The sequence below is a fragment of the Peromyscus eremicus genome, chromosome 15 (assembly GCF_949786415.1).
Source record: "Peromyscus eremicus chromosome 15, PerEre_H2_v1, whole genome shotgun sequence".
NCBI lineage: Eukaryota > Metazoa > Chordata > Mammalia > Rodentia > Cricetidae > Peromyscus > Peromyscus eremicus.
In genome coordinates this window covers 19,229,521-19,517,878 of record NC_081431.1, presented here as the reverse complement: position 1 = coordinate 19,517,878, position 288,358 = coordinate 19,229,521, and the positions used below count along the sequence as shown (strand labels likewise).

At 42.7% G+C, this 288,358-nt stretch overlaps 2 protein-coding genes and 1 non-coding gene across 3 annotated transcripts; 2 read left to right on the top strand and 1 right to left on the bottom strand.

Moving 5' to 3' along the window:
• The first annotated feature begins 9,016 nt into the window (after positions 1-9,016).
• On the top strand, positions 9,017-10,303 carry Becn2 (beclin 2). The gene has a single exon (XM_059281049.1). The coding sequence runs from the start codon at positions 9,017-9,019 to the stop codon at positions 10,301-10,303; it is 1,287 nt and encodes a 428-aa protein (XP_059137032.1).
• A 33,176-nt stretch (positions 10,304-43,479) lies between these two features.
• Positions 43,480-43,584, top strand: LOC131925914 (U6 spliceosomal RNA). Its single transcript, XR_009383408.1, has one exon. It is a non-coding gene; the product is annotated as a U6 spliceosomal RNA (small nuclear RNA).
• Positions 43,585-57,881: 14,297 nt separating this feature from the next.
• On the bottom strand, positions 57,882-274,193 carry Pld5 (phospholipase D family member 5). Its single transcript, XM_059281047.1, has 10 exons — positions 274,164-274,193; positions 230,748-230,884; positions 189,506-189,674; positions 173,006-173,117; positions 139,886-140,013; positions 84,062-84,259; positions 74,426-74,562; positions 70,250-70,418; positions 65,334-65,448; positions 57,882-58,854 (listed from the first exon to the last, which is right to left on the bottom strand). The coding sequence occupies exons 1-10, from the start codon at positions 274,191-274,193 to the stop codon at positions 58,598-58,600; spliced, it is 1,452 nt and encodes a 483-aa protein (XP_059137030.1). The 3' UTR covers positions 57,882-58,597.
• Between the last annotated feature and the right edge of the window lie 14,165 nt (positions 274,194-288,358).

The window sequence follows — 288,358 nt, the reverse complement described above, 5'->3', positions numbered from 1 at the left end:
TCTGCCTCTCAAGTGCTGGGATTAAAGGTGCATGCCACTGCTGCCCGGCTCTTGCCTCTAGTCTTAATTCTGAAGTCTCATTGAGCTTCTGTTGTATGTGAGTGAGCGGAAAGTGGTGGCAGTGGGCACAGCCAGGAGTTCCTAGCGGGACTGTATCCCAGGTCTCTTCCCTCTGTCTTCATCCAGGTCACCTTGCAGCTTTACCTTGCGTTTTGCTTGTGTTCATTTTATCTCCCCTCGTCTCCCCAGTCAGCTGAAAGTGAATGGACACTAGCCCACTCGAGCATGTGGCACTGGCAGGCCTTGCCCTACTCCCCCATTCCCTTTGCCTTGCTAAAAACTGTTAGATTACATTCCTAAAGCTAGCCCCTGTGGTCTATTCTCTTATTTGGCCACTTCCTCCTCTTGAGGCTGACTACCAAGGTCCAGCTATTGATGTCCAGCTATCAAAAGACCCCTTTGCCTCACCTAGTTAACATGCCCAGTTAAAATTAAACACCTCATCCTAACACAGGGTTTCCCCTTTACTCTCTCTCTTTTTTTTTTTTTTTTTTTGGTTTTTTCAAGACAGCGTTTCTCTGTGTAGCTTTGGAGCCTGTCCTGGAACTCCTGCTGTAGAGCAGGCTGGCCTCAAACTGACAGAGATCCACCTGGCTCTGCTTCCCGAGTGCTGGGATTAAAGGTGTGTGCCACCACCCCCTGGCATCTCCCTTGACTCTTATAAAGCTCCATTTTCCTATGGCCCACATCTGTCTTCTCTCTATCCAGAGGCAGTCCTTTGTCCCGCTAGGAACATCCCTCTTGCCCTTCTCCCTTGCCCCTTTTCCTGCTTCTTCTATCTCCTGTCTTTGTCCCTTATCCCTGCCCTCTTTCCCTCTGAGGCAAATAGTCTTTGTGCTGAGAACGTGGTCTTGGGGGTCCTGAGTTTATACTTTTCCTTTCAATGAGTGCTAATGGAGATGGAAAGAGAGTAACCACAGTGAATCCCTGGCACCTCTCACGGTGCTCATAGTCATGTGTGTAGCTCTTAAGTCTCTCATGAAATGCAGTCTATTGTCATGACTTAAAATAATTATCTCCATCTTGCACTACATAAGCTGAATATAGAGATACACACTTGTAATCCTCACCTGGGAGGCAGAAGCAGGTGTATTAGGAGTTCAAGGTCCAGTATGCTTGGCTCCCTATTGAGTTTAAAGCCAGTGTTAGAGATCCTACCTATTAGAGAGAGGGGAAACACACACACACACACACACACACACACACACACACACACACACACACACGTATTTTTTAATGCAAGACCAAAGAAGAGAAAGAAGGCCTCAGGAAGTTGTCTTTCCTGGGGGCTCATCTGAAATGAGGAAGGTATTAGTGAATAGGGATCCTAAGGATGTCCATGGCCCCTTCTGGTGAGGGACCCCAGCTCTCAGGATGAATCCTGCCCCCCACCACCACCAAATCCCACCCTAGGTGGCTACATCTTCATTAGAAGCCTTCATATTGTCTGTAGGCATCTTCCATCTGTCTAGGTTCAAATTTTTCCTTTGTCTTTTTTTGTTTGTTTTTTCTGGAGCTGAGGACCAAATCCAGGGTTCTACCACTAAGCTAAATCCCCAACTCCTCCTTTGTCTTTCCAAGCCTTGCCAGGGGTATCTGTCACTACCCATATTCCTCTTTTTCCTCACAGACCAAGACTCTTGGTGGGGGCAGGGGGTGGGGGGTGGGGGTGGGGAGCATTGGTCACCTTCAGGCCTCCAGTCTCTTCCCCAAGTCCTGACGTACAATAGAGTACAAGACTGACGTGTGACACAACTTTCCCTAAGGAGACAATACACACATCTGCTCACCCCAGACAGGGATCCCACAAAGCAGAGGGACCACTGAAGTCCAACTTGGTGGACCAGTGGGTTTTATGGGGTGGGGTTACTTCCAGAAGCAGAAATGACTCAAAGACGATTGCATCACCAAGGCACCCCAGCATGGGTGACAGACAGCTCAGAAAAGCTAGGAACCTGGAGCACACTGCACAGCCTGCAGGCAACTGAGCAGCTTTGGAGCGTATCCTTTCCAGGTACCTAGGTTGGTCTAAACCAATGGTTCTCAACCTTCCTAAGGCTGCGACCCTTTAATAGAATTAGTTCTTCATGTTGTAGTAACCCTACACCATAAATGATATCTGTTGCTACTTCATAACCCTAATTTTGTTACTGTTATGAATCATAATGTAGGGCTGGAGAGATGGCTCAGCTGTTGAAGGCTAGGCTCACAACCAAAAATGAATCATAATATAAATATCTGTGTTTCTCGATGGTCTTAAGTCTTAGGGGATCCGGTGAAAGGCCTCCCCACCCCGCCCCCAACCCCCAAAAGGGGGTCATGACCTACAGGTTGAGAACCACGGGTCTAAACCACTTTCAGGCAGTTCAGCTGGCTTCTGCTTCTTCCAGGCAGCTGATCTGACCTGAGTCTCTGCAGCTGCTCTCTGTTCAGTCTTTCGGCAGCTCAGCTTGTCGAGTGTATTCTTTACAGCTGGGCTTGCCTTACTCTGCCTATTGAAGGTTAATCTTAGGGAATTTGTTACTGTTCTTTACCTCCCGGCTTATGGAGCTCCCCTGCAAGATGAAAGATTTCAATTTCCCAGGGGACTGTTAGCAAAGACACAATCCATCAAGGAGTGAGCAGATGACCCAACAGAACACAAGAACTAAAAAGCCAGGGGTCTTGGCTCACACCAATGATTCCAATGCTTGAGAGGCAGAGGCAAGAGGATCACTACGCATTTAAGGTTAGCCTGGGCTACATAGGGTGACCTTGCTCAGAAACAAGAAAGATAACAATCATAACCAAAAAAGAACTGAGAATGAACATGAGGACAGGCCCAGATGAGAACCTCCAGTCTCATTAACAGCACCACTGGGCAGGGCAGTGATCAAGACCACTAAAAGCCTGGAGAAGGCAGTCTTATCCTGTACGCGCCATCTTCTGCAGCTCTGGTCTTCCCCACTAGGTGGGGCTGCTCGCACCTAATCACACCACCACCTTCTATCAGAAGCGATCTTCAACTCATTTTTCCTTATGGCCTGTTCTCCCCAGAGGATCGCCATGTTGTCAAGCCTCAGGCTCCTATAGTTCCATCCCTTGGCATGTTCTGCAATAGATTGGTGACAGGGGTAACCTAGTTTTCAACTGAAGGGCTGAGGTATTTGAGACACTTCTGGTAGGTGAGGTTCTTAGGTCAAGACGTCTTCCTCCTCATCCTTGGGAGGGATTTTCTCCTGAATGGAGCAAGGAAGTGTTAAACAAGAAATCATGATCTACCAGGCAGTGGCATTGCACACCTTTAATCCCAGCACTTGGGAGGCAGAGGCAGGGAGATCTCTGTGAGTTTGGGTCTAGCCTGGTCTAGAGAGCTAGTTTCAGGACAGCCAAGGTTACAGAGAGAAACCCTGTTTCAGGAGGAAGAAAAAGAATTTAATCTTCTTTGGGGTTAGGGGAGGTTTGGGGTCCTCCCAGGCCCAGGCAGCACCAAGCCCAAACCTCAGTAAGGACTTCATGGGGTCTGGCTCATCCCAGGAGAGAAAGAAGAGAGTGCTAATAACCAGGGCCTCACCTTGCTGCCTCTGCTGTCACTGTCTCATGGCCAAGGCTTCCTAGCTCTCTAGGAGAGCTTCCGGGAGGTTCTGAGACTTCCTAAGAGTGCTGGAGTCCTGGAATCCAGGCCAGGGATCAGAACGTGGTTTGAAGTTCCAGCTGCTCCGTGCAATCACATCTCAGGCGTCCCTTTCAGCTCCAGCAGCCCATCTTTGACTTTGTTCAGACAGTGTGTGGAGCAGCAGTGGGGGCCCAGAGCAGGAAAAGGCAAGGCAGCCAGAGGCAGGACGAGGTGGGTACTGAAGTCCACCAGGGGAGGGAGGGAAGCGGCGGTTTGCCTGGAGTGGGATGGTAAGCCACAGCTGGAGTCTCCTGCCCTCTGCTGCACTAAGGAAGCCCCTTCCTCTGAGCTCCCTGAAGATGGCCTAGCTTCCCCACCCAGCCCACCCAGGGACTTGGGGCTGCCCTGAGGCTACTGTACTCTTGGAGCCCCTTTTGTCTCTGAGACCAGTAGCGTCTCAAAGAGGGATCACTTCTCCAGTACCAGCCTCCTGTTCAGCTTCCTCTCTCTCTCCCTCCCTCCCTCTCTCTCTCTTTTTAAAATTTATTTTTATTTTGCATGTACTGGTGTTTTGCTTGCGTGTATGTCTGTGTGAGGGTGTCAGGTCCCCCCAAAATGAAGTTACAGACAATTGTGAGCTGCCATGTGGGTGCTGGGAATCGAACCCAGGTCCTCTGGAAGAGCAGTCAGTGCTCTTAACCGCTGAGCCATCTCTCCAGCCCCTCAACATCTTCTCAGAGGCACTGCCTGCCGTCTTCGGGGACAGTTATCTTCTGACAGGCCAACACCTTCTTTAGAACATTTGTTTGGTGTGGAACTGACTTCTCTGGGCTGTGTCCCCTCCTCTGCAGCCACCCTCTTCTCCAAAGCATTTCCTGAGTGCTGCAATCTTCAGCAAAACAAGGGATTTCTCAGGGATGGGGATCTTCTGGAAAGCATGGCCTCCTTGAGAGCCCCTGCCTCCCTGGCTCCCGGCTCTGTCCTCACTCTTCCTCCTGGACCCAGGGGCCACACTGCTCCTGGCCCTTTGTCTGGTGATTCAGGTGTTTCAGTTTCTTCTTGGCCCCAAGAGACTACTGTGTGGTCTACGCGGAGCCTGAACCACCAAGCCCTTCTAGGCTTGAAGCCTCTCCTGTACAAAGGCTGGGGCAACCTCTACTCGCTGATGCCTCTGTCTCTGCCTCCATCCCTGTTACGTCCCCAAGATGGTTGGGTCCTCATCTTTGAAGATGGGGTTAGTGACTTAGACGCCTCCATGCTTGGGTCAGAAGATAGGAGCTGGGGTGGATAGAGAAGACGGGTGAGTGAGAGCCTGAGTGTACCTGACCCATTGGAGACGTCACAAGGAGGGGTGATGAAGTCCAACCCTGGCCCTCTTCCCTTGTCACCACTACTTAGGGTCACTCATATCCACTCTGCACACTGGGTTTCCAGGGTGTCACTTACTCCAGGCTTCACTAAGTTACAAATCCCTGTGAACTCATTGCTTCCATGTTCAGCCACAATCAACAAAAGCTCAGGGATTATAGATAACAGGATCTGTGCTGGACATACAAGGGGATCAGTGTTGTGGGGTGTTCACCAGAGAAGACTACTTGGGCATGGGTTTAAACCAATAGAAAGTCTTCATTAGCCAGCCGGCCACTACACGGGGATCCCGGTATAGCACTGAGCCTTTCTCAGGGTGAACTTTTAATCACAAAAACCATATTCTGAATTGACACACTTCAGTTAACAGGAACACTTAGGCAGTAGTGGAACTCCAGAAAGCTGAAAAGCAAGGTTAATATGTTCAGAGACTTTCCCAGAACTATGGACTTGGATGGATTAGGTCTTTGTTTTAGTTTTGGCAAATGGTCAAATGTTAAGTTTTACTGTCTACATGCTAAGTTTTACAGCTTGAGTGGTACTTCCATCATGGAGTCAGTTGTGCAAAGGTCAGGGGGTCTGCTAAGGTCTGAGACCCTGTCACAATCAAAAGGAGTGGGTACAGCCTCTGTCCCTTACAGCCTAGCAGGTGTGTTCAATCTGTGGCCCTCTGGCTGCCTGTGACTCAGGCCAGCTATGAATGCAGCCCAACACAAAAGTACAAGCCTCAAATACTATGGGGTTTTCTTAGGGTTGCTTTTTCTGTAACTCTTTTGGGCAGTTGGTAGATAACCATGACCTCTGCCCATATCAGATGACTGGACACACCTGTGTGTGAGAGGTGTTCAAGTTTTGTCAGAGGTCACACAACTGTGAGATGGCTCAGCAGCTAAGGGCTTCTGCCACCAAGACCGGGGGCCTGAGTTAGGAGAGAAATGACTCCCACAAGTTGCACTCCGACCTCCATAGATGTACCACAGCACATATGTGCATGCACATACCCACAAAATCACTAAATGGGAGAAAAACTTTAAATAGCTCATTAGTAGGAGAGCCAGAGAGTTCAAGGCTGTGAGACTATTCTAGACTCTAACCAGCTGTATAAGTGTGGCTGGGATTGGGTAGCAACTATAAGTTTGGGTCAGTGTTGAACTACAGCAACAACAATAACAAAAAAAACCACCATTCTAGGGGTCACCTTTCAGTCCACAGAGGTCTCATGGGCTCCACCCCAGCCTCAGGACCTGGGGATAAGAAGACAGGATGGGCCGGGCGGTGGTGGCACATGCCTTTAATCCCAGCACTCAGGAGGCAGAGCCAAATGGATCTTTGGAAGTTCAAGGCCAGCCTGGTCTACAGAGCGAGTTCTAGGAAAGGAGCAAAGATACACAGAGAAACCCTGTCTCGAAAAACAAAAAACAAACAAAAAAATAAAGAAGGCAGGGTGGGTGTAGTCCTCACCAGTGCATTTTCTTATCACTTTCCATAGCCCCGGGGGTGTACTCTAGATTCAGAACTGACTGTGACATTGAAGCAGTCCAGCCCTTGGGGAAAAACATTGAGAAAGGAAGGGCATGCTTTGTGGACATCCTTCCCAACACCATGACTCTTGAGAGCAGGAGGGCCTCAAATGCCTTTGCAGTTGTTACTGCTAAACCCACAGCAAATGGTCCATTATGGTTTTAAGCACTGTTCATCTTTGGCCAGCTTTAGCAGGCTCTGGAATACTGACTGACCAGTTCTACAGCTAACTTAGAGAGGACACTTTTATTGATTGCTTCAGAGATGCTTTTAGGAGCTCATAAAGGTTAAAAGAACTGCTATCTAATTCTTGACTGTGCCCCTCATAGTGCATGGTGGCACATGCCTTTCATCCCAGCACTTGGGAGGCAGAGGCAGGAGGATCTCTGTGAGTTCGAGGCCAGCCTGGTCTACGGAGCAAGTTCCAGGACAGCCAAGGCTACACAGAGAAACCCTGTCTGGAAAAACAAAGAAAGAAAAAACAAAACATCTCAATGTGTAGCCCAGGCTGGCCTTCACCTCACAATCCTCTCACCTCAGCCTCTGAAGTGTGGGATTCCAGTGTGGAATCACACTTTAGTGTATGGCTGAGCTGATGGTAAAAATGCACACCTCCAAACTCTTGTTGTTTCATTAATTGGAATGATAATGTTTCCCATGCATGCCTGTTATATTATGGTGCGATGAAGGATTCTAAGTGCATTGTGAGAGCAGTCTAAACTTGTGGGTCAGATTAGGCTTCCTGGAGGAGATGCCTCCATGGATAAAGGTCCTTGCCTCCAAGCGATGGCCCAAGTTCAATCCCTGGAACCCCCATGATGGAGGAAGATAACCAACTCTTAAGAGTTATCTTCTGACCTCCCCACATGCATGATGGTACAGGGGTGCTCCTCCATAATAACTAACTCTACGTTCAAAAATTGACTTTCAAAGGGAATGGAGAGCAGCATTTGGGGTGGTGGGAGGTATGATGTACTAAAGAGCTAAAACCAAGTCACGTACAGAGAGAGGAAGAGAGGGGCTGGCAAATGGTCTGGACCCTGGAGTCAGGTTGAGACAATTAAGCTTCTTGTTGAGAGTATACATACATACATACATACATATATATATATATACATACATATATATACATATATATACATACATACATATATACATATATATATTTTATATTTGGTTTTTCTAGACAGGGTTTCCCTGTGTAGCCCTGGCTGTCCTGGAACTAGCTTTGCAGACCAGGCTGACCTCTAACTCACAGAGATCCATCTGTCTGTACCTCCAAAGTGCTGGGATTAAAGGAGTGTGCCACTGTTGCCTGGGAGTTTATATTTTGAGATAGGGCCACTTAGAACCCAGGCTGGTCTTGAACTTACTAAGTAGTGGAGGCTGGTCTTGGACTCCTGATCCTTCTGCCTCTACCTCCCAAGTGATGAGATCACAGGCCGGTGTCTCTTTGTGACAGTCTTGCTGTGTACTTGGATGTTCTCACTATGTAGCTAAGGCTGACAACAATCCTAGGATCACAGGCATGTGTCACTATACCTGGATTTCCTTTCCTTTCCTTTTTTTTTTTTGGAGACAGAGTTTCTCTGTGTAACAGTGTGTAACAGTCCTGGAACTCGCTTTGTAGACCAGGCTGGCCTCTAACACACAGAGATTCTCCTGCCTCTGCTGGGATTAAAGGTCTGCTCCACCACCACCCAGCTTTTTTTTTTTTTTTTTTTTTTTAAGGCAAGGTCTCAGTATATACTCCAGATACTACATAGTTTAGGCTGGTGACAAGTTCAGCTTTGACTGGGTGTGGTTGGTACACACCTTTAATCCCATCATCTGGGAGACAGAGGTAAGTGAAGGTCTGCATGGTCTAAAAAGTTCTAGGCTGCCTACAACAGTAAAACCCTGCCTCAAAAACAAACAAAGTCAAGATCCTCCTGCCTCCACCCCACCCCACCCCACCCCACCCCACCCCACCCCCACCCCCACCCAGACAGGGTTTCTCTGTGTAGCTTTGCGCCTTTCCTGGAACTCAATTGGTAGCCCAGGCTGGCCTGGAACTCACAGAGATCTGCCTGGCTCTGCCTCCCGAGTGGCGTGCGCCGCCGCCACCACCACCCGGCTCTTCCTCCACCTCTTGAACGCTAGAATCAGAGGCATGTGCCACCGAATGAAGCTTAGACCTTTTCTAAAGATGAGATAGAGGCATTAAGCATTTTAAGGTGGGATAAATCATGACCAGATTTTAAGGTTAGATATTAGTTTTAAGATATGCCTTGAAAACTTTCAAGGAGAAAAGCAAGATATTCAGCATTTCCTTTTCCAGAGAGTCACTGGCCTGTGGGGTCTGTAAGAGGTCTACTGGTAGCCCAGTAGCTAATTGTGATAAGATATAGAGGAAAATAGGAGAGAGACATCTCCAAAGACTTACTCGGCCCCAAAGAAACCTAGGTTCTGGTAGGAGTGCAGACCTGCAGGATGTCTCCCACCTTCTTCCTGTGCCAGCGCTGCAACCAGCCCCTGAAACTCTCACAGGAGCTCAGTGCAATGCAGAAAGAGCCCTTGAAAGCCCAGCCTTGTGCCAGCACCCCCACAAAGACGCCAGTCTCTGCGGAGCTACAGGCCAGGACCTCCAGCAGACCCTTTCCTGACTACGGCAGGACATCCCAGGAAAGTGCCTGCTGCACTTTCACTCTGCTCGGTGAGTTTACTACCCTGAGAACTTTGAACACTATCCAAAACACTATCCTAGAGACCTTTGAAATCCTCTCGGGCCAAAAGGATGTGGACCACCCGCTGTGTGACGAGTGCATGGACAATCTTCTGAGGCAACTAGATGCCCAACTCACTCTAGTTGAATCTGACAACCAGAAGTACAGAAGTTTCCTGGAGAGAGAGTCGCTGGTGAGCGAGGAGGAGAAGGAGGCCATGCACACGGAGCTTTGGGCTGAGCTACGCGCTCTGGAGCAGGAGGAAGCAAGGCTGGCTCAGGAGCTGAAGGACATAGACCACCATTGTGCCAGAATCGCCGCCGAACTCAGAGCAGCTCAGGCGGAGAGCAAGGCGCTGAGTCAACAGGAGGAGCAGGACTGGATGGACTACTCTGCCTTGAAAATGGACCAGCTGGAGCTGATGGACCAGCTGAGCAGTGTGGAGACCCAGTTGGCATATGCTCAGAGGCAGCTGCGGCACTTGAGAAAGACCAATATCTTCAACATCACATTTACCATCTCGGATGAGGGTCCCTTGGGCATTATCAACAACTTCAGGTTGGGCTGCCTCCCTGGCATCCAGGTGGGATGGGATGAGATCAACGCTGCCTGGGGACAGACAGCCTTATTGCTCTTCAGCTTGGCCAAGATAGCTGGACTGCAATTCCAGAGGTACCAACTTGTTCCCCGCGGGAACCATTCCTACCTCAAGTCCTTGACTGGTGATGGGGTGCTGGTTTTGTTCTCGGATGGGAGTCACAGCGTCTTCTTGAATAACAAGTTTGACCGTGGGATGAAGGCCTTCCTGGACTGCCTGCAGCAGTTTGTGGAGGAGGTTGAGAAGGAGGAGGAGTGCTTCTTCCTGCCCTACAAGATCCATGTGAAGGAAGGTATGATGGAGGACTCCTGGGGCAGTGGGAAGTGCTACTCCATCAGAACCCACCTGAACACAGAGGAGGAGTGGGTAAAGGCTCTTAAATGCATGCTTACCAACTTGAAGTTGCTTCTTGCTTGGGCTCCACTAAGGTACTGTTGTAAGAAGAAACCAAACTGAAGCCATTTTGAATAGAACTTGCATTTTGAATGGGGGTCAAATAAAGTTCCAGTTCCCAAGACCTCCTGCTTGGCAGAGGGAGACATGTACGTGGGTAACTGATATCCTGATTTCAGGTTGAGACATGAGTTGGGGGGCAAACTGCCCTGCCGTACTTGAATAAGCCAACTAATGGGAACAAGATAAGTGTACCACATAGATAAGTGTTCTAGGAAAGTCTCCTCTCTCTGAGTACTGATTGGTGGAGAAATGTAACTGTAACTTGGCACAGATGTTGTGATTTTCAGGCTTAAAAGCTTTGTAACATTCTGGCTTGGGGTCGCAATTCAACTCCTGGGTCTTTTCTGTGACTCTGATTGATCAGTAGCAGCTTGATTACAATGATTTCTTTTTGTTTTCTGCATGAAATTGACTTGGTGTGTGAGTTGTGTTGGCTGCAAGTGGACCCTATAACCCTGCCAAAACTAACTTATTTTCTAAAAGACTAGGAAAATAAGATGTTACAACTCAAGAGTACGACATATTCCAAGATATCATTTTGTCGTTTTTTTTGAGACAGGCTCTCCATAGCTCAGGTTGACCTTAAACCCTTGACACTCCTGTTTAGGCCCCTGAGTACTTAGATTACATGAACCAACCAGGAACAAGTTTTAAAATTTTAATTACATCAGAGGCCCTTGGTTGATCCCAAATACACCACTTATGTGTATTTGCTCAGAGTGGCCCGGAGTTTTTTACTGTTGTAATGCATGAGCCTTTCCTTTTTATCTCTAAGACAGTTTCAATAAATGTTTGCATGTTCTTAAATGATTCAAAGTGTGTCGTCTTTGAGCCTGGATTGCCTAAAGCTCAGTCTGGCCTGGCATTCCATATCGCCATGCCTCAGCCTCTACTATGCTAGAATTTTTGTGCTGCTGCAACTGAGAGATGTCTCCTAATTAGGTGTGTCATGTTGACATTACTTTCTGTTTTCAGAGCCATGGTCTATATAGCTCGGGCTAGCATGGATCAGGTTGTCCCCTAGTTTACAGAGATCTGCCTGCCTGCCTCGGCCTCTGCCTCCTGAGTGCTGGGATTAAGAGTGTGTGCCGCCACTGCCAGGATTTTTGTTTGTTTGAAATTAGCTTTGAATACATCTTCAAAGCTAGGGGTACATCTTCGTTGAGTTTTTGCCCAGCACACATGAGGCCCTGGGTTTGGTCCAACTCATTTTAAAGCAAATACCTTGCCTGGTACTGATGGCAGTATAAGTCCAATGACTGGAATGTCTGGGGAGGAGCTGGAACTTTGTAATCAGTTACACAGTGTCAAATGATCGGTTCCTTGTGCCATTAGTTACAACAAAGCACCTTCCCAAGCGGGATGTAGAAGTGAGAGGGTTCAGAGACCCTTAATGTAATAATGTGGCAGGGCAGTGGTGGTGCACACCTTTTTTTTTTTTTTGGTTTTTCGAGACAGGGTTTCTCTGTGTAGCTCTGGCTGTCCTGGAACTCACTTGGTAGCCCAGGCTGGCCTCAAACTCACAGAGATCCGCCTGGCTCTGCCTCCCGAGTGCTGGGATTAAAGGCGTGCGCCACCACCGCCCAGCGGTGGTGCACACCTTTAAGGTGCTCCAACTGGCCTGGAACTCACTACATAGCCCAGGTCTGGAGTTCCTGATCCTCCTGCCTCTGCATCTCCTGAAAGATTACAGGCAAGTGCCTGCTCCAGACATTCAAGCGGTTCTACAGCTTCATCAGCTGCTGGCGGCTGTACATTCCCTGCTGGGTGCTCCTGGGTAAATTCATATTCATAACTGCTTATCTTTGGGCAAAGGCATGCTATAAAGATAAAAAATTATATCCACATTTGGGAAAGGACTTATTTCAGAGGCTAGAGATTCTCTGCTTTTATCCCTGCCTTTACTTCCCTTATTGTAGTCTTTTGGTTTTTCGAGACAGGGTTTCTCTGTGTAGTTTTGCGCCTTTCCTGGAACTCACTTGGTAGCCCAGGCTGGCCTCGAACTTACAGAGATCCGCCTGGCTCTGCCTCCCGAGTGCTGGGATTAAAGGCGTGCGCCACCACCGCCCGGCCCTTATTGTAGTCTTAGACCCTCACTCCCCAACCTGTGCTCTTCAATTCCCAGCAAGCACCCCCCTGGGTAACATCATGCTGAGCGCCGGTTATGGTTCTTCAGTTCTTTTCCCAAAGAACCTGCTGGAGTTCCTAAGGAGATGCGTTTACTTTTCTGTTTAGTACCTGTCTTTTTTTTTTTTTTTTTTTGTTAAAGATTTATTTATTTATTATGTATACAGTGTTCTGCAGGCCAGAAGAGGGCACCAGATCTCATTATGGATGGTTCTGAGCCACCATGTGGTTGCTGGGGATTGAACTCAGGACCTCTGGAAGAGCAGCCAGTGCTCTTAACTTCTGAGCCATCTCTCCAGCTCCTTCGTCCCTGTCTTAGGGTTACTATTGTTGTGGTGAAACAACATATGGTGACCGAAAAAGCAAGCTGGGGAGGAAAGGGTTTATTTGGCTTACATTTCCACATCACTCTTCATCACTCAAGGAAGACAGAACAGCCACTCAATTAGGGCTGGAACCCGGAGGCAGGAGCTGAGTACTGCTTACCAGCTTGCTTCTCATGGCCTGCTCAGCCTGCTTTCTTATAGAACCCAGGACTGCCAGCCCAGGGGTAGAATCACCCACAATGGCTGCCCCCACCATCAATCATTAAATAAGAAGATTGCTCTACAGATTCACCCACAGCCTAATCTTTTGGAGGCATTTTCCCAGTTAAGGCTCCTTCTTCTCTGATGATTCTAGCTTGTTTCAAGTTGAACTAGCCAGCACCCCCCAACATTTATTTGCAATACTCCACTTGGATAGAGATGATCTTTATGAGGTTTATATAAACCCACCAAACTTTTTAAAAATTGAGTGTTTAGTGGCCACCAATCTGGCTCTCCTATGCCTAAATAGGTCTCTTCCGCCCCCTAGTGGTATTTGTCAGTTCTGACAGCCACCAGTGGAGGCCTGTTGGGTTCTGAACTGGCTGGCAGAGGGAGCTACATCTGATGCTGTTGTCACTTGGGAAGAAAGGACAAGGACTGGGTAACTGAATTGAAGGGTGCAAACCTCATGTAGCCTGCTCAGGCGTTCCTGCTTTGAAGTGTAGGTGGGTTTTTTTTTTTTTTTAGATATGAAGAAATGACGCAGACGAAATAATCTTAGACTTGCAGCACAGACCCTTCTTTCGGACCCAGGACTATTTGACGCCCAAACCCCTGCTCTCCCTAGGACAGCATGCTGAAGATATGTGCTCCAGATGTTGACCTGAACTCTGGGATGGATAGGGACAAAGCATCCTGGTAGTTTTTTTCTCAAAAGATGCCAGGCTGGGTGGCGGTGGCGCACACCTTTAATCCCAGCACTCGGGAGGCAAAGGCAGGCAGACCTCTGTGAGTTCGAGGCCAGCCTGGTCTACAGAATGAGATCCAGCACAGGCTCCAAAACTACACAGAGAAACCCTTTCTGGGGGCGGGAGGGGGGGGATGCCAGGTGCTGCCAACTCTAAAGGTCATACAAACCATCTGAGAATCTTGAGAAATTGGGGATTTGGGGAGCAGTTCTAAGAAGGAACCTGGGGTATTCTACATCCGGTCAAAATCTGAGGTGATGCTGATGTTGCTGGCTTGCTGACCAAACTTGGAGTCTTGAGTGGCCTCTGGACCAGCGCTTAGCAATTACTTAGCTTTTTGTTCTTTACTCACAGTACACTTGACAATGTTGGGAGACAGTTTTGGTATAACTATAGGGGTACAGCATGCATGCCCTTCATTAAGTACAGTCCATGAGTGTTATGAAACATCTCACCGCTAAGAATTATTTGGTGGCACATGCCTTTAATTCCAGCACTTGAGAGGTGAAGCAGGAGGATCTCTGTGAGTTCGAGGCTAGCTTGATTTACAAAGTGAGTTCCAGGACAGCCAGGACTGTTACCCAGAGAAACCCTGTCTTGAAAAGAAAAAAAAAAAAAAGAATTATTTGCCCAAATGTCTGGTATGTAAAAACGTGGGATCTCTGCCCTAGATTGGGTGTCAGAAGACTCAGATCTGACTGCTGTGAGCCCAGCTCTTATCTAAAAGCAGTTTTGGATACAGGGGCCTCTGGTTTCTTCTACTAGTGAAAGAAAACAATAAATTTAGAAATATTCCATACATATTTTAGGAGTAAAGAAGGATGAAGAGGCTTGGAGGACATTTCGTGATAGCAGGATCGGTCACAACCATGAGTGCTTTTAGACCTATGAGGAGGTTTTTCATGTACACCTCTGTTCAGCTCCAGGAAAAGCCTTGAGGAACAAAATCAGTAAGATCAGAGGACTTGGCAAAGCTCTTGTCTCCCAAGAGTGGCTTTTTGTTCTGGGGTTTAGGGAAATGAAACCTAGTATCCTATACATGCCAGGTGAGCACTCTACCACTGAGCTCCCAGAATACCCTTCTTCAGGGATATCTGGATGCTAGAACTCTCATGGTAAACGTAGAGAAAGTTAACAACCAGTGTTTTCCTTAAAGGGTCAGATAGGGTTTTAGGTCATGCAAGTTTTCCAATCTCTGCTGAAGCTACTTAATCAACACCACCACCATCACACAAAAGCACTCAAGAGACAGAAATCAGGAAACATGAGGAAAATCCAACCACATCTTATTTATGAACAGGCCTAGATCAGGTAACCTACTACCTATGAGGTACTCAACCTTCTTGGGTGCAATGGTAAACTCCATAAAAGTAGTTCTGCTCCATGATCACAAGGGGTTTGCTTGTGTGGTGCAGACATAGACTCACAGTCTCAGTAAATTCAAATATCCATGGAGGGATCAGTCAGTAAGTGCACACTGATAATTACTTGTGCATTTGGGAAAAAGTCAGGACCTGAGAACCCTCTTCTGTTACCCAAATATATTCTGGTTGCTCAAAAACCTCATGTGTAAACATATTATGTGAATACAGAACGGATAGCCATTTTTTAATACCTGAGCTGGGAGAGTGTACTTAGAAACATGAACCTCAGAAGCCACAAAAGAAGAGATCATATAACAAGAACCTAGGTGAGAAAATTGACTTTATGGTCAGAGGGAATCATGGAATTAGCTTTAAAACACACGGCTTACAATGAGGAAATTACTCAGTTAAAAAAAATTTAACAGAAAATCATAAACAACCTAGAAAGCAAAGAGATACAATTCATAGTGTACAAATTGCCAACTAGTTCCAGTTACATGAATGGGTGCCAAGAAAAGAAAGGCTATATCCAGACTAAAAGTGGTCTGAATCTGTCTCCTGTAGACAAATCAGCTCCTGCCTTAACTTCTGGGATCACGTGCTCTCCAGCTGCTGTTTGAAGGATGCTTCAATGTGGAATTCAGCCCCTGAGCTATGAGAGGCCCCTTGGAGTCATTCCAGCCCTCAGTCCTGCTGTGCCCAGGCTTGAGTCTGAAATGCCTCCAGATGGTTCCTGCTGTCAGTCCTCTGAGTCAGTTCCAAGTTTTCGTGTCTTCATGACTGAGTCCCCAGACACATATGAGCAGAGTCAGCTGTCCCTGCATATCCTGTAGCCCCCTCATCCACGAGGGCTGATGTAGCACGAATCTTAAAAAGCCTTATTAGTAAAAACATGGGAGCCTGATATTTGGGTGAATGCTGAAAGATTAGAGAAATAGAACCAGCCACAGCTAACCCCACCTCACCAATTCCTCAGCTGATCTTGTTTCCTCAGACTGGAAGCCTCTGTGTCCTCATATCCAAATGGATCTCAGCTGAACTGCTGCTCAAAAGCCTGAAAACTTAACCAACTCTAGTTCCTGGTTTTCACGACTTATATACCTTTCTGCTTCCTGCCATCACTTCCTGGGATTAAAGGCATGTGTCACCATGCCTGGCTGTTTCCAGTGTGGCTTTGAACTCACAGAGATCCAGATGGATCTCTGCCTCCAGAATGCTAGGATTAAAGGTGTGTGTGTGCCACCATTTTCTAGCCTCTATGTCTATCTAGTGGCTGTTCTGTTCTCTGACCCAGATAAGTTTATTAAGGTGCACAATATATTGGGGCACACAATATCACTACAGGCTGAGCTGTTTGCAACAGTGATTACTTTTCACTTTACGCTTTGGGGTCTGCTTAGTGATGAACAATGCCCACCCCAGCAGAGGGTCTCAGGCCATCCTTAACATCTCATACACCAGCCAAGGAAGTCAGGAGGTGAGAGTGAGGGTCTTCGAGACCAAACATGACACAAAAGATCCCCCAGCTCAGAACCTTGTATTGGCAGTATGGCAACAATTTTAGACACCAAGATGCCTGGAACACCAGGGAAGTGGAGAAGGCTGGATAGACGAGGAAGAGAGCTGGCCGTGGACTGTTAGGTGGGTGTGAAGGACTTAAGACAGCTCCTCAAGCTCAGAGTCAGTTCTAGGAGGCAGATTTATCCGAGGAAAATATTCACTGGATCAGGGGACAGCAGCAAGACGAATCTGGAGAATGAGTCTGGGAGACAGTGTTGTCCTGGCATTTGTCAAAGAAGAACGTGGCAAAGCTGCCCCGATTGTTATGCCCAGATTGGTACCCCAAAGATACCACCGAAGACCTTAGGTACAGAATGCAAAAGCAAGGTTTATTTCTGTTTGTTTACAAGCCGCAGGCAGGGAAGCTCGATCCAAAGCACTCACTTATAGTAACCACGAGGCCAGAAGGAGCTTGCTTTTTCTTTGTGTGGCTAGCTTGTTTTTTTTTTTTTTTTTGGTTTTTTCGAGACAGGGTTTCTCTGTGTAGCTTTGCGCCTTTCCTGGAACTCACTTGGTAGCCCAGGCTGGCCTCGAACTCACAGAGATCCACCTGGCTCTGCCTCCTGGGTGCTGGGATTAAAGGTGTGTGCCACCACAGGCCCGGCAGTGGCTAGCTTTTTAAAGGCAAAAACCACAAGCCCTTCAGGGGGGTTGGGGGAGTTTTGCACGGGTGCAACTTGGATTGGTTTACTTTTATCTCTGTTCTGTTTTAATTGGGTGAGGGTATGTAACCTTTGAATTTACTGGTTGGTGGTTACAATTTATTACTTTGGGGGCAGTCCAGCACAAGTCCCAGGCTTTGTCCTTGAGCCACCATGGGGGCTGGCTGGCCAAGCGCGTACTACACATAACTCTAAGTTGGTGAGGGGCCCCAGACAGTAAACATCTGGCTGAACTTTGAGCAGTCAGAGTGCGTGCAGAAAGGGAGCTACTGCAAGGACTATGTCTTTTGTTCATGGCCCTCCCAGAAACTGCTTGCTCAAGTCTCAGGAAACTGAAATTGAGGCCTGATCTCTGAGAGAAGACTGAGCAGCCTGTTATGGCATCTGCTTGGTCCTTTCATGATCTGGCACACAGAGAGGGCAAGGACTGTGCCCATCACTTCTCTGTCCTGACTAAACACGACTTTGGAGAGAAAGTTTATCTTCTAGTTCAGAGGCATAGAGACTATTATGGTGTGGAAGATGTGGCAACAGGGAGGGGAGGCAGGCAGCATGGGGCAAGAAACTGGCTGATCCTATTTTCATCCTCGTGAAGGAGCCAGAGAGTGAGAACAGGAAGTGAGGTCAGGCTATAAAACCTCCAAGCCTGTCCCCAGGGCGCCGTTCTCCAGCAAGGTTCAATTCCTAAAGCAATGGTTCTCAACCTGTGGGTCTTGACCTCTCTGGGGGTCGCATATCAGGTATTTACAATATAATACAATACAGTAGCAAAATTACAGCAACGAAAATAATTTTATGGTTGGGGACCATCACATAATAATAACTGTATTAAAGAGTCGCAGCATCAGGAAGGTTGAGAATGACTACTCTAAAGGTTTACATTTTTCAGAGGTTTAGTCCATTTTCATCATGGTGCTACATGGAAGCATGCAGGCAGACATGGTGCTGGAGCTGAGATTTTATACATTTTGATAGGCAGGCAACAGGAAGTGGTCTGAGACACCAGGCATGGCTTGAGCAGATGTGAGGCCTCAAAACCTGCCTCTGCAGAGACACACTTCCTCCAACAAGCCATACCTACTAAAACAAAGCCACATCTCCTAATAGTGCCACTCCCTTTGGGGGCCATTTTCTTTCAAACCATCACATGGCTTACGTCCTAACCTAACCTAAATGTTAGTAGATTGTCCAGGAGGAGAGATAGGTATCTTCTAGTCAGGGATACATGTTGTGTTCTAAGATCTCATGCTTTTAGGCAAAGGGAAAGGATTTACCTACCATGGCTTGTATAGAGCAGAGCAGATCTTTCAAGCAAACCTCGGAGCTCAAGATTTTCAGTAGTATTGGACCAGATGTTTCCATCCCAGATATCAGGTTCCAAAATGTCCCCAGCTAGAACACACTGACCTTGGCATAGCAAACATGCTAAGTTTGAGAGTTCAACCTTCACGGGTGTTCTATTGCTCGTACAGTTATGCTCTGGGCCTGACTCTTACCTTTGTATGTTCTGTAGTCACAGACCATGAGTGTCTCCTCTGTCAGGGGGCCCTCTAAGTTTCCTGCTTTGCCCTTAATTGGGTGATTCATCACTTTCAGTGTTTCATTGACGCTGGCCTGGAAAGCATCAATAACCCTCAGCACTCGACATGAAATTCCATAGTCCACATGATTACTCTTTGATCTTTAGCACAATGCATTTCCTTCCATCATTTGCCACCTAATTCACTAGCACTCCCTTCAGGGAAGCAGGGACCCCTATACTGGAACACAGCTTCCATCTTGGTTGTCACCACTGCCGATGTTTTCTCTTACTATTTTATCATTTGCAAGTCATCAGGATGACACTCAGGGAGCTTTAAGTTAGGGACTGGGATGGCTAATTTAGTATTTAGTTCTCCCGGGGTGGAAAAAAGGCACCTGCAGCTTAGAGAGTTGAAGTAATTTGATCGGCATCATGCAGATGGTGAGATTTGAGCCCATGGCCATATGCTACCAAACCCTTTCATGAGACAAGGCTTTGCACTGTAGACTTGAATGCCAGCCTAGAGTGGCACCATGACTATTATTAGGAAAACACTTACTGCAGCATTCTCTTTGGCAGTTCTGGGATTGTGAGTGCACATGCACAGAAACCGTTTTCCTTCACTGACAAGGTTTATGACTTTTGGTCCTAATGAACTTTGTCCTGATAGCTCCTCAAGTGCTCACAACTGAGACCCAAGCCACTGTTCTTCCATTATAACCCTTGGGGGTTAAGGCTGAGTACTACAGATTGGGGCTTAGTGGCCTCCTTCCAGAGCCTTTCCCACCAAGGGACACAAGCTGCAGACTGGCTTCAGAGACCCCACGCCCACAGCCGGAAAGCTTGGCTCCTCTTTTCCCTGACTCAGCTGTGCAGCTGTTGGCTCTTGACTCTGATCCCTGCCACTCCGGATGAAAAATGATACAGGCAAAAGGAAGTAATCCATGGTTTACTAATCCTTCAGACACAGAGGGAACTGAAAAAAAAAAAAAAAAAAAGAACTCTGATGTGATAGGAAAGGGATTCTGGAAAGTGGCCTTTCTGAAAACAGCCAGAAAGGAAGATTAAGCCTCTTTTCCTGCGAGCCAGAGGCATTTTCTGTTACACCCAGGGTCTTATAACACTCAAGGACACTGGGAATGTACCTGTTGTACAAGAGGAAAACCATTGTTAGCACCTGTAGGGGTGGGAGGAGTATCTTCCTGCCTTCACTTCCAAGTGCTAGGATTCTATGCATGTAGTCAGAGCTGACCTCTAGACTATTGGCTGCCTACTTGTGGTAGATGCCTCAGAGATTCTGGGAGATGATAGAGGAGTAAAAATGAGCACGGTCTCTAGCTTCAGGCAGAGAACCTGCAGTATTTTTGGGAGGCAGAGATGGCCAAGGGGGCACACAGCTGTGCTAACCATGGGAGGAGGGGTGTAGGTGCTAGGGCAGGATTTGCTAGGAAATATGATTTCTTAGACATAGAGGAATGTGGGAGAAAGTTTTCTGAAGGCATGGGCAGAACAAGGCAGTGATGAGGGTAGAAATATGAGGGGGTGGGGCTGAGGGAGGAGGAAGAGCCTGAGAACAAAGAGGGATGTTGTGTGTTTAAGGAAGTGCTAGGGGGCAGTGTGGTTAAGAGTTCCAAAGGCAACAGAAGAACCCCATGCAAAAGTGCCTGAAGGGTTCTGGTGAATCCCACCAGCTGCTCAATGGTGAGTCCATGGCAACTATTGGAGAGAGACTCCTAGTTGAAGTACAATGGGTTAAATTTGTGCCTTAGCCGGGCGGTGGTGGCGCACGCCTTTAGTCCCAGCACTCGGGAGGCAGAGCCAGGTGGATCTCTGTGAGTTCGAGGCCAGCCTGGTCTCCAAAGCGAGTTCCAGGAAAGGCACAAAACTACACAGAGAAACCCTGTCTCGAAAAAACAATAAAAATAAAATAAAATAAATTTGTACCTTGAAAAAAAATATCTATCCAGGTAGGAACGTGGAGGAGACCGGAGGCACAGCCCTGAAGTGGATGAGGGAAGAGAAGATGGATGTTTGGCTTAAGAAGGCTGTGATCCGGATTGAAATATTAGACACGTTTGAAAAGTTAGGAAGGAAATAAGGGGGAAACAGGGTAACATTAGCAGCTTGGAGCAGAGAGAAAGCCACGTGTTGATAATTAGTGGGTTTATAGCTACAGCAGCTGTGTGAGCAATGCTCAATTATCTGGAAAACTGGGCTAGAGTCAAGCCGACGTGGGGCATCAGATTGACTATGGGCATGCCTTTGAGATGTGAGACTGAAGCCAGTGAAGGGTCAGGTGATAGCTGGGCTTGGGAGGGTGTGGAGTTGAGGGTCTACACTGAAGTGAGTCATAGCCATTGAATGATCACGATGGCTGCAGAGAAAACACAGAATAAGAAGAGCCCTGGGCTGATCTACTCTGCCGTGTTGACGCCGAAGACTGAGCATTCCACATGAGCGTGGATTGACATGCACAGGGCTGAAGAGCCACCGCAATCAGGCACGGCTTCTTAACATGTATCTTAACTCCTGTATCACCTTGGCAATAGCTGTGGTTTCACTATTTGTTTCTTGTCTACTTAAAGTGTTTCTTTAAAAAGTTTTGAGACACAGTCTCATGTAGCTCAGGCTGGTCTTAAACTCTTTGTGAAGTCCAGGATGACCTTGAATGCCCTTTACTCCTGCCTCCTCCTCTGGAGTGTGGGGATTACAGATGTGCGCCACTATGCTAGGCTTCTGTTATACTGGAGATAAAACCCTGGGTTTCATGCATGCTGGAAAAGCACTCTGTTTAGGTACAGAATGATTCAGAGAATAAAAAAGAATTCAGAAACGAGGAGAGGGAAGGCATGAAAAGCAGAAAAGGCCCTTGTCCCTGTAGTGGGTAGCCATTCCAGCTTTGGTCTGGAAATTCCAACCCCCAAAGAGGCTTTGTAACTATCACGCCTACAAGGCAGGGCCAAGGGAGGGCCCTGAAGACTCGAGATCGGATGTATGGCTCTCTCTTGTTCCTGGACCCTGGAAGGTGGAGGTTGATGGAGCAGAGCTCCAGAGAACACCGCTGGACTGCAATACACCTTCCTCAGACCCTGCGACCTACCTATCCCTTCATTTGTAAGTTGCGCCACTAATAAACTTTCCTTTTAACTATGTGGAGTGGCCTTAATAATTTCACCAATATGTCCCCATTGTTGATACTATTCCACGTTCCACTCATCTATGTGTGGCTCATCAGGAGTCTCCAAGCTTCTGTGACAAGGAGAGATTAAGTGCAAAAAAGGAAATGAGAAATTCAGAGATATTCTCATCTTTGAGACGTATCCTGCCTATTTAGTCTGGGCCAAGAAGACACGTGCCTTCTATCTGCTGTTATATCGAATTTCTCCTGGAGGGCTGGTGAGATTGCTTAGTGAATTTAAAAGGCTCTTGTTCCCAGGCCTGGTGACTGGAGTTCAATTCTCAGCATCCACAAAGTGGAAGGAGAGAACTGACTCCTGCAAGCCGTCTTCTTACCTCCAGAGGCACACCATGGCATGCCCCCCAACCAAGTGAATAAGTAAACAAATAAATAAACCAACTAATGTAGTCAATTAAAAAAAAAAAAACCTTCCCTGGAACAGTAAAAGGAAGGATAGAGAAAGGAAGACAAATCTCATTTTGTAAAATCTTAACTTTGACTCAAGTGCAGATCCTCATCAGGACCCTTCACAGTTGAGTTTCAGTGCCCACAGTTCACAATCCTCAGCCACCCCCCCCAGCTCAGGCCCTACCTGACCCACTATACCCATCCATGCTTCCTTCTTCAGGCCTGGAGTTTAATTTCCACACCCAGAATGTTCTTGCTATAGTTCCTTCCAGTCTTGCTTCAACCATGTTCCAGGGAAGGTCTCCTCTCCTAGCACAATGCCTGTAGTAATGGTGTTTCCAGGTACACATTCATATTTGATGTTGAGTATGCTCCTGGGTTCAGCCAACATGATTGGATGTGGCTTATTCTCAACCTACAATTAGTGGAAATTGTGAAAGATAAATGCAGGGGTACATGTGTCCCATTACCTCCCATCTTGGGGAAGGTAGGAGGGGACCATTTCTTCTCAGTTTGGATTATGCTTGTGCAGCTACTGGCCTGTTTGTTCCCAAGGCTCAGAGGTGCTGCTCAGGCCAAGAGCACAGCTGGGCATGGTCCCAGGCTGGTGAAGAGCATTACTGGGAAATTGGCACCATGGAAGAGGGTCCACTCACAATCACCCAAGGACTGCCAGCTCACCATTAAATTTATCCTTTTAAAGTCTTAGCTTAGCCTTACATATTTTTAATTTTTCATTTAATTTTATTCTATTTCTGGGAGTGTTTGCTTGCATGCATGTATGTGCAGCACATCCACACTTGGTGTCCGAGGGGTCAGGAAAGGGCATCAGTGTCTCTGGAATGAGAGCTGCAGACAGTTGTGAGCTGCCACGTAGGTACAGGGAACTGAAGCCTGGCCCTCTGCAAGAGCAGCAAGTGCTCCGAACTATTGAGCCACTCTCCAGCCCTGCTTTATCTTTTTGCAAGCTAAATGACTAGAATAATCTACTTGTGAGTAATAATTTAATTAGAAATCTGAATGACCTTGAAACCAGAAGTTTTTGAGTAACAATGACAGGAAAACACCATAGCGGTCCTCAGATCTGTGACTACTAAGTTCACTTCTGCACAGGAACACAGAAAGAACACAGTGTTGCCATGGACACCGACCCTTTGTTGTCCTCATGTTGGGCTTACTAAGTTAATTTGAATCAGCTCACAAGAACATGTTAGGGTCTAACATGGTGCTACATGGCTGTAATCGGGGCACCTGGGGGATGAAGGCAGGAAGATTATGCATTAAAGATAATTCCTGGCTACATTGTGAGTTCGTGACCAGCCTGAGATATAGGAGACCCCTTCTGTGTGTGTCAGGGTTTCTATTGTTGTGAAGAGACACCATGACCATGGCAACTCTTACAAAGGAAAACATTTAATTGGATGGCTTACAGTTCAGAGGTTTAGTCCATTATTTGTCATGGTGAAACGTGGCAGCATGCAGGCAGACATGGTGCTGGAGAAGGAGCTGAGAGTTCTACATCTTGATCCACAGGCAACAGGAAGTAAACAGTATACCACGCTGGGCATAGCTTGAGCATAGGAGACCTCAAAGCCCATCTCCACAGTGACACACTTCCTCCAAAAAGGCCACACCACCTAACAGTGCCATTCCCTATGAGCTTATGGAAGCCAATTACATTCAAACCACCACATCATCTTAAATAACAGTCATAACAGTAACATAATATAAGACAACAACAACACCCCCCAAAACACAAGGCAAAGTTCACCAAGAAATCTGTATCATCAGGCTGGGAGATGACTCTGTAGTGAAGTATGTGCTGCATGAGCACCCGAGTTTAGATCCCAGTGCTCACCGAAAACACTGGCACAGCAAGTGTGTACTTGTAACTTCTGCTCTGGGTGTAGGAGTGAGGGGGGACAGAGACTGGTAGGGATGGAGGGGGAACTTCCTGGCCAGCTAGGCTAGTGAAAAAGAAAACAAACAAACAACAACAACAAGCTCCAGCTCCAGGTTCAGTGAGAGACTGTTTAAAAAAAAATGGGAGTGGACAGTGGTGGCCCATGCTTTTAATCCCAGCACTCAGGACACAGAGGCAGGCAGATCTCTGTGAGTGCGAGGCCAGCCTGGCCTACAAAGTGGGTTCCAAGACATTCAGAGCTACACAGGGAAACCCTGTCTTGAAAAAAAAAGTGGGAAGCCAGGCATGTGGATATGTCTTCAGTCCAGCACTCAGAGGAAGAGGAAGGTGGATCTCTATGAGTTCAGTGTCAGCCTGGCCTACATAGTGACTTCCAGGCTAGCCAAGACTTCACAGTGAGACTTTGTCTAAAAAAATCAATCAATCAATCAGTCAGTCAGGTGGAGAATAAAAACGATACCTCTGGTGTACACACACACACACACACACACACACACACACACACACACACACCACAACGTACTCATACATGCACATACACGCACATACACACACGTACACTGTAAATGAAATTCTAAACAGTCTTAGTAAATAAGAAACACAGAGCCAAACACAGAGGAAATAGCCAAAAAGAGATCAGAGCAATAGCCACGACTAGCTTTAGCTTACCACCAGCATTAGCTTTCCCAGAGAGAGACCTCTTCCTGCTTAACCTGCGCTTTTATTGCTTTCCTGTTCTGCCTTCTCATTGGCTCTAAGCCCAGCCACATGACTTCCTCATCACTGCCTGTCAATATAGACCTCCAGGTCTCTATGGTTGGTACTGGGATTAAAGGCTCATGTCACCACACTTGGCTGTGTCCTTGTCCTGCCTGCCATGTGATCGGATTAAGGGCGTGTGCTACCACTGTCAGACTTCTGCTTAATGGCTATTTGACCTCTGACCTCCAGGCAACTTTATTTATTAAAATACAAATAAAACATCACATTTCATCACAAATAAAATATCACCACAGTACCCACATGCATACACCACACACAAGGAATCTTTATCATTACCTACAGCCAAACTGGCAAAGATGAAGCCAGCCCCCCTTCCTGCACAGCCTCTGCACCTCCTTTCTAGGTACGGATGAGCTCAAGTATTTCATGTTTTCCTTGTGCACTGCCCTCTCACGTACCGTGGACGTTTTCTGTGAATGCAGTTCTGCATGGCTCTCCTGTCCTTTTCACATATTGTCTATCTCAGTCAGTAGTTTCTGTCAGGCTCTGTTTCTTGTTTTACTACTTAGTAAGCATCTCTGAGACTATGAGACATTTTCCAGACACTCCATTTAGAGTACTTTTCAGCCATAATAAAGCACATCTTTAAAAAATATTTGTTATTACTGTGTATATGGTTAATGTAAGTGTGTGGGCAAGCATGCACATCATGCATGTGGAGGTCGGAGGACAACTTTGTGGAGCTTTTTTTTCTCTTCTTCCACTTTCATATCGTTTCTTGGGATTGAATTCAGTTTGCCTAGCTGTCTTTTTTCTCTTTTTTTCTTTTCCGAGACAGGGTTTCTCTGTATAGTTTTGGCACCTGTCCTGGATCTCGCTCTGTAGACCAGGCTGGCCTTGAACTCACAGAGATCCGCCTGCCTCTGCCTCCCCATGGCTGGAATTTAAGGCGTGCACCACCACTGCCCGGCCTTGCCTGGCTGTCTTAACAAGCTCTGAACCACCTTGCCAGCTCTGAAGTGTGCGTTTACTAGCTCAACAAGAAGTTTTCTTACAGTAGACCTTGGGACCTTTGCAGACCCTCCACTTTGGTTTGGCTTGCTTTTCTTTCTTTCTTTGGAGACAAGGTCCCACTATGTAGCCCAGCCTCAAACTTGTAATTCTCCTGCCTCAACCTTCCAAGTGCTAGGATTACAGACATGTATCTATAAATACTCACTGGGCTGACTTTGGCATTTTGAATTGAATACTTTTTTATTAGTAGGAAATATACACTGAACTATCCTGTACTCACTAGGTGTTCCTGTGTGTCACCCACCCTCAGATCTCCAGTCTCTCACTTGCTGATGGACCCTGAATCTCCTCCTCCAGCCCAGGCCTCCACCATTTCTGTCAGTGGCTAAAAACCTGCTAGGAGGTGGAGTTAACATGCACTTCAGTGTCTGCCCGGAGTTGAAAAGTGACAGACTGTTTTCTCTACCTTCTATCAGGTCTGCAAGCTCCAAAGGAAACACAGGCAGCACATTTTCATCATTGAATCCCCCACCTCAGCATTTAGTGTGGCAGTTTACCTGCAGTCGTGGCTCAATGCTTTTTGGCCTTAGGGAACACTTTTTGCTTGTGGATAAACTGGAGGGGGAAATGAAATTAGCGTCTCTCACCACTAGATGTCACACCACACTTGATGCTCAACAGTGAGTTCCTGAGCTGTGACTCCGGACTTCACTGGGGTTGGGTTACTGTGGCCATAAGTAGACAAAGCACTTTGGTTAGGCTCTTCTTCCCTATTAAGGTCTACTTTTAATTACTCATTTGTAAAGGAGAGAGGACGTACAGGCAAAGGCTCAAGTCACTAGTAGTTGGCTTTGGAATTGATAATGTAATAATCATAAGATATCTTTCCTATTGGCTTCCTCCTTTCCTTCCTTCCTTCCTTCTTTTGCAGTCCAAGCCATCTTCAAGTCTTCAAGTTCCTGATTCTCCTGCCTCATCTTCCCCACTGCTGGAGATTACAGGTGTGTGCCACCATGTCCTACTCTGCTCTTCACTACCATTTGCATTTCTAAGTATGTGAAAATTAAGGGAAGTGAAATAGGGGATTTCTCTGAAATGAGTTCGGTACAATTTCAGCAATGCCATCCTCAGAGTTAAGAACCATTTTATTTTCTATTATTTATATGCACATATGTAATAAATGTTTTATGGTGTTGTTATAAAGTTGTTATCATTCACATTGCTATTTTATTTTTTATACTTATATATGTGTGTGTGTGTATGTATGTGTGTGTGTGTGTGTGTGTGTGTGTGTGTGTGTGTGTGAGTTCCCTTTGCCTTTAGTTACTTTTCTATTTCTTTTCTTTCTTTCTTTTTTTTTGGTTTTCCAAGATAGGGTTTCTCTGTGTAGCTTTGGAACCTGTCCTGGAACTCACTTGGTAGCCCAGGCTGGCCTCGAACTCACAGAGATCTGCCTGCCTCTGCCTCCCGAGTGCTGAGATTAAAGGCGTGCGCTGCCACCACCCGGCTACCTTTCTATTTCTGTGAAGAGACATCTGACCAAGGCAATTTATAGAAGAAAGCATCTAACATACTTACAATTTGCTTACAGTTTCATGATCACTATGGTGGGAAGCATGGCATCAGGCAGGTGCTGAGCAGTAGCTGAGAGCTTATATCTGATCCACAAGCATGATGCAGAGAGAATGCAAGACTGGGCCAGGTGTGAGCTTTTGAAGTGTCAAAGCCCATCCCTAGTAACACACCTCCTCCAACAAAGCCACACTTCCCAGTCCTCCCCAAACAGTTCTACCAACTGGGATCCAAACATTCAAATACATAACCTTTGGGGGCCATTCTCATTTAACCCACCACATCCTTGGTTGCCAAGAGAGGGTGTCTAATCCCTTGGAGCTGGAGTTACAGGCCCTTATGAGCTGTCCAACATGGGTGCTGGGAACCAAGCTCAGGCCTTCTCCAAGAACAGTAAGTGCTCTTATCTGCTGAGCTATTTCTCCAGACCTCATATTCTACATTTTTTTTTTTTTTGAGAAAGGATCTCATCCTGTTGTCAGGATGGTCTTGAACTCTGAGTTTGAGTGAGTCTCCTGACTCAGCCTCTCAAGCAGCTACAGGTAGACCGACACACTCACCTCCCCTTGCTTTCAGGAGGATGGACATGCTACGGGGGGCCCATGTACCCCTGGACACCTGCTAGTTCACCCACTGCTGCTGACGCCACACCTCCTCCAGCTGCCCCAACCTCACCTGCTACCTCTGGACTCTCCCGTCCATCTCCTTAGCCATATGGCTGCTGAAATTTCTTGAGACTTTAATCTAAGAACCTCTGCATGTGGGAAGGCCCCATGTGGTTTCCTCGGTGTTAATGTCTGCCTGTGACTATAACACAGCTGAAGACAGCACAGACTCATGTGCCTTCCATTTCACCTAGGAAGACTTCCACTGTAGGAGTTTGGAAGGGCCACTACTGCAGTGGCTTTGGGCCCTAAGTCTATGTACAGATGCTTTCTCTCTGGATGAGTCTCCCCAGTGACCTCACTATTGCTCACTCAATGCCCACACAGTCCATTTTACAGTCACCTGGAGAATCTTGTCTACATCTCATCAGATTGTTCCTGTACTTGTGGTATGCACTTATAAAACCATGTGTGTGTGCACACATGTGCTTGTGCATGTGTGAATGTCTGTGTTGTGAGTGTGAACTTGTGGGAGTCAGTTCTCTCCATCTGTTATGTGGGACCTGGAGATGAAACAGCCTACTCTCCACCAGGGCACATAGCAGGCCAGTGTTCCGTAGCTTTAGTGTATTAACCATAGTTCCAGCTCGTGACAGATCTGTTAGGATGCAACCTCCTCCCTCATTCACTGAGGGCCATCTGTGCTGGTTTCAGTTGTTCAGGGTTAGACTGTGATTAAAGAGGAAGGGATCATCTGGTCCAGCCCTGTCATGTTGGTGTGCACATCTAGCTTCGGCAAAGTGGCGGCGATGGGAGGGAACAGTGAGCAAACACTATCTGCCCCTCTAACGTTATCTCATTTAATCATTGCTTTGTTTGACAAAATAACTCAGTGCACACAGAAACAGTGAGTGCCCAGAGTGGCACACCGTGACAGTCGGGAACTCAGCTGTGTTAGATCTTTTTCTTGTTGGGACAAAACACCCAACACAAGCAACTTAAAGAAGGACAGGCTTATCTTGGCTTTACAGTTCCAGGAACAGTCCATGGTGGCGGGGGAAATCACGGCAGTAGGAGCTTAAGGCTGCTGGTCATCGTGCATGCACAGCGGGGAAGCAGAATGCTGGCGCTCAGCCTGCTTTCATTAGGAACGCCAGCTCGTGGAATGTGCCTGCACACTAGGGTGGACCTTTCACTTCCGTTACACAGTCTAAAAACTCCTTCACAGACGTGTCGGAGTTTGTTTTCTAGGTAACCCTAGATTCTGCCAAGTTAACAAATAATAGTAATCACCATATTAGTAGTGAACCCTGGTCACTTAAAGGTCAATCCAATCTCTCATTATTGATGATACTGGATGCCTGAATTTGAGCACATGAAAGCAATCTTCCACCTTTGATAAGAATTTAACACACAAGCTGAAATGATCACAGTACAATGGTTCTTTTCAAATCAATAAAGAAGATTTGGTGATTTGTATGCAAGCATGCATCAAATCTCTCTTATTCTCCCCTCTTTGATACAGATTCCTTTTGTTTGTTTGTTTGTTTGTTTTCATTTATTTTGAGGCAGAATTTCTCTATGTAGCTCCCTGGAAATTGCTCAGTAGACCAGGCTGGCCTCAAACTCACAGAGATCCACCTGCCTCTGCCTCCCAAATGCTGGGATTAAAACCATGTGCCCAGCTCACAGATTCTTTTTAAACAGCTCAGTTTAACCTTGAAATCTTACCTCAGCTCCCACATGGCGTACTGGGATTATAAGCATGTGCCACTATGCCTAGCAAGGAAAAGTTGTCTTTTAAAATAAGACAGTCTGGGCCAGCCAGATGGCTCAGTGGGTAAAGACACTCACCACCAATCCTGATGATCTGAGCTAACATTTGGGACCTGTGTGGTAGACCAGAGAGTCAGTTTCTAGGAACTCCTTTTATATTCAAAACCACAAACTGCACATGCAGCAGTGCTTACACACACACATACACACACAAAATAAATGTAGTAAAATATAAGAATGCCAACAATTAAGTTTCTAAAGTAAGGTTTTCTTTTTTTTTATTTGTTTGTTTGTTTTAGTCACTTAGGCTTCAGACTACCATTTCATTGTCAGTATGTCATCTCTCACTTCAGAAATGAGAGACAGTCAGCCAGGAGCTCAGGCAGCTGGTCACACTGTGTCTGGTCAGGAAGGAGAGAGAGACACAGAGAGAGAGAGAGAGAGAGAGAGAGAGAGAGAGAGAGAGAGAGAGAGAGAGAGAGAGAGATGCCCAGCTTCACTTATGGGTTACTGGCTGTAAATGGACTTCTGAGCTTACTCTCCACTGTCTTTACAATGATCCTTCCATATTTTGTGGCACTGTGTCATGGCTTTTAGAGTCCTAGTGATATTCTTAGCCCTGTATTCTGTTTTGGGCTGCATTGCTCTTAAGGGCTTGATGTATAAAATTTTGACTCCATATCAGAAAGACTAAACTCATGAGGAGCTGTTGATAATCGCACATCATGGCAGTTGAAAATACCTGTTGAACTGTTACTGTTGTAAACATGAACCTTTATTATGGTTCTATAACTTTTAATTAGAAGAAACCAAATAGAAAGGAGAGACAAATCACGAACGGGGTAAGTGATCACCACAAATGCTAATAACATTAATATATAAAGAGCTTATGCATATTTATAAGATATTAAGGCTCCATAGAAATGCTAAGCATATGGAAAGATTATTCATGGATGATGGAATGAAGCAGTTAATGAACAAGAAAATTCATGCAGATTCATTAATAAGAACATGAACACAAAATTTAAAAATAAGACTCAATTTCTAACAAGTTAACAACAAAGATTTATAAGGATTTTTTTTTCAAGACAGGGTTTCTCTGTGTGTAGTTTTGGTGCCTGTCCTGGATCTCACTCTGTAGACCAGGCTGGCCTCAAGCTCACAGAGATCTGCCTGGCTCTGCCTTCTGAGTGCTAGGATTAAAGACGTGCACCACCACTGCCCAGCTATCAGGATTTTTAAAATCAGGAAATAATGAGAGTGGTGATAGCTTTACATTGCTGTGACAAAATTCACTGACACAAACACAGGAGGAAAAGTCTGTTTTGGCTCAAAGTTTTAGTTCATAGTCACTTTTGCCCTGTAACCTTCAGATCTATGAGACAGCAACTCACAGACAATATATGGCCAGTGAGGTGGCCCCATGGTGGCCGAGAAGTGATAGACAGAGATATAAATAATTAGATGGATAAATAGATGATGGATAGATCGATAGATCGATAGATAGATAGATAGATGATAGATAGATAGATAGATAGATAGATAGATAGACAGACAGACAGATGCTTTATGAAGAATTTACCTAGCTGAAAAGTGAAAGACTAGAGGTGAGGACTAGTAAGAAGCAGTTGGGAACCTGATATGATGTGCATATCCGTAAATCTAGCACTCAGGAGGTGGGGCACGAGAATCATGAATTTGCAGCCAATCTGGAGACCCTGTGTAAACACATGGGTGGAGGTGGGAGGGGCTGGGGATAAGGAGCAGGTTGTCAAAGGAGGGGAACTGGCTTCGGAAGATGGGGGTGAAGATGGAACATCCAAGTGGAAACGTTCAAAGGAAGAGCATGGAGATCTGGAAGAATCTCTGAAGGAGAGGACAAGGGAAGGACCTTGTTTTAACTTTGCTCTGTTCTCGTGACAAGTACCATGACCATTAGCAACTTAGGGGAGGAAAAGGTTTATTTAGCTTATAGTTGTAGTCCATCATTGAAGGAAATGAAAGAAGGAACCGAAGCAGGAAATCTATGCAGAAAACACGGAGGAATGCTGCTTGTTGGCTTTCTCCATCCATGCTTAAGCTAGCTTTCCTATACACCCAGGACAACCTGACCAGGGAGTGGTTCTGCCCACAGTGGACTGTGTGTTCCCACATCAAGTAACAATCAAGACAATCCCCACAGACATGTCTACAGACTGATGTAAGCTGATCTGGGCAATCCGTCAACCAGTAGATTCCCTTATCAAGTAACTCTAGTCTGTGTCAAGCTGACTGTTAACTATGACTGACCTTGGCAGGGTCTCACTCTGTACAGTAATCTAGCCTCAAACTCATGGTCCTCCTGCCTCAGCCTCTGATGTTTTGGGATTACAGGTACACAACGCCTTGCCTGGCTCAATGCCAATATCTTAATGAGAATGACATCATGAAAAGAGTCCCAAGATGAAGTTGCCACAGTAACAAGAAGAAATCTAAGTGCTTCTAAGTACGGTGGAGACCAAGGGAGATAAGAAGCATAGCATTTCATCCAAGTAGAAGAAGAATCCTGTCTGAAGCCACCGGTAACTTAAGGAAAATAAAATCTAGAAAAGAGATGCTTGTTGAAACTGGTGCCTGAAGTTTCAGAAGTCATGGAGATCCACCTCACTGTGGGTGAGAAGCTGGTGGAAGGTGAGGAAGTGTGTCTGCAGGAGGTTGGCTGGAAAGTAAAGAGACATGCTGCCGCCATGGAGGCAGAGAAGATGGAGTCGAAGAATGGGTTAAACCCTGAATGCCTTTTAAATTCCCAAAGAGGAGCCGGTGCAGAGGATGAGGACAAAGACAGAGGGATAAAAGGGAAAATACTTAGGACACTCAAGGTGAGCAGAATCAGGAACATGGGTGGGGATCAGCCCTAGGCAGAATGATGTCAGGATGTGGCTTGAGGGTTTTAGGGGAGACCGTGTTTGTAATGGTCACTCTACGAAGCAAGGATAACAGTCAAGGGCCAGTGTGGATGTAGCTCTGATTCTAACCTTTCGCCAGGAAGGGCACAGCTGGTCTATGCTAAGCCTCATGTTGACACCACTTTTCCCTAGTGTATTAGTCAGGGTTCTCTAGAGTTGTAGAACTTATGGAACGAATGTCTCTCTTTCTTTCTTTCTCTATCTATCTATCTATCTATCTATCTATCTATCTATCTATCTATCTACCTATCTATCCATCTACATGAATTTATTGGAATGATTTACATGCTACAGTCCAACAATGGCTAGTTGTGAATGGAAAGTTCAAGAATCTAGATGCTCAGTCCCATGAGGCTGGATGTCTCAGCTGGTCTTCTGTATATGCTGGAATCCTCAAGAAGTAGGCTCTAATGCCAATGAAAGAATGGATGTACTGGCAAGGTGAGGGCTTCAACCAGAAGGTGTGGCCTAGATTAAAGGTGTGCCTTCCAGCCTCCAGATCTGGATTAAAGGCATGTTGTCTTCTTGCCTCAACACCCAGATCACAAGTGTGCCCTCCATTTCTGGATTATAGTTCATTCCAGATAGTCAAGTTGTTGACAACCAAGAATAGCCGTCAAACCTAGCTCTGTGTCACAATTAGTTTGGGCTGTATGTTACTCAGACTTATGTTGCTTTGATAAAACACTTGAGATAATCAACTTATAAAGAAGAAAGGTTTATTTCAGCTTACAGGCATGGAGGTTTCAGTCCATGACCCATTGCTCCGGGTCTGTGGTGAGACAAAATACCACAGCAGAGAAGATGAAACAGAACAAACAGCTCACCTCATGTCCAAGACATGAAAGGCAGAGAGAGGGGAAAGGACTCGGCTCTCACAACCCTTTTTAAGGCAGACCCCCCATTAAAAACCTCACCTTAGGCCCCACCATTCACAGGTTCTGCTACCTTTCAATAGTGCCAGGCTGGAGACTAGGTCTTTGGTACCCAGGCTTTGTGGAAGTCTCAGACCCAGACACCAGGCTGGCTACAGGACAAATCACAGATGGTGGTTAAACAGAAGGCACTCGTTTCTCCTAATTCTGGGGCTGAAAGTCCAAGATGAGGATATCAACATGGCTGGGTTGGTTCTCAGCAAAGATCTGCCACGTTATCCTCAAGCTTCACAGACACACGTGAATACACACACACACACACACACACACACACACACACACACAAATAAATAAATAAATAATAAACAAAATTTTAAAAATAAGAATATTTGAGGAAAATGACGCTTCAACTAAACAGGGACAATTTGTCCTGTTGGTCCCTAAGTAGCACAGTATAGCAGATGTTTGACAGCACTTACTCGTGTTAGGAACTGTCAGTTACATAGAGGTGGGTCCAGTGTGTGGAAGGATGGGCACCAGCCGTATGTAAGCCTTATGACCATACGTAAACCCCGTGACATATTATGACTTGGGCATATGCAGGAGGAGGTCCTGGAGCCAATTGCCGGCAGATAGCAAGGGATGGCTGTGTCACTTGAGTTTTATAGGAACACGTTGCTTGGGCAGTGCAGGCCCTGTTTCTTACTTACAAAAAGGAGTGAACTGGACTCAGAGCCACGGCCATGCTCAATGCCACCTGTGACAGCAGCAAGGGCAGCTTGTGGGTGACTGTGTCCCTCTGTCCTTCTGTTCTAGCAGGGTAGCTGTCCGGCTGCAGAGCTCTGGTTTCGAGGCCTACTGCTCTGATCATTTTACAGGACCCCTCTAGAGTCACACTGTGGTGCTTGGCTTTTGACCAACAGTGGTGAATGATTTCGTCTTACATGTCTATTGGTTTGAGATTTGGGGTTTTCTAAATCTCCTGTATAAAATCCACAAACAATCTAGTAATATATATTTTTAAATATCTTTGTTTTTATTTTATGTTATATGGGTGTTTTGCCTGCATGTGTGGCTGTGCACCATGCACATGCAGTACCCATGCAGGCCAGAAGAGGGTGCCAGATCCTCTGGAACCGGAGTTACAGACAATTGTAAACTGCTGTGTAGGTGCTGGGAACCAAACCAGAATCCTCTGGAAGAGCAGTCAATTCCCTTAACCACTGAGCCGTTTCTCTAACCCCTAATCTAGAAATCCTGAAGTCTCCTCTTTAAGAATTTTTTTGGGGGGTACGGGTAGGGTGGGCAGTTAGGGTGTGGAGGGAAGGGTGAAGAGAAAATTGTGGGTTCTCTCCTCAGTTCCCATTTCCTTTGGGATTTTCAAAGGAACACTGATGAGTCTGGCTGAGTCCAGGATCTGTATATCACCAAACACTGGAGGTGCATCACACAAAACATTTTATCATTATTTGTCATCCACAGAGTGGAGAGTCCAAGGTCAGAAGCCAAGTGCACCTGCAAATTTGTCTGCCCTCTTGATGAATTGGCCTTTATCTCATCCGTCTTTGTTAGTGACCAGCCAAGACATCATAAATTGTTTCTCTAGATAACATAACGAATATTGATGCAGCTGAAATGCAATGAGTAGGTGGGATGGATGGTTATTAGATGAGAAAGAAATCGATGTAGTGTAACCTCAGGGCTCGATTTCAATCCCACTTTGAGAATCTGTTTTGTGGGTTAGAAGGAAGCCAGTGTAGTGGAGCTGCTAGAAATATGGCAAAGGAGAGGTCCCTGGCAGTCCTGTTCAAAGGACGGACTCTCAGGCAGCAGAGTGGACATGGTTCAGTGGAATACAACAGGGTGTGGGAGAGAGGCTTGCTCCAGCAAAGCTAGAGTCCTATCAGCAGGGAGATTCAGGATGAGAAACAAAATGTGGCCTGGAAATGAAGTCTCTAAGGTCCTTTGAAGAGCCATAAGTCAAAGGCTTTGCCTCTAGTGTGGTGCTTTTGTGGGGGAGGAACCTTTAAGAGTCAGGGCCTAATGGCAGGTCTTTAAGTCACTGGGAGTGTGTTCATTGAAGGGTCTGTGGAGACTCAATGCCCTCTTTGCTCTCTTTGGTCCCCTACTTGGAGTACAAGTGCCTTTTCCCCTATCATGTCATGATGTTTTGCCATGGACTCAAGATGGTAAGATCAACCCTTTATGGATCAGAACTTCCAAAACTGTGAGCCAAACAAACCTTTTTTCTTTATAACTTCATCATCTCAGGTACTTTGTTATAGTGGTAGAAAGCTGACTAACATCCCAGCATTAAAAAGTATAACATTGGGCAAAGGTGGAAAGTCATTCAGAACCTTGCTTTATCTCTTTTGCTTGTTTGTTTATTTTTTCCTGTTTTTGGTTTTGTTTTTTTGAGATAGAGTTTCTCTGTGTGACAGTCCTGGCTGTCCTGGAATTCCCTTTGTAGTCCAGGCTGGCCTCAAACTCACAGAAATCCACCTGCCCTTGCTTCCCGAGTACTGGGATTAAAGGAGTGAGCCACTACCATCCAGCTGTTTGTTTTTTGAGACAGGGTCTCACTATATAGCTCTGGCTGTCCTGGAACTCACTTTGTAGACCTGGCTGGCTTTGAACTCACAGAGAACTGCTGGCCTCTGCCTCCCTAATGCTGGGTTGAAAGGCCTGTGCCACTATGCCCAGCTCCTCACTTTACCTTTTCATTGGAGATGATAAAGCCTGCTTTGCAGATGAAGATTAGCAACAGTACATGGTACATAGCAATGCTCACTAGCAGCAATTATACTTCACTCAAGGGAATTGTTTCATAGTAAATAAATTAGAAGGCTTTTTGGTTTTATGTATAAGTGTGTTTTAATGTGATTTACTCAAGAGTAAAGTGCACAGCAATATAAAAAAAATACGCCCACATTCCTTCCCTTATTTAATTTCCCCACAATTCCTGATCTTTTAAAATTTTTTATTTTCTATTTTTTGTGTGTATGTGTCTCTGTGTTTGGGTATTTGCACATGGGTATGTACAGGTGCTCACAAAGACCAGAGGCACCAGATTCCCGGCAGCTACAATGACAGGCAGTAGTGAGCTGCCTGATATGGGCACTGGGAACTGAACTCTGGTCCTCTAGAAGAGCAGCAAGCCTTCTTAACCACCAAGCCATCATCTCTCTAGGCCTTGATTCCTGGTCTTAATATACAAAATGGCAAGGTTAATGTTTAGCAATAATGTCTGTCATTGAATATATGCCATAGATTGTCATGAGGGCCACTTGGGAAGTATTATCTTGAAGAAAATACTTTGGGAAGCTCCAGAATGTACTGTAGTGTACTGTAGTAGTATTTTTAGGTATACTTTCCCAGCACTGAATATGAGAACACATAGAAGACTCAACTTCTTGGTGCTCTTACAGTGAAGAAAATGTGTCCTTTTGCACACATGTGTTGTGGAGAAGCCTCAAGGCAGGAAAGGTGGTAGACAGGAAAAGTTGTTTCTTGCCCAAATCTCTCACAGCCGACCACCAGGCTCTCTTCTCTCATTTGTCTTCCAGCCACTCTGAGTAAACACTTGCCACACACCAGTGAGCAGCGGAGATCATAAATCTTCCAGGAGAGTAGCTAATAATAATTTGGGTTCTGAGTATCAGAGAATGCTAAGCTAAAAGCCACAGATGCATAGTGGGCAATTCCGTCTCTTCCATCATCCTCTTACAGCTCTGGGACTTTTGTTTTGAAAAGATGTGTTGGGGAGGGATCTGTACACACTTGTTATAATCAGGCAAATAATGTAAAGCCGCATGAGAAAAAGTCAATGTCTCTCCTTCCTCTGTGTCTTCCATTCTCAGTTGTCAGAATCACACGATACTGATGCCTTGATGCAGGTTTTTTTCCTTCCACAGGTGAACGAGTGTTTCAACCATGACACAATGGATGGATGGTTTAGCAAAACAGTCTATTGCATTTTCTCTTGGCTCTGGAGGTCCCAGCGTGTCTCCTCTTTGGCCGAGTTTTAATTCCTGTCTTCCCCTGCAGCAATCCCACAGATATCTTTCACCAAGTTCTCTGAATCCTTCTAGCGAATTGCTGGGCGGGAGTGTGGTTTGGGAAGCCCCTGAACTTGCAGTTGGTGTTAGAAGCAAGGGTGGTTTTATGTAAATTCCTCCCTCTAACTTTTTATTTGGACTGACATGAAATACCATGGACTAAATGGTTCAAGCAAAGAAAATGTCCTTTTCTCTCTGTTTTGGAGATCAGGCTGCTGATGGGTTTGACCTCTGATTTTCACAGAAACATCTTTCTATGACCTCCTGTTGTGGAGGGAGAGATCCCTGGCACCTCTTTCTGTCTTGTGGGACTATTTTGCTTTTGCTTTACTAGGTTTCTACCGTCATGTCCTCTTCCTCCTTCTTCCTCTTCCTCCTCTTCTTCTCTTATCCTTCTCCTCCTCTTTCTTTTAGCTCTTATCACCGTCTTAACTGTCCCCATGCAGCTAAAAGCCTTCCTAGGGGAGACATAAGCAACCTCTACCTGTAGCTGGAGGTTTCCTGCCTGGCCCACAGTCAGGGCAAATCTCTTTCACCTGCCAGTCCCACAGCCTCTCAGACCCGACCAAGTAAACACAGAGACTTATGTTGCTTTCAAACTGTATGGCCGTGGCAGGCTTCTTGCTAACTGTTCTTACAGCTTAAATTAATCCATTTCCTTTAATCTATACCTTGCCACATGGCTCGTGGCTTACCGGCATCTTCACAAGCTGTTTCTCATCGTGGTGGCTGGCAGTGTCTCTCTCTCAGCCTTCCACTTCCCAGCTTTATTCTCCTCCTTGCCCCGCCTATACTTCCTGCCTAGCCAACGGCTAATCAGTGTTTTATTGATTAATCAGCAACACATTTGCCATACATCCCACAGCATCTACCCCTCTTCATAGAGTTCTGATGACAAACTATGGCACAAGTTCATTAAAGTTCATTCTGGGGGAAAATGAATTTTTGGAGTTTTCTTACAGAGCATAGGTAAGGGGTAACCTACAGGGTTGTGGGAGCTCCTCACCCAAAAGACCACACCAAAAACATTTAATCCAGCAGACATGAGAGTGTTTTCATAGCCATATGGATGGTGCCTCCCTCCTCAGTCTTTCCCAGATATGTACTGTAGCTCTCCAGGGACCACAAAGTTAGGGCAGAGTCACATACAGTGACTTTCTTATGAGGAGAAAGTGATCCTAGCAGTCATTCACCACCCTCTGCTTCCTGAGTGTGGCTGCAATGTGACTAGCAGCTTCAAGCTCCTGCTGCCATGGTTTTTCTCCAGTGACGGACTGCACCCTGGAACTGTGAGCCAAAAGAAGTCCCTCATTGCTGAAGTTGCATTTGTCGGGTGTTTTACTAAGACAAGTGCTGACATATGGGATCAGTTTCTTATGAAACAGGCTGCGGCTGCTGAGGCCCCTGCTCCTCTTACCACGGAAGGACACCATGAGAAAGCAAGCCCTCGCCAGACGCCAAATCTTCCAAGACTCTGACCAGGACCAGAACTATGAAGAAAAAGTCTCAGTTCCTTTTTTCATTATCCATCCATAGTGTCCCAGGTGGGAAGGGCATCTTCCTAGTCCAGGTCAGCCTTCTGAGCTAACAGTGTGTCATAGCCATGTCTGTCAGTCCCTGAAACAGAGGTCCAAGTGCCCACCAAACACATCCCACCCCCCAGACATATGCTGAGATTCCACTTCTGGGTTAAGAGGGACTGAAGGTCACGCTGAGTTCCATCACATCTGCAAGCGAGGCTCCTTTTCTCTGTCTACTGTAGGAATGGGCAGAATTTCCAGGACTCAGGGAAGAGCGAAAGGTCCCTGTAGAAACACTTGTGTTGGGTTCTTACTGGTCAGGGAAGGACTTACACAGTGTTAAAGTTATGATGAACATTCGTGGGATTTCCTACTATGGGAACCGAGGCTGTTTTACCTTGTGTATACATCCTTTGAAAAGTTGTGTACCACAGTCCTTGTCACAGGGAGGCGCTTGATACCCAGCTACTTTTATTATAGAAGCATGACTGTGATGAGAAATTCTGCAGCTCCTTCTCGAAGAAGAAAATAGAAATGCTTTTCTGGCAACACATTTCCAAAACTTTTCCATCAGAACAATCCAGTAATAGATTTTAACAACTATTATATAGTAGGTTATTAAAATAAAGTGTGTGGATACTGGCCCAGTTCCTGCATGGACACAAAAATAGTGTTATGGTCTGTCATACTGTAAAACTGTGGCATTTTGAGAAAACCAAAGCTAACGAAAAGTACAGCATCTCAAAGTCATATTAAATCTTGCATAGCACTGCAGTGTTTATATAAAGGTTTAGTACAATGGAATGCTTCATATGTACAAGGAGAGCAAGAAAAGTTGTCCAGTGATATATTATATTTTAGTATGGGAAACCCAAATAATAAATTAGGAAATAGCATTCTATTTAAAAAATATATATTTTTTGCTTCTCTTATCCCTGTTTTGAATCCATTTGCATTCTTAAGGTATATCACATATATGCACATATGATATGGTATTTTAAAAAAGATTTATTTAAAAAAATTTTATTTACATGAATGTTTTGTTTGCATATATGTATATACACCATGTACATGTCGGGTACCTGCAGAGGACAGAAGAAGGCATGAGATCCCCTGGCACGGGAGTTATGGATGGTTGTGAGCCACCACATGGGTTCTGGGAACTGTCCTCTGCAAGACTGGTAGGTGCCGTTAACCACTGAGCCATCTCTCTAGCCCCAAACATACTGTGTTTGTCTTTGATATCTAGCTTAGTTTGCTTGATGTAAGGATTTCCAGTTGCATCCATTTTCCTGCAAGTGTCACGTGATCCCTGTTTCTGACTACTTTGCATATCTGAGCATGTTCTGTCTTCATTTCCAGCCTTCCTACTCAGTGAGTGTTTGCACTGGGTGTATACGTCAGGATTCGCCGAGGACAGGCTAGGGCAGAGGCAATGTACTTCCTCGGTCACTTCTTTCCAGCAGAGACCCTGCCTCTCATCACTCTGGAGGATTGTCTAATCGGGGACACTTGCGGATACTTATAAAGGGATTCTAACTGGCTATGTCCAACTTAAGTGTCCCATGAAGCTTGGAATTCTTGGGTTTCCTGAATTGCATTAGAGTTGGTCAACACTGGAAGGGAATGGGGCCACAGAGAGGAAAGGAAGCGAGGGCTAAAATAGTGTCCTCTGCTCTCTTGTCTTCTGTTCCCTACTCCATCCATTCCACTTCCCGGGGACAGGAGATCGAAAGGGAACCCGAAAAGCAGAGAAAAAGCAGAATAAAGTGCTACTGCTAGGCAACGATCCAGAATGACTCTTAACCTCGAAAGCACGACAGGATCCATCGTTATGCTCCCATATTTCCAGCACTTGGCTTAGAGACTGAGGTGACAAATGGCACCAGAGACTCAGTGTGTGTCAATTCACTGAAGCACAGGAGGAGACTTGCCATTCATTGGCCACAGAAACTATGGATGATATTGGACTTTCACTCCAATGACATTCCAATTGATTCTGCGGCGGACGACCAACATTTAGTCTATTACTTGGCGACAATAATATCTGCTGAAGGAAACCTGTAAAGCTGACCACAGATGTGGGACTATCCAGCCACAGAATCAGAACATTGGTTGATGAGTGATAGTGGAAGAGATTTAAGAAAAGCCACCTAGTCAGGAAGGACTAACGTGTGGTCTCAGGAAAGCTGCAGGCTGTTATCTACATGAGTGATGTGATGCTGCTAGATCCCTCGGTGATTAGACTGAAGCCAGACCATGATGAAGCCTGAAGTGGGTCTCTCAGGATGCCTTTATTTCAGGTGAGAAAAGAGAGATGCAGAGCTAGTTAATCCATGCAAGCCCTACACATCCCCCCAGGAGCAGAACCAACCTCCAAATATTTTCTAGTACTACAACTCTAGAGTCGTTGACACTCTTAGGAGTAGATTTGGTTGTTAGCTCCACAAAGGAGTGTTGAGCCCTGGGTCAGCACAGACAAACAGTGCTGCTTTCCACCGACTACTGTTGTGTTGAGGGGAGCTGTGTGGTGAAGGCCGTGGTTGAGCACCTGAGGAGCCTGGTGGGATCATACACTGTCTGAAGGAATGTGGAAGGAGGGCAGGAAGAGGAGAGGGTGTTCGGAACCCAAGGTAAACAGGTGTCAGTGGACCTAGGAGCAGGGTGTCCACAGAAAAGATGGCATGGAAATGTAAGAAAGCAAACAATACAGGGATGGCTACTAAGACACACCCCAACTCTCTCTGTAGACTTCTACCCTGAAGTTTCTTTCGAAACCATTTTCTGTGAAGATCCCAGGAATTGAACACTGATTTTCAAGGTTCAAGGTTTACCTGGTAGAACTCTGAACTATGAAGTTCTCTCTCTCTCTCTCTCTCTCTCTCTCTCTCTCTCTCTCTCTCTCTCTCTCTCTGTGTGTGTGTGTGTGTGTGTGTGTGTGTGTGTGTGTGTGTGTAGGTCAGAGGATGACTTGCATGAGTCAGTTCTTTGCTTCGGCCATGTGGGTTCCAGGCATTGGAATCAGGTTGTCAAGCTTGCCAAAAATTGCCTTTACCTGCTGAGGCATCTCACTGGACCACAGTATGTATTTTTGTTTAAAGCCAAATCTGGCCAGAATGAAAACTGAAAACTCCTAACTAGCCCAGGAAGGAGGACCTGAGGCTTGGCTGAGTCACCCCTGTATCCCTTTGTTTCACACCCACGTCTGCTGAGTGGGCATCCTCCTCCGTTTTCTATTCATAATGCTCTGTTTTTTAGTTCTTACATCTGGTCACCCGAACACCTTTTACAATTTTGAGGTGCTACATTTTCCAGGCTGGCTCCTTCTCTTAGGTTAATTCAAGACTTTGCAGTCCATAGTCCCAATGGGCTGGGCAGTTATTTCAACATGTCTTGCAAATGCTTAAGAAAAACAAAGGGAAAGATGCTCTTGTGTTTATTTTCAACTTCTCTGAGCCTTCATATCACAGGACATCTTAAAGTAGCAGGGTTAGGCATTTTGTATAAGTCTAGTCACAAGGACTGGGGATAAGCTTAGGACTAGCACGTTCAAGGACCCAAGATCTATCCTCCATACTATAAAAAAATAAAAATAAAGCCAAGCCAGGCATGGCGGCACACACTTTTTTTTTTTTTATTAATCCTAACCTTTAAAAATAACAAGTATACTCCTTACTGCACAACAAAATAAACAACTGTTGTAAATTAAGAAACCCAGACATTTACAGTAAAATACCCTTACACGTAAGTATGACCAAATTTATTTGAAGCCCCTGATAGGTCTTAAATACATGCAGTTATCATGTAAACACAAGACCATGAGTGATGAAAAAAAAAAAAAGTCAAAAATCACTATCACCAAAACCAGAAAAGAAATACCGAAATGGAAACAGACAGAACAGTTAATAAAATACAAGGAACCTAACAAAGTGGCTATATAAATAGGTCATCCTCATCCCACCACTGTCAAGAGCTCTTAATTCTCCACACTGCCATTTATAAAATGACATTCTGAAAACCTGTACTTGTAATTCCAAAACTCAGCCCTTAAGAACAATCTGGTCCATGTGCTCGCTTCAGCAGCACATAGACTAATCTGGAACATACAGAGGAGATTAGCATGGCCCCTGCGCAAGGATGACACACGAATCCGCAAAGTGTTCCATATTTTTAAAACAAACAAACAAAAAAGAACAACCTGGTCTACAAAGAGAGTTCCAGGAGAGCTAGGAATACACAGAGGAAAAAAAAAGTCTGTCTTGGAAAGTAAATAAATAAATGGAACTAATTAGAAAATCTTATCTTTTAAATGAGGTGGGTATTTCATCTATCTAAAATAAGGTAATTAGAGCTGTTTGATTTTGATCCACCATTTCACTATTGCTTTCTATAGATATGAAAGTTTGTCATTCTGTCTCCCCCTAATCTTAGCTGCTAAACAATTACTTTTAAATATTTATTTTTATGTAATAGGTAGCTAGGTGGCATGCATGTCTGTGTGTGGGTTTGTGGATGTGAGTACAGCTGCCCATGAAGGCTTTAGAAGATGCTGAATTCCCTGGAGCTGGACTTACAAGTGAGTCTCCCGATGTGAGAGCTGGAACGGAACTCTGGTCCTCTGGAAGAGAAGGAGCAAGTGCTCTTAACCTCGGAGAAATCTCTCCAGCCCCAGAATGAGTTATTTTTAAACCTTCCATCTTCTCATAATCTTATTGGCTGTTTAGGCTTTTATTATTTATTGAATATTTACATGCATTATTATATGCATCATTGATACTTTCACATTTATTTAGTGTGTGTGTGTATGTGTGTGTGTGTGTGTGTGTGTGTGTGTGTGTGTGTGTGTGTGTGTGTGTACATGGGTCAGGGTATACATATGGAAGTCAGAGGACACATTGTGGGAGTCAGTTCTCTCCTCCCGCTGTGTGCAGGCTCAGGGGATGGATTCAGGTTGCCAAACCTGGGAGCCTTTGTTAAATGAGTCATCTTCCCAACCCAAGGGAAGAGATTTATTAAAATCTAAGCTCAATCAATACCTTCATCCTGCACCAGTGCCCATACTGATATGAGTTTAAATTTTCTCTTTTTTCATCTCTTTCTCTATATAGCACATTATAAATCACAGTTTATATTGTCCAGTTTTATTTGGATGGATCCATATGTCAAGTCTTTCTGTTAAATTCATTGTATTTTGAACTTCTGAGCTTCCATTTGGGTCCATTTACTTTTGTATATGCTGAGACAGGGTCTCTCTTTGTTGCCCAGATTGATATCAGCCTCCCGAGTAGGTACTGTGTGTGTGTGGAGAAGGAGCTACATTTTGATTTCACAGGCAACAGGAAGTGGTCTGTGGCACTGGGTGTGGCTTGAGCATATATGAGACCTCAAAACCCACCACCACAGTAACACACTTCCTCCAACAAGGCCATACCTACTCCAACAAAGCCACACCTCCTAATAGTGACACTCTCTATGAGCTTATAGGGGCCAAATACATTCAAACCACCACAACGGGCCTGGAGAGATAGCTTAGCCCTATAGAGCACTGACTGCTCTTCCAGAGGAGCAGGATTCAACTCCCAGCACCCATATGGCAAGTCACAACTGTCTGGATCCACTAGTTCCAGAGGATCTGACACCAATGCACATAAAATAAAAATTAATTATTAAAAAAAGTTTAAAATATATATAAAAAAAACCCCACAACAACGTGTGTACCCATCTTCATTTAGCTTCCACATGAAAACCATTGAGATAGGCTCTCTTTTTTTTTCAGTCTTGGCTGTCCTAGAACTCAATGTGGACCAGCACAACCTCAGACTCAGAGATCTGTCTGCCTCATGACTGCTGGGATTAAAGGCATGAGCCATTATATGCCCCCCACCGTGTGTGTGTGTGTGTGTGTGTGTGTGTGTGTGTGTGTGTGTGTGTGTGTGTGTGTGTGTTCAGGCTTTTGTTTTTCTTTTCTGCTATGCTTTTGATGGAATTCAGAGCCTCTGTGCAAGTACTCTGGCCCTGAGCTGCCTCTCTAGCCCGACAGCTAAAAGTTTTGTTTTTGTTTTCTTTCTTTCCCCTTAATGGTTTTAAGAAACTAAAATAATTTGATTGAATAATTTGGATCTATTTTTTCTTTCCCTCACTCGTCTACTGGATTTGTTTTACTGAAAACTTTTCTTTTTCCTTCCTTCCTTCCTTCTTTATTTCCTTCCTTCTTTCTTTCCTTCCTTCTTTCTTTCCTCTCTCCTTTTCTCCATCCCTGCCTCCCTCCATTGCGCTCTCTCTCTCTCTCTCTCTCTCTCTCTCTCTCTCTCTCTCTCTCTCTCTTTCTCATTCTACTAAAATTCTGTTGTCCTTTAGTGCCTCTAACAACAAATCACACAGAATCATTCTGAAGCTGGTGTGTAATCTCTCATTGTCTAGAATACTGATGATTTCTTTCTACTCACAATTTCTCTTCTATTTTTGGCACATGGTTTTACTTCTTTGAATGCTTATGAACTTCTCATTGAGTATCAAATATTGTATACTAAAAACAAACAAACAAAACAAAAAATAAAAATAGAGAGAAAGAAAAAAACAGTTCTGACTGTTAAATTTCTTCAGAGACGATATTGGTTTGCTGCTGACTCATGACTGAGCAGCAGAAAGGACTTAAATAGTCTTCTTAACTCAGCCAGAGCAGAGCACTGGAAACTCTCTCTGGGCTTGTCTGTTTCCGGTTCTTCCTACTCTTCTTGTGTTGCTCTTAGCATCATCCTGCCCAAAGCCTAGGGGCTTAACGGGACCCATTTGGGCAGTGATTTCTAAAATCACATTCCCACCCCATGAGTGTGTGTGAAGCTCTGCTCAGCATCTGAAAAAGTGGCCCAGGTTCTTGATTCTCATAAGTTCTTCCTTCTCAACCTCTGCACATAAAAGCTTCCTGTCTCAGGATACCCTGATGTGTTCAAACATTTGTGATACTTAATTTTATTTTCTCCTGTTTCTCATTTGTGTGTTTTGCAAAAGAGTTGATAAGCACATTGTAGGGAAGGGAGACATTGCGGTTTTTGTTTTGTTTCTTTCTCTTTCTCCTTCCTTCCTTCCTTCCTTCCTTCCTTCCTTCCTTCCTTCCTTCCTTCTTTCCTTTCTTCTGTATTTCTTTTTTTGTTTTTTTCAAGACAGAGTTTCTCTTTCTAACAGCCCTGGCTGTCCTGGAACTCGATCTGTAGACCAGGCTGGCCTTGAACTCACTGACATCCACCTGCTTCTGCCTCCCAAGTGCTGAGATTAAAGGTGTGCACCAATAACACCTATTTCCTATTCACTTTCTTATTTGCCTATTATGTTAGACATCAGTGTACTCCAAGGTCTACTTAAATGAATATCTGAACCTCAGGACCACAATGAAGAAGGGTTTTTTTGTTTTGTTTTTGTTTTAAACTACTTACATTCATGATTAGTTTTGCTCTTCCTTAATTATTGAGTGGGCTGAGCCCTGGGGAGATGGCTTAGTGGTTATAGGCGCCATTCCTGATGACCTGGGTTCAATCCCTTGGACTATATTGTGGAACGAGGGAACAGACTTCAAGAAATTATCCTCTGATCTCCCAACATGTATATGCCACCATGCCGCCAAACCAATAAATACAACAATAATAATAATGATAATAATAAATTATTATGTAATCTGGATAGCATCTCTTAGAAAATTTTAGGAAGTGTAGCATTTCTTTTAAAAAATGTTTTATTATTTCTTATTATTTTGAGATTATGAGTATAGTGTATTTTTAAATATAAGTGTAATATATATAAATATAAGTGCAAAACCAATATATATATATATATATATATATATATATATATATTGGTTTTTCAAGACAGGGTTTCTCTGTTTCTCTGTGTAGCTTTGGAGCCTGTCCTGGATCTCACTTTGTAGACCAGGCTGGACTTGAACTCACAGAGATTCGCCTGGCTCAGCCTCCCGAGTGCTGGGATTAAAGGCATGCGACCACTGCCCGGCCAGAATTATATTCTTAATCATTCTTAGGAAGACATGTATTCACGATTGCTGTCTCTACCAGGTGACACCTATGCTGTCTTGGGACTCTTCCAGCAAGAAGGCCATCACCTGCTGCAGACCCTCAGTCTTGGACCCCTGGAATCATAAGACCAAATAAACCTATTTTCCTTACAGAAACTGCAAACAATTGTTCCTGTCTATTCCCTTGACTGTGCCCTGAAGGATTGAAGTCTGTGTTTGGTAAGACTGAGTGTGAGTCAGTCAGAATATTCACTGAATGCCATGGATTCTCCACCATTTTAGAAATGTTAGCAGGATGATATTTCTTGGTACCAATCTGGGTGAGAGCCTTGTCTTTTCAGCAGAGGTGACTCATGTTACTTCCTGGTTAGAGAATTTGTTTGCATATATATTCCCCTCCAGCCAGCTTTCTTCCTGTTGAACTGGGTCTCTTTTGACCCTGATGAACAGAGAACTCTTGCAGACTCACAGTGAATATTCACTATGAGAAAAAATATCTTTTATGGTTTCAAGTGATTAAAATTTTGAGATTGCTTACAGCCATCTGTATCAGTGTTCTACTATAGGAATAGAACATACACACTAAACACACACACACACATACATTACACACATACTATACAAACATATACTACACACACACATGTGCTACACATATACAATACACACACACACTACACACACACATAAACTACATATACACATACTACACACATATAATACACACACTACACATACAGACACTATGCATACACTATATATACATAAACTACACACATATACACTACATGCACACACACACACACACACACACACACACACACATACACACTACCCACCACTCACACACTACATACACATTTATACGGGCTAATTTTGAGTGTAGCTTGACACAAGCTAGAGTCATCAGAGAGGAAGGAGTCTCACTTGAGGAAATGCCTTCATGAGATCCAGCCATAAGGCATTTTCTCAATTAATGAACAATGGGGGAGGCCCCAGCCCATGGTGGGTGGGGCCACCCCTGAGCTGCTGGTCCTGGGTTCTATAAGAAAGCAGGCTGAACAAGCCAGGGGAGCAAGTCAGTAAGCAGCGCTCCTCCATGTCCTCTGCATCAGTTCCTGCCTCCAGGATCCTGCTCTACTTGAGTTCCTGTTTTGATTCCTTCAGTGGGGAACAAGGTGGAAGTGTAAGACAAATAAACCCTTTCCTCCCCAACTTGCTTTTTGGTCATGGTGTTTTGTTGCAGCATTAGAAACCCTAACAAAGACAATACCATACACACCACACACACACAACACATATACACCATGTACACACACATACACACACCACACACACATACAAAGATTGATCTGTAGACATGTACTGACCTAAGAGATTGTTTGGGGTGCTAGTCAAGAGCAAAAACCAGAGGGCAGCCTATCTTAGAGGTAGGCTAAACCTCAGGTAGGAATGAATGCTAATCAGTAGTGGGATTTCTTCTTGAGGAATCTTTAAGTCTATCTTTAAGCCATTTCATTGATTGGTCCAGTCTTACGCTGGTCATTGAGGATATATGGTAACTGTGTTGGTTTGAATGAGAATGGTTCCCACAGGCTCATATGTTTTAGTACTTAGTCCCCAGTTGGTAGAACTGTTTGGGAAGGATTAGGAGATGTGGTCTTGTTGGATGAGGTGTTTGTTAATCCTGAGATTCAAGAGAAAGACCAGTTCCACAATTTTGAGCCAAATTTGAAGCAAGCTTTAGGTAAATACTGTCCAGGAAGAGGACTCCAGCCAGGTCCATCCCTGGCTTTACAGGGGTTTAAGAAGGGCAAAACTCATAATTTACTGCATTTTCCATCAGGTCCAACCAGGAACAAGCACACATCCTGACATATTTCCTGTCTATGAACCTTCTGCCCACACGTGATCAAGTACGTCTGGTGCAGATGGGCCAAACAAACTTATTTAGGGGAGTGAAAACATGTGGCTTATTTCCCAAGAACTATAGCTCCCAGCATTCCCAGAAGTTATCTTGTCCTTGGGCAAGTGGGGCTTACAGGTCCACTTTGCCTCTTGCATGTATCAATGGGGGTAGGCTTTGAGGTTTCCAAAGCCCATGCCATTCCCAGTGAGCTTGCTCTCTCTTTCTACGCTTTGCTTATGGATCAGACGTAAGCTCTTAGCTACTGGCCAGCACTATGGCCGCCTGCCTGCTGCCCTCTGCGGCCTGCCATGCTTACTGCCAAGATGGTCATGGCCTCTAACCCTTTGGAGCCATGACCCCCAAATTAAATACTCTCTTTTCTAAGTTTCCTTGGTTATCGTATCCTAGCACAGAAATAGTAGCTTATGGCCTTCTTTCACTTTATTTAAGTGTGTGCTCACACATCAGAGAGACAAAGCCTGACTCTAGGACTTCTGACCTTACTAATCTCCAGCCAAACTGAGCTGGAACAAATCCAGGCTCTGAGTGTCATGACCTCACCAAGACTTCCCCCAAACCTTTCCAAATCACCTCCACACTCACCTTCCTTTGTCAGGCTTCCACTTCTATCTCCTACAAAGTCCTGTAAACTACTTACTGATATCAAATACTTAGCATACTGTTAACATCTTCTGTATTTATTGAGTTGGTCATTAGAATTTATACTTAAAAGCATCATCTAAATTTGCCACACATCTGCCTCTACTTAACCCCATGAACTCAGTGTGTGTTTTCTGCTTCATTTACCTAAGAAATGTATTTCATTACACAAGAAAAGTATTGCCTGACAGCTTCAAGACGTCTAATTTCTCTTCCATCTCAACAATTTCTTTTTTCTTTCTTTTTGTTTGTTTTGTAACAGGGTCTTAGTTTGTCACTCTGGCTAGCCTATAACTCGCTATGTAGACCAGGTTGGCCTCAAACTCACACATAGCTACCTGTTTCTGCATCCCAAGTGCCATCCCAACAATTTCTGTAGTTATTGCCTGTGTGCATGATTTCTGTGCTCCGAGCTTCTAATTAATCTTTATGAATTCAGGATCCCTTGTTACTATTGATTTGGTATTTAATACTTAGGGATAAGATTGGGGTGGTTCACCACAAAGACAATTACACATGACCAACAGGTCACACTTCAACGTTAATTCTTTCTTTCTTTCTTTCTTCCTTCTTCTTCTTCTTCTTCTTCTTCTTCTTTTTTTTTTTTTTTTTTTTTTGGTTTTTTTGAGACAGGGTTTCTCTGTGTAGCTTTGTGCCTTTCCTGGATCTTGCTTTGTAGACCAGGCTGGCCTCAAACTCACAGAGATCCACCTGCCTCTGCCCCCCGAGTGCTGGGATTAAAGGCATACGCCACCACTGCCCGGCTCAATGTTAATTCTTTTTAAAAAAAATAATTAATTTAATTTAATGTGCATTGGTATGAGGGTGTCAGATCCCCTGGAACTGGAGTCAGAGACAGTTGTGAGCTGCCATGTGGGTGCCGGGAATTGAACCCAGGTCCTCTGAAAGAGCAGCCAGTGTTCTTAACCGCTGAGCCATCTTGCCAGCCCCAGTATCAATTCCTTTTTCTCCTCTCCTTTCGGGCCTTTTAGGAGGACAATTCTGGTGAGGTGGCACACAACTCTAATTCCCACACTTGGGAGGCTGAGGCAGGAGGGGGTGCCCTGTGTTTGAGATCAACCTGTGCTTCACAGTAAAAACCAGGCTAGTCCCTCCCATCCCAACCAACCAACACTCCCCACCAAAAAAAAAAAAAAAAAAAAAAAGCAGCAACAAAGGGAAAAAAAAGAAATCAAGAAAGGACAGCTTTCACTTCATTCCACTGTTAGTCGGGAGCCTTTGGATCGTGAAGAATAAACACGTAGTCAAGTTGTGCCGGTTAATATGAGTTTATTTATGCCAATATATAGAAAGTAAGGAAGATAGGAAAACAACCCAGTGCCTGCAAAGTTCAGAGTCATCGTTGAGACTCAGTCATTTTCTCAGTAACAAAGAGCAGAGATGGTGGCCCAGAAGGTCTCTGGCTGTCTCTGTGGATGCTGTTGCCCTTCCTGCTTGAAGGTGGTGCCACAGGGAGGCGAAGCCTGCCCCAGCTGCATCTTACTGCTCCTTGCTTAACTTCTACCTCATACCGCTTCTCCAATGGTTAGACCAGGCGTGTCTGGGTGTGCCGTCTGTTCTCCAGCTTCCCCATGGCCTATCTGTCAACCAGTCACTGGAAGGGAGATGAGCAGCCATGGCCTGTGTGGGGAGCTCACAGGGCAGGTGATGTGCTGGGTGGAGGCTTGCCTGATCTCTCGAAAAAACTTAAAGCCTGTCTTAGAGAGGAAGGAATAACAGAAAGCTTAATTTCTGGGAACAAAGTGACTTTGTTTCCCAGTGACACAAAGTGCCCTTTCACTGCTACAACTTTTCTGAAGATTTGGTGTCACTATTTTGGTGTTATGTGTCTTGGGTGCTGCCTGACATACACGCACTTGAAGAAGAAATAATCCCTGCTTTTAGTAAAAGAAGGTAGAACTGTAGATGAAGCCATTATTAACACGGATGTCATTGAATTGGACATTCTGAGTCATCCTTTAAAATGTCCATCTTTATTTAAGTTGGGAAGTCAGTTGCAGTTTCAGTATTTTTAATCCTGGAAATTGAGGTCATCACTCCCAAGATGGGTTGTGAACCTACACAAGAACATTCTAAATTAGACACCAGGTCTGTCTGCTCAGAGTTCCCGCTGTTCCTAAGGCTCTTCTACCCGTGTGAAGGGGTAGAGTTGACTGACAGTTGAAATAAGTTTTCAATAGGCCCGAATCCCAGTGGACTAGCCGTGAGACCAGTCATTCATTTTACAAAACAAGAACATTGCATTTACTAATGTTTCTATCAAAGGAAATAAAAATAAATTACAAGTAATCTTTTATCTTGCTATGATTTAGTTGGGCTCCTTGCATATGATTCCTATAAAACTGTATCATCTCAATTTTTTTAAAAAAACACGAAGCTATGGATCTAGACACTGCTGATGAAAGAAAATTACTTACTTGAAGATTCAGAAATCCACTTTATTAAGTCTCTGTGACTTGCTTTGAGGAAAGTGTGCCTCAGACTTCTTATAGGCGGGCACGTACCTTAAGCACAGGTGTATACAGTCCTTCAGGGGAAGTCCTGCCACAAGTCCAAATCACTATAGTAAATCAATCATTCATCCCATGTGAGCCCCAAGCAAGGCTCTGTCCTAAGTGCTTCAGGTCTGAATGGAATAGCTTCCTCTATGCATCAGTAGGCACTGGTTGAGACATCTTTCAAAGTAAGTTCTTAACTTCTGACTCCAAAGGGGTTCAGTGGGGCTGGGGTGTAGTTCAGAGCACTTGCTTACCATCTTCGAGGCCCTGGATTTGATGCTCAGCATTGTAAACAGAACCCAAAGCCAAAGGGAGTTTGCAGAGAAGACACAGGTTTTAGGCATAGATCTGAGAGAGGGTGATGGATGAGTACTATAGGCAGCTGGATCAGATGCAGTCCAGGACATGGTCTGTATAGATATTTCTCCACTACACAGTGTTTTCTTATTTTCTCAAAGTATTCATATGAGGACAATTTTTTTTTTTTAATTGTCAGTTAAGAATAGTACTTCAAAGATGCCTGTTGGGTGAAAAACTCCACAGAGATCCGAACTCTGCGAGGCCAACTATAGCTCCCTTGTACACTGCTTACAGCAGTACCTGGCTTCTGAGATCAAGCTGAAGAAAAAGGAAATGGCTAGCTTCACAGTACGACCAAGTTTTATAATACTTACGCTTGAAAAAAGAAAACCTTAGCATTTAGTTACGTGAAAGAATGGATCACCATAAAGCACCCCCTCCCCCGATTCAACCTTTTATTAACCAATTTACTTAGTTATTTGAAGATGGATGTGCCCAGATATGTTTATCCTGTTTACATAAGAGTATCTTAAAAATGGAAATATCATTTGTACCAGAATTAAGTCAGTAGTTGCACATAACAAAAGGAAATGCATAACTTATTAAATCTTACATTTCTCACCTTTTATGTGTTTGTTTGTTTGTTTATTTATTTATTTATTTGGTTTTTCAAAACAGGGTTTCTCTGTGTTACAGCTCTGGCTGTCCCAGAACTGACTTTGTAGACTAGGCTAGCCTCGAACTCAAAGGGATCTGCCTGCTTCTGCCTCCCGAGTGCTGGAATTAAAGGCGTGAGCCACCACCGCCCGGCTCTGTTTGTTTATTTTAAGTGTTTATTATTTATTTATTTAGTGCATACGTGTTTGTGTGTGTGTATGTGTGTGTGTGTGTGTGTATATGTATGTATGTATATATGTATGTATACCCACACACAAGCATGTGTGCCAAGGGGTCAGAGTACTGCTTACTGAATCATCTTTTCTCTTTATACCCCTCAGGTCCTGGGGATTGACTCAGACTGTCAGGTTTGGTGGCATGTACCTTTGCCCACAGCCATTTTGCCAGATAGGGTCTCGCATAGTCCAGGCTAGCCTTGGAAAGCTGCTATGTGGACAAAGATGACATAGAATTCCTGACCCTCCTGCTTCTACCCTCTAAATGCTGGGATTGCAGATATGTACCCACAGACACAGCTTAATATCACATTTCTCTTTGTCAGATTTCCAACAGAAGCCCGAGGGGCCTGTGGACTTTTACCACTCAGTGAGTACAAGATGACTGGGAGGTCACACATAAGAAGATGCAATTTTCACAGTTTCAAGAACCTTCTTTAGAATACTCGTGTAGTTACCATAAAAAGCAACGTATTCTAGTTCATCCAAAGATGGGAACTCTCTCAAATGGGAAATGTAGGCTAAGAGTTGAGGGTGGCCTTACTTATGTCATTAAAGTAAAAGATGATAGGCAGCTTTTGATGAACAAGATACAAGGGGACAAAGAAGGATGTGACTCTGTAGCAAACTGGAAAGCATGGGATATGGAGTAATTTATCTAATCTACATTCTCAGTCAAAATGCTTATAATAGAGTGCACCATTTCATTGGGAGTAAGCAAAGGCAAGGGGGAAGAATCCTCCCACAATCCATGGGCTGTTGATAAGGACAGAATTTGAATATAACAGCAAAGTGTCTTTCGTTACAGGAGCTGACTGCTCCACGCAGGGAGGGCAGATGTTCACATTAAATTCTAAAGACAACCCTTACAAAGGGCACGTGTTTAGGGGGGAATTGTAGATTCTAAAGGGTAGAATTCCTGAGACAGAGGGTCCTGGATCTGATCCCACCAAGAAATTCTCACAGTCCTCCCCGCTGCCTGCCCTCCTACCCAGAACTTAGTTCCATAAAAGTTTCTATAAGAAAATGGAAATCTCAGAATGAATGAATCCAAGGCACCCGAGAAAAGCTACAGGCCGATGGGAAATGAGCTTCGGCCATCCCAGGTTCAGTGAGGTACTTCTGACAAGCCCGAAACTGCACATTAATAAAACACCTTCTTCAAAGGGGAAGATCAATCATCAGAATGTGATCCAACACACCCGACTAGAGTGGTGTCAGACTCTGAGATAAAGCAGAGGCAGATTCCAGGGAAACAGAGCCTGGAGCCACACAAAAGCAGAGGCTTCCACATGTCTTTCATTTCTCTTGCTGAGCCTGCGAAACTCAAAGACAATCATTTTCACGTTATGTTTGGCAGGACCTTGGCAGCATCTTAAAGTTAGTGGGGTGGGGGTGGGGGAGGTGGGGGATTGGGGGAGGTGGCACAGGGTTGTTTACAGGATGTCTCAGTTCTGTCATTCCAGGCCCACAAAGCGTGGTTTTGTAGTGTGTAGATACAACCTCCCTCCATATTCTGCTTCCTTTCCTGTGGTCTGCTAGCTCCGTGATTTAATATGTGAGTGGCCCGTGACAGTGCAGTGAAAGCCAACAGGACAGGCACAGGAGAATGTGTGACAGTGACTGATGTGAGGGTGATATGTTCTTGGGAAAAGAGAATGATGCATAGAAACTATGGATCCCATATGACTGCTTTCAACCAGTTGGCTTTTCTGAGGCTCTACTGGACTCCAGATGTGGCCTGTATGGTGGGTCACTGTGGAATTTTGAAAACCAATGTTTGAGGATAAATAAGGCACGACGTTAGCGTTAGTAATGGAGAGATGTTAAATGTATCTCAAATTGTGTTCGGTCTCCATTCCTTTGGAGAACAGCCCCCAGAATATCCCTGGAGGGAAAGTGTAGGATAGTAGTCACTGTCCTCCAGTTCTCCAGCAGGGTAGATCCCCAAATTATAAGTAGCCTCGGGGTGTTTTTGTTTTATGTTCTTTCCCTCTTGAGAAATACCTCCTAAGCTACTTGGAATGGGAAGGCTGGAAGTTCGTTATCTACCCAGAAGAGTCTCAAAGCGTAAAAGAAAAGGGTCCCCTGGACAGGGAGTATCCTGCTGAAAGAGAACAGTCTCCTGAATTCAATGTTCTCTCAGAAGACATAGACGGCATGGGACACTCTGCACAGGACTCCTTTTCCTGGGTGTTGCATGGGGGGGTGAGGTGCTTAGCTGTGGTGGCACTCACTGACGCTTGGGTTACTGGCTCAGGCAGGGCTCCACTGATGCTGGTGTGTAGCAGACAACCTGTGACATAACCCCGGGCTGCTACGCTGATGGGTTTTCAAACAAGTGACAGTGATTGTCATTTCATAAATGATAACGTTCTCTTTTCCTACTGCATAGTGCCAAAGACAGCGACAGGGGAAGGGCCCACACTACCGAGCCTACATTTGTCTCATGACTGTTGACAAGTCGTCTGGGAGATGACGAAGCCAAAAAGGAGGTGACCTTTTAAGTTTCCCTTGTATTCCTCTTTGGATCAACCCAGGTTCCTTTTGTCTGCTCAAGAGTGACAACACCTCTTTATCTCCACCTCTACTCGCTGCTTTCCTTCCTTTGAAAACCATCCCCAAAGCTACTCTTACTTGGATACCTGCCAGGATGACTCCCGGTTCAAGGATGGAGTATATGGTAAATACTTAAGAGTCTCATGGCTAGCCATTATTAATGAAAAGTATCTTTGAAAGTCTTCAAATCAGTCCATAAAACCTGATACTCTTAAAGCACAGCTCTCTCATGGTGTGCTATGTCTCTGACGCTCTCTGTGTGTCTCTTTCACTGTTCTTGGTTTGTTTTTGAGACAGGGTCTGTCTGTGTGTCCCTAGCAGTCCTAGGACTCTCTATGTGACCTCCCAAGATCTTCCTGCCTCTGCCTCCTGAAAGCTGGTATTAAAGGTGTGCATCACCATGCCTGGATATTCCCCCAGATCTCTTGACTGGTTTAAACTCTCAGTGAGTCAAGAGACAGAAATAACAGGAAATGAACTAGGTGGTCAGTAAGACTGGGAACAGCCATCTTGCATTCCGTGAGCCTGAGCGAGGAACTCTTTTTGGCATAATTAAAACCAAATCTCAAGAGATGAAAGTAAACAAAAAGATTGCTTATCCTCACTCTAAAGACACATGTACACCCTGGTCCTAAAGGTCCATTACAGTACAGTGTCTGTGTGAATTATTATTTATGTCATGATTACCAGGCGTAATGTTCCATTCAAATGTTCACAATCCAGATTGTCACCAGGACCAACCTTACCCATCCCCCAACCCCTGTTCTTGTCACCTGTGTTTGCAAATAGAAAATTTCCCCTCTGGATTCTTGGGGAGAACCTGGTGTTGGTTCTATCAGGATACCACAGAAATTATTTCAAGAAAAAGATTATGCAGTGTAATGCTTAGCATTTATATAGGTTTTTTTTTTTTGATTTCAAAAAACAACTTATAAATATCGCCTACCATGACAGCATCCTTTCGAGGTAGGTGAGTATTATTGTCTCTACATTGACTATAGAAACCCGAGGCCAAAGAGTGAAGGACTCTGTTCTGAACTTGGTGTCAGGAGCCATAGTGAGCATGGGCATCTTGGCCATTTACTCTGGGCTCTAAAGAGGTCACACCTCTCTTATGTAGCAACAGTCTCCATTAATACAGGATTATATATTGTAGAGATATAAAACAACAACACACAATGACATTATAGAACAATAATCCAATATTTCTGTTTCTTAGTAAAATATGTTAAGCACAGTATTTAAATTGCATTTGTCTGAAAAGCATTTGGTATATTAAATAGCAGAAGGTATATTAAATAGCTCTATAAACATTTGCTGGCATACTCTTAACAGCATAATAATTCTAAATAAATTAAAATCCGCCGACGCATAGAGACCTTTCCTTTATAATACTGTTAACCAAACACAAATATGAAATGACTTTGTTCTTCAAATGCAGACTTAATGGCTTGCTGACTATTAGCAGAGACGCTTCATTTTTCTGAGCTTGAGGAAAATGTGTATACATACATATATATGTGTATATATATGTATATATATGTATATATATATGAGAGAGAGAACTGACTGTGGATTTTAAAATAAAATAACTAATCTGGGAGGGGAAAAGAATGCAGTTGAAAGGTGAAAATGAAAGACTGTTATTTTTATATTGTATGCATTCTGGGGAATTCATACCTTCCCCAAAGATATTCTCACACTTTGCACTAGAACTGAGGTGAACACAGGGATGCTGTTGAACAAGAACATTTAGTGAGAAGACAGACTGATACCAAAGAAAATGTGGTATCAGAAGACAACAGGATAAAAAGGGGTGTTTTTCAGGAGTCTCGAGGGCTGGCATGAGATGAGGGTGTCTTTGCTCAGCTGCCTGAGGTCTTGGAGATGGTTTATTAGGGCAGAAACTTGGGTCTGTCTATCTGTGTTTTCTCCCCGCTCCCTCTAACTCCAGAATTCAGCAGTATTAAAGGAGAGGGCTCACCTCATACTAAAACCTGGGCAGCTGGGCCAGCAGAAAAGGTTCTAAAACCAGTAAGAAACAGGAGACAAGAACCGAGTCTTAAAATCTGTATGCAGACAATAAAAACTAACTCCTATGCTGGAATGACATTCTCTGTTAGAGCTCATAGATACGAAAGTCTTAAATTTAATATACGGTGCTAAGATGTTGTTAGCTAGATATTACATGTCATTCAGAGAACATTTTAATACGTGTGCTTTTTTATTTCTCCTTAAAAAAAAAAAAAGATGTAGTAAATCGTTGTCTTTGCTCTAGTCCTTCCTGTGTTGGGTCTGAAGCCTTGCTTGTCTGTCAGTGAGCTATGCACTCAGGGGCTCCCTCCCGGTGGCATTGTGAGTGGCAGGTTGGTTGGAGGGAGTCTTGAGTTTGGACAGGTTTGAGCAGTTCGGCTGTTTGGTTGGCTGTAAGGATTTGGCATAAGGTGAATACCAGTCTCTTTCAAAGACATCTTTAAGTTGCTTAATGATGCTCCTGTTGTCTCTCACATCTGCCTGGTTGATGACAAGGCCTGTGCCAGCATTCTGGGTAAAGTCATTCCCTACCCAATCAAAATTTCCTGCAAACAAAGAAATCATGGTGAGAAGGTACAATCAACTGGGGAAATTCCCAATATATGAAATACAGAACAGATTCAAATAAAAAAAAAACCACAAAATAAACACCCAGGAATAACAAGAGAGGCAGAATCGTGTTGACAGCTCCAGAGGAAAAAAAATTGCAAGAAGCCCTACATATGGCGGATTAATATTTGCATATTATTTTGGCATTTTCTTCAGCTTTGCTCAAGTTGAAACTCAAAACAAGGAATCTGCTGTTCTTTTTCTGTAAATGTTATTTCTTATTGATGTTCACAAGACACACTAAATACAGCAACATTTAAAATATATAGGAATACACTTAAAAATCCTGTGAACAATTACTACCTTCTCAAAGAGACAACATCGAATCCATATGTATAAACATTACTATGCAGAGACACTTCACAATTGAGACAAAGCTGAAGGCAGAGAAGAGGCTCCAGCACTCCCTAAGGAGACTGCAAGGCATCCCCCAGGGCGGGGGATTGGCTGCTTGGCCAGGTACTGTGAGCACAGGCTCACAGGTCTGACTGTACCTTAGAGAGACTGCTGATTCATTTTTTTTTTTCAGGACAGTTTTCATGAAACTGGTTGGTTTAAATAGTAAAAATGTATTCTCATGACTTTGGAGACAAAATCAAGGTTGGTTCCTTCTGAGAGCTAAGGGAAGTGTGATGGCTAATGTTTGTTGCCAACTTGACACATCTAGGAAGAACTACCACCATCAGATTGGCCTCTGGCCATGTCTATGGGGCATTTGCTGGACTGCTAATTATGCAGGAGGGCCCTGTCCACCGTGGGCATTGCCATTCCCTGAGAAAGTGGGCCTGGGCTGGGTAAGAAACATAGCTGACTGTGAGCCTGGGATCAAGACAGTAAGCAGCATTGCCTCTGTGGTTACCGGTATAAGTTCCTGTCTTGAGTTCTGGCCTTGGTTTGTCTTGATGATAGACCTAAATCTGCAAGCTGAAACTACCCTTTCCTCCCCAAATTGCTTTTGGTTCTGGTGTTCACCACAGGGAGAAAGAAGCAAACTAGGATGGAAAAGAGCCTGGGTGGCTCTTTCTCCCTGTCTCTTCATGCTGTCTTTCCTTTATGCATGCCCTCAGCTAGCCCTCTTCCTTATTTTGCTTTTGAAACAGGAAGTCACTATATAGTTCAAGCTGGCCTCAAACTCACAGCAGTCTTTCTCCTCAGCCTTCTGAGAGCTGGGCTTACAGACACGAGCCACCATGCATCGTTCCTCTGTTTTGTTTTTGTTTTAAAGGACATATAGGCCACATTAGAATGTCTACTTTAATGACCTCACTTGGGAGTGATTTTCCTTTTCCACATTCTTTCATACAGGGAATCAGGACTTCAGTATATGAATTTTGAGGTTGGGATAGTTTCAGAAGAGGTGGTAATGGCTATGCCATTAAGGCCTAATCCATCTTCCAGGCTGGGGTGGTTTGAATGAAAATGGCCCTCATAGACTCATATGTTTACATGCTTAGTTCCCAGTTGATGAGCATTCAGGGAAGGATCAGGAGGTGTGGTCTTGTTGGAGGAGGTATGTCACTAGGGGTGGGTTTTGAGATTTCAAAAGCCCACATTAGACCTAGTGTGTTTTTCTCTCTCTGTGTCTGCTGTCAAAGGATCACGTTGTAAAGCTCTCACCTGCTTCTCTAGCACCGTACCTACCTGCATGCTACCACACTCTCTACCGTGATGATAATAGACTAAGCCTGTGAAATTGTAAGCAAGCCCCCAATTTAAATGCTTTCTTTTATAAGATTTGCCTTGGTCATGGTGTCTCTTCATAGCCATAGAACACTAACTAAAACAAAGGTACGAAAAAGGGCTGAGCAACCCTAACCTCCTATGTATGTTTCTTTGGTAGCTAATGGTTAAAATCAAGCTCTGCCCTTAGAAAGGGACAGTGCTGTTTATTTCTTGGATCTTCCTTATTCTGTGTTGTTCATTGGGTACCCAATGTTTACCAGGTCTGATATTAAGAATGTGGATATAAATTTGAAAATGACAGTTCCTGTCTTCAATGAAGGACAAAGTCACTAGAACACAAACAGTAGGAAAGGGCACACCAGAATTTTACACCCAAGGCCACAAGCACTGGAGGGAAGGCTTTCTACTCTTGGCTGCTGTGGGATGTTCTGTATGGCAAATGTGTTGCTCTGATTGGTTAATAAATAAAACACTGATTGGCCAGTAGCCAGGTAGGAAGTATAGGCGGGACTAACAGGGAGGAGAATTGAAGGAAGAGGAAGGCAGGGAGATAGACTGCAGCCCGCCAGGACAAGGAAGATGTAAGGTACCAGTAAGCCACGAGTCACGTGGCAAAGTATAGATTAATAATAATGGGCTGAATATAAGAGTAAGAGCTAGACAATGATAGGCCTGAGCTAATGGCTAAGCAGTTTAAATAATATAAGCGTCTGTATGTTTATTTTATAAATGGGCTACTGAACTGCCGGGGCTCGGCGGGACCTGGAGAGAAAAACTCTTTAGCTATACTTGGCTAGATGTGCCAAGAAGAAGCTGTGCATTGAGTAATGAGAAACACACTAAAGGTTAACTGGGACAAGAGACAACCAAACTCCCAAAGGAGGGTGATATTTTGTGGGCAGAGCAAAGGTTGGGAATTTGGAATATTAAGGGATGTGGTCAAGCTGCAAGGGAGTCTGAGAGGGGAGCAGCTATGATTTATTGTCTACTTTGAGCAAAGTACAGTACTTGTATTTATATACAATATTTTGTTGATGGAAAGAATTCACCATGAGGAAGGAGATGTTCACAGAGGTTCCTATATTTGTCCCATGTTTCATGGTTAACCAATGATACTCCAGAGAAAACTGTTAGAGCTGAGGTTCAGAGTCAAATCTAACTCTAGAACCAGCACTTCTTTGGCTTCTGTGTTCTATTGCCTCTGACCCTAAAGGCATCCACTGCCTGCTTCACTCTGGACAATGACCTCAGGCTCTGGGGCATCACAGCCACACTGAGATTTCTGCTATGTGCACTGGCAGTTCAAATTTTCTGGAGGAAACAGACAAAGACAAATGTGTTGGGCGAAGCCCTGGGAGGAGAAAAGAGGATGGAGAGAGGTGAGGACTTTGGGGTCTTATCCTGTAAATCTAGCTTTTTCCTGCCATCAATGAACAGGCCAAGATCAGGGTATTTGTGGATTTCAAATGCTTTAGTTGGCTTCTTTTTGAGATAGCTCTGGGAAACTTCATGCTGACACAGGAATTTTGGCTGACCTTCAAGGTGACATATGCTTCTGTACTTTTTTTTTTTTTTTTAAAGCTGGGCTACAATTTCATCTGTTATCTTTTTAGATGATTTCAGCTCCCAAAAATGCACACCAAGGCTGCAATATCCAGAATGTAGTGTGTCCTGTGTGTATATGTGATGTTGAGGGTGCCAAAGAGCTCACTTTGTTGGAAAGCAGCCTTGGGCATCTTGCCAGCACCTTCAATTAACCCCCTGCCCCCTCTTTAGCTGTCTAATCACTCAGACACCTTCCTGATAAATTTTCAGAGCTTAACTCAGATGCATTCTGGAGAATTTAAAACGAGAGAGATGGTGCTGCCTGAAGATTCTTCTGGAAGTCTCATACAAACTGAATGAAGCTATAATCCCATGCACTGGGAATTTTATTAGTTCCACATTATCAATGAGTATTGAAGGAATGATTTAGGAGATTTCGGAGTGTGCTCATGATTATTTAAGGTATCAGTTATTTTCCCTTTTGATGTCCTTTGAGTGTTTTTATGTTAGAGCTCTGCTTCTCTCTAGGGAATCAGGGTTTTGCTAAAACTGTTGTCTATAAAAGGAACTCACCTAAAAACATCTTAGCTCAGGAGGAGAACGAGAGCAAGGATCCAATGTTTGCTAAGATCCCAGAGCCACCCAGAGCCAGTGTGTAGAGCCATTCATATATTATCTCACTTAACCATCACACCGCCATCAAAGGGTGGGCTCTGCTGTCCCCCTCTCACAGATGGGGAAACTGAGACTCACATGAGATTACAGGACTTGCTATCATCTTCCACTTTGTGTCAGTGCTGTAATTCAAATACAGATTTTTTTTTTTTATGATCCCCAAACACTGATTTAATTTGTCCAGGGAATGTTTGGATATCAGTGAGACACTTCAAGACCAATAAACTTTCGTTACTAAGCTACCACCCCATGTCTGGTCTTGGATTGAGGTCTGTCCTCCTCTTTGGTTAAGGTGTCACTGAACATGCATGTGACACCTTACTTTAAATAAAAGCTACAATAAGCCGGGCGGTGGTGGCGCACGCCTTTAATCCCAGCACTCGGGAGGCAGAGCCAGGCGGATCTCTGTGAGTTCGAGGCCAGCCTGGGCTACCAAGTGAGTTCCAGGAAAAGGCGCAAAGCTACGCAGAGAAACCCTGTCTCGAAAAACCAAAAAAAAAAAAAAAAAAAAAAAAAGCTACAATAAAATATCTTGATTTGGGGTCTTAAACCACTGCGTGCATGATTGGACTCATCCCTAAGTTTTAGATAATTTAGCCAGAAGTTCCTATTTTTTTGTAAACATTTTTGAGGTTTTTGTCACTCATTTTTAAGGTTTTTATATTTATTTATTTAATATTTATGAGCGTTTCGCCTGCCTGTTATCTATGTGTACCACTTACATGCCCAGTGTCCTCAGAGGTGAGCAGAGGGCAGTGGATACCCTAGAACTGGAGTTAATGGATGTTGTGAGTAGTGGGAATCGAACCCTGGTCCTCTGCAAGAGCACCAAGTGCTCTAAACTGCTGAGCCATTTCTCCATTCATTGTCACTTTTGTCTTAAAAAAAAAAAGCCAATTTCATTGTTTTCCATAGGCTGATAAAGATGAGGAAATTAAAACAATCCCATTTTGAATCACCTTTGAATGTGCTTATAATCTAAAACCATCAGAATTACATATTAAAAAAATTTTTTTTTGAGACAGGGTCTTTCTATATTGCCCTGGCTGGTCTGGAACTCATTATGTAGAGCAGGCTGGCCTCAAACTCACAGAGATCCTCCTGCCTCTGCTTCCTGAGTGCTGGGTTTAAAAGGTGCACTACCATGCCAGCAAATCTTTAAACTTTTTTTTTAAATTTTATCTTTAACTGTGCATATTTGTATGTGTCTGTGTAGGGGTTGGTGCGCATGAATGCGGTACCCATGGAGGCCAAAAGAGGGTGTCGGATCCACTGGAGCTGGCATTAAAGGTGGTTGTGAAAATGCCCAACATAAAGTGCTGAGCACTAAACTCTGGAAGATCAGTAAGCGCTCCTAACCGCAGAACCGTCTCTCCAGCCCCACGTATTAAAAACAAAACAAAAAACCAAAAAAACCCTAAGTGATCTATTTTTAAGAAGGCAATGCCATAATTAGGAAAAGTAGAGACTGAGATCCTCAGGCTGAGATTGCAGTGACCCCATAGTCTGGACAGGACACCCAGCTCCTCTCGGATACCTGCACGGCCGAATTGCTTCCTTATTCAGACCCCGTATCCTCACTTCTAAACATGAATTACAGCCTTCTCTCTGCTAACAGTGATGCTAAGAGGACTAAACAAGGTGAAAGTGCTTCACGAAGTAAAGGGTTTTTTTATTCGCCCACGGAATTTAGAGAAATAACTGATAGGGGCTCCATATTCATTCCTGCATCCCACAAACACGTTTTGCTTCTCTGCCGAGGCTGCCACTTCACCCCAATTCTTTAGGATTTGCATGTCTCCTTTTTATAGACAATGTCAGTTCTGTCTGTGATGATTCCAGTGAAGGAATTACCCTGGCCTCCCACATGCTGTGAAAAGTCAGAATAACCCCCACCAGTGTAATAATGATTTACGCACCTGGAATTTTATTGCCTTAATAATAATCGCTAACATTAATTGGGCATCACCCGTGTGCCAGGTGCTTTGTGTACATTATCTCTCATTTAAACGTCACTCGGTGAAGTTAAAAACTGCCACAAGCCTCATTTACAAATCAGCAAACTGAAATTCAGGGAGCTCCAGGGAGCCGCTCCACGTTAGACATTTAGAAAATGGCAGAGATGTCATGAGAAGATGGTATGGACGTCCTTGCTGCCCAGACAGTGTAATAACTCCCCAGAACCCCAAGATAGGATGTCTCATGACACTGTAGACAGGAGAAGAAGCATTTTTGGTCCATATATCCATTCCATGCCGGACAGAACTCACCTCTCACGAGCTCTCTGTTTCCTTGCTTATAAAATGAGCCAAATGGACAGAGAGTGTCTACAGGATGTAGATGGTGAACTGTCTTCCAGGATCACCAGCCATGGAGTAGAGAGAGGGTCTACCTAGCTGAAGAGCTCTTGGCCTTTACCCTCCCGCTTTTTAACTACACAACCTCATCAATAGCTACAGTGGACCCCTAATGTCTGGGTGATCCCCAGGAGCTTTTCAACCCCCATACCCACCAATGTAAGCTGCCCCGTCTGTCACCATGTACTTGTTGCGGTTTAATTTGGGAAAGGTCTGGTTCTTTTGTTCTTTTGTTGCACAAGCATTCTCTCTTTCCAGATCAAAAAATTTCTGTAAGACAAAAAACCAAAAGAAGAAGAAAAAAAAAAATGGTAAGAAAGCGAAGCGGGTCAGTTGAGAGTGTTTTGGGTCTTGTTCACAAGCACAAAGGAGTCTATTATCCAAATATCAACAATAGACCTCATATTGGGTTATTAAAATGACACTCTTGTTACTTTGTATAGAGGAAGCTATTTTTACTCTCAGTCCATGTAGGCAACAACAAAGAAAATTAGCATGCTCAACTAGCTCTATAATTAACTCTGCAAAGCTAACAAATGAACACAACATTCATTCTCTGAGCAGGGTGAGGGCTAGGAGGTTGTTTAATTCTCACTGTCTTATTCAGCAGGGCACACTGGCACTGGAAGCAGCCTCTAGGTGCTCTGTGTCATGCATGCCAACAAACTGAATGAATATCCTTACCCGGTGCATACATTATGTCAATGACTAGCTGATTCATCTGAGAATCTGCAAAGGTCAAAAGAGATTTTGCCGCAAGAACAAATGGTTTCCTTTGGAACACCCAAGTTCACAGGCTTTTTCAGTGGGCAACAACAACAACAACAAAATCACAAATTCATACTATGGAATTCTAGCATGACTCAATAATAATAATAATGATAATGATAATAATAATAATAATAAATAGCATTCAACTTCACCCAAGACCAAAAATAGAGGTGCTTGGGGAATGAGGCCTGGTTGCAGGGAAGACAGGCCTTAGAAATTTGGCCAGTGTTGGATCAAGTGCCCATTGTGAATGAGCCCATGCGACTCTGAAGGCTGAGCTTAGAGGAGACACACGCTGAAGTCCAGGGTCTCAGGTCTCCACTGCAGTGGAGAACACGGATTCTAAAAGGTCTTTCCGCTCTAGCCTCTGTGTGCTGGAAGGGAAGAGAGGCAGAGGGCAGATGTGGAAGATGAGACTTCGTGTGCAATTTTAAGGTTCTGCTTGTTCTAATTTGGTTTGGGAAAATACTGAGAGTTGGTCTAGCCTTGTGCTTCATGCTGGGGGAGGGGTAGCCTGGTGATCACTAAGGGTCCATCTAGATTTTCCAAAAACTCTATTCTGAGCTTCATGTGGGAAACTTGTGAGACAGCAGAAAACAGATCAGATTCTCTGACATTATTAGAGGTCTTAATGAGCTGGGAGAGAAGCAAAGAGACCAAAAAGAATTGGGTAATTTATTAAATAAAGTAATTCAAGTTAGCTGTGAAAATATTTTTTAGATTAAAATTAAAAAAATTATGCATATGTATGTTTGTATGTTGAAGTATGGGTATGTGCATGTAAGTGCAGGTGTCCACAGAGGCCAGAGATGTTGAATTCCCTGGAGCTGGAGGTATAGATAGTTGTAAGCCACCTGAATCACCTGATGTGGATACTGGGAACTGAACTCTGGTCCTTTGCAAGAGCAGTGCATGTTCTTATCTGCTGAGCCATCTCTGCAGCCCTAAACTGTGACAATCTTGCAAGCAGCAGTCTCTCTCTGATGTCCTCAGTGATACCAAGCCACATCTGGGCAGGGAATGAGAGCATCTACTTAGAGACGGAGTGCCCTGCCTGGTCCCAAACCATCTATCTGCTTTGTCAGGGTACTGTGCCGCCTGCAGACATACTGTATGCAAAGTTTCTATACCCTACTTTTCTTGTAAGAGCTCCCTGGCCATCTGTGTCCTAGATGATAGGGCCATGTTTCCTTCCCACCCATGCTTGTCTTGACATTTAAAAATACATGGCCTCTGTTTTATAAAATGGCCAGCAGTGAGCTATTAATGTATGGCTTATTCAAGATTCATGACCATCTGTGTCCGAAATGGTGATGCTGATGGGGTTCTGCAGAGGGTACTACGGTGGATTCCTCTTTCTTTGTAGGATTTCAAATGCAAGAGCCTTAGATGCAAGCATGCTGTGGGGTCAGGAAGCAGCATGGTGGGGAAGACCCCTGACTTTGGATGAAGGGAGATCAAGAGTGGTTGTGGGAGTGAATGTACCATGCTGTGTGCTCCAGCCCCTAGAAACCGCATAAACTCGACAGAAGATCCTCTGATTTCACTCACTGACCTCCAGGATGCATGATACTCACTAGGGATACCAGATCATAGACACCAACAAAGAAAAATCTGGACAATGCTTGATCCATAGGAGGGTGTCCAAGTCTGGTACTGAAAACCCAGGCAAAGGCCCATGTCTTGGGAGGTCATATGCCCTATTGGGAGAGTATTGCCTTTGTTTTGCTTAATGGGCATGCTGTGTCATTCAAATTACCTTCTAAATAGCTATGTTTATGCACATAGACTAGTGTTGCTATCAGCTTTGGTCTATGAAGCATCTTTCTGCATTGGTCAGTAGTTAATACAGAGACTCACAATTGGTTAGAGCATTGAGGAGAAATGACTACTGAATGCTTAGCCACAGATGGAACATCTATACTCCAAGGCACACAGACCATCAGAAAGAATGTAAGAGTTGGGAGAAGGAGCAGGGAGAGGTGGGAAACCCTCACTTCTTGGCAGGGCATAGCTGTTGCACCTTCGGATTTAAAATAAGCTGTGATAACCTGCACTAAATTTCCATAAGACTGGGTCCATCAACACTGTCATGGAAGCAGGGAGTGGGGAGCATGGGATTCCATCCTTCCCTGGTGATTTATAAGCAGTTCGTGGTTGATAGGGAAGGGAGAGGCATTTTCTTTAGGTGTGTGGCTGCTCATGCCAGGTCTATGCTCCTGTAAACAATCCCTCTGTAAATGGCCACAAGGAAACTCACTGGGGAGAAAAAAAGACTTGGGTATTGCTCTGGGTTCTCTTTGCCCTCCTCACTGGTAGTATAGTCTATCTTATCACTGCGTTTCCCAGCTCCCCACCCTTTTTTTTTTTTAACTGCTTTCATTTGTATATACCAGTTTAGCACATATTTGGAACACTACTAGCTTTGTGTCAGTCATTAGGAATAGTGACTAGATGCCTGGTTTCTGTGTCATTTGACTTCCCCTGATGCTGTCCCTGAGCTGAAACCACTCCAGAATTCTCTTCTCCATGAAGAGGCATCATGCACAGCTGGACTGGTCTCTTGGGCCTTGCCTGGCTCCCCGTATCAACCTCTGCTTTTCCTCCCAGTATTTGATTTCAAATCCCAGTTGGAATCCTTACCCTGTCTTGGATATTTCATACACTTTCAAATCTGGCCTACAAGACAGATGATTGGTAATAACCACAAACTTGTTTTCATATTTCCAATACTTACAATGATATGTAAACTCCTAGACATGGGGGTGTCTGCTTCAGATTTAAAAAATAAAGTTAAGTACAGAGTTGTACAGAGATAGAGACAGAAATTCTGGGGTCCCCTATATGGGAAGAAAGGAAAACAGGTAATGGTGCTGAGACTATCGGACCAGGATCATCCTCAAGCCTATTTCTTCTGTCGCAGTGAAGCACAGCTGCCCTTCTGAACACACTTATAAGCCTCCCTTGTCTTCTGGTGTCACCCTGCAGGTGATGTCTGCAATGGGACGAAAGCTGAGAGGATGCCACCACCTGTAGGTTTAACCATCAAGTCTCCCACTCCTCACTGTTTGTCTCTGGGATATCGAGGGTCAGGGATAAGCTGGAAGTTGCGATTCAAGATGGATACTTCAGGGACCCTGCCATCAGGTGTCAACAGACGCCTCAGGAAGCACAGGGCCTGTCCTAGAGTGGAGTCTCAGCACACAGCTGTTGAATGCACAGGGGCTTGGTTTGAAAACTGAGGACAAAGGGATTGGTAGTCATCAGTCAGCTGAAGGGGGGGAAGAGTGCTGTAGGCCGAGGAAAAAGCACCCACAAAGGTCCTGAGGGGAGAGGGCAAGGAAAACCAAAGGGGAGCCTGAGAGTTGTCAGCACATTTCACGGGTACTGTGGTTTGAAGGGAAAATGTCTCCCATAGGCTCATGTGATTGAACACTTAGTCTAGCAGGTGGTGATATTTTGGGGAGGATGTAGGACCTACCTGAAGAAGCAGGTCTATGGGCAGGGGTGGGACTTACAGGTTATATATCGTCCCTATTAACAGCCCAAGGTCTGTCCTTCCTGACAGGCCAAGATGTAACAGGTCAAACTGTCAACTCATGCCAGCAAGGCACAAGTCCCAGTCACTGTGAAATTGTGGGCTCAAATCAATCCTGCCTCCCTTCTGTCACTTCCTGTCAGATATTTCATCACCACGATGAGAAGAGGTGGATATTAGCAGGCTCCCCACCTTGCCTTCCTCTGGGCATCCAGAGGCGGATGAGCACGTGACATAGAGATTGGAGCAAGCCCAGGGGGCTGGGCTGGTGGAATGGTGGGCAGGGTCAGCATGTATTGATGGATGTTTCAACTCTTTGTCAACTTATGAATAAGATTAGTAGGTGAATGAAGTGGTTCCAATAAAGTGTGTCCTTGAAGGGGCTGAGGAGATGACTCGGAGGGTAAACTGCTCGCTGGGCACACATGAGAACCTGAGTTTGGATTCCTAGCATCCACATAAAGCTTGGCAGGCAGCTGTCTATAAGATTAGTGATGGGGGTAGATGGAGACAGGTGGCCCCTGGAGCTTGGTGGCTAGCCAGTCTAGCCAAATCAATGAGCTCCAGGTTTGGTGAGAGACCCTGTCTCAAAAAAAACCCAAAAAAACAGGTAGAGAGCAACTGAGGAGGACATTTGATGCTGACCTCTGGCCTCCACGTCCCCCTCCCCCACTGTGTGTGTGGTGTGTGCCAACAGCTTTGGTAGACATGCGAAGGGAATAAGCCCTTTTTATTTAATAATGCAGGCAACAAAACACTTACAACTTTCAAGCTGCAGTTGGCTATTTCGGTGCAAATAGCTTTAAGAGACGAAATGAAGTTAAATGTGAGGGGGTCGGTCTCCTTCCAGAAGCTAATGAGGAGCCGGACTTTAACGCTTCGTAACACCAAAGCTTCTCTTATTTTCCCATCCAAATCTGGCCAGTATGTCCTGCAGAGAACAAAGAAAGAAAACTATTTGAGAAATAAATTTTCCTCGACAGCAGAACACGTTGCTGTTTCTTTGTGTGTTGCTTTATTCTGTAACATGTCAACCATCTTGTAGGATAGCTTGATGACACAGGCCTTTGGAGGTAGCCACCAAGAGGCGATGTATTTCTGGGACCTCCTAATAGAAGGTTTTATACAAGGCCCATATATAGACCTGATAGAAGGTCTCAGGTCCATGGGGTGAAGCTGTGTGGAGCCAGTGTGCAGATGGACTGACCATCCTGGGTTGTCCTCAGTTTACCTCCAGTGCTTTCCAGACCCCACTATGGTGTGAGCATCTACCTTTGGACAGAATTAGCTGTGAGTCCTGCACACTTTTTCCTGGATATCACACCAGCCTATGTTCTTTGATGTCATCCCTCACTCCCCAATGAACTTCCACTCTGCTTATCTGAGCTGCCCACTGCTCTCATTTCCAGGTTGTCTTTAGCACCATCTCTCCAGACCCAGCCACCCACAGCTCCCCTCCCTCCTTCCCCTGGGCTGGACACTGGGAATCCACCATCAGGCCACAGCTTCCTCTGCCGTCTAAGCCTCTTCCCACACCAATTCTTCCGGAAGATGCAGTTTCTCAGCCCTTGCCATGTGTTTCTATTGCCATGTGGTCCCTGGGCTGAAGGTGTGTGTGCATGTGGCCTTCTGCTCCACCCATCCCCCATGACGTCGTTTCAGAGGGGTCAGGCCACGTTATTAAACTGTGGCCTGTCAGTGCTGTAACCATGGCATCTCCAGGAGGCTGCTCTCTGTCTGACCCTCTCTCTATCTGACCCTCCTGCCCTCGAAGCTCCCTTTTCTTAATCACATGAAGCCTGTCCTTTACTCCTGATGGGATCTATGATCCCCCAAATTCTGGCTCCTTTAGCTCCTCCTGGTCTCTTTTGCCTGGACAACCCAATTCCAGTTATGACCACCTGCAGGCCACGTGTCTCTCTATCTTCCTCTTGATCCTTGCATGTCCTAAATCCCGGGTGGTACTAGAATGCTCTGTCAATTTCTAGGGACTACTAGGAATGGTCACCCAAGCCTTGTACTCTAAATTATTCCTTTACCACAGTTCTTTTCTCTGTCAAATGCACCTCTACAGCCACTGCATGACTGCCTAAAAACGGGTGTGGTCCTGTTACTCCTCCCATTAAAGCACCAAAGCCTCCCGAAATCATGAGACTCTCTAGTGAGCAGCCTCCCCGCACCCCCTTGCTCCCCACCCCTGCTCCTCTCCAGTGTGGTTTATCACTGCCTCATCTTGGCTCTGTGATCCAGCATTGAACCTGGCTGGCCTTTTTCTCCACCCGAAGTTTGCTCACACTGTCCCCTTTACCTGGAACAATCCCCTTTCCCACGACCCTACCATTTCTTGTCTACTTCATGAATGCTTTATGATGTAATTTACGTAAGACTTGCTCAATATGCTTCCTCTAATTCCAGCATGGCATTGTGGGTGCCTTTCAGTGTACTGTTTTCGGTAAACCCCTTCAGTCCCATTCATACATGTGTTCTAATAATCTTCCCTGTGCCTCTCTGCCCACTTCAGATAGCATTCCAGGGACCACATGCATTCACGCTGTAATCATAAATGCACATATCTCAGCAGACAGTTGTTAAATGTATACATGAATGAAGGCTGTTATTATAGTAATTTCCCGTTATCCATGGGGATCTTCTAGAGACTCCCAGAGAAGGCTTGGAAAACTTCAGATACTACTGGACACTACATGTTCCCTGCTTGTTCTTCAATGTGCAGACTCAGCAAATAAGGTATTGGCAATAATAACTAATAAGGTAGAACAATTTTAGTAATATAATACACTAAAATAAAACTTATTTAAAACTCATAAATTGATTTTTTAAATAGTGTTTTATTACTTCCTTGAGAATTTCATACAATATATTTTGATGATATTCATTCTCCTCCACAAATTGCTTTTTTCCCCCCCAGAACTTTCCCTTTGATATTTTTAGACTGTGGTTAAACTGCAGGAGGGGAGGATTACTGAACCTCGACATGGTCACTCGTCCTTCACACATGTACCTATTCCCTTCTGAAAGATGCATTTCACATGACTGAAGAGTCAAATCAGGAGCAACTCCAAATCGAGACCTAATCAGTGAATCCCAGAAAGAAAGAGCATTTGTTGGCTCTGGCAGGAACAAGTGAAACTGGGCTTTCCATTTTTTAAATGTAATGTTAAAAATAATTTTTTCGGTTAGCATCCAAGGTAATAAATAGGTTTTGCAATGCCATCTTCATATCTATCTGCCATCGTGCCTTGCTCTCATTCATTAGTTTTGGTGATCACTGTTGGTTTGTAGCACAGGGGAATGAACCCAGAGCCTTGCAATCATTAGGCAAATGCTCTCTGTTTGAGCTTCGTATTTTTTCTTTGGTGCCCTTTTGTTTAGAAAGTTGAACATATAGGCTTGAAATTTGATTTGTTTCTGTCCATGTCCTGTATGTAGTCCCAGTAAGCTTATTTATTTGCTGAGCTGGGCTTGGTGGAAACTTTCTTTGGTCTGTTGACTCTCTCTATATGTTTCTGGTTTTTTGGTTTTTTTTTTTAATTCATTTTTTTAAGATTAGCTCCTGAAACAATGAGTTTTAGCATGGCATCTTCACACACAATGGAAGAAGTATTTGAACAACAGCCAGAATGATAAATAACTAAGGTATGAGCTTTCAGATTGGTCTCTGGCTCTTTAAACATCTTTACATTTTTCCCTACTTGTAAGATTTTTGTTTCTTTGAGACAAGGTTTCACCCTGTAGCCTAGCCTGGATTTAAACAATGTAGCCTTGGATGATCTCGAACTCCCTCCTGTCTCAGACTCCCCAAATCTGAGAATACAGGTGTGTATCACCAGACACCACAGTCACCGCCCCCAGACTATGAAAGACCCCAGTTTTGCCCATGGGAGTCTATGGGACAGTTTTGTTAGTCTTGAGACATCATCATCCTAGAACCCCATAAACTTAGTCCCCCATCCTCCTTGGTAATGGGATAACCAAGCACAAGATGCTAGGTTTCCGGAGGAAAGCTGACATCTAAAATTTAGTCTCAAGCCAAATGAACAGGAGGCATAGGAACGACAGGGAAGTGTGTGGGAAAATCCATGAACATTCAAAAGATTCACAGTGTCTTAAAGTAGCTCTGTCTTAATAACATGCCTCTTACAGCTCGAAATGTTTTCCCACTGTCATGAAGCGACCCATTTCTGGCAGGTTTTTTGCAATCTTATAGTCATTTGCATAAAGATGCTACATATTATGCATATGTGGGATTGGCAAGATGAAAAATTTTCAAGTAATACACGGCACACTTAATCGTTTAAGCTCACTAAATGGCTATTTTGAAATTATAATTTTCCCGGAATGATGAAGGTCTTCATTTGCAGTCAGAAATGTGCATTTTGGAAAGTGTTTCCTGGTTAAACTAATTATTGAAAACACTGACAAGCACGGAAAGTTCTGTCCTTGCAGCAAGCAAGCAAAAGAGGGAATCCTGGTCCAACATTATGTGTGAGTATTCTCCTGAAAGCTTGTTATATGTTCTGCCCCTGAATCATTTCCAAGTTACTATGTGATCCAACTGGGGAACTGAGAAGTTATCCACTGTACAGATACTCTTCTTCTCATATGGAAGGGTACACGGTCTGAGAACATGTATTTTAAATTCCCTTCTCCTTCACATTGAGGGCACAGAAGGAAATGCTTTTCTGTTTAGGTAATTTTCAAAGTGGAGTTTACCCAATCTTCTTTCTGAGATTGCTCTCATGCCTGTAGGATAAACTAGTGAGGTACTCCTGCAGAGTGAGACCCCAAGTCTTTAAACTGGACCCACTTGGGAAGAAATGCATGATGGACAAATTGCAGATGCACAACTACAGCATGACATGCACATCTTGGAGCCCAGAGGCCTGAGCACCCCATAGTGCAGGTTGGAAAGTTCCTGACCTTTTTGTGCTCGTACTGGATATAGGCAGGTAGTCCGTGACAGCAATGTACACATACTGCTTGGCATCATCAATCACGCTGTAGATGGCATCAATGTCAAAGCTTCTGTTTTTAGGACAGAAGAGTTTGGGAGAATTCTGTGAAGATGTAAAACCCGAGATGTTAGAGTCGAACTGTAGGCATCTGTGCATTTAAAAGATTTTTTTTTAATTTGTGTTGGTAGGTCTTGGTTTATCATTAATTACATGATATGTAAACCTCCTGTCTGTTTATCCTCCCTCCCTCCCCCCTCCCTCTCCCTTCCTCCCCTCCCTCCCTCCCCCCTCTCCCTCTTCCTTCCTCCCCTCCCTCCCTCCCTCCCTCTCTCTCTCTCTCTCTCTCTCTCTCTCTCTCTCTCTCTCTCTCTTTCTTTCTTTCTTTCTTTTTGGCTTTTTGAGACAGGGTTTCTCTGTGTAGCTTTGGTTGTGCTGGAACTAGCACTGTAGACCAGGCTGGCCTTGAACTTACAGAGATCCACCTGCCTTTGCCCTGTACCACCACCACCCAGCTTCCTTTCTATATCTTGATCAGTTTACAACAAAACTAGTTTGGGTTTTATCAAAGCTGAGGCAGGATATGCCTCAAGTCCTTGAAGTCTGTCCCAGAAGGGAAATTTTGTTTTCCATGCACATCTTGCTACTGTGAGAGCAACCTACCTCAGCCTTATGTGATTCTAGGATTCTCTCCTGTTGCATGTGGCTGAGGATTTTCATAAGTATTATTTACAGACTTATATACACATAGAGAGAGCAATTTATTCTAGAAGTCATTTCATCTGAGAAGTGATGTTGGCCCTAAAAATATCCAAGACACAAATCTAAAAGTCTTATTTTTCTGGATCTTTCATAGAGTCGGGAAGAGGAGTGCTAACTGTAGAGATCATCTATAACCCTCCAAGGAAAATCCAAGTTACTGTGATGCCCAAACCCATCAAGAGAGTCAGAGAAGAAAGCTATTGTGCCAGACATCAGCAAAATGAGAAAAGAGGCAAATGATGCTGGAGGTATGTTTCTAATGTCTGAACTTTCTTATAAAAATAGGTTGTTTTTAGATGCACTTGGTATAAAAAGGGGGAAGATATTCTTCAGAATCTTCATTGTTTTCCCAGTGGGGAGGGTTAGAAAGAGCATCTCCTGTAAGTGCCGCCTTTTTCTGACAAGCAGTTCCCTGTGGGAAGCGTGGGTGCACAAAAGAGAGAATAAAGGTTTCTGGAACTGTCTGGAATGAATGGCACCACGGGACAATAAGAGTTCCCAAGTCATTTGTCCCCAGTGCCTTAACCTGCATTGGTGGGAATCTCACCCTATTGCGGGGTTCACAGAATGAAGGTACTGGGATGAACATCTCCCCACAGAAGGAGCAAAGTGGCTATGTAGGGGCATATTAAGGGTAAACACTTTCCAGGCATCCCTGCCCGGAAAGTTCTTGTGATGGCTAATAGTGATTGTCAACTGGCTAATAGTGATTGTTAACTCAACAGGCTCTAGAATCATTGAAGAGATGAGCCCATGGGCATGATTCTAAGAGAATGCTTAGATCAGGTAAACTGAGGTGGAAAGATCCACCTTTACTGTGGGTGGCAGTATTCTATGGACTGGAGTCCTGAACCGCATAAAAAGAGAAGGCAAGCTGAGCACCAGCATTCAGCTTCCAGCACTCAGCTTCTGCTGTTTCCCAACTGCAGATGTGATGTGAGCAGAATAAACCCTCCCTCCATCAAGTTGCCTTCCTAAGATATGTGGACCCAGCAGTGAGAAAGATGAGCAATAAAGTCTTCTTGGCCAGCAATAGGCAAAGTATACTTTGGATTAGTTATTTTGCTTTTCTAAGGAAGATAAACTTCCATTCTTTAGTGGGAAAAATGCATTCAAATGCTCTTCCTAACCCATTGCCTTGTCTCCATGGCATTTAACAAATGGATACATGTGGCTTTCAGGATGAAGTCCTGTCTGAGGATGAGTACCCCCTGGCTGTTATTCTGCCCCCCAAGCCCCATGTCCCCAGCCTATGGATGTGTCCTAATCACCTCTGCTTCCTGACATTTGCTCCACTGGGACCTTGGGTGACATGCTTCCCTGCTTGTCCTACTGGATCTCTCTCTAAATTCCAGCTCAGATACATGTCTTCCATGAAACATTTTCTTTCTTTCTTAGATCTTAAGATGGAGGCTGCCTCTGGGCTCCTAGGCTGCATATTTCTTTTTCTTTCTTATCAACTCCCTCCCTCCTTTATTTTCTCCATTTCTCCATCCCTGGGGATGGTGGGAACCAGGGCTTGCCTTAGGCTAGGCAAGCACTTTACCACTGAGCTGCATCCCCAGTGCCAGCCTCACCATTTCAGTCATGCTGTGCCAGGGTATCGAGTCACACTGCTGCACAACCCTTCCCACAATCCACCTCCAGAGTTTACCCTCTACCTTACTTAGCACATTCGGAGATATAATTGCTTGCACTTGCCTCTCTGTCGGCTAGACTGTTTCCAGCATGATTTTAGGGGTTGTGTTTTATTCATTTTCCTATATCATTAAAACCATACATTCAAATGATTTAATTTCCTCAGCCTGTTTGGTCTGTCTTAGACATAGCTCGGGGTGCCATGGAGTAGCTGAGGAACTGCTCTCTGGACAGGTTCTTGGGCTCTGAAGCGTGTCCAAACACTCATGGTTTTGTTTTAGTTAAGAACTTTCTGAGTTTCATCCTGGGATCCCAAACTGGGCTTTGCTACTAGAGAGAAGCACATTTAGGTGGGGAATGGTTGGGGGCTATTGTGCCCTGATGTCAGGGGGAGAGTGAGAGCTCTTGTGATTTAGGCCAGATTCCACACTTAAGAGTCCAATAACATTAATATACACTATCTTCTTTTAGTCTCCCTTACTTCTGGCCTTTACCCTCCACCCCACCCCCTTTGCCTCCCCCTCTCCCTTCTTGCCTTTCATGAGACAGAGTCTCACTGTGTAACCTCAGTTGTCCTGAAGTCTCTATGTAACCCAGGCTGACCCTAGATTAGTAGCAATCCTCCAGCCTCTGTCTCCAAGTTCTGGGATCACAAGCATCTCTAGGCATGACTAGTCTGCTTCTTAATAGAGTGAGTAAGATTCTCACCCTTTCACACTAGTGCACTCTGAGGACCGAATAGGAGAATAGCCCATTCTCTGCATGGGTCATGGGCACGCTGTTGCTCTACCAGCAGATATTCTTAGGTGTCTGTCATGCTCCGGGCTCAGGTCTAGGCAAGTGGCATATGTCAGTGGTTAAGGTAAGCTCTGTGTACTGTGGAGCTTCATGATACTGCTTCATTGGTTGGTGTGTTTGCATATCTGTCAGCTCTTGGGCTGCACTTTTATTTATGTATGTATGTATGTATGTATGTATGTATGTATGTATGTATTTATTTTACAGCTCTTGCCCCTCGTACCATATACATATTTCATGCTCAGTAAGTAACTGTGAAATGAACATGAATGTACTTCATAAATTGAAAATGTTCCAAGTTTGTCTCACCCCAACCTCTATTCCTAGTTGGAGTAGCTTCATTCTAATTTTTTGTCCCCACGTGGACATCATTATGAGCATTAATCTGGGTTAGTCTTTTTTGAGTTCTCTTTGCCTAACACAATGCTTGGGGCTTGGCAGGTGCTCCATGTGTCTATTAAGGGAAGGTGTGGTTATTTACACCAATGTCTTTGCATCTGGGGCTTGGTTCTACCCCTATAGACAGTATAATGTCCCTTAATATATAACAACACAAAAGAATGATGTACTGCTCTGCTAGAATGCTAACTGGCTCCCACTGTGCAGAGAGGTGGATGCTACATTCTTCCCCTCATCACTTCAGAGGAATGTGATAATCTTGGTGACGTGTGTTCCTTCATTGCACAGTTGAAGTAGAAGGCAAGACTATAGAGCCTGCTTTATGTTTCAGCTGCCTTTACCGATCAAGAATTCTTGAGGCACCCCGTGTCTGGCTTAATCTAAGTTTTCTCTTGGAACAGTAGGTGTTGGATGTATGCATATTTTATTTTGCATACTCAGTCAGTAGGACTTTGTAGAGAATTTAGTAGGTTTCTAATTTACTTCACAATGGTCTCCTGGTTTTTGGAAAGGTCATGGTGTCTTTCTAGAATATATACATTGAGATAACAAAACATGGAAAGAAAACCCACAGGATAGGAGAGAAGATGTGCAATCGTCCATTTGCCAAAGGCCTTGTACAAAGAATGTAGAAACCCCTCCTAGGAGCTCCCCAGTGGATACTGAGTACAAATGAAAGATGTAGTCAGCATATAGCAACATTTAGAGCACACCCACTAGGAAGGTTACCGTGAGACAGAAACAAGAAGTGTTGACAGGAACATGAATATATGATGGGTGGGATTTTAGAATGGTACAACCCATTTGGAAAGCAGTTTAATAGTATCTCAAAATGATGAACAATCAGCAATTCTATTCCTAAGTATAAACCCCAGGTATCTGAAAACTCACTTAGATAGAATCTTGGATATGAATGTTCACAGGGGACATATATACAAGAGCTCGAATATAGAAACACCAAACATCTATTAACCAACACACACTTACACAAAATATTGCATATTTACAATACAATATTATTTAGCCATAAAAAGAAGCAAAAGTAAATCCATAAATCCATGCTACAACATGCTTGGAGTATGCTAGGTGAAAAAAAAAAGTCACAAAAGGCTACCTTTTGTAAAAAGACTACGTTTAGATAAAATCTCCATGAAAGGGTGCATACATAAAGGTCTAGATCAGAGGTTTCTAGGGCTGTGGGAGGGGAAAACAGAATGTAACTGCTAATGATTATGGCAATTCCCTTGTGGTGAAAAAAAGCATTCTGAAATGTGATGGTGCTGATGACTACAGAGTCTTTTGGATACACCAAAGCTCATGGAACTATGAACTCTAAAAGGATTAAGTTCACAGTAAATAACTTCTATCTCAATAAAGCTGCTAAAATGTAAGTATTAATAGAAAAAGGAATATGGTGTGCTACCTTTCCCCCATAGCAGCCCTGAGTTCTTTTCAGTGTCTTCCCCTCTCAACTGATACATCTCCCTGACTGACAGGCAGATGGACTGATTAAGAACAAGAAATGAAACCTGTCTCATACCTGATCAATATAAACAAACCATGAGCAAATGAAACTTTGGCCTAGAAAGCAAATGTGTAGTTTTTTTCAAGTACATTAAGGTCTGTGAAAAGAAATCTACAAGACATAAACCCCACTCTCATCCCTTTCCATCTTCTGACTTCAAATATGTGAGAATCACAATTACCTGCTACTCGGGCACTAGAAGTCATATAGATAAGTCTAACCACATGCCAATTTGTGGTTCAAGAGAAAACTATAAATAATTACTATTTTTTAATCATAACTTGAAATTTGTACTTAGTTGTAGTGAGTTAGGAATGATCAAAACTCTATATCATAACTGGAAATTTGCTCTTAATTTTAGTGAGTTGAGAATGATCCACACTCTATATCATAACTGGAAATTTGTATTTAATTATACTGAATTAGGAATGATGAAAAGTATAATTTTAGGACTGGTGACTCCTCAAGTCTTCAGATATTCTCCGTGTGTATTTAACTTAGTTTTGGGACTGTCAGCTTTCAAAAATATGATGTACTATTTTTTTTTTTACAACAGATATATTGAACTTAAATTAGTTTGCCTTGGCATTTGCTTGGCATATATTACTGAAGAAGCTATATACATTCTGGAACTTCATATCAACATTACTACCAATAAATCCAGTCTAACATTTATTTATTTATTGCTGCTTTCAAAGTATTGATTGAGGTCCTGGGAATATAAATTATAAAGAGGGTATGCAATCTTTAGAGTCTTATAAAATTATGGGGAAACCATAATAAACAAATAATTACAAAGCTCTGATAAATAAAAGAGTGAGAGCAAAGAGCCAGTTCTGAAGGTGGGGCTTCTCTAAGGGTTAAAAAAAAATACAGGTAAGACTTTATATCTCCTCAAAATTAGGGGTGTGTGTGTGTGTGTGTGTGTGTGTGTGTGTGTGTGTGCATATGTATGCACATGGAGATATATACATAAACACACACACGCACACATATTGCATATGAGTATGCTGGTTGATTTTTGTCAACTCGACACAAACCCAGACATATTTGGAAAAGGAAATCTTAATTGAAAAAAAAATCTCTTCATGAGATTGTCCTGTAGGCAACACTGTGAGATATTGTCTTGGTGAATAATTGATGTGGGAGGACCCAGATCATTGTAGATGACACTGTTCCTGGGCTGGTGGTCATGGAATAGTACAAGAAAGTAGGCTGAGCAAGCCATAAGGAGCAAGCCAGTAAGCAGCACTCCTCCATGGCCTATGCATCAGCTCCTGCCTCCAGGTCCCTACCTTGAGTTCCAGCCCTGACTTCCCTGGATGATGGACTACAAGCTGTCAGATGAATAAGCCATTTCCTCTTCAAGTTGATTTTGATCATGGTGTTTTATCACAGCAATAGAAAGCTAAACAATACAGTGAGAGAAAACATGAGATTTATCTTTCTGAATCTGGTTAATTTCATTAAATAATATCTCCAACTCCATTCGTTTTCCTGAGAATGACATAATTCCATCTTTCTTTATGGTTGAGTAAAATTCACATATATGTGTGTGTGTACTCACTGTTTTTTTTTAAATCCTTTCACCTGCTGAAGGGCATCTTGGCTGGTTCTACATCTTACATTCTGTGACTAGCATAGCAATAAATAAAGATCTACAAGTGTCTCTGTGGTCTGTTGACCTAAATTCTTGCCAATAGATGCTCGGGAGTGGTTCAGCTGGATCATATGGTAATTCTATTATCAGGTTTTTGAGGAACCTCCATATTGATTTTCACAGTGGCTAAACTGGTTTACATTACCAGGAGCAGTGATGTATGTGTCTCCCTTTCCCTACATCTTCACTAGCATTTTCTGTCATTTGTTTTCTTGATGATAGCCATTCTAACTTGGGTGAGATAGATTCTAAATGTAGTTTTAATTTGCATTTCCCTGATGACTAAAGATGATGATTTTTTTTCATATTTTTACTGGCCATTTGTTTTTCTTCCTCTGAATATTATCTGCTTGACTAAACTGCTCATTTATTGATTGAATGATACAGTTTTGGGGTGTTTAATTTTTGATATCTTTATAGATTATAGGTACTAATTCTCTGTCAGATAGATGGTCAACATTGGTTTTTATTCAGTATCTGTTGGATTTAAATTAAAGGTAGAGTTGATATTATTAATGAGAAAATAAAATAATAAATCAAAGAAATGAAAATAGAAAAGAAGTATTATGTAATTTTGAATAGCTAACTACCAGAATATGTATTTTTCAGTTCATTTGCTAGCTATATCTTGGATTAAAAGTCAATCTTTAAGTTTTCCTAGACTAGAACAAAGGTGTACTGTCATTTCTAGTGAAGAGGTGTCAGAAAAGAGACCTTGTACTTTCAGTGGTTTAACTAAGGACCTGAGACTCTCTATGATAGATATGGCAATGTTAGAATTCACAAAGGCAACACCTGCCCTTTTAAATGTGGACAAGAAGCTTATTCACTTATGTCTAAGATTCTCATCTTAAATTTAAGCTACATGATTGTTCAAACAGTTGCTCATTCCTTCATTTATTTCTTGTTGCCTCTCTTCTATTTTTCTGGATCCTTTATGTGAGGCATCATGTACTTTATTTCCCATTGCTGCTTATGTACAGATTGGGAATACACTCTAGCCTTTGAGTACTATTGTTATCTTGAGATGCAATGAAAACGCTGCTTCTAAAGGGCTCTCTGTGATGATTCTGCTTACTGCTACATTTTTGTAGGAGCCAGTGGGGACAAGGGCACCATAAAAACCCCTACAGAATCAACTAACCTGGGCTCATAGGGTCTTACAAAGACAGAACTGACAATCAGGGAACCTAAATGGGACCAGCCTAGGCTCTCTGCAAATATGTTACAGTTGTGTAACTTGGTCTTCTTGTGAGACTCCTAATGGTGAGAGAAGAGCCTGTCTCTGACTCTGTTGCCTGCTTTTGGGACCCTGTTCCTCCTATCAGATTGCCTCATTTAGCCTTAATAGAAGAGGAAGTGCCTAGTCTCACTGCAACTTGATATATCCTGGCTGGCTGATACCCATCGGAGATCTACCCCATATCTGAAGAGAAACAGAAGAGGAGGAGTGGATAGGGGAAGGGAGGAGAAACTGGAAGGCGAGGAGGGAGGAGAAACTTTGGTTGGGATGTAAAAACCAACCAACCAACCAACCAACCAACCAACCAACCAACCAACCAACCAACAAAAAGTCCTACTGCTCCATGGAAGTCCTTCCCATTTTGGGCTGTTCACATTTATGTGAATTTGTTATTTTACACAAAAACTTCACTCTCCTTTTGACCATCTTATACTGTCTTCTGGACGTTCAGATTGTGCTTTTACGTGAAAAGGGTAAAAAGGATATAATTTACTACTCTCTGATAAATGTTCGCTGGCACATAAGAGTTGCTAGCATAAACACTCCGGCACCCATTCAGGGAGAAAGAACAGCAGTCATGTAGGAACACGGTTTAGAGAAGACTTGCTGAACATCAGGATGAACTCAGGAGTGTGATTCAGGTCTGACTCGTGAGGTCTCACCCTAGGTCAGGTGCTAATTCTTAGTGGTTCTAGAATTCGGAAAGAGTGGGATCAGAGGCCTAGATATACACACTCCCAGTTCCTAGTAACAGCATGGTGGGGAGGGTAGTGGGGTGATGAGAGGAAGTAAGGATGAGGTACTAGTTTTCACCAGAGTCAGAAGACATCAGGGGTAGCCTTGTGCTGGCCTGCCCCAAGCAAATACACCAGCTCTGGCTTTGTCTGTTTTCCATACTGAGTTCCCTCAGATTTGTCTCACCAGGGTTCTACTGTTAGGGACATGTGGGAATCATGGATGAAGAACTCATCAGCTGTCAGCCCGCAGAGCTTGGGCCTCAGTGGTGCTTCTCATGGGATGGACTTCATACCACTGGAATGTTTTTAGTGTCTTCTTTTGTAAAATGGCCACAACGGGCTCTTCTGCACTCCCCTCCCATGGGCTCACGGAATGTTGCAAAAGGAAGTGCAGAAAGATTCTAAGAGGCAGAGGTCGTGGGGACTGTAGCTCAATAGTGTCTTCTGGACATGACAGGGCTATCGTACTCATGAACTCATATAGTAGTTGTGGTTGCATGTAAGACCTACATAATAATATCAAGCCAGTCAGCTTTCCATGATATGGGAGGGATCCCAAGGACCATCTCTAGCTGAGACTATTGGCAGGTCATGGCTTCTAAGGGACAGAGAGTCAGTTTTCCTCAAAGGTGTGGTCTCTGGTATGCTGCCCATGCTATAGTCAATGGCCTTACACCCATGCCCACATGGGCAGTGCTAACTGAACTCAATGGGTTATAAGAAAAAGAGGCCATGAGATTGGGACGTGAGGGGGGTTAGGGAGGAGTCTGAGGGGCTGCTATACCAACCCTTGGGAGGACAAAATTTGAGGGACGATGAAGCAGTGAGGGTGCATGACTCACCGACACAAAGGCTTGTGACTTGGTTTCGTTCAACTGGAGTTGAAGCTTCTTCTCATTGTCATACACTCCGTAGAGTCTCTTGGACCAGGTCTGAGGTACTCTGCTCTTGAATTTTAATGAGCTATATAAAGCAAATATCCTTTGTAAATCTAGGACCAGGCAGCTGCAGTTGTAGAAGATGACACCGAGTTCCTTCATCTGTGAAATTAAAATTGAGAGCATCAACGTGGGGTGCAATTGATGCTGTTATTTTCAGAGAAAAAATGCATAAGAGTGCTGTAGCAGAGACCTCTTTTTTTTTAAATGCACTTCACTTTTTGTTATACGGAAGTATGTAGCTAGGACCACATTATAGCATATAGAAGAAATATATCCTAAAATGTTCATATACAGGAATAGAACTTTTCCTCCCTTTTTGCATTTGGCCTTTTACAGAGACAATTTTACCAGCTACAGTTTTCATATTGGCTTTTCACATTTTTCCCCCTCAACACCATTTTTTTAAGTGGATACTTAAGCAGCAGGACAATGACCCTCCATTGCAACATTACAGAGCAGTTGTAGTCATAGATCCTGGAGCTGCACTGCCTGGAAATCGGCCCAAGTTCTGCAGTGTGAGAGCCATGTGATGTTTGAGTAATATGCTTAATCTCTGGACCTCAGTGTCCCCTTACATAAAGTGGGGGTAATAGTGTTAACCACATAGATGGAGTTGCTATAACAGACCGGTTAATACACATAAGAGCAGTGCTTGCAATCATTAAAAATTATGGCAAATTGTTTTTTTTTAAGATTTATTTATTTATTATTTCTTATGTATACAGTGTTTCGTCTGCACGTATCCCTGCAGGCCAGGAGAGGACGCCAGATCTCATTACAGATGGTTGTGAGCTACTATGTGGTTGCTGGGAATTGAACTCAGAACCTCTGGCAGAGCAGCCAGTGCTCTTAACCACTGAGCCATCTCTCCAGCCCGGCAAATTATTTTCTACAAAAATGGCACGCTCCTTGACAGCAGTAGACTAACACCTGTACCAACGAGACCATGGAAGTTTTTTTTGTCCCTCTTTCCTCAGTGCATGAGAAGGAAAGTGAAGCCCACAGAGTTAAGTAAAATTACAAGTCAGAGATCAAATCGGTAGTAAATTAAGAATTTGATTGCAGGTTTTGTGAATGGTGGTCAGATATAACCCGGCAAAGACCACAATGGCTTCCTCTGAATCTACTGTGTCTTTGTGGAAACTGTTCATTATATCTGATTTGCTCAAAGAAACAATGTAAAATTTTGATTGGAAAAGAGCAGAACACACATGTGAATGCTTTATATGACTTAATCTCTCAGTCAAGGGTTGTTTGGGAGACCTGGGCTCCTGAGGAACCAAAGCAGGAATATGAAATTTCCTTCCCATCTGTTTCTTTCTCCAGGAGAGACTGACTGCCATGTAGGGATTGTATGCCCTTGTCCTCCAGGGCTACCAGTACAACATACTATGAGGGCCTTTCCATGTTCATCTATTTTGAACTGTCTTTATTTCTCTAGCTCCATGGCAACCACAAATAGATATACATAGATTATTTAACCTGCTCAGGAACTTGTCTCTATTTTCTTGTTAATGCAAAAAATAACATGAACATCCTTGGACATATTCTTGTGTGCATTTGTGCAAGTGTTTCTTCAGTATTGAGTGTTACAGTCAGAGGAACACATACATTAAAGTTAAGAAAAATGAAAGGTTTCAGTGGGCAGGTAGATCAGGAATATGCAAAGATACTTAGTTATGACATCATGGGCCATCTACTCAGACCTGAATGGCTGGAGCTAAGCAGGGACGAGAGACTGTGTATACAGGTCTAAGTGTGCCAACACCTCTTTCCAGGTGACGGGGTAGAACTACAGGGTGGGGATGTTGGATTCCCAGGGACTTTTAACCTCTGAGCCTGCTCTCCAGCACCCCACAGTAACTCTTAAAATACACCCTGTGTTAGGCTCTACACCCCATTGTTTGTAGCGTGGGGAGTTCAGCAGAGGAGAGAAGGCTCACTGACCCATATAAGGCCCCACATTCCTACTGGAGATCGAGTCTCCAGATGGATCTCAGGCTAGCCTTGTCAGGGGGTCTCTCTATGACCATCTTCAGCATTGTTACTGCTGGACCCTTGCACCACAAAGGCTGTTCTGTTAAATTAAGGTTTCAGTATCAGGGGGCATTGGGTTGGTCTGCTGTGAGGACGTCTTGTTGAGAACACAGCTTGTTTGCATTTCGGTCTAACAATTATTTCAAGGGCCAGTAGACAATATCTGACCAGCTACTGTTACCCATCCCTGAAGCTGGCACAGTGCCCAGCTCCAGACACTCAGTATAAAGTCACAGAAGAGAACTAGCATGTATTATAAAATCATGATGCAATCTAAAATGAGCCATACTGGAGACCAGCAGTCAGCAGTGTTTCTTCACATAGGTGTGAATACTTGACCAAAAGCCCATCTCCACCAGAGATGTGGAAAGGGGAGGAAAAATGGCTGCCACTGAAATTAGGTAAGTTAATTAGACTTGGGATCTCACTGAGATCAGCAGACAGCACTATTCTTGAGACTGAATGCAATTCTTTCCATGGATTCTGTCAAGAAGCTCAGCGGGATTCTCCTGGGAAATCAGGCAGATAAAACAGACTTTTTCATAAGCTTGTACACTACCATGTGACTAAACTTAGAGACAGGAAGAATTGTATTAGCATTGTGGCCCTCAGTTTATTAGCTGTGTGTCTCTGGACAAGCTCTCCGACTTCTTTTTGTCTCTGAGAAAGGCAAAAGCCAGCTGTGACACCTGGGGACCGACATGCAATCCTCAGCCATGCCTCTGTGTTTCTGAGATCTGGCTTGAGCCTTCAGCTTTCTGGGAAACAGTTTCATAGAACATTGTCACAGATAGGGCCACGCTGTGGGCATTCATGATGGACTGAGGCAAAACTGAGACTTTGTAATTGAGACTGAACACACACGAAAACGTGAACATTATTCGAGCCATGAAAATGACCACACATGCCTTAGCCAAGCTGACTCAGTGTGGTTTATTCACTACAGCTTAGCTTATCTCATTTTGGAACCTCCCTCACTTCCCACCAGCATCCAATCATGAAAAAAACTTTGCTTCCTCAAGCACGTCCCCAAATCACCTAACAGAAACCTGAAGCCATAACACCCTAGAACTCACTTACTGAGATGCCTCAGGAACCTTCTCACCACATCTGGCTGTCTCTCTATTCCTGTTGGCCTTTGGCTGGGGGCAGTGACCCTACACTCACGTCATAGGGCAGTGAGGACAGACAGGTCGGTGCAGCCGCACAGTAAGCATTGCTCAGCAGTTACTTTTAGACAAAGTGCTAGGTAGGTGTTCAGTATCACTGTAGTTAAAGTGGCAAGTTGTTCAGCAGCAGGACAGAGGGACTTCAAGGGAGATGATCGAATGAACGGCAATAGTGATAGCTGCGGACAAGCACTGAGAAGGATGCTGTATTTGGAAGAGGTTTTCCCACTGGTACCTAAAGCTAAATAGTCCTCTTGAGACACTTCTGGTGTCTCTGTGATAGACTTGATCTTAGAACATGTGCCATCACGGATTTTAATCTGGGTATCTGGTGAGCCAAATCTTCAAAAGTGAATGGGAAAATCGAGAGCATGGCATAAAAATGCTTATTTGATGAGAGATAACAGAAGCAGCACTCATTCATTGGTCATTGTGTTCCGGGGACTGCTCTAAACGTCTCACCCATCTGTGTCTTAAAATCATTTTCTTTAACAGGCATCCTTTTCTACTGGCACACACAGTGATGAGTTTCACAGAGACATTTTCATAGAAGTCTGTCGTATACTTGGACCACATTCACCCTCCTCTGCCCTTTCTCATCCCTCTGTCTTGTTATTCCCATTCATTTTTGTCAGGGAGTCTCACTTCTATTATCATATCTTATGTAGCATATGGTTTCACACAACTATATAAAACAGAAGATCTACAAGTGTGAGAAAAGCATTGGTTTTCCTGAATGACTTAGTTCACATAACGTCATGATCTCCTGCTGCACTCATCTTCATGGACATGGCCCACCTTTATCTTTCTTGTGGGAAAATCATTTGTGGTGTGCATTTATTCCACATTATTTTTATCTGTTGAGCTGCTGGAGGACTGCTAGCCTGATTCTGCAATTGGCTGTTGTGAATAATGGTGCAATACATCTGCTTTCTTAAACTTCTCTTGAAATCCCCCTCATATGTAAGGAAACTGATGTGTGGAGAGATCCATGCCTAACAAGGAAGGCATCTGAGCTTACGGAACTTAATGACAGTTGGATGTTGCATTTGTAGGAATACTTCTTTAGTGAGGAATATCTTTTCATTTATTTGTGTCTTTAATTTCTTTTTATTAATTTAATGTTTTTGAGAATTTCATAGAGTAATAATGTATTCACACTATCCAGCTCCTCCTGTGTCCTTCCTGACTCCATCTCAAATTCATGACCTTTTCTTTATTATTCACACACACACACACACACACACACACACACACACACACACACACACAAACACTCACAAATACAGCCTACTGAGTCTACCTATTGTTGCTCATATGTGTATGTGTTTATGTCTGACCACTTGGGACGGAATAGCCTACCAAGGGGCCCATCCTTGAAGAAGACTGACTCTCTCTCTCTCTCAGCATCCATTAATTGCCTGTAGCTCTTCATCTAGGACCTGGGTCTCATGGAATTTTTCCCACCATGTTGTCATGTCAACTGCCTTTGTTATTGTGTTGGTCTTATTTAGGCAATCACATTGTTGAAATTCTGTGAGTATAACTTCCCTGTCATATATGAAGGTAGCAGACGTCCTAGGTCTCTGGTTCGTAAAATATTTCCAACTCCTCTTCCATGATATTCTCTGAGCCTTAGGTATAGGGATTGTGTTGTAGATATATCTGTTAAGTTGTCTACAGTACTGGATTTTATAAGAATTTTTTTTGAGACAGAATTTCTCTGTGTAACAGACCTAGCTGTCATGGAATTCACTTTGTAGACCAGGCTGGCCACCTGCTTCTGCCTCCCAAGTGCTGGGATTAAAGGCACGTACACCACACCTGGACTTACAAGGATATTTTAATATAAATATATAATGAACTTGGGCCATGTTTCTCCACCTACCCCCCTACTCCATTTCTTTCTCTATCTTTTCCATTTCTTTAGTCTCCCTCATCCCCTTAGGCAATTTTCTCTCTATTTTCATCTCATATATAACAAGATGAGTTTATGTATCTATATAGGATCTGGGGTCCAAAGTGTATAACATGTGTTGCAGAAACACTCATTCCTTAAGCAGAGCACTTGAGTCAAGATGTTCCCTGGAGGTGAAAGCCCAGCCCTGCTGTTTACTTCTATGTCCTTTTTTTGTCTGCTCAAGTGTTCTGTGACTCAAAATTAAGTAAAAATTAGAGAAAATATGACATCACACTATGTCTTTTTTTCCTTTTACCTTCATTTATTTGTTTGAGACAGAGTCTCACAATGTATCCCTGGCTGGCCTAGAATTTCCTATGTAGATCAGGCTGGCCTCAAAGGTCCAGTGATCCTCCTGCCTCTGCCCCTTAGTTCAGGGATTACTGGGTGTTTTGCCACTATGCACAGCTAAAACCCATTTCTAATTATTGTTTTCTTAGGATTGGTAGAAGGTGGTGATCGGAGTGAATGAAGAGATTCCTCGTCGCTAACGGAAGCCTAACAGCAGCCAGGCTAACAGCAGCCAGGCCTGATGGGTTTGTGGAGTGGCAGCCAGGGCAGGCACCTGATGGATTCTCTTGTTAGCATCACAGGGAGTGGAAAGACATTAGCCTCCTGGTCTGCTCTGCTTCAGAGTAATTCATGCAACTAGCCAAACCACAGCGTCATTTATCATCCACACGTGTGCAGGGTGCTGTTTCCATAATTGTATAGAAGCATAAACAAGTATTTTTTAAAAATTTCTTGACAAAGACAAAAGATCCTGCAACTGCGAACAACTTCCAGGCTCCCAGTTAGCTGCTGATTAATATTTTGAGTTACTGCAGGAAACTTAATTACTGTGAGCTCTAGCTTCATTTATTTGAACCTTGAAGGTGAAATCTTTGTTATTGATAATAAAAGAATGAATAATAGCACTTTGGGGGCTCCAAGACATCTCCTGTCTTGAAACATACCCACTGTCTTGGCCCTTTATTCCCAAGTAGGTGGCTGGTACTATTTAACTTGCTGATGTCAGGTTTTCTATGTCTGCCACATGGGAATAATGTTCCCTGAAGGAACAGGACTAATGGAAGAGACAGGCAAGGACACAGGAACTTCAGGACAGCTAGCTCACCCTTGTTTCTAAACTAAGGAAATGGAAGCTCCCAAAGGAAACTGACTTATCACAGAACAATGTCTTGTGATGTCGGACTCAAGCCAGACCTTTCCCAATAAAGCTATGAAAGCATCATACTATGTCATTTGCCTCCCTGAGTCCGCCATCCCCTTCCCTTTCTTCCTTCTTTCCATTATCCCAGTTTTATCAGTGCTTCATCTTTAAAAATGATTTATTTATTTTGTGTGTGCACATGTGTGTATGTGCACATGTGTGTGTATGTGAAGGTGTGCGCGCACGCGCGCACACACACACACACACACACACATGTGCATACATGCAAATGCTTCCTAAAGCCCATGCATAGAGGTCAGATGCTAACTTTGGGGAGTCACCTCTCTCCTTTACTCTGTGTATTCTGATATCATCCTCAAGTTGCCAGGCTTAGGGACAGATGCCTTTGCCTGCTGAACCATCTCACTGGCCCTAATGTTTCATCCTTTTAAGGATCTGAAAACTTTCCAGACTACCGTAATGTTTTATTAATCTGTCATTTCTTCTGCAAAAATCCACACAACCATCTCTTGACCTTATTTTGGAAAAGGGAAATCAGTAGGCAAAACCTTGACAGATTAAGGACAGGAGAATATTCATGGAGAAATCTTGGAGGAAGAGACCAGAGAGTAGAATGGGATGAAACCATTTGGAAACACATTTCAGTTATTTGGGGGGTATTTTAATTTCATCTTCCTTCTTTACAAGAGTTGAAATTATTCAAAATTGGCACCATGGTTCTCCTGTCATTCTTGCTCTTGTCTTATTATTAGTATTACTTTTTAATGTTTTTAAGACAGGGTCTTACTGTATAGTTCAGGCTGTTTCAAACCCTCTCTGAAGTGCTGGTGTTAGAGGTGTGTACCACCACATCCACTTCTGTCTTCTTGCCTTCTCAATGACCACAGGCAAGGTGAAATCACCTCAGCTTCAGGTGACTATCTTTGGTAACCTTTTAAAGCCTCTCCAATAATCTACTGACTCTGATAAAACACAGGGCCAGATCTGAGCAACTCTATCCTCCCTTCACATTTATAAGACATCCCATTCCCTTCCACACCAGGATGATGATGATGATGATGATGATGATCAGTTGCCATGCAGAGATGAAGTTATTGAGGAATCCAGAAGCGTAGAGAAGATCTCCTCTATAAGTACGTTGGAAAGTGCATGAATCTTGTTCTACTCTTTATTGTCAAAGTGAAGTCCTCAAATTAGGGGAAAATGGACAAGTGGATTGAAAGAGTAATTTTCAGCTTATAGTTAGTAATTCGCACAACTAATTCAATGTTAGGTTCTAGTTGGAGATCTTGAGATATAGAAAAGTTTTGGTTTGAAGATTTTTCAGAGGAAAAGGACCTCCATCTTTCCCCCTGTTTGTGCATTTTTAATTCAAAGTGCAGACTCCCAGACTTCTCAGGATTGCCTCTGAGTCAAGGATGCTTCAGGGTACTACCCTAATAAAGGGACAAATGAGGGGTGGTGGGTCTTTTGAAAAGAAGCATCATATCTAGACATCCAGCCCTACTGCCTTCCTCTTTTCCCTGCCCCTGTGGCTCTAGGAACATATCAGAATGACCAGAGGAGGCATGGCCTCTCTAGACCAGAGGGCTGGGCTCCCACTAGACCAGCTGACACACTGATTGCAACGGATCATCATCCTCACTTCATCAGCGTGGTAAGGTGAGCAAGGACTCAGGACTGAATTTTAACTACCTCCTTCCTGCTTCGGGGAAAGTTCCTCACCCTTTCGTGCCTGTAACTGGCAACATTCTTAATATATCTGTGAATGGGGAACGAAGCATGCAGGATTTGGAGGAATCTGACTCAAAAGTTTCCCCTCTGAGGACTAGCTTTCATACTAGCAGAAGATGCTATACAAGCTTCCAAGAAAAGAAAGCATTCAGTATCCTACCCAGCTGTGATGCCTAGGAACCATAACAATGATCTGCACAGCAAATACCTCTAAATGTACAATTGTAGTACTCATATTTGGGTCATAATCAACAGCTTTCTAATTGGCCTTACGGCCAGTTAGACAGGAGAGATATCATGTCTAGTACTGGAAACCTAGCCAATGGCTAGTGAGGTTTACATCTCAGAAGAGAACGTACTATTACCACTTCCCTAAACCAGTATAATTCCTAACTATATTGTAAATACTTATCCTTATACCCACAGACAAATACAGTTCTCATTTCTCAACAATGAAGCTTCTTTTTATAGATAGAGACTACTACAGAAAGCTCTAAATGGTCAAAATGCAGAGAACAACCAACTGTGGGTTGTCCGGCCCCAGTTGACACATCTACAACACTTCCCTTATTTTTAAGACTCAGGGAACATTGTCAAGAGTGAGCTGGTAAGACTGTAAGAGCCAGAGGGCCAGGAAGTCTGCTGTAAGATTGAGTCTTCTGTGTACGACAGGGACCTACTCCCATGAAATCCCAACAGTATGGTTACTTAAACAAGACCTGAACAACAACAAACTGTGTTGTCATAGGTCTCATGGACCCTACCCTCGATATAAGCAATTAAAAACTAGAGAGAGAGAGGGAGAATTAGCCTTCCCCAGAAATGAGCACCCCAAACAGTGATCTGATTCCAAGTGGTCAGGCCTAAAAATTATTATACAAACAACACTAAATGGACTTAGCAGGTTGCATCTATAAACACACACACACACACACACACACACACACACACACACACACACATACACCAATAATAATAAAGAGTATGAGGTCATGATTTGAAAAGGAGCAGGGAGGGATACTGGAGGAGTTGGAGGAGAGAGAGGGAGGGAGAAATGATGTAATTATATTTTAATTAAAAAACAAAACAAATGCATGTTAGACTATTTATACATATATAGTCATAAATATATATCCATAAATATGCACATATGTATATTAGTAGCTACTTTTCCATTGCTGTGATAAAACACCATGACCAACGTAGTTTATAGAAGAGAGGGTTTATTTGGGCTTGTAGGTCCAGAGGGATAAGAGTCTACCACTGCACATTTGGGAAGTGTGGCATCAGGTAGGCATGGTGAATGGAGCTGAGAGCTCCTATCTGGAACTGTAAGCAGGAAGTGGGGAGCAAACTGGGAGTGGTATGGATCTTTTAGTGACATTACCTCCTCCAGCAAGGCTAAATCTCTTATACCTTCCCAAACAAACTTACCAATCGGGGATAAAGTATTCAAATGCCCAAGACTGTCAGGGGACACATCATTTGAACTACCACAGTATGTATCTACATATTTGTGTGTGTGTGTGTGTGTGTGTGTGTGTGTGTGTGTGTGTGTGTGTGTGTATAGGTTGAAATCTTGCACATAGAACAATAAATATTTGCCATCATCTTCCTCCTCCTCTCCCAGATTCAGCATTTTTCTAAGCAACCAGCTATCAGAAGGGATCATGCTGGGTGGTTAACAGCTGACTCTTCACTTCCATCACAGCCTTACTCAGGGAAGGGCTGTCAGACACCCAGTGACCTGCTGCACTTGGATATGGAAATCACAGAGAACTCGACATGCCCTGCTGTGGCCTGACTCAGACTGCCCTTCTCAATCTTCTTGGTTTCAAGTAGGAAATTTACCTGATTAGGCATTTTCCACATCTCAGTTTATCACTATGGCAAGCTGATAAACAAAACACCCAGGGAAGCTTCCAAAGGGAAATAGAGGGAAAGAGGCTGCAGATTACAGCAGGATGAGACATTCACACAGTAGCTCATAAGGTTGTCTAAAATACAGAATGGTGAATCGTGACTGAGTCTCCACCCCACTGTAACCTGGCCATCTGTGTCTCCATCCAGACTCCCAGACCCAGGCACCCCTCTTCCATGTGTCACCTTGCCCAAGACTTTGGTCAAAAGAGCAAGAGCTTCTACGTTTTCAGAAGTATCAAAAAAATATAACTTCTGCCTTCTCTCTATCCCAACTCCTCTTCCCATGGCAGGCAGAGTGAGACCTTCCTAGTGAGGCTGGCAATGGATTCAGCATGTAGATCCCTGGCTTCTCCCCTTAGTACAGCCACTTAACCTCTGGGTATCTTGGGCCTGCCCTCCAAGGTCTTGTACAGAAATGACTCACAGATTTATGGCTGGCCATGCCTTTAACTTTGGTGAATTCAGTGCTAGGGAAGTGGAAGGAGGCTCAGTTTTGATCACACATGTGAGCATACTTTAAACTACACCTTCCCTTCTGACCTTACCAGTAACAAAAGGACATCTGTCCACCATTTTCTGAGCCTCAAGGGGCATTAAAAATGGCACAGAGCTCATAAAGATTAGGGTGGCATTTGTTGGCTTTCTAAATGTCCAAGAATGACCTCTGTGTCCAATACTCTCAGCTTCACTCTCCTGCGGTCATTCCCACAAATTTGAAACAGATAGGAGCCAATCAACTTCCATTTTCTTTCCTGGTATTTGCCATCACCTCCAACACAGTGCTCTGAACAGAGCATTGGCTAACAGGTTCCAATACTGATTAAAACATTGAAACTGAACCCTTAGAGAGAAAGCACAGGTTAGAGTATGAAAACACAATTGACATGGACTACATCCTTGTCTGACCCTAGATCCACGTTCCTAGAGCTTAATCCCCATAGAGCAGCCAAAGCAGGGCCAAGTGAGATTGTGGTATCAGGTTGGTGACCCTGTGGTGCACTAGTTATCCTTCAGTGTCTATCTCCTGATCCTGAGATGGCAATGTCGGGAAAAGTATCAAAACTTCCAAGTAATCAAAATCCCAGAATCTTGTCCTGCAGGAACTTCACAGTTACGGAGCTCTCATAATCAATACTGAAGCTCCTGAGATGGAATTCTCTTAGAGTCAGGGTGACTCCCTCTCAAAAGGGTTTAGAAAACAGACAGTCCCAAAGCTGCTTGACAACAACTGTCAGGAGCTATGAAAGAGACAGATGGAGGGGAGTAGGAAAGCTTACTATAAATAATATAGTGGTGTTTCCACATGAATAAGACCAACAATGTCTTTAAGTCAAATAACATCCAGGTCTTAGGGGCTTCTTTGTGGTGATATATTGTGTACCCTAATAAACTTGCCTGAGGATCAGAGGACAGAGCCAGCCACTAGATTAGACATAGAGGTCAGGCAGTGGTGGCACACACCTTTAATCCTATCACTTGGGAGACAGAGATCTATCTGGATCTCTGTGAGTTCAAGGCCACACTGGGCTATGTGAGATTGATGCAATATAGGAGAGAAACAGAGCCAGGCAGTGGTGGCACACACCTTTAATCATAGTACTTCAGATCTCATGCCTTTGCTTGGGGAGCACACATGCCTTTAATCCCAGGAAGTAATATGGCAGGGCAGAGAAAGATATATAAGGTGTGAGGAAACAGGAACTCACTTTCTTTAGGCTGAGGATTTCGTAGAGGTAAGAACTAGTGGCTGTTCTGCTTCTCTGATCTCTCAGTTTTCACCCTGATGTCTGGCTCTGCTTTTTTTAAAAATTTTCTTTCTTTTTTTTTTTTTTTATTATCAAAAGACCATCTAAGATTCGAACAACACTTCTTACTTGGAAACACATCTGCAATCATACAGATGGAAATGGTTCCAAGAATCTAATGGAAGGAAATGTTTGAGGGTTTTCTACTAGCCCACCCAGTAAGGTTATAGCTATTATATAGCTAAAGCTATAATATAGCATGTGTCCAAGTCTAGAACTGTCATATAGCATATGTTCAAGTCTAGAACTGTCATATAGCATGTGTCCAAGTCTAGAACTGTCATATAGCATGTGTCCAAGTCTAGAATTGTCATATAGCATGTTCAAGTCTACAACTATCATATAGCATGTGCCCAAGTCTAGAACTGTCATATAGCATGTGCCCAAGTCTAGAACTGTCATATAGCATATGCCCAAGTCTAGAACTGTCATATAGCATATGCCCAAGTCTAGAACTGTCATATAGCATATGTCCAATCTAGAACTGTCATATAGCATGTGTTCAAGTCTAGAACTGTCATATAGCATGTGTCCAAGTCTAGAATTGTCATATAGCATGTGTCCAAGTCTAGCATGGGTGGGATAGCAACAGAATCCAGGGAACCCTGGGCCCAGCCTGAGAACATCTTCAAAACCACATTGTAACCTCAGAGAGCCCAGATACCAGGGAAAGCTGGCCAATGAGTATCTATCATTTGATGGGGAAAATTAAGACAGTGTCTGTTGGATGCCCAGAAGGAGATGGCAGATGCTCTGTCTGCCGATTTCAAATTACTTGTTTGGGCCAACAGTGAAAACTGAATTATTCACTTCTTTACATGGTTTAGGATTACTAAGACATGGCTGTCATCAATAATTCAAATGAACTAGAGGCCTAAGAGCAGTTATAGCAAAGGAAATTGTTTGGCAATCAAACGTTACCAGAAAGGTGTGTGTTCCCATGAGTAACTACAAAACAATGATTCCCCCAATCTTATTAGTAATGCGTTTCTACAGAAAGCTGGCACCTGTTTAGTGAGCTCATAGTCTGGTATCCAGGGTTTATAAATCAATTCAACCCAACAATTAAAAATTTGCCACCTCTTATGTGTAAAGCCCTGAATTAGGCACATAAGGTAAGTTGACAGACAAGTCTAGATCTCTGATGTGTAAGTAGATGCACAAGGGTGGCTGGCTATGTGAAATACTCACAATAATGAAAAAGAATGCACACCCATAGAATGATGGGACAAAGTTGAATTGGATAAGAGGCAAAAGGAAAACGCCACCGTTGTTCGGCAGGATTGGATGGAGGAGAATATCACCAGATCAGGATGGGTTTACAACCCCTGGACCGAGTGTGGGGCTCAGCAGTGTAGTGTGCACCTGCACAACTTTAAGGAGAGTTCACGGGGACTGAAATAGCTACAATCTCGATGAGCTGAAGTGGCTGCATGGAGGTGGGGAGATCCGAAATGATCTTGAATCTGTAGCTAAAGTTTCAAATGACAGTTGGAAGATGCACCCCAAAGGGAGCAGGTATGCACAAAGCTGGGAGGTGGGAAGGGTCAGGGGCAGAGGTGGAAGCAGAGGATGTCTGGTAAGTGGTGGACTCCAGCCTGCAGGACCACAGCGGCTGGAGGACTGGCTGTGTTCAAGGTCAGAACCCGGACTTGGGCCCTAGAATAAACATATAACCTGAATGTGTGTTAAGCCTCCACAGGACTCAGGACCCAATGGAACTTCTGTGTTTGCTTGTTCAGGAACATTTGGAGCTACCAGAGTGCTCCAGAGCACCACCAGACTGCTAATACATTCAAAATGAACAATTCACTTTAGTGACAGTGCTTATTTATTTGAAAAATATTTATTTATTTTTATTTTATGTGTATGTGTGTTTGCCTGCATGTATATACATGCCCCATGTGCAAAACTAGTGCCATCAGAGACCAGGAAAGGGCATTAGATCCCCTGGAACAGGAGTCACAGATTTCTATAAGCTGCCATGTAGGTGCTGGGAACCATATCTTAGCCTGGCTCCCTGCAAGAGCAGCAAACACTCTTAACTGCTAAGCTATCTCTCCAATTCCCAGGGTTTCTCTGTGGAATAGCCTAGGCTGTCCTGGAGCTCACTCTGAAGATCAGGCTAGTCTCAAACTCACAGAGATACACCTTCCTCTGCCTCCTGAGTGCTGGGATTAAAGGTGTGTGCCACCACCTCCCAGTAGTACTTGGTATTCTTTTTAACTTACTTTAATTTCATTTTCAGTTTTGAAAAGTTGCGTTTTTCTAAAGGCCAGGTGGTGTTGCTGCATTTGATTTTAGTTTACATTTCTTTGATGACTGATGGTATATTTTATGAGCTATCTTGCCTTCCATGCAGGGAATGCCTGTTCATATATTTTGCACATTTTAGAAATGGATTATTTCTTTCCTTAATGAATTTGAAGAGTTTCATTCATGTTAAGACTTGTATATTCTGGAAACAAATTCTTTATGAGGTATAGGCTTCTTTTTTATTTTCAAAGCAGTCTACTTCAAACACCAGAAACTCTTGATTTTAATCAACTCTAATTTAGTCATTTTTTCCTTTATAGATAATGGTTTGTATATTTTTAGAAATCTTTCCCCAATGTCTGTCTATAAATATTTATTTCTATGTTTTCTTCTGGAATTTTTACAGTTCTGGTCCTTGTGTTTATGTCTACAACCCATTTGAGTTGTTTCTTTTACAAGGTGTTAAGCCTGAATCTACTTTATTTATGGACACCTAATTTTAAAAAGTATTTTAAAAATTCTGTGTTTTGTGTGTGTGTGTGTGTGTGTGTGTGTGTGTGTGTTCATACATATGCAGGCAGTGTCTGTGGAGACCAGAGAGAAGGTTGAGTCTCTGGGAGATGGAGTTATAGGCAGCTGAGAACCACCTGACATGGCTGCTGGGAACTGAACTTTGGTCCTTTGTAAAAGCAATGCATACTCTTAACCACTAAGTTATCTACTAAGCTACCTGCTTAAAAATGTTATTTATTTATCTATTTACTTATTTGTGTGTATGTGTTTGCACACAAGGGGGCCCTGGAGCTGGAGTTACAGGTGTTTGTAATATACCTAATGTGGGTGCTAGAAACCACACTCCAGCCATGAAAGAACAGCAAGTGCTCTTAACCACCAAGCCATCTCCAGCCCACAGACACCCAATTTCTTTTTTTTCTAGACTTATTTATCATACACACACACACACACACACACACACACACACACACACACACACATATATATATATGTATGTATGTATGTATATACAGTGTTCTCATGTGTATGTATGACTGCAGGCAAGAAGAGGGCACCAGAACTCATTACAGATGTTTGTGAGCCACCATGTGGTTGCTGGGAATTGAACTCAGGACCTCTGAAAGAGCAGTCAGTGGCTCTTAACCTCTGAGCCATCTCGTCAGCCCCAGACACCCAATTTCTATAGCAGCATTAGCTGAATATAGTTGCTTTATACTTTGGCTAAAAAGAAATCAGCCATACATCTGTAGAACTGTTTCTGAACTCCCTATTCTGTCTTATTAACCTACATGTCTTCTGTTTTGTTAGTAGGACCCTGTCTAAACTTGCTGGCTTCATGTAGGTCAGAATATCAGGTCACATAAGCCATCCACCATTGCTCTGCCTCAAAATTGTTTTATCTATTCTCATTTTCTGGTCTTTCTAAAGAAATTTTAGAGTACAGTTGTCAGTTTCTATTACAGTTGTGATTGGATTTGGATTTGAATTGTATTGCAGCTGAAGAGAAGATTGAGGATAAGTGACATTATAGTGACATTGCAACTAAGAAATTCTGAAGCCCATTTCTCCATTTAAGGTACTTCTTTATTTTAGTATGTATTCTTTGTATGTTTTGAACACACAAACATACATATATGTATAGAAATTTATATGTATGTTTCTATGTCCACATATGTGTAGGCATGTGTGTGTGTGTGTGTGTGTGTGTGTGTGTGTATGTGCGCACGCGCGCACGTGAAGACCCGAGGTTGATGTCAAGGATTTTCCTCAATCATTCTACTTTATTCTTTCAGGCAGGGTCTGTCACTTGAACCCAGATCTGCTGATATGGCTAGTATCATTAGACACCTTGCTCTGAAGATCCCTTGTCTCCACCTTCCAAGGTGAAAACTACAAGTAGGCTGCCGGGCCCACGCAGCATCTGAACTGCAATTTTCTTGTTTGAATGACTAGTATTTCAACAACTGAGCAATCTCTATTTTTTAAAAAGATTTATTCAACTTTATGTATATGAGGGTTTTGACTGCATGTATGTCTGTGTACCACTTGTGTATCTGGTACCCAGAGAGGTCAGAAGACGGTGTCAAATGCCTTGGAACTAATTATAGATGGTTGTGAGCCACCACATGGGTGTTGAGAATTGAACCCAGGTCCTCTGCAAGAGTAGCACGTGCTCTTAACAGCTGAGTCATCTTTCTTGCCCCAACCCCTTTATTTTAAGGTACTCCTAAACTTTATTTTGTTGAAGCTTTTCAGTATTAGCTTCTTTCATAAGATTTACTTAAATATTTCATAGTTTTGGTGCTATTGTAATGTTACTATCTTAATTTATAATTACTTGTGCTATTATATAGAACGCTGACATTTTGAACAGAAACACTGAATTTAAAAATGTATATACCCAGTGAACTCCATATTCTACTACAGAAATATCTACACCCCATGTTTATTGCTGCTCTATCCACCATAGCAAAGAAATGGAACCATTTAATTGTGTACCAACAGATAAATGGATGATGAAAATCTGGTATGTCTCAGTTAGGGTTTCTATTGCTGTAAAGAGACACCATGACCATGGAAACTATTACAAAGTAAAACATTTAATTGAGGCTGGCTTACAGGTTTAGAGGTTTAGTCCATTATTGTCATGGCTGGAAGCATGACATTGTGTAGGTAGACATGGTGCTGGAGAAGGAGCTGAGAGTTCTACATCTGGATTGGCAGGCAGCAGGAAAAGAGAGAGACACTGGGCCTGGCTTGAGCATTTGAAACCTCAAAGCCTACCCTCAGTGACACACCTCCTCCAACAAGGCTACACCTCCTCCAACAAGGTCACATGTTGTAATCCTTTCAAATAATGACACTCCCTATGAGCCTATGGGGGCCATTTTCATTCAAACTACCACATGATACATACATAAAATGTAAAATGGAATACTATTTAGCTCTAAAGAAAAGTGAAATCATAAAGTTTGAATGGACTTAGACATATAACATTAATCAAGGTCATATAACCTTGGAAAGAAAGAAACCACACGTTCTTCTTCATATGCAGATCATAGACTATAATATTTATGTATGCATTTAAACAAATGTACATGTGGGTACAGAATAACATTTAGAAAGGAGAACAAGAAAGGGTAATATTAGGTGATGGGGAAGAATGAAACTCAGAAAATGGACATGTAGTATGAAAGAAGACATAAAGCTAATTGTTTTTCTCCTTCTATCATTAATATTTTGGGTTCTTTGTGATGGATAAGTACATAAAATATTATTGACAGTGAAAGTGTAAAATCAAAGGTAAGGTTCCATGGCTTTAATGGCTGTTTTAACTGCGAAGAATCTTACTGAGATGTATAAACTTTGGATCTAGTTAATCTCACTGTGGAATTTTTTTTATTTGAAAGTTATTTATAATAAAGTTTAAAAAATATTTTTCTCTTTGTAGAAACACTAAATTTATATGTTGCTTTTGTATTATAAAATTTTAAACTTGTAGTAACTATTTTTGTAGCTTTTTCAGGAACTTCTACATAGATAGACCTCTATTTTGCAAATAGAGACAAGTTTTATCTCATCTTTCCAGTCCATGTGATTTTTGTTTGTTTGTTTCTTTTTTTTTCCTTTACTGCAGTGGGTATGTGTAGCAAGACTGGTAATAATAAGCTTCTTTGCCCTGTTGCTGACCTCAGTGGGGAAGCATCTAGCCTTTCATTACTAAACATGATGCTCCCTGTGGGTTTTTGGTAGATAATCCTTATCAGATTAACATATTGGTCTTTCAGTCCTGCTTTCTAACAGTATCATGAATGGCGACTGAATTCTGCCCAAGTTCTTGTCCGGGGCCATTGAGTTGGCTCGGTGGGTAAAGACTAACCTGGTGGTCCAAGTTCAATCTGAGACCCATGCAAAGGTAGGAGGAGAGAACTGACCCTATGTAACTGTCCTCTGACTTTCACACACACACACATTGTGGCATGCATACTACATATATCATAAACATAAACACACAGTAATAGAAATCTCTTTAAAAGGTTTTATCTGTACCCACTGCGATAATTTTAGGGTGTTTTTTAAGCATTTGGATATATTACTCTGATCAGATTTTAAATCCTAAAGTGTGCATTCCTGGAATCAATGCTACTTGATCACAGTGTATTATCTTTTTATATATTGTTGCATTTGATTTCCTTGTGGGTTGTTGGGACCTTTATAGCTGTGTTGATGGGTGGGTTGGTCTTCCTGACCAGGTATCTGTCTAATTTTGGTATTTGGGAGGTGCTGGCATCGTGAAAGAGGCCGGCAAGCTCTTTCTTCTTTCATGGTGTGGAAGATTTTGTGCAAAATTGCTTTTGTTTCATCCTTAAATATTTAATAGAATATTCAGGTGAAGCCATCTGGGGCTGGAGTTTTTGGATATGAATTATTTATCTTCTTTTCAATTTATTTAGAAGACAAAGTAGCGGTATTCAGGTCATTATTTTCCTTAATTGGACTTTGATAGTTGGTGTTTTTTAAGACTATCTACTGCATCTAAGTTGTTAAAATTATTATCATAGAGTTGTTAATGGTATTCTTTCCATTTGCATAAAACTCCCTTTCTCACCACCTCACTATGCTATGAATGGGCACTGCCCTTTGCATTGCTAATGCCCCATAGTCTCCTGGAGGCATGATTCACGTGTCTGCCAATTTCGGGAGCATTTTAGTCATTCAGATTTTTTTTTTTCTGTCCTGTTTTTTCTCTCTTCTCTTTCTGATAATTCAGCCACATGAAGGTCCAGTCTTTGACGTGGTCCATTTTCTGGACTCTGATCCCCTTAGCTTTTAGAATCTTTTTCTTTGTCCTCTCACTTTGAATAATTTCTATGGACCAGTGGTCTAGTTCTTTGATTCTTTCCTCAGTTATGTCTAGTGGCCTGATGAACCTAAGTGACAGAATTCTTTGTTGTCTGTCTGCTTTTGGGATCCAGCACTTTCATTTAAACTTTCCACATAGTCCACCTCTCCAGTGAATTTGACCATCTGTCCTAGCATGATGTTAACTCTTCTAATAAACTTACTAATGTATTGACCATAGTTATTTTAATTCTCTAATCTGATCATTGCAATCCATGTTTCATGGATGGCTATGATTCTTTGGATTGCTGTGTCACTCTTAAAAACATGCCAGTGTGTTGTACAGCTCTTTTTTCTTTTTCATGAAAGCTGGTTGTCTTGCATGAGAGCACAGATGGAGACAAACAACTTCATGCTTGTAGATGACAGGCACTTAATTACTGAGTGGGCGAAGAGTGAGCCAGTCAGGGGCTTCATAATCCTCTACTGATTCCTTTGCTTTGGGGTGAGCGTGGCTTGCAAAGGGGGTGCTAACATTAATGCCTCCTCTACAGCTCAGGTCTCTGCTTTGCTCTGGGTCTCAGTCCAGGCCTCCATGTGCTTTTCCCTTTTCTAACAAGGAAACCCTCCCAGCTCTTTGTAGAAATTGCTCTGCTTTGCTGTGAAGCTTTACTCTCAGACAGTCACTGTGCAGGATTCTCAGAGGCAGAACATTTCCAGCCATTCCTCCCTAGCTCAGCTCTGGGTCTATGATCGACAGGTATCTCTCTTCCTACCTCCCAAGGGTAGAAGGTTTGGGGTTCCATCCCCCAATATCAATTTTATTTCTGTCAATTCCCCAAGGGCACAGAGTTTGTTGCCCCCCTCCCTAGTAGTCTAAGAACAGCCAGGGGAGAAGGATCCAGGTCTACTTTATGCATTTCTACAGCAGCCACTGTTTCTGAACCCCATACTCATGTAATAAGCAAGGCTTCCGTAAGAATATTGCCAGTCACTTTGGTGATACCTGGTGAGGTCCATCCATGGAGAATCTTGGGACTGGGTTCTGTGTCTTCTAGTGTCAGGATCCTCAGTGCTCGGGTCTCTTGGGAGACAAATTTGCTTTTAGGAAGTCACTGGAAACATTGAATTGTTTGTAGCTACAGAGGGCAGTGACTTCCTCAGCTAACTGCCTGTGTCATGTTTCTTTGTCTCTCAATGATTAATCACTTACAATGTCAATGTAATGCTTTATTCAAGAAGAATTGCTAATTTGATTGCCTGGTTCTTCTCCACCCCTGTCTGTTACTCAGATACATCTTTGTGTGTGTGTGTGTGTGTGTGTGTGTGTGTGTGTGTGTGTGTGTTTCTTTTTTGGAGCTGAGGACCAAACCCAGGGCCTTGTGCTTGCTAGGCAAGTGCTCTACCACTGAGCTAAATCCCCAACCCACATCTTTTTTTTTTTTTTTTTTTTTTTTTAATTTTTTTGTGACTTTTCAAGACAGGGTTTCTCTGTAACTGGCTGTTCTGGAACTCACTCTGTAGACCAAGTTGCCCTCAAACTCAGACATCCACCTGCCTCCGCCTCCCAAGAGCTGGGATTAAAGGCATGAGCCACCATTACCTGGTAAGAACAAAATTCTTTATAGATTTTTTTCCCATCATAAGCAGAAGCTCCCCAGAAAATGAGAAGCAGAAGTTTCCTTAAAAATAAAGGTCCGAGCCCACCGGAAGTTTACAGTAAGACCCTTCTGCTGAAAACATTGCATACTTTGGTCACAGGACAAGAGGAATGAGGTTGTTGCTCACTAAAAACTTCTCTGCTAGCTAGTTATCATAGCACCCAAAGTTGCACTGGGCCTCTGGGGAAAAGGTCACAGCTGTCTTATCCAGCTGTGAATCTTGTGAGCTATGATAATGACTGCTGTGGCAAGATATGTCTATGGGTGCAACAGTGGTACAAATATCATGTGTGTAACCAATCCCTTTCTGATTGGATGTAAGGCCCATTCCACAAAAGTTGGTATATTTCTGTTACTGTCAGTTTGGCTAAGAACCCATGGTCGGGGAGCTCACAGGCCCTAGGTGTGAAACCACTGTTGTTATTTGCTAAATGCCTCATGTCAAATTGTCCTCTAAAGTTGTATTTCTGTACTCATAGGTTTGTGAAGCTCTTGGGCATTGCCAGAGAAGAAGTTACTTTGTGTAATGGAAGGAACCTAGCAACCTAAAAATTGCCTCATGCCCAGTGAACAGTCTTCTGATTCATCTATAACCCTCTTCCCTTCCCCCTTGATTGGTTCACTGTAGTCTTTAAGATCTTTTCCAGAAGTAGTATGCACTTAATACATAATATTACTTAAGACATAATACATTTCGAGCAAGGGATATTAGAAATATATCTGGAGCCCCTGAGTATTTCTCAATCAAGAGGAAGAAGACTGAGGTTCAGCCACATAGGGACTAGGAGGCAGAGACTGCTCTGATTCAGGCCATGAATCCTCACAAGCTGGACATCTCAGGATTCAACCATAGTGGTGAACACCCTTATCCTCCACCTGCTTCAAAATCACCTTCTACTTAGCAGGTGTGATGGCTAATTTCAATTGTCAACTTGACCACACCCAAAAACAGCTAAAATGCTAGCACCTGAGCATGCCTGTTGGGGGATTTTCTTGACTGGGTCATTTGAAGTAGGAAGACCCACCCTCAATCCCAGCCACGCCTCCTGGTGGTAGTCTATGTAAAAGGACAAAAAAGGAAGGTTTTGCTTTTTGCCTTTTTGTCTTCACTCTCACTGGCAAGTGCATCTATCCTGTGGCTGAGGCATTCCTTTGATGGTGTCCTTAGAGCCTACCTCTTTGGGATTCTTTTGTTTTCTTTTTTCTTTTTTCTCTTGGGGATTCTAACATAGGCTGAAGAACAATAGCTCTCTAAAAGTTCCCTCTAACTCCAGCACAGCTTAGAACTGATGAGACATCCAGCCTTGTGGACTGAACAACTCCTGGATCTTGGCCTTTACATTGGGAAACAGCCATTGTTGGACTATCTGGACCGCAGCCTGTAAGCCACCCTAATAAACCCCCTCTTATATATATATATATATATATATATATATATATATATATATATATATATATATATATATATACTTTCATTCTATCAGTTCTGTTCCTTTAGAGGACCCTAATGCAGTAGGCCAGGAATAAATATTTGACATACTCGTGTATGTCTGTGCATGTGTGCATGGATGCACATGAGCATGCCTGTGTGTGGGTACCCACACCCATAGTCACCTGCAGAAGCCTGGGGGAGAACTGAGTGTCCTACTCTATCACTTTCCATGTTATTGCTCAGACAGGATCTCTCATGGACCTGGATCTCTTGCAGCTAGCAAGCCCTGAAATCTTGCCACAGTGTTACAAGGCACACACATAACCCTGCCTGGCTCTCATGTAGAAGCTGGGGATTGGGCTTTAGGTCCTTACACTTACACAGCTACAACTCGTACTCACTGAGCTGTCTCCCCACATCCTACTTGGCATGATTTCTAAGTCATCAAGATGAGGATCTTTATTCAAGTAACAGATTGGGTTGGAAGTTGAATTCGGCTTTAAATCTTAAACAGAACTGAATTTCCGATTACAATTTCCCCGAGGCTGACATCCCAGAAGGAAAGAAGCTGGAGGAGGGGATCAGGAGCTTTTGTTTAGATTCAATAGGGAGAAAGAGCTCTTTCTCCTCTGAATATGGTGAAGCTTTTTGCCAAGTGTTGTCGCAGCTAAAGTGCCTTTCCATTGTCACACTCCATCAATTGTTCCCTCTCAGCAGCAGGTCGCTAATTTATCAGCCAAAAAGCCACTAGACAGTGACTACAGCCATTACCTAGGAAGCAGGTCAATACGAGAATTGTCACTCTGTAACTGAGAAACCTGACATATAAAGGAAACTGTCTAGCCCAGAACCCTAGGAATCCAGCGTCTGTTATTTCTGGGGCTAAGCTATTTCATTTTGCTTAGTTCTGCAGGCAACTTGAATGAAAAACAAAAAACCTGCCCCAGGAAGAATCTCTTGCAATTACACAGAATATCACTGCACATCACTGTGCTTCTGTTTGAAGATTTCCAGCAAACATTTAGTTCCCTCTTAGGATCAAGTGTGGTGTTGCCAACGCCTTTGTCTAAGGCTCAGGGAACAACATCATGGAGGGAGCAGAAAGATTATAAGAGCCAGAGAAAGTTTCCTGTGAGATGTGTCTCCTAAATATGACAGGGTCACTCCACCCATGCTACTGCAATATGGCTGCATAAACAAGACCCAAAGATGACAGCTCCTACAGACATGCTAATGTGGAAGGGGGACGTCTCAACACTGGTCTTGCATCTGCAAGTAGGGTGGGAAACGCATGTAGTTATATGTGATAAATGGAAAGGCTTTGTTTGTTTGTTTGTTTGTTTTAATGTGTATGGGTGTTTTGGCTGCATATGTCTGTACACCTGTGCACCACAGGCATGCCTGGTACTGAAGAAGACCGGAAGAGGGCAGCAGATCCCTTGGGAGTAGGGTTATGGGTAGTTGTGAGACACCAAGTGGGTCTTGGAAACAAACCCGGGTCCTCTGGAGGAGTAGCTAATGCTCTTAACCATTGAACCATCTCTCTAGCCCTAATGGAAAGTATTTTAAAATGCTGTTTTGGGAACACAAATCACCCCCAGCCCCAATGGGTATTAAAACTGTGGGAGCTTCCAGACTTTATGCAAATGAAAGTATAAGGCTCCACTGTGTTTCTTCAGTGTGCTGGCTAGTTTTCTGTCAACTTGACACAAGCTAGAATTATCTGAAAGAAGGGAACCTCAATTGAGAAAATGCCTGCCTATGATCCAGCTGTAGGGTATTTTCTTAATTAGTGATTGATGGGGGGATGGCCCATCTCACTGTGGATGGTGCTATCCCAGGCTGGTCATTCTGGGTTCTATAAGAAAGCAGGCTGAGCAAGCCATGGGGAGCAAGCCAGTGAGCAGCACCCCTCCATGGCCTCTGCATCAGCTCCTGTTTCCAGGTTCCTGTCCTGCTTGAGTTTCTGTCCCAAATTCCTTCAGTGATGAACAGTGATGTGGAAGAGTAAGCCAAATTAGCCTCCTCCCCATCTCCCAGTTATTTTGGTCATGGTGTTTCATCACAGAAATTGAAACCCTAACTAAGACATCCAGTGAGTTAGGGCATGTTTTAGAGCTTCAAGAATGCTCTCCAGCACTGTTCTTGAGGCATGGCCAGTGTCTCAATTTACACATCATGCAACTACTGAGCAGCCAAAGTGTGACTAGCCATGGTGTGGATCTTTCATTCCCAATGAAATTCAAGGCAAGAGAAAGATGCATGAGGAGGAGAGGAAAGGGAGTTTTAGAAATGTTTCTTTCAGGGCTGCTGAGATGGCTTGGTGGGTAAAGCCTTGGCTGCACAACCTGACCCTGGTCCCTGGAACCCATGGAAGGATGGGAGAAGTGAACTGACTCTACGAAGTCCTCCGATAACTTTGCATGCCATGGGGCACATGCCCACACACCACAACACCGAATAGAAGGAAAATTTTAATTTTTTTTTCTTCAACTCAAATTCACCATTTTTAAGTATAGACGTGAACTCAGGAGCTCAGCGGGCGCATTTATTCATCGGCTGTGGTGGGCCTTTGTGATGGCTGCGACTGGAAGAGAACTCCCACCTCTACTGTACTTGAAGGCGTCTTTTCACTTTCAAGCCTCCAGAGTCACGCACACCTTGGGAAGCCCCTCCTAAGTCTCACCTGAACTCCCAACTTCTGTATCTCATTGTGCAGCTGCCTAGCACCTCTGCACTCGGTTTAGATGTGTGATTAATTTCCACGCATTTAAACTCCACTTGTAAATCTTTGAGGCCTTTTTCTTTTATGGATTTCCTGCGGCTCTGACTAAAGGGTAAATTCCGTTTCTAGCCTGGCACAGAGCACAGGTCCGACTGTTTTCCCAGCTGCCACGGTCAACCTAGACTTCACAGGAAATCTATCATCCTGAAAAGGGCTTTTCTAGGCAGAGGAAGACATTCTCCCTAGGGGAAGACCGTGCTTGGGTAAGGCCTCCTCCCCCAGATGACCTTTCTACCTACCCCTTTGTTATCATGCCCATCTTCATTTATAGGGAAGTAAAGTACTCTTTCTTGTGAGGGAGTGAGAGCAGAGACCTTGCTTGGCTTCAACAAAAACAAACAAACAAAAAAAACCAACCAACCAACCAAACAAACAAACAAACAAACAAAACCAAGAGCTTGTGCTCTGAGCTTCCTGTCACTGTCCAGCAATAGTGACAGGCCACAATGCTTATGCTAATTTGAGGTTTCACTGACCTTTGGCGGGGGCATTTTCCCTAATACAAGTAGTAGCTTTTATTTATGGGAAATTAAGAAAAGTCTGCTAATATCCAGAGCCAGATGAATAGCATCTGTGCGTGGCCTTGAGGCAAACAGTCGGCCATTAGCAACTAGCTAGATATGAAGTACAGGTTGTGCAGAAATCATCTTTCATACCCTCACAAGTGGAAAGAAACATCCAGAAAAACAAGCCACCCTTAGATCCTTCCTGGACTTAGGTACGTGACTTAGGGTCAAATGTAAACAAACGCTGCTTTAAAGCATCCTGGTCTCTGTGCACTGTTGACCACAGGCCACACATCCAACTGTGTATCTCTAGCATAGAAGAATGAAGCTCAGATCCCCTAAACTCCAAGACAATTAAGAGACCATGAGGAAAGAAACAGAATTTACTCACCAATGATTTTCCACCTTTTCAGTTACTACAGTTTTCTTTTTAAATGGAGAAGGTTTTTAATACATAGTTGCATACCTGCTGGAGATTGACACACACACTGAATTCACAATGAATCACATTGGAGATAAAAGCCCAGCCCTTTCTTTTCTGTCAGTGTGACATCATTTTTGTGTGTTTGGCTTTTTGTACTTTTCTTTTCTTGTCATTGTGTAACACATCATCGATCGTTGTAACCTTTTTGTGCTACAGAAAACCAGGACTAATTCCTCCCCCCTCACCTGATGCCCTTTATCAACCATCTCTCCCTGTTATTTCCCCCTGCTGCTCTCAGTCTCTAGTCTCTGTTCTTTCCAGACCAAGGCTCCAGATTCCATGAATGAGAACGTGTGATCTTTGCCTTTCTGTGACCGGCTTATTTCACCCGAAGGCCTCCAGTTCCATCCATGTTGCTAAACATGAAAAGATTTCATTTGTGTGTGAGTGAATAATAGCCTGTTTGCATACATACTCCATGTTTAAAATTATCCATCCACTCATCCACTGATGGGTGGCATCTAGGTTGACTTCATAGCTTTAGCTGTAGTTATTAAACATAGATCAGTAGGCATCTCTGATAGAGTGATTTGATCTAGGTACCCAGTAGTAGAATTGCTGGATCATATTGGATTTTGTTTTTAGTTTTTGAGACATCTCTATACCGTTTCCCATAACGGTGGCTACTTACCTCCCTACCATCCTTAGAAAAGAATCCCCCCTTTCTTCACGCGCTCGCCAACATTCATCTTCTGTCCTTTGATAACACCCATTCTGTGATGAGATTCTATCCTGTCATGTTTTTGATTTGCATTTCTCTGCTAATTTGTGAGAATGAGCATTTTTGTCATCTACCTAGGTGCTTGTGTGTGTTTTTGAAAATCTCTGTTAAGATCTTTTTTCCATTAAAAATTGAATTATTTGGACTTGTTTTGGTATTTAGCTTTTGAATGCATCGTATGGTCTTCATATCCATTCTCTGTCCAATAAATAACCTGCAAATGCCATCTCTCATTCTATAGGCCTTGTCTTAACTCTGATGATAACGTCCTTTGCTGTGCAGGGGCTTCTTGGTTCAAAATGTCAAAGACTAAACGGTATTTTGGTTTTATAAAGTAGTTTTGCAATGATCGCTATCTTAAAGTCACTGACACTTGCTTTTTTATTATCCTTTTGGAATGATAGCAAATGCAGGGGACTGAGCAGCTATCTAATCTGGCCAGAGTGGGCTCCTGGGTAGCAGCTGTGACAGTACCAGCAGCATTCATTATGACAAATATAACAATTCTAACGCTGATTTTAACAATTCCCTGACAAAGTTCACACAGATCTCTTAAATCCTCTCAGCACTATGAAGTAGGTACCAGTTTTTCATTCCCATTTTGCAGAAGAGGCAACCAAGCCACAGGGCAGTGCAGGGGCTGACTCCAAACTGCACATTCATTAAACACACCAATGGGTATGGACTACCTTTTTTTTTTTTTTTTCTCGAGAAAGGGTTTCTCTGTGTAGCTTTGTGCCTTTCCTGGATCTCGCTTTGGAGACTAGGCTGGCCTCCAACTCACAAAGATCTGCCTGCCTCTGCCTCCCGAGTGCTGGGATTAAAGGCGTGCGCCACCACCGCCCACCTGGACTACCTTTGTGAAGTCAGTTTGAGAGCTGCCATCTGGTTGGGATGAAAACAAACAGAACAGCATGTCTCTAGGATAGGCAGGTGACTCATGCCTTTGCATTGATCTATGATTTACCTCTGGGTCAGAATGTTGCAGTAATTGTCTACTTGGTCACTACTGAGGACAGGGAGGTAAAAGCCACAGGAATTTGTATTGCTACGTGTGAGCAGGGGATGCTTGCTTGAGAAGGAGGTACTGCTTCCCCAGGCTGGGCAATAAAATGTACTGGGTAGGCATTTACAAATGCAAACTGAGAGATCCAGAATCTCTAGTATTTATGAAAATAAAGGAACAAGTGTCCAGTGACAATGAGGCAATCAGTCCTTCACTCCAGGTGTGTGTGTGTGTGTGTGTGTGTGTGTGTGTGTGTGTGTGTGTGTGTGTTTATATAGTTAGGTTGTATTTATGTATTTAGGAATGTACATACACACACATACATGCATGCACATGCGACAAGTTTTCATGTCATCCAAATTGGCATCAAACTCCTTATGCCACCATTGATGACTTTGACCTTCTGATGTGTCTGCCTCTTCCTCTTGAGTATTGACATTACAGAAGTGGATCACCATGCTGGTTTATGCAGTGCTGAAGAGCAAACCTATGGCTTCCTGCATACTAGACAAGCACTGTACCAATGGATCTACATCTCCAGCTACCACAGTTTGTTTAGTCATGTTATTGGAATGTACAACTAAACAAGGGTCTTTAAGGAAAGCCTCCTAATGAACACAAAGAATACATTAGTTGATCAACAAACACATTTGCATGTCATTATGCTACCCTGGAAATATGAATAAGCCATTGAAGAATTTCAGTTTTTTGATTTTCATTTAGTGAGATGTTTTGCTAAGAAATTTCAAAGATGGCAAATGGAACACCCTGGGACCTCAGTACTGGAGCATCTGTCTGGGACCTCACTACTGGGACGGGTATCTGGGAGAGTAAGATAACAGAAACATGTGGTTAAAAATGTAAGCTTTTTCTCAAGTCCATGTTCAAAGAGGAACTGGGAATTCCCTGTTAATTTTTAACACTGTAAATTTAAAGTTATAATAATTTTACTAACATGGATGGGGCATTAGGCCTCAACCCTACTCGAAAAACAACTAAGAAACAGAGTGGGAGAAATCGTCTTCCCCAGGAAAGAGTACACTAATGGGTTATCCAATAACAAACAGACAGCCATGAAACCATACATACAAATAATATTATTATACAGACTGTAAAGGTCGTGTTTACATATTTAAGAACACACACACACACACACACACACACACACACTCATGTGTATTAGGTTTCGAACCTGGGACAAAGGGCTGAGATGCCTATTTAACATATTAAAGCAGACCTGGCTGCCAGGTTTTTCCCTGCATCCCTCAGCCCCTACCTGTTACAGGGCCCTCCTGGTTGGCATACCCCACCCTCTACCCTAAACTCGCCAGTCCAGGGGGCTGGGCTGCTCTTCTCTATATAATCCAGCCATCTGGGCCTCCTGGCTGCTGGATCTGGATCCCCTGTCTCTCCGTTCTCTTCCCCTCCCCCTCTCCCTATGTGGTCCAGTTTAGGGTCATGTACACTTGGGACTCTCCCAGAGGTCCCTGCCTCTGCCTTTGTTCTCCCACATATCTATAGTAAACTTTCTCCTCCACCATACCTAGGAGCAGTCATGTTTCCTTTTCCCTTTTTCTTTCTTTCTTTTTATTCATGCACATGTGATATGGACATAGCATGGAGGAAGGAAAGAGAAGGGGAAATGATGTAATTATATTATAATCGAAAAAAATAAAAGCAATATTTTTTTAAAAAGCTTCAGTGAACAGCAGGGAAACAAAGATGATAAGATTTAAACAGGAACTACAGTTAATAGCAAGGAGAGGGGACGTCGAGGGCTCCTGGGACAGAGGTGCTACCTAAACACATCAGTGTGATTTGAATACCAGGGCTGGTGTGCAAAGGAGGCTGGTTAGGAGTGAGTTATTGGCTCATTAACACAGCAATCTGCCGCTGCACAGCTGGTGGAGAGCTAAGCCTGTAGCCTCTCGGATGCCGTGTGTGAAATATGTGTTTCAAACATTAAACTACCATTCCTTTTAGTATATTGCATATATTAAGCTTCACTCATCCACACAGATAACAGTTCTGAATTAATTTCATTTTATAAGCTGAGCTTCTGGGCCTCTGCTCTCATAAAGACAGAGAACCAGGAGGCCCTGATGACTGTCAGCCCCAACCACAAGTCATCAAGACTCTCAAAACACCCTGCACGGCTGAAGGGGTTTTAACTCCCTCAAAGCCAGCTCAGAGGAACACCAGAAGTCTCCTCAAGGTACACACCTTTCTCCTTCAAACATCAAAAGCTCTCAAAATCCAGAGAACAGTCCTGCTTAAGTGACTTTAAATTGTCTTTCTCAAGTCCACCTCAACTGGCTTTCTCTTTACAGACTGAAAACTCCAGATAACCCCACACTTTCCCTTTCAATCTGTGAGTAACTATTCTTCTTTTGAGAACCAGATTCCAGAACCATGTGAAGTCTCTAGACAGAGGACTCCTAGGAAAGCACCATGCAGGTGCTTCCTGGGTCATTACATTACTTAACACAAAAGTGCTTGAGGAGGAGGCATCCGCACAAACGTGTTGGGCTGTGAGTTATTTCACCTCCCAAGACAGCCGTTTGAAATGGTAATGTATATCCTGTGCCTTTTTTTGATTTTCGTTTTTACAAGGGGATTACAGTTAAGAGATTGCCATGCATTTCAGAAGAGACTTTGGACTTTGAGACAACTTTGAGACTTATAGACCATGGAAACTTTTGAAGTTAGACTGAATGCATTTGTGTGTGTGTGTGTGTGTGTGTGTGTGTGTGTGTGTGTGTGTGTGTATGTGTGTGTGATGATATAGCTATAAGCCTTTGGGGGCCTGCAAGTGTAGACCTCTCAGCTACTTCTCCAGCACCTCGTCTGCCTGCGCACCGCCATGCTCCCCGTCATGCTGATAATGGACTCAACCTTCGAAACTGCAGGTGAGCCACCTCAATTAAAGTTTTTCTTTATAAGAGTTGCTGTGGTCATGGTGTCTCTTTACAGAAATAAAAACATAAAAAAACCCTAACTAAGACAGTGACAAATTTGAGGACATGGAAGAGAGCCTAGAACAAATATTTGCCCTGATGCTAAGCCCTGGGGGGGCCTGAGCAGCCATGTCTTTGCCTCTGAAGCACTGTCCACCTTTCAGACATTCTAGTCAGTTATTTGTATCAGGTAAAATGGGCTGACTGAGGACAGATGGATTCCTTAAACTGCCCAACATCCTGAACCGGTCTCTCCAGGTTGAAGGTGACTCAGCATCTAGGACCATCTTTGTGCCTCTCTGTATACTAAAGTGCTACTGTGACTGTCCCGGTTAAAGTTAAGCAATGGCATTCACTATGGACTGCTAACTCATCCGCTTTTCCGTAGGTATTGTAGGTGCCCTCACCATGTTTCGGCTTCCACCACCCAGCTGGAGGCAGAGCAGACTCCTTCTCATTTGCCCCAAGTCCCTAAGTCCTCACACAGTGTCCCTATCCATGAGGTCCAATACTGTGTCCAGGAGTGAAACAAAGCCAGCAGAATGGGAATTTTTCTCCATGAACTCATTCTAGGGCCATCGCTTTCTTTCCAGGGACTTTCCTATAACTACCCTGCTGCTGATTTTCCCCAACTCTCCTCAAGCATAAGTTTTCAAGGAAGACAAGATGGCTCCATTTCCACTGATTTGTTTAGTGAGCAGGATGTTCATATTTTGCTGCCAGCTATGAACGCATTAATTAACACCGGAATCACAACGTAATTTCCACAGAATTACAATCTGCTGCCATGTTGCAGAATTTGTGCTGTTACAGAGAGAAACAAAAATGATGGCTGGCTTCGGAAAACAAGTACTGAATTGGGTCCTGTCACAAAGCCACTGACCCCGCCACAGGGGGAGAAAGGAGACACAACGTTTTACGGTTTAGAAAAATGGCTTGCCAGGGGAAATATCCTGTGGGACGGAAAGAACTGGGACAGTGACGGGGCTCTCCTTAGCTCACACTATGTCTAGCATTGGAAGCTGGGTATTCAAGGGAGTCTGAAGAGAATATCTCAGCAGTTACACGTAAATGTTCACATGGATAACCCACAAACACACACTGTGAGGTGAGCCACAAAGGCAGGTGAGCAAGGGCCAGTGAGGAGACATCTTCTCTCATGAAGATGTTTATGGGGTAGACTTCACCATGGTATTTTTGTTGTTTTTTCTTTTCTTTCTTCCTTTTTTTTTTCTTTTTTTGGTGTGTACGTGTATGTGTACGTGTGTGTGTGTGTATGTGTATGTGTGTGTATGTATGTGTGTGTGCATGTGCAAGTGTGTGTGCAAGTCTGTATGTGTATGTGTGCAAGTGTGTATGTGTGTGTGCATGCAAGTGTGTACGTGTGAATATAGAAGTCAGAGGTTGGTGTCAGTGTCTCCTCAGTCACCCAGCACCATGTCTGCCTGCACGCCGCCCTCAGTGATAATCCTGGACTAAACCTCTGAAACTATAAGCCATCCAAATGAAATGTTTTCCTTTATAAGAGTTGTCATGGTCATGGTGTCTCTTCACAGCAATAGAAACCCCAACTAAGACAACGAGAAACTGTTTTAAAGGGTTGCAGCATTATGAAGGTTGAGAACCACTGCTCTAGAAGAAGGTGCTTCTCAAACCTAATATACACATTTGAACAATGTCATTAAAATTTAGACGGAGATTCAACAGGTCAGACAGAGATGGCTGTGAGAATTTTGTGTTTTTGAGGATGTTCCCAATGATACCACTATGGTGGTGCTGTGTAGACCACACTTAGAGAGCCAAGCTCTAGAGCTGTTCTCTCATGTGGCAGCAAGTAGCCACATGTGACTACTAAGCACTTAAAATGGGCCTAGTCTGAGCTGAGAAGTATTTATAAGTATAAAACACACACTGGATTTAGAGTAAAAATGTCAAATGAACTATTTCATATTGATTACATCTAAAATGCTAATATTTTTGATGTCTTGGGTTAAATAAAATATTAATTACTCTTAATCTTTGATTATATTATTATTAACGTATGTGTGTTGTGGCTGAAGTCGGGGGCCATATATACTATGTTGCATGTGTGGAGCTCAGAGGACAACTTCGCCAAGCTGGCTTTCTCCTCCCATCATTATGTGAACTGTAGGGATCAAACTCAGGTTGTCAGGCTTGTGGATCAAGTACTTTTAGCCTCAGAGCTATCTTGCTGGCTTAATTATTTAACATTTAAATTCTTTTTAATATGTAGAAAATGTAAAACAGCATGAAGGAGTCTTGTGAGTCTATCATATGGCATCACTGTAGAGAGCAGACATTGTCTTCGTCACTGAGTCCAACACTGCTTGTGAAGATGCTTCACAATGAGGGGTTTAAAGCATCATTGACTACTTTGTCTTCAGCACACTGTTTTTAACGTCAGCTCTCAAAATATGCCATTCATAAAGTCAATATCAAATATCATTAATGGCCTTCCATGGTCTTAAAACAGTGGTTCTCAACCTTTCCTACTGCTGTGACCCTTTAATACAGTTCCTCATGTTGTGGTGACCCAAAGCATAAAATTATTTTTGTTGCTACTTCATAAATGTAATGTCGCTACTGTTGTGGAACATAATGTAAATATCTGTGTCTTCTGATCACCTTAGGCGACCCCTACAAAAGGATTGTTTGACCCTCAAAGGAGTCACAACCCATGGGCTGACAACTGTTGCCTTAAAAAGTAAATGTCAAACTCACCTCTTAGCTTTCCATCTCATCTTCTTTCCCAGTTCATGGACAATTGCTTGTCTCAAGACAAAGCTTGAAATGCCAGTGTTTTGTTTGGCTAATGATGATTCTGATCAATACAGAGAAAGCTTTTTCTAGAACAGCCTGGCCTACCCTGCGCTTTTCAAGGTAGATTTATTTTAACCTTTACTTAGTTGTAAAAGTAAAGATTGTAATTTCTACCAACAATGGTTGATATGAAGCTTTACTGAGGCAACTAAAACGATGAATTACTTTAAGAATTCTAGGGTGACCAAATACAGCAATAATTGTTGCTGTACTTGCTTTAGAGATTTTAAATAGCCCCCAGTGCCTCTGTGGATCTGCTGCAATGTCCTAGGGTGCCTAAGTATGCAGTTTGGAACATCTACACATTATCTTTTAACTTTGAGGAGTAAAGGATTTTTAAAATTGAAATTTCAAACTCACTACTCTTCACGGATGGCATTCACCATCCGCTGCTCTAGCAGAGAAAAGTGGAATATTAAGATGGAGTAGGCTGGGCATGGAAGACAAGACTGTTTTGGTGAGGGCAAGGAAACACATTCTTGTGATGCCATCCAAGAATCAGGTCTGGAGTGGACCACCAGAACTTCCAAGTAGTCTAAAGACTTCTGTCCCCAATTCCCACTTTTCCTTCTCTACCTCACAGCTGGATTCTTAAGTATGGTAGTTTGACTTAGAACCTATCTCCTAAAACAATGAAGACCCAGACAATGATGACTTATAAAGACCTTATTGTCCATGTTTATGTCATGTGGAATCCACGCAGACACACATACACTCATTACAGTATGTTTCTGAAGCAGGTGAGAGCACATCCCAGCTGGCCTCATGACATCACATCAGTTCACACTGCCATTGACCCAAGCAATGCTTTATTTCTCAAATGCCATGGGAACCTACCATAGGCCCAGGGCTTCCAAAACAGTGACCCTGGAGAGTAAGGGAGAATGAAACTTGGTCAAAGTAATTATCAATGCATCCAACTAGAAACTTCTAGAAGAGAACAAGATTATACACATAAGTTATTTTGGATAATATTAATAATGGTGACTAATACATATTCTTTTTATAATTTTGATTTGAAGGCTATTTTCTAGATGGCCAGATACAAAAAGAAAGCACCACAAGGCTTGCCTGCAGCTTAAATAGATTATAGACAGGAAGTTGTTTGTTTGTCAGAGAGGCGGACTCATGCTCTCCCCGGGGCTCTCAGTCTCTTAAATAGAACTTTAGTGCATCTTTTTTCCATTTATACTTCTTCTGTCACTAAAACAAACTGAAAAAGAAGAAGTCATTTGGGTACTTTTTTTTTTTTTAAGTTAGTGGTTTAAATTTAACTTGCAATTGTATTTTTTCCCCTTTTAAAAATATTTCTTGGAAAGAATAAAAAAAAAAACCTTCCCAGCTTGTGGTATTGACAGTGTTCCAGAAGACCCAGGGCCCCTGTGGCTCCCTGATGAGTGTTGGGAAGCCAGCATCTGTCAGCACTGCTCCTGGTGATCAACCAGAAATAGGTGCCTGGTGACAGTCCCAGTTCATCATCCACATTGCAGCCCCAAGGATGGAGGAAAGAACTATGCAGTTGCCTGGCAGTTATGCTGTAATGGATAATTCAATTAATAAAATAGCAACTCAACCTTAACCTATTTATTGGTCATGTATTGAAGGCTAGAGGCTATTTTGTATTCTATGGTTAATAAAAATAATAATGTCATTATCTTCACAGGAAAAAGCTGAGAAATTACAGCCATACTGCCAGCTACCATAGAAGGCAACATAGAGGAAGCATGAGACAAATACTGTATTCTGTGAATTTCTGTGAGGAAGAGAAGTAGCTATTGAGAAATGACTAAGCATCCTTGACATTTCTTCATTTAATTTCCACATATTTTCCACAAAAGCCCATAGGATAAGAGAACCCCTATTTTGTAGATCAGGAAACAGTTTCTCCAAAGGCTGTGTCATTTTGTCATGGCCACACAAGCAATTTGAATTCTCATTTAAAATCTATTCTCTTTCCACAGGTTACTTGAGGCAAAAAAAAAAAAAAAAAGAAAAAAGAAAGAAAATCCACAATAATTTATTAAAATGAGGCCTTATGACAGGCTGTGATAAGAGTGTGACAGGGGGTAGTTTCCTTTCTTTAACATTTTAAGTAAAATTTTCTTTTTTCTGTTTTGCTTGTATAAAAATTACACATGCAAAACCTTCTACTACTCTAACTGATTAGCTATTTTCTGCGGGCTAATTCCCCAGGCATATCCAGATAAGTGTGATTAGTTGGTTGATTCAGTGTTCTACCATGACCTCTTTTTTTTCCAGTTAGACATGTCTAAGAGCCTGGGAGGGAAGAGTAGGGGCTAGTGAGGTCAACCAGGTCGAGTCATACCCTGAGGAGACACTTTGTTCTTTTCCTTGCACACTAGCAGCCTTCTTACTGTCTGATTCCTGGAAGATGAAATTCCTTCTCTCTTGTGAACATAATGCCCAAACACGAGGATGAAAGTGAAAGAGCTGGGATGATATGGCTGTGGGCTTTTTCTTACATAAAACAACTGAACTCTGAAGACTCTGTCTCAAAAAAAAAAAAAATGTTGGACAGTACTTCAGGAATCATGACACCAATAGTTCATTGAGATGTTGAAGTTGTTTTCTGGCACACACACACACACACACACACACACACACACACACACACACACACACACACAGAGTAAATTTGGAGTTATTCAAGCCTACACTAGCTTTTGTTGTTATTTGTAGACATGCATTGATAATTGAGATGCACACTATTAATGTTATTATACATTCAGATGTCCTTCTGTACCTCTAATTTTGAAAACTGAGTTTTTCATTACCTATGTCCTGAACATATAATATTTAATATTTAATGCCTGCACATTGGTTTAAGTAAATAGGATGCTATTCATTTTGCCACCCCTACATGCATAGTTTTCTTTTTTTAGACACTATAAATTGATCTTTGTATCTATCTCACTGTTTTACATCTTTGAATATCTAATGGGTTAGCGGTGACACCAAGCAGGAACAAAGACATGCACAAAAAGACACAGAGATGAGAAATTTAAGTCTTGTTCGGAGAACAGTCAATGATGTCAGCTGGCTGCTGAGTGTGACCATAGAAATTACTGGAAGAGCTTTTGATGGATGGGAGTGAAGCCAAGGAGAATGTTGCACGTCAGGGTGAGGAGAGTTCCTGGAAGTGTCTGAGTGCTAGATGGTGGAGTAATTTAGGGATACGATCTCCAAATAGAGATTGGAATTAATGACGACAAGAAGCCTGAAGCAACTAAGTCATGAGGTTCATCAGTCCCAGAGCAGATGGCTGATGCTACACTCCGGTGTACACATGAGTGAGGTGACCCTATCTGTGGGATATACTGTGAAGACTTCCTACCACTTAGGAGTGTATGTCTGGACTAGGAAGGAGAAGGGGAGAGAGAAATGAAAAATGGCTGCAGCTTTGAAGGCAAATGGCCGAAGAACGATGTGCAAAAACAGGGATGGTGGTGAGGGAAGGAGAGGGATAAAAACTTTTGTCCACATTTATTTGGAAGGTCAAGATAAGGTGGAGGGTATGAGGGCAGAAGTTTGGGGTTACAGTTGAATTTAGAGCTAGGAAGGAATTTGGGCACAGGGGTGACATGCTGGACGTCAGCAGCATGGGGGTAGGGTGTGATAATCAACCACTGAACGGAGAACTACTGGGGGCCTAACCTGGGGGCAGCTGCAGACAGGAGGATGTCTGCACTGCCGCTGGTCCTCCAGGATTGAGGGCTTGAGGGAGGCCACAGAACACAATGGCTGGCCAGTAACTGCATTGCTGTGTCAGCGGCAGCCGGCTACTGTGACCTGGGTCATAGACTGTTCCACAAATTACACACATGTAATAGTTTAGAGATGTTACTTACGTAGCCACTTAAGGGGACCAGTTTGAATTCTAATAAGGCAGTTGTAATTGACAATTAGTTTGCACCTCTCAAGCACATAGAAATGCTGAAACCAGTCACGTATTATTCCCAAACACAGACCTTGAGCAGACTGTCAAATAAAGAGAAATGTCCTTCATAAGTAGCAATGTTAATCTGTAGGAGGCAGGACAAGAAGGCAGAGACTGCACTGGTTTGACATTGCCTGTGCTAGGCAGGCAGCAAAGGAGTGAGGAAGAGGCCATAGAATTTTAGAAATCTCTTTAGATACTGTGCAGGGATGCTCACACATCAGTGAGAATCTTTGGTTTGTCACTGTTGTGGGTATTGGAGACACTGATGTTGGAACAAGAGACAGGGAGCCAGTGAAGAGCTGAGCTGTAGAGGTGATGAGGAGGAATTAAGCTGTAGCTATCTTCTGAATGGCCATAACCAAAATCCTGTCTCATCTTCAGCTAAGACAGGAGAATTATAAGAGCACAAGGTTGCCTGGATCACAGAGAGATTCTAGGAAGGGAACTGTTTATCAGAAAATCCACTGTAAGCCCCTTTAGGGCTTTTCAACTTTCCTAATTAGAACTTGAGTGGGTTTCTTTTTATTTTTCTCACAAAAGTTACACTGGCCATATCACTGGTGAGAAAGAAACAACCCACCTCTTTGAGGTTGATGAGCAAGGGGCATGAATATGAAAGGGAATATGAAATTGGGTAATAGCACCAGGAATGATGGACGAGCAAGCTGGGAAGCTTAAGAGGGATGCTGGGGAGCACAGGATAAATGATGCAACATGTAGGTAGGAGCTATGGCAACGGGAGGAAGTGCCAAGCCTAGAGCAAGAAAGGGATGGAGGAAACAAGGGAGAAAGGGGAAGAGGTCAAGGTCAGAGGTGCCTCAGTGGAGACTGTAGAAATGAGTTGCATCATGAGAACTCAACTGCAAAGTCAGACTTGTCTTGCTGTGAAGCCATTCTGGGTCTCTCTGGGCAGCATTGGGTATCTAGGTCTCTACTGTTGCTCCACAGACTTCATCTGTGTTCCTTTATGGGGTGTGGCTACTCTCAGGACACGACCACAACCTAATCACCTCCATGTGAGCAGCAAGCAGAGAGCAGTGCCTTTTACAAGCCTTCGTTCAACCTGTGCCCTGTGGATGGGCGTATCTACTCATTTACTTAAAACTTCAAAGACCAAAGATGCCTGGTGATGCTTGTTTTTACAAAGCTGGACAGAAGCCCTTGAGTGTGAAGAAGTCAAACAGCCATGTTGCCTGAGGTTTAGACATAAGACAGTCTTGAATCTGATTCTCTGCTGGGTTTTCCCAGGATTTAATCAGAGGCAGAGTCTGTGAACTGTCAACGGAGGTGAAGAGGGGACAAGTGATCTTACTCAGCAGGGAAATATGTGGGATGACAGATCAGAATAGGATGTACCAGCACTAATGGAATTACCAGCCTGCTGCCAGATGAGGGCTGCTCTAGGCTTTAACCAGGAGTCCATGACCAGAGCAATGCCCAGGCTGCAGGAGCTGTGCCCACATCTTTTCTTGGAAGTGCTGTAAGCATTACGCTGCCTGCTTTTTATGGTTAGTGTTAGGAAACGAAATATGATTTTCGTACATGTTCAAGGGAGTTCAAAGATATTTATTTTAAGAAAGAAAGAAGAGGATGGCTGTGAAGAAAGGAATAAACTTGGATACTGGTAAAGGAGAGAAAGGCACAGAGCAGATTGGGAAAAGATGAGAGACAGAAGCTCGTAAAGCAAACTCCACAGCTGGGACATAGAGAGGGCAGGCTCTAACTTGGTTCTCCAAAAAGAAAAGTGGATGAATGCAGGTCACTGGTAGGGTGCTTGTTAAGCATGTGCTAGGTCCTGGGTTGCACCCTTAATACAGTAAAAAAAACAATCAAACCAGAGAAAGTTTGAAAAAGAGAAAGAAAATGAGACATAGACTGGATGAGGTGATGTTGGGTGTGTGTGTGATACAGAGCCAGGGGTAGAAGCAGAGAGGAAAGGAAAGAGTGGACAAGAAAAGATAGACCCATGCCTGCCTGCCAATAACTTTACAGAGACTACTAGAAGGTGTGACGAGGTAGGAAGCTGGCAAGTGGACAGGCCACAGTGCTCTGCCACGGTGCAAGGTCAGCATACTCACACAGTGGCACATCTGTCCCCTTCATTGCTTAGCATGTCACTTAACTGCTTAGATGGCATTGCTTCTTGCATTCCATATAGGTTATCTTAAAATTAAAGTGTCTAAAATTGCCCCTGCCACCCAGATTCGTGGTTTAAGAGGCTGACATCACCAGTGCATGGCCTCCCCGAGTCCATCTGTGCAGTCGACCACCTGCCTCCCTGGGAGGTTGTGAACCCAGCCTCTCTCCCCACATGCTAGCTGTAGTCATGCCTCATTCCACCCCTGTCCCATGCATAGATCATTCAGACTGACCTAATCACAGACAATTCAGATATTTTGATCTAAACCCTTCACTTCACTTCTGATGAAAGTTGCAAGAGAGATGTTTAGGAGGGGAGACTAAACAAATACTTTCTTGCCGTGTCTACTCATAGCATTATTTATTTATTTATTTATTTATTTATTTATTTATTTATTTATTTATTTATTTATTTATTTATTTAGGGAGGGGAAGTTCTTCAAAAGTAAGAAAACATCCACAAGGAATTGGACGGTTTTAGCGCAGAATCACATGATATGGAAGATATGCTGAAGCAGAGAAGGCACGTAGATGACTTTCTTGACATTCTTGAGGCTACTGAAGGTTCAGGGTGGGGTGGGGAGAAGATGGAATACAGTCTCCTGAATGACAAGGAAGGAAAAGAGATGTGGAAATGTGTAGAATCTTCCTGACCCTCAACCCACTCTCTTGGTGCTGGTCACTTGGGGATTCCCTATCTCTAAGTTCCTGGGTAAGCCAAGCTAGGAAAGTTCTACAAGTCTTTCATTCTTCCAGGGATTTAGGCTCTGCCATCTCTTCATCAGTGGTAATTCCCATCTCACAGGTTTGTGTCCTGTATCCTTAGAGGGCCCCCACTTCATGACAGGAGAGACAAAACTGATCCTGTCCTCTCATTGGTCCATCACCATTTATCTCAACAGTCTGTCTACTCCTTTCTTGGTGTCAGTCTAGACAAACCCCATTCCTTCGGCTATCTCCTCTGCAGCTGGACTCTTCCTTCAAATTCTTAGTTCATTAACATCAAGGCTATGCTTTCCTATTGGTCTATTTTTATTTCTATGACGTAAATTATGTTGGTAAACTGTCATGAGCTGTTTGTGCTTCTTGCAGTGAACAGACTCTGAGAACCAAGCAGAACCCTTTGTCTCAGACTCGTGGTTATCCAAGGGCCTCTGAGATTTCTTGGCCTGGAACAGGCTGGCTCCCTGACACTGTGATAAGGAGGAAGGAGAAGAGCAAACAGGTGAACAGTATTAGAAACGCTGTTTCTTTGAGAAGAGCTAGGAGGTAAATCATTTCCAATAGAGGTCACTATTGTGTATTCCATGGTGGGGTGAGGAAGACTATTTCTTCTGGTTGCTATATGTGCTATGTTCTGCTCTCTACCCACTACTTGCTATTTGTTCTTTTATTTTTGCTTGCTCTATACTTATAGGCTGACTCACTCAAAAATTAAAGTACAGCTCTGATAGGTAATTCTCCAGACAGAACAATCTCTGATGTCAGTCATGGTCTAGATAAAATGGGTAAGTGAAGAAAAGTAGAAGTGATTTTGTGGCTTTTCTCTACAAATTCTTACTACTACAGTTAGGATTTGGATGTCTCGTGTATTAGCTACTTTTGTCACCATTGTGACCCTACAGAAAGCAGCTTGAGGGGGACACAATTTATTTTTGCTCATGGTTCAAGAAGTCACGGTCCATCACAACCAGGAAGGCATGGCAGAGTTTGTGGCGAAGGAAGTGCAAGTTTGGGACCCCTCAAATCTAGACAGAGCAGGAAGAGGGTGGGAAATGCTGACCTGCAGTCGGCTGTCTTTTTCTGCAGTCTAGGATCCCAGCCCATGGGCTGTGCTGCCACGTTCAGGGAGGGTATACCTTCCTCTGTTGAAACTCTCTGGAAAGTCCACCAACACACTCCCAGAGGTGTGTCTCCTAGGTGATTTCAAATCTGTCATCTCCCTATGGCCCACATGTCAATGGTTTGTTTCCTAAAGTGATACATTAGAGTGGGTGAGGTGAGGCCTTTAGGAGGAAGATCTGGCAGAAGACCTTCAGGAATTTGAGGAAATGCTATTGAACTTGTGTGACCCCTAGGTCTTCCTTTTCCTGTCTTGTACTTGCTATCCATGACATGGTTGTTTACCACTTTGCCCACCCCACCCCCCATGATGTTCTCTGTCACTATAGCACCAACCCATCATGGACTCAAATCAATAAAACTTTGAGTCAAAATAACCTTGTTCTTGGAGACTGACAAACTCCTTTTGACCAAACTTTAAACACATCCCGCCCACCCTCACTTTGGCAAAGTCTTCCTCTCCTTGACCCTGGCCTCAGGCCTTGCACAGGGTGTTTTTGCAGGAATCCTGATACTTCCATTTTAATAATGATTCCCTTTCCCCATGGAATACAATGAAGTCCACCCATACCCTTGTCTGAATCCTTGACCCGGCCTTAGGAAGAATTCTGTTAGGCCAGTTTAGTGAGTTTAGTGTACCTAGAGCTCATCTTAGCAATTGTCCATCCAACGATGCACCTCACCCTATTTACAAGGTATAAATTCCTAGCCCCACATTCATGTATTCAGTTCAGCTCAGTTGCATACTGTGATCCACCCCTCCTTTGGCAGCATACTGGCAAAAGTCTGCTTTTACTGCCTTTAGAAAAATTCAAAATACAAAATTAAACTTTTCTCTTTGTAAATTGATTGTGGCAGGTATTGGCCACAGTAAGAGAAAGCTGATACACTCTGAATATTGTTTGGGGCACATTTGAGGACTCAGGGAGGCTTTGTGGATAGAAGTCCAAGGTGGTGGGAAAAGTGCTGAGAAGTTTGAACAGCTTCTTTTGGGGAGACAGAAAATACCCCTGGAGAAGGTAAGCCATATTAGAACAGTCTCTCTGCTGAGGATCTCACTTTGTGAATGACACAGAGGCATGGCCACAGCTTCACAGATTAACTGTTTCTGGAATTGGGAGCAAAGGAAGCATTTGCCTCATTGCTTACTCTTTGTCTAAAAACTGGAGCAGTAAGCCAATAGTCTGAGTGCCTCTCACTAGGCTACCACTATTCATTTTCCATGCTGGAGACCAGAGCAGTTGTCACAGTGTAAGTTACTCCTTGGCATCATGACCTCGGGCTAGTCATTTAGCATCTGATTCTTAGCACATTTGTGACCCTAAGACTGTGACAAAAGTTCTTGTTGCTGTCATCGGCTTTGAGAGGATCAGATAAATGAACATGAAAGGAATTGTACAAAACCCACAAATGTAGTTATTTGTTTATTGTTATTTGCTGTAATAGCATTTCACCTACATTTTACCTTCCAAGGAGCTGTCAAACTGTGGAACTGCTATAAAAAAATTCACATATGTAATCATAGATACCTTCTCTGTGCATCTGTGGTGAGTTGGAACCTGAAGGATCCAATGCTACACTTCTCTGTGAAAAGTTTATGATTCCAGTTAAGTATCAGCAGCCCATTGTATCCCTGACCAGGTTGAGTAGCTCTGGGAATGCCTCGCCTCCAGGGCCAAGATCTTCAATTTCCTGTTTTCTGATGGCGTGAGCCCTGGATGCTCACGCATGCCATAGTATGAATCTCTGTTATTTTCCTGGAGTCTACGAGAACATGCATCCCAGACTTTAATCAGAGGCATGGGAGACTTGGAATTAACAATGAGGGAAATGTCTAAGAGAAATTCAAGAGTAAAATGCGCAGGCTGAAGTGAACCCTATTACTTGTGTGCGGCAGAAGCTTGTCACCGATGAAGGGTGCTGTGTACAAAAGTTCTGAGATAATTAGGAAGAGAGACAAGCTCCCCTAAATCATTTTCTTTTTCTTGGAAAATGTCCCCAAGCCATGTTCTTCTGTCCTTCAGTTCCACCTCTTTTTGTTTCTGTGTTTGAAACAGTGAGCCAGGCCTTTCTTCTGGCAATCCCTCTTAGTTTTTCCTGGGGCTGTGCGCAAACATTACAGAAATGACAATACTAACTAAAAATAACTTGAAAACAAGAACATCTAAAGGCTGCCATTCTCCATCTGCTTGAGATGAATCTCTGAGACTCTGGCAGGCAATTCTACACTTCGAGAAGGACCCAGGGCCACCTTCCCAGCCCCCTCTGTGTACGTGTGTCTGCATCTCAAGAGGAATCTGCCTGAGGTAAAATACCTCAGGTACACCTAGGAGCTATACTCAGGTGTACCCTAGGTGGGCATCACAGGGATTTGGGAAACAGGACTATTCCTCTGAGAAGACTACAGAATGGCAAGAATAATCATCATGCTATCTGACACGCAGTCAAGGAGTTAATTTGGAAATTGATAAATAAAGATTGGAAAGCAAGAGTTAATCAATGCAAAGCCCAATATGGGTTGAAACCCAAGTGACTGAGGTGAGGAGGCTAAGAGAGAAAGGGATGATGGAAATCTTATAGGAGGGGGACAGGCAGAAATAAAGGAAAACCAGATAGGCCAGGACAGGAAAATGGTTTGACCTATACTGTTATTTTTTTTAGCCAAAGTGTTATCTAGATAGAAGCAACTGAACGAAGTTTCTTAATCCCTATATTTAAAAATACTCACTAAGAGGTAAATAAAACCATTGACTTTGTACTAATGAGAATATTGGGAAGATCCTATGCCTTTGTTTCTAGATAGTGAAAGCAGGGCAAGGCCTCCCTTGGGGTCTTGTCTTCAGTCACTCTTAGTAGGCTATAGGGACCAGCAGTGATGCCCCAAGGCTGAGGCAGATGACCTGAATCCCACTTTGCCCTGATGACCTGATAGGCTCGAGTCTAGGTCAGCCTTACTCCTGTGGAAGATACTGAGCTTCCAGTCACTGTGACAAAATTTCCAACATAGCTAACTTGAAGGAAGAAAGCATGTTTTGGCTCATGGTTTCAGTGGGTGATGTGTTGGACCTACTACCCTGGGTTCTCCTGTGAGGGGCTGCTGATGGTGGGGAGCAGGTGGTAGAACAAGATGCTCATGGCACCTGGGATGCAAAGGGGAGCAAGCAGGAGGTGCAGCCCCAAGATTCCCTTCAAATATATGTGCGGTAACCTATGGCCTCCCACCAGGGCCGGCTGCCTAGGGGTTCCCTGCCTAGGGGTTCCACCATGTTTTAACTTGGAGACCAAGTCTTCGGCACACAGGCCTTTGGGAAAATAAAGAACACTCATTATTTAGAGATTCAGCACATTAAAAAAGTATTTGATGATAATTTCTTCCCAAAAAACCGAGGCCCTGGGTTTCTCTTTGGCAAGTATAATCCTGGGTTGACACACATACATACATGTGTATCCATGCACACATTCATATGCACAAACACATACATGTGGACATACATGCTGAATGCTTTTTATGCTGTATGTAATTAAGCTATTGAATTTAAATTAACTGACATTTCAAATACTGTAGTATAAATATGCTTCCTGTACAAGGGATACATTCAAGGTATGTAACGTTTCTATGGTGAATTGTAGAAGTGGTAAACAGTCTGCTGACTAGTTTTTAAGACACATCTGCACATAGCAGAGCACGTATGTGGAGGCAGAGGATCATCTTGGGTATACTTGGTTATAATCCTCACCCTTCCCTTTGTTTGAGACAGGGCCTCTTGTTAGTTATTGCACATGCCAGGCTAGCTAGCTTTCAAAGTCAGAGAATGCCCAGCAGCACTGAGAGTTCATTGTTCTGCAGAGCAAGCCTTCTAGCTATTCTGTGAGTGAAGAATTTTGTGTCAAGAACAAGATTTTTTTCCAATTAAAATATTAAAGCCAGAAAGTAAGAAAATGGGTCATAAAATTAACCTAAGTGAATCATTGATAATATAGCTTTTAAAATATATGTATTGCCTAGGTCTGATAAAGCCTTCAAAGAAACTCAGTGAAACATTTTTTAAAAAAAAGTTTGTTAATAGAAGCAGTGTGTGTGTAGGTTTGTGTGTGGGGGGGTGTGTTTGTGTGTGTGTGTGTGTGTGTGTGTGTGTGTGTGTGTATGTATGTATATGTACGTGTGCGCGTGCACTACACCAGTTAAGAGTGTTACATTACAATCATCATCAAATCCTCCAGGTCTTGATTTGGGCTTTTTAATGTTATTTTCATGAAGAATATTCTCAACCATTACGAAAGTCATGTCACAAATGTTACCAAATTGATAATGGGTACCAAATTGGCTTTGGGGGAGGGTCACTGCTCTATCACCAAGTGTAACATAAAGAATGAGCACATCTGTGCATGCTCTTTGGATAGAGAAGTGGTGACATTCCAAATCCTTGTTGACAGGAGCTGGTCCAGTGTGAAAATGCATGATAACCATGATGACGATGATGTTAGCTCACACCTATTGAGCTTATAAGTTTAGATGAAGGAGCCAGAGCTACTTTGACTACCCTCCAATCAAGAGCCCAGGAATACTGAACCACATAATGTCCCTCCAATGAATCCCAGGGATGTGGGATAGTGAAGTGGTGGCATTCCAAATCCTTGTTGACAGCAGCTGGTCCATTGTGAAAATGCATGATGACGATGATGTGGGCATCCTGGAGTTAACTTGCGGTGTGTGTGTGTGTGTGTGTGTGTGTGTGTGTGTGTGTGTGTGTGACAAGATTCTTGTTTCTACTCACAGAAATAACTTTTCCCTGAAATTTCCAATCTTTAATTTCAATTCTCTGCTCTAAGACTTACTTGATGACTAAAGGCATTCTATTTTGTGAAGTCATGTATCCATTCATCAATACTTCTTAACACTCAGTGTGTGCCAGGCACTGAGTGGGCACTGAGATTTCATGTCATTAAGTATATTCAGAGGACATCCATCATGGCCCTCAGTATGGGCTCCTACATACCTATCAGGGACTGAGAAACCAATTCTAGGGAGACATTGGGTGGGGTGAGCACTTAGGAGGACATTGTCACCCTTCCTCTGATCTTGAGGACACAGCTGGAAAACAGCCAGGCCACATGGAAAGTTGGAACTCTGACTTACAACCTGGAGCAGCCAGCCAGGGCTCTACTGGCTGCCACAGTCCCTGCCAGGAGCCAACGTTTTTAGTAATCAGTACCGGTGGCCAGAGCTTGATCAATGGCTTCAGTTTCCTTTGCTTTTGTCTTTGCTCCTGATATAAGAATGATAGAGAAAGTGTATACAATACACCCTCCACATCCAGAGGCAGCTTGAAACTTCCCTCTATTGTGTCCACATTCGCCCTCGACTTCTTCTTGTGAACACTCGCCTGATTTATGTGAAAACCCAAGTCTACTTCCCCAAAACTACAGTTTTAGCTCTATTTTCTCTATTTGTTTCACTTTGCTTAATTATCGGGGCATTGTCTTTGATAGTAACTAAAAAAATAAAGCTCTATGGCAGGGCATTAAAGTCTTCAGTGGGTCATAGCCAGTGGGCCATGGTCCTATGGTGCCATTGCTCCCTATACTGTATTGTTAAGAAGGCCATTGTGTTTGTGAGAGAGATCAGTGGCACCATCATTGATGACACGAAACAAGCATTATACTGACATTCCTTGTTGGCCTAGACAACCCAGTTTCCTTGGTATCTGCTCAATGGCCACAGTTTATCAACAGTCCTCATGCCTCAGCTCCCGGGCCGGGTAAGTTTGAATAACTCATCTGGTTCCCCAGCAACTTCATAGAACATTCTGCTTAGTTCAACTGTAGAGATGAAAGAATGAAAACTCAAGGAAGTGCCCCAACTTGCTCGAGGCCATACAGCTACAAGAGCAACAAAAACAAAACAAAAACCAGTTTCCATTCTGACTTCAGCCTCAGTGTTTTACTGCAGAACAACAGCTTAGAAACAACCAACATAAAGAGCAAGACTGGTGAACAGGAAACCTAGCAACAGCCCAGAGCTTGACTGATGAGAAGAAAAAGTCCACAGTGGGGGAGGAGGGGGAATTGAATTTGGTTTGAAGACAAGTCTCTTACTTGAACTCAAGGGAATCATAATTTAGGAGAACCTTTAACCCAGGAGACTGTATCTAGGGGAAAAACATGATCAGGGGCCAACAATATGGCCGAGCAGGTAAAGGTTCTTACTGCCAGACGGTGTGAGCCTGAGGAACTGAGTTCCATCCCAGAAACCCACATGAAGATGGAAGAAGAGAACCGACCACATGAAGTTGACCTACACACACACACACACCATGGCACACATGATCCGTCCATCACACACAAAATAACAATAATGAACAAAAGAACTTTTAAAAAGTGACCAGGACAGACATCTCACGATAAGCCACATTAGGAGACTTTAGGCGACCATGCCCTTTAGAACAGATGGAGAACGTGAAGGTGGACATGGCATTGAAGACAAGTTCAGAAATCAATTTTACTCAGAAATGATGCTGTGGGTGTTCCTTTTGCTAGGAAGGGCAGGAGAAAAGTGAAATGATCTCTTGTTCCTCCATGTCACCACATAAATGGAGGCAGGAGACCATTCAGTGACTTTGAAAGAACGGTTCCCATAGGAGACAAGAAGAAAAGATTTAGTTATGCTCCTTTGAGTAATATTACTTGCAGAATTGCCACTATAGAAATTGCAGAAAATTTGCATAGCTTTGTTATCAAAAACACAGTCTCCTAATACATATATTTTATTAAAAGCAGGGAGTTCCACCTCCTCATTCACTTTACAATGTACGTGCAAACAAAAACGGCCTTTCTGAGCTGCACAGGTAATTTCTAAACCAATAAGGAAGAGCTAATTATTTGCTTTCCTTTGTTAAATGTTTTCTAAGCGGTATTAATTATTCCCTGCTGTATTTGCAGTTGAATTACCTTTTGCCTTTCATTTGCATTTTGGTCTCGATAACTAGTTATCTGGATCACAGGTGCACCCCTTCCCTAGGAGCTGAAGCACGCCTTCTGGAGCTTGTCAATTTTAAGAAAAACCTCGGCTCAGTGCTAGCACCAAATAGGAAAGCCGGAGCGGCCTGCACCGTGATTCTTGCCCACGGCAAACTCAAGGGAGCTTCGGCACGCTGCCTCTGACCTTTGCTCGGAATGGAAACAAAAAGGAAGAAGACAGACTCAAGGGCTGGCAAGATGGACCAGTCGGGAAATTGCTTGCTGTGTAATCACGAAGGACCCCAGTGCCACCTCTGATCCCTCAGAATCCATCTCATAAAAAGCCAGACCTGGTAGCATGTGCTTGTAATCCCAGTGCTGGGAATGTAGAGATAGGTGGATTCTCAGGACTAGTCTAATTGACAAACTCCAGATAAACGTGGGAGACCTTGTCTCAAGGGGGTAGTGGTTGGTGGATGCCATTCTAAGGAACAACATCTGCAGCTGATCTCTGTCCTGCGACACATACACATGTACACATGTGCACACACATATACACTACACACTCACACACGAAGGAGGGACTCAGAGACTGGTTAGGTCTCCGTGGCTTTTTCATTATTAATTCCAGGCCATAGGGACATCTGAAAGAAGGGATGAGGCTTGGTGAAGGTGAAGGACTGTGACTCGTGTCAATGTCCACCAAATGATCACTTCTAGAAACAGCAGCTGCGATGAAATCAGCATCTTTAGGGCCAGTAAAGTGTCCCAGCTGTAAACAGCCACATCGGTCCATCTCCTTACTGTTTGCCCAACAGTCCACTGGACATCAGGACTTCCCTCCAATGACAGACTGTCTTCGTTGACAGTGCTGTCCTCTTCTGGTGGCCCAGCTCCAGGTGATGGAAACAGTGCCACCTACTCACTCTGGTTCACGCCTCATGGTCCACTAGTCACGGTGACACCACTCTGCCAGCTCTCTCCATCACACCTTCCACTTTTTACTCACCATCCTTATCAGTCAGAGTTCAGTCAGAAAAACAGAACAAATAGGAGAGGTGTATTCTTGTGAGATGCGGAAGTCCACAGATACTCAGGCCCCTTGAATAAATGCCACAGTGTTGACAGTCTACCCCTACCCTCTAGTTTACTAACAATCCCCAACGCTCTGAAAATGTACCAAAAATGCTATGTAGGTAGTTGTTGCTATGCTGTGCTGTTTATGGAATAATGATAAAGGGAAAAATCTCCTTATAATCCATTTAGAAGTGAATTGTAATGAATATTTTTGATATTCAGTTGCTTGAATTTGTGGCTATGAAACTCCTACAGTTACAGAGGTCAGATCTCTGTAGGTTAGAGGTAAGTGACCTACCAGTCTCCAAACCCAGATCCTGCCTCAGTGTCCCTATGCATAGGCTTCAATGATCATTAGTCATGAAAAGTGTTTCAAAGTCACTCAACCAGATGTGATGAGGGCTGTACCCTCCCCACCCTCTCGGAGCACATTCGCATATGCAAGGTTCTGTGAAGAGACACATTTAAGGGAAACCCATAGTTTCTCAGTCTTAGGTGTAAGAGTCCTTTTCCCAGACAATGGCCAGGACCATGTCCCTGAAATAACCTGCTGTTAGATACATCTTAGGAAACTAAGTCACTGTCAGATTCATTTCCAGCTCCAAGACTAAAAGCTCGTGATCCGACCCATCACACAGTTCGGGGGGCGGGGGGCGGGGGGGGGGGGGCTGGTCACATGGTTCCCTGCCCATGCTGCAGCTGGTCCAGACAGGTCGCTAAGTTTCGGGGTCTTCCTCACTGAGGCTCTGCTTTCACCATCCCCACATTCTCCTGCCCACGAGCCGACTTATCTTCACATGTACCTTTTAATTCCTTCCACAAAAAAAGTAGCTAAGAAGAAAATGCATGCATGCTCAGGGTTTAAATAGGCCTATTCTTGTTTGTTGCCATTTCATTAAAGAACACTATTTAAATCTCTCTCCTTTCCAGACTTGCCAGGTTCATGATGTCAATGGACCTATTGAATCCCACCTTTCAACTCCAAGCTAAGAAGGATGGTTCAACGATTATAAATGTAACTTTTTCTAAAAGCCTGATTTTCGTAAACCCCCACCCCCGCCCAGCTTCTCCCATTTCAGCTTCCTGCCTCCAGCGCGTTTGGAGACTGCTGTGAACTTCCCTTTCAGCCTCTCTCACTGGCTGGCCTTCTGTTCCCTTTGTTCCTGCTGCAGTTTTCCTTTCCTTCCTGGGGTTTTTGAGGTGCTCACAAAGTAGGAAGTATGGAGGGGTGTTCTCTTTCTTCCCACAGGACTCCACGTGGGCAGGAATTCTAAGGGAGTCCTTGAAGGAACAGCGGGAGGTGAGGAATACAGAAGCAAATGTGCACACACACAGGGCCTCCTGGTCTTTGAAATCCAACCCAGAGATGGAGGGAGTTTGCAGAGCTTCAGGCATGAGTAACAGTTAGAGGGTATCTCAGGGCTCCCACGTCACCAAGGGCTTGCTGTTGGGTGGAAGGGAACAGGACTTCTGACAAAATTGTGTTGTTGACTTTTCTCACCCCAACGAAGTAATGTAAACATGATTTTTTGCTAAGTGTAGCTGACTTTTAAAAATGAGTGGCGGGCAAGGTCAAATAAAAGCGAAAAGTTTAGTTTTAAAGGGCATAGGCTTGAATTTTAGCTTCACCATTTCCCAGAAGGTCACATGACCTCAAGCTGACCTATAGCCTCTCTTCCTTTATGGAATGAAGTGATGGCAGAATTCTTTACAAGGAAGAGAACAGTGAAAATGGAAGGAGTTTTGTCCTTCACATGCTTAGACAGAAGCCAGACAAAGCTCATAGTGCATGAAAGTTGAAGACCATCTCTATTATTTCCTTGACTTGGCATAGATTTAAGATGATCATTACAAGCAATAATCATGGATTTCACTGGAAAACTTCGCAAAATGTAAAGCTGATGGCATCAGCTGAGCTTGAGTCTTGGAAGATGTATTATGGTTGAGAGGAACACTCATTAGAGATGACATAGTGTAGAGTCACTGTTAGGTTTTAGGACCAGAAATGACAGTCTAGGTTCAATTCAAGTTGGGCTATAGAAGGATTTCTGGCTGTTAGATAAAAGCCAAGGTTCATTGGGAACTCGTGAAGCAGGTTCCTCTTTGCCAAAAGGCGTCATTTCCCAATTGCCTCGGCTAAGAAGGCACACATGGCTTTCCCCTGACACATGCCAGTGGCACCTACCAGTATATCAAAGTCCACACCTGCCTCCCAGTTCCCTCAGTTCCTGTTTGCAATACCAGTTATACATTTCAAAGCCTCCACAGGAGCCTCCTGGACCTTCACACCTTAGCTCCTGCTTTCTCTATAGACAAGGCTTTTACCCCTACCCCTGCTACTTTCACCATTTTCTTTTCTTGCTGTCTCCACTATTCTCTCCCGTTACCCTCCCTTCTCGCACAGATAACCTTGGCCATGTTCAGTCCTCTTCTTTTGCTCTCTGCTCTGGACTCTTCCAAATGCCTTTAGACACTTTCTTCCTCTTATCCACAACAAGAACCTTTCCCCACCCATGAACCAGCCATTTTGGTGGTTTATGACTGGGCCTCCTCACATACAGTAACATGGCGTCTGAACTGAGGGTGATGTGGGAAAGATGGCTGAGGCAGGAGGCAGTATTTGTGCTCAGGTGTGGAGAAGAGGAGGAGGGACTAGACACAAATGAGCGAGAAGTCCTGGGTGAGTGGCAGTTGATGAAGTTGATTTACTCCGTGGAGAGTAAATGTTCACGTGACAGAATCTTAAACTCCTCCTCTTTCTAGATGGTGTCTCTACACCTCTATCAAGAGGTGAAGTTTGCTCCAGGTGGAACATGGGGACAATGGCTAAGAGCATAGGAACAAAATTTGCTTTAGTTTCAGAGTTTTGTTTAGAAGCCACAAGATTTTAAAAAAAAGTATGACTTTGAGTTGATTGATATGAATGTTCTAAATCACTAAGAATGAAATGAACCATGTGGATTTGGCTGATGTAACTCTTAATCTAAGACTGTGAGAGGCGACCCTAACCAGGTTAGAGTGTATTTTATTATTTTGAATGAGGAAAGGGCAGGAACAGGATCTTCATGTTTTATTTTTTCTGAGATTACCATAAAAGGAAGATAGAGATAATATCTACCATTAGATTGTTATGACAAATGAAGAAGGAATCACAGAGACTAGAGATAGCTCAGTGGTTAAGGCCACACAATGCTTTTACAGAGGACCCAAGTGTGGTTCCCAGTACTGCCATCTGGCAGCTCACAACTGTCTGTTATTCTAGTTCTGGAGGATACAGTGTCCTTGGACTTAGGACACCTGCATTCATCTGGACACCTTCACATACACACACACACACACACACACACACACACACACACACACACACACTGACTGACTGACTGACATACATACATACATACATACATACATACATACACACAAAATTAAAAATAAAAATAAGATCTTTAAAAATATTCACCAGCACAGTGTCTGGCATGTAAGTGGTAGCCTTTTGAAAACCTGCTCTTGCCTTGGCCCACATCTCTGATCTACAAGGCGTTTAACTTGCTAGTAAATTTACAACCAGCAGAGGAACACATATTTCCATAAGAAAGCCCATGTGGGGAACATCAAACGGTTTAAATATTTCCCACCAGCACACACATCCTCCTGCTTTAACCTCCCCAGAACAACTTTCAGTTCTTTAGACAGCACTTTTTAATTTCCTGAATAGACATAAAATAAGCAATGCTTTCTTCGGCGGTGTCTTCCTCTCCAGGGAGTTCTTAGAGTTCCCACCCATAGCCGGGGTGTGAGACTGTCATATTAACAACAATAGTCCAACCTGGATTGCTGACTGTACCTGTCTTCTAAAACTGAAACTAGAGAAAGCATCTTGGTTGTAATAGAGCTGAGCTGTGAAAACACCTCTTGCCTTGGAGGAGAGCGAGCGCTTGCCAGATTCGCAGCCATGTTTGCCTCGAGATCACCTAAGACTGGCACGCAAACTGCTATTCTAGTGTGTATTCAGCTTATGTAAGTCTAACCTGCCTTTAACAAAACAATGTAATCAGCCTCACTATGCCTTGGATTTCCCATGTAATCAGATTTTATAGCCTATGCTAAATGCATATTAATCTTCAGTTGTAGACTCTTCCATGCCCCAACCCAGAATAATGTATGTGTGTCTGCATGGGTTATAGTAATCATTTGCTGAAAACAGCCAACAGGTTGAAAGTGACCTTAAACAAAACAAATATCCACCATAAATGCTGGAAGCAATATGCAGATGTAGACAGATAATAGCAATTCTGGGCCAGTAAAGTAATTTCTTTCCTTTTAAAACTCTGTTAAAGATTTCTGTAAAGGATTTCTCATTCCTTTCCCATCTGTTTTCTGTGCTGTTCAACAAATACAGAGCAAAGCCCTTTGCGAGGGGCAGGCAACACAGATAGACACAACAGACAGACATACAGACAGGTACACAGATACACAGAGCAGACACAGCAATACAACACACAGGCACAGCAGACGGGCAACAGGGACAGGTCAGACACACAACAAAGTACAGAGAGGCTAGTAACCACAGGCTTCAGACAGATGGACAGCACAGGAAGAGAAGTGGAGAATTCCAGCTTGGGTTTGCTCTTGGTTATACTATTCCAAGAGGAAGTTCTGTCATATTCCTTAAGGTGACAATAACACACTGCTAAGTTTTCTTTTAGATACATACCATCTCTTCAGTGCTGAGGGAAACAATTGGTTTGCTGATATGCTGTTTGCATAGTGCTTATTTCTTCTATACCTGAGCATGCTTGCCTGTTCTATACCTGAGCATGCCTGCCTGTTTTATACCTGAGCATGCTTGCCTATTCTATACCTGAGCATGCCTGCCTGTTCTATACCTGAGCATGCCTGCCTGTTCTATACCTGAGCATGCCTGCCTGTTCTATACCTGAGCATGCCTGCCTGTTCTATACCTGAGCATGCCTGCCTGTTCTATACCTGAGCATGCCTGCCTGTTCTATACCTAAGTGTGCTTATCTGTTCTATACCTGAGCATGCTTGCCTGTTCTATACCTGAGCATGCTTGCCTGTTCTATACCTGAGCATGCCTGCCTGTTCTATACCTGAGCATGCTTGCCTGTTCTATACCTGACCACGCTTGCCTGTTCTATACCTGAGCATGCTTGCCTGTTCTATACCTGAGCATGCCTGCCTGTTCTATACCTGAGCATGCCTGCCTGTTCTATACCTGAGCATGCCTGCCTGTTCTATACCTGAGCGTGCCTGCCTGTTCTATACCTAAGTGTGCTTATCTGTTCTATACCTGAGCATGCTTGCCTGTTCTATACCTGAGCATGCTTGCCTGTTCTATACCTGAGCATGCCTGCCTGTTCTATACCTGAGCATGCTTGCCTGTTCTATACCTGACCACGCTTGCCTGTTCTATACCTGAGCATGCTTGCCTGTTCTATACCTGACCATGCTTGCCTGCTCTATACCTGAGCATGCTTTTCTGCCTCACCATATAGTATGAGAAACAGATGGAGAGAGTGAGGAGGAAAGGCAGTGGTTTAAGAAGGCGAAGGAAAGAATGGACTCAGAGAGGCAAATGGTTACATATGCAAAGCAGGCCGTACTAATATGAGCTCCGATTTCCAGTTATCCCACACGATGCCAACCTTTTCCATGGGTCACAGAGAATTACTAGCACCTTGGTGCTGTCTTCCCTTAGTGCCACTCACTCAAAACCCAGCTAGGATGGGCATGTGTGGGCTCTGTAGTATGAGTGGCAGATGCCCTAGGCACCCAGTGACTAGGAGCTTTCCATTCCTATAGACAAATGGAAACACAATAGTTTTACAATCTTCTATGGATCAGCCCTGGCAAGCACAAATATATGAAAATTACAGGAGTGTCTAAATTGATCTTCAAGATATTTGACATTAATTAACTGTGAAGAGTAAGATGATAATATTTCCCTCTTAAGACTGTCTACAGGAATACTTCACATGCTTTTTGTCCTAAATCATACTGTTCTATGTTGAGCTGGCATGTTTCCCTGTCTCACTGATGGTGTGGTATCATCCTTAAGACTCATGTCTGGGTATTACAACATACATGTAATTGTTCTGAAGATGACGACGGTAGCATCTGAGTTCCTAAGGCATTGACCCAATGGCAGTTATGTGGTTTATCTGATAAAATGATTCTCCAGAGCAAAGGTTTGTCTTGTTACATTAAACCTCTTAAAACTATACAGTTAAACATAAGAAACACTGGATTTGGGAATGTGTCTCAATGGTAGAGAGTAGGCTGAATTCAGTCCTTGGCATCCCAAATTAAACAAACAAACAAACAAACAAACAAACAAATGCCATAGGTGTCTGAGTACTCTTTGGAGGCAGACATCTTGACAGCCACAGCTGTTGAGTTTAGATATGGTGGGAAGATTACCTGTCCAAGGGATCTCCAGTCCAAACCTGCACTGCCGATATACACATGTTGTTTGTCCACAATCCAGAAGGATGACTGCAGCCGGCCTTTGTTGTAGGCGGTCATGTTCATGTATGTTACCTCAGCTCCTAGGAGGACAAGCAGACACCAGTCAGCCTCCGCTCCCAGACCTTGCACCCACTGGCACAATCAGGCATCTATAAGCACCAATACCTAGGGTTGTACTGACCACAGTGGAGACCTGGGGAAGCCAGCTATTTGCATAAGGCTGGGGTGGTGAAGGCTCTCATGATGCTACTTTGTTCCTCACCTAAAAGAAGAAAAAGGATTTGCCCATGTCTACGCACAGAAGGCTCTGTACATTGTGATAAGACCGTGGCTTCTCAGGTCACACAAATCAGCATGAAAACCCTCTGGCTATCTGGATGGTGAGGTAGGAGTAGTACACGCTCCCTTCTTACTGTTTTGGGATAATGGTAATACAATTTATAATTTTTAAAAGAATGCCTCACTCACCATTGCACCTGTCTAGGTAGGAAGACACCTGGCTTAGGTTCCCATACCTAATTTCATTCTTTTCCTCTTTCCATCGTCTTTCCTTCTCCACTTACTGTATTCATAGTGCAATTTAGATTTAGCCTCTTCTGGCTCTTTTATTGAATAGTTCTTAATTCAAACCATGATTATCCAGGTCTTAATGAGATGGAACCTGGAGCAGTAAACTGTCACTAAGATGGTCATAAAAACCAAAAAAACAAACAAAACAAAACAAAACAAAAAAAAAACCACACAAAAAAAACACCCCAAGAGCTGAATGTGATGATTTAATCCGAATGTGGTATAATCCACTGTCATGTCTTGAAACATCACCATCCCAACGACATTGCATTGACAACATTAGTTCATTCTGACGCAAGGCCTGTTAAGTGTATTAAAGTCAATTCTCTTAAAAGAGCAGACGTACACAAATGTATTTAATGAACTAAGCTGTGGTGCCTTCAGATCCTTAGTATTAATGAGGAGGACATATCTCACCGACATGTTTCCTTGTCAGGATCACGATTTACTGGGAATCCAGAACATGGCACACATAAGGACACTGCCGGGATCTTTGACAAGAGAGAGGGTGATTTACACCATGAACCCGACCTCTCACTGGGGAAAACACAAGCTATGCCTCCTGGCTCTGCGAGGTAAGGATGAAAAGAAGGAGCTGTGGGGACAGGAGCACCCTGACAGATTCCTCTGAGAGCAGAACAGCTTAGTTCTTTCTTTGTTTTCCACTCTGGAAGCAAAGTCCATGTGGTCCTTAGCTTTTAGTTATCCTGGCCTAAGACCGGTCGAGGAAGAGTGACAGATCCCAGGGGAGGAGCTACCAGGTACGGTAGAATTTGAATATCAGCACAGGAGGTCATCATCCATGACACCCGTGAGTCTGCATGGAGGGGACATGGGGCTCAGAGGCACAGCTTCTACTCCATCTACTCAGGTGAGCACTCCTGAAAGATGGTCTTGGTTTCCACAGAGCTACAGTGTCAGAGTGGCTAAAAACAGTAGGAACTTAATGTCTCAGTCCTGGGAGTTAGCAGTCCAGCATTGGGCTGGAGGTGAGTGTAATAGTAGGGCATTTGTTTGGTCTGCATGACCCCTGGGCTGTTCAGGTCTCAGCATTGCCAAACCAAACCAAGCCAGACCAGACCAGAATAGACCAGACTAGATTGGACCAGACTAAAACAAACCATGTCAAACTACCTAAGACAAATTCAAACTCACGGGTATGAGGAGGGCCATGCTTCTTTCCAAAACCTGTCGGAATCTTTCTTCCCTCTGCCTGGCTTCCAGGTGATCTTGGCTTGTGGTTACAGCACTTCCTTCTGCCTGCCTGTCACATGCTATCTTTTTACTAGGTTTCTTTTCTTATCAGGACACCAATCATTTATGATGAAGGACCAATCCTACCATAGACACGTCATTTTAACTACTTATATCTGCAACGATATTATTCTCAGCAAAGGTGACATTCTGTAGCATGGAGAGTAAAGTCTCCAGTGTGTCTTTTAGGGGATGTGATTCAACTTTAACTGGCCATATATATATTTTTTGACAGCAATAAAAAGACCAGCACTGAAGAAAGGACATTCCCTTATTTTATAAGAAAATGAAGGTGCCTTTGGGGTTTGGCCCAGATTTTACCTGTAGCACCTGGCTCCAGTCAAATCCTCCATATCCTGTCTAGAAACAATTGGAACATTCTGAGATATTGCCTGCCCCTCATACAGTGTTGAAATCTTGGCCAAGGAGCAGTTGTTATCTTCTGTGTGCTGTTTTAGTTTCAGAGTTTCCCATCTGCTCTTGTTAGGTCCGCTCCAGCCCCAGATCACTGAGCCACCTGAGTTGCAGGTCCATGGAGACCTTCCCCTTGGAATTTTCTAGTCCATGCTGCTTAAACACTTCTACACTTTGTTACTTGCAGATCCTTCGCCTTGCAATTTAGCCTAAATAGTTTGCATTTGGAGCCCATGAGTCCTAGGTGAACCTTTGGCTACTGCCTCCATAGATACTTAACGATTCCTAAAATGATTGTTGCATAGAAACAGTGGCTTTTCTTTGGCAAAAGTTTACTGAACAATACATATCAGAACTCTGTTCTAAGTCAAAGTCAAGATAAAAGGTGTAAGTTGGCTGATTCAATTCAGGCTTGCTAAAGTGTTCTCAGTTAATGTGGGCTGCCTCAACAGAGCACTATAAACTACACAGCTGTAAATACCTGAGTTTTCTGTTTTACAGTTCCAGAGGCTGAATGGCTCAACAGCCAGCCATCAGTCCATTCATTATCAGTGGACGGTCTGTTTCTGTCATAGATGTCCTTACTCCATCCTTACATTGTGGGAGGGGCAGGGAGCTGCTCTCAGGTCTGTCTCTCTGTCTCTGTCTTGTTTGACAAGGTCTCAGTATGTAGCCCATGCTGGCCTCATACTCACAATCCTGCCTTAGCTTCCCGAGTGCAGAGACTAAAGGCATGTACAACTCCATCTGGGGTCACTAATCTTACTCAAGAGGGCTTCATGCTCTCGTAACTTGCTAAAAGTGCTGTCATCTAAAATCAGCAACTTCTGTGTCAGAATTTCAACATGCAAATTTTTCACAGAGCAGGGCAGTGTACTTTTTACAATGGCCAGGATGTGGTCCATTCTGACAGAGAGCAGAAAGGAGGCTCCCCATCACTCCACTAGGGACATCCATGAGAAGGTGAGCCTGTGAAGTACAGTGACTGATTCACAGTTCTGTCCAGGGCCAGAGGTACTCATACAAAAGCCAATAGAATTGGATGTGGAGATCAAGCAATACACAATAATATCATTTCTCTTTTATTAAACATCTCTGGCAGACTCATTGCAATGCCTGGGGACATTTCCTGGTTTATAATAACTGCCAGGAAAATACTACTAGCATTCAGTAGGAAGAAGGTATGGCCATTGCTATATTCCACAAAGCAGAGACTAACTCCCAGAACAAGAGTCACCCAACCCTCAGCATCAATCCCAAGGACGAGAAATCCTCTATCACAGCCGTGTGTGTGTATGTGTTTGTGCCTGAACCTGTATCCCTGCTGTTCCCACAATCATATTCAAAATTCTCTGTCCTTCATGCTCCTGTTTCTAAAGTATATTTTCTCACATATATATGGGTCCAAAATAGCATTACAAAAAACATTTGTCACTAGCTTTTGAACCAGTTACCAGTGAGACTCACACATCTATCAACGAGAGTCACATCAGTCATTATAGATTTCTGGAAAGGCTTTCAGATGTTTCCAGAGTCGGGCCTGTGGCAGAATCTGTCTTATTAATCCATCTTCTCTTCAGAAGAGGGTCACAGTCAGCCTGTTCCTATAAGCTTCATTTTTGTTACCCAGTACAGCTTAATCACTTACTTCACAGTATTTAGAATTCATAGACTTGAAGGCTAAAGGGGAACACTGAAGAGTAAGTAGCCCCATAATCACACATCTCTGTTTTCCAACCATTCAGTAAGGGAGAGGAAGAAAATGTTAAAAGTATCAGTTAACAGTCCAATTGTGGAAAGAGTGAATCCTGGTCAACGGAGATGGCTCAGTAGTTAAAATATTGGTTAAAATATTCATCACACAAGCCGAAGAGCCTGAGTCTGCAGTCCCAGGACCCAACCAAAGCCAAACCCAGTATCTCACATCTACAATCCCAGTACTCCCATGGTAAGACGGGACATAGAGACAGGAGACTCCCTGGAGGCTGTGGGTTAGCCCACCTGACATACAGAGGCTAACAGGAGACCTTGTTTTAAACACAGTGAAGGGTGAACCCCAACATCCAAGGTTGATCTCTGGCCTTCACACTCAAACCATGGCACATATGTCATACACACACACACTCATGTATACAAACACACACATATATGTACATACACAAGTGTACACACACACTCACACATGTATGTGCACACTCATACATGTATGTATCACATATGTGCACATATCCACACACATATGTACACATTCACACATGTATATGAACATAGTCATACATATATGTACACACATACATGTATAAACACATACAGTGAAACTTAAGAGCTCACCACAGTTCCAACATCTCTTGAAATATCCTGAAATCATGATGAGGAATGTTTTAAGTGGCTCATGAAAGTCTGTCTTTAGTTTTCTAGTTTAGATTACAAAGGTAATTTTTAGGAGCTTTCTCTTCTTTCCTACATGTTTTCCTGAATATTCTTCTCTCATAAAGCCATGCTTTGATTATTATTTAGTACTCCATTACCAACGTCACCTATAGAAATGGGTGATTTTATAAACCATTGGCTTAAAAGTAAAAATTATGCTTAAAAAGAACAATTCACTCTGATCTGAAAATTAAATTTTCTTGATGATATCCTTTAATTATTCTTAAACACACAAAGTTCTAAACTCAAAACAGATCAGCAAAAACCTTTACTACAGTGGCTCACCATTCAATCAGACAATGATAAGGTCTGTTAGCTAGAACCCCAACTTATGACGTCTACTCTGTCCTTCCTTAAAGCGCACAGCTATCTTTTCAACCGCCAATCTGGGGAGAGGGAATAAGGATTGCTTCTGATCCCCACATGGTTTTATTTATCTTGCCATTTGCTAACCAGTGACCAGCTTCTACAGCCTGTGTTCCAAGATTCTGAGAGAGATTCATGTGCTTAGATTACACATGACACTTCAACAGTTTAGAGGCTCACCAAGTAGCAAAGTCACGTGGCTACCTTGGTCAGATTGAATGGAAGAAATAAGCATTCACTGGGACATTAATAAGAGCATTTAAAAATAATGAAGTGTAATCTAAGAACAAGGCACTTTGAACATTCTCCCAGGATCTCATGGTAAAAACTGGCTACCACCCTGTGGTGCTACTAGGAGCTGATAGAACCTCCAAGAAGCCAGACCTATGGAAGGAAATTAGGCCTTTGTGCTGTGCACTTGAAGGGGATTGTAGAAGCCCTTCCTCTCCTTGCCTCCTGGACACCATGAGATGAGAAGCTTAGCTCTTGCCTGCATTCACCACCACAGGCTTCAGAATAAACAAGAGACTAAGACTCTGGATTTAAACCTATGAAACCGAAAGCCCAAATAAACCTTTCTTTCTTCTTAGTTAGGAATTCCAGGTGTTCTTTCACAACAACCAAAAGCTAACGTAATAATACGATTGGAATGTGTTTTTGCTTTTGCTCTTGTTTTTCTTTTTGAGATAGGGTCTCACTATGCGGCTCTTGGCTGGCCTCAAACTCACAGAGATCTATGTGCCTTTGCCTCCTGAGTGCTGGGATTCAAGGTGTGCTCACGATTTGAAATTTTAAAAATTCAGCTGAAGCAATCAACTCTTCGATTGACAGTGCTGGAAACAAGGAAGGATCCAAATGTTCTAATGATAAAATAATTTACAACATGGGACATCAAGAGATTAGAACTATGATCAAAAAGTCAGTGTATGACAGAGTATCTGAGTCAACTAATATCTCAATGAAAGTCTCAGGAAAGAAAAAGAAACTTCCTCCAAAGTAGGAAATTTAGATGTTTGGTGTGATTTGCACATGAAATGTCTCCCGTAAGACCATATGTGTGAACACTTGGCTGGTGGCCCTGTGTGGGAGGTTGGTAGAATCTTTAAGATGTGGAGCCTTGCTGGAGGAAGTGAATCACTCAGGACTGGTTTTAAAATTTTATAACCTGCTTCACTTCCTGTTAACTTGCTGCTTCCTGACTACTGATGTAATGTGACAAGATGGCCACTTGTTCCAACGTCTGTGCTTCCCTGCCATCATAGATGGTGCTTCCTGGAACTATCAGCCCCAGTAAATCTCTACTTCTTCAAATTGCTTCTGAACAGACTTTTAGCCAGAGTAACCAGAGAAGTCGCTGTTTGCTATGTCCACAACCATGGTAGTTCTAAAGAGAACCAAAGTGAGAGTGGAAGAAACTATAAAATAAAGCAAAAATCTCTAAGAATTGAAAAAGGAAACCTTTTAAATTGAAAAGCCCACCCACAGCTGATAAGAAAATAAAACAGACCCTACACATCATAACCTGCCAAGGGAGATTCCAAAAGCTGTTGGAGTTAATCGAACAAACCACAATAACAACTTGCAAGAATTATTTAACATGCTTTTTAACTGTAACAACAAAAACTAGGAAACTGAGGACAAATAAATCTGTGCTTGTAACAAAGACTGAAGGTAAATGAAAAATATTTTGTTCTTCTAACCAAAACACAGATTCTTCCAGGAACTAATAAAAATTTTAAGTACTGTTTACAAATGGAAAGATTTTATAACTGTGTAATTTGGGGTAGATGAATTTAATTTTACTGGAGACAAGAGTGGTCAGAACTGTAATACATGTATTGCTATTATATTTACTAGAAGGGAAACTCATTAGATTTTAATATTTAGGTGCATATTCAATGCCACTTAAGCTTGGTTACTAGACACAAACAGTCATGACTGTCTTACTAAAATCGATATGTTCACATGGTGCTTTACAATAAGAAAGACATCAAAGAGTCATGAAGAATTAGCTCATTGTTGTGTATGGCCATGCCACCTTGAGCATGCCTGGTCTGATCTTAGGAACTAAACAGGGTCAGGCCTGGTTAGAACTCGGATGAGAGAATTAGCTTATTCCCCAGTTTTATATCTAAGACAAGCACAGGAAAATGGTTTTCAGGGGAAAGAGATGACTTGCCTGATGCCACAGTGACAAATTCCCCCATCCCCTACTCTCCTCTCTTTTGCAGTACCTGGGGTCCAATCCACTGCCTTGAATGGGGTCAGCAAACACTGGGCACTGAGCAGCACCCACAGCCCAAACCCAAGGTCTTGACTGCCAAGTAAGGATTCTGCTCGCTTCATGACCAGAATCACACGACCATCTTTTCTAACAACTATAGAGACTTTATTCTTACAAGTGGTGATGCTTGGAACTTATTAAAAGAGATTCAACATCCTCAACCAAAGGTCAAAAGAAGATAAGAGAGAATAAGGGGGAGGGATGAGGAGCAGCGGAATAGAAGGAAGGAGAACATGGTGCACTTTCAATTTCTGGGCTTTACTCTTTAACTCGAAGAGATAGCACAATTGATGGCCATGTTTTAGGAGCCCAATAGACATAAAAAGAAATGTCAGACAAATTTGATGGTTGAATGAATGTCAGCATCTCATCTCTGTCTATGGCTGTAGGCAATTACTTGTGACCTCCATTAAGATCAGAGTAGACCTAATAAGCAGCGAAGGCCCCAGCACTGTGAAGGAAATAAGATAGGAGAACAACCCTTCGTATGTGGGAAGTATGGTTAAATTAAACTTCAAAGCTGGTTCCATTCCAAGCCAAAATTCATAACAAAAGGAAACATCAGACAGTTAGACAGTACTTACTAACACGACTTAAATAAAACTCCCAAATGTTGACATTTCCATTGTTCCTTCCTTTGAGAACCAATAGTTTCAACATTCTTCTTCTTTCAAGAGTGTTGTGTTCCACTGCAAAGGAGATAGGACTTCCTTTCTTTACCACCTTCTCACAGAACTCACTGAAAGGGAAGTAAGAAGGTTTTCTTCCCACTGTTCCTTTCAGCCAACCATGGATTCAGTGAATGAGGCTTCCTACTGACAGCTTTGGACAGCTCCAAGGGCCCTGAATTCTTGGTGGCTTTGTTCCCAGTCTTCTTCCTAACCTACCCAGCACCCCTTAGCTCTGAGTCCCTATTGATCTTATATGTATATATATATATATATATATATATATATATATATATATATATATATATATATATATATATATATTTATATACACATACACACACACATATATGTGTCATATATATGTATGATGGGGAAAAGACAGGGATATTGACATGCTCTGTGAAGTAGCCATGGGTAAAAATTAAATCCCATGTGAGGTGAAGACAACATGAAGAGGCAGTCCCAGATGTCAGTGAGAACCAAGTCACTGTGGAGATGGAGGAGCTGAAGCTAAAGCCAGTTGCTGGGGAGACAGAGACTGAGGCAGAAAACAAGGACTCAGGGAATGGGTTCGGGAGTCTGATCTACCACTCAAGATGTGTCTCCTGGGAATTTACTGGCCTACTGAGGTCCCCCTGAGTCTTGGTGGCAGGGCATGCCATAGGCACCTCCTTAGATGAGCCAGCACTGGGTATACCTGAACTCATCTCCTGTTTATATATATATTTTCAGTTCTACCAATAAACCTGATGAAAGGATTGGATGGGAAGGAAGAGTACAAGATGGGAGAGGGAGGTGAGAAGGTAGATTTGGAAGAAAATAATAAACACAGAAGACATCTCTAGCTCGTGCTAGACCCGAGGAAGGGCCCACATGTCAGAATTCTTCATCTGAGCCTCTACCACTGAGCAGCTGAGAGTCTCTGAGCAGTTCACCTAACTTCCTGTGCCTTGGTTTGCTCTCCAGAAATGGGGATTCAATAAGAGAAGACTTTTTAGATGACTATCATGAGATCTCTGTGTTGAGAGAGTGAGGCAGGTGCGCACAGGAAGGGCTCAGACATGTGAATCCACGTGCAATTGTTTTCCGTAACCATCCTTAAGAGTCATGTCATTGCTTCTTGAGCACTGTCTTCCTTATTAGAGTGTAAGTCTCACGAGGGAAATGAGACCTCTGACTCAGCCACATTTGGAGGCACCTAGTCAATTTCTGTTGAAGAACCACATGTAGATACACCTCCTTCAAAAGCTACTGAGATGTCAAAGCACGCACTTTATTGTCACGTGGCAAATTAACCATATACAACCAAAAGAAATTCTTAAGTTCTAAAATTAAATCCTTCATGGTTAATGCCAATTCACCACACCCAGCGAAAAACTGAGTGTGTAACCAGGAAGCTCCCAACTCTTCATTCAGCCTGAGAAACTCAGAACTTTGAAGTAGGAAACATTCTCAGGATGTGAAAGGAAATGAGAACCAAGAATATGGGGGTGAGGTGGGGGTGGAGAAGAAGAGGAGAGGAGACTGCATGGAAGAGAAGGAGAACATGTGAGTTTGTGTTATGAAAGAAAAGGACGACACCTTAAATCCAGGCCAAGCAGGAATCTGAAAGCCAAGGTCTTGTCACACTCCCTAGTCTTCCCAAAGCTATTGGTGTTTGGCTTCCTTTCAGTGCAGAGCTGTTCCAGCCTAGAGCTCCCTGTCACAGATGTACACTATAAACTGTGATCCTTTTGTCCAGTTCCCTCTTGGCTGTCAATGTAAAAAATGGGAGGCATTTTTCAGGAAACAACCACGGACAAGGAGGAAAGAACTTGAACCATTTCGAGCAAATAGAATTGTGTCCTTATGAGATAATGTCCTCTCTGTCACCCTGCATGGACACTCATGGCATCTATGAGCCAGGAGGTAGCTTCCTGATAGACACCAAATCTGCTAGTGCCTTAGCCTTGGACTCTTGTATAAAATTAGAGGGACCAGCCTTAATATTATACATCCCAGGGGCTCAGGAGAGAGAACTACTAATGGCAAGGACTATTTTCAGGAAATAGAATCTCAGCACACCGAGCTCTATAGTCCACTTGCTTTAATTCCTCTGACATAAAATCCTTTATATCCAGCTTCAGTTCTTTTCTCATGTCTAGCTCCTTTCTTGGCTGATTTCTCTCTATATTTATCTACTGCTTCCTCTAAGTTCTATCTTAATTCTCTTGTCTTAACTCTGCCTCATCTAGGTCCTTTTCATCTTGTTCTTACCCAGCTAGTACTTCCCCATCTGACTTTTCCTCATCTTCCATCTCATTCCTCTGGTGCTCTCCTCTAGCCCTTCACTCTAATTCTTCCCCATCTCAGTTTGTTCCTCTCAAGTTCTTACCCGTCTAGTTCTTCCATTCTCTTTTCTCTTCTCTGCCCCCCCCCAACCCCCCCCCCCATGCCCTGAAAATCCTGGTATATAAATCCAGGCTTCCAGGGTCAAACGGAGGGGTGATAAGAATCACACAGGGAGTCAATAAACGTTAATTATCACTTGCAACCCCAAAGGGAAATGACCAATGGGGAAATGAATTAACTAAAGGCTAAATTCGGGTAATATCTAAGAAGAGGGAATCTTATGTGCCCAACTATAGTCTTAAACGTGATTAGTAGAAAATGTTAAGAATCTATAAGTTGCTAGGTCAATGGGAGAAAATAAAACTGTCTTCTTTTTTCCTGTGGCTCCTATCTGTCCAAGCTATCTGCCGTTTTTCTGCAGGGTGGGGGAAAGTGTGCTCAGTCACTAGGCAACCTGTGTACAGCTAGATGCCTCTGGTGATAGTTAAAGGGAGATCTGGAACTGGAGATAAGGTTTGGAAAAGGAGGAAGTAAGGCCTAATTGGCAATCCACCAGGCCTTCTCAAACAGGTAGCCTGGATGGTTAAGTCTGTTCTTAGAGAATACAGAGGTATCTCTGATAAAGTATTCTCCTCCATCTGGGGATGGACCTGGCTGGATGCTGCTAATGATGATAATTACAGGGAGGCTTGAACTGGGGTTCTGGTTGAGCATAGCTGTCAATGCAGAAGGTTATCTAAATATTCCTAGAAGTGGTTAGGTAAGGAGTTAGCAGTCTATAAAGTTAGTAAGGCTGTAAGAAAGGAGGGTCCGAGCTGAATTGTGTAAAGCTATTACTTAACGTCCACCTGACCTAGGTGGTGTCTCCTTGTGGAATTTACCTTAAATCAGGAGACTTGCATGTGGACTGTTATTACTGCTAGTCCTTGAAAGTGGCCAAGGGAGATATCTGATTCCAGAGAAAGCCTTTCCTGAGGCTGTTCTCCAAATACCTGGAATGTGTATGTCCAGAGAGTGATCAGTCCACACTGTTAGCCCTTCTTAGGGAAAAGTCAATTGGGAAAACTATGAAGGTACACATGATTTTCATAACAGAAGACAGCTGATATATAACAAGCCAAATAACACCAAAAATTCCTTGGGATTTGGCTTCCTCTGGAGGAATTCCCTGATTCCTCCAGGTAGTGACTTTGCCATAACCAGCTGAGTTCTTATGATATATTTTTGTGGCCTGCAGCATTGGACTTCTCTGCTTCTACTGTTCTTAGAAATGAATTCTTGTGGTACATAAGCCACGCCATGTGTGATGTATGGTTACAAGATGTGTGATCACAAAGACTTTGAATAAAAGCAAGCATAAATAATATATTATTTTCATATTGATTCCATGTTGCCATAACCATATGTTAGAGGTGTTGGATTAAATATAACTATTAAGGGAGCTTCATTACTTAAAACAGGTAAGTTGTGAGAAGTGCTCCAGAGGGATCCGATGTAAATCAGCAGCTCACAGAAGCCACAAAGTGACCAAAGTCCATGTTTGTCTTCACGAGTTCCCCATTTGATCTAATATTTTATGGGACTTTTTATTTTGTCTTAAAATAAAAGTCTTTAGTGGAGATGTAAGCCGCTATCTCCCAGTCTCCAGAAGGAACTACCTTTGATTTGGGGAAATATATTTTCCCCAAACTAACCTATAAGCCTGCTGCTTTACATCAATCAAATTTAAATATTACCAAGTGATGTAAAGGGAGAGTTGCACCATGGGAAATATTTTGCTCTTCAACAAAAAAAAATTTATGAATACAGAGTTTTCATAAACTATTTTCTATAAGACAGTGAGCATCACTGCTTCTAAAATACAGGCTCAATATTGGTAGGAGGGCAAATATCAGAGCAAACTAACTTAGTCATAGGTTCTGGTGGCCATTTTTTCCAACTTTGAATCCCCCTTTTTTTTTTTTCAGTTCTTCCATTAGTAGAATGTGGCCCTGGTTGCAAATCATCCTTTAGGCTGAAAACCATGGAGAAAGAATTTGACTTACAATCAACTGAAAGTTGACAGCTGTGATATCCCAGATAAAAATAAGAAGGAGGCCAGAACACTGCAGAATTGTTATCACCAATCAAGTGAGGGACAGAACATGCATGGTATAGCTCAGGAGAATCCCCTAAATTTATTTTTAGAAATTTTCTCTCCAAATGCTTATAGAATAAAAATTGTGGGGGGATTAGGTAAAGAAAGGACCAGATTCCACAACCCTGTACAAATACCAAAGATAGTGTGTCATTTTCTCCTGCAGAAAATATGTATGAATAATGCATTAATTATATCCATCGTATTTCATATCACAGGATAGGTAAATAAAAATATTTCTGTGAGTGGTGGGGAAAGAAAAAAAGCTTCACTTGGTAGTTATTAACTTATGATTTCTAGTTTCAATCTGCCCTTCGATGTGTGCTCCAGAATAATGGAAGCAATTCTCTTGAGTGTCCTGTGCAGACACTGAATAGAGGTGCTGCGAGAACCATGCAGAGGGGAGGGTCCTCCTGCTACATCCAGCTAGTTCACAGTGGTGTGGGTGTGAGGATGCGCCCACGCACGTGCACACAGACACACACACACACAGACACACACACACACACAGACACACACACACACACACACACACATACACACACACACACACACACACACACACTCAGAGAGAGAGACACAGGGAGAAACCTTGAACCCCTCCCTGGTGGTAAAGCTTCCCAGGACCCTTTCCACATTGATACCATGGGTTTGGAGTCTCCTTCTGTGACTAGAGCTCCTACTTTCTTGACTTCTTTACTTGCTGGGTACCAGTCATGGCTCACCTGTGCTCTGCTTGCACCCCAGACCAAGACTGCCAGATGGAGGAGAATAAAGCAAAGCTTCTGGTTAGATTAGAATTTCAAATAAACAATAATATTGGTGTAAGCACTTCTATAAGTGTAGCCTATATAGTATTTGAATCAATATTTACATTGTATTTCCTATTTTTTTCTAGCAACAGTACTCAAAGGAATGCTACTCTTAGATTCCCACAGACTTGTACACGCAACACAGCCTATGAACCCGTCATTAGCGTCACAGTTTGGGCATGTTACCATGCCTTGGTAGAACTTAGTTACTGCATTTCAGTTGCTTGGTCACTACAGACCAACAAACTAGTGACTTCTCTACTACCCACTGTGTCACAAACATACCTTTACCAAGGCAGCTGAACTCGAGCCTCAGTTTCCCCTCATCTCTAAGGTAACATGCCGAATTTTCTATAGTATTCAGTCACTTGAATCAGAGGCAAGCGATTCTTTACCCTAAGTTTCCTTTAGTTTAAGCTATTTTGTGACATCTACCTGCCAATAATACATAGACACGTGTATGGCCTATGCAGAAGAAAAGAGAAATCGGCATATGAAAAAATGTGAGTGGGGGAATATTAGTTGTATTAGTTAATTTTCAATGCTGTGACCAAGTACTTGATCATATTGGGGGGGGGGGGGAGAGGAAAAAAGAAAAAGAAAAACTTCACCTTTTAAGAGTCCCCGGGAGTTATAAGATCTCAAAAGCCTCTGAATTTCTTTTCAACTCAAATTCCTAAAACTTAAACAGCACAAGAAAAACGTCTGAACACAGTGTTCTTTTTCTTGTAGCATATGTCATTTCCAAATGACACCCGAGAGTTCGCAAATCTCATCGGAGGGCTGCTAGGTAACTTCCCAGACCTGACAGCATAGTTATTTGGGTGAGCAGGAAAATGACAGGTGAGGGGATTTGCTAGAATCTGCTGGTATGCCAACTCCGGTGATTTAACTGCCTGGAAACCAGCTCGGCAGGACAAAGAATTCCAGGCAATTTGGCAGATCCAAGGAGTCTACTGGCCAGACCTGTGCTCAGGCTGGTGTGCGTACAGGTTTCTCCAGCTTTCACAACCATCAGTTCATTCAGAGCGGCATCCATACCTGCCTCAACTCCTACTGATTTCCCATTATTTATTCCTGGGCTGGTTAGGAGGGTCTTTAAATAGAAAAAATTGTTCTACATCAGTTTATTTACATACATATCACACACACACACACACACACACACACACACACACATTCATGCAGGAAGAAACAAAACCCATAGGTTAAATTATCCCAAACCAATTATATTCAAATCAGACATTAAAAAAATCCCAACCAACCAACCAACCAACCAAACAAACAAACAAACAAAAACAAAAAAACCTCATTGGCTTTAATCTTCATTTTTATCTTAAATTTTTTTTGCAGTGATTTACTTATTTTGTAGGTTTAAGATGGAAGGCATGTGTGTGCACCATGGCATGTGTGTGGAAGTCAGATGACAATTTACAGAAGTCAGCTCTTTCCTTCCATTGTATCACGTGGCTTCTAAGGACCGAGTTCAGGGCATCAGCCTTGGCAGCAAGCATTGCTACTTGCTGACACACATCACCAGCCCACTTTTAAATGAAAGGGCCATTGAAAACCTTATTTCATTGATTTTTTTAAAATAATAATACACACTGATGAAAAGATAGACTCTTCAACCAACTGTGGGGAGAAAATTGGATGTTTATAAACAAAAGAATGTATCCAGGTTATCTCTCACCCTGCATAAAAATCAACTCCAGGTGAATCAAAGCTCTCAACAAACAACTAGAAAGTCTGAAACTAGAGGAAAGGCAGGGCATCCTTTACAAGTTATGGATGCACATAGGCTCAACAGGCTATATTTGGGGATATATGTGTATATGCAAATTCTACACGCATGCACTGATAATTAATGAAAAAGGGGCCCTGAATTAGGAGACTGAGGAGGAGCATGTGAAAGGATTTAGAGGGAGGAAAGGGAAGAGAAAAGCATTGTAATGAAATTGCATTCTCAAAAATCAACAACAGAAAAGATATAGGTATAAGGAGTTTTTGAACAAGACTCCAGTCATGCCAGCAATAAGGCTGCCAGCTGACAAACAGGACATCATGAAACAGAATGCTCTGTTCAGCAAAGGAAATCACCCATCAAGTAAAGAGGCAGCCTACGGAACGGGTGGAAAACCTTTGTCAGCTAATAGAGGATTGATGCCTAGAACCCACAACTAACTCAGGAAATTAAACATGAAGGAAAGAAATAACCCGTGGAAATGAACAGAGTTCTCAAAGGAAGAGCTACGAATGTTCCATAAACACTTTAAAATGTGTTCTACATTTTTGCCAGCAGGGAAATGCAAATTCAAATTACTTTGAGATTTCATTTCATCCCAGTCAGAATCGCTATCATCAAGAAGGCAAGTGACAACAGACACCAGCAAGAGTGTGGGGAGTGGTGAGCCCTTATTCACTGTTAACTGCAGTGTCCGGGCTTCTCAAAAAGCTAAAAACAGAACTAGCATATGACCCAGCTCCACCACTACCAGGTACACACCCAAAGGACTCATACGACATAGATATGAGGATATCCACGTTTCAACTTGCTGTTATATTGGCAATAGTAAGGAAATGGAAGCAGCCTAGATGTCAATCAACTGGTGACTGGATAACGAAGATGTGGTAGAGATACACAACACAACACTGCCTATCACTAAACAAAAGTGAAATGATGAAATCTGTGGACCTGGAAAATAGCATACCGAGTAACATAACCCAGGCCCAGAAAGACCAAGGCAGTATGTTCCCTCTCCTATGTGGATGCTAGCTTTACATTTTTAAATTTATGTGTTTAAGTTGGAGTGAGTGTCCACAGAAGCCAGAACCATGGGGGGAAAGAACCATAGGTGGGGGGTGGGGGCCAGGGAGGTCTTCAGTGAAGAGATCACAAAACATAGAAGAAAGTGAGGGAATTCTTAGGGCTTGGGAGGCTTAAAATGGGTTGGGATGGGATGAGGAGACAAGTCAACAAAATTTAAAAACAAATGTTGATTCTATTTTTTTCTATTTTCTATTTTTCTTTTCTATTTTCTATTTTTCCTATACATTTTTTTTTCTCTTCATACTCTGGTCTCATTTAAAAATTGTGGCTATTCATATTTTTATAATGAAAAATAATTGTAATTGGAAAATGTCTTTGTATATCAAAGATATTTATCTTTTACACAGCACACTAATTAGTTAATTGTGCTGATAGAACTCTAGGTCTTGTTCATGCCAAATAAGAGCCCCACTACTGATCTAGTCCCTCGGCCCCATTTCATCCATTTTAAACTTAAGGAAAAAGGTATCTTTGAAACATCACAAAAATTAGTGTGGTCAAACCTGAGCAAGGGTAGCTCTGCATTTATTACTTGATAAATATAATGGGGTGAAGTTGTGAGGTTTTTATGTTGGGCCTCTCTAACAAGATGTTACATATCCTTCTTATACATTCCTTCCAGTTGTCATTAGACAGCTGGTGGTGGGGTTTGCATGTGTCTTCATGTTGGTGTGACATTCTTAATGGACAAAGAACATGGTGAATGTTCTGCCTGTGGAACAGCTGCTTCTCGACACTGGGTGTTAACTCTTCCATCCCCTCTTCCAGAGATCTAGCCCATGCCAGGGGCTCTACCTCATCCTCTGTATTCCACATGACAATCGACACCTGGAAATTTATAAAAAACTCCAGTGGTCTTGATCATGTATGATTAGTCACTTCCTCACGGGGTGTTCTAGTTCATTCCATTGCTGTGATAAACACCATGACCAAAACCAACTTAGCGAAGGAAAGGGTTACTTTGGTTTACACACTCAGGCCATGCTCAATCGAGGGGAGACAGGGTGGGAATTCAAGGCAGGAACCTGGAGTCAGGAACTGTGTGTGAGCTGGCTCACTCATGCTCAAGTTCAGCTTCCTTACTCCCAGACCTAGGGAATGTTACTCCCCACAGTGGGCTGGGGCCACCTACATCAATTACCACTCAAGACAATGTCTCTCACACACATGCCCATTTTCTTGAGATAGATTCATACGTGACTATTCTTTAGCTTCTCTTCTTTCAGAACATGAGTGTTTAATGACCCCCCATTCCACAGATTTTTGTATATTGTGTTATGGAAAAGTTTTTAAAAAATTCTTCATTTCATTTGTGAGATCTTGATTGGATAGCGTTTTTTAGGATAAGTAACAGGAAGTTTCATTTCCAATGATATGAAGGTTTTATAGTTATCTTTTTTCTATTGGTTCCTAGCTTGATTTCACTGTAGTCAGAGAACATATTAGGCATAATTTAAATTCTGTGATATGTGTTGAGTTTGCTTGTAGGTCATCATTTTTAGACTGTCGGGTTTTTTAGGATATTCCAGTTGGAAAGAGTGTGCACTTGAAGTGTTCTGCATACATTACATAGATCATGTTTATTCACTGTTCAAACCTTTTATTCTGTATTGACTTTTCTTGTGACTTCTATTAGTGTTCAAATCTCTAGCTGTATGTGTCTCCTTTAAATTGTGCCAGTTTTCGTTTCTCATTGTTTGAAACTTGTTCCTCCATATAAAATTAGTATAGTTACAGCTTCCTGTTGTGTGGGCTTTCTGATCATTATGGTAGGACTGTTTTATCTCTGGTAATGACAAATGAAAGCACCATTTGCTATTAGGATAGGTTTATTTGTTTTTCTGTAGTTAATATCACACGTAAGACATTTTTCCATTCCTATCACTGCTACCTTTTCTGTGACCTAAAATATATAAAGTGAGATGTGTATACATGTGTGTGTGCATACATATATTAATCCAGCCTGATTTTTTTTATCTTTCAGCTTGAGGATTTAGACAGTTTCTATTTATTATAATGACTAATATATTAAAAACATCAATTTGCAATTAGTTTTTCAATCATCTAACCGTGAACTTCATAATTGTGTTTTTGAGTTAGTAGAATCTGACTTGATGCTTCCATCATACATACATACTGTGAGCGCAGCACAAACTTGCACACCTCAGTGTAACTGCCTCCCTCTTCTGTCCTTCCCTATTTTTGTCATGTATTTTAATCCCCCATATGTTTTAAGTCTCAGAAGCGAGAGTCTTATCCAGTTCTGCAGCTACCAATGCAATCTAGATGCTGGTATCTTACCAGACTGTACTTCTAATCCTGACTCTTCTTTGTACTTGAAACTCACAGAAATCAGATCCAAATCAACCTTGCTACTTGGCTATGTAGGAAATGTAAAGCGGAGCTTACTAAATCAGACAGTGATTGGCATCTGCCCCCAGTGGCAAGCTATTCCTCCTATTAAACTTCCCATGTCAGGAGATGTAGACAGCTTGTACTCTGTCATTCCCAGGGAAGCCCTGACAGCCGTTCTTGATCTGTTTCCTCATCTCCATCCTCATATTAAACAATCTCTGCCAGTCCTAGTCCCAACACGTACTTTTGAATCATGTTTATTTCCTTCTGTCCTTGTTAGTCCAAGGCACTTTTGTCTCTTGCCTGGGGTTCATCTACACTCTACTAGCTTGTTCCTCTGCCTCAGTTCTCCTCTAGCTCATCTTCCACAAAAAGCCAAAATAATATTTAAAAACTCAGATAATTTCCAACAGAGGCTGGCCGTTGTGGGATATTTTGGTTGCACTCTGACACTCCCAAGACTGCCAATAAAGTTAAACCTTGAATCAAAGGAAGGAGTCAACATTCAGCTGGCCAGAATAACTATAGAGTTTTTGGCAGACCCAGATTAGGTTAGAGAGACACAGGAAGGAATAGGGAGGGGCTTAGAAAGATTCATGCCCCCTTTGGATCTAGGGAAGTGTGGAGAGGTTGGGCCAGCTGATCATTTCTCTATCACTGTGTGGATCTATTAGGTTTATACCCCAATGCCTGACTCCTGAGTTTTATTTAAAAATAGAACAATAAAATTCAACTGGCATGTTGCAGAGACACAATAAATATTCCTTAAAAGAATGAATGGATGGATGAATGGATGGATGGATGGATGGATTTAATAGTTTGCTGAAGGTTCTATAACAGCAGTTCTCAACCTGTGTGTCATGACCCCTTTAGGAGTGAATGACACTTTCACAAGGGTCACATATTGATATCCTGCATATCAGATATTACATTATGATTCATAACAGTAGCAAATTACAGTTATGAAATAGAAATGAAAATTATTTCATGGTTGGAGGTCACCATGACACAAGGAACTGTATTAAAGTCCTCATTACTAGGAGGGTTGAGAACCACTGTTTTAGAAGGTCTTTCTTGGAGGCCTTCTCACTGACTCTGATGCTCATGGATCTACCAGGCTTGCCAGTGAGCTCTAGGTATTCTCCTTGAATTCAGATCCCTAGCCCCATGTAAAATCTGGGGACAGCAGCACATTTCTGCAATCCCAGTGGTTGGGGTAGGCAGTACAGGAGGGTACCTAGAGCTCACTGGGAAGAGTGTAGAGCTGAGCAAAGAAATGTATAATTCCAGGAGAGTTGACCATTTCCAGAGGAGCTGACTCTCAGTTTTGGAGAAACTTGAGAAGGGAAAGTTGCTCTTGTCTGGAGATTCGAATCAGTAAGTATCCATTGAACATCAGTAGTGCTAAGTATAGGGCAAGGAGTTCACAATCCAGCAGAAGGCACAACGGTAGCATGATGAGGGGCTTCTACAGATAGAAGCCCCTCTGGTACCCACAGAATTCAGTCCCAGAGCACATGTCAGAGCTCCTGTCTCTGCCCTGGCATCCCTGGTTGACCGAGTGATCTAACACAGCCTAACTGCTCTGCTAAAGTCTCCCTGAAGCTTCTGTTTCTTAATTTTAAACACTATAATATCATATCCATTTACACCTTGTGTGATACAGAAGTTCCCTAAACCATAATTATTTTGCATTGTAGCTAATTAATGCTCCTGGAGTTTTCTAGGCCCCTTTAAAAAATGGTATCACAACAAATTCAGAATGATCATGCTTCCTGTTAAATAAATATGTGTATATTTTACCTGATAGGTGTGTCAGTCAGTACTAGAATGGGGAGTGTGTTAAAATAGGCAAAATGCTCACCCCACTTACTCTTTAAACAGCATAAGAAAGTTAACTTGAATCCCCACCTCTCCCACACATATTGGTATTGGTTTTGTGTGGTGTTAGGAATAGGTCACATGGCCCTGCACATGCTAGACAAACACCCTACAATTGAGTTAGATCCCAGCCCTTAGTTTAGTTTTTTTTTCTTTTTCTTTGTCTCATTATGTCACCTAGGCTGTCTTCAAATACTGGAGCTGTCTAGTAGTTGGGATTAGAGGCACTCACCCCTGTACGCTGCTGACTTCCAGAGTGATATGATGATGACTATGTAGTCTGCTGCAGAACCTAAGCAGTGGGTACTAAGCTGCCCCAAACTCCGGGGGAAGTAGCAGAAGTGATCCAGGAAGAGCTTATCCCTATTCGAGGGAACAGAATACACAAATACACAATGACAGCACCAAACTAAACTGCAAAATATGTGGTGGATTGGATACTGATGGGAATTCACACATGGGGAAACTCCCTGAGTACTTGAGCTAGTGCAAGAACAGATTCACTCAGGCAAGTATTGGCTTTTACAGAGTGTGAATACATGTGTGTCTGCAGAGACATGAGTTGGGAGGCAATTGAGAGACTAAGAATAATTGGAGTGTGGCGTCCATCTGTGATTAAGGAGTAAGTAAGGGGCCATTAGAGTGGGTTGTGCTTTTTGGAAACATATCATAGAAAATTCAGCAGAGTTCACCACTGTTGTGAGATTTTCATGATGAAGACCTCAACTTCTAGCAATGGTATATTTGTGACTTGCATGCCACTGTGACTGTAACACATGACAGAAACATCTTGTGGGAGGGGAGATTTATTTTGGCTCATGGTTTCAGAGGGTCTCAGTCCATCACAGCAGGGAAGGCATGGCAGCATGGCTAAGTCCATGATGATGGAAGTGCTTGGTTAGGACTGTCCCTATGGTAGCAGTCATGATGATGTGAGTGTTTGGTAAGGACTGCCCCCAAAGCAGAGGTCATGATGATGGGAGTGTTTGGTTAGGACTGCCTCCAAAGCAGTGGTCATGATGATGGGAGTGTTTGGTTAGGACTGTCCCCAAAGCAGTGGTCATGATGATGGGAGTGTTTGGTTAGAACTGTCCCCAAAGCAGTGGTCATGATGATGGGAGTGTTTGGTTAGGACTGCCCCCAAAGCAGTGGTCATGATGATGGGAGTATTTGGTTAGGACTGTCCCCATGGCAGTGGTCATGATAATGGGAGTGTTTGGTTAGGACTGTCCCCAAAGCAGTGGTCATGATGATGGGAGTGTTTGGTTAGGACTGTCCCCATGGTAGCGGTCATGATGACAGGAGTGTTTGGTAAGGACTGTTCTCATGGCAGTGGTCTACCAAGCAGAGATTTGCCAGAACTCGGTACCTGGTTAAAACCAACAAAGGCTTGCCCATAGTTATCTATCTGCCCTTGCTAGCCAAAACCTCCTCAAGGTTCCACAGCCTCCTGAAACGTCACTACCTGCTGGAGGACCAGCACTCAAAACACACCGCTGGGAGAGATATTTAATCCTCAACCATAACAGAGGCTTTGGGAGGTGGTCCCGCACTGCCCGCTGTATGTCCATAAACTTCTTACCTATGAGCAGCTCCTGACAAATCTGTTTTTTCTCAACTATAACTTCAGTAACAACAAACCAGCAGGTAAAGTTCTAGTTGAACTTGCCAATCAGAATAAAATGAGTATCAGACTCAGGAATTTAGGTAGAACTCAGAACTTTAGCCTCCTTAAGCTTCCAAGATGTTGCTGAATTATTTCCCAGGCTTAAAGTACATCATGGTGTGAGGGTGGAGGAAGAAGGTAGTTGAATTGAAGGAGTGATGTCTGTTGTTCTATAGCACAGTATGGTAACAGTGGTTCGCAAGAACTAATTGTATATTTCAAATAGCTAAGACTGTGCATATTTCTAACACAAAGAAGTGAAGTATTCCCGAGTGATGGACATGATGATTACAGATTGTACAGACATACCAAGAAGCCACACTGCATCCCATCACTATGTGTAGTTAGTTACTAGCTATCATAGCTCTAAAAATATAAAAAAGTTTGTATAAGACAAATCAGGGACTAGAACTATGGCTCAGAGGTTAAAAGCTTGGCTCTCACAGAAGATCCAAGTTTGGTTCCAAGCATCTAAGCTGGACAGCTCACAAACACCTGTAACTATAGATTCAGGGGATCTCATGCCCTCTTCTGAACTCTATAGGCACCCACATATAGGTGGTATTCACACACACACACACACACACACACACACACACACACACACACACTCAAAAATAAAAATTAATCTTTAAACAATAACTCCCTCCCCAAATTTAAATCACATAACACTTATGAATGAATTTTGTGAAAACTGATTATTCCAGGAGACTCAAAAATTCTTTCAAGTGAATTGTTACGTTGTTGATTTTCCAACAACATGTGAGATACTCCTATTTTTCCTTCTCAGACCACTATAGCACTGAACAGGAAAAAAGGAAGGAAAAGCCTTTTAGAAGGGTAAATTGAAGTTAAGCATGGCTTGGACTAAGGACAAACTAAACCACAGCAACATTCTGAACTCGGGCAGCAATGCCTTGAGCATTCCTCACCTGGGCAGTCCCAGGAAAGTCATGTGAGGAGACACAGGGGCTCAGGCTGAGCTTTTAAGGCTGCATGCACCTTCTCATCAGCTTTGCTTAGGAACAGATTTGTTCGTCAGCCGCTTTATTGAATGTAACAGCCTCCAATCAGGGCCCTTTTGTTCCGCACACTGTGCGGCCCCAAGGTGCAGGCTTTCTGTGGAAAATTTGGCCTCCTGAGCAAGCATAGACACCAGCTCAAGGCTGGGGCATGAGTTAGATCCTGTCTTCCACAAAGCAAGAAAGATTTAGTTGTCACTTGGGTTTTAAGTCATTCTTATCCAATATTTATGTGCTAGAATTTTTACCTCAAGGGTATGTGCGAGGGAAGCTCCCAGGAGAACTGAGGTGAGGAAGGGGGTGTGCAGAGCTGCCCTTCAAGCCCCAAGCCCCAAGGACATACATGCTGACCAAGAGTCTGCTCTGGTGCTGTAGGGCTCAGCACTCCAGCCCTCACTACAGGGGCCATCTGAAACCTATAAGGCATCATTTATGGACTAACTTCCTCTCCTGATTCTTCTCCCTAGAGTCTCTTCTTCCCCCCTTCCCTCTTTTCCTAGCAATTTTCCCTTTATAAAAAAGCTCATTTTTATTATTTCTAAATTATTATTATAATTTGTTGTTTGCTGTGGATATCGCTCTGTATAAATAAAACACTGATTGGTCAGTAGCCAGACAGGAAGTATAGATGGGACTAACAGAGAGGGGAATTGAGGGAACAGGAAGGCAGAGAGAGAGACCTGCCAGCTGCTGCCATGTGACAAGCAAGATGTAAGGTACCAGCAAGCCACGAGCCACGTGGCAACTTATAGATTAATAGAAATGGGTTAATTTAAAATAGAAGTAGAAAACAAGAAGCCTGCCACTGCCATACAGTTTATAAGTAATATAAGCTGCAGTTGTTGCTGTTGTTTTTGGGACAGGGTCTCTCTCTATACAGTCTTGGCTGTCTGGGAACTCACTATGTAGACTGGGCTGGCCCCAAACTCACAAGAGATCCTCCTACCTCTGCCTCTCAAGTGCACCATCAAAAGTGCACTACCACTCTACCAAAGATGTGCACCACCACACCTGGTTCCTTGTTTTTTAAAAAAAATTGAAAATGTTTTAAAGTTCCTAACAGGTGCTGTATTAAATACTTCTGTGAATTAACTCAGTAATAGTACTATGCAGCAACTACTACTGTTAGCCTATTGTAGAAATTGGGGCACAAGTTTGTTTGTTTGTTTGGTTGGTTGGTTGGTTGGTTTTGTTCTGGTTTTATCAAGACAGGGTTTCTGTGTGTAGCTTTGTGCCTTTCCTGGAACTCACTCTGTAGCCCAGGCTGGCCTCGAACTCACAGAGATCCGCCTGCCTCTGCCTCCCGAGTGCTGGGATTAAAGGTGTGTGCCACCACCACCGCCCAGCTGGAACACAAGTTTTAAGAGGTTAAATATTTCACAGAGTTTCATAGGAGCAAAGTCAGGGACACAGTCTTCTTTCTAGAACCTGAGCTTTTGGTCTTACACCCCATACTTCCATAGAAACACCTCCACAACACTCATCACCACCACCACCGTTATTACTACCACAATCACCATCACCACCATTATTACTGCCATCATCACCATCACCACCACCACCATTCTTACTACCATCATCACCATCACCACCACCACCACCATCATCATCACAACCTTCATCACCACCATTACTAACACACACACACACACACACACACACACACACACACACACACACACACGCCAGGACAAATGAGCGAAACCAGGTGTAGTCTCATCACTGATAGGAAACCCATACTAATACTCTGAAGAAAGTCCTGGAGAAGATGAGATGACACAGTGGCTTCCATCCTGCAGAGGACTGTTTTGCATGTAGCAGCACCATCCCCGCACCGCTGGCTGTTCTCCCTCAGCATGGTCTCTATGGGATAAATGGCTCCCTATCATGTATAATTTCCTTGTGAACCTTTCTCACAGCAGCTGCTATGGCAACCTGAGGGAAACAGGTCTGGAAAACAGTGGGCTAGCTGGAGAAATATCCCACCTTCAGTCCATGTCTATTGAGGTCATCACCACTTCGTAGCAGAATGCCACCACCACGATCATGTGTCTCTGATCTCAATACTTGCTGTCAAGTCGTCATAACACTGGTGAAAGCACATGTTGAACAATCATTTGTGTTCTGTCTGGTTGTAATGCTACAATGCAGCGATTTCATAGTTATTTTATATTTCACCATACAGTTAGTTTGCATGTGACCTCTGCTCAAGATGAACCAAAGTTTAACTTTTCATAATCAGTCCACAAAGTTACGCATCTCCATTTCCCTTCCAGTGTGGTTTAATTATGGTCCCTTCAAAATGCTTAGAACTTAATGGCCAGTGTGACAGTACAAATAAGTGGGGTCTAAAATGCAATTAGGTTATGAGGAGCCACTTGAGAATGTGACTAAGACCCTTACAGACTTGACAGAGTTGGTCCTCTGGCCCTTTCTGCCTTCTGCCACAGGAAGAAGGGTTTCACCAGCTGCCTGCATCTCCACCTTAGATTTCCTAGCCTCTCAGATGGTGAGAAACATCTGTTCTTTTAAAACTGCCTAGTCTCTGGGTATTCTGTTATGGCAGAATAAAATAGCTTCAAACCTTCTTTCAAAGGAAAATGATAGCAAAAAGCTGCAAGAGAGGCAGTCAAGCATTTGTGCTCTTAATCTTCTGTTGAGGAAGGAATCACTTCATGTCTTTGCCTGTCTCCATTAATTAGCCACATAGATGAAGAAGTTGGACACTTCAGCAAACTGCAAGGTCTCTGCTCATCCACCTGGACAAGTGACCATGTGGAAAGGCATAATGAAAGTGAGGAGCTCAGCTCTGATCTCCACGGGGGGTTATTAAAGGAAATCTTGACAAGTGAAAGTACTCTGAATTCCAATAGCCCTTCTAGTGCCCCTTCTGTTAGGAGGAAGGCACTGTGTATATTTCCATGGAATCAGCACCTGTGTTAGCTTTCTGTTACTACCACAAGCAACTAGGACAAATAACTTGTAAAAAAAAAATAGTGTTATTTTGCTCAGTTCCAGCCCATGATCTAGCCCATGGCTCTATTTTGGACCAGTGGTGAAGCATCACATCATGGTGGAAAGCCTGTGGCAGAGCAAAAACTGATGGCCTCCTGGCCAAGAAACATGCCAAACTGAGGAAGAGACCAGAGTTCCATGATCCCCTTCAAAGACACGAGCCCCTGTCACCCAAAAAACCTCCCACCAGGACCCACCTCTTAAAGTCTGCACCTCCTCCCAATAGCACCTCTCTGAGGACCTACCTCTTAGCACCTGCGCTTAGGGGAGCCAGTCAGCTTTAGCATTATTGCAGAGGCGTAGAGCATTTACACATTCAAATGCTTGTCCCATCGCCTGACAACTAGTAGAGCCACTGAGAACCAGCTTAAGGTATAACTCTAGGGCATCACTTTTTAGCAGATTTCTCTTATCACAGAGAAAAATATCCCTTTGAAATTCCCCAGGTCCTTATTACATTGGATAAAATCTGCCAGCTCTTCCAAATCTTCTGATTTTAAACTTGGCAGCTTGACACAGCGCACATTTTCTTTTTTACCAATAAATAGAATTCTCAGTGTTCTAGACACCTGGGAGATACAGAGGAGCTACAAGGCTCTGTGATTCTTTCCGTAGGCAGGCTGGAGTTGTTTCATCAAGTATTTCTTTATTGCCTAGGTACTCTGAACACCAAGTATCCTTCTTGCCCTCATGTAGGTTAATGTCTAGAGGTAAGAATGGTATTATGGTGCAGGGACAGCTATGTGGCAGGATGTCTTGGGGCCTGGAGGAATACAGAGGAGCCCAGGGCTCAGCGGGAAGAAGGAATGATCTGATTTACCGTTTGAGTTTCACATTTTTTTTTATTTATTTACTTACTTATTCTCCAGCTGAGGATCCATTCTGCTGCCCAATCTGGCCTGAACCTCAGGGCTCAAGTGGTCTTCCTGCCTGAGCCTTCTAAGTAGCTAGAACCACATGTGAACCATGCCTGGCTTCACAGTATTGTGTATTCCCAGACCTATCTCAGACCTATGTATTATTTACTTAATTATACATAAGTCAGATGTAAAGTGGTGAGTTTGTAATTTTGCATTTTCTTAAGTCCTCATATTTATAAAATAGCATGCTAAGCATATTAGTTATTTTATCCTAATATTTAGTAAATGAATACATTCAAATTTTTAAAAATTGAAAAAAAAACCTTAAAAATCAACTCACATACCTCCTATGAAATTGGTGCTCTTGATTGGGGTACAATACTAATGATGCCAGTAAGCTGCTGAGAAATGTTCAGACAAACAAGGAAGCAGGGAATTTGCTTATTTATTTATTTATTTTTAATTAATTAATTAATTTATTTTTAGCAGCATCCTTTTATGTGGAGACTAGAGCACAGCAAGGCCAGAGCAGGGAAGAATGGTTAGCATGTCATTTGTGCTTGTGCCAGAGACAGGATATAAAAGCCCAAATTGGAATAGAAATTTGGGAGGGTTGTTTTGGCAACAGCCTGGCGTGTTAAACACCCACAAAACTCATTGAACACCTAGAAGTCAAGCTGGTGCCTACCCAGAATCACTGCATGAATATAAAAGGAGGGGGACCCATGGTCTTCTCAAGTTGTCCTAGAACACACAGTTAGAACTGGATTTTCTTTTCACCAGAAGATCACAGGGCTTGAGGGAAGTTGTAGGAGCAGAAATGAGCTCAGTGTAGACTAAGACATAATATACTGAAGTAATGTGCCACAAATTATACCAAAGGCCCATGTCCTTCAGGGAAGCTACTGTGGTCACCATTTTACTGACAAGGACACTGAAGTTCAGAAAAAAGAATTTACCTAAGATTGCACTTCACCCTAATGACAGGGCCATTATTTTGGTACCATCTATGTGTACGACACAAAAGGACCTTTCTCTAAATTATGCTGGTCACTGCCGGACAGCATGAGAGCACACTGTGTTCAGATACACACAGGTGGAGCGGTACCCGCTCTACTAAATGTTTTAGTGTACTGTGAAGAAGTAGAAGATGGAGTTCTTTGAATGCTCATGGCCAGACACGAAACAAAGGGACCAGCCTTTGTGTTCTGTAACATGTGCCCAAATGACATCACCTCTAAGAGGGTGAAATGAGAGCAAAGGCTGGCAGACAATCCTGCCTAGGTGCCAGTAGGACATCTTGACCTTAGTCTGGGTCACTGCCAGGACAGATTGAAGAGATGGCAGCGCTTTCAAGGATTCCACACTGTGTAGAAGGCCATCAGAATAAAGCTTCTCCACAACAGGAGGCCTCTGGGGCTTTTCAGTTCCTTTCCATTGGCAAGCTTCCAGATGGTGGAAGCTGGGATAACATGGTGTGACCTCTAGGGAAATTTCCAAAATTTACTTCTCAGTGCTGAGAGGAAGCTAACACAGACAAGCTTGCCTACCTGAGAGTTAAACTTGGGAATAATTATAAAGCACTATGACCTAAGTCACACACGCTCAATCATCACAGTATCTTAAATTATACTCTACTCACTTAGAGTAAGTGGCTCAAAAGCCATCGTAAAATGTTCAAGGTGGAAACCATGGTAACTTTTATTAATTTTCAATTTGAACAACTCCAATCTCAGACATAAAATATTTTCCTTTGAAGTTTTCTTAAGTCTACACAGTGGATGTGAAAATGAAAAGGAGTTATCATTGATGAATGAGTACAGGTTCCTTGAATTCAAAAAAGCAATGGTGAGGATTGCCTTTGGAATTTGATGACAAGATTACAGAATAGAAAACCCACTCTGTTTTTCTTTTTAAATAAATAGCAAAAAAACAAAGCAAAACAAAACAAAGGCAAACAGTAACTTTTAGACATGGTGTTACTGGTGGAAGGGCTTCTGTCTTGTTTCACATTTAATTTTTTTGGGGGGGGTGTTGTTTTGTTTTGTTTTTGAGACACTGTTTCTCTGTGTAACCTCCCTGGCTGTTCTAGAATTCTCTCTGTAATCCGTAGACCAGGCTGGCCTTGAACTCCTAGAGATCCACCTGTCTCTGCCTCCTGAGTGTTGAGATGTGTACTACCACCACCCAGCAACATTTGAATTTCTGATGTAAAGCCAGGCACACTCGCTCATGCCTGGAATTCTAGCATTTAGGAGGTGGAGTTGGATGACCCTTGTGAGACCTAAGCCAGCCTGAGTCACACTGTGAGTTCTGAAGCAGTCAGCTACAGTCTGAGACCCTAGCTCAGAAAACAGACACAAGATAAATGACATAAAATTCGGACGTAAATCAATGAATTTTGACCACAAGTAAACATCAATGAACTGTCTGCTGTTGAAGATACTGCCGTGTTCAGTGGGCCCAGCAGCTGTCAGGTGTTCTGCAGAACAGAGAATGCTGTCTACAGAGCTCACCTGCTAATGAGGGAAGTCCCAAATGCCAGTGCCATTCAAACCCTGGATTGCATCTGTGTGAATCACCTAACGAGATCTTAGTCACAATGGGCACAGATGACATGATGCAGAGGATGCAGAGCCTGAGCACCGTCAAGGTGATGGGGAGTCTACTCAAGCACACATGCACTGTCTTCACAACGAAGGTAATAGAACTGAGAGAGGTACAGTTGTGCATGCCAGTAATTGCAGCTATTCCAGAGGCAGGAGGATTGCTCCAGCTCAAGATTCAGGGCCAAAATGAGCAGTGTAGTGAAAATCCTCTTTCTTAGACTTTTTATTAAAAGAAAACAATATGAGCAAAAAGAAAGAAAAGAGAAAAGCCTGGAACTTTAATTTTAAAACATAGCAAGATCTGAAGACCTATCTGTCTGTCTTGTCTGTCATTCATCTATCCATCTCCCTATGTCCCTATCTATCTATCTATCTCCCTATGTAGACATTTACTCTCTTGTGTCAGTAATAAGAAGTGGGGCCTTTGGGAAATTGCTATGTCTACCCTTTATCTTGTTTCCTGTGCTGACACACCGGGGGGGACACTGACACAGGGCTCTATCTTAGACATAGAGAAGAGGCCCTTGCCAGACACCATTGTGAGTGCCTTGAGGCTGACGTTTCAGACCCCACACTGTGAGATTATACATTTCTCTTCTTTATAAATTCCTCAGTCTCTGGCATTTAATTAGAGCAGCATAAGCAGATTAAGATACTGTCTGTCTATGTATCATTCATCCATCCACCTACCCACATACTCATCCATCATCCACCCATCCATCCATCTACCCACCCACCCATCATCCATCCATCCACCCACCCATCTACTCATCTATCTATCTATTTATCTATCTATCTATCTATCTATCTATCTATCTATCTATCTATCTCTTTATCCTTTACTGACAAACCTAAATCTCTTATTTTTCATAGCATAATTGATTCTCTTCTGTATTCAGTAACACCTCTGCAAGTACACTTCTTTGTGGATAGCTTTATACTTCTTTGTGTGTGGACCTCTATTTTTGGACAAAACTTTCAAAAAAAACTTTACAAAAGACAAATTTCTCCCTAAAAAAAGTTTAAAGCTTTTTCTTAAACAAGATACTGAAAAAACTTTTTTAAATGACTTCATAAAAGCTATTTCTAAGATGTAGTAGATTATTTATTATTTAATATGTGTCTATTGAGGGGTGAGAGTAGAGATCAGTAGTACTTGAATTTTAAAGATTCATGTATCTTGTACTGAGACTACACATACATGCAGCACCTACTAAAACCTAGGTATGCCTAACTCTGGACACACAGATACTGTTGCTTCACCAATGTAAAAGCAAATCACATGTTTTCTTATTGTGATAGTAACTTCTGTTATGAATAGGACCTACACAGACTTGAAGAAAATTCAGACAGCTACTTTTCTATGAGACACAATGGCTGCCATTGAGTTTAGACCTTAGTTCACAGCAGAAAGGAAACCAGGTCCTTGTCAACAGCTTTGTCCATTCTTATTCAGCAATGTCCAGGGCAATGCATTCTGCCCCCAATGCCTCCTTGTTTTAACTTTTGATTGACTTTACAAGACTTAGCAAGGGTTATAGGTAGGAAGACATGGTAACCCTCAGGTCCCCTCTTCCCCCGTTTATACATCCAATGCTAGGCAAGCGGATTTATTGAGAAAAGGATCCTGAAAACTACAAACATAGCCCTACCCCCCAGTTAACCAAAGAGAATCCTTTCCTAAAGAGGGTGTGTTAAATAGCACATGCTCTGATGGTAGGGACTCAATGTGATATTTTTTTAAAATGAGAAAAGTAATAATACATTTCAGAGCCATGCTGACTGTATCTGAACTGGGCATTGTCTAGTTTTAAAAAGTATTGCTAAATGAAAAAAAAGCTAGTTGAAAAATTTCAGACCCAGCAATATCGCATCTATATGTGTTTAAACTTTCCTACACACAGAAAAAAACAAAAAACAAAACCAAACCCACAGCTATAGGTGTAGCAGCTCATGTCTGGAATCTCAGTAGTCTCGGGACAGAGGCAGGAGGATTGCTACAAATCTGAGGTCAGCCTGAGCTACACAGTGAGGCCTAGGACAGCCAGGGCTGTATAGTGAGATTCTATCTCAAAAGACCAAGATGAAACAGAACAAAACTGGCCATAGCAACATGGTGATGGTTTTTGTGATAAGTGTTGCCCAATCTCCATGTCCGAACAGCTTGGCCTCCAGCCTGTGGTGCTGTATGGAGTGGTGGTGGAGTCTTTAAGTGGCCTAAAGGCCTAGAAGAAGGTAGCTACGTTACTGAAACCATGCCCCGAAGGGAGATTGGCACCTTGGTCCCTCCCAGTTTGTCTGATATGCTTTGTGACTGCCTGAAGCTGAACAACCTCCTCTGCCATGTGCTACCACTCTGAACTATTCACCAAAGGCCCAGCGCATTAGCAACAAGTGACAATGGACTCAACTATGAAACAATCTGTCAAAGTAATTAATTATCTCAGGTATTCTGTTATAGCAATGTGAGGCAGACTATACACGTGTATATCCAACCTCAGGTCTTTTATTTCCCTATTTAATTTTTTTTTTTTTTTTTTTTTTTGAGATAGGGTTTCTTCATGTTACAGTCCTGGCTATCCTAGAACTCACTTTGTAGAGCAGGCTGGCCTCGAACTCACAGAGATCTGCCTGCCCCTGCCTCCTGAACACTAGGATTAAAGGCATGTGTCATCATGCCCAGCTTCAATATGTTTTACGCCACTTGGGCTCACTTACTTGTGTAAGTCTCTCCTAGTTTCAGAAACTATCATCACTTAATGATGTAAGGACAGTGACAAGCATGCACACTATCTTCCAACAGCAGACAGCTGAGACCCAAGGCAACCTGGTAAAACATGGAGACTCACTGAGGACATCGCTTTGTTCTGTTCCTGAAGCTTGAACATTTTCTCTGGTTTTCAGGTGTCAATCTTCTCTACACATTAGCAGTTTGGCATAGGAAATGCTGAGAAAATGATTTTACAAAGTATTTTTAAAAATATTTGGATTTGAGAGTCAGCTAGAGAAGACTAGAAGAAAAGACAATTATGCCAGAAGGAAGCTCAATGTGGCTGAGGTCAGGGCACAGCCCAGAGAGGATGGGTGAGTGATGTTTTCTGGGGAATTACCCTAAAGTCAGGAATCACAGCGCTTCAAGGGTTACTAGACCCAATGGTATTATTGAAGATTCCATGGCATAAAGAGGATTTCCATCTGACTGGCAGGAAATAAATGGAAACCTAGTACTTCATTCCCTTGAAGTGGCTCTTTTCTTTGGATCAAATTATTGATATGTGTAGAAAAGTCTGATTCTTGACTAAATATCACTTAATGGGCAATAGATTATTTCTCATAAACCAATACACAAAACACTACTTTCAAAATCCCAGGAGCATTAGTTAATTAGTTCCCTCACTTAAAAGCTGTAATCAGGCTTTTTTTTTGGGGGGGGGTGTCAAAGGCAAACTAAGAAACATATTAGGTGGAATGTATTAATGAGAAAGAACTGATAGATTATTTTAAGTGAAATTCAAGGTATTGTTACAGAATGTCTATGGTAAAGTAGCATCAACCTTGGCCTTACCCTTTAATTTCAAGGCTTCTAATACCTTTGAATCAGCAGTCACATCGCTCACCAGCTTGATTTCGATATTTTGAGACGTTAGTTGGAGCAATTTCTCAAAGAGACGTTGACCCTGGGAAAAATATTCAGAGACAAAAGAAAAGAGAAACCTAAACATTTGCCATTTTGAGTTGGTATAAATAAACCTTTTAAATTTTATGTATTCAGTGTGTAAAAGGCAAGGGCTTCAATGACAGATATTCACAGATGTGTGAAATGCTCTGAGTTTCATGGCTAGAATAGAAACATGAACGTAGATGGCATTCTGTCTTTTCAAGCACCGTGTAATCCAGCAATCTGTAATAACAATTTTAATAACAGGATACAAATTTACTTCCCTTTTGCTTTTAAAGCTGTAGATATCTGCACAAAAGGAGGCAGTGAAAAATATTCAGTAGCCACAGTTTGGCACAGAAAAACCAACTGGTTTTCTAATTTACAAACTGCGCTTTTTAATCTCACTGATCTTTTGTTCCTTCCTTGAAAATACAGACTATACTTACTTCGAAAGGTTTCTTATAAAATGTCAGCAGAGACATTTATGGTCATTGATATACTTCGTCTTGTCTAAAACCTATTTCAATGAATGGAACAAATAGTCTATATATAATATATATATATATATGTTATGTTATATAAATATTTATATAACAAATGTAAAATGCAGGCTTGCTTGGTAAAAGTCTCACAAGCATGTAATCTTTATAAGATTTATTTAAGGTAGATTGAGTGATGGTGGGTCCAGGCATGACCTTATCTCCAGGGATAACTTTGCAATAGTATAGCATTTGTTTTCCCTTTGTGTTTAGATAGACATTTCTTATCTTAAAAAGAAACTGGTCTATTGTTACTGACTTTTCATGTTTGTTTGTATGGACCTCAAACACAAATACCTTCAAAAGGGCCAGCCAGATAATAAGGCTTAGGTTTTAATGGGCCCTAAGTGCACCATTAAGCTTACCTCATCTTGATAAAAAACCTTTGTTGGTAATAATTATTTATAAAGGATTTGGTGATTGGGAGGAGTTGATGAAGCAAATGAGGATGCAAATGGGGATTCAAATGAGCATGCAAATGAGGATGCAAATGAGGACCCAAGCAGTGATTCCTGAAAAACCTCCTTATGGAGGAAAAAGATTAAAGATTAAAAGTCTAACTAACACTCCAAGGAGCTGGTATGACAGCTGACAGCAGAAACGGGTGTCTGGCACCTCTAGTCTGGAGCTGGCTGGCAGCCAAAGGTCCATATCCCTTGGGTTCTGGAGGCCACCCTTTGCCATGCAGCCTGTTAGTAGAGGTTAAGGTTGGCCAGTGTGGCGCTTACCTCAGACTCTCAAAGTTCTCAGTACCCCAGAGCCTGGGGGAAGTCACTTCACCCCTAGCACACAGTATGGGGAACACATAATTGACAGATGCAAGTGCCTTTTAACAAGGCCTAAAAAGAAAGGAAAGTGGCGGAGGGTGACCGCCAGCTGCTGGTTTGTTGCTCTTGGTACGCAAGGCTATTTTTTTTTCTTAGAATTTATCTTTTGTGTTTATTTGTGAATGTGTGAGCAGGAGCCACTGTGCTACATGTACACAGGGGTTGGCAGAAGCTAGTGGAAGCTATCAGATGTCCTGGCGCTTAGTTACAGGTGGTTGTGAGCTGTCGGACATGGGTGCTGGGAACCAAACGGGACTCTAGAAGAGCAGCAAGTGCTCTTAACCACTGAGCCACCTCTCCACTCCCCTTGGTGTGTGATTTTAAGTGAGGGCATAGGCAACTAGAAGCTTCATACACAATACGAGAGCACACCCATATTGTGGAGCTTAGGACTCTTTCTGTTCCACATAAGCAACTCGTCCTTGTCAGCTTTGGCCCATGTTGTGCCTGCCACACACTGCTGAAGGTCTAGTGCTGTCTGCGTGGTGTAGATTGCTACCCCACCTCTCCCCCTGGTCAACATGGATTCACATGAGTTGGTTGTATTTTCCCCTTTCACACAAAAACCCACTTCGTGTCTTGGCAATATCCTATAGATAGTGGGCCAGTGGTTTTTTTGTTTGTTTTTTTCCTCTTAAGTTAATTCTTCTAAAATTTTAGCTAACTAGCCGGGCGGTGGTGGCACACACCTTTAATCCCAGCACTCGGGACGCAGAGCCAGGCAGATCTCTGAGTTTGAGGCCAGCCTGGGCTACAGAATGAGTTCCAGGAAAGGTGCAAAGCTACACTGTCTTGAAAAAAAAAATAGTTAACAAAACATATTTAGGACAAATAAAACAGAAGTTGTCACCCAACTGTCTTCATTGTTGACCCTGTACCTTAAGTTTATTCTCCTTGTGTTCCTTTATGCAATTTGAACCAAAGACCAGAAATCTGACACAGGAATGAAAACAGAAACTCTGAAACCTATAGACACAGGCAGGCTGCCATTAGATGAAGCTGCTTTCCCCCTTCAGTGTGTGGTGATGACTCATGCTGGGGAGTCTGATCTGTTCAACCGTAGCACTCACTGTGATGAACTTGGGTTTGTAGAACCCAAGTGCTTGGGCTTGAGTGAAACTTCTATTAAGTCATCTGTTTCTGACGTGTTAAGTTCCTGCCCCAACATTTTTCATTTTTGTTACAACATTTAGGATGTACCAACTTTCTCTCTCTCTCTCTCTCTCTCTCTCTCTCTCTCTCTCTCTCTCTCTCTCTCTCTCTCTCTCTCTCTGTGTGTGTGTGTGTGTGTGTGTGTGTGTGTGTGTGTTGGGGAGGATATTCATGTGCCTATGGTGGGGGTACACATGTCTGTGTGTGTGTATATATGAAAACTCAATGTCAGTTTGGGTTGTCGTTCTTCAGATACCAGTTACCTCGATTTTTAAAATTGTTTTTGAGACAGAGGCAAGGCAGGCTGGCCAGCAAGCCATGGAAATCCACCTATTTCTGTTTCCCCGGTGCTGGAAGTACAAACACATGCCACTATGCTCAGCTGTAGTGGCTCTTCAGGAGAGGAGCAGGATTTATATATCCTGTGGGGAGATCATTCCCCACTGCACCCCAACTCCCAGTATCACCTGACTCCCCTGAGCAATCAGGATATGTTTCCCTCCAGAGCTGAGATGTCCTAGCAGCTCCAGTTGCCAGAGCTGTCCTAGCAGCTCAAGGTATTGCCTGACTCCCCTGAGCAGTCAGGATACCTTTCCCCAGAGTTGCAACACTGGCTTACAGAGTTGGTGTTGTTTTCAATGTCTCATTACTTGCAGCAAGTGATTTTAGACCTGGCCACCACATTTTGCTCACATGTACACACCTTGTTCTGAGTCAGGGGCATGAATGGGTCACAAAGGAAAAGTAAAGCACTGCTGTAAAAGTAAATCTACAGGCTGTGCATTCAGCTGAGCCTGTAGGAGTTAATTACATTGGAAGTCCACAATGTAGTAGGGCTGATTACAATGTTTTTCTTAGACGTCAGTTAACTCTGAACAGGTCATCCACAGACTATGTAAGCAGAATGAGTACATAGTCATAAATAATCTCATAGTGTATTATTAACTTGGTTATAGGTTGGGTGAAAGGTAGACGTTTTAAGTAGAATTTCTCAGAAAATCCAATCCCACAGCAGCAGAGTTAGAGTCTGGGGGTCAAAGTCACTTTACTCAAAGGATCCAAAATTGTTTGTTCTCCAAGAAGCAAGGAAGGCACCAAGGGAACACCGTCAGGTCTAGGACTGAGATGAAGGAGTTGATGGGAAGCTGGTCTCCATTTGCTCCAATAGAGTACCAGTAAATCCCTCCAATTTACCTTCCTATACCTGGGAGGAAAAGGCTACAACATTTTGATAAAGAGGAGTATCAGTACATTTAAGTGGATCCAGCAAAAAGGCATGAATGCTTGAGCATCACCATGGCTTGAGTATTGAGTGTCCTCCAGAGTCTCATATGTTACTGTTCAGGTCTCCTACAGGAGGAGAGGGGTACATGAAGAGGTGGAGACTAATGAGAGATCTTCACATCTCTGTGATGTGCCTTGAAGGGAGGGGGAAGACAGCCTTTTCCCTTTTTCTTTCCACTGTCCGTCCAACAGCTGAGTAGTACTGACCTGCCTAAAGCTTCTAGACAGTAGAGCCAACTGATCCTGGCTTACACTTTGCAATACTGTGAGTCAAAATAAATATCCAGTCTTTATAAATTTACTATCACAGATATTCATCCAAAGGATGGGAAGCTGACTGACACATACATAGTGGGTACCCAATGATGCAGAAGCCAGAAGCCAGGACCAGATACAGTGGGAGTTCTCCAAGTTGGTGAGATGTGATGGGATGGATGGAAACTAAGCACTAACTTAGATGATCAAAGGACGCTATAGCCATGGTTCAGGCTCAAGCTAGTGGCCTGAGGACAAAGTGTTGAAAGTATTTCCAAGAATCTATGTGCATGCATGTACACATGTACATGAATACATGTATGTTCATACATATGTATACATGTATACACACACAAACAGAAGGAGGATAATCTGATAGGCAGAGGGAATATTCAGCTAATCAATGCACTGGAAGAAATAAGTAGATGAACTAAGTCTGAAGAAATAGAAAAACAAAACTATCCAATTTAGGAAAGACATAAACCTAAGAAAAGCTGAAACACATTTGATGGTAGAGAAATACCTGGATCTCTCTGTAAAACAGCTGGACATCAAAGACTGAAATTCTTATATGCCTCTGGCCAAGTGAAAGAATAAAGTTACTCAGAAAGGAATCTGAGTGGCAAGGAACCAGCTGGCCACAGCACTGAGTTCCTTCCAGTGGACAGATGACAGCCAAGAATCCTGTGCCCATGCAATAACTTTACATGTGGGGGTGAAAGAGAGACATATTTGCAGGTATGTAGAGATTTAGCAACTATCCTGTGTTGGGGGTTATTCGATCACACTGTGAATCCTGAGTTTGCAGAAAGACAAGCTCGTTGGAAGATGCCAGCAAGAAGAGAAGGCTAGCTAGGTACTACTCAACCTCTCTGAGCTAGCAAGTTTTCACCCCAGACTTTGAGTCTCGGGTTTTATTTATAAATAGAACAAAAGAGATTTAGTTAAAGCTACCTTCAGCAGCAGCAGTAGAGCCAGTGGGAAAAAAACTCCCGCCAGGCCACTGCCAGAAAAGCAGGCAGGTAGCTGCAGAGTTGTAATTGCTGGCTGAGATAGCAGTAGATGAAGGTGCAGCCACTGTGCCCAAGTTAAAACAACACGTTGGGCACCAGTCCTGCCTGTGTACCCTATATGAGGAACAGCTTTAAGGAAGGACACCAGCCAAATAGAAACAAAACAAAATAAAACAAAGGCCTCTGAACACCGGAAAAGAAGAAGGAGGGAAAAACAAATGAGTGGGGCACAATATTTTCTGTATTAATATTTAATACATTTTCTAAATTAAGATTCTTAGTAGAAGAAATACATTATGTAAAACAGGAGCAGGTGCATCAGGGACCCTGAAACAATAGACTGAAAAAAATTGAAATTTCTCCTGGGAATCCAAGCAGGGTGAATCTTGGTGCCAGAGGAGCAGCTGTCTCCTGTGTAATGAATCTGTGTGTGTGTGTGTGTGTGTGTGTGTGTGTGTGTGTGTGTGTGTAAAATATCAAGCATCCAAAACTTTTTTGATAGGCACAGAGGGACAATTTGGCTTTTCTTTTATTTTGGTGTTGTTTTTCAGATATTTTATAGCAAAAGGCTATTGCCAATACAATGAAAAAAAATGTCCAATTGTCCTTTTTAAAAGAAAGTACTGAGCCACAGACATTGGTGCACACCCATTATTTTTGTACTCAGTCAGTAGAGGCAGGGGGGTTGCTGCAAATTCGAGGTCACCTATGGATATCTCGTGAGACCTGGTCTCAACTCAAAACATCAAGCCCCCAATGGCAAATCAAACAACAGAAGAAGGAAAGGAAGAAAGGAAGAACTGAAAGGAGAATTATTGTAAGATAGAAGGTGCATGGAGGGGAGAAGAGAGAACAACCAACCAACCAACCAAAGCCCCGAGGCTCGTGGAAGGCGAGCTTAGCCTCCAACTTCATCCAGAGAATTAGGGAGAATGCTGCTGGAGCCACGATTTATTGACTCCTACGTTACTGGCTTCGGCAGAAATCACACAGGTTAAAGGCCTGCCAAGAGCGTTATTTACGCATTTGTCTCAGAATAATGATCTCCCTGGGAAATATACTGGAATACAAGCAAGAGCCTAATCCTAATTAGTCAACAGATGGGGAGAGAGGAGCATGGAGAAGCAGCAGAGAGCATCCAGAAAGAATAGACTGGGGGAGGACAGAATCCACAGGGGTCTGAGAGCTGCTGAGCAGCAAGGGGCAGAGGCAGGCCTTTCTAGGTGCATTCTCTTGCAGCTTCTTGGGTGGCTGGTCTCCCAACCCTGAGTATTCATAGGTGGTCTGGGGTCCCCTTTGTTGTACTTCCAAGTTTTACTACTGAGCATTTGTTTTCATATTTTCAGCAAACAGCACAGCTCCTTCATAAATGTCTGCTCAGTGAAGGCACATTCAAAAGCGTTTGTTGTCATATTTTTTTAAATGGGAGAAGGCTGACATAAGTAAGTATTTGCTCAGCGTTGATGGTGTGGAGCTGGGGAGAGATGCTATTTTTGAAGCAAGAGGCACTCTTCATCTTCGGCTATGCTAGCTTATGCTGACACTGCACCAGGAACTCCGCTGAAATTGTGTTTGGTCTGGAGATGACAGTTCTCAGGAGGCATTTACGGTTTGACCTCAACCCACCGCTCCCTGCTCGTCTTGGCCACATGCTAGACAATCAAGTCACAGGGATAAATACCACCCAGGCTCCAGAGTCCAGGAATCCATGGGTTACTCAAATGTAAGCTGCTGTCTAGTCACTGAGAGAATGACTGTAATACATAGGATTAAACTGAAGTGGACAAAAATCAGGCCAACAAGCGAGGTGGGGAAGGGCCCAACCTGCGGCTGTCTTAAAACATGAACCATGTTTATTAGACTGGCACATCTTCTTCAGCAATTCTCAATCTTGGCTGCCCGGTGGACTCCTCTAATCATTTTTAAGGTTGGCCTCTTTCCAAATGTTCTAATATAAAAGTGCTCTGGGGGGGTGGAGGAGCACACCTATCTATTTTCAAGGCCCCCAGGTTATTCCTGGCTGTCATGGTTGGGAACCAGGAGTGGGGATTGGGGATCTACAGAGGAAAAAGCACATTTGTCCTTCTCCTTTCTTCATATAAATCTGAAGGACAATGTAAAGTCATATTCTGGGTAAGACCTTGGCCTCCTCTCACAAAGGCTAAAGTCTGTGGGCAACCAGATATTATTTCTGTTTACAATAATTTGGAGTTGGGTGTCCACTAAATTTAACGTCCCACATGTAAAAACAGAAGTAGTGTCTTTTTAAACTGTTTCATAAGTATTAAATCAAATTCACAAAGCAATGTGAGGCAGACATTGGCATATATGTTTCATAGATGAGGAAATAAGACTCAGAGGAGTTATGGCATTTGTTCAATGCGGTCACAACTATTAAACCACTAGGTATATCAAATACATCAAATGCCAAATCCTATAGCTATGGTATGCTGAAGGTCCCCCAGGGCTCCCTGCAGTCAGCCGCATATGCCATAGTGAGAAGACTGTGCTTATCTTAGTCGTTTTTTCATATTCTAACAGAATATAAAGGCAAACATGGATTTATTTATGTGGCTTTTAATTTTGGAGCTTCTATGAACAATGGATCCTTAACTTTTGGCTCCCAATGGAACAGCACCTCAGAGTGGGAATACATGTTTGAAGAAGCCACTCACCATATGAGCCATGAGTCAGAAGCAAAGAAAAAAATTTAACATTCCAGAATCCTCTTTGAGGGCCGGGGTCATACCCTCAGTGACCTAAGGACTTCATACTAGCCTCTTAGACCTCAAAGGTTCTGATACTTGGTAAGGCTTGAGACTGTCACCATGATAATGTAGATAGCCCTGAGGGGCACTGAGTTCAGTGAAATCAGTCAGTCATAGAAATAAGAACACTGATGGTCTCCCTCATAAGCGGAGTCTAAGAAAACAAACCTCATAGAAGTTGAGAATACACACAGTGGTTACCAGAGACTGGAGTGTAATGTGAATCTTAAGAGGTCTTATAATAAAAAAATCCCATAACCAGATATTGGAGTAAATGCTGAAAGATCAAAGAGACAAAGGAACAAGCCACAGCCACCACCTCTTACCCCACCAACTCCTCAGCCTGAAAAAGCCTCAGTTTCTGTCTCCTCATGCCTCATATACCTTTCTCTGCCCAGCCATCATTTCCTGGAATTGAAGGCATGTGTGCTTCCCAGTACTGGGATTAAATGTGTACCACCACTATCTGGCTCTGTTTTCTCTTCTAGACTGAGTCAATCTCATGTAATCCAGGGATGCTTTGAACTCACAGAGATCCATATGGATCTCTGCCTCCTGAGTGCTAGGATAAAGGTATGTGCCACCACTGCCTGGCCTCTAAGTTTAATCTAGTGGCTTGTTCTGTTCTCTGATCTTCAGGCAAATTTTATTAGGGTATACAATATATCACCACATTTCCCCCTTTTTTGTCTAAAATAATAAAAGAAGGTTATAACTAATATAAGAAAAACTATATACAATAAGTATATACAATATATACAGTCAAGAATTACATTAACAATGTCCAGTCCATAAACATATGACAGATTCAGAAAAAATACCCCATTATTTATCCTATTTTGGTGAGTCCAAAATGTACCTAATTCATTTTCTATCCAACTTGTGTTACTAACGGAAAACTGTCTTTTGATGTCTTTCATCTTTTACTTTACACCTCTTTAGTGAGTTTCTTTTCTGAATTTGTTAACAAGGAAACCTATAACTGTCTAGTCTTAAACTCCCTCAGAGACCCAAAAAGGAAATAACATTTACTGAGTAAGCAGGAAGTGCAAACAAGCAACTTCCAAAAAATGTGAGAAATGACAGAAACAGCTGGCTGCCTGAACAGTCAGCCAAGGTTCCTCTGCAATGTTGAGGCATTCATCTTTGGCCTACAGGCCCAGCATATCTGACAGACCTATCTGCGAAGCAGGATATTCTGAAGGGCTGTTCTACTTTGTCATGGCAAGGTTCGACAGTCCTTTCTTTTGTGTCCTGCTTGTCCATTTGGACAGCACACTGTCAGCAGTCAAGGCAAGGGCATTTTCTTGCTAGTGGCTAACTTTTGCTACAAAGAAAGTAAATTCCACATGGTTTCTTCATTGCCCACCATCTTCTCTGAAGTAGATTGGTGCTGCCAGGAGTAGACATGTCTCATTGTCATAAAAAAGGAAGAATCTATATTATTAAAATATCTTAAATGCCATATTTTGTAGATCTCTGAAGTGTTTGAAGATGATCTGTCTATCTAAAACATATCTGTTTGACCTTGAAAACATACCTAATATGACTATAAGTTCGATTGTAATAGGTGACTAACTACTAACTTGCATTTCCTTATATCCTAATTAGTTGGTAATAACTTTCAAGGACTAGAAAATTGTTAAATGAGTTATATAGGTACAATACCTTGAACAGGCTTAGAAACGTATGTATAGTATATTCTAACAAAAATAATCTCAAATTTTATCAGTATACAAAATTTGTATACAGTATATAAAAATCCAATCCAATGTAAAATATTTAAAACTAGTAGTTGCTTTTTAAAAGTAGATTCAATAATCTACCCTTTTATCCTATTCTCCGTCCAGTGTGTGTGTGTGTGTGTGTGTGTGTGTGTGTAGATATAAAAATTAGAGTAGATTCAATAATCTACCCTTTTATCCTATTCTCCCTCCAGTGTATATATATATATATATATATATATATATATATATATATATATTATACTATTTTAATAATCTACCTTTTATCTTTGGAATAATGTTGGTGGTGTAGGGGGCAAGGGGACCAACAAGACCAATAGGTATAATTCCATTGTTTGGCAAGAGAAACAAGTTCTGTGTTTCATGGGTGAATATAATTAGCACTAATGCTTTAATTACCTCAGTATAGCTACAAGAATTTGGATGTATTTGCCACCAAGAAATGACAGAAGAAATGGATATGCTAATTGCTCTGCGCTGATCATTACTTCACATATATTAATCCATATATCATACTGTGCCTCATAAATATGTATAAATATGTGCCAGTCAAAAATATCTTAAACAGAAGAGATAATAAATCTATAACCTCTAATACTTCTAAAAAGTAGAATTCTTCTGGGTTCCAGAAAGAGTTATTTATTATGAAGTGGATCCTGACTATGTATACTAGAGGCTGAAGAGACACCGCAAGACTTGAAGGAGGAATGGAGACCAACCAAGGGCAATGGGGACAGACACTGAAAGGGAGGAGGGCTTAGAGAGTCACTGACGATGGAGAATTGAGGAGATGGAAACCAGGAACAAGGGGAACTGGAGTTCACAGATCCACAGATGATGCCACTAGTTGCTAGCCATTATGGGCTAATAGGAAAAGCAATTACAACACAAAATGTCAGTATCACTTATGAATACATCATAGAATGGTTGTGAAACGAGCATGCCAAGGAGAAGCTTTACCAGTTAGAGGAAGCAAAGGCTCTTGGTCACTGGCTGAACCACAGCAAGAGTCAGCTGGAACATTCCTACTGCAAGGAAGGAATGGGTGAGCTACCACGGGGGCCCTGGAGGTAGGAGGCCACCATGGGCATAGCCTCATGAGTCAGGACAGCAGGGTACATCCTACCTGTGCTGTGTAGCATGGGCCGGCCTCAAGTCCTCCCTCCTGTTCATTGAGATTATAGGCATGTGCCACCAAGCCTGGCTTGTTTTGATTTTAATCTCAGCAAATATAGACTGAGTTTGGAGATTGTTTTCTAATAAAATCGCACTTTTCCAAGATCAATGTGCCAAAAATATTACAGGATAAAAACTTTATGTGATGGTTAATTTTATGTCAACTTGATATAAGCTATCTTAACTGAGGAAAACTTCACTAAGAAAATATCCCCACCAGATCAGCCTATGGACAAATCAATGGGGCATCTTTTCTTCTTGACTGGTGATTGATGCAGCAGGATCCAACTCATTGTAAGAGTATACCACCCCTGGGCATGTATTTCTGGGTTGTATACTGAAGCAGGCTGTGCAAACCATAGGGTACAAGCCAATAAACAGCATTCCTCCATGCCTCCCAGTTCCTGCCTTGAGCTCATGACCCAGCTTTGTTCAATAATGGACTATGAAATAGAACCATAAATTGAAATAAACCTTATCATCTCCACCCCCTAAAAGAAAAAAAAAACTTTCCAGATAATGACTGGTGAATCCACAGAAAAGTAAAATGAAGCTTATAGAATTCTGAAGAACTCATATTTTTGCTTGTGAGCCTAGCCTTTAACAGCTGAGCCATCTCTCTAGCTCAGGGGAACAGGAAGAAGCAGAGTGCTAGAGAGGTCCCCAGAAATCCACAAAGGTATCTCCACTATAGACTATTAGCAATGGTCGAGAGAGTGCCTGAGCTGAACTGCTCTGGTGATCAGATGGCTGAACACCCTAACTGTCGTACTAGAAATCTCATCCAGTGTCTGATGGAAGCGGATGCAGAGATTCACGGCCAGGTCCCAGGTGGAGATCCAAGAGTCCAATGGGCAAGAGAGAGGAGGGATTGTATGAGCGAGAGATATTGAGACCATGATTGGAAAAAGCACAGGGACAAATAGCCAAACTAGTGGAAACGCATGAACTGTGAACTAATGGCTGAGGAGCCCCCAACTGGATCAGGCCCTCTGATAAGTGGGACATTTGATTAGCTTGAACTGTTTAGGAGGCCCCCAGGCAGTGGGACCGGGACCTGTCCTTAGTGCATGAGCTGGCTTTTTGGAACCTAGGGCCTATGCTGAGACACTTTGCTAAGCCTTGGTGCAGGGAGGAAGAGACTGGACCTGCCTCGGCTGAGTCTACCAGGCTGGGCTGACTCCCCAGGGGAGACCTTGCCTTGGAGGAAGTAGGAAAGGGGGGTGGATTGGGGGGAGGGCTGGTGGGTGGGAGGAGGGAGGACAGGGGAATCCATGGCTGATATGTGAAATTAAGTTAATTATAAAATAAAAATATTAAATAAAAAATATTTATATAAAAAAAGAATTCTTAAGAACAGGCTTTTGGGGGTGTTGATTGGGGTATATGTTTCAGATCTTTACCAAAACTGAGATGGACCCTGACTTCCTGAACATCAAAGATTGGGAAGATGTTCTTCAGGAAATGAGTTCATCAAAGCCTAACATAGAGATGGGTGAAAGACTGTGTTTGTGCTCTCACTGTCTCTCTGCCTCTGTCTCTGTCTCTCTCCTTCCCCGCCCATGTGTGTGTGCACATGCATAAAAATCTGTAACAAATACATAAAATGAAGGTCAGAATTTCCCACATCATGATGGTTTATCTAATCCTCCTCTCCCTAGGGTCTCACTGTTGCCTTTTTACGGATAATCATCCAGTTTCTGCCAGAGGGAAGCCTTGAACTCATTACTGGTTAACAGTATTAAACTGACTGGAACAAGAGTTGTGGTGTATGCACAGATGGGTGAATGTAAAATGATGACATTTAGGGTAGTAATAAGCACACGCATAGGTTCTAACTCAATCTATAGTATCTGCTACCACTCTGGCTTTGATGCTGAGGAAATGGAGGCACAGAACAGTCCTGGATCCCAGTCAAAGTCACACAGCTGATAAATAGGAAAATCCTACAGATTTTCTGAGAGCTGCTAACCATTTAATGTGTGGAGACAGGACCGAGCTGTACTTTGCAAACGACCTTCTGGATCATTGCGCTCCCTTATTCCTCATTAACTCCACCAGATCCTGTGTAATTTAAAAACAATCCAAAATTTCCAAAATCAAACAATTTCAATGTATCATCAGTTGGCAATCACGCCAATTGGGAGCTCTCTGGGAGGCCAGCATCTAATTGATTTCACATAAATGCATCTCTTCAACATTCCATTGTTTCAGCTCATTAATTATTTCATTTGGTGCCTCACAGTGAAGTCAGAAAGAACTGGTACTCTCACTGCATGAGTTAGGTAGATCTACTGATCAGCCTCCAGCTGCCACATTACCTGGCTTTTCCCAAAAAGTCTTGATTTCATAAAATCCTGTCACTTAATCTCATAAATTAGCAATCAAAATGTCCTGTAAATGTTAATATCATGTTGGCTAAGGTCATCATCATCCTGGCAGAAAGAAATAAACTCCCTTTTCCTGACCAAACATTTTCATTAATTGTAGGTGTGGTCACCACGACACTTCAGGTTCCACTAACGGTCAGCTGGGCAAACCACAGGAGGAAACAGACACAAAGGTTGACGACCCCAGTGAGGTGTAGGGAGGACAAAATGGGGGTGTTAGGGCGGGATTCAAAAGAGCATTGCTGAAGCTTGGGGACAGCTCTGTGGGTGCTTTTGGTGTAAACATGGTTACCTGTGCTCAATCCCCAGGACTCACATGAAAATCTGGGCGTGGTAGAACACCACTGTAATTCCAGGGCTGGGGAAGCTGACAAAGGCAGATCCCTGGGGCCCATTGGCCCAGCAGTCCCGCCTCATCATCATTGAGGTGACCTATTCAGAGACCCTGTCTTCATAAATAGGGTATATAGTATTTAAGGAATGATGCCTGAGGTTGACCTCTGGCCTTCCACAGACAAGCACACATACAAACATGCACCCTTACACACACACACACACACACACACACACACACACACACACACGCATGCATGCATACAGCAGCCCTTTGGAGACAGATACATAATACATTTTTAATCAACTCCCATCTCCATGCAGTATTTTTGCAAAGCCCACATTCATCACTCCTGCTGATAACAGCCGTCATTCATTCTTACAAGCTCACCTCTCATCTAGAGGAGACACAGATCCCAGAGACCATGCTTATTTGTGTCTGTCTGCTGCTGAGCTGGTTGCCTGCCACTGTCTACACTTTCTCCGTGTATTTTGCTTTCAGCTGCATTGTAATAAATAGATAGGTGCTTTGGGTTATACTTCCTATTCATCTCGCTGCTGTTTATGGTCCCCTCGAGCACTTTGCAGGCTCTGTTAGTTTAGAAATAACTGCCATGTGTGACTATTCTCCATTAAATAAAAGGTAGCTTCTTTAAAAGAGAGAAAAGGGGACAGAAGATGTGGGACAGCCCTCAGTTGGTAGAGGGCTTGCCTAGCACGCATGAGGCCCCGGGTTCAATCCCCAGCACTGAATAGATGTGGTGGCTTATGTCAACAATTCCATCACTTGAAGGGTGAAGGCAAGAGGACCAGACATTCAGGATCGGCTTGGCTACACAGCAGGTTTGAGGGCAGCCTAAGATACATGAGACTCTGTCCCCCAAAACCAAAGTAAACAAAATCTATCATTGTAACAAAGAATATACAGGAAACTTGATGGTTTTATGTGAAAAGAAGATGAAACTTCTTATGAGAGAAGAATACGGGCTGAGGATGTAGCTCTTCAGCAGTTGAACACTTTCCTGGCATGCCCAAGCCCCTGGGTTCCATTCCCAGCACAGAGGAAAATACACAGACAGACATAGCTTATGAGATGAGCAGACTGGAAAACAGCTTGTAAAGAACTAGATCCTAGCTAGGCATAGTGGCACATGACTTAAATTCCAGCACTTGGTAAGCAGAGATAGGACCTCAATGAATTCAAGGCCAGTCAGATCTGCAGAACAAGTTCCAGGACAGCCAGGGCTGCCTAGAAAGACCCTGTCTCAAAACCAACAAACAAAATACAAATGAAGAAACAAAATCACCACAACAAGATCCTAGAACACACTCCTGCTTCTAAAGTTGTAAAATTCAAGATATGTGTTTTGCTGGATCTCACCTCACCAGAGACTAATGGCTGATGTGTTCTCCTTTCCATTCCTTCAGAGTATAAGTGCCCATGATCATCTCATCCCTGCCTTGACACTGTGTTTTTGGAGTGTCATTAGGGCATATGAACAGTCTTTTAAGCCCATGTTTCTAGAGCAAGAGAATTGCGCATGCAGGTCCAGAGCAGTGATCCTTTCACAACAGGGATTCAATTGCATTTCAAGGAATGCAGTGGTTTGTATTTTGCATGTGGAAGGGAATGAATTGCTGTGGTCAGAAAGAGGCCTGTGGTGTATCATTTCCAAAGATGGCAACCAACTGGTTCTCTCAGTTCTTGGATGTGTCTCTTCTCATCATATGTGTATGGCTTGCTTAAACTAATAAGTATGATGGAGGCAGCAATCTGGAGTGCCAGGCCCCAGGTTAACAAGCCTCTGAGCTTCTGTTCTTTTTCTTTTATGGATCTAACTTGGGTCCATTCACAGAATTCTAAGAGAGACCCAGTGAGAGACCCGAATACTCCACACATTTCATCCCCCAATTACTGGCTGTCAAACCCTACCCCAAACCACAAATAAGTAAGTGATCTTTGTCTTCCCAGTCACTAAATTGTGGGTGATAGATTATGCAGCAATAAACCCTGAAACACATGCTTAAATGGTAGAAGTAGCAACACACTGAACACAGTATAACTTAATAAATTTACTCAAAGACTTCAGTATGACCATTGTGATTTTTATTTGCTTTTACTTATTTTCTGATAACCATTACTTAAAAATAGTTCAAGTGGTATAATTGGATGAGTAACAGACTTTAGGACAGCAGTAAATAGTGATGATAAGTTCTGCCAACATAATTTGTATGTTAAGCAAAAAACCTAATTTGACCCATGACCCGTAAAGGACATTTAAATATAGGCCAATGGTCATACACATGGATAGGAGCTCAATGAAAACCACCATGATTTTTACCAACATAAATAAAAAGATATTAAAAATTATAAGAATCTTTTTTGTTTTTACTTCAGACCATTAATTCAGAAATTATCTTTTTCTTATCTGCCCCAAAATGACAAAAATATACACTGTCTTAGGAAGTTTGACTTGGTTATTTAAGAAGTTAGCTCAGAGGTCATGAAGAGGAATTGTATAACATGACACAATTTGACCAAATACATGTCTCAGCGGGCATATAGATGTGTAAGCATACATACTACATGGAGCAGAATTCTAGGCCATGCTGTTGAAAGGTGCTATGATGTGGGTGGCATCCTTGCAGCCATGCTTCTTAGCAGCTCTGTATAGAGAGCCTCTTGTAGACAAAGATGAAAGATGGTTTTGCCCTGAAAAAAACTGGGTTGCTTGTAGTAGGCTGAATAAAACATGAGTAACAATGGAACAGCTACCTAAATGCATAAGCACGTAACTGTCCATGAGCTCTAGTGGAAGGTGGAATTGGAAAACTGAGCTGGTCTAGTCCTATTGAGGGTAAAGACAGTAAGGAGTGTAACATGCACATAAAACCATCCAAGTTGTAGAGGATGTGCCTTACCTGACATGCTGACGGGTGGGTGTGGTTAAGGTCCCAATGGGAAGACACTATGTCAACTGATTTTTTGGCCATGTTGAGTAAGTTCATCCAGCCTTGGAAAAGCGGTAAGTGAAATGGGGCATCTTCAGAGTAGTTAAGGCCTTCAGGAATGTTTTCCACAAGGGCGATTCTTAGAAAAGATGTTGAAAAACAAACAAATAAAAGCTAGTCAGATTTGAAGCCATTGATCTTTCTTCATACATGCATACAGGGAAACATGGAAAGTGCTCTTTGTTTTCCAGTTATATTTTTCCTAACAATTTCTGTTTGTCTATCAAAGGCCTCTTACATATTCCCTACTCTGACCCAAGGGGTTTTGAAAATTGATGTTTTTCTTTAGCACTCACTCATATTTCAGAAAAATCTAGTACATGCCACTAATACTGTTTTAAATTAGTCTTGAAAATGAAAATATGCCAGTGCTTCCTATAAAAGTATTTTCTTCAGAAACATATTCCTAATGTTTCCCCTGGAACAATCCAATTTTCCTATAAGATACTTTTCCCGGAAGCTGTTTGAGAGATGAATTAAAATTTTCATATCTGCAGTGTCTTATACAATGTTGGATATATATTGGAATTCAATAAATGTAGTTATTGCGGCTTAACACTTCTATTGGTGCCTCCCAGCTGAAGGAGAAAAGCAGCACTGAGAAGAAAGTGATAAACTTCCTGGTTCAGAGCTTCAGTGAAGTCAGAGATAGAGAATGTGTAAATGATGGTAATAGTCACAGCTTAGACGATTGCCAATCAACAGCATTCTGGCGATCTTTCTGCTTCCATATTTTTAGTATAATGGAAACATGTCTACGGTGGGCACCCATCTTTGGCGTTGTCCTTCAAAGTACTTTTTCCAGTACTGATTTAGGTGACACATAGATTCTTTGTTGTTGTTGTTGTTGTTGTTTATTTTTGAGATTGCATTTTAACTACATTTCTCCCTTTCCCTTCCTCCCTCCAAGCCCTCTCATACACCCTTCCCCACTCTCCTTCAAATTCACAGGCCCTTTTCCATCAGTTATTATTAGAGACACATAGAATCTTAATGAAAGGATGAATAATTTGTTTCCAGTTTACTAAATGTATATTCTTCTATAAATGGAGAAATCCTCAACCTCATGAAATCATGTGTTAAATGTTTCCAGAACAATAATCTGGTTTATTCACAGTTGAATGCTCAGAGCCAGGTAGGTGCACAGTGGGGGGCCAGAATGGAGCTCAGTGGTGAATCATGTACTTATTGTGCATGAGGCTATGGGTTGATTTTAGTATCACACCACACACACACACACACACACACACACACACACACACCTTTACCACACAATCAGAATTCCATAAATAATTATGAAATGATAATTTTTAGTTTTCAACACCTAATTCAGTAAATTATTAACTGGTATTCTTTTTGAGACTCCATTTATCTATATTCAGAAATAATAAAAACAACATTGCTAACAAAATGGTTTTGTACAGTAGATGAAGCTATAATATCAGAACTAGACTGAGGTTTGGGTATGTGGCCCAAGACATTCTCAATGTTGTAGTGCAATCACTCCACTCCTACCTACAAACTTGCTAATGTTTGTTGATTTCCTAATAGGGAAGGACAATCAAATCACAACACGTAACACAGAAATGCTCTTGACAATGGCTGTCATATAAATGAATAAAGATTTTTAAATTAAAAAATGGCTGAAGCCTGGCGGTGGTGGCGCACGCCTTTAATCCCAGCACTCGGGAGGCAGAGGCAGGCGGATCTCTGTGAGTTCAAGGCCAGCCTGGGCTACCAAGTGAGTTCCAGGAAAGGCGCAAAGCTACACAGAGAAACCCTGTCTTGAAAAACCAAAAAAAAAAAAAAAAAAAAAAATGGCTGAGCATGATAGTACATGCCTACAATTCAAGTACTTAGGAAGCAAAAGGATTGGGAGATCAAAGTCAGTGTGCGATATACAGTGAGACTCCTGTATTCAAAAATAAGAGAGAGAAAAAAAGAAAAAAATTAAAAGTAAAAAACAGTGACAGCCATTGTCAAGAGCTCTCAAGATGACGTCACTGCTTTGGAACTATGGGAATGTCCCACCTTGTCATTTCAGGAGTATTTACTGCAAGATCACGTTTCTACATCAGAAGTTTGTTTCTGAAACATATTTTGATAACTTTATTTCAACCTTATTGGAATTCCTCACAATAATTTGTATTTTAACTTATGCATCTGAGGGAAAGATCAGACTTGACAGCTTTATCGTGGGCTCTCTGGCATGGTTAAGAAGCTCTCCTTAGATGGATGAACCTTTGGATCATTGATCATTGATGGGCACTGATCCCCTTTTCTTTATTTTACACAGCTTTATTTCCTTAATGTCTGAGGTCTTGGCAATGAAAGAGATTTTCAAGAGAATTGGGTCAAAGCCAAATCTGGTAATGCCTGATTGTTTTGGTCAGTAGAGGAGGAGAGACAAGGGAAAGACAGGAAGAAAGTATTGGAGAGAGTTGAAGAGAGGGAAAGTAAAAATTCCCTGGGATGCCAGGAAAACCAACTTCACTTTTACTTTTAATGAATATCAGTTCATGAATTTAGAGTAAAAATGTAAGTGGAGACAGCACTCAGAGTGAGGAGATCAAGTTTTGGTTTGGTAACGAATTCCAGGGGATCATCCCCAAATAGTGACCAGTCTTCTTGGTCCTTTACTGAAGGTCTTGGTTGCTCCCTCTGTGTTTACTTACTATTCCCAGCCAGGAAAGGTGCCTAGAAATCAGCTTTGAAATGATTTGACTTATTGCTGCGGCCTATTATTTTATTTCCTTTTACAACCAACAGCTGGCTACTCTCCAGGGGCCCTGTCTAATTAGTCGACACTTTGAACTCATTTACAAGCCATTACCATCCCTGCCATGTCCCATGAAAGGAAAGAAAGAAGGAGGCAGAGCTCATTAAAATGCACCTGTGGGCAAATCCCTGCCAGGGCTGCTCTGTCTCTAGGAGAATTCAGCCTAAGGCCCCAGCACCTACATACACACACACACACACACACACACACACACACACACACACACACACACAAAACCAGGGAGGAAAGGGTGGGAGGACAGATGCAGCCAAAATCTAATGTCTCTTTTCACTGTGCTTTAGAATAAGCTGTGCATGATGGGAACTGTGGAAGCCAAGGGAGCTAGAAGGAACGGATGTAAGAAAAAGACTATTTGCCTTCTATTACCTTGGTAGTAAATTTAAAACAGATGTCCTTTATTGATAGCGCATATTTATTCTGTAAACTTGTTCTGATCATCAACATTTTAAAACTAGGAACAAAGACTGTACATTCTTGTGTGTGTGTGTGTGTGTGTGTGTGTGTGTGTGTGTGTGTGTGTGTGTGTGTTTGTCTGTGTCTCTCTCTGTATGAAGTAAGGAACACGCTCCATTGGCCCAAGTTTGCCTCCTCAGTACCTGTATGAAACTGGTACAAAGTGACATCTGCAGTTGCTAGCTTTAACAGGTGTTCTAAGTGTTAGTCTGAACTATGTTGTTTTCTTTTTGTTGTTGTTGTTGTTTGGTTTTGGTTTCTTCAAGACAGGGTTTCTCTGTGTAGCTTTGGAGCTTGTCCTGGAACTTGCTCTGTAGATTTGGCTGGTCTCGAACTCATAGAAATCTGCCTGCCTCTGCCTCCTGAGTGTGGAGATTAAAGGCATGCACCACCACCGCCTGACTCTTTCTTTGTTTCTTCCTTCCTTCCTTTCTTCTTTCCTTCCTTCCTTCCTTCCTTCCTTCTTTCTGTCTGTCTTTCTTTCCTTTCCTTCTTTCCTTCCTTCCTTTTTGAAATGAAGTCTCACTATATAGGTCAGGCTTAAAATCACAATCTCTCTCCTTAGTTTCCTAAGTCCTCAATGCTGGGCTTACAGATTTGAGCCACAAAACCTGGCTTCATTTTATTTTTAAAATTTATTTTTTATTATTTTTAATTATGTGTAGGTGTGTGTGTCTGCATGTGGGTATTGTGCACTCTAGTGAGGCCAGAGGCATTGGATCCGCTGGAGCTGGAGTTACAAAAGGTTGGGAGCTGAACTCAGGTCCTCAGTAAGACCAGCAGGTGTTCCCAAGAGTGAACCACCTCTCCCACCCTGTGGCTTCTACTTTTGATGCTTTCTTTTTCTCACAGGAGTTTTACTTTCATTAACCTTTAAATTGATTTCCTTTGCTTGTTTGTTTGAGTTTCCTTTGTGTTTTTATTTTTTTATTTTTTTTGAGATAACATCTCACTAAGTAACCCAGGCTAGCCTCCAACTCATGGTCCTCCTGCCTCAGCCTCCTGAGTATCAGGTTATCAGTCCTGGCTTAAAATGACATTCAAGAGAGCAGCTGCAGAGCGCTTGTGTTAAGTTCAAGTTGGCGATTGCAGGTCCTTCTTTCTGCACAGCTGGTGATTTAGGCAGATGAAAAGCTAGAATTGTTTTAGTGAAGAACAACTATGGGGTGGGTGTTCCTGTTGCTTTAGGAAGAGGCACTATGCCTGTCCAGCATTGTAAGTGTAGCTAATATTCTCTGCAGAGTATAGTTGGAAGGTACTTGTATCTATCTATCTATCTATCTATCTATCTATCTATCTATCTATCTATCTATCTATAGATCTATGTATATATGTATCTCTTTCTGTCTGTCTATACATCTATCTACTATGTCTATCTATGTATGTGTGTGTATATATGTGTCTAATCATATATATATAGGCTCTAATGCAAGAGAAGAAATGGACTTGCTAGCAAGAGTAAGCAGGCAAAGAGAGAGCAAGCTTCTTTCCATGTTGTTTATATAGGCTGTGGTCCAGATTAAAGGTGGATCTTCCCACCTCAGAGACCCAGATTAGAAGTGGGTCTTCTCACTACAAATAATTTAATTAAGAAAAAATCTCTCACAGGTGTGCTCAGCCATTGGGATTTTAATTAATTCCAGATGTAATCCAACTGATGACCAGGAATAGCCACCATAGCACTTTTGAGGGCATTGGAACTTCACTTAGGAGATGAGGAGGGAATAGACCCCATGGCCACATGTCATCTAGCTATGGAGAATGGTTCAGATCTAGCCTTTCCCTCAGCAGTGTCTGAAGTTCTGTATATTCGATGATGCCATGGCTGACGCTAAGTCTTCACCCGAGGAGTTTGCTCCAGGTGGAGTCCCTGGAGGGAGGGAGGAAGGGAGGGAGACGAACTGATGAAGAGGCTCCTGCTTTCATGGAGCAGTGGCTTGGACCAAAATGCTGATCTTGTCTGGAGACAAGGGAAGGAAGGTGTGAATGAGTAGCTTTCTCCCTGAGACCCGTTGTTCTGCCCATCCCACCCTGTCAGTGGACAGCAACCAGGAAATCTACGAGGACAGGAAGGCCTATTTTACTTTTCCTGATTTAGTATTTCCACATAGTGGAGTGAAAGGAAATGAAAACTAACAGAAAAGTGGGAGGGCAAGGAGCTCAGCAAGGGGCCAGTGAGAAGGTGCGGCGGGGCAGGGATGGAGCTCAGTGTTACAGTCCACGTTAACACATGTGGGGGACTGCCTTTGATCCCTAGCACGAGAGGAAGAGGAGGAGCAGGAGGAGGAGGAAGAGGAGGAGGAGAAGAAAGAGGAGGAGGAGGAAGAGGAAGAGGAGGAGGAAGAGGAGGAGGAGGAGGAAGAGGAGGAGGAGGAGGAGAAGGAGCAGGAGGAGGAGGAGGGAGGAGGAGGAGGAGGAGGAGGAGGAGGAGGAACAGCCACACCTAGGCCTAGGATGAAATGTTAGGGGCTTGAGTTTTGGAGATAAGTATGAAGATGTGGAATACATTGGGGTGTCTATAAATTTGATTTCTAGCTGGATTTATTTATTTTAAAATAAATCCTAAACTGACAACTTTCATATTCAAGTTGTCTCTGAATTAAATTGACCTCTGGTGACGTTTTCGTTTATTGAGGGTCAGTTATCACCACTGTCTGCTTCTGAAGTAAGAGCCAGGAACCAGGTGGAGGAGCTGACATGGGCTTTTTTAACACTTTCTTGTTGGTTGCTGTTGTTCTTCCCACGCTAGGGATGGAGCCAAGGCTTGTGTATGCTACCAGTGAGCCACATGCCAGCCCTGATACCAACTCTTACCCGATAACCAGGAAGCAATTAAGCTTTGCTCTGTCCCTGCTGGAAGGTGGCACTCAAGTCTTTTGCCAAGTGTTCTACATCTTTTTATTCACTTTCTCCCCCTTGTCCCTGTGTTGAATCCTAGCAAACCCCTAGGATTCTAAGCCACCTTATGAAGTCATATTATTTGGCAAAGTCTTCTTTGCCCTGCACCAAGAGCTGTGCTGCACTGACTTGTGCCTCACTGATGCTGGATACAGGAGCAGGTGACTGTTGACCTCCATGGAGTCCAACACCTTGCCTTGATACATTCTCTATGCCTTGAGAAGACTCCTCCAACCCTTGAGAGAGCCAGGACCAGGAAAGCAACCTGAGGAAAATGATTTTTTTCCTCAGTAAGTAAAGTTGCACATTGCTGGCACTAGTTGGAGACTGAATAAGAGGGGATTCTGAAAAGGATAAGTGTGAAACCAACCCAGCCAGAGTGAGAAACTCGGAAGTCATGAGGTACCTCATGAGCCCTCCAGCAGCTTTGTCCTAGAGACTATCACTGCTCAGCATGGAGATGATTTTAGTGTCTGTGTTCCACATTCACCACACACAATCAGCATCAGCTTCAAACATGTGCCATCAAGAGAGGTTTAAAAGAGTCCTTCCAGATGTGCCTTTTCACAGCCTGAGTGTGGCTGAAGCTTCTTTGGAGGCGATGAGTGCGAGGGGATGGAATGACCTTGTAATGACTGAATTGTGCTGGATGATCAAATAAATTCTACAGGTTGATTCTCTTTCAGGTCCCCAAGAATGGGAGTGTATAAACCCACGTGCAAGGGTTTTTCTTAACATATGTTTCAGTTCCCTTTCCACCACTGTGATAAAACACTTTGACCAAAGCAACTTGGGGAGGAAACGGTTTATTTGGCTTCCATTTTCAGGTCACAATCTCTCATTAAAGGAAGTCAGGGCAGTTCTTGAGGCAGGAACCTAGAGGAACAGTGATTTTTGGCTTTTCTCACTCAATCACAGGCTCCTGGTTAGAGGAATGGTGTTACCCGCAGCAGGATAGGGCCCCCTATACAAACTCATAATCAAGACCATCCCTCACAGAGGTGCCCACAGTCCAGACTGATCCTGGCAATTCCTCACGTGAGGATTCTCTTCTTCTTCTTTTTTTTTTTTCCAGAGCTGAGGACCAAACCCAGGGCCTTGCACTTGCTAGGCAAGTGCTCTACCACTGAGCTAAATCCCCAGCCCCGAGGATTCTCTTCTTAGATGACTCTAGGCTGTGTCACGTTGACAACAATGGCTAACCAGGTCAATGTACTAAATGACTGCCTACCAACTTTACATGCATAAAGAATTTCAACAATCAAATCCAAATTTGAACGTAACCTAACATTATCTTAGTTTTTAAACAATTCAATTGAGAAAAACAACTTCAAATGATTTGTTGAAACAAACTGACTTATTAAATGTTTCTACGAGTCAAGAAGCCTCTTTTTATCGTGACTCAGTCTCTAGACCAGGTTGCCTTGCTACATAGCTGTAGCTGAAGGTGACCTTGAACTTCTGTCCTTCCTGCCTCTTCTGGGATTATTTCCAGAATGCTGGGACTACAGGCCTACATCACCACAGTTACAACAGTTTTTTTTTTTAGTTTTATTTATTTATTTATTCATTATTTTATTTATTTATTTACTTATTTGGTTTTTCGAGACAGAGTTCCTCTGTGTAGCTTTGTGCCTTTCTGGAACTCACTTGGTAGCCCAGGCTGGCCTCAAACTCACAGAGATCTGCCTGGCTCTGTCTCTCAAGTGCTGGGATTAAAGGCATGTGCCACCACTGCCCAGTTCACAGTTTTTTTTTTAAACTAATATAAAGACATTACTTTATTTTATTTTTCAGAGTAGAAAAAAAAAAACTTCTCTACATATGCAGGAAGCCTTGCACACATAGGTTAGATAAACTCAAATGCTACAGATGGTCCTCAGGATAAAGCCAACCCACTCCTTGTGGCTGTGTGCCCAAGATCTCCAGTTCAGGGTCATTATTAGCAGTAGCTATTTTCTGCAGCGGAAGTGTTCTCTGCACACACACTCATGAGCCCACCAGCTCCCTGTGTTTTGATCTTTCAAAGCACTTGTTTTCTTCTGGGACTCATATTGGAGAAATCGAGACCCCAGGAGAGGTTTATTCAAGGGCCTGAACCTGAGGCTTCCCACAGCCATGGCACGTCTCTTTCTTTACTTTGTTGTCCAGAATCCCGAACTGTCAAGCAATGACATTGAATGCTCCTGAGTGGAAGAGGATAGAGGAATGCCTCCAGAAGCAGACAGGAGTAAGATGCCGTGCCTGAAACCGGGAGAGCTCTACTGTCTTGCAAGCAGAAGACTCAGCACCAGTGTCCAGGACAGCTCAGGAGAGGAAAAAAAAAAAAAAAAAAAAAAAAAAAAAAAACGCTCCCAGGCCAGCAAGAAGTGAGACAGGACTCCAGGCTCAGGGCCTTAACTTTGTGGATCCTAGGACAGAAAGGACACAGGGCAATGTGACCATCAGCCCCAGGGAAATAGCCCAAGGACTTCAATTGAAAATCTCTAGGGTTTTGTAGGGCCGTGGGCAGTCAGTGCTGAGCCTAAATTCCTACAGTCATGGCTCTGGCAGGCCAGTAACACCTGTGATTCAATGCAGGCTTGTTTAAATCTGATTTTTAAAATGATTGGAATTCCCAGCGCATGGAGGTTTAGGAGCGGACATTCATAGCTGTGACACAAACGCAGCCCTTGGCAGACAGGGAAGGTGACCCCGAGCGTTACCTCCCGTGCTCCACCTGCTCAGTAAGCTATGACAAAGGAATAGTCAGTGACACAAACAGGGCATCCTGTGGCTGCACCTAGCCATGCAGCTCATTCTGGCAAGGGATCAAAGGTCAAAAGAAAAAAAAAAGAAAAGGAAAGAAAAAAGGTTCTCTAGCCAGTGCTGTCTTTTAAATATAACGTATAGCCATCTACCTGCACAGATGAACATTTGCTCCTCTAGGATAAAGGGAAGACAACAGAACATTTAGATTTATAGTTTTGTTGGGGGGGTGTGTGTCTCGCTATCTGCTTAAGCTGGCCTTGAATTCCTGGGTTCAATGATGCTCCTGCCATCACCTCCCAAGTAGTGGGGACTACAAGTGGCCGCCACTACACCAGGCATAATTCATGCTTTTCTCCTGTACAAGCAACTCCATCAGGAACAAAGAGAAAACCCTTACCATCAAAAATATTTCATAAATGATCATATAAACTTAGTTCATTTTCATTTTTGAGACTGGGTCTCATTTTATAGCCCCGACTGGCCCCGAACTCGCACATCTCTCGCTTTAGCCTCCTGAGGGTTGGCACTACAGAGCCATTAGGAATTTTTTTTAACAGACATAATGCACATAGTTATACACAAACATCTTTTTAAATACATTATGCAAGGAGGAAAACTGGGTGACACTTAAAACTCATCCCATGAAACCCTTAAGATGGCATCCACACACCAATTCCCTTGTCGGGAGGTGGCATTTTCCATTAACTTTTTGATAGAGAAATCGCAGTAAGCTGCCCAGAGGGTGGATCAAAGGAGCTAAGACTTGTGTGTCTTGGACAGAGCTGCTATTTGCTCTTGTCTCATTATTGGTTTATAGGGCAAAGCTTTGTTAGATGGCTTATTTGTCTCCGGTGAGAGATTTAAATGTTACCCAAAAGGAAGCCTCCAGGTACCAACGGAACGTCTGGTCTAGATGAGGAATATTAAGTTGGATCCTCCTCTGTTTTAACTATTTCAGCAGCGCACAACACACAAAGAGCTGCACAAGCTTGTCGTGTGTGTAACTATGTGTGTCAACAGACGAGGCCTCTCATCTCAGGAAATGAGCGATATTGTGAACACTGGGAAAATGCACACAGATGCCATTATAGTCATTTAATTTCAGATAACAGGATAATGACAACAATGATGATGATTATATTGCTGACGAGGGTGATGAGGATTATGGTGGCAGCGGTGTTATTAGCTGTCAATCATTGAGAATGAACATGTGTCAGCTACACAATCACATCACTTGTGTGTAATGTTAAGTATTAGGTATCCTGTCGTAATTTTTTTTTAATCTAATCGGCAGATTAAAAACATAAAAGGTGTACATATTAACAGAGTACCAGGTGCTGTTTTTACACAGGCATAAACTGTGTAATACTTAAATCAGGCTAAATCTCTCCTCAGGCAATCAGCATTTCTTTGTGCTGAATACATTCTGACTCCTGTCTTCTAGCTTGAAATACAGAGGCATAACTGCTGCGGGTCGAGCCCCTGCCATGCAAGAGCACATCAGAATGTCCTCCTCCTGTTGAACTGCAGCTTTGTTCCTATTGGTCAGTCTTCCCCACCCTCTCTTCTCTTGCCCTCACTAGTCTCTGGTAACCACTGCTCTATTTCTCTCTCTCTCTCTCTCTCTCTCTCTCTCTCTCTCTCTCTCTCTCCCTCTCTCTCGTTCTTCGAGACAGGGTTTCTCTGTGTAGCTTTGGAGCCTGTCCTGGAACTCGCTCCGTAGGCCAGGCTGGCCTCGAACTCACAGAGATCCACCTGCCTCTGCCTCCTGAGTGCTGGGATTAAAGGCGTGCACCACCACTGCCCAGCGCCACTGCTCTATTCTCAACTCTTATGATCTTATGACATCAACTCCAACTCTTTTAGACTCCACATGAGTGGGATCATGAGGAGCGTCTCTTACTTCATATAATGAAATAATTTCAGAAACATCTAAGATACTGCAAGTGACAAGATTTTATTTTATTTATTTTATTTTTTTGTGGCTCTATGGTATGCACCAGTGTATAGATACCACACGTTCACTATCCATGCATCAGCTGATAGATGCTGACAGGTTGTTTCCATGTGGTCGTTACTGTGCATCGTGTTAAAGGAACTAAAAAATGAGTAACGTGGAGTGTGTCTCTTGACTGTAGTTTCATCTCCTCGGGCTATACACACAGAAGTGGGATCCCTGGATCATGGTGAGTTCAGACCTCAGCTACTAAGGTGAAGACCATGGGGCTTGGGCAACCGTGCAGTGGATGAGGAACAAAATTAATCAGTAACAGAACCAGTTTTCAGAGCTTGTTCTGTGTGGTGTGAAAGTCTACCTTGATGCCCTCTGTGTGGTGTGTGTGTATGTTAGCATGCTAGGTAACACGCAAAGGCAGCCCAGTGGGGGCTCAGCAAGGGCAACGGCATGGGTATGAGCACAGAAGGATGTTGGCAAGCCAGGCCTTCCCTGTGTTTACCTTCTGCCATAGAATAAAACGTATTTATTATCTTATCAAATATTGTCTATACTCCATCAATACACTGTTGAATTTTTAATACTGTAAGTACTACATTAATTAGCCAATTTTAGCTACAACAGCTGTTATCAATCTTTCAAAAGACTATTCAATGCTCTCAGAGGTATAATTTCTCTCCTTAATGTCTCTATGGATTTTAATACATTTTAAAACTTATGAACTCTGTTACACAATATGATGGAGTGATTAGGTTAGTATAGACACAAGAAAAATTAACATTCAAGTACCTTTATGAAGTTTCTTATAAATATGTAAATATTTTAAATAATGAGCAATAAACCTTTCATTCGTATTCACATGATAATTAAATTTTTAATTTAAGTAGCATCCTAGAAGCTATAAATTTGGGCTCCTGATTCACTTCCAATCACCTTCTAATTTATATTTGCTCTCATTACAACAAGGCCGTGAAAAAATTTCAGTCTTATAATTCTCTAATCTTAGAAATTTAAAAATTCATAAGGCAAAATTAGAATGTGTGTAGGAGATATTGAAGCTGAGTTTGTGGTCACAGGAACCTGACTCCAGATGAGAGTCTGTCTCCCACTCAAACTGTGACTTTACCCAGCTGTGCTGTGATGAGGGTACAGTGGACTCGTGGCAAGGTTCTTTCTGTGTAATACAAAAATGTAAAGAATCGTAAAGAGTAATGTAAATATTATTAATTTTTAAATTCATAAGATTATTTAAACTCATTAAAACAGTGAAAATTAAGATGTATATTTATAGATAGGTAAGATGCATGTATGTAACATATATGGATGTTATATTTATATATTATATATGATATCAGAAATAACTTGCTTATAATAATGAAACCACAGTAAATGCTGATTGTAGGTATCTAGGTTGAAATATGTTAAATAGAAAGGAAACATTCATTCCTTTTTAAATTTTTTCAAGACAGAGTTTTAACTGTCTAGCCCAGGCTGGTCACAGACAGTAGCCCTAGCTAAACAGCTTAACATTTTCAAGCTGTTACTGCTCGGAGTAGCTTACCCACTTAGTCATTTTAGTTAGTCATTTAGCCACTCTCTAATGCATTTTTTTTATCTCCACATTAAAGGGACATAACAATATCTTGACCAGGCAAAAGACAAAAAAAAAAAAAAAAAAAAAAAAAAAAAAAAAAAAAAAAAAAAAAAACCAAGAGTGGTCCCCATTCTTGCCTACTCGACCATGACCACCACTAAACAGTCAGGTATCCTCTTCTGAATTTGTTACTTTGGACTTTGGAGGAGTGTGGGATAAGAGAGGCAAGGGAGGATTAGATAAGGACACAGCATGAGGCAAGAATTGAGGACACTAAAAGCCTGATGAGAATCAAGAGAAAAGGAGTTTCCAGGAGAAGGTGGGACCACATTTAGCGTACAGAATTTCACCTAAGGGTGGTGGTCCATTAGGAGGAAGGGGCTATGGAGAATGTTCAGGCAGCATCCATCCCCCAAGCTTTATTACAGGAGCTGCCTCCCATGTATGTATCCTCCCTCCCTGGTTCCCTATCTGGAACTCAATCAGTTATTTCTGATCACATTTTAGGATGAAAATGGGAACTTCCAAGGCATCTAGAATCCTTCAATATGAATATTTTGAGCAAATTCCTATCTGGGAAGAACACATTTGCTGAGGCTGCTTTATTAAGACCATGGAAGCAAATTTCACCTGGATAAGTTCAGCAGAACACCTTGCCGTGATGAAAGACAAAATGAGGTGAGTTTGGTGGTTCATGCCTGTTATCTCAGAATTCGGGAGGCTGAGGCAGGAGGGTCACCTTGAAATTGAAGCCAGATTGGGCTATGGAGGGAATGTAAGTCCTATCTGGGGTACAGTCTGGTTTGTAGTGTTAGACCCCAAAGTTTAGGGTCTCGAGTGGGCACCCCAAGAACCCAGACTCCGGTCCAGTTGATGCAACAGCAAGAGGTGTTTATTAATGAGGCTGTACAGTCGGGCTCCTCTGCTCCAAAGAGCAAGAGTCACGCCTATTGCAATCACATGGGTACTTTTAAAGGAAAAACCCACAAAAGCCATAAGATTACAGTTCCCATACAATTTTGTTTCACAAATTCATGGTCTGATCACAGAGTGGGTACAGTCACGTCCGCACGTACATTCTTCCCGAAACCTCAAGGGGGGTACGAGGGCAGGAGTAGAGTTTACACAAAGGTCACAGTGGTCCTTCCTGGAACACCTGCAACTATCCCAGTCACAGTTGAGCAAATCTCTTAACAGAAATCTTTTTACATTGTTACATTGTTGCAGGGGTGATTGAGTAATAGCTGAGTCAGGTTGCCCTTGGAACTAGTTTTCTTTTTAGTTCCTTATTCTCCTGGGGCTTGGGGGGTGTAAGCCTGAAGGGTTAGGGTCTTTCATTAGTATGAAACCCAGTTTCAAAGAAAGAAATGTTAAGAAATAAAAAACAGAACAACAACAAAATGGTATGCAAAGTGTGCAACGCAAAGCTTGATCTTGGATAGTTGGTTTTGTGTCCAGGCTTAAACGCCAAAGCTGATTTGGACATGGGATCAATTTATTTATTTTTTATCTTCACAAAAAATAACACCCAAGCAGGGCACTTGAGCAGCCATGGTACCAGCATGCTGTCAGGATGTGAGACTCCATCTCAGGCGGGTTAAGTTTCCTCCATACACATGCTGTGAGCAGACAGCCTGAGGTCTTGACGCCTTTCTTAACTTTCTCTCTCTTGCAGGATGTGTACAGACCAATGGGATTCCTGTGGTTTAGATATCTTCCTAGGGCAACCAATGGGATTCCTGTGACTTAGGTATCTTCCCAGGGCAACCAATGGGATTCCTGTGGTTTAGATATCTTCCCAGGATGACCAATGGAATTCCTGTGGTTTAGATATCTTCCCAGGGCAACCAATGGGATTCCTGTGGTTTAGATATCTTCCCAGGGCGACCAATAGGATTCCTGTGGCTTAGCTATCTTCCCAGGGAGACCAATGGGATTCCTGTGGCTTAGATATCTTCCCAGGGTGACCAATGGGATTCCTGTGGTTTAGATATCTTCCCACGGTGAGCAATGGGATTCTTTTATTTGTTTCCCAGCATACCTGATAGAACCAAATTTCCCCTAAACTCCAAGTACACAACAATACCTTTTAAAATGACTATGTCTGATATCAGGGCTCTTCCATGATATGAATGATAATGACCAAATCTCTGTAGGGAAGCACACAGAATCGTCCTTTTTACAGTTCTCAGGAGATCAGACCATCTGGTTCTGTGTCTAGAGGGAGGTGGGCAGAAGCTGGGGAGAAGTAAGGATGGAAACAAGGAAAGAGCAGCAAGCCCACGCTCTGTCCCCACCGGTAGATGGGGACACAAGAGACTGTGTGATTGGCAACTTCAATGTCTATTTTCAGGGTAGAAAGTGAGACAAAGAAAGAGTGTATTGCAGCAGTTTTCAAACTGTGGGCCATGACTCCTTTGGGGTCACATATCAGATATTTACATTATGGTCCATAACAATAGCAAGATTACAGTTATGAAGTAGCAACAGAATAATTTTATGGTTGAGAGTCACCTCGACATGAGGAGCTGTATTAAGGGTCACAGCATTAGGAAAGTTGAGACCCACCGGCTTATTGCCTCTCAAAGGAGCAGAGACAGCTTCGGCTAGAAGTAGGTCTGGCTTAGCCTCAGGCTTCCAGGAGCTCAGCCTAGCAATCCTTCATTACTGAGCCAATGAGAAGTTCTTTACGTGAAATCTTAGGGCCAAGTGTGTGGACCATGTACCCTACAAACAGAAACCCTTGGTGGACTATGAGGAAACACCTTAGGGTGAGACACACACTAAATAAATATCCAATAAGGAAATTAAATAAATAAAATCCCAAGTAACAATAGCTGTTTTAAATTTTTGCCATCACCAATTGATTTTTATTGTATATGTTTAGTATGTGTGTGCATGTATATACGTATGTATGTATGTATGTGTCTGTGTATGTATGTATGTGTATATGAATGTATGTGTATATGTATGTGAGGGTCATGTGCTGTAGTCACAGGGAAACTTGAATTACTTCTCTCCTACCATGTGGGTACTGGGGATGCAACTCAGGTTCTAGGGCTTGGCGACAAGCGCCTTTCTCCACTGAGCCATTTTGCCAGCCCCTGTTTTGATTTTTAGAACTATAGGTTATATTCTCATGCAGCTAAACTTCTTCCACAGAAGGGAGTGAAGACCAATTTCCCAGCATCTCAAAGTAGAACAGCTGCTGTACTTCAACAGGGAAGAGTGGTCTGTTCGCACAGTAAAGGAAAGATTGCTGCCTCCACCCTACAGTTTCTGATTCTGATCCGTAGCCACTTTCCAGGACACATTGCTGCTGCTGCCCCAGAGCCACACACACTCTGAGAACCACTGGATAAAAGCATAACCTGGGACTGTGGGGCCTTGTGTTCAAGTCCACCATTTACTACCCATTGATTCCAGGCAAATTACATAATTGTTCCTGGTGTCGATGATCTTACTGAGGACCCCACACATAGACATATGGGTGATGGGTAGACCCTGCACATAGACATATGTCTTATCTTTCACATATGGCTGCCTGGGCTTTATTTTTAACACACTCACAGGTGACAAAAAAGTAGAAAACTAAGTCACCTTGTTCTTGTCTCAGCTTTCAAGACTGCCCATGTTCCTTGTAAGTAGCTGTCATTCCCTACATTCTGGTTCAACAAGGAGCCTGGTTCTCTCATTTCCAACTGTCTTTTACCTCTCTCTCTCCTCTCCTTCTCTCTCATAGGAAGAACAAATACAATTAATTACTTTGCAAAGACATGCCCTGTCTTTAGAGGCAGCACGCTTCATTGTTTTTGTAGTGGAGGAGACATGGCTGAGCCAATGAAGCCAGTGTCAGAGCCAAGACACCGTAGGGCTTGCAAGGTGACAGTCACTTTGGGTTAATACAATCTTGGGACAAGACGACTTTGAAATACTTCTTCAGCTATGGTTATCTTCATTTCTGGCTACCATCATTATCAATGAGGGAACACATGAACTTCCAAGTTATTAATTATTTAATAATCACCCAATAAATCAAGTATGAATTAACTTTATAAAATGAACCTATAATTTAGAAATATCCAAGAGCTTGTCAATTTTTTTTTTATTAGAAAGATATTAAGTCCGTCCTCCTTCCTACTCTGATTTGGACAGTCATGAAGAGGAGCTCAAATCAAAGCCAGCTGCCTCATCTCAGAACGAATAGGGCTTTTCTTTTAAGATTTTATTCCATTCGTTTTCAACTTCATGAGGCAAGAACCACATTTGGTGTTAGCTCTGCTTCTGGGGATAATCTTATGAACTGGGTCAGAAGGTAGTTAAAGAAGAAATAGATTCATAGCTAAGAACCTCATTAAAAAAGAAAAAAAAAAAACCTTGGCAGTGTTCCGTGTTCAAAATAAACTATTCTCTATTCCAGGGAAATCACAAGATATTTTTTGAGAAAAGTGCCAAAGAAGTAATCCATGAAGATGAAGGAGAGTGCAGGGTCTGACAGCCTGGCCAGGATGTTGCCCTGCCCCTCACTTGGTCAGGGAATATTCCCTCTCAGTCGATGCTTCTGAGTACTGTGGCTAAAGAGAACAAGGTCTCTGATTCTGGTCAAGGAGGTATACAAAAACTCGGCCTAAGTCAGGCCTGCAGCCCCAGCATCGGGAGGTAGCAGAGGGAAGAGGACAGTCTCAAGCTTAGCATTAGCTGTGTAGTGAGTTCCAAGTCAGCCTGGATTACACAAGAGGCCAGATCAAACAAGCCAACGTCTGGTTTATATTAGAGACTTTATCTGCCACTTGAGGAGAGCTGTGGAATGAGGATGTTGGAATATTCTGGAAAAGTGGCTTGCCTAGGAATAAGCAAAAAAGAAAAAAAAAAGTAATAATAGTGGCAATTAGACAGACAAAATGATGTGCCCCAGGACTGTGGAGACAGAGTTAAGAGGGGACTTGGTTTATAAGTACTCCTTGCCAACATGACTAAGGGATGCAGGGCAAGCAAGGTGATCTGCAGAGCATGTTGTGCTTTCAAGACTCTGGGACCTGGAGAGGCCACTGTGTTTCCTTTGCTGTAGGGGAGGGGAGCTTTGCTAACTTTCAGACTTCTCAGCTGCCCCACCTGCTAAACACTGCCAGGACTTGAACATCTTTGTGCCAATTCTCAGGCAAGTGCAGGGGGTGGGGGTGGGGCCCACCTTTGCCCCTACAGGACGTACAATTTATTATTTTGCAGTTTGGTTTGCATGGAACTATTTTGTGTGTTGTGAATTCTCAAGGAGGGTCGTGAGAAGCCTGTCATGGGAAAATGTTAACTTCACTGGTAGACATGTTTTTAAAGGTGCTGAGGATCACATTTAGGACTGAGCATGCTAAGCACACACTAGGCCACTGAGCTATACTCCCAGCCTAGGATTTTTTTTTTAATGTGGAATTTTGGGGAAATTGGGCACTTAGAAAATGAAAGAAAATCAAAAGATGGCAAAAACCATCTTGATGAGGCCAGGGAGGGGCAGGAACAAACTCAAGAAACCCTCAGAAACCCTCCTGGATGCTGGAGCCCTAAGTCAAATCTCCACTGATTTTGCTTTAAAATCACAAACCAGTGAAATTAAGAAAAATAACATTGGATAACACTGAATTGTTCACTTTTTATTTTGTGGATAGGCTGGGGGGGAAATCCCACAACTTTTTTTCTCTTTTCTTCTGTTTTTGTTTTCTGTTTTTTCCTTTTTTTCCTTTTTTTTTCAATTAAGAAAATTTCTACTCACTCCACATACCACCCACAGATCCCACCTCCTCCCTCTTCTCACCGCCTGGCCCTCTCTCCCAAGCCACCCCATATCCCCAAAATCAAGGTCTCCCATGGGGAGTCAGCAGAGCCCAGCACACTGAGCCTAGGCAGGTCCAAGCCCCTCCCCACTGCGCAAGGTGTCACACCACAGGCACCGGATTCCAGAATCCTGCCCATGCACCAGGGACAGATCCTGATCCCCCTGCCTGGGTGCCCCCCAAATAGTTCAAGCCAAACAACCATCTTCCATATCCAGAGGGCCTAGTCCAGTCCCATGGGGGCTCCACAGCCACCAGTCCACAGTTCATGGGCTTCCACTAGTGTGGCTGGTCATCTCTGCACGTCCTCCTATCATGATCTCGACATCCCTCGCCTGCAGAATCTCTCCTCTCTCATCAATTGGATTCCTGGGGCTCAGTCTGGTGCCTGGCCGTGGATCTCTACATCTGCCTCCATCAGTCACTGGACAAAGGCTCTGTGATGACAGCTAGGGTATTTGCTAGGCCGGTCACCAGAGTAGACCAGTCCAGGCACCCTCTGGACCACTGCCAGCAGACCAAGGAGGGGTCATCCTTGTGGGAAATCCCATAAGTTCAACGAGAATGTCATCAATATAGCTTGAATCTCACATTCTTCACCCCAATAGCAAAAAAAAAAAAAAAAAAAAAAAAAGTCAGGATAAGCTGACTTTCAGGCAGATTGTATTTGTAATAACATACATGTTCACTGATACATAGACATGCATACGCATAAGAACATATGTATGTATACCCAGATGTAAGGATTATGTGTGTTTCCTCACATGTGCCACACATGGATGTTGGTTGCAAAGACAAATGTGAAAATTTAATAATGCATTAATTTGTGGTATTTACACAGCTGGTGATTGTTTTCCAGCATCAGTGAGTCGACTGTGAGATCATACTGCACAGTGAAGTTTGGAGTATGGCTCTCCCATGTAACTTGGGGATACTCTGGCTGACACATCTTAATAGCCTACATTTCCTCACAGACCTTCTAATGAAAATGGCAGCATATGGTCAGCTGACATTACAGTCAGCTGACATAGACACAGCAGTGGAGGGACCAGGCAGAGCTGAGGGGAAGCCTCAGGAGTGGGGCCACAAAAAGACTTCTACTTTCAGAGGCCCTAGATCTATATCGGGAGAGCTGTCCCCAACATAAGCAGCCGGGATGGATGTCACACACAGACAGAAGCTGGACCACATGCCAGCTCTGGTTTTGGACTTGAGGTGTGTGAACAAGTCATAAATTAAGCTGAGATGAGAAGATGGGGTGGGATGTTTTAAGGTCTGGCCTTTAGAGACATGGAAATTAAAAAGGAAGACGCCATCATACCAATAGATTAAAAAAAAAAAAACCTATTGCACTAGTCTGCAGAAAGTTGGCGGTCATATTCGGTCCAGAGACTTGGGTAGGGGTTCTCATCCCTGGTAGAACCCTGCGGACAACTGAGATCCCAGCTCTACCTCCAGAGGATGGGGCATGAAGCTGAATAGCATGCTTTTAAGTTCTTTAGGTGACTCTAAGACACAGCTGAGAGTCATTTTCTAAAGAGTTGAAAGAAAGATCCCCTCATCAGAGATGTTTAAACTGACTAACTTGCAAATGACTCAGTGTAGAATAAAATAAAGCATGCCATAATCAGTCATTTACAAATTCTCTTCTCACTATAAAACCTTGACGGATTTAACAAGCCAAAAGAGGTCTGCTCATCAAAGTGTCAGGGACAGTGGAGTGCAATGCAAAATAATGTGATCATGTGTTTTCAGGACAGATGGCAGTGTCACCAAGACCCTGAGGACTGAGGTCATTCAGATCTTACGTGACACCCAAAGGCCCATGTATTAAACATTTTGTCCCCAGCATGTTGCTACTGGGAGTCAGTGGAACCTTTAAGAGATGGGACCTACTACCACTGGTAGGAAATGAGGTCACTAGGGTCATGCCCTGAAAGGCATGCACATTTTCACCTTTGTTCCCCATAGCTATAAGGTACTGTGACACTTTGAACCAAAGTAAATCATTTCCTTTGGGGGGGGGCGGTGGTAGAGGGAACAGGGAATTGCCACATAGTTGCAGGATGGCCTGGAACTTACAGCAGTTCTCCTGCTGCATCCTACTCAGTGCTGAGATTGCAGGCATCAGCCATCACATCTGCTTCCCTTTCATCCTCAAAGTTGTATCTGAGTGATTTTGTCACAGCAACACAAGTCTCTGACACAGCCTCCTAGGAGAGTCCTGGGTTACTTCAAGAAGGGCTTACAGTTTGGCAGGTAGGAATAACGGCTTTCTGAAGGCAATGTTCCCACTGCTCTGCAGCCTTGGTTCTATGCCAGACACTGTGCTATAGATGCAGTGGTTCTCAACCTTCCTAACGCTGCGACCCTTTAATACAGTTCCTCATGGTGTGGTGACCCCCAACCATAAAATTATTTTTGTTGCTACTTCATAACTGTAATTTTGCTACTGTTATGAATCATAATGCAAATATCTGTGTTTTTTGATGGTCTTAGACTACCCTTGTACAAGGGTCCTTCGACAACCCTCACAAAGGGGTCATAATTCACAGGTTGACATCATGTCATGTGGATACTCAATCTGTTGTGGCTGTACTGTGGGAGCCCACAAAAATTCCAATTTGTGGTTTGACTCAAGGTCAGAGAGTCAGAGATTATGTTGCTCTCCAAGGCTGCATAATATGGTGCAAAGGCATGATTACCAGGTGTCTTATACTTCAAGGCCTAATCACAAGATGCTTTGCCGTGGGGCATAGTTACCAGGTGTTTTGAAGGGTCTACACTTGGCTGCACATTGTACTTTGATCTTGAAAGTGGGAGGTCTTTTGCCTCTCCCCTTGCTAGTGTATAAAAAGCCCATTAGAAATAAACTCAAGGCTGTTGGGTATTGACCCAGAGACCTCCTGAAGCTATTTCTTTTTTCTTCATCTATATTTTCTATCTAGCATTTCCCAATTCCTCACTCCTCTCTTCAAGGAACCCTTCAATAGGTTGGTGCTAAACCCCAACACTGGTCCCCCTGCACTGTACCATCTAGCTGCCATTCTTTCAATATGCCAGCCATATTCTCCCTACTCCTTCTAGAACCTTCTTTCCTTGACAACCATTTCCATCATGTCTGGGTCCAGTACTCACCAACTCTGAGGATGATGTATGTTCAGTAGCTGCCTCTCCACATACATGGTTTCACTGTCTACAGACCCAGTCAACTGTGCTCTGAAACCATTCATCCCATAAATTATTTTGTAAAATGTAAATTATAGTCTGTTCTGGGTAGCAGGCTGAACTTTAATGTCATACCACTATGTCCCAGGAAGATGTGGATCACCTTTATGTTCAGCTATCCTGGCTGTGTGTGCCAGCAGCCACCCCCATTGTTGGACAGACAAGACAATAGAGGCTCCATAGGCCAATGTTCTCGTAACCCTTGTGTACCTGAACAGTGGCACCAACATTTGACACTAGCCAGAGAAGCAATAAAATTGAGGCAGAGGAATGGGACAGGGAGTGAGGTCACCTCTCTCTCTCTCTCTCTCTCTCTCTCTCTCTCTCTCTCTCTCTCTCCTCCTTCTCCTTTCCCGCTTTTGTTACATGCACACATGTTTGTGTGCACATGTACTTGTTAGAGGTCAAGGTCAATGCTAGGCTCTTCCTCATTCATTCTTCATTGTGTGTTTTGAGACAGGATCTCTCGCTGGACCTGGAGCTCATCAATTTTATTCAATAGCTGGCCAGCAAGCTCTAGGAATCTTCCCAGCTACTTCTCTCCAGCCTGCAGTGACAGGTGTGTACCGCCATGCCAGCAGGCCTTTAACGTGGGTTCTAGGGGATCCGAGTCAGGTTTGCACAGCAAGCGCTTTACTCCCCGGGCCACCTTTGTAGCCTCGGACATGTTCTGTCAATTAGCAACCTGCCTCTGCTTCTGAATCTTTGCTCAGTTCTTGCTCAGAGGCATAGGAACGTGAGACCAACCCCGGCAGTGCATCTGGATCCTGTATCAGCCAACACCACAGTGCCTCCTCTAAGTGAATGGGCAAATGTTTTCTGCTTAATAAGGAAAGGAAATAACCTCATGCTGAGGTTTCTAAAATCTTTGGTAAAAATGAATTTATATACATAATTGTGCCCCCCCCCCCATTTACAGAGGTGCTTTCTTTTTCTGCATCATTTCCACTCTTTAGCATCATTTGCTCATCCATCCCCGTGTCTGCCTTTTTATCTACTAATCTCTTCTGGTTCCTCTTGGTCTTCCCATGCTTATCTAAGGTCCCCAGGATGGTGCTATCTTACCCGTCTCATGTGCCTTATCCCGAGTCCCTTCTTTTCCACCGGACAAAGTCTGGCCTTGTTGGGCACTTAGTAAATCACTGAATGAACAAAATGTCTGGTAATATTACAGTATACTCTTGTTATTTCTATCTTTAATTTTTTACTGCATTTAGTGTATATGTGTGCATGCATGCATGTGCACATCAAACTCAAATTATCAGCCTTGGCGGCACACACCTATGTGAGATGAGCCAACTTGAAGTCTGTTATTTCTATTTTCAGTGACCAAATTCTTTCTGTGCAAAAAAAAGGTCTTGTTTAGTTAAAAACAGAACAGATGGAAATGAAAGTTTGCGTGGGAAAACAAGGAGAAAGGAGGAGAGGAAGCCTCAGTTGGCTGTTGACTTGGGCTTTTCCTCCAAGAGTCAAAGGACGCCCATGGCTTGAGGCAACAGAGCTGGTTAGTTATTGCTTTGGTTGTCTTTACTTCCCTCCTTTGAAGTCAGTGAACTACTAATGTCATCCAAAGGAGCCACCTGACAGTCACTTTCCCGTCTATCAACAGGCATCCTCATGGGTGGTGAGACTAGCAAGAGCGCCACACTAGTGGCTCTGCTCTGCTTTCTACAGCTCTAGTATCTATCAGGGATTACTCTGATATAGTGGAACACAAAAGATCCCAGGTGCCCCTTTGCCAGCAATGCCTGAAGCTTTCCTTGAATTCTCTAGTGCTGTGGGATGTCTTTCTGTACACTGTGAATATGTGTTGCTATGACTGGTTAATAAAGAAGCTGCTCTGGCCCATAGCGAGTCAGGTTATAACAGGCAGGAAATCCAAGAGAGAGACAGAAAGAAGAAAGGCAGAGACAGAGGAGACACCATCCCGCCATCCAGGGAGCAGCATGTAATGGCACACAGGTAAAGCCACAGAATACGTGGCAACATATAGATGAATAGTTATGGGTTAAGTTAACTTGTAAGAACTAGCTAGCAAGAGGTCTGCTATAGACCATACAGTTTATAAATAATATTAAGCCTCTGAGTGGTTACTTTATAAGTGGCTGTGGGACCACGGGGCTAGGCAGACTGGAGAAACCCTCCAACTACACTCTAGGAGGCTGCCCCTGCTCAGAATTCTACACGTAAACTCTAAGGCCCTTACTCAGTAAGAAAACACATTAGAACATTTATTTTTGCTTCTAGTGTATCAGCAGGAAAAAAATCATTTTAACAAGATTTGGCCTCTTCTGGCCCTGAACAATTTTAATGAACTAAGTGTCTAGGATCGGAGGTTGACTAGATGGTCAGATGATTATGGCAAGTGAGGAAGAAGCCATGGACAACTCAAGAAGAACAGAAATAAAGTTAGCAAATGGAGTGTGCTCCATGGTTGGATCCTAGAGAAGCATTCTGTTTTCAAACAAAGAGAATGTATATACCTGACATCAGATCTTGGCAATCAGGTGCTAAGATCTTTATCTTCACTGAATGCATCAAATGGGAAACAAAATTTTGACTGAGAGAGATGAAAACAGGTTTTGCCCTCTGCTTCACAACAAAGCAATCTGTTGTAACTGCACTCTGAGAGGCAGCCCCTCAGGACTATTTTAGGCAAATGGGAGTGCCTGAAAATATAAAAGGTGTACTGAGTCCGAATCCATGATAGGAGAATAAAGCTAGACAAGTCAGGCTGGGAAAGTAAAAGGCAAGCCGGTTTCATTACAGCGATCAAAGGTAGAACTGCATTTCAATTACAAAGATAGTTTGCATGCTAAGCAGAAATGCTCTCAATTACTCTTTGCTAAACACAAGGTAAGTAGGCTGTGGAGTATATACTTGCATTGATAAAATGTTTATTGTGCATAAAGATAGAAAATATGTCCTGCCTCTAAAACATCATCCACAAAAATAAGCAGGGGCCCGGAATCTAAAGTCTAGATGGTTATTTTCCAGGCTATTGCAGGTCCTGTGTGCACTCTCCTTACCCAACAACCTGCTATGAGAGGAAAGCTGAGGTCCAAGCGATGGACAGGCTGATGCCATGGATAGGAATTTTGAGTCTACAGGTGCTTACAAAAACTCAGGGCTGGAGAAATGACTTATTCAATAGAGCACTGGCTGCACCAGCACAAGGACTTCAGTCGGATCCTTAGCATCCACACCAGAACCTGGGAGAGCATCAATGTGTCTTTAAATCCAGCACTGGGAAGGCAGAGAAGGAAGGATCCCTGTAGCTTGCTGGTCAGGCAGTCTAGCCAAATCAATGAGTTCCAGGTTCAAAGAGATATTCTGTCTCAAAACATTGGCAACTGAAGAATGATAACACACACACACACACACACACACACACACACACACACACAAACTTTAATCTTATATGCACAGAAATAAGGGTGCCAGTTCTTCCTAGATATTCCTTGCTATACAGCTAACACATTTCATCATGTCTAGAGCCTGAAGTCTTTGTCATCTTGAGTAACAAGAGTGACAGAGACACATCCATGCGGAACCTCTTGGGAGGTGTGCCTTTTCCTTGGCATCCTGAAGCTCTCAGAAACTATTTAGAATGCTGAGATCAGGCTATGTCCTGCTCTCAGTTAGTTCATATGGTATAAAATAGTGGGTTTCCAGGCTGTGCCTTGCCCTGGGTGACTATTTGCATCACTGAGTAGAAATACAGGCAGAATGACTGCACCTCAGTGAGCACACATATAACGCCATCTGTCCTGCACCATCCACGAGGCAATGGCTGATAACATATTACTAAAGTAAGAAGAGTGCCATCCTATTAGTTTACCAAAGTGAATCTGTGCCATGTGAGCACATTGGTATAACAAAATCATATCTAGAAAACCAGGCCTGAGGACTTACCGAGCACACTAGATGAAGGGAAACGTGTACCTTCACCTGGACTCCATAAAGAGGATAGCAGTCACTGTGACAGTGACAGCCATCACTGGTCTGCCATCTCATCACCCAGTACTCCATCTGTTCCGGAGTCTTTCACCTCAGTCCTCCTCCTTGCCTCTACGGATGCAGTGGTCCTGTAGCTCTCCTAGACAGCCCAGCTCAACCCTAAGGCTTGGCTTGACTTTCCAGTTGCGCCTCCAGCAGATTTCCAAAAAGATTCCTCCTCTAACTCCCACGGAGACTTGCTTGGCTCCTGTATTAGCCTCCTCTGCCTCTCAGGAAACTCTCTGTCTCTTTGACCTTGAACTCCTGCTGCAGCCGCTTTAGCTCCCCTGCAGCCGTTCTGAAACATTCTATGCATGTATATAACCACAGAGAGATTTACTGTGTGATGGTGCACGTGTGGTCAGAGAGATAATAAGATTGGGATAAAAGAACTTGTGTTTGCCCCAGCCGGCGATCAAGGAAAATCCGGACTACTTGGCAAATTGCAGCCAACAAACCCAATGTAGCGTATTGTTACTCAGTAAATGCTGACACTGGTGAAAGACACAGACACGGCCATGTGTGTTTCTGACCTAGTACATTCACAGTGGAGAGCCATTGCAAAGTTATGCCAAGAGCCAGGACTCAAGACAGCGTCTTCCTGTATCATAGCTGCAGCACTTCTGATTAGAAATTAAATCACCTACCTTGTCCATCTTCTACTTGTTCAAAACCATCCTACTGTTGAGGCTCAGAAAAAAACAAGAATGGAAGTTGCCTCACAAGGTCCCTCCCTCTAACCTTGTCTCGTTTCTCTTTCCAGCCACCATGCACAGGGAGAGGCTCTCTCCAGAATTGACCCACCAAAGAGGACTATCAAAGAGAAGACAAGACTGTAACCACGTTGGGACATGTCCATTTCTAGGCCTCATGCAAATCCCATAGAATCATATTCTTTTCTGTGTCGACAGCCCAGCCTATCTCCATAATAATCATCCACTATCCCACTAAGATTGCACCCACACCTGGCCCCGTTTCCTTCTCGTCTATGAAGATGAAGTTTAAGCCATCAATCCTCTGGCTTCCTGGTGTCTCATACATTCTGAGACTCCCTGTTTTTCCATGTCAGTACATTTGTTATAGCTTTTCTTCTATCAATCTGCTTACTGTGAGTTTTTTTCCAGGAAGCCAGGAAAGCGCAAAAGGACCTTCAGGATTCTGGGAGTCAAACCTAGCTGCTGTTTTAAACAAATGATAATAGCAGTGTTATTGTTCCAATTCCTCTTCATTTGGGTGGAAATGTATGCTGATTCTGGGCTCCTGGGCATCAGGCCTGGATTCCCAGCTAGGCAGCAGCTCTATTTGTGTGTGGATACATCTTGTGGCTTCTCCTAGACCAATCAAAGCATAAAAAGACGCCCCTTTTTTTTTTTAAGTTTCTTACATATGGCCATGAAAATTACTAGATCATTCACCATCTCTACTCCTGGCTTCAAAAAAGCAAAACAAAGGTAAAGACTACAGCCCCTTCTCCACTTGAAACTTGAGTTAAGGTGGGGGGTGTTTGGAATCTTTTTCTATATTTTATGAGAAAATTCAAGAGCTATGACTGTGTTTGACTCATTTAGTATCATTGCATTTGAAAAAAATGAGTGAATCAAACACTCTTTTGACAATATAGAATAGATCCACATCCCAAATACAGCAAGCTGTAACTCTGGGTATACGTACTAGACCAGTTTAATATGCTGAACCATCCCTCAGTATTTGCTAACAGTTTTCAATGATACTTACACAGAAAAATAAATCTCATATTGGAAATTTCAGGGCTGAGGGTGTGTCCCAGTGGTAAAGTGCTTGCCTAGTGTATGTGAAGTCCTAGGTTCGAGTCTTAGTACTGAGAAGGGGAGAGAAATGTAAAATGTTCTGACTTCTTGGAAATATTGCAACAAAGTTACCTGCTTCAAATTGAAGAGGTGGCAAAAATACCATAGTTAGGACTGGTGATAGAGCTCTCTCCATCCGCTCACCCAGATATCCCCACACTCTAACCTCCAATAGTAAACTGTATTTCATTAATGAAGATTACTAAGTCAAACTCATAGGCCTTCTGGTTCTTTAGGGTTTGGTCAAATCCAGGAATGGGCATATGCACACACCTACAGGACTCTAGAACAGACATCTAAGAATGTATTTGAGAAATAACTGGTTGGCCCATCCATCATGACCATATCAACATGTTCCCCCAAAATGCAAATAAAATTGTGCCCATATTCTTTTTAAAAATTTTTCTAAATGACTTATTTTATGTGTGTAGGTGTTTTGCCTATGAGTATGTTGGTACACCATGTGAGTACCTGTCATCAACAGAGGTCAGAAGGAGGCACTGGATTTCCTGCAACTGGAGTTATGAAGGGTTATGAGTTACCAGGTAGGTGCTGGGAACCAAATCTGAGTTCTGATCTCTGCAAGATTAACAATTGCTCTTAACCACAGAGCCAACTCTCCTGTCCTCCAACTCGGTATTCTTAACTGTTTAGTGGCTCTCAGTGCGTTTCAAAATGAAGCCCAGGTTTCTAAGTCCTGTGTGTGGCCCCTTATAGTGATCACAGCCTATCTCTCTTCCTTTGCTTCTCACTCACATTCTGCACTCTAGCACAGAGCCCAGGGCTTGCTGTTTTTAGAGTTGAGCTTGCATATCGCCAAGTCTTTGCTGTGGCTCCCATTAAGAAATAGCTAATAATCTTCAACAAATGGTGCTGGCAAAACTGTATATCAACATGTAGAAGGCTGCAAATAGATCCATATCTATCACCGTGTACAAAACTTAAGTCCAAGTGGATCAAGGACCTCAACATAAATCCAGCTACTCTGAACCTGCTAGAAGAGAAAGTAGGAAGTAGTCTTGAACGTATTGGCATAGGAGACCACTTCCTAAATAGAACACCAGTAGCACAGACACTGAGAGAAACAATCAATCAATGGGACCTCTTGAAACTGAGAAGCTTTTGTAGGGCAAAGGATACGGTCAACAAGGCAAAGCGACAGCCTACAGAATGGGAAAAGATCTTCACCAACCCCACATCTGACAGAGGACTGATATCCAGAATATATAAGGAACTCAAGAAATTAGACATCAAAATGCCCAACAGTCCAATTAAGAAATGGGCTATGGAACTAAACAGAGAATTCTCAACAGAGGAAACTCAAATGGCTGAAAGACATTTAAGGAATTGCTCAACATCCCTAATCATCAGGGAAATGCAAATCAAAACAACTCTGAGATACCACCTTACGCCTGTCAGAATGGCTAAGATCAAAAACACTGAAGACACCTTATGCTGGAGAGGATGTGGAGCTAGGGGAACTCTCCTCCACTGCTGGTGGGAATGCAAGCTTGTACAACCACTTTGGAAATCAATATGGCGCTTTCTTAGAAAATTGAGAATCCATCTCCCCCAAGATCCAGCTATACCACTCTTGGGCATATACCCAAGGAATGCTCAACCACACCACAAGAGCACTTGTTCAGCTATGTTCATATCAGCATTGTTTGTAATAGCCAGAACATGGAAACAACCTAGATGCCCTTCAACTCAAGAATGGATAAATAAAATGTGGTACATATACACAATGGAATACTACTCAGCAGAGAAAAACAATGACATCATGAGGTTTGCAGACAAATGGATGAATCTAGAAAAAATCATCCTGAGTGAGGTATCCCAGACTCAGAAAGACAAACATGGTATGTACTCACTCATAGCAGGATACTAGATGTGGAACGAGGATGACTGGACTGATACTCATATCACCAGGGAGGCTACCTGGAAAACAGGACCCCAAGAAAGACACGGGGATTGCCCAATGACAGAGAAATGGAATGAGATCTACATGAACAGCCTGGACATGAGTGGGGGTAGTGAAGGGCGAGGGTCAAGGGAAAGAGAGCTTGGGGGAGCAGGAGATCCCAGCTGGATCAAGAACAGAGAGGGAGAACAAGGAATAGGAGACCATGGTAAATGAAGACCACGTGAGAATAGGAAGAAGCAAAGTGCTAGAGAGGCCCACAGAAATCCACAAAGATACCCCCACAACAGACTGCTGGCAATGGTCGAGAGACATTCCGAACTGACCTACTCTGGTGATGGGATGGCCAAACACCCTAATTGTCGTGCTAGAAACCCCATCCAACAACTGAGGGATCTGGATGCAGAGATCCATGACTAGGCCCCGGGTGGATCTCTGGGAGTCCAATTAGTGAGAATGAGGAGGGTTTATATGATCGAGAATTGTTGAGACCAAGGTTGGATAAAGCACAGAGACAAATAGCCAATCGAACGGAAACACATGAAATATGAACCAATGGCTGAGGGGTCACCAACTGGATCAGGCCCTCTGAGTGGGTGAGACAGTTGATTGGCCTGACCTGTTTGGGAGGCATTCAGGCAGTGGGACCGGGTCCTGTGCTCATTGCACGAGTCGGCTGTTTGAAACCTGGGGCCTATGCAGGGTCCCTTGGCTTGGCCTGGGAGGAGGGGACTGGACCTACCTGGACTGAGTCTACCAGGTTGATCTCAGTCTGTGGGGAAGGCTTTGCCCTGGAGGAGGTGGGAATGGGGGGCGGGCTGGGGGGAAGGTGAGGGGGGTGGAGTGGGGAGAACAAGGGAATCTGTGGCTGATATGTAGAACTGAATTGTATTGCAAAATAAAAATTAAAAAAAAAAAGAAATAGCTAATAGCATTTCAATCCTGTGGCCAACTTGGCTGCTCCCTAGAGTCATCAGCTCTCTCCCGTGACTCCTTGACAGTAGCCACCTGTCAGTCTAAAACTTTCACAAGGCGATGGGTGATGAATGTGTTTCTGAACTCATCCATCTCAGATATTCTTAATGATCGTGACTAATAATTTCTCTTTATAGCTTTAGATTTAACACAGTCCCTCCATAACACAGCTTCTTGACAGAGAACCCATCCCATCCATCAATTAAACTTTGACAGATAATCCCAAAAGCTTAAAAATTCTGAAGCTATGGTTAGGCATTTCGCAGACATGTTAATGAAACATGCCATCAACTCTCTTGATCTTCTGTTATTTTATTAACTTATATAGTTTAGGGGAAGAGGAGATTTGATCGCCTTAGATGGTTGCCTTGTTTACAGACAGAAAAACACAAATCCAGAAGAGGTTTCCTTAACTAGTTCCGGAGAGATGTGAGGGTTTTTCTTTCTCTGATCCAGTTCCTCTTTCTTTTCATACCATCTTGTTCTTCTTTCTATAGTCTAGTTTATAACTGATTTGAACGCCCACTCTCGGTGAGTGCTATTAGAAGAGTATTATGTCTGTGTTGTATTCCTTCATCCCCTTTGTCCTCAGCACTTAGGTCCTTCAAACACTGGGGCAGTGCTCCAGTTGCCAGAAATCCAAATATTGATAAGATAACTATTTTCAACTCCAGCAAGCACGAAGTCTAGAAGAGCAGACTGCTTAAAATGCAGTGATTCGGATGTGTTCTCTCAAGTGTTTGCCCTAACAAGAAGTATGTCTTCCTGGACATGGCAAGCATCTCTGGGGTCAAACAATGAATGCAAATGTGATGATGATGTTTACAAAGACAAATGTCATTTCTCCATTATTTGCCTAAGTTGTAAGGGACCAAAGAGTCAATCAGATAAAGTGTGATTAAACATATACATGAGAAGGCTTGTCAAGTCTTATCATCTGTCAGGCAAATTGCAAAAGAAGTAAAGAAGTGGGGAGAAGGAAGAGGAGGAGAAAGAGGAGGGGCCAGGAGGATGAGGATGAGAGTAACTTCTGAAGGGAGACTGTTTTAATAGAATAAAACTATGCCCTCTGAAGGTATAATAATTTCTCTCTATCTATCTATCTATCTATCTATCTATCTATCTATCTATCTATCTATCTATATATATATATATATATATATCTGTGTGTGTGTGTGTGTGTGTGTGTGTGTGTGTGTGTGTGTATTTACATGTGTATTCATCTGTTGCTGGGCCTATGGAGGCCATAGGAAGACACCGAGGGCCCTTATTGCTTCCACCTGTGTGTGTGTCTCCAATTTAACCTCTTTCTAGGCTTGTGAGCCCATGGGATCCCCCTGTTTCCTGTTGCTAGGATTACAGATAAACATTGCTGCACTGACTTTTATTTGGGTGCTGTGGATCCAAACTCAGCTTCGGTGTAATTATCAATGCCTAAACCTGAAGGAATTGCAGTAGGTACAAAGCAATTTAATCAATCTGTAATGTTACATTTCCAGGCTAGATTGACTCCACTTCAACTGAGTGTGTCTTAAGTTGCTAAATCATCCCTTGATTCGACTTTCACTTACCACAAAGCAAGAGCCAAACTCAATACTCATCTAAGATCATGTTGAGAGATAAAAAGGCATTGATGTGAATGAATGTTTTGGGAGTTCTGGAACGTTCAAGGCTCAATATTCCTGATGTGTTCAAAATGGGGAGGAAAGTTTCTGTCTTAGCCCTGCTTCTGTGGTTTGTTTTGTTGTGTCTAATAACAAACAAAATAAATAACAACATGACGGATGACAGCCACATTCCAGACTCCTTCCATCCAGCAGCTCAGTTAACGCTGTGGGCGGAGCTAATAGTGTCTATTGTTCTGTTCTGTTCTGTTCTGTTCGTTTGTTTGTTTTTCATCTCTTTCCCCTTCCCTCCTTCTTTTACTCATAGCTCCTCTCTCTTCCTGAGGAAGGTTCTTGCTCTGTAGCCCAGGCTGTTCTGGAATTCATGGTCCTCTGCCTTAACCTCCTGAGTGCTGGCATTACCAGCATGCATGACCACACCTCCCTAGTCCAGATTTCTAACAGGATTTTTCACAGACCTCAAGAGACTTATTTTGCAAGACAAGACTCCTGTGCAGATGGAGATGAGTTAAACTGCTGGGAATGAAAACCCTAACTAACCCTGGTGTCTGTCAGTAGAAAGGGCATTCTGGCAGAGGTCAGCTCTAGATAGCATGGAAGCCCCCAAGAAGCAAGGTATTATGAGCATACATCTTACAGTAACACTATCTCCTATGAGACTTGTGAGATGGAGATTGGCAGAGAGGCTGCATTCAGCCATGGAGGTGATGCACAGACAGGTGCTGAGATCTGGTGTTCAGGGATCAGGAAGTCATCTGGAGTAACCACAGCAGTGGGTGGACATTGGTAAAGATGGGGAACATCAAGAAATGGAGCTCATCAGCATGGTAGGATATGCACAGAACACTACATGTAGGAAAGCAGAGGGATTCCAGTGGAATTTCCAAGAAAATTAACTTAGTGGAGAAAAATAATCTAAACCATTTCCTCAAATAAATATTGGGCTTAGAAGATGCAGTAAAGGGCTGGTGAGACTGCTCAGCTGGTAAAGGCACTTGACACCAAGGCTGGCAACTTGAGTTTCAACCCTGGGACCCACATGGTGTGGGAAAAAATTGACTCCTACAAGTTATCCTCTGACCTCCGTATGCATGCTTTTGACCTCCACAGGGATGCAAGACCTAACAACAGCAATATTTTCTGTTCCCTCTGACTAAGTCTTGGTTCTCCTTGGCACCCTGTGAATGGCTGCACAGAGCTACGATCCTTGCTGTCGGATGCTGGCAACCATTCTTGGCATTAGTCATGACTAGCAGGCATGGCTCTGCTTATAAAGGTTCCGTGAACTTTTTGAGAAATGTACACTACATTCAAATAATCTTCTTGGAGAACCAACCCGGCAACAGGAAATGTCAGCATCATTAGTCGTATATTAAGTTTCATTAAAATCAAAACTTTGAAATAATTAGCTTCTGCTGCTTCCCTGAGTGGTAATTATGGACCACAAGGAAGTGTCACGCTCACCCGGATTTCCTCTTTTAAAGCACTACATGTTAAAGATAAGGTATTATTTAAAAAATAATTTCAGATTTCTTTTTAGCTGGGGGCTATATAAACATCATTTTCTGAGTATGACTACTAATAAATATATCTCATATTTAGGAAATATGAATTTGATTGGGCTCAATGGTGAAATAAAAATGTTAATATGTGCCATTATATATGAAAGTCAAGTTTAGAGCATTAAAATGTCTGCTCTGAAATGTGTTTAGAGGCTTCTCTTTGCCTTCATTTAGAATTAAGCTTTTATCTTCTGATTCTAATTATTGTTGAAAGTTATTTACTTAATGCCAGTTAGGAAAATTTATAGTCTAAATTATTCAATTTGACTTTAGCAATTCCTCCACAAATTTCTTTTCTTTGAAAAAATATAGAAGTCCCTCTGTCTGTGACCGACCAAGACACAGCTCTGGATAGTTTCTCATTGCTCCTGCTGGCTCTGTCTCTTAGGGATCAGTTCCCACCTACTGCCACCTGAGAAGTTTAGCTAGTGATGTACAAACCCCATTCCTTCCTGACACCTCCTGTCCCTGGTCCCAGGTTAAGGAAGAAGGTTGTTTGTAAGGGAGGGACTTGTCAGACACACTGGCCACAACAGTCAAGTACAGGGCACTCCAGTCTCAGTATTTTGATCACTTAAGTCTTCCTGAGTTCCACTGATCCTAATTGTAGACTTGTGTAAATGAGGTTAGGTGCAGTCACATTCTACAAGGAGCTTGTGCATGGTTGAATAGGTACAGGCCCATAGATTCATGTGTTTGAATGCTTGGCTCATAGGGAGTGGCACTATTAAGAGGTAACCTTGTAGGAGTAGGTGTAGCCTTGTTGGAGGAAGTGTGTTACTGTTGGGGTGGGCTTTGACGTCTCATATATGCTCAAGCCACACCCAGAATCTCAGCCTGCTTCCGGTTGCCTGTGGATCAAGATGTAGCAGCTCTTTCTCCAGCACCATGTCTGCCTGCATGCTGCCATGCTCTCCACCATGATGATAATGAACTAAACCTCTGAAACTGTAAGCCAGCCTCAATTAAATGTTTCCTTTATAAAAGTTGCCATGTTCATGGTGTCTCTTCACAGCAATAGCAACCCTAAGACAGACCTGCTTTCTATATCACTGAACAGCCAAGGCACCTATCTGTCTGGAATTCATATGTCTTCCTTTGAAAAACTATATCAAAGATTATCCTCTTAGGGAAACAGGGGATGTTATCATTAAAAGGCAAACTTGTTGTTGTCAAGCTATTTCTTTCTCCATCACTCTGCCATCAAGAAGCAGAAATCAGAACTTTGTGTGGTGATATGATAACTCATTTTCATGACACTCTCTAGTTGTATCATCTACACTTCAATCTTTGCTCTCACAACCCTCAGTTGTTACCCCATAGAAAATTCAATTATGGAGATATAAGGAACTGACCCAAGTCACACATATTACCCCAATGAACTGTACTGTCCCAGTAATTTGCGCTTGGATTACATGGAAATTCTCGCCTATTAAAAGCTCAGTGCTGCGCTATAAAGTACCATATAAGATGGAAGGGTTGGTGGATGACAACGGGTGGGTTCTTGTTTTCAGGATTTTTTTTTAAAATCCAGCCTGGTATGCAATGAAAGGATCAAAAGTGCCAATGGCACCAACAGAAGCCAAAGTTGCCACAAAATAATTGGTCATGTATATGTAGGAAGTAGGAAATATATGAATAATCCAACTGGGTTGCAATTCTGGACCAGGAGTCTTGAGATGACAAGAAGGCGGGTGTCCTTACAAGAGGAAAGTCTGAAAAGAGGAAGACAGCAGAGGGATGTAAGCTGCCTGGGTAATGCAACTAAACTCCATCCTTATACCTAAATAAAAGGTACTGGGGGGACCGTTTTTTGAACAATTTGCATTTTATAGATCTATATGGGAAAATGTTGGGTGAGTACATGATTATCTCCTGTTAGTACAGTCACATATCAGAAAAGTAACATGTGGGATAAAGAAATAATGCAAACCAGACAAAAAAGATCATGGCGAGAGACAGTCACAAAAGTGTCAGAGTTGGGACAGCTAGCTGAGCATCATGAAGAGACCCAAGATTCATCATGGGAGAGATGGGCTAAGAGCGGAACAAGATGAATTATTGTTCAAATCTTAAATGGTCTTATAATAAAAAACTCAGAGCCAGATATCAGGGTGAAAGCTGGAAGATCAGAGAAGCAGAACAGCCAGCCACTAGCTCTTACCTCTACGAAATCCTCAGTCTAAAGAGAGTGACTTCCTGTCTCCTCATGCCTTATATACCTTTCTCTGCCCTGCCATATTACTTCCTGGGATTAAAGGCATGTGTACTTCCCAAGCAAAGCATGAGATCTCAAGTGCTGGGATTAAAGGTGTGTGTCACCACTGCCTGACCTCTATGTCTAATCTAGTGGCTGGCTCTGTCAAGTTTATTAGGGTAAACAACATATCACCACAGAGAAATTTGGAAAAGAGCATGGGAAGGAAAGAACTTGGGCAGAGGCCATCAAAACACAGAGAAAAGAGCTGCCAGCTGCCAGGCTGTTTCCAACTTTCAAGAGGGAGCAGACAGACAAACACAGGCAGTTTAATTTCTAAGGAACAGATCTCAGCAAAGGCTGCACTGGGCACATGCACTGTTTCTGGCAACACTACCAGGAGTAGAGAAGCCTACAGAGAAACCGCACCTCTGTGAGATCACAGCTGTTGGACAGTAGTGTCACTTGATACAATGAGTGTCACCATAAAGTCTGAAAAGAGCCAGAGAAGGGATGAGGCATTGAGAGGAGCCTGAGTAAGTACAGAAGGTGAGGCTGATGATGGCCTCTGGGAGCACCTACAGACCACAGCATTTCTCCCTGCTGGGCTGCGTCAGTCTCAGTCTCGGGGATGGATATCTGTTGGAACAGCCTGCTCATTTTTACTAGTGGCATCTGTGCCTGGAGTTTCAAAAAAACAGCTAGAAAACATGGAGCTCAAACACTTTGAGGACAAGGATGGGAGGACCAGGGTAAAAATTAACATTGTGCTTCAAAGAGGCAAGCCACGCTTGGTGTGGCGATATTTTATTTGTGCTGAAATGTGGTGATATTTTATTTGTATGTTAATAAATAAAGTTGCCTGGAGATCAGAGGACATAGATAGCCAGTCATAAACAAAAATCAGGCGGTAGTAAGCACATGCCCTTAATCCGATCACATGGCAGGCAGAGTCTCTGTGTGTTCAAAGACACAGCCAAGCGTGGTGACCCACGCTTTTAATCCCAGTACCAACCATAGAGACCTGGAGGTCTGTACAGGCAGGCAGTGACAAGGAAGTGAGGTGGCTGGGTTAAGAGCCAATGAGAAGGCAGCAAGGCAATAAAGGCACAAGTTAGACAGGAAGAAGCTGGTTCTTTTGAGAAGCTACAGCTGCGTGGTGAGCTAAGGTTAGCTGGTAGCGATCACTATTTCTCTGATCTCTATGGCTTTCACCCCTGTATTTAGCTCTGTGTTTCTTATTTAATAAGACTGTTTAGAAATTCGTCTATAACTTGGTGCTGGAGAAAGCACAGAGATGTGTACATTGTGGTCTAGTGGAATGCCACGGCAAATTAAAACAGAAGAACCTAGCCAGTGTGGCAGCTCGTGTGCTTGGGAGGCACAGGCAGGAAAATCAGCAGGGCAAGGCCCGCTGAGGTTACATAAAACCCTTTCTCAAAAAAATGAAACAAAACAAAACAACAAAAACAAAAACAAACAAGCAAAGGAACACTTAAAAGGGACAGATACATATAGGGGAAGCTTATGGAATGAAGACTGAATATACAAAAGTGTAACAGCCATGCCATAGTGAGAACACAACTCAACTCTGGCCGTAACTTATAGCGACTTTCCCAGGAAACCAACTCCCTGGGCCACCAGGCCAGGCCCGCAGGAAGTGAGACTGCTATCTCCAGCGACGGTGCAGGCATCTAAACAACAATTTAGATGACACTGGCCCCAAGTGGCCAGGAATTAGTGACATGTTTACCATCCCAACTCTGGGAAGTTTCTGAGTCCATGCTGCCACTGAGTAGCATGTCACCTGTTGCTCATAAACTCCATTTAAGTGTTTGGTGGCAGGGCCTCTTGAAAGAGCCATGTGGTTTTCTGGCACAGCCATATCTGAATGGAATGGCAGAAGTCATAAAGCCAGCACAGCTGCTTGACAAAGATCCAGCAGAGCTGAGCCACATGATGGCTGCCAGGCCACCTTTGGTTTTTATCTCCACCTGTTACATACTTTGGGCACTTTTAATATTTGTACATTTGAGGATATTGGATTAATGGAAAATTCCTTATGAATCATTTATGCCTTCTCCCAGGAATGCTGCTTCTAAGCTTATCCAGGAAAGTCCTGAACATAGTATCCTCCCTCCCCCACTTTGAGGGAGCTATCTTTATCTACTTGAAGGTCTTCGTTATGCCTTGGAGGTTGTGATACATAAAGAAGAAGCCAGAAGTCTCTTCATGAGGCTATGAGACATTCTTGAAACATCTCTCCCTGTACTTACACTAGAACAAGATATTCAAAACAAAGTAAATTCAAAAAGGCCAACAAGATTCAGTGGGCTAGAGGAATTGTCCACAGTTCAGATTACAAGCCTCTTCCCACTGTACACTCAGACAATTATGTGACATACAACTCTGACCTACACAAAGACATATTGATGAACAAAGTGTGGAGTGGAAAGATGATAAAAGTATGAGATGTTAGGACCTCCCTCTCTTAGAAGTTAGCTCATGTAGAGCCACTATAATGTTATATGACCAAGGAACAACAGAATGCCAGGATTAGACGTATAGATAAATTCTATAAGGATATAAATGTGAACATAGATTGTATTATGCCAGAATTTGAATAATAACTGCATCAGCTTTAGCCTGAGGATTTTTCCTGGGCACTCTGACCACTAAGAGTTAATAATACACTGCTTGGGACATGGCAAAATGCCCAGGATGGTTGAAGATTTTGTTTTGGTCTAATGTCCTTGAAGCAACCAAAACAACCAGCCTGAGCACAGACTGTCATATGCCTCTAGATTCTCAAAAATTGGGTTATGGGGTTAATGAGTAAGAACGATAACTCTGTTTATTAATGATGTCAAAACTTGAGAGAAAATGATTAGAAATGATAACTCTGTTCTGTCATAGTTTATTAATGATGACTAAAAGATGAGCAAAAGGAAGTGAAACACATGTCCAAAACCAAAAATGATGTGATCTATGTTTTGGAACATCATGAATTTATCCCTGCTAACTAAATTCTGTATAAATAAAGAAACACTCTGGCTGCTAGTCAGTCAGGCTGCAAGATTCTCTCGACCACCATGGCCTGGCTCACTTCTTTCCCCGTTTCCCCACTGATTCCTTACACCCTCTTCAGGACCCATCCACCGCCACTGGGATGGCTGCAGTTTTCACCATTAGCACTGAGTCAGGAACCTGTCTCTTAAAGGAGCCGTGCCTCTGCTTACTGCTAGCAAACAGAGCCTACCCAAGAAAAAGCAGTTACCAAGAAGTCAAGTTTTTGTGTGTTTAGAATCCTTTTTAAAGCTTTTTCAGGCTTTATGTGGAAATGCTGGCTGGACCTTTGGGTGCCATATGTAACCAGAAGTTTCCTGTCCCAACCACCCAGGTCCCAAATAACTGATTCAGAAACTGAATATGAATTATAGATGCTCAGCCAATAGCTCAGGCTTGTTACTAGCTAACTCTTACACTTAAATTAAGCCATATTTCTATTTATGCTTTGCCACGTGGCTCATGGCTTGGTACCTCATTTTCTACATGTCCTGCTTGCCCAGCAGCTGACTGGTGTCTCCCCTACTCTCCTGACTCTGCCCTTCTTCTTCCCGTCATTCTGTCTGCTTCAGGCTGTCTTTCCCAATCTCTTCTTGCCCTGTTATCAACCAATTAGTTTATTATTATTATTATTAACAATGAGCATAATCCACAGCTAGTAACTCCCAGTTTTCCTGATTTTACCCCTACTTCAGACCCAGGGCCAACCAGAGAAAGCAAAACATACTTCCTCTAAACAGTCACAAATCATGCTGACCACCTTATTCTGCCCCACATGGGCAGCCTCCCGTTTGAGAGGCTATAGCCGCCTTCCTCTCATTTCTATGCCCACTTCAGAATCTCTGGGAAGCGCAGTGGTAGTGTTGACTCCCTTGTTACAGTAAGCTTTTGCTACAATAAGCTCTGAATGTACCCTGTGTTCCCATGAGGTGGGTATTCATATATTTCCACAGAACCAAAGACTAAAATCAGGCTAAAATAATGATCTCAGTTAAACTGTTCTCCTATTAGCCAAATAAAGAAATGTACTTATGACACACATTTCTAATATTGAGGATAGAAATCCAAATGGGTGGCTATTTCTTATGTCCTTTGCTCTGTATATAATACTAGTTGCCTGGTAACTAGATTGCAATGTATCAAAGGTGGGGAGGAAAAGTCCATTGCTTTTAAGAACATTTCTTAACGCTAGAACATTCAACTTCCAGACAAAATATCCAGGGTAAAATGTGTGTACCCATTACCACGCTGCTGTCCACATGACCTCTTTTTAGCAGATGTCACTGTAAAGCTGAACTGAGGTCACCAAATTCTGATAGCAATTATGAAGTAGGGCTGAGCACGAATTTAAATTGTAGCTTACATAAGCTTGAGCATTCATGCTTTCTAGCTTGACGTCGACAACAGCTTCTTCTTGGGATGTTTCTACTTCAATCCCCAACCTCAAAATTTTAAAAGGTAGGATGGTTCAGTGGGTAAAAGTGTTTGCTGCAGAGCCTCATGACCTGAGTTCAGTCACTGGAAGGAGAGAATCAACTCTGGTGGGTTGTTCTCTGACCTCCACTTGAAATCTCTGGGACATGTGCCCACATATTTACAAATGCACGCACACACGCGCGCACGCACACACGTACACAACACACACACACACACACACACACATACATGCATACATATATACACACAAAATGTAAACAGTCACAGTTCAGGGAAGAGTGGAAAAGGAGACTTCTTGTGCTGATAGCTCCACAGGTAAGGAAGAATCCCAGGGAGATGCTATACAACATAATTGATGTCACACAATATAATCATGTATATATACAGAAGAATGGAGACATGCTCTAAGAAACACATTCTTAGTTGATTCCATCACCACGAGAATAGCACAGTGTATTTGCCTATCTGCCAGTAGGCAAAGAATCTTATGGGACCCCTGACATATATGAATTACTGAAATTTCAAGATATGCCCTGTGATAGCAATTGGTTAGTAAAGCTGTTGTAACATTTAGATTAAAATGAATAAGCAAACAAAACAACTGTGTGCTAAGCCAAGGCCAACTTGGGAAACTCCTATTCTTACCTGATAATAATATATCCTGAGATGCATGTGTTAACTTCTGCATAAACAACTAGAACATGTTCTCTGTCCATTTGGGCACTTGCATTTGCCAGGCTTTATCAGAGAGTGGATCAAAATGTCCTACACAGAAGTCTCCAGAAATGCAGGCTGTCAAATATTTTATTTGGTCAATTGCCTCTCTGTATAGACTAGGGCCAGGTTGTCAAGCGAATGAAATCATTAATCTTTCTTAGTGCCTGACCTAGTAAACACAAGCATCTCTGAGGAGAGAGTGAGGCCGCAGCTAAGTCTTGCTGAAAGCAGATGCAAGGAGACATTTCTCTCCTCCGTGTCCAGGCCCCTCCCTGACTTTCTCACCCATTCCCTAAAAGAGAATTTTTGGTTGTTACCTCTTACCGACATTTATTTTGGCAATTTTTCTCTGAGAGTCCATCTTCATCTTCTCCCATGATGTCCACAGCTGAGAATATCAGCGCGACCAGAACCGCAAAGCAGCAGACCAGAGCGAAGATCACAATGCACTTCTGCTGGGACTAGAAAGTGAGAGGGGGAAGAACCATCAGGAGCTGAGGGCATGAAGACACACAAGCCCTGAGACATTTCAAAACACCACCGTGCATCCTTTGGAAATCCTTAACACATAGTAGCTAGAAAGAGGTCACTCTCCGGGAGCAAACACCAGAGATTTTTATGTTTATTTCACAACATAGCCTTCATCCCCTAGTAGATTATGTTATGGCATGCTAAACATCTCACAGTGGTACCCAGACTTCAGAACCAGCCTGTCCTCTTTTCCAGCCCAAATACAGGCTACAAATGATGTACAAATGATGGCGATGGCTACACGCTCTGGAAGCAGAGATGCCAGCGTGGCGGGCTATGCAACGGACATACTTCCTCACTCGCTGCCATGAATAACATTCACACATTTGATTTTCAATTAGAAGCTGAAGGTCCTGACTGTCCAAGCCACTAGTGGTCCCCATCTTCAAGTCCAAGCAATGTAATTGCAGGTGCCCCTGTTTCTATGGCTAAGGGTAGTAGTAGAAGGCGGTAACTGGGTGAGAACTGTGAGCACAAGGAAGAATGTTTATTGTCTGCTTTCCCTATGCGGGGGCCTGAATGGTTGTGCCCAACTCCCAAGTTCAAGTTAAAATGTCACCCCACCCTACTCCTGCCCCACTCCCACTCCACCCCCACCCCAATGATGGCTTTTGGGGCCAGGGTCTTTTTGAAGACTATTAGGTTGTGAGAGCAGAGCCATCTTAATTGGAGAGATGACCTTAAAAGTCTTAGAGAGAATCTTTTCCTCTGTACCAATCTAGGAGGCAGGATGCAGCAAGAAGGCTCGGCCAGGAATGGTGGGTACCCTTTGTCTTTGTTTCATCTTTCCTGCTTGTAAAATGGGGATAACAAAAACAGCTGCTTTTGAAGGTTGCAATGAAGAATCCAAGGAAGTGAAAAGAAATGTTTTATGTAGGCCATCTGTGTCATAACCAGGTGATGCACTCAGTAAACATGGGTCACTGTTGAGACCCTCCTCCGTGAGCTGCCCCAAATATTTTAGGGAAACAAGGTGAAAGTATGAATAAACCAAGAGCATCAGAATGTTGGTTTTGGTTTATTCATATATTGACTATGGAAAGGGACAGAAACAGTACAAGAAAGGACACTGGGTTATTTTCCTTTCCGCTCTTTCTCTTTTTAGATAGGGTCATCTTACTATGTAGCTCTGACTGTCCCAGAAGTCACCACATAGACCAGGCTAGCTTCAGACTCACAGAGATCCACCTGCCTCTGATTCCCAAGTGCTGGGATTAAAGAATGTATTACCATACCCTGCCTTTTCTCATTTCTTGTTTCATGGTTCTGGGGATTGAAGCCAGGACCTTGCACACACTAGGCGGGTGCCCAGCCACTGAGCAACATCCCCAGTTCTTTTTTGTATTTTAATTTTGAAACGGGGTTTTATTCAAAGCTGCCTTGAATTCTCTCTGTAGCACGGGTAGGCCTTGAACTTGTCATCCTCCTGCCTCAGCCTCTGAAATAGCTAGGGTTACAGGTCTGAGTCATCAGGCCAGATTATAATTTTTGAGAAATTATTCTGGTCCAGTTTCAGAACTTAAAATCTTAAGTGGACATTTCTAAACTTCAACATGTATTAAAATTATCTGAAGGGCTTATCATAGTAGAGACACCTGAGCCCCCTTGAAGTTTCTGATTCAGCTGGTCCAGGGTGGAGCCTCAAGGATGTGCATTTGTGGTAAGTTCCCAGGAGATGCTGATGCTGTTGGTCCGACAGGCTGCACTGAATGCTCTGCTGGAAGGATGTGCTCCAGGAGTGCCATTGGTACCCAAGTCACGGACAGTAAGGACTGGACACAATGGTTTTGGCTAGACACACAGCTATGTTGAGTTTTATTTATAAACTAGGCACAGTAAGAGGTCAATAACAATAGCTAGAAAAATGACTACTCTGGAACTCTGGGTCCATTATTAAGAAAATAAAGGTTATTGGTGGCAGCTGTTTTTTGTTCCTAGGACAGGGTCTCACTTTGTTACCCAGTCTGGCCTCAAATTCATGATCCTTCTGCCTCAACTTCTCAAGTGCTTAGATTATAGAAGTGTGCAACAATGTCTGATGTTCATTCTTTCTGTCTCTTTCTCCCTTCCTTCACCCATTCTCTCTTCCTCCCTCTGTCCTCCTCCTCCTCTCTCTCTCTCTCTCTCTCTCTCTCTCTCTCTCTCTCTCTCTCTCTCTCTCTCTCTCTCACACACACACACACACACACACACACACGCACGCACACACACACAATATTTCACTATGACATTTCATAACTACATCCATATGCTGTACTTTCATCAATCATATTCACCATGTCTCTACTCTTTTTCTTTTTTAGTATTTGTTGTTTTTTCATAATTATTTTTATTGATGAAAATTTTCATTTATTTTTACATCCTGACCACAGCTTCCCCTACCCCCTCCTATTATTCCCTCCCCACAGGTCCCCTTTGCCCCCTTCCCAACCCACCCCTCCTCCACCTCTGTTTCTCCCCACTCCTCTTCCCTTTTCCTTCCAGATCCCTTATAGTCCTGCTTATACTTTCATAGACTTTGCTTTTTCTCCTTAGATTCCATGTCCAGGAGAAGAGCATGCAATGTTTGTCTTCGTAAAACTGGCTTGTCTTACTTAACATGATAATCTCAAGTTCTATCCATTTCCCTGAAAACACAATGTTGTCTTTCTATTGTGAATACTGCAGCAACAAGCATGGGCTTTCAGGAATCTCTGTAGTGAGCTCCATGACTAGGTATACAGAAGCGGTGCAGCTGAACCCTAAGTTTTTGAGGACCCTCCACACATACAGTTACTAGATGGGTTCCTAACAGTGTCATATATAAAGGTCCCCCCTTTCCTCAGCATCCCGACCACAGCTCCCCAATCCTTGATAATACTCATTGTAACTGGGGTAAGATTGAATCTCAATTTTGTTTTTAAAAAATATTTACTTTTTATTATTTTTAAATATGTGTAGGTGTTTGTGCTTATGTATGGGCATGTGCACTCAAGTACACGTGCCCAGGAGGCCGAAGGTATCAGATCTCCTGAAGCTATAGTTACACAATTGTGAGCCACCTGATGTGGGTTCTGAGACCTGAGCTCAGGTTCTCTGGAAGAGCAGCTAGTGTTCTTAACCACTGAACCATCTCCCCACACCTCAATTTAGTTTTGATTTGCACTTTCTAGATGACTAACAGCATTGAACATTTTCCATGTGTTTATTGGCTACTTGTATGGTTAGGTTTTGTACGTGCATGTTTGTGGATGTGCATAAGCATGTGGCAGCCAAAGGCCAACCTTGCGACCTTGGGTGTCATCCCTCAGGAACTGTCTATCTTTTTTATTTTTTTAAACAAGGTCCCTCATTGTCCTGGGATTCATTAAATACACTAGGCCAGCAAGCTCCAGGGATCTATCTGCTTGTCTCTGCCTCCTCAGCACTGGGATTACAAGTGTGTACCTTTTCACCCAGCTTTTAAAATGTGGGTTCTAGGGATCCAACTCAGATTCTGTAAGCATTCTACTGACTGAGGTGGCTCCCTATTCCTGTACTTCTACTTCTGGAAACTGTGTGTTCAGCTCACTTGCCTATTCATGAACTTGAATATTTTGATTTGAGTTGTTTGACTTTTTGAGTTCCTTACATATTCTGTCAATTAATCCTGTGTCTGAATAGCTGGCAGGTCTATTCCAGAGGTCATTTCTGATGCTTTACCAAAATTTTCTAACTTAATGTGAGTCCATATGTCAATTATTGCAATTATTTCCTGAATGATTGGAGTCCTACTCATAAAGTCATTCTGTGCTTATACTTTGAGCTGTTTCCCCTACTTTTTTTTGCTTTAAGACTTTCCAAGTTTTAGGGCTTCCATTCAGGTCTTTGATCACCTTTGAATTAATTTTTGTGCAAGATGACAAATAGAAATATGGATTCAATCTTCTATACGAGGCTTTCCAGTTTTTCCAGTGCCACTCATTAAAGAGGCTGTTTTTTTTTTTAAATCTATCACGTGTTTCTTGGCATCTACAATAAGCATTGCTTGAATGTAGAGACCACAGTACCTCAATGGCTGATCTGAAAACTGAGACAGCAACTAAGCAATGGGAGGCAGCACACACAGTGTGGACACACTAGTTGATAACTAAGCAATGGGGAGGCAGCACACAGTGTGGACACACTAGTTAATAACTAGGCAATGGGGAGGCAGCACACAGTGTGGACACAATAGTTGATAACTAAGCAATGGGGAGGCAGCACACAGTATGGACACACTAGTTAATAACTAGGCAATGGGGAGGTAGCACACAATGTGGACACACTAGTTAATAACTAGGCAATGGGGAGGCAGCACACAGTGTGGACACAGTGGACAAAGGCATGATTCATGTTTCATGTTGAACAGAGCAGGACAGTGTGAGAGTTCCTCACAGCAGTCTAAATAGCATGACAATTAGAACTAGAAAACCATTTCTGGAAGTTTACTTTTTTCTTATCACAGATGACTAAAGGTCATTGAAACTGCAAAGGTTAAATGATGAGTAAATGGGGGGGCACTGTGTCATCATTCCCACTAAGTATTACTGGATACACGTTTGCCCTTGAACTTACCTGTCTTCAGTAGTTCATTTATCTTCCTTCCTTCCTTCCTTCCTTCCTTCCTTCCTTCCTTCCTTCCTTTCTTTTTTGAAATAGGATCCCATATAGCCCAGGCTGACCTTAAACTCACTTTGTAACTGAAGATGACCTTGAACTCTGCACTCTCTGCCTCTACCTTCCAGCTGCTGGGATTATAGACATACCTAGCTAGTGACTATTTTCAAACCCCCAAAAGGATCACAGTAAATACACCCTAATGATTTAAATATTCATCTTACATTTTATTTTCTTTGAGGAGATTTAAACCATATTTTAAAAAGAATTTTGTCCTCCCCTTGAAAATTTCATGGTAATATGAGTTACTTGTATAGTCAGGAAATGTTTGCTGTTAAGTTTTTTCTTTTAATAAAACATAGTGACATAATATAGAAAAGTCTTCACAGTGTCACTCAGTGATGATTACCATCATCTCCTGCTTTGGTTCTTTCTTACCCAGCACCTATCTTTCTGACAATCTCATGATGCTCTGATATTCTGTACATGAATTTTATATCATAGGTTTGGCAATTGACCATATTTTAATGTTATCAAATGTTCTTATAACATAGATTTCAATTCTTACTTAATATTCTGTTACAGGCATGCAGTTGGAAATTTTCCTGTGTCCTGCCCGGTCCTGCAGCTGCTTGAACCCAAGTAAACACAAAGAGGCTTATATTACTTACAAACTGTGTGGCCTAATGGCTCAGGCTTCTTGCTAGCTAGTTCTTACAATTTAATTCAGCCCATTTCTATTAATCTATGCAATGGCCACATTGGCTTACCAGTACTTTCACATCTTGCTTCTCCCAGTGGTGGCTCACAGTGTTTGCCCCACTCTCTTTTCTTCTCCTCTCTCCAGCTCAAATGTACTGCCTAACCTTATTCTGCCTCACCATTGGCCAAACAGCTATATTTAATCAACCAACCAGAGCAACACATATTCACAGCACACAGAAAGACATCCCACAGCACAGGGGCATGCCTTTATCTTCTCCACTCTAAAAATCTAAAGAAAAATCAGTACTAATTCTAATGTAATGTTAATTAATTTGTGGAGACAGAGTTTCACTGTATGGTCTAGACTGGCTTCAAAGGCATAAGCCTTTGGCCTCAGACTCTTGTGTGCCGGGATTCATTTCATACACTTTGACACACAGAAATAAACAACAAAAACATCTAGAGGAGTTTAAAGTAATGCAAAATTATTCATCAATTAAAAGTCCCAGGGGTGGGGAGCTAAACCTGGGCAGTAAAATTAAACATTATCTAAAAAATAAGCCTGTGAACAACATCTTTAACATACCGTATCAGGTACAGACGAGGAGCTTTGCAAATGAGTCCTAGTGAATGCTAAATGCTTAAATTACAACAGTATTGATTTGTTTCTCTTTGTTCTCAATGTCATGGCAAAGCAGTAAATGAAAACCCTATCTAATTTGTTTGTTATTGGAAGTTCTTTGATGTAATAGCCCTTTACACTTCCATTAACATCTATTAATTTAATTCTATGTTATTAAATTGTGTGAGAGCAATCTAGCTAGTATTTTCATTTTAATTTGTCAAAGAGAAATCCACAGTCTGGTCCTTATTTTAAAATGTGTCCTTGGAACAGTGTACCCTAACAACATAAGGTCTCACTAAAACTTTCTTTAGTTCATTTAATTTATATCTCATCAGTGAAATATTTTGTTCAAATATTGTGTAAAAGTCTCATGAGACCAAACTTCAGGTTATAAGGAGAATTATTCATTTTAACTCCTGAATGAGTCATTCCAGAAACTGGTATGAACCATACTTTTATGTTTTTATTTAACTGAATCAAAGGAAATTAAGGAGAACCAATAAACATGCATATAATCCAAACTTCATTGATGAACTCAATATATGAGAAGAAAATGAAATTTGAAATAAACAACCAGACAAGCCTGTTACTAATGTTGTCCTACAAATGGAAATGAATTACTTTCTTGGTCAAGAAATACATATAACTATGCCTAACATTCAAAGTATTTGAATGTGATGTATTTACTCTATGCACTTTACCCCAAGTAAGAAATAGATATATAAGTCCTCTGACTAAAGATAGAGTATTATACCTGAGAATTTGAAATACTATGTGTTTCCAACCAAGCTTCTATATTATTTAACAAGCACTGAGGAATTTGCAACCATGAGCTTAAAGGTAAAATTTAAAAATTCATATTGTCTTTCATTTATTTACAAGTTCTTTTTTTATTTTTGAGTTTGTAATATAATTATAACATTTCTCTCTTCTGTTTCCTCCCTCCAGACTTTCCCATATATTCCTCTCCACTCTCCTTCAAATTCATGACCTCTTCTTTCATTAACTGTTACTGCATGCATATATATGTGATTATATATATATACATATATATATTTCTAAATATAACCCACTCTGTCCATATAGTGTTACAAATTCTTTTAAAAGCAAAATGACAAGTTTTTAAAAGTATGATAAAGTCTTAAAAATACAACACATTTTATGTATCTAACACTTAATCCCTGCAAAGCTGGTAGTTATTTTCCAAGGAGAGATGGACCAACAAAGACTCAAAGACATTTGAGTGATTCAACAACAAAGGTGATCCAACAAGTTGGAAATACTCTGGTTATTTAATTCAGGTCTCTAGATCCAAGTATTCAAATGTTTTATAGATTCAACTATTTTCCTTTATGCCTTTCAATTTTATGTCTTAATTTTCTACTTCATATCAAATCTGGTTATTTTCTTATTGCTGTTGGTTTCAGTCAACAGATCTTCAAAGTGCTCCATCAATGTAGAAACCGAGGTTGAACATTTGGCTCTGCACTGTGACATCATACTGTCAGTGGTTCTGTATGATCTTCCTGTATCTCAGGTCATATTATACATTGAGTTCTCAGTCATGTTCCCAGAAACATACATCACCTGGAAGATCCAGAGTCATCTCTTCTGGTGACTTACCAAGTTGCAGGATAATGACTTCATTGTCGAACCAAATCAGAAAATCTAGACCACATACTGCATAAGGGCTTTGGGGGAATCTTTACAGTGGACATTACTTCACCCTCATATTCTTTAGTGTCCTCAGTTTGATGCTTCTATCCCCTGCAGCCCTTCCCTGAGCTACGCTAATTTTCTTCCAAAGCTTTACTAGCCACATATAATGTAGTCAGCAACCTAGCACAGATCCTGCTACAAATCAGAGGAACACTGAATGAGCCCAGTGAACAGCACAGCCAAGGGGAAGCAGGGATAATCCACGGATCTAAGCAGAGGTGAGAAAGCTGGGAGTTTACAGAGACCAAAGCAGCTAGAGCTGGCAGGCAAGAGAGCTCACGGAAGAGCTTTGAAGAGCTTCAGAAAGTCTCACTGAGTTTTGAGCTGAGTATGGATCAGCACACGCATGTGAGTCAGCCACCTGTAGGAGATGCTACTTGACAGGAACCAGTAGAATAATCTTTGACCTATGACAGGGCTAAAGAGAGCTAGTATTCCGAGTGTCCATATTGGGGGGGGGCTTTAATATATGGGCACCAACCCCCAGAACCCTCATGGTGGGAGGAGAGAATCTTCTCATGAGCTGTCTCTCTGACATCCACACACTCACCATGGCATGCACATTCACACACCCACAAAAATAAATACATGCAATAATAAAAAAGAAGCAAGCCTCAAATCCCAAACTGTTCAAAGGTAACTACATGAAAGACTAAAACTCAAGGATATTATTAAATCACTCTGCTATCCAGAGTGCAGCAAAATAAAGTCCACAGTGCCTGGCATCCAGGATGAAACTACAAGACCTGCCAAGAGTTGAAAAAACTCATGTGCTATCACGAGGACAATAATCAACTGAAATCCGTTCAGAAATGATACACATTACCGCATTATATGGAGGCATTAAATGACTACTACAGCTACACTCCATAAATTGAAAAAGATAACTGTGAAAAAGTAAGAAAAATAAAATATAAAAATAATACAACTGAATTCCAGACTCAAGCAATTCACTGAAAGGAATTAGTAGATTAACTACAACATAAGAAACAAATTAGTGATCTCTATGAAAACATAGACTATAATAGAAAAAAATCTTAGTATCAGTATCCATTCATTAATCCTACTATATCTGTTCTTGGAGCCTCTGCAAATGAAGAGGGACAAAAAATATTTCTAAAATGTAAGTACCAACATTTGTCAAAAATGTGAGGGAGATTTAAGAGTAACAATATAATGATAACTAGATCAAGCAAGAGGATTAGTACTAGACATACATGCAACTGATAAGCAATCTTTAAATGCATAAAACAAAAATGAATCAAACAATGAGAAATCAAAAATTCTCATCTACTCAGTGATTTTAAAAAATATTTTTCTCATATATGGATGGAATTACATGGTGAGAGATCAGCATGCATGTAGAAAATTTGAAGAATACTGACAGCTAATTTCACCAACTTAAGATTTATGGAGCATTCTAGCAAAGACTTAGCAGAGGTCTGCCTTTATTTGATCACATAGAACATTCATCCAAAAGACCACAGTCTGAATTTTAAATAAGTCTCAATGAAGTGGTAATGACTCCAGTACTCATGTATTCTCTGACTAAAATAAAATTAAACATAAAACAATCAAAGAAAAGTTTCTGAAAAATCCTCAAATATTTGGAATTTAAAGCTAATTTACATAAACCATGGGTTAAAAAAGGAATTAAGAAATGAATCAGAATTTTTAACTGATTGAAAATGGAAGTACACTGTATCGAAAACATGTGAGACACTAGTAGAAACCCATGAACTGTGGACCAATAGCTGTGGAGCCCCCATGGGATTGGCCTAGGCCCTCTGGATATGTCAGACAGTTATTTAGTTTGAACAGTTTGGGGTCCCCCCAGGCAGGGGGATTGGGATCCATCCCTGGTGTATGAGCGGGCTTTTTGGAGCCCAGTGCCTAAGGTGTGACACCTTGCACAGCCTTGGTGCAGCGGGGAGGGGCCTGGACCTGCCTCAACTGAATGTACCATGCTTTGCTAACTCCCCATGGGAGGCCTTGACTTGGAGGAGGTGGAAATGGGGTGTGGGTTGAGGGGTAAGACTTGGGGGGGTTGGGAAGAGGGAGGGGGAGGGGAATCAGTGGTTGGTATGTAAAATGAATAGAAAATTTCTTAAAAAAATGTGAGAGTCTGCCACCGAAATGATTACAGGGAAGTTTACAGCATTAAATGCATAGACTTTAATTTTCACAGAAGCCTTAAAACTATATAAAGGAAAAGAGTTCATTAAATTAAAAATAGGCGAGTTAGTGGAAATAATAGAGATACTGCACTAAATCAAAACAAGCAAAGACATGAAGTCACAGCACCTGTGTTCTGAGGACACCCAACTCATGAATCACTATATCCCAGTAGTTTTTCTTTTTAATGTAACATGCTTCAGTTAATCTTGAAATAGTCTTAATGTGTGGGAGACACTCAGGGAAGCAGAGATTAAATCCAGGAGTCAGTACCTGTCAAGTAATTTCTCCTCACGGCAAACCCTGAGAGTGCAGGGCTCTTAATCATAAAGAAACAGAGGAAGAAAAACTTCAATAGGTGAAATAGATTTCTTCCAAATAAGTACTTTTGGTGGGCAGGGGCACATGAGTTTGGCAACAGTTCAAGAGACTTAAAAGGAGTTGGCGGGGATCAGGACGATGAACATTGGTTAACAAGGCAACCTGGCAGAATTTGCTTGGATGACAATTGAAAGTACGCAATATTCTTGTCTTACATTCCCATTTCAAGACTTATTTTCACAAACGTGCACAAGGGTACAACCATCAGGAAGTTCACAGCCACGTTTTTATTAAAAAAATTAATTTGGAAAGGTAATGTACCTGAAGACAGAAGATTTTATGAGCTGATTCTATGGGATGGTTTTAGCCACTAATGTGCATATGTACTTGTGAATAAATGGAGAAAGATCGTGGAATCACATTAGACACTTTCAGCACATATCTATGGGGAAGAGAGAGGCTTGTGAGGGAAACTGAGGTACACTTTTATGGCACACAAGGTTTATGCCGTATTTTTATTCACTATTTGGGATTGTATGTTAGCCCTGAATCTAAGTTGTCTCTCATAGCCAGAAGGAAGGGAGCTAGCTGTCTACTGGACTACACCTGTCCCAGGACAAGTTATTTATCCACAACACGATCTTATTTGATTGATTATTGGTTGGTTGATTGATTGATTGATTGATTGATTGACTGACTTTGCAGTACCAGGCATAGAACTAAGGGTTTGTGTGTGCTAGGGAAGTGCTCTACCACTGAGATACACTCCCAGCCCTCCACCATTCATCTGAATTTGCTACTGGGCATAATCAGCCATGACCTCTACATTTATTTACAGTGGAAGATACACCCTAACCCAAATTTCACAGATTACAAGGGCAACTGTTGAACAACCAGAACATAGAGAGATCATCTTGTTCAACCCTCCACTCTCTCTTTTACTTGATAAAGAAATCACTGGGAATAAGGTATTGGTTCTCTGCCCCCACTATATTTAACTAATTGAATGACACTCTTGTGAGTAAAAAGAACTCTGGCTTTCATGAAAGACCAGTGTGGCAGCCAGCCTGCACAGCAAGTGTTCCTGACACTTCCCAGTTGGGAAGGCCTGTGGAGTAAAGGAGCCTCCCCAGCACCTCACTTTAGCTTGCAGTCATTGGTCACACTGGAAAAGGGAAGAAAAATGTGCTTCATTCAATTAAAAAATACTTATCAAGCATCCAACATATATATGTTTATAAATGGACAGAAAATTTTGCAGAGAGCAAAATTTATTCTTTGTATCCTTAGTGTTTATTTTCTTTCTTATTTTACAAAAAGAGTGTATGCATGTTATACATACACAGCTAATTCACAGTCATGGCCCCATTATTAAGAAACTCTGAGTGTAAGGACCTCACAGTTGAACTCTGTGTGTGTGTGTGTGTGTGTGTGTGTGTGTGTGTGTGTGCACGTGTGTGTGCTGTAGGAGAGGAACACATCATTCTAGTGTTGTAAGGACTGATCCAGGGGTGGGCAAGGATTAGTGATGCACTTCAGAAGAGTTGAATCCTTCCTGATTCAAGTAACTCCTACATATACAACAAAGGGTTCTCCCTGTACTCACAAAGCAGGTGGAGTGATTTTGAATTCAGCATGTGAATAAGAGCACTGTGCCTGTCAAGGTGGCGCAGCCATTATTCAACAGCTAAGATTCTATACTTTCATGTTCTCAGTCCTCCTCCCCTTCATTACAGATAAAAGTGAAGAGAAAATGACAAGAATTTGCTGGGTGGCCTTTGATAAACTGATGGCTGTTTGGGTAACCTGAGTCCCACAATCTCCCTTTGACAAGCTGAAGAAAGCTCTGAGCATTTCAATACATCAAACTAAGTCAGGGTTCTTTCAGCTTTGATGGGGGAGTTATTCTGAAGTTAGCTGATCACAATGTTTTCTTGTTTCTTTTCTAAGATATTTGTTTTCCAGTGGTCTCAAAGATGAATAGTTCATCCAATCAGTAGGACAGAAACACTGTTGACAAAACTCAATAACCTTTATGCTAATTAAAAAGCAAAGGTGACTTTGGGTGTAATAGAAAAGAAATCAAAAAGCAAAATTCATCTTTGGTGTCCCCAGTGTTCATATCTGCTTTCAAAAAGAAAGTGCCTGCATACAGTACAGATACCTCCACGAGAGTGCACTCCAAGCTTAAAGAGGGAATGGGAAGAAAGTGTTCCACTGGAGAGACCTCACCTTTAGTACTTCTCCCCTGAGAGCCCACATCACCCTCTGACTGGACACTGCTAAACACCTACACTAATACTTAATGAGACACCAGTGGTTTCTGGAAAGTTTCCATTGACAGGGTGTAATGGGTCACCCTCATTGTCAACCTGCCTGGATTTGGAACTGTCTAAGAGACACATCAGAATGTGTCTGTGAGAGAAATTTCCAGAAAGGCTTAACTGAATATAGATGGCACCATCTCACAGGCTGGGTCCCAGGGCTGAGTAAAAATGAGCAGATGAGAAAGCATGAATGAGAATATCGGTCTCTCGGCTTCCTGGTGGCAGATGCCTTGTGACCAACTCCCTGATCTTGTTGCCTCTCTCCTCCTTCCCTTCTCCAACTCTATGGAATGAATTCCTGAAAATTGTAGGTTAAAACGGAGCCTTCCCCATCTTGAGTTGTGGTTGTTGGACATTTGGTCACAGGGCTAAGAAAAGTAAACTACAGAAGAACATCCAGGTGAACATCCACATGGACAGGCCCCTCCTCTAAGGGCCTGTCCTTAGTGTCATTCCCCCTTGATATCTCTCCTCGATAACCCTCCTCTTCTGCTTTCCTTTGTTTCTCTTTTGAGACTTCCTTTTTCTTAAAAAAAAAAAAGCATATTCTATCTTATTTATATATTAAATAATGGTATAATAGAATGCTTTGAACAGAAGGGGCAAAAAAGGAAGATGAAAGATTTCAGGTCATAAAACAATTGGCTTCCTTACCCCTTGCCCCTCTCTACCTGCGAGGGATAAGGGAGCTGACCCCTTACCATCAATAGCACTTAGGAAAGTGGGCCCTGCTCCTCGCCTGGACAGTGCAGTAGATCTGACCCTGTTGGCAGAGTTGGCATGGGTGAGATAGCCCTGAGTGTGAGAGTGGGATAGCTGGTCACATGCCCCCCTCATCTGCCATGTGGTGGTGAGGGTGAGGGAAAGATGCCCTCCCCGCTCCTTGCCCTTACTACCTGTGGTGGGCAAAGGAGCTGACTCTCCCCATTACCAGCTGCAGCATTCAGGAAAATGGACCCTGCACCTCTCCTGGGCAGCACAGTAGAGCTGACCCTGTTGGCAGAGGTGGGGATGAGCCAGTCCTGAGGTTGTGAGCATGGGAGAGCTGTCCCCTTTGCTAATCTGTCATGTGGCGGCATGGGCAGAGGAGAGATGCTCCCTCTCCCCAATCAAAGCCTGAGGCAGGTAAAAGAGTTGGCCCTGAGGTCATGAGAGCCAGAGAGCTATCCCTACCCTTCATCAGCTACAACATTCAGGAGAATGGCCTCTCTACCTCACTTGGGCAACACAGTACCTCTGGCCCTGAAGGTGTAGGTGTTGGAGAACTGGCATTGCCCCTTGCTCACCACTGCAAGGGGTAAACTAGCCAGGGCAATGCAGGAGAGCTCACCCTGGTGGTGAGCACAGGGGAGAGCTGGTGGGCTGACGAACCCTGCAACTACCCAGGCCCTGAACCAGGGTTATGTTTTGGCCTACCCCAACATCCATCCCATCTGTGATCTGCTGTAGCATGGCAGCAGTGGGGTGAGAGATGTCTGTCCTGTAGACCCAGGGCTGCAAGATCTCCATGACACAAGGCAGCACCAGGATGCCCAGGAAGAGTCCCAGTGAGGGTCCAGCATCAATGGTGTAACAGAGACCAGGGGCCTCAAACCAGACCAATGATTCTTTGCAATGAACGCCCGCATGTAAAAAGGTATGGATAAAGGGTTTACTGAGAGACTCACTGTGTCACACTGCAGCTTCCATGAGATTCCCCACACCCACACCCCCTTTTCCTTTTTTCTCTTAAATTGTATTTTGTTTTGTTCTTGGGTGGGAGAGACAGGTAGGATCAGGAAGAATGATGTGAAAGACACAAAGAATAAATAAAAAGAAAGTTAAAAAATAATTGTGTTGTGGGAAGTAAGGTGCAGTTCTCTAAGATGTAATATACAATTAAGTTAAATGAAGGTGTCCTCATATTTTAATCACTACCGCTTGTATGTATATAAGCTACTATGAACTCTCATGCAAACTTAAGTAGATTTTAACATTTTAATGATTTGTAAAACAACAATACTTTGTATAGATAGTTCCATCTCAATGTTGGCTGATGAACTTTTGATAACTCGTGCCAAACTGTGTGGTATTTATTTATGAGATTATACCATAAATCAATGCAAAAAAAAAAACCCTTCCCTCAAAAATGATTTTTTTAAAAATCACCTTTTCTAAATGGTTCAATGTGACAAATGTATTCAGTGACCAGTCATGTCTGACTTGTTTTGCCGCAGTGGTCAATAAAATTAAAAAGAAAGCCCGGAGACTAGAGCGATCATTCAGTGGTTAAGAGTATTTGCTGCTCTTGTATAGGACTAGAGTTCAATTCCCAGCACCTACATCATTCAGCTCCCAACCACCTGTAACTCCAGCCTTAAGGGAACTGAAACCCAGGTCTGCCCTCTGGGGGCATCCACACACATGTGTGTACACACCCACCCACACACACACATGCCCATAAAGAAAGATAAAAGCAAATCAACAACAATAATAACAAAAAGGGAGCCCCAGTGTTCACAACCACTATTCCAAGGAATGAGTCTTTTGGGTGCAAAAAAATGGTTCTTGCTACTTTGAAGGCCAAAAATCACAAACAAATCTACTGCAGAATGATGAAGATGATATCCGAAAAACCTATGATGAAGTTGAAACTAGAAAAGAAAAAAACGTTTTCTATCGCGCCCTTTCAGCTATCACTGTTTCCACATCAGCCACTGTTCTTGCTCCTTTCAAATCTCTCAGCGCTGCTCCATAGTCCTCTCCATTCAGTGGTTCCCACTCTTGCTCCCATCTACAACTAACTCTGTTCGGAGCTTTCCCCACAGGACACAAATCTGGTTGCTCCCATCACATGGTGTCTATAGACAAGCATTGGGAGCCTCCTTGAGCACTGGGTAAAGAAAGGCAATTGTGTAGCATAGGCCAGCAGAGTCACTAAGCGAGGAAGAAAGGCAGGGCTAAATATTTCAGCTACTGCAACAGATGCAGAGAATCTTGTCTAATTGACTACACCATGGGAATGAAACACAGCCTGCTGCTTCTGTGGATGCCAACACTATCCTCCCCTTCACCACTAATTTATCAACCTCCATTTCCAAAGACTCAGGTAAAAATCCCATCACAAGCTACGCACACAGCTCAGCTGTTTCCCACCCACAGCAGGGCCAATCCATTGGCGCAGGGCAGGGAGCCAGACGAAGTGCAAGGAAATCTGAACACAACCTGAGCTGCCAAGCTTCCTCCAGTGGTCTTCCTTACAGCTACCACTTTCTACTGGGAGGGTGGCTGTCACTCACGCCAGTCTGAGCAGCTGTCAGGCTGTTTATGACTCTTTGGCTTAGCTATTGACAGCCCTGTTCCTCATTCCTCCATGCTTCCCTAGTGTGGCATAAATATTTATCACTTCTTCAAAAACAGCACAAATACCTTACAAACTCCTGAACCACAGAATAAATTATTAGCCCACCATGGACTTGGGAGAGGCGAAGAGTAAGCATGGCTCACACGTTCTTTCTTTTCTCAGAGCAACGCTCTTTCTACCCCCTCCGACCTTTTCCAGCTGCCCTGGGCTCTACCTTAGAGCCCGAGTTTCACACACAGCACCAGTAAGCACCACTACTCCTTCACATTCGGCTCTGAAGAGTCACGCTGCTTCCCTACCATTCCCTCTTTTCACCTTTCCTGGTCCTGTCTCTTTGGTCACCATTCTTGTGCTGCTGACCACTCAGTCTGGCCTGACCATGCACCCTTAGTCTCTTTCTCAGGCTATGGAGACAGAGTCAAGGGTCAGGGCTGCATCCGGGCAGAGTATGCCATTGGAGGGACAATTCCTCAGAGGCTTCTTGCAGTGTTGTCTGCCCATTTGTAATAGGGCCCCATTCTTCTCAAAGGTGCACGGGTACTGGCTCCAGAACTTGTGGTTTTCGTTTTCTGAAAGATCAGACACTAAATTGCAGGTTTCATAACTTCCCCCCAGGACATTTTAATTCTTTAGAAAGCAACAGATGATTCCACAAAAGCTTAGTGAGTCTGTCCATATTCTGTCTAAACAATGAGGGTTCACATTCTGGCTAGGGGTGTGACCCCATTCCCAGAAGAACTACACACTGGAGGTTTACTATACCAGATGCATATAGTTCAAGAAGTATGTATGCAAAAACTGATAGAAAACCAAACTAAACAATAATAACATGAACCCCAAAACAACCCTGTCCAAAAACAGAAAAGGACCTGAAGAGACATTTTTCAAAGATGATGCGCAGTGACCAACAACTACATAAAAACCATTCCATATCTCCAAAGGAAATTGCAAAGCAAAGCATAAGGTATTTCACACTCATCAGAAATGCCAGTAGCAGGCTGGTAACCTGGCTTAGCAGGTAAGAATGCTTGCTGTCAAGCCTAACGGCCTGATTATAATGCCTAGAGTCCACATTGTGGAAGGAGAGAACCAACTCCTGCAAGCTGTCTCCTGACCTCTACACACATGCCATAGCACACGTGCCCCATGGCATATGTGCATGTGTATACGTACACACACATACACAAGAAGGGCAATACATAAAACCAAAGCCAAAGTAAAACAACAATATCCAAAGCACAGAAATCAGTGTTGTTGAGCAAGTGGAGAAACTGGAACCCTCATGCACTGATGGTCGGAATGTAACGAGAGGACATTGTGAAACACAGTGTGGCATTTTCTTTAAGAATGTAAACAGAAGCACCATATGGCTCAGCAGGTGAAGTTATTCTCTTCTAGGTACACCCACACTCCATTATTAAAAGGTTTTTGTTCCAAGATCTAGTAGATACATAAAGCCACAGATGGCATCACACCAAAACTATACCAACTCTCCTCCTATATGTACATGCCTATAATAAAGTTTTATTTATAAATTAAGCACAGTAAGAGATTACCAGCAATTAATAATTGAATAATTATAACAATGTCATATAAAAAGACTATGAAAGGGGAATATCTAAGTATCTGGTACCATGCATGCTTTTGTATCTTTTGATGATGTGAGAAGATATGGTACTATCTTGATGAGATTCAGTGAGCTGAATAAGACAGGCACTGTGAAGGGACGTTAAGATTCTAATGACCTTCTGATCATGTGTCACACTTACAAACCACTTCCTTCTAGAAACTTCCATTTTTGGACCACAAGCGATTACTTGTAACTAAAGTCACAGGAAAGGAAAACTGTTCCTATGTGAAGACTAATATATAGACAAAGGAACAGATAACAGGGTCTCCACCACGGATCTGTAGGCCAATGTTTGTAGCAGCTTGTAACTGCTGAAAGTGGAAACAATTCAAATCAGCATGTAACAGTTAAACAAAATGTGGTATATAGAGTCAAGGAAATATTATTTATCCCTAATAAGGAGCTTGTGACACATGTACAACCACAGATGTTTCTTGCTAAATTGATTAATGCCCATATGAAAGGATAAATGCTGAATAATTTCATTTATATGAAACACTTAATAGGTCAAGTTTATGTAGACAAAGCAGTGACCAGGGTTGGAGTACAGTGTGGGTATAGAACGGGGTAAAATGTGATGATGGTTGCACAATGTGAACATTCCACACCACTGAGCTGTACAAACATGACAACAAGAATAGTTTACAGGACAACTCAACAACCTGAGATCTGAACTTCCACAGGTCTTCGAAGCAGCCCGACGCCGCCTTTTGAGACCTTAGCTCCCTGTCATCTCTTTTCCTGGTCTTCAATACTTCAAAACCTTCTCCTCACAGTCTGCGAGACGATGCCAATTTACTAATTTTAGATTTTGCTCCTTGCTCTTCCTGCCCAGGGATGAGCTGGCTGGATTGGTTAAGCCAGCTGTGAGGGACCTGAGGTCAACAGATTTGTCCCTGTATATACATAGTGACAGACACTGGCACTCTGCCTGCAGTGTTCATTCATTCCTGTGCTCAGGGCTGAGGACCTGGATGACATCTGTGTTCTCACCAATAACCCACTCAGCTCTCCAGTCCTGAAATATGCTGGAACACACCTAGACGCGAGGCCAGCCTTCACCTTCACAGACTGTTCTCTGCATCTACCTGGTCTGGGCTCCCTTTCAATCAATCTCGGCTCATTCCCCACACTCAAGAGACTACATGAATAAACTGTGTATGTACATTCTCTAGGAGGTGGAGATGCAACCAGCACCACTGAGATATGAGATGTGAAGGTAAGGGGGAAACGTGTTCCAAAAACCATGACGCTATGAGACTTTTCCTTTGAACCCCAGCACAAGGGCTTCCTGGAAAAGAGTACTTCAGTTGCACAATCACAGTCCGGCTGGAGCAAAGCTCTGCTCACCTGGCCTTTGTTTCTCCTTGTTACAAAGAGTTTCCACCATGTCTGAGATCAAAAAGAGAAGCAGAGCTAACGTTTCAAAATGTTTGTGCCGCTATTTCTTCTCCTGACATTTCAACAGTTCTGTTAGGAGGAGATGGAGGTCCTCTCTCATTTTCTACTGCCTTCTCTGTGTTTATGTGAAGGTGGTGTTCAAAGATGATACTTCACTTTTGCTGTTTATTGCCTACACCCCTGCTTTTGTTACTTTTCACAGTTCCAACATTCCCTCAGTTTCCAGAAACTACAAAAGGAAGCCCTTGCCAATACATTAATGGATGTTAACAGTTTTATCCAGCTTAGTTTTTTTTAAATAGTTTTTTTAAAAAACTTTTTGAGTTTAAAATATAATGATCTCATTTCCTCTTCCCTTTCTTCCCTTCATACTCCCATGTACCCAACCCCTTGCTCTCTTTCAAGTTCATGGCTTCTCTTTCTTTAATTGTACACACACACACACACACACACACACACACACACACACCTCTTGCACCTAAGGCTTTGGGATCATTGTGAAAGATAGGGCCAAAAGATTATGAGAGCCAAAGAAACAGAGTGTGGTGTGGCATTGTATCTTCTAGAAATGTCAAAAACTACACTCATGAAATCTCAGCAACAGGCTGCTTAAGCGTGACCTGAACAATGACGAGACACTAATGCTAACACTGACAAGGAAAAGCCTACAAGACCTCAACCATCGACAAAGAATGACAGGCAACTAAGGAATGCTGAGATTGGGAGAACAAAGAATCACTCTCTAGCTGTCTGGGCTTAAACTATGAGTGAACTGGGGCAGGAGACATTCAGCTAAAGAAGATGGTCTGGGTCTCAGATAGTCAGTTTGCATATAAAAAGCATATCTGCAAGCAAATTATTTTGTACATCTAGGAATTAGCTACCCTGGACGGGATCATCTGCCTGGAATTAACACTGCCCAAAGCCTCATAAAACAGATAAAGATGTGATTAACAATAATATAAAGCCATATCTGTCAGTTTCAATCTAGAAATAGTATAACTCGAGAACCTCTTAAGCATGGATACACACACATGCATGCACACATACACATGCACACACACATACACTTCACAGTTATGATGAGACCATAGTTTTATGATGTGACTAAGATGGCCAAGACCATGATGAATCTGTATTATTTTGAAGCTCCACTACCATATGTTGTATTGCACACTATTTTAACGTTTTGTAATACTCTCAAGAATAAAAGAGTTTCTCCCAATGAAACCATGCTGAGAGAGAACAGAGCCTTTGGATGTTGGGAAATGTCAGCAGATGAATTTCCAAGTTTCCAGTTTACTTAAATTTACTTTCTACCTTTATCCTTTGAACTTAAAAACACTTTCAGAATTTAGTGTACCTCTGAGCAACTAAAACTAATTTGCAGCCACAAAAATTGAGTGAAAAAAAAATCTTTGGAATTTGTGCCCATAGCATTAAATGTCTGAGTAACCCAAAATTAGTCAAAAGCAAACCAAAGATACAGCCTTGTGCTCCACCGTCTAACAAAAGGCTTTCACAATGCATTTCAATATCATCAACTCCACCTCTAAGTAACTGGACAGGTCCCAGAGGAAATCGAAAGATGCGTATTATAATAAACTTCTTTGGCTAAGAACACCTCTTAGCCAAATTGAAGAACACTTAAATTTCCATTAAAAAATCCAATTAATTGAAACAAGGAGTGGGACAGACCAAAGGGCAAGATAGGCAGCAATGGTGGGGGCAAATTTTAAGGAAAAGGGTGGAAGAAAAAGGGTAACACTAAAGGAAAATATTGATCTAAAATGAGGAGACACGGGCACTACAGTTGCAGTAACTACTGTAACCACTGGTAGAGTCGGAAGGGCAATTGTAACCCAGCAGCGCTCCTGTGATGCATGCCATGGAAAGGCCTGAAAGGGTCCTAGGTGAAATGTGGTGGTATTGTGTTCCCCAAAATATTGTGTACCCTAATAAACTTATCTGGGGTCAGAGAACAGGACAGCCACAATATTAAACATAGAGGATAGGCAGTGGTAGCACACACCTTTAATCCTAGCATTCCAGAGGCAGAAATCCCTCTGGATCTCTGTGAGTTCAAGGCCACATTGGAAACAGCCAGGCATGGTGACACACACCTTTAATCCCAAGAAGTAAGCCTTTAATCCCAGGGAGTGATGGCAAAAACAGAAAGATATATAAGGCGTGGAGACCAGAAACTAGAAGCATTTGGCTGGTTAAGCATTTGGCTGGTTAAGCTTTCAGGCTTTGGAGCAGCACAGTTCAGCTGAGACCCATTGGGATGAGGACACAGAAGCTTCCAGTCTGAGGAAACAGGATCAGCTGAGGAACTGGCGAGGTGAGGTAGCTGTGGCTTGTTTTGCTTCTCTGATCTTCCAGCATTCACCTCAATAAGTGGCCTCAGGTCTGACTTTATTAATAAGTACCTTTCAGATTCATGCTACAGTGAAATGGCCTCAAGGAGCCCTAGTGCTCACTGAGATTGCAGGTAGGGTGTGAAAACAGACAGGCAGCAAAGATAAAGGGCATCCTGGAAGACTGGTGAGGAGCCTCGATGCCTTCAACTGGCCCTAGAGGCCTCAGCTTGAGCAGCCTACCCCATGGTGCCTCACACATGCCACTCGGCCTGCTTCATGATGCACACCACGCCCTTCCCTCTGTAGCCCCAGATGTCCTTATAGTTTGGACCGCCTCGGGGGTCGCTGAAGAACAGGAAATTCTCCTTTCAATTTTTTTGTCTCCCTCTGCATCCTTGTGGGCAGATCACCATGGTGCCAGAGAACACCTGGGTCCTGGCTGGCATGATACAGGTGGCAGCAGATGGTGGGCATAGCTTTCATCTGCAGATTCTTGGCTCTCAGCAAGGCAGAACTCTTTTCTTCCTCCTTCTGAAGGAAGCAGGTCACATCCTCCTTTATCCCCAGGGTCTTGTCCTGATTCTGATTTTCTGATTTTCTGATTTTCTGATTCTCTGATTCTCATTCTCTCTCTCTCTCTCTCTCTCTCTCTCTCTCTCTCTCTCTCTCTCTCTCTCTCTCTCTCTCTCTCTCTCTCTCTCTCCCTCTGTGTGTGTGTGTGTATAAAGCCTGCCTTGGTTCTCGGTTTCTCACTTTTGGGTGGTGGTGGTTGTTTGTTGGTTTTTGTTTTAAGCTGTTTTGCTTCCTATTGATAGGGAGACTGGTTCTTTCCATCCATCTCGGTGAGATCTTCAGTAACAGCATCAAGGTTGCCGACTAAGTCCCTTGGAGCTTCTCATGTCCTGGTGGTACTTGAGCTCCATCTCCGCTCTGAATCTTTTGTTCTTGCTGGTCTTAAAGGCCCTTGTTTGTTATAGATCAAGGGTCAGATGGTAGTTCTCACGGTGGGTTGATGGTCATTCTGGGGATACTCCATGATTGAAGACTCAAAAGCTAGTGGTCTAACAAACAGTGCAAGTGGAGCCCTAGGAAATTAAGATGTCACCAGGGAAGTCATGTTGGGTGAGGACATAGCCTCAAGCCCTGATGGCAGAAGGGGAACTTACAGAGGAGGGACCATAACCCAGGAGACGATTCTAGTAATTTACTTTCTCTTCCAAGTTCTGGCCCGAATGGTAAACTCATTTGCTTTTTACCAAGTCTCCACTGTGGTAAAATCAGAAATAGTGTGACCTCAGGTTCTGGTAACAGCTTTGACGAAGCTTTAGACAAGGAAATGAGCCTGAAGGAGCTTGTGCTGCCCTTGGCAAACTTGCCTCAGGTCATGCTATCCCACCAGGCACCGAGAGACACACTTTCTGCTTTGGGACTGTCCTCTCTCACTCTGATCATCTCGACGTTATCTGAAAAGGAAGCTTTTGGTTTGGGGACCCGTTTGTCCGGTCTCAGCTGAAGCATACTTGGTTTTGTGATTTGGTGTCTTTTGGAAAACTCCAGAAAAAGTGCCGCCTCGTGCTTGGTCCTTGTCATTTGGTTCTGCGGCCTTTTTCTCAGAGCTTTGCCCTTCGTGCCTTTGGCTCGTGTTTGGTGCCAGTTTTAAGAGGAACTAGGAATGCTGTATCTTCAGCTGTTTTGATGCACTTGGTTCTCTTGCCAGTGGCTGTGAGGAAAATTTGAATTCCTGTTTTTGTTTTTGTTTTGGATGGGGTGCTCTTTTGAGCTATTTGAGTTTACCTGACAGGGACATTTGGGTTTGTGTCATTTAATAAACTCTTTGAGCCATTTGGGGATGTCAGGTAGGAACATTTTCATTCCTATCATCTAAGACTCATTCAAGATGTGGGTATGTCTGAAAGGAAAGTTTGAACTCCTGTCATTTAGGGGGAATCCTTGGGGCCATTTTGGATACTTTTTCTTCTGTTTGCCCAACAGGAAAGTTTCAGTGTGTTCGTGACTAGCAGAGGAGGAATACAAGAGAAAAATGGGGTTTGAGATCCCTAATGATTTTCTGGTCTTAAAATTATATACTCTAGCTACTCCAAGTTTGCATTTTTTTTTTAACTCATCCTGGGTTTGGCTTGGATAAGCTAATATTTCTGGCATGCCTAACATAAAAACTTACCTTGCATGTATGTATGCACACGTGTGTGTATGTGAACATCTTTCTATTAAACTACAACTGTAGGGTTTTTCTTCCTTTCCTCTTTTTCCATCTTAAACTGGCTTTATTTTTTCCCCCAAAATTGTTGTCTCAGTCAGTTCTAATTGTAGATATCTGAACGAACTCTCAAACTGTGACTGAAGAAGGAGGGGAGCTAGTTAAACAAGATATTGCTATGTGGAACTGTTTAGTTTGAAGCTTGCGTAGAACCTACAGCTAAATATGAAGGTTTGGCCATATAATCTAATGGCCTATGCTTCTTAAAAATTATCGTACATAGAATTTAGATTTAGTTGTCTGTGGATGTAGTAAATTTATATTACCATACTGCTTCTAACTTCAACTATTCTTGGCTTCTTAAAATCTGTATACTTAGAGCTATTAAACATATTTCTAGAATATTGGCATATAAACAGGTGGGTATAATGTGTGATATCTGTTAGAGATATCTGATCTAGTAATTAAGAACAAAGAAACATCTCAGGATAAAGTATATGTCATCTAATGTAAGCTAATAGTTTGGAAGAACAGACGTTCAAGAGAATTAAGGTTAGTATTTGTCTACCAATATCCTTGTACTGGTTATAATGTGCTGCAGGAATTTTCTTTGTTCTTGTACCCTGATCAAAGAAGAATTCAACATGATGCAAAGGGATATTACTGCACCATCCGAGGGAGGATTAGACCACAAAGTCTTGGATTATTGTCTCTGTACCCTGTCACTTTCTTCTTTAACTGGTAGCTTTAGAAGATGATGCCTTCAAAGTTTTCCTCCCCCTAGTGTCCGTTATCACTCATCAACAGAGGTCGAAGGCAGAAACTATTCTGTCACTCTGGGGACTGCTCATGACCGGTAGTCAGGACAGCCTGTGCCTGCTTAGCTAAGAATGAGCAAGAGATAATTTAAACTGGACAAATAGGAATTATGGTCTGACTGCCCCTTATCAGCTGTTCATCTCCATTGCCTTCTACTGCTTCTACTTCCTACCTAACAGCTGACATCAGGGCAAATCACTTGGTATTTGCAGTTTAAAGTAGTCAAAACAAGTAACTGCTATTGCTTTAAATTTGTAGTCTTTGATTTTAAGAATGGATGGCTCACTTAGCATATATATGTGTGTGTGTGTGTATGTATGTTATAAATACAATAGCATTAAAAAATAGCCAAGATTCTTATAATATGTAGTTCTTAAATTTAAAATTTTACTATTTCTTTTTGCCTTTTTCTGTTTTCTTTTTGAGAGAGGGTCTTGCTATGCAGCCCAGGTCGGCCTTGAACTCCTAGCAGTGATCTTCTGTCTAGTCTTAAGCCTTCCAATAGCTAAGATTATAGGTATGTGTCATTGTGCCTAGCTAATACTTTTGTTTTTATAAAAATTGTCATATATGATTTATTAAAGATGTTGGCTAAATTGGTGTGGTGAAAACCATCCTGTTCATGATGAAATTCTGGAAGATGCCCAGACTCTCAGAACAGTAGCATTTGGGTTTGGGTAGGCTTTTGCTATTGCTCAGAATATATAATATGAAGTCTTGCCAAGAAGGGAGGTGACAGGTGTTTTGCATTTGAAGGGTAAATTGTAAAATGTGACTGTGCCAATTCTCAGAAGTCTCTAGAGATGGCTTCACACCAGGCAAATTTAAAATGTAGATTTGTGAACTAAGAGAATAAAACTTGGGAGACTGAGTATATATGCAAAGACAGTTTTGCATAGCTTCTAGGCTGCGCATGAGAATGAAGGGGTCACACATGTATTTTATAAATGTTAAGTAACAGTGGCTATTTCTGCCATTGCTATAAAGTTACTACTCAGTGTTAAAGTAATTAGAGCATTAGTTCATTGCTGGTGGATATATCATATGTTTGATTATACACAGTGCTGTTTGGCTAAATTTTTTGTTTATTTGGTTTTATTGTTGTTGTTTTGAGATGGTTTTTCTACATAGCCCTGGCTGTCCTAGAACTCATTATGTACTTTAGGATGGCCCCAGACTCACAGAGATCCACCTGCCTTTGCCTCCCTTAGCCTGTGTTTGGTTAAGCATTTTAATACTTACTTGGCACATATATATTATGACAATTATAAATGCTTATAAAGTTATTAGGATAGAGCCAGTATTACTTATAAAAAGCAATGTCAGATTCTCTGTGTTCACTGAACCACTGGGCATGTGTGTGTGTGTGTGTGTGTGTGTGTGTGTGTGTGTGTGTACTAGATATAACAGGACATATTCTTCTATCACTTGCTTTCTTGCATTCTGGACAGACACTACTCAGGTTCTAGGACTCATACATTCTTCTGTAATAAAATGGGAAGCAGAAGCTCAAGAGAGGCTTTCTCAGGTCAGGTGGCCATAGATGCTGTGTGTGTCATTCTCCACAGAGACTTCTGCTATCTTCCATGACCTCTTTAAAGCTTATTCCAAAGGAAGTTTCCATTTGTAAGGGAGTCTCCCATGGCTGATTAGCTCTGCTTTTTTTGGTTTTGTTTTTTGAGACAAGGTCTCATGGAACTCACATTGGCCTCAAAAATCCCTATGTGGGAGCAGGAGAAATGGCCCGAGAGCATGAGCTGAGGAAGCACAGAGACCTGCATTTGAATCTTCAGCACCAATATAAAAAGTTCTGTGTGACAGTGCCCATACCTGCCATCCCGGGACAGGGTAGGGGTTGGAGACGGGAGGGTTCCTCAGGGCTTTCTGACTTCCTGTCTAGCTCTAGGTTCAGTAAGAGACCCTGTCTCCGGAGATTAAGGTGGGATGTGAGAGAGCAGGATGGTAGACCTCCCCCTCTGACCTTTGCTCATAGGCACGGGCTTAGGCACATGCAAACACAGGTGTGTATATATAAATCCTTATTAGCAATGACCACCTTGGACTTCCGACCCTCCTGCTTCTACCCCTCAAGTGCTGGGGTAATGGGTGTGCACCACCACATCTGCCTGGTTAACTCTTAAAATAATGGAACTAAATCTGCAGGACAAGCCTCACCTTTGGGCTTTTCTGCTTTCGCTGCCTCTTAGGCCCTTCTCTGTGACAGGCTGCGTGCTGTGTCTCTTTATTGTCTTTGAACTAAGAGTCATGCTTTTGAAGAACAGATCTAGGATTAAGGGTTGCTAGTGCTGTGGAGGAAGTAATCAGGACAGTAGTCTAAAAAATAGTCAAATGATGACTCTGAGCTGTGAAATCCATTTGTGTATTTTAATGTATAGCTGCATATGTGTACAATAAATGTCTAAGTACATATACGTCATATTTGTATATTGTTCCCATGGTATCAAATTCGTTTATAGGTAAATGAGTGCTCATGTAAATTGAAACTGTTAAATTATACCAAACTCCACTTAGTGCACAGGACTTAAACAGATGTTCAAGAAATGTTATTTTTGTTGGCAAGAGAAAATAGAAAAATCTCCAGGAATGTTAACATATGTCTTACCTGTATTTATATGTATAAAACCATTATGTCTTTAAAACATAGTGCCTTTGTTTTCTAGGTTTCAAACACAACTTCCCAAGACTTCATTGAAATATAAAAAGTCATTCTGATAAGAAGAAAACCCAATTTTGGAGTGTATACAATAGGAGATACTCTCCTGGCATTACCTCTCTTGTTTTCTAGACAGACAATTCTTAGATTCTGGGGGTCAGAAAATTGCAGATGCTCATTTATGAAATTTTGTGACAAAAATTAAGGCATAAACAACCCCCTGAGTGGGAGAAAGCTACCTGAAAATTTACAGGTGTGGAAATATTTGGCAAAAAAAAATAGTTAAAGAGAAAAATATTTTAAATGAGAAGAATTTTATGTCATATAAGATTTGGTCCTAAGACTCTTGTTCCAACATGTAAATTGTTAAGGGCAAACCCAGATGTTTATTGTATGTCACAAAAGGTCAATGGAAGATGAAACATAAACATATTGGTGTAGGACTGACCAGGTGAGTTAAACACCAAGGTTATTTGAAGCAGCTCCCAAGGTCCACATTTTAACGCATCCATGTAGAGCTAGAACCTGAGTCTATTAAAGCAAGTGGGTTTTCTGAAAACACTGATCTGCCATTAGTGTTGCTTACAAAAACTGGTTTAAAGAGTGCACACTAATAGTCGGTGTTTGTCAAGATCCTTTCTTCTGTTTTCTGCTGTATAGTACGTTTTCATTGCTTTGGCAAACTAAATCATTAAACATGGCAGTCTGTTTTACAGTCTTTCATAACTGCTTTTTAATACTGGTTAAAGAAACACACTTTATGTTATTACATTTGGTGCCCTATGTATGCCTGTAACTCTAGATGTATATGCATCGGAGAGCTTAAAATGTGGTGTGCCTAAGCTTTATGTAAATGTTATGGAAAGTCTGTAGTGTTAAGGGCACATGGATTTAATACACACAAAGTAGCCAGTAAGTACCGTCTTTTATATAACACTTAGTGCGTCTAGACTAGACCTTAAATACCTCAAATGCAAGGAAATGCTTGGCATTTCTGCTGTTTGTATTTGGTCCCATTCTGATCGAGGGACCTCATTACTTGGGGAGTCCTGCTGTTGAGAAGCTGCTATGCATCTGTTTCCTCTAAGTAACTGTTTTGCTGTATATGTGAGATGTTGTACATGAGACAATAAGTCTATTTTTGATAACAAGTACTCGTCACTAAATTTGTATAGGTCTAAAGCTGTAAATATTTTAAACTTTACTTCAAAAGTGAAAGCTAACACACACATTACTGTTGGTTGGTTTGAAAATTTGCGTTCCTCCACTATAGAAGTCTTCTTAAATACAAAGCTTGGACGGGAGACACTCACCAGCTGATGTCATCCTAATTACATTTCAATCATTGTGTGAAGCACAAATAATTACATGTGCCCAAGCAAGCACCTTACATTCCAACAGTGGTATTCTAAAAATGAAAAGGATCAACCGATGTTACCTAGGGAATCCTGACAGTAGCATGTGTGATAAAAAAAAAAAAAAAAAAAAAAAAAAACTGTTTTGTAAATGACAAATCCTTCCTGGATTTGCTTTTGTAATTTCCTTGTAAAGTGTTACACTTGTTGCACGCTAGCGTTGTGCAAGAACAATGTGTGTAGCAGAAGAGAAGGGACAAAACTCAACATGAAAACGGCTCCTGGGTAAACTTAGCCTAAGTGCCCTCCTTAGCCCTCTCAGACGCTTGTATATGGCCCAAAGGGTCTTTAAGCCATTAACTTCCAACTACCAGTGTCATATCAGACTAACTGGGACAGATTTCATCTCACCAAGGACAGTTAAAACCAAACCACAGATGGTGATCAACGGCGTCTTCAGCAAATAAATGAGGAGGAGTTGTCACATCAGAATGGATTTGTGACAGACACAATGGCAAAGCCAGAGGACCATGAGTTCATAGCAAGACCTCATCTCAGAGACCGGCATACACACAAAATGGAGTTACTTATGCCAGTCCTTCCAGAAATGAAGCCATGGCAAAGACAGAGGACCGTGAGTTCATAGCAAGGCCTCATCTCAGAGACCAGCACACACACAAAATGGAGTTACTTATGCCAGTCCTTCCAGAAATGAAGCCGAGAGGTCATTAAGAAAGGGTTCCTAAGCATGGTTACCTGGTACTAGTCGGTATTTTCTGACTGTACTGTACTTTTACTGTACTCTGCCCATGGTGTTCCAGCAAGTCATATTTCCAGAATTTTCACATCACTCCAAAACTCTCAAGATTGAGGAAGGGACAAGACAGAGAGGGATTGTAACTATGTATCGAGGACCCTAAAGAATCAAAGTTTCGCCGGGTGGTGGTGGTGGTGGTGGCGGCAGCGGCGGCGGCGCACGCCTTTAATCTCAGCACTCGGGAGGTAGAGGTAGGCAGATCTTTGTGAGTTCGAGGCCAGCCTGGTCTACAGAGTGAGACCCAGGAAAGGTGCAAAGCTACACAGAGAAACCCTGTCTCAAAAAACAAAACAAAACAAAACAACAACAACAACAAAAAGAAAGTTTCTCAAGGGAATCCCATGCCCAGCATGAGAACAGCCCCAAGCCCTGACACCAGGAGCAGAGCTGCTAGAGGAGGCACAGAGGAGGAGGATGTCAGAGAGAGTGAATCAGGTGACTTACCTCACAGCTAAATCCACATGCTCATATTTTCTGGCTTTTGTTTCATGTATAATACTGCTTTGAAAAAGACTGGGGAAAGCTGAGAAATTTTCTTTCCAACTGTAGCCCAAACTGCAAATAAACCCATTTCATGTTGTAAATACTCTGTGATGGTTCTTTGGTAGAACCCCAAACAGCAGACCTCAGATTCATGAAAGCAGGGAAGCTCAGACTATCAGTTCCCCCAACACACATACACATACTTAAACAATTAAAAGAATCTTAGAAGCAGGTGTAAAGCATCCCCAGGAAAATAAGAGCTTTATTTCTATGTTTTGTCAAAGATGGGCTCCGAGTCTCACATTTCTTCAAGGACTGCTATGTTTTCACAAACTATTTGCAGGTGTAAAATCACTTCTCTTGGGTCGGAAGTGATAGGCTTCAGGACAGAATTAGCAGCGTCTCCACGGAGGTTTTGACTTGCACCAGAAACGAACATCAGCTGTCTACCAAACATGGGTCTAGCACCTCGCTCCACTCCCCTTCCTCCCAGGAAGCGGCTGCTGGAACGGAATTGGCATTTCTCAGTTCAGACTCCCGCTTCCTTTACCCTGAACTTTTATTTGCCACTCAGTAGTGACTGCTTCTCAAAAATTTCCCCGTCAATTTTTTTTTTTAACTTTTAGGATTTTCCACTATAGTCCCAAGTCCTTCCCCTCTCTTCCTTGTTTCATATTTCCCTCCCCCACCACCTACTTTCCTTTCTGGACCTTCTCCTTTGAGCTTCTCCTTTTGTTTAATTTTCTCTTTCCTTTCAGCTCTGAGAGCTTCTGCATAAGATTGGTTTTGTTTCCTATTTCTATGAAACTGTCTCTGTTAATTTTCATAAACACGGTATCTGCTCGTTCTTTTTTACTTCAGTTCTAACATTTTGAGCAACCTCGGAGCAGTCTTGCCAAGACTAGAAAAATTACGGGTTTTTAATTTGAAGACGAAGCCGCATTCACACTTTGCACGATCTCAAACATGACACAAAACGCTCTTGTGTCCTTTTCCAGCACAGCTCTGCCTGTCCGGGGCTACAGACTGGAAAGGCCTGGGGTGTTTTGCTGGAGTACCTTCCCTGTACTGCTTGTGTATGCTTGTTTGTCCCAAGACAACATCTGTCTCTTCCTGGATGACAAAATCCCCAGAGCTTGGCATCTGCTGTGACATGAATCAGTGCAGCAACAGGGATGGATGCTTGACAAAATCACGGGCATTGCTGTTGAATCCCCTGCAAACCTCAGTTTACCCGAAGGATGGCGAGTTCCTGAGCCACCTCATCTCTGGGCTTTGCAATTCCATTTGCAGGCAGTACAATTTGTGTTCACATTTCGCATTCTCCTTTCAATCTCCTCAGAGACTCCAGAGTCCTCCTACAAGATTTCAACCCATTGCATATACACACTGATAAACGGATGATGTCTCTGGTTCTGATTTTGAAGAAAATGCACCATGAAGTTTCATCATCTTCTCTTCTGCCAACCAGGAGGTAAAGACTTCCATGTGCTATTGGCTGGAGCTCCATTCCTTCACAGGGCTCCATTATTTTTAAGCGTACAAACATAATTATTAGCAAATGTTAAAAACCGGTTCCCTGGTGTGCATGTTGAATTCTGGATAATTAATAAAAAGAGGATTTGTAATTTAATACATGTTTGATTCTCGAAAAGTTTCAGTTATCTGCAATAATTTGCATAAGTTGAGCCACCAAAATTTAAAAAAAAAAAATGCATCTCTTACAAAGAACCTTGCTTAGATATTCTTTATGGCACTATTATTGGTATACCTGGTGTCTAAAACTATACCTAAGAGAATCCCATAGAATCACTATTCTAGGAAAAATCCTGTCAAAGTGTAAGATCTTGGGTAGTATATCTAAACCAACAGACCAAGAAAGAGGCAGCCTGTTTAGATTTTCTATGCTTCCTTGTCCAATATAAAGTGATATAAAAGAGACTAACCATCTTGAATAATAGGCACACATACCAATATCTTTCTACAATGGGCAGAGTGAAGTTTCACTGGGAGATTAATAAACAATAGGATCATAAAATATATATCCTTTAATAGCTCCAAGGAGCAGGCAAGTGTGTAGATTTATATACAACCCACTAAACCTGGACATATCAACCTTTCTCTTTTATGAGCTAAGGAGGCAATATAATCACATCTGGGGAACATATTTTCCTGTACTGTGAGATACACTTGCACTCTGTCATTCTGTGGTTAGAGGAGGCAACCATTCTGGTGCCCTGTGCTGGACACATCATACATATCAGCAAAGGTACTGTCTGGACAAACTTGTACTGATAAATGATAAAGGTCATCCCCTGGTCATCTGGGGAGAAAAGTCTTCACCACATGTTGCTTATTCTGGAGTCAAACATAAAAGTCTTCTGCATGGAGAATGGAGATCATCTCTCATTAGGGTGAGCCTGGTCTTCCTGCATACTAAGCTAGATGTACTCTCCTGGGTCTGACTGAGTGCAGATTTTTACAGTGGACTGCATACAGAAATGAAAAGGTTGTAATATTTTTGCTATTACAGGGTCAATCTTTGTGTTTTGTTATTTTTCTCCTTCAGCAGCATGTTCGCCATCTCTACTATTTTTAGCCTTTTAGTGATTGGGATAGACAACCCCACCAGGGTCATTTGACCATAGTAGCAAATACAGGCACGTTACAGAGTTCCCTTCACAGGATGTTATAAAAGCATATTCCTTTGTTTGGTATCATAATAAAAGACTGAATCTAAGAATTGAGAGCTGAAAAAACTCCTGGCAGAGAACAGGAGAACAAGACCTTGGAAAATGACCACAGAAACATGGCTGTGCCTAAAATGTCAGGAAACGTTGAACTCCCATGATGGTCAGAAGTTGGGGCTCCACTTGGTGTGTATATTGGTTTTGTTTTTAGTTTTTCTAAGAGGTGATCATTAGCTCAGTAATTCTACTATGCAGGAAAGTAGGACTGTTTTGTAATGTAGCAAAGTAAATAGAAAATGAGAGGCAAACAGAATTGTCTAAAAATCTTTAAGTAAAATTTAAAAGTATGGAAAGATACTAAAGTCTGTAGAAAGATAAAGTTAAATACTGTTCAGAAAGGGATTCTAGTTTACAGGAGCAGAGGTATCGAGGATTTAACTGAAGAAAGGTTCTTGTATTCTTTTAGCCACACATTGAAGGCAGTCAATAATGAAATAAAGAATTTGATCAAACATAAATTTCCATGAGGTTTCACAATATCTACTCTATTTATGCCCCTCCAAGAAACAGGACATCCACTTGGTGAGGAGTGAGGTCACTGTGAATAAAACAAGGCAGGCAGATGGATGGCATCGCCAATACTCTTGGCTCTGCCTCAGAGAATGCTTTGGGGACTGGGAAGAGGAACATGTCTTCCTGTTGAAAGCAATGCCACTCCAGGGGGTACTCAGAGGAACACGGGCCTCCAAGCTCCCGGCAGTCAGCCGTGCTCACCCCTTCAGATCTGGGCTAGAAGAAGCCTTGAGCAAAAGCTGCCTTTGGGGAGTCACAGCGGGTGTAAGACCTCAAGGAGGCTCAGGGGACCAGGCCAGATGGGACAAAGCGGATGGCCTTTTCTTTTTGTGCCTCCAGCGTTCCCAGCCCTGGAGGCTGCCCATGACCATGCTCTACCTAACCTGACATCTCAGAAGGCTAGGAAGCCTTCCACGAAGATGAAAGGGTGACCCGGGGAGGCAGGAAGTAAACCCAGAAGTTACCAGTTAGTTAGAAATTTTGTCAGGAAAATATGAAAACATAAGCTTTGGACACATTTTGCTTGTGTTTTCTCTGCTCAATTTGAAGTTTACAATGAAGAAATTAGATACATGCCATGTTAGACGAAAAATTAAAATGTGTTTAATGGAAACATTTCCAAAACAAAAACCTTTTACTGAGATAGGTGTTTTTATTTACCATCTCAAAATTAATTCGTAAAGTGTGACTTCACAGGCAGGAATGAGTTCTCAACTTCTTCAACCTGGCGTTTAGGTATTAATTCACTTCTGAAATATTTTAATAGACAGAAATCTATTTGTCTTGTTCTTTGCAGTGCAGAGCATCAAACCAACAGCCTTGTCTACCAAGCCCAGTACCACTGAGCTACTGAGCTACATCCACAACCCCAACATGAAGTTTTGACTAATATGTATATATATATAATGTTATATATAATTATATAAAATATATAGTATGTTGTGTGTGTGTGTGTGTGTGTGTGTGTGTGTGTGTGTGTGTGTAGGTGGTGATCAACTTAAAGTAATTAGCATATCCCTAACCTAAATTTCTATCATTTATGGTAAATTCTTTCTCAGTTTAGGTACTCTTAAGTATTCTGAAATATATAAGGCATTGCTGTTAATTATATTTGCCCCCCTGTGCCACAGAACACCAGGACTTGCCCTATCAAATGATATTATTCAGGTTGATATTCAGGCCTTCCCTTCTCCATCCACCCTCTTTCTACACACCTGGTAACCACTCTTCTCTCAGCTTTTCCAAAATCAGTATCTTTAGATCGTATGTCTATACATAGGATCATACAGTGTCTATTCTTCTGTGCTTTTATAAATTTCACTTGACACCGTATCCTCCAGCCCACCCATGTTCTTGTCCCCTTTCCCTACATGAAATCTACTTTCTGCCGAATTTTTTTTTCTGTGTGAGTAAATGCCATTTCTTCTTACATACCCTAAAGCATGCATCAAACTCGCCACACCGAAGTTATTTTCTGCTTTTCTGAAGACTCATTAGAGAATCAGGAACAAGAAGTAGGTGATATATCCAGGAGTCAGCAGATACGAGAGCCGCCTAGGTTTGCAATATGTACTAAATCTTGGAGATGATTAGAGTGCTGGGGAAGGGGGAGGGGCTGTCTTGGAACTTGAGGGTGATGGAAAGGTGATGATGACAACCACAAAGAGATACTGGCCTTACCACCTAGTGACAGAAGACCAAGCAGGGTTTAAATAGCAACTATGCCTGGCAAATCAAGTTGTTTTCTTTTTTAAAGCTACTTAAGCAAAATATACAGGACAATTTCTAGTGAGATAGAAAATAGAATAGCTGGGTGTTGGGTGGTCAATAGCAGAAATGCCTCTAAGGAGAACTGATTACAAAAGAAATGTGCTCCCAACTCCACTACGCTCCTCTAGGTACCACATTACGACTTTCACAATAACTGTTTAACAGTATTTGCAGCCACTGTCCCTGGTTCTCATTACTTCATGGACTGACCGTCAGCAGCAACAGGTTTCCCATGACCTCCAGATGGCTGAGGCAGCTCTCACCTCTCACTTTCCTTGCTCTACTGATAATATCATTGCCCATTCTTCTAAAACGTTCCTTTAGCAAGCTGTGAAGATAACAGGCTTGATTTTTCTCATACAATAAAGCCCACTTATAATAAAGAAGCAGCTAACGTTTTATCAAATGATGAAAAGATGGAGGATGCCTATTGTCAAAGCTGTCTCACAAAAACGATACTAGAAGTCCTAAACAGAGCAAGCAGACAAAGGAGTAAACAAACAAATAAATCAGCAATAAGCAAATAGCATCCAAATTGGAAAAGTTCAATTGTCGTTGTTTATAGATAACACAATAATAGATAGGAAAAGTCTCAGAAACTCATTAGAATTAATAAATTATTACTCTGCATGATCTCAATTACTACAATCTTAGTGTGAGTCACAATTTAAAACAAAAACAAAATATGCTTTGGGTAGAGAAGCACCATTTTGCAGTGAATAGTAATCACTGTAGAAACTTGTAGCTGCCCAAAGAGCTAAGAATAAGAGATGAGTGCATAGTCCTATTGTACCCATTCTATGACTCAGGGAACATCACAGAAAAAATGTAAGAGCCTGGAAAATGAAGAGGAAGGCTATCGAGACATCTACACATGGCATGGGCGCTGTGCTCATGACCTCATAGCATCTGTTGGTAACTGTACAAGATCGGGCTCACAAATATTCTACCATAGGTGTAAGAGTGGACCATGAGCCCTCACACCCTTCTCTTGAGGGGATATTGGCAGCAAATGGTTTCTGGAGGAAAGTGAGGCAGTTTTCTTCAGCATTGTAGCCACTGCTAAATTTCCCATGTTCCAGTAGGTAACTTCCCTCCCATGCTCATGCGAGCAGCCCTAGCTAAAGCTCTGTGCCCTCCTCCCAACACACACGAAATAGAAGCTTAGTTGGGAAAAAGAGGTTCAATAGGAGGGGGAGGGGGACCAGAGAAGGCAACAGGGGGTGAACATAATCAAATTACATACATCTGTGAAACTATTGAGAAATAAATTAATAAGAAAGAAAAGAAAGATGAAATAGAAAAATTTAAAACGTATCTGAATGGGAGATGCAGCTGTGAGCCTGTGGTCAGGAGTAGCCACAAGGCCAGGGCACGCAAACCACCACGGTCTGTGCTCCACTTCAACAGGAACAGGAGAACACTGTGCTTAGGTAGAGACAAAGCTTAGGAGACGTGTCTTTCTACAACAATGCGCTCACTGTCCAGGCCACTAGGATTTCTCTGTTGTCACCTTCTCCGAGAACTCCTGGCACATCCCAGAGTTCTACAGAAGCACGTACAAATCTTCGCTTAGAAAAGAGGTATGAGGTAGAAAATGTGCCACATTTGCTGTTCATGCTGTTCTAGAAGCTGGGCCATGGCTGGCAAAGCTAGGAGCAAAACATTTAAGAAAAAAAGCCCCAATTATAGACCCATAAGCTCCAGCACCTTTCTTGAAAACACCTGAAGATTTATTTTCCAGATTAAAGCTTCCCTATTAATTATAAGACTCAAATACAAATCCTCTTGGGAAATTGAGGATAAATTGATACCGAAGAAAACCAGGCTGGGCTGACTCCCCAGGGGGGACCTTGCCTTGGAGGAGGTGGGATTGCGGGGGAAGGCTGGGGATGGGAGGAGGAAGGACAGGGGAATCCTTGGCTGATATGTAAAATTAAATTAATTATAAAATAAAAATATTAAAAAAAGGAAAGTCTAAATAAAATCATAGAACAGAAGGAAAACTCTCACATATTTATACCACAGGTGGCCAAAGACCCCAGCATTACAGCACACATGTGCATGAACACACACATACACACACACACACACACACACACACACACACACACACATACACACACACACTCCAGAAATACAGGTAGTTACATGTAGGCTAAAGAGGAAAATGGTGAGTCCTCTACTCTATAAACTTACTATGGATGAAATATACTACATTTTCAAGGACTGTGTTTACTTACAGAAAGTTATCACTACTCAAACAATTCCTTTCTTTTAAAAATTCTGCAGCCCATTGAAAACATCTCTCCTGTCATCACTTGGGCCACAGCAGGGCAGGAATGGGGGAGAGATGTGTTTCTTTTTGTCCATAAAACCTTTCCATCTACCTGGAGCATAGCAGGTGTCTTTCCCCATGGAGTGTGGCTATCCATCTTGAAGGGCTTTGCTGTGCCTCTTGTAACCACAGACACCATGGTTAGGTGAAACATATATAGAGTTTGGAGTTACAACTTCAAGATTTAAGTCTAGCTGGAAACCTTAGCTGAGCTGTTTAACTCCAAGATACAGTGCCCTCACTGGTAAATGGGGGAAAATAGTACTTTACCCTCCCTATGGTTTGGATGAGTGTTTACAAAAGGCTCCTATGTTAAAGGCCTGGGCCCCTGCCATTGGCACTACTAAGAGGTGGTGGATCATTTAGGAGGTGAAGCCTCAAAGAGGATCGTGGGACTCTGTCTCTCTGTCTCTGTCCTGGAAATAAAGTGAAGGATTTTCCCATGAATTCCTGCTATGGCATGCTGCCTTGCCACAATCCCTAAGACAATATAACCTGAAACTTCCGAAACCATGAGTCCAAACACAGCTTTCTTCTTTTTAAACTGATTGCATCACATGCTCGTTACAGTAACGGGAAGCTAACACACATGTCATAACCACTGTGAGGAGAAAGCATGCAAAGCTCTTGACAAACGTTCAACATTATACAAACACTAATAAGTGTGAAACTTTAGGGAACCTTCAAGTTTTTGTAGACACGGCAGGGGATGGAAAGGTCAAGTAGAGGTCACAGAGATCTGTATGCCAGGCTATGACAAAATTTTAAGGATCAAAGCTTTTTCAAATTCTAACAAAAATCCCAGAGACTTGATCATCCTCCACATTGACAGGGATCAAGGGGAAGGAAATGACAAGATGAGAAGAATCTGTGCAAAGGACCAAGGGAGCTGAGCAAGAGGTGAGCTGGGAGCATCCTGGAATCCTGCTAGCCTTAAGTTTCTCTGTTTTTTTTTTTTTTTTTTTTTTTTTTTTTTTTTTTTTTTTCTCACAGAGGTTTAATCTCAACTTTCTCTCAGTAATTAATTTGCAAGCCAGCGAACAGGACTGTGAGAAAGTTTTTGCATTCTTCCCATGCTCTGTGTTGGGTTCCACACATACCCCAGGCTCAATAAATATTAATCGATTGAGAAAAGCTATAATAAGTGTCAGTCTCCTGGAGGTTTGCTCAGCACGAGTAAAAGAGATTTATGTGAAAAAAAAAAAACTAAATTGCCTGTGTTCAACATAAACATTATTAAATCCAATTTGTGCTTGAAAAAGATGTTGGCACTCACTCTTACATGTCTTGGGAATGATTCCAAATTAAATGTATTCTGGACCAAAATAAATAAATAAAATAGAACCAGCTAACAACAATTAAGAAAATGCAGGATATATAAAATTAGCTGAGCTTATTTATTCTTTCCTAGCAATCCAGTCACTGGAGTACTTCCAGAGAATAAAGCCCTACTTGGTCTCAGAAATGTGTTTTAGTCATAAAACCAAAAGGATTCCTAGTGACAAGCTTAGCCTGCTGTCTCTGTGCTTTGTAGGGGACACAATGATGGCTAAGTGGAGAAAAAAAATGCCAATTCATGATAATGTTTTTCTCACTATGTACTGAATGCCAAGCAGTTCCGGTTTAGTAATAAAAAAATGAAGATATTTCATTGAAGCCACTTCTGATGAAAAGCAAGCTTTCCCAAAGACTTTATCTCTAGAAAGAAATAAATTTGTAATCCCTGATGGGTACATTAAAGATAAGATTAAAACTCATCTTTAGTTAAAAGCATCAAGCACATATTGTGTACCAATCTGCTTGTCCGTGTGTGCACCATATAACAGGATTTTAGCCAATAAGAGATCTCATACATGACAGTGGTCCCATAACTAAGGAAATGCTGGTCAGAGTGACTGAAGCCTATAATCCCAGCACTTGGGTGGTAGAGGCAGAATGATTGTAAATTCAAGGCCAGGCTAGGATGCATAGTGAGACTCTGTTTCAAAAAGGAAAAAAGAAATCTAATGGAAGTAAAAATCCATATCACCTATTGACATAGCCACTGTGATATTGTAAGGCCACGAGGCTGATGTCTACAAGGCTGCTGTTGTATACATCATAAAACTATCCTCAGTATGTAATGTTGGAAAATGATAAGTAGCTGCTGGTTCTGTCCTTACTATTCAGCACGTCTGGTTATTATGTCAGAGTGCACTCTATTTCTTCCTTCCTTCCTTTTTATTTTGTGCCGCTGGCATCAGACCCAGGGCCTCCTGCATCTTAAACAGCTCTCCTATCTATTTTTCTCAATATTGAATAATATGCTGTGTTCAGTAGTCAGCATCCTCATAAATCTTGTGTTGTAACGAATCAATCGATTACATCAAGAGGTCACACTGAGGGCAGATGTATATCCTATAGGGTTGTGTAAGCACAATTGATATAAAATCTATGGTGTTTTCATAACAATAAAATCACCAAACGATGCATCTCTCAGAATCTATCCCGTTGTTAAGTAACATAACTACAGCACACACAGATGTCTCATGTCAATCACTGTTAAGCAACCCACAACTACATCATATACAGAGTCTTACATCAGTGTTAAGCAACCATGATTATAGCAAACATGGAAGTCTCATGTCATCCCATGTTAACTACTACCTCCATATTTTTTTCAGATAAAGAACTTGAAGCTGAAAGTGAGAATATGCCAAGATAGATCTTGAGCCAAGGTATTCAGATTCCAAGTCTTGGATTCCTTCCCCAACATCAGGCTGCTTTTCCAGTTCCCTGGGAACCTCAGGTCAGTCAAGCTCCATGTATATTGGTCTTTTTGGCACACACTGAGGAGAAAGATAGACTCAAGGAGGCATAAGCATAGATGGACTACAGCACAGGAGAAAATGTTGGAGTTAATAAAAACCACACACATGCACACACACACACACACACACACACACACACACACACACACACACACACACAGAGTGAAGGTAACAAACCCTGTAGTGTAAGTACCAAACTTGGGATGATCCTTGATTGTGTTCTTTCTGTACTGATTACATCACATACTTCTAAACTCTAGTCAAAACTGGAGCTCTTCATTCTGTTCCCACTGCCATGGCCATTTCAGCTGCTGCTCACCTCTTGCCCAGGTAGCTTCAATGATCTTTTGTGTCCATTGGGAACCTCATACTCTACTTTGGCCAGGAAGCTACAGTGGTTTAAGTAGCCAGAAAGGCAGTCTTTCTAACTCTCCACCTCTCATCACTCTTGAGATAAAAACACAGATTCCTTCCTATGGCCTGTGGGAACCATCATGATCCGGTCCTTGTTGACTCTCCATTCCAATATCCTACCATATTTCTCACCTCGGGGTTCCCTTGCCATGTGGATGTGACACTTACGCCCCCATCTAGACAGTCCTTCTCTAGGATCTCTATATGCCGTGTTCTTTCAGATGCTTAGATGTTATTTTACCAATCTCTGTGCACTTGTTTGGAGAAGCCACCTTTGACAGAACTATTCAAGGACACCTCTATGCTCTCTACCCCTAGTCTGTTTTGTTCTTCTATGGTTGTTACTGGTTTGAATGCTAGAATTTTCTCAAGCACTTCACTTTCCTGATTACAGATCCCCAGGAGGGCAAGGACCCTGCCTGTGCTCACCTTTGCATCCCCAGTCCCTAGGGCAGCTGCTGGCATAGGGGAGGAGTCAATAATTGTGGAATGAATATATGTATGAGACAGGAGTCCTGTTCCAAGGTCAAGGGGAAAGAATCTATTTGTTTTCCGCATGCATTGTTTTCCTGCTTGGGCTTCAGCTTTGTTCTACATGTGGTATTCTCCCAACCATCAGGGCTGCTTAAATAAAAAAAAAAAAAAAAAAATGACCAGGAGGTTTCAAGCCTATTCATGCTGAGAAGATAAAATGGAATGCATTTCAGGCACCAGGCTGGTCAATTATGTTTGTGGCAGGATAACTGCAGGATATAATTTTATATAAACTAGAGAATAAATGGAATAAATAAGATTATTCATAGTTTTACAGCTCCTATAATAAAAATAGAACATTATAAATATGACACATTTTTTGTACAAACCTTCACCACACTGACCTTTGTCGCATTAATCAAGTTTTCCAAAGAGCTATTTTTACTTAAGATTTCTTGCACTTTATAAAAAGATAGACTATAGAGTCATAAAGGAAATGATAATTGATGTCAAAGTGTCTCCATATAACACAAAAGGAAATCATTTAAAATAGGAATAATTAAAGTATATGACTGCCTACTTTATATAACATTTACTTATGTATTGGAAGCTTTGTAGCATTAAATTATTATTTATCTGTCCATGAATGCACATACAAATGCACTATTGGCACTTTTATAAAATATGGATTTAATGTGTTCATGAAAGATAGATTTTATTTACTATGCCTACATATGAGATAATTCCTCCTATAAATCAAAATAATTTGCTGTTTCATATCCAAGCTCATTTTTCCCTATAATATGAAAGCATTCAAGAGGAAGTTTCCATTAAAAATGAAAAATAGCGTCACATCTCACTGTGGATACAGGGGGAGCTGGGCATAGAGTGAATGCAATTTTTGTATGAACTAATCATGTCACACAAGGATTGGGAAGTGGAGGAGGCCTTTAGAATCCAATAACGATGACAAGAGTTATGAGCACCATGCTACAGCAATAAAGTCACAGCGGTGAATAAGGGAACAGGAATACAATGTAAAGTCTGCATTTTCATGTCATTTCCACAGCAGTATCTTCTAGAACCCTCCCCTCCCATCACCCGCCAATACTTCATGCACCAGCCTGAGACACAGAGATCTTGTGGGGGTGGGCTTCCTTTCTGAAAGGTGCTTGCTCCCCCGCCCCCCCGGGGAAAGCACATCAGTGCCTGTATCATGATTTAACAGTTGAGATCCCAGATTTGGAGGCCATCAATCAGAGACTGTCCAGGTTAATTTACTGCGTGTCTCTCAGTCCCATCCCATGGAACTTCAGCCTCTGCTAGTGGCTGTGGCTGTGGCCAGGCCTACGTGTTCCAAAACTCCCTTCCCTCTATATCATCATGTTGTTGAAACACAGCATGTCATCTTGCTACATGAGCACACACGTGCATGCCCAAATCACGGGGCTATTCATGCCCAGGGAAGTTCTCCACCCAAGGAGACAGGGTTTTCGGGCTTCTCCCCATTATCCCGTGGGTAGGCATTCTCTATCTTCCTGAGTGGAATGGGTCTCATGAGCCCACAGGGAAGCCTTGAGAACACAAAACCGTGGGTGGGCTTTTATTCTCTTTCCCCTTCTCTTCAGTTCCACTTGGTGGGAGTGTGAAGTGGGTAAACTCTGAGTTTCCTGCAAATTCAATTCTGTGTTATAACACAGACACACACACACACACACACACACACACACACACAGAGAGAGAGAGAGAGAGAGAGAGAGAGAGAGAGAGAGAGAGAGAGAGAGAGAGAGAATCTGCTCCTGTCCCCAGCCTCACAAAGCATCAGGAAAATTTTCAAAAATTGGGAGGGTTGGTCAAAACTATTTGTTGACCATCTATATTATTACATGATCATTACAGTTTTATTATTTTGCAGTAGTTGGAATGAGACCCAAAATTTTGCACATCTAGGCAAGTGCTCTACCACTCAGCTATATCCCCAGCCCTGGTGACCATCTATATATGACAGGTACTATGCCAGCTGCTGCAGAACAAGCAGTAGCAAGCTTACAGACTAAATGGGAGAGGCATAGCAAACAAACCATCAGAGGCAGGTACTGCACACGCACACAAATACATGCGTGCACGCTCGCTCACACACATGCTGGGCAAGAATGATAAATGCACACCTAAACTAGGACTGTGGTTAGAGGTCATGGAAGGTTTTCCTGATGATGTAATTTGAAGACCTCCAAGAAAGGAGCAGAGGAAGAGAGATGGAAGTATTTCCAGGCAGAAGAATTAGACTTTGAGATGACTTGGAGCAGGAAAGAGCATGGTGCATCTGAGGTACCTGGACAACCAGTCATTTTCACTTTTAATCAATGTGAAGATCTAAATGTTTATAATTGGTTTCTATAAGATGATGTGCAGGGAGAGAATGCAAAGACTGGAGGAGGTATCCTGGTGCTCATTGGTCAGAAACACTTCCAAAGATCACCGTTCCATCGTTACAGGTACCTGCCTTACATGATGGGGCTGACTACGCCACAACTCCATCCTGCTTTACCTGCTGCTGCTGACTACGCCGTAACTCCATCCCGACTGCTCCATTTACTCCCTCTCCCGCTGACTTTGAATTTGGAATTGGGATGGAATCCTCCCTTTTATTCACCTTTCCACTTCCCCTACCAAATTCCAAAATCAAATTTTCAAGCCATATCCTCCTTCCTTCTTCCTGTTTCTAAGTCCATCCTTCCTCCCCACACACCTGTCTGACTCTCACAACAGCTCCACGTAATTCCACATCACATCGCTGACTGGCCTCTGAAAATGCATTTCCTATCGGAACAAATCCAAATTCTCAAGGACTTGCTTCCAGGTTTCTCTGGGTTCAAATCCTTTATTGCTGTGTTTCTCAACTGGGCCAATTGACTTCCACGCCCCAGGAGGTCACCTGACAAACGTCTGTGCTCAGGCTGTGTTGCTGTTATTGTCACAGCTGATACAGACCTTGGTACCTAACCAGAGACCAGAGATCCCGTTAAACATTCTATAACTCACAAGACCTGAATTATTCAGCCCCAACTGTGCAGGGCTGCCTCTTCCACGTCTAGTCCTGTCCAGCTCACAGCTCACCTTTTGCTATTTCAGCTCGGCACTCCCTTCTGCAGCCACAAGAGACCGGTGGTTTGCGTCACATGAAATTGCCAGTTTGGCCTTTAAAAGCCAGCCATTTAATGATTTCATTTGATCTGACAAGCTATCTGTAGTTTGTTGAGAGCAATTGTGCACCCTCTGCCAGAAATGCACTTCTTCACTCCTCATTGCTTTCTCCTGCATGTTTTTTCTAAGGGCCGGAGTAGGGGACATTTTCCCAGCAACTGGACCTGAGTTGGGAGGATGACTCACGAACCTCTGCGTGTGTCCTCTATGTTCTATGCCTCTCTGGCATCTTATTCTTACCCATATTTCCCTGCGGACAGCTGACATCAGGTGTGAACAGTAACAGATCCATCACCATGTGCCCTGGTTCACTTTAGTCTATCCAAGACTTTATATCTAAGGCTCCCGACAAGGTTTGCTACCCAAAAGGCACCCCATAAGAGGCAATGCAAGGAATGAATATCAAACTTGTTTTACTTCCATCTCCACCAGGGGACCTGACAACAGTATAACCCCGAGAAACTAAGACACATCCTCTGATGTAATTATAGCCATGAAAAATATCATTCTAATGAAAAAGTGTGGATCCTCTAGTCGATTCAGCACTAAGCAGGTATTAAGGAGGATAGAAATCAACGATCTGTGGTCAGTGTTTCTTGAGACAACCAAAGAGGTTTTTTAAAAATAAAATCCCAGAAAAACCTGTGAAGAAACGGACTCTAGCATCACTTTTGTTGCTGTTTGTTCGGCCAGTTGGTTGGTTTTAGTGCTCAGGATGGAATCCGAGGCTTTCATCCATCCAAAGCACCTGCTCCATCAGTGAGCTAAGGCCTCTGCCTTTGGCATTAGCTTTGAAGAAACATGCTCGGTTACATCAAGATTTTGAACAAAGCCAAACCTTTGCCACGGTAGTGTACAGAACTATGTCCATGCTAAGAACTTAATACATCTTTAAAAAGGTTTTATCTTATAATTTCATCACAAGTATTTTAACTAAGGCTAGAAACGTATACAGAATATCACCCTGGTTTAGCAACAAATGAGAGAAACTTTATTTAGCTATTAGTTTTCTACATGGGGACTTCCAAACTGGAACACACACCTATTTAACAGAGATCTGTGCTATGTGAGTTTTTGTAAACTGACTTAATCCCACGTTTATTTTGAGATGTGCCTATGTTTGTGTTGCCATAATTCTACATGCCCTCTGATCTGTTTTCTGCTTGCTGATCTATACAGTCGTTACATGTTTAGTTTTATGAGAAACTATCCAAGTGTCTTATAGAATGGTTGCTCCATTTTATATGCCTACCAGTGATGGATGGGGGACCGATTTCTCTGCATCCTCTCCGGCACTTCATCTTTTCACTACTTTTGTTTCTGTTTGGTCAGACATCCTGATACATGTGTGGTAACTTTTTATTAGAGCTTTTCAGAAATCTCCAGTGATATGAGCCTCACAGTTTCTTTTTAAAAAGTTGTTATTTTGTATATATGGGTGCTTTGCCTGCATCTACATGGGCCTGCATGGCCCATGAAGGCCAGAAGATGGTATCAGATCCCCTGAAACTGGAGTTACAGATGGTTGTGACCTGCTACTATGTGGGTGCTGGGACTTGATCCTGGCTCCTCTGGAGGAGCAGACAAATGCTCTTAACCACTGAGCCATCTCTCCAGCCCCAAGTAAGTCCCACAATTTCTAAGGGAGGGTTTCTTTTACTCTACATGAAGTTGTGATCTGTCGCTTGGCATTATCCTTGCCCTGACCTCTGTTCTGCTTTTCAGAGCTTCTCTGCCATCCCCTCTCCTCCTCATCTCATATATGCTGTTTTTATTTTTAAGACTGCACTATCAGTTATTGAATTATTTATCGAAAATCATGTTTTAATAGACTTTTGTCATTATGATATCTCTTTTTTTCTTTCACTTAGCAAATTGTTTTTCTTGAACTCCTATTATGGGTGACACTCTTCTTCTGGGCTCAAGAAAATATGGACAAATAAAATAAGGTTTCATTTCATAAGAAACTCATAATAAGGTGGAAGAGAAGACACATGAAATATGCTCTCTATATGAAATAGTTGGTATTATTTATATGTATATGAAACATGTGTATATACATGAAAGACGAATGCATTTACAGAGCTTGGACAATGAGTTAAAAACTGGAAATAACCCATCCATGGTCACAAGTTAATTTAGCTAAGTAACCTTCACAGGATGGAAGTACCCAATCCTAAACAAAATTATTAACCATGTATTTGTGGACCCCATCCCATCAAACAGTATTTATCAGAAACAAAGGAATAAAAAGTCATCATAATAAACTATGAAGCTAAAAAATGCTACAAATAAGGAATAAATGTTCTACATTGGAGTGCTCTTGATTATAGTCTAGTTTCTTTTAAAGTACTATATTTAGTGTGTTTGACTTACTTTTATATAATCATAAGCAAAATTAACTCTAAAATGTAATGCCTAAAACTTTTAAATAAACCAAATCAAATTGAATGTGCATGTACTTGGATGCCCATGCATCTGAAGGAAAAAATAGAGCAATTATTAAATGTTCGGTGACTATGTTGTTGGTGACAATGTTGGGTGTTGTTTTCTGAGAGTGTTTCCTGTGTACTTCGGGGCCTGAGCAAAAAGAAACATGGAGGAATATTCTGATCATAGCCTTTCCGTTGTCGTTAGCTGGGATTCTCAATGTGAGAGAGAAAAGATGGACAGTGCAGCAAAAGAGACAGAAATTACACTCATGTGTATGTGCACGATAGATTCATATACCCTTTTATTTTCATGTTTGAAATATTCCACAGTAAGTGTTAAAACTGGAAGAGGCTATGCTAACGTGGGGAACATACTTTTCTACAGGCATTGGGAGAAGAGAACTCAGTATGTTGGATTACATAGAATATGCAAATGTGATGTTCCATAAGGGGGCTGAATGTGAGCAGGATCTTGAAATACTGTGTCCATAATCAGTACTTGGAAAGGAAAGGAATTCAACAAACTTGACTAATCACATGAACTTTAAAATCTGGCAAAATAAATATAATTACCCTTTCAGAAATAATTACTACAGAGACCTACTGAGAAAAAGTGCAACATTTTGGCTTCCTGGTCACTGCTTGAAAAATGTTATTTTACTTGCCTTGCTTGCTGGCTTATGTTATCACACAACTGGATACCACAAAGCAATCCTTAAGTTAGAAACCAGCTCCTGTTCTTATATAAGGTCACTTATACTTTCAACAAATTAATTTTGAGACACGATCTTACTGTACTCTTGGCTGGTCCGGAACTCCCTGTGCAGACCAGACTGGCCTAAAATTCATAGAGATCTGCTTGACTCTTGAGTGCTGCCATTAAAGCTGTGCCCCTTTGACAGTTTAAAATGGGTGATGAGGCTGGAGAAATACATTTATGAGCACTTTCCATCATGCATCTGATACCATGCTGCATCCAAACAGGACAGAAAGAAAAAGTAAACACTATTCTGGGAAAAATCCTACCCCATTCCCAGAATGTCCCTCATGTTCACCATCTTAACTAAAAAAACTAATCCTTTGTTTGAAATTTTCAGGAAGTTTTCAATGACTCTCTCTTAAAGCCCACATTCAACTCTTGAGTGTGTACTTAAGACCTTAATCAACTTTATCCCAATTCCTTATTTTTTCTCTTCTGAGAATTCTTTCTTTCTTTGACATAAGAACCAGGAAACACTTGGCAGAGGTATGAATCTGGTTTATCTTTGGGAGTTCGCTAGCTCTCAACCGTTTTTTCTAGCAGAAGAATGGGCAACCTAGCAATTATCACTCAAATGGATCCGAGGGTAGAAAGAGAAAGCTATTGTCTCTATCTAGGGGGCAAACAGAACAAACTTTAAGGTAGGACATCTCACTAGAAGTTGTAAAAAAAAAAGATCCAATTTTGAATATGCTTTAAAAAGTTCTGTGTTTATTTATAGACAAGGGCCTGTGATCTAAGAGCAGAAATCAGAGTCAAACAAAGCACTAAGGTATGGGGGCTCAACAACTGAAGGAGCAGTTTCTACTGATTAGCTGAGAACTGCTGCAATTTAATCCCACTTGGGGGTGCAGGCAAAGGGCTTAGTAAAGTCAAGTGGCCACTGGACAGACACATTGAGCATCCTCAGGGAACGAGCAAGCAGTGGGAATGAAGTTGAAGGGCAACGGCACTCATAAAGACTGCTTAGTGAGGTCATCAAAAAAAGCACAGCGGGGCTGGAGAGGTGGCTCAGAGGGTAAGAGTACTTACTGCCCTTACAGAGGAACATAGCTCGGTTCCCAGCCCCCACACACATCAGTGGATCACAGCTACCTATAACTCTAGTTCTAGGAGAATCCAACTCCCTCTTCTGGCCCCTGTGGGCACTGCACTCATGTGTACATGCCCACACACATATGCACATAGTTTTTTTTTAATTAATTAAAATCTCTTTTTAAAAAGAGTGGTTCAATGTCAGTAAAATGAAGTATCATTATCAAAGATGAACCCAGAAGAGCTGGGAGACAAGAATCTTGGAAGTTCAACAAGGTAGGCATTTCTATGAGCAGGAAACAAGCTATTTTTTACCAGTCAAGGGCTTCTGGTACAGGAAGAGGAATGGCAGCTGAGCCTGAGAAGCCCTTCTTGTACATGATTTCTTTTCTGTTTCTTTGCCTAATGTAACATTTATCCCACCCCTATGTTCCGCTCCACTCAGCAACACTTTGGTTATATATATGAAGCTATGACCACACACTCTTGGTTGAGGGTCCCAAAAGGAGATTGTCTTTATCCTAGAGGCATGTGCCAATGCTAGCACTGAATAATAACTTGGAAGACTATTAAAAAAATCACTGAAATCTATGCATTATTAGACTAAGAATCAGTATTTTAATTCCAGGGCTGGAGCTAGAAACGAGCCCTTAAATGAGTGAGATTTGTACTGAGATGTGGAGTCCCCCATCAAGTTAGAGCTGACACGGGCTTTAATGCTACCCTCTAAGGTCCTTCTGAAATACAGCAGGAAGAAAGGCAAGATGTGTAGTCTGAGGGGAATAGTGAGACACACACCAGCAACATAGCCCGGTTCATGCTTAGCACGGTGATGATGGGTGGGTGGAATATTAATCTTCTCATCACCAGAAAGACATTTTCCATATCATGAAGAAAAGCAGAGAACTTCTCTCAGTGGTCAGCAGAGGACACAAAATTTATAACAATGGGTAGTGGTGTGACTTGTGGTCTCAAGCTGCCCCATACTAAGTCGGTTTATAGTGCACCCCTGAATATGCTCCTGAATTTGATTATAAGCAACTAGGAATACAGGGCACAGTCTGCCCAAGTACAAAGGAGCTCACCAGTCCTCAGGGTCCACCCTTGCCTTTTACATTTCAAATAGCTTTAGCAGCCCAACTCACAACCCTGTATCAGAGTTGAATTATATCAGACAGAGTTTAATCCAAGGCTTTTCTGCTTCAGCTACAGTACGGGATGTTCTGATAATAAAACCAAATCCTATTAAAAAGTGGCATTTGCTTAGGGATTCCCAGGCAAGAAATAAGACTATACCAGGGATGCTTAGAGAATTCCTCACTATGCTCATTGCCTCTGAGACTCCTGATTCTTGCTTTAGAAGGGTTTTCCAGCCTTTCTATTATGTTGCAGACACGATGAGCTGTGTTGAGCAATTACGAGGAGACAGGCACCATTCTGAACAGTTTATGTGCATGATCTCATTAAGACTCACAAATCCTCCGTGAGCTGGATCCATCACATGCATGAGAAGACTGAGATTAAGAAAGATTATCTGCCCAAGTTCTCACAGCAACCAAAACATCAGAGACAGGACCAAACCAGGCTTTCAGTCTCCAGGGCCCCAGTAGCTCATTTCCTCTCTCCTGCTCAGAAGTGTCCTGGGTGAGGTGGCACTCCATTTTATAACCTCAAATTCTACATCTAAGTTACAGAGTAACTGAGATGTCTCATGACTGACTTCTTACTCCTATGCTATCACTTAATTCTGTAAATATGAAAATGCATTTAAACATGAATTATATTGTATATATAATTTTTATGTATACATATGATATATAAGTGACAAATTTCTCAACATGTAACTGGAATTACTAATACCACGAATAATCTTAGTCATACTCAAAAGTTTGCTTCTGCACATACTTCTTTTGATGTAGTTCAATGGAAAATTCCGTGCCTTTTATGATTTATTCTCTCACACAGAAACAACAATTCCAGGATTAGAAAGACTCAATAGATACATGGCAGGGGCTCCAACTCCTCTGTTTAAATATTCGAACTTCATCTCATACTTATACCTGTGAGTCAAAGCTTCCTGAACTTTCCAGCTAAAACGAATGTCATAGTGTGTACCTCAGGCTACAAGGAGTTTGTTGAATCAGAAACATGAATATTCACAGCATTCTAACGCTCTCTATTTTAAAGGAATGCCAGCTGGGTATGATGGGGCATGCTTATAATCCCAGCACGCTAGAGGGTGAAGCAGTAGGAAGACTGAAATTTCCAGGTCAGCTTAGGTAACATGGTGAGACTTTCTTAAAAAAACAAAAACAAAACAACAACCAGCAAAGGACGGATGCCCATTTCATATCCTGTGTCTTCTTCCTGGTGGTTTTAGTATTAAAAAGGATGCTTACATTATTGAACTTTAAGCTACATGAAAATAAAGACATTTTTTATCTTTTTGTATCACCAACGCCTGTGTATTTCTTAACAGTTTATCGAATAGGTAAGCGATATTCCAGGTAGCAGGTTGGGCTCTGAAAACAAGGCTGAAGAAACTGCTTTCATGAGGTCATGACTCCTTCCTGTAGGGTGTGATGCATCACTGAGTTTCTATTTGCCAAACAGATCACAGCCAAGCTTGACCATAGGAAAGGGAAGTTAAAGGGCTGGGGACCAGGACACTGAACAGCCATGCAACTGTGTCAGTTAGGAACATCCAGAGGCTTCTCAGAGACCCAAGTCCCAGTTACTATAGATGTAGTGTTGGGTATGCAATTTTTTCCTTCTTGTTGCTTCAGTAAATTCAAATGCATGTTGAAGATGTTAAAGGACCCCAGTTTTAAAGAAAACATCTAATGGAATGTAGAATCCCTGTGAAGTACAAATGCTTTCTGCAGCACGTGATGAACCAGCCTGTCCCCATCTTGGGCTTGAAAGCCGTGTTATAAACAAACACAAACTAGGTCCATTCCTGTTTATGATTAAACCTCTGTTTCTCAAGTATTGGGCCATGCCCCACTTGTAAACTTAATTACAAATGTGTCTGTACTGCCTGTTCCAGGAAACAGCAACCATGTCTTTGTCTCAAGAAGTTATTACAATCATCTTGTAACTCCACCTTTTTCCCAAGAGGTTGTTATGACTACCCTGTTATTATTTTCTTCTTCTATAAGAAGAACCTACCTATTTTGACCACCAGATTCCCCATTTGGAGACTCTCTACCCCTAAGTTATAAAAACCTTGTTTTCCTCACACTTAAGGCTGATCTCTTGAATCTTACCTTTTGTGGGGAGACAGCCCATGAACATGAATAAAAAAAGCATGCTTTAGTTCATTGCTTGCTTTAGGCCATGATGATTTGGGTCTATGGTCTTTCTCCTAGAATCTTTGGATTAACACATGTGTTTAGGAGCATGTGTCTGGGACGTACCTTGCTTCCCTCAAGCACAACATCCCCTGCCTTGTTTGCAGAAGCACAATACAATTCAACTGAAGAAACCTCGACAGACAAAAAGGAACTGCGGTCCAACCCTTAGATCTGATTCTAATTCTGGCTGCCTCTAGAAGGCCCTTGTTCTCCAGTCTGCTTCCTAAGTATTTTTATGAGACAGTCTGCTTCCTTTTTGCCAGAGACACTCGATTTTCATGCAAAGCACTGGTTTTGTCCCAGATAAATTAACAGCCCTAAATATATACTGTTTCTTACATATTTACCAAGAGGAGGGAGGGCAGAGAGGAGGCACAGAGAAGGGCAACAACGTCTGCTGCAAAGCTAACTGCCAAGTGCATGGCAAGATGTTTTTGGGTAGTATGTTCATTTACCACAAAGTTGCTTCCAGCCCATGCCAGCTTCTAGCTCATCATGCTGCATTAGGAGAGAAAAAAATGGACCTCAACATGAAGGATGATTGAGAAAAGATATACAGTAAGAAAATAGGTATGTATGTAGCAGGAATCTTAAAATTTCTTATTAATAAAATCAAACCTGAGCCAGGTATTGAGGAAGATCAAAGAGACAGAACAAGCCACAACTAACCTCACCTGGCCAACTTCTCAGCTGATCTTGTTTCCTCAGACTGGAAGCCTCTGTGTCCTCATATCCGAATGGCTCTCAGCTGAACTGTGCTGCTCAAAACCTAAAAGCTTAACCAGCCAAATGCTTAACCAGCCAAATGCTTCTAGTTTCTGGTCTTCACGCCTTATATATCTTTCCTTTCTACCATCACTCCCTGGGATTAAAGGCTTGCTTTCTGGTATTAAAGGCATGAGTCACCACGCTTGGCTTTATCTTTGAACAGATGGATTTCTGCCTCTGGAATGCTAGGACTAAAGGTGTGAGTGCCACCATTTTCTAGCCTTTGTATCTAGTGGCTGTTCTGTCTCTGACCCCAGATAAGTTTATTAGGGTGCACAATATTTTGGGGAACACAATACCACCACATATGTAAGTTATTATTAGGTAAATTTCCTAGAAATTTCTGAGATTTCAGCTTGTGTATACACACACACACACACACACACACACACACACACACACACACACCTGGGGATGGCAGTCAGTAAATGCAAACACATCAGAAAAGTGAGAAATAGGCTGAGGTCTCAGCAGAGCTCCAAGGTTACCTGGGAGAGGTGAGATCAAGGTGATACATGGGCAGAAGGACAAAAGTCTCGTTTCTGGGAGGACAGACTACTTTGGCAAAATAGCTATGTGAGATGCATTCTGGTTCACCTGTATATTCAGACACTGGAGACTTACTGGTGGCCCTGGAGACTCTCAGGCTGTTTGGCCTGCAGCCTCTTGGTTTACAAAAGGGGAATGAACTGTTCAGCCTTGTGGCCGGCAACTCACTTCAACAGCACGTGGTCTGTAAATGCTCCTATCAAAAAGTTTGCTCCCACACACGTCCATGCCCTGAAAGCTAGCCTCCATGAAAAGGGCACTCTCTGGCTCACTGCCTCACCTGGGCTGCCTGGTGGGGTGTTCTACACAGCACCAGAGAATTCAGTGACTATGAATGGAGTGGTGCCAGAAGGAAGGTCTACTCACTGCAGAAGGGAAATGCATTCCTCTCCCACTTCGGTCGTCATCTGCTAAATTCTAGCCCATGCAGGTCTAGCTCAGACGCTCCCCTTTTGAAGGATACTGGTGCCAGCAGACTCCTTGGGATGTTTAACTCCACATAGGAGAGGCAGAACAGAAGTCATTAATGTGACAACAGTGCTGCTGCTGGCCAGGACAGCTTTCATCTGCTCAGCATTCGCTTAGGGGCTCATGGTGAGAGTGAGACCCACATGTAGACCCCCTGCTCGATAGATACTGCTTTCTGCCTAGGAAAGGGCTCAGCAAGTAAAGGCACTTGCCCCAGTGGGGCCTGAATCTGATGCCCAGGACCCAGAGGAGAAAGAAGAGAACTAAATCTTGAAAGTTGTCTTTTGACTTCCACTCAGATGCTGTGGTACACAGTCACATCACACATATACACAAAAAGTAAATGCACATAATATATACATTTTACACACACACACACACACACACACACACACACACACACACACACCCCTTATTATCCAGAGACTAATTTCTCTTACTTCCTGTTATTTTCCATTTCCCTTTTAACCCCCTTCCATCTAACTTCTGCCCTCCCTAATGATAATCTCGTCAGCATCTTCTAAAAGCCAAGCCAGGGATCTTAGCCGCCAGCCTGCCTGAGGCCCCTAATGCACCCTGTCCTCTTCTTTTGCACTTTTCTGGGTAAGCTGAACTGATCCCATGGCTTCAAAGAGCTGGCTGATAGGCAATGACCCAAGCCTTGATCTGCTCTCAATTACAGATGTAACTTCCAATTGTTTCCAGAACATTTCCTCCCTCTGGCCACCTCATAGTTCATAGATAGAACCGAGTTCATCCCTCTTGTCCTGTTCCCAAACTTTATTCCAAATGTTTATGCTTCCATAGGGGGAAAATGAGAATGATCCTTGACTCCCCTCTTCCTGGAACCTTAGATCTACTAAAACATGAAGTCCCATCCTCCATATCCAGGAGCTGTCCTTGAAGTGGGTCCCTGCTCTCAGACACAAAACTATTGCTTTATTATAGCAACCAAGATAGAGAACAGCATTTTAAAAGTTATGGGAGTATATTGCCAGGGTATTTGTGCAGTAGTTCACACATCTCATACTCCTCTTTCTCTCTCTGTCTCTGTCCTCTCTCTATCCAACCCTCCTTCTCCCTCTCCTCCCTCTCTACCTCACTCTCCCCCTCTCTTTCTCTCTGTCTCCCCCACACATACCTCTCTCTCTCTCTCTCTCTCTCTCTCTCTCTCTCTCTCTCTCTCTCTCTCTCTTTCCCCTCCTCCCTTGCCTCCCGCCTACACAGCTAACAACCTCACTAAACAAACGTTTCTCTGTATTTTAGATTAAGCATAAATGTGACAGGACCTCCTATTTAAAACGTGGGAAGGCCAATAAAAGCTGAAGCGGGAGCAACAAAGATTAGGTTGGAAGCTTATATAAATCTGCTGTTAGATTACGGGAAAGAGAATCATTTTTTGCCAAACCAGTTTCTTCCTTCCAACAACTTATTTAAACTACATCTCCAGCCTTCTTGGTAGTTGGGTGTGGCTCAGTGCCTGAGTTTCAGCCAACGGGATGCAAGCAAAAGTAACCAGCTCCAGCTCTCCCATCCTGGCCAATAGGAATTTTGGTGCTTTCATGGCTCCATTTCTCTTCTTTTAGAAATATAAACTCTGGTGCCCTGTGAGTCACATGATAAAGGTGATAAAACAAGGTGGAGGGCCCCTGCCTCACTGCTCAGACAAACAGCCACACAGCTTGAACTTCATTGGAGACAAAACAAACAAACAAAACCCACCAGAAATCCTAAATCACTCATATTTTAGAATGGCTGAAATGTATCCTAATTAACACATGATTGTGAACCTCAATTATCATCCACTAAAGTAGCAAGTCGTTCATCCAGAAGATCAAAAGTCTCACTGCAGATGACAACTTCTTCATTAACTGTCACTGATGACTGAATTGCTGCTATTGCCAAATAAAAAAATCTCCTCAACTGAGTTACTCTTTTTGTATTTTGATTAAGAGGAAAGCATCTATATCACAGCTTCTTGCCCCCTCCGTGTGTGTGTGTGTGTGTGTGTGTGTGTGTGTGTGTGTGTGTGTGTGTGTACACACTTGTCTACTGAGAGATGGCAGAGTAAGTACCTGTTACCATATCTGGCCTTTTTACGTGCGTTCTAGGGATGGAGCTCAAGCCTTCATTATTGTGTGTCAAGCTCTATACCAACTGAGCTATCCCCCAGCCTGTAAACCATTGGTTCTTATACTGTGGGCCATGACTCCCTGCTGGGTGTCCAGTCACATAGCTGATGTAGGATGGGGTTGCAAAAAAGAAAAAATGGCAACAGTAAAAGTTGAATCCACAGTGACCAAAACTTAATTCAAAGTCAAACATATAATGAGTCTGAGGCATCTCTGGCAATGCTTGCCCGTGTTGTGCTGTGTGACATCACTGCAGCCTTAGTTCTGAAAACACAACATATCCACTTGGCCCTACACACACCTGAAAGACCCAGAACTCCAGTCAATATTGCCTGCAACACCTCAGCTCAGATTCAAGATGTGTTTGCTATGAACTGTTGTGATTTTACTGTACACACATTTTCTCTTCTTTTAGAAATATAAATGCTTTCATTCTGAAAAGGAAAGGCTTTTAGTATATTTTTGTATCATCATTCCTCAGCATGTGAGTACCACATTTATATTGTAACAAGTTAGAAATGTGTTTGATTAAAATGCTTTGTTCTAAATGCTGCTATTTGAATTGCTGGCAGGAGTTTCATTAAGACTAACCATTGAGCCGGGCCACGGCACACACCTTTAATCCCAGCACTCAGGTGGCAGAGCCAGGCAGATCTCTGTGAGTTTGAGGCCAGCCTGGTCTACAGAGCGAGATCCAGGACAGGTACCAAAACTACACAGAGAAACCCTGTCTCAAAAAACAAACAAACAAACAAAAAACAAAACAAAACAAACAAACAAAAAAAACCCAACAAACAAACCATTGAATGAATAGTGCACATGTATGGAGATCAGAAGACAACTTGTGGAAGTTCGTTCCCTTCCTTCCACCATGTGGGCTCTGAGTCAGGAACTCAGGCTTGTCTACAAGCACCTTCACCCACTGAGCCATTTGCTGGCCTTTTCCAGCATTTCAGTGAGCAGATGTGAAAAAAGAGTTTCTTCAGGGCTGGGGAGATGGCTTAGTCGGTAAAGTACATGTTGAGAAAGCATGAGGACCTGAGTAAATCCCCATCACCCATGGAAAAAACAGCAGGAGAGCAGAGTGCAGATGCAAGCCCAGCACAGGGAAGGCCAAGACCGGAGGACCCCTGGGTCTCGCTGACCAGATACCCAAATGAATCAGTGAGACCAGGTTCAGGGAAAGACCCTCTCTCAAGAAATGAGGCGAAGAGCAAGGAAGATACCTGTTGTTGACCTCTGTTCTCCACACACATATATGGGCTACCTACACACCTATGTGCACACACACAAACCATATACACACAGGTTAAAAAATTAATAAAAACAAAGAGGCTGTCTTCAGTGTTCTTGTTAAATGGCATTTCTCTAAACTAAATAACCAGAACAGGGGGTGGAGAGATGGCTCAGCAGTTAGAAGTTCTTACTGCTCCTGCAGAGGACTAGAGTTCCATTCCAGGACCCACAGTGGGCATTCCACAACTGCTTGTAACTCCAGCTTCAGGGAACTGTAGGCTTTCACACACACACACACACACACACACACACACACAGATTTTTTTTGAACTCTGAATGACAAGAAAAGTTGAAAAGATGGAGAACAAAGAAGAAAAAAATGTAATCAGATCAAAACTATTCTGAATCCCAAGAGAATTTCTCCTGAACTAACATGGGAGCCACTTGGTCCTAGGAGCTGTTCCGGATCTTGCACATACAACATACAACCCAGTGATAATTCTCTCTCATCTCCTTGCCTCCACTTGAAGCAAGCATAATGAATTCTAACAGACACTTGGGGAAGCGCAGGGTACCATCAAAGCCTCCAAGGAAAGCTATTTTAGATTCTCTGATACAGTGAGCTTTTAAAATAAGTGAAAATGCTCATCGCTGAAATCTGGTGTAGACGCAAGCGAAAGCCAAGATTGCTTCCTAGTTGGCCTTCCACCGCCTTGGCTTATACACCAGTCGCAGACTCTCACAGTTTTTCTGTGTATGGGGAAATATTTATTCTCTGGTTAGAAAAATAACCCAACCACTCT

Coding starts and splice junctions, on each gene's coding strand:
- Becn2 (XM_059281049.1), top strand. CDS start 9,017: ATGTCTCCCACCTTCTTCCTGTGCCAGCGCTGCAACCAGCCCCTGAAA.
- Pld5 (XM_059281047.1), bottom strand. CDS start 274,193: ATGGAGTTACGGCGTAGTCAGCAGCAGCAG. Junction 173,118..189,505: donor CCCACCCGTCAGCATGTCAG/GTAAGGCACATC, acceptor TATTTTTCCCAG/GGTCAACGTCTCTTTGAGAA. Junction 65,449..70,249: donor CCAACTGCAGCTTGAAAGTT/GTAAGTGTTTTG, acceptor TTTGTCTTACAG/AAATTTTTTGATCTGGAAAG.